Source organism: Tenrec ecaudatus, chromosome 3, assembly GCF_050624435.1.
Source record: "Tenrec ecaudatus isolate mTenEca1 chromosome 3, mTenEca1.hap1, whole genome shotgun sequence".
Classification (NCBI taxonomy): Eukaryota; Metazoa; Chordata; class Mammalia; order Afrosoricida; family Tenrecidae; genus Tenrec; species Tenrec ecaudatus.
Window position 1 is genome coordinate 154505415 of NC_134532.1, and position 233180 is coordinate 154738594.

At 38.5% G+C, this 233180-nt stretch overlaps 2 protein-coding genes and 1 pseudogene across 5 annotated transcripts; all 3 read left to right on the plus strand.

Annotated features, from left to right (window-relative positions):
- The first annotated feature begins 82977 nt into the window (after positions 1-82977).
- Positions 82978-158874, plus strand: SULT1E1 (sulfotransferase family 1E member 1). Of its 2 annotated transcripts, none has more exons than XM_075544241.1 (9): positions 82978-83150; positions 117564-117630; positions 124105-124247; positions 128524-128649; positions 130629-130726; positions 133479-133605; positions 135681-135775; positions 156511-156691; positions 158122-158874. In XM_075544241.1, the coding sequence occupies exons 3-9, from the start codon at positions 124118-124120 to the stop codon at positions 158232-158234; spliced, it is 870 nt and encodes a 289-aa protein (XP_075400356.1). In that variant the 5' UTR covers positions 82978-83150; positions 117564-117630; positions 124105-124117; the 3' UTR covers positions 158235-158874. The 2 variants fall into 2 exon arrangements, with proteins under 2 accessions (XP_075400356.1, XP_075400357.1); XM_075544242.1 differs by lacking the exon at positions 82978-83150 and adding an exon at positions 86022-86098.
- A 10029-nt stretch (positions 158875-168903) lies between these two features.
- On the plus strand, positions 168904-204700 carry LOC142442856 (sulfotransferase 1 family member D1-like). 3 transcript variants are annotated; one of them, XM_075544246.1, is made up of 8 exons: positions 168904-169192; positions 183489-183643; positions 185604-185729; positions 188197-188294; positions 193123-193249; positions 196844-196938; positions 198881-199061; positions 200650-204700. In XM_075544246.1, the coding sequence occupies exons 2-8, from the start codon at positions 183499-183501 to the stop codon at positions 200760-200762; spliced, it is 885 nt and encodes a 294-aa protein (XP_075400361.1). In that variant the 5' UTR covers positions 168904-169192; positions 183489-183498; the 3' UTR covers positions 200763-204700. The 3 variants fall into 3 exon arrangements, with proteins under 3 accessions (XP_075400361.1, XP_075400358.1, XP_075400359.1); XM_075544243.1 differs by lacking the exon at positions 168904-169192 and adding an exon at positions 183243-183392; XM_075544244.1 differs by lacking the exon at positions 168904-169192 and having other exon boundaries at positions 183399-183643.
- Positions 204701-219182: 14482 nt separating this feature from the next.
- Positions 219183-219894, plus strand: LOC142442422 (centromere protein Q pseudogene; annotated as a pseudogene).
- The last annotated feature ends 13286 nt before the right edge of the window (positions 219895-233180 follow it).

The window sequence follows — 233180 nt, forward strand, 5'->3', positions numbered from 1 at the left end:
TCAAAGCAAACATATTTTATACCTTCTCCTCAATTTCCTTAATATATTGACATCCTAGTGCAAATTTCTTCTTACCATAAATCTACTTGGTTCATGACAACAATCTGATATATAAGCTGAGACAGATCATAATTACTCTTTGAGGATATTTTTTGCTCATTTTCCAGCAAACATAACCAAAATTTCTATTCTTTGGAATGTCCACATACCCATATTTAGTACTCTCAATATCAGCTGTTAGATAAATAAGTTTTCCACTTATTTGGACAATTAATTAAGAATACTTCACATGTAGTTCAAGCCTTCCAAGCTATATTTCAAAAAATGCTTTAAAATTACTCATCTTCTATTTCTCTCCCTTTTCAGAAGAAAATGCCTGCATTTATTATTATTCTGTTGTTGTTGTTGTAAGGTGCCGTAAGTCAGTCCCAACCCATTGGAACCTTATCCACAATACAGGGAACATTGCCTAGTCCTGTGTCACCCTCCTGATTTCCCTGTGCGTGGACCATTGCTGCAAGCATCGATCCATCTTGTGGAGGGCCTTCTCTTTCTCACTGACCCTCTCCCTTACCAAGCATGAGGTTTTTTTTCCCGGGGGTTGGTCTCTCCTGACAACATGTCCAAAGAATGTGAAATGAACTCATAATCCTTGCCTCTAAGGAGCGCTCTGGCCACATCTCTTCCAAGTTACATCTGTTTGTCCTTTTAGCAGTCCTTGAGACTTTCCATATTCTTCTCCAGCTCCGCCACTCCCTTGCTCAGACCATTCTTTAGTCTTCTTGCTCAATGTCCAACTTTCACATGTATATGATGCAATAGAGAATACCATGGCATGGGTTAGGTACACCTTCATCCTTAAAATAACATCTTTGGTTTTGATTGCTCTAAAAAGGTCTTGGGCGGCAGATACACCCAATGTCTTTTGATCTGCTGCTTCCATGAGCATTGATTGTGGATCCGAGCAAGGCAACATCACTGACATTTTCAACTTCTTTCTCCATTTATCAAGATGTTACCTATGGGTCCAATTGTGAGGATTTAAGTCACCTTTACATTGAATTGTAATCTATACTGAAGGCTTCAATTCTTGAGCTTCACCAGCAAGTACTTCAAGTCCTCCTTACTTTCAGCGAGCAAGGTTGTGTCGTCTGCATATTTTGGTTGTTAATAAGCCTCCCCCAATCCTGATGCCACATTCTTCTTCACATCATCCAGCTTCTCTGACGACTTGGTCAATGTACAAGTGTGATGAGAGGATGCAACCCTGATGTGAACCTTTCCCGATTTTACACGGTGCAGTGTTCCCTTGTTCCATCCACATAACTAACTCTCGATCCATGCACACGTTCCATAAGAACACATTGAAGTGTCCCAGAGTTCCCGTTCTTCTCAAGGCTATCCATAGTTTGCTGCGATTCATGTAGTTGAATGCATTACCATAGGCAATAAAACACAAGCAGAACATCTCTCTGATATTCCCTGCTCTCAGCCAACATCTATTTGGCATCAGCCACGACATGCCTTGTGGCATGCCTTCGGAAGGCGTCCTGCACTTCCGGCAGCTCCTGGTCAAGGTGTTGCTGCAACCGTTGTTGGAGGATCTTCAGCAAAATGTTGTTTTCATGTGAAATCATTAACATTGTTCTATAATTTGGAAATTCTGTTGTGTCCCTTTCTTTGGAATTTATTGTAGATGTAACTGTTCTGGCAGTGATCCTGAATATTGCCCCATTAATTTATTCCCCCTTCTTGGGCGTGTTTCAAATGTTTCGCTTTTTGCCCTCTCTCTCTTAGTTTCAAGTCTTCCCTATTCCAAATCAATTTTATGTAATTCTGCTTCTCCTGATAGATGTGTACAATGCTAATGGTCCCTTTTAAATTTCTCACAAGGGATGTTTGCATGTTTGCCTTCAATTTTTAAAAATTACTTATTTCTAAACCACATGACGAATAATTCATCATCGGAGTGATAAGATTGCTTGTGACCAGAAGTCGCTCTTCACGCGCACCTTTCCACACGTCGGTGTAATATTTTCACTCCTGACCACATTGCTTCTGTCTCTTCACGCCAATGACTTCCGTGACTCTCTGCTCTTTTGATTCTGCTCCTGGAGTCTTTGATTTGGTTTTGTTTTTTCTTTTTATTTCCCTTTGTTGATGAGAGTCGCCTCCTCATCTTTTCGTCTTGGTGAGAATTGTACAAGGTAATGTCTGTAGAGACCTTAGTGCCCAGCATGGGTTAGCAATAAGAGCACTAGAGTATCTTCTACTGTTTTTTCTTCATATGCTTTACATGCCAAAGGAGATAACTTGCCAAATAAGTCTGTATGGCCTTTGACACAACTTTGATAATAAAGATGTGCAGGATTTGGCCTAAACAAGTCTTCCAGATTCCTTCGCTGAATTGTTCCCATTCAGAACAAAGGCTATTTCCCTAAGGTATTGATTTGAATTGCATATTTTTCCCAAAGTAAATAATTCTAAGAGCTAATCAATTTGCCTTACATGACTGCATTGTCACCAGGAATTTGTCTACTTGTAATTTCTCCATTGAGAGATAAAATATTAATGGTTGCTTCCAAAAAAATAACCCAAATAAAACAGCAAACTCAATGCCTCCAGTCAATGCTGACTCAAAGTGAACCTTCTCTGGGTTTCCAGTACTGTGACTGTCTGAGGGGGTAGAAAGTCCAGTCTTTCTTCCATGGAGCTGCTAGTGATCTGTAGCTTCCCACCATGCTGATCGCAGCCCAGCGCATAACCAATACACCACCAAGACTCTTTAGGTTATCATCAAGTATCATTTTAAAAATTATTATTAAATACTTTTATTCTGGGCTCTTACACCTCTTATCACAAACCATACATTCATCCATTGTGTCAAGCACATTTGTCCATGTCAAGGATGGTTTTTAATGTAGCATCTGAATACCTCTGGTGTTCTCAGAGAATTCACTCACACATGCGATCCAGTGGTCTTACCAGACATCAGATTGAATTGTGTGCCAAATTGCGCAATGATTTGGTGATATAGTCGGAGAACCAAGCTTCTCCAGTTGTTGGCTTTAGTTTTTGGACAACTGCACTTCCGGGGCAAATTTCCTTTATCAAATTTGTGAATTGCTCCCTTGTTAAAATACTCTCCAGATTTCTGGGGAGAGATAATAGGAAAAAATCATTTTCTGGCAATGTATCCTTCTTGGAATAGATCCTAACTATTGATTTTATTTCAAACCACAAAATTAGCATACCATTAAATAATGAATATAAACAAGCACAGAGGCAGACAGACCGTCATCCACTCAGATCCACCTTCACCTCTTGTCCTCCATCTCGGAAAAGGTAAGAGTTCAGGTGTAATTTCAATATATCCTCTTCTAACCATTGATTATAAACTAGTTTGATATATTGAAAGATTATTGTTGCTTAAAACATTTTATATGGATAAGAATATTAAAGAGATTGTAGCCATTATTTTCAAAACAGGTTAAAAAATAGAAGTGCTTGGAGAATTTCATAAAAATCATGACTGTCTTGTCTGTGTCTGTATTGAAAATGTATTATCAATAAGCACTTTTATTAAGCATCATAATAATTAATAGGATATATACTAAGAAGAAATCCATCTATTTAAGTATTTTGCTTTTATTTAATATACCACAGTCATAAAAATATTTCAAACTATACTATTTGGGGGGAAATATCCACTGTTTTGGAGCCCAGTGCTTCAATAGCAGCACCAGGACCCATTCTCCCTCACAGGCACCATCGTTGTGGCAACTCTGACTCACAGCGACCCTATAGGACGGAGCACAACTACTCCAGTAGCTTTCCAAAATTTTATGGAAGTAGGAAGCCTCATCTTTTTACTGAGGAGCTGCTGGTGGTGTGGAACTGCTGACCTTGGGGTTAGCACCCAAATGAGTAACTACTAAGACACCAAGGATCTTCTAGGACACAATAGGTAGTTTATATTTTAACTAGTGTCTCCAAGTAATTCCTTCATTTTCTTAACCCCTGCCTCCTAGACCACAGAAGTAAATTAAAGAGATAGAGGTTACAGAACTGATAAAAGAACTTGGAGACCACTACTTAAAATGTTTTAAAATATTTTCTTCTCTGAGTACTGTGTACTCATAAATTTGTCGAGAATATCTGAATTCTCCGTGGTGACCTAGTTTATATTTTTAAATCATATTAAAATAGAAGTGAAAATACGGAATTAAAATTAAAAGAAAGAAAACATTTAATTATTGAGAAAATTTACATTCCGTATACATGATTTAGAAACACATAACAAAGAAAAAAGATAATTTGGAAGAAAGTACAGCTTAATATAAACATCAGTCAAAAATGGAGTTCTTAGCCTGCAAGCTTGCATAAAATATGAGAAATGGAAGGGCTTCTTCTTATCAATAATGATCTCTAGCAGAGTTTATCACAGTCTGTGCTTGAGTTCTAACCATCTAAATCTATACAGAATCATAAAGTACAACAAATAAATAATTATATAGCCTCCATTTTAAAAAAACTAGGAAAAAATTATTTTTCCTAATGGTAGTGTCATTTTGAGTTTCTAAATGCAAAGACATTTGACGGGTTACTTAACAACTTCTTTTTCATTGAACTGTTTTTAATTTAGAAATGTAGTTTACTGATCTGAGAATGAAGATTTGGTACCAAGGAATATTATGTTAAAACCTTTATTTTCACAAATAAACCCTTATTTTCCCAAATATATGTGTGTGTATTAATGGAAATAAATGCAAGCAAAACAGCTTTTTAGTAGGCACAATTTGGTTCAGTAGTGTTAAATACATTTCACCAGAAGAGGTAACAGGGAAAATAATATGGAGGGGAGACCAAGATATACTGACTTCTAATTAGTAAATCAACAAGAGATTTTTCACACATTTTAACAGGAAGTGTTGTGACATATGCTCTCTAGAATCATGTGGCTTAAAAGAGAAAAGACAAGGACAAGACGCCAACGTGGGTACAGAGAACAAAGAGAACCAATGAGTCCAATTAAGAAAGCATCTTCATGGAGCTGCTGCTATAGAAAATGCTTACAAATAAATTTAAATCTATTGGAAATGAAGAGATATGACTAAACTATATATATGTGTATATATATATATATATATATATATATCTTCATATATATTTTGTTTAATCAGCCTCCCCTGGAAGAATTGAGGCATCTTCAGAATTTAGACCTTACACCTTTTGTTTTTTTTAATTACCATATCCCCAGCCTTTGGACACTCTCTGGCAGTAAGAGGTGCTAACTGATTATTTATTTTCAAAACATCAATTAAGTCTTTTTCTTCAAGTATTTAGAATATCTTTACACCTTTCCCCAAAAAGTAAACCAGTGAGTGAAATGATGAGCGGCATAGAGGTTTCAGAGAGCTGAACATGTCCAAATGTCTGGCAATGAAATTTGCATTTACTATGTAGGAACAGGGAGCCACAGTAAAAATTTCATGTTGCCTCTATCATATGATGCCTCCATCAGCATTTATGTACAATGCAGATTTTTAATGATACATTATCTTTCAGATTTTTTAAAGGCAAAAATATCCTTAACTAAAGAATGACAAAATTATAAAATAGATCACATTGAATTAGGGCATGACTTTTTCCTCATTACAGGACTGGATAGCCATGAAGATCCTCATCCTCACCTGCCTAGTGGCTCTTGCTCTTGGAAGGGACGTAAGTATGGATAGAAATGTCTAAGTAATTAGCATATAATGGGCTATCTGATTAGGTGTAGAGAATATATTTATCAATATTTTAAGTGTTCCAATAATGCGAATTTCAGCAGAATATTTTGGCTTCTGGGGGGAGCTTTGGAAGTGTCGATTTAAAGGATCAGTCAGTCATGAATTCAAATGTCAGTGGTTTGAAGTCTTTCTGTAGCAGGAAGACAAGGCAATCTCCTTTCATAAAGAGCTAATATCCCTGGAGACCCTAAAGGGCAGTCAGATCTTTCAGTGTTGAATTTATTCAAATCTTACCAGTGACTCCTTGGCATTTTGCTTTTGTTTCTAAGAAAATGGTGTACGTTCAGGAAATGTCTCAACTCCCTCCCTTCGGGGTCACAAAGTGAGGTCAAGTGCTGGTAATACTTCTGTCCCACCAGTTTCTTGAGCAATAACCAATTAACAAGCAATAAAATAAAGAGGTGACATGAATTTAAAGCAACAAAAGAGTTTCATTATATGAATGTTTTCCTGTGAATATCTATCTATCTACATAAATAAGTATAAACCTAGGTGAAATCCTATCTAAAGTCAAAGATAATGGAGTATCAGGCCATACCAAAATAATAATTATAATAAATTGTTTATTACAAATTCATTTTCTATTAATCATCCTAGTTTTGTGCTGTCTACCAAACCCACTTCCATTGACTTGATTCTGACTCATCTAGGGTTGCTGAGACTATAAATCTCTATAAAGCAGCCTCCTCTTTCAAAGCAACTGTTGGCTTTGAAGTAACAATCAACTTTAATTCTATTGGCCCGATGTTTAGCTCACAGTGCCGCCAGGGATCCTTGTGCTGTACACAGGTAGCAAGCAATACACCAATATAAAAGTCACGGAATTGGAAACGTATTACAATTGTCTTCCAAAGTTTTTCAGAAGACACATAACGTTCACTCAAATTCCTCAACTAACTTTATGAAAGAGTTCACTATTCATACATGAATAGTGATTAATATGAGTTAACCATAGAAAACTAAAATGGTGTCTCCTATTTCTTTTACAGACAGAGCCATTTATTGTATCTACCGAGGTAAGATATTTCTATTTAGAGAAAGTTTCCCAGGGATGAAGCAATAATGTTCTAAGGTCTTCTATGAGAACACTCTTGCAATTGGTTAATCCTGCTTCATTCTCTTCACAGTCGTTAGAACTTCGTTCAAACTATGAGGTAAGACAATTTTATTCAGAGGCAATTTCTCAAATTTAGAGCAGTAACATGCTGTGCTTGCCATTTCCTTGTGTGGCATTCATTTGATTAAGGTGACTTAGCCTTTTTTTCACCTGTACACTCTATTGTGGATGTACACTCTATTCACCTGTACACTCTATTCACCTGTATGCTCTATTGTGGATGCACACTCTATTTACCTGTACACTCTATTCACCTGCACACTCTATTGTGGATGTACACCCTATTCACCTGTACACCCTATTCACCTGTACACTCTACTGTAGACCACTTTCAGGGAGGGTCCCTGAGTCAGAATCAACTCCACGGTAGCGGCTTGTTGAGTGGGTGGGTCAGACATTGCCTACTGGCTGCTCAAGTTCACAGAAAAGACAAGGAGGTCAATTCTAGTAGCAAAGTGATGGTCAGGGAGGTGGGCAGATTTTCAAATCGTCAGGTTGTCTACTTGTAATAGTCACCTTAAACAAGAAGAAGCCAGGAGATAGAATAGATAGAGTGTCATCATAAAGATCCTAAATATGCTTGGCTGAAAGAGGTGGATATTTACCCAGGGTTGGGTCAGTCTTCATTTGTTAATTGAAAATACATCTCTATATTTTGTCTCTTCAAAAAAGGTTGTAAGATCTTTAGGGCAAATGTTTCATGTGTGCAGTTCATTGACTTCGTTTTAGAAGCGGTCGCCCTGTGGGCGCAGCGGTTTCCTGAGGCTCGCCATCTGCAAGGTTCACGATGGCAAATCACCAGCAGCAACTTCGGCAAAGGAAGGGACTTTCTATTGCTGTAAAAAACTGCAGACTGGGAAACGCACAGGGCCGGTTCTACCCTGTCCTAAAGGCTTGCTCTGAGTTGGCATAGAGTCTACGACAGGAAGGTTTTTTTGAGAGCACATAACTACAGAATTTAGAATAATATGGAAACTGTCATTATTCAAATGTACTTTCAATGAACATTATGCTATTTAGAATCAGATGGAGTGTCACTTGTCATAGAAAGAATGAGGGTAGAGAGTAATTCACACCTGCTTTACATTCACTAACTCCCTCTACTAACTTAATGTTATTAATCCATCTGTGTGTATAAAGTAGCCTTAGTGTGGTTTGCATGCCAGAGTGCAGGTGGCAAAGAGGTTATACATTGAACTGAGGCTAGCAGTTCAAAACCATCAGGCACCTGGAGGGAGAAAGATGACGCTTTCTATTCCCATAAAGAGTTACAATCTTGGACACCCACAGGGGCATTTCTGCCCTATCCTGTACAATCACAAGGAGTTGAAATTGGTTAGATGGCAGTGAGTTGGTTTGATTTGGAGTGAAGTAAGCATTAGAATGTTGATCATAAGGACAAACCCCAGCCACTCAGCTGGATAAAAAGAAAGCGATTTACAGTCTCAGAAGCCCTATAAGGACATAATGATATGGAGTAAATTCTCTAGCAGAAGGTTTTGGTTTGGATCTATATGCACGTATAGATGTAATCATTCTCTGTCTCTATCACACACACACACACACACACACACACACACACATGAATGCAAATTAAAAAGTATTGCTGTAAAACCATAAATCTTATTTAGACAAAAATACCAAGATATGAAGCAATTGTTTCATAGTCTATCCTCCATCTAGGTCTACACCCTTCCCAAGGTGCTTGTCTTCTCTTATCTTTCCCCAAATGAGTCTACATTCTTGCAGTTACACCATGACAAAATAACACTGGACATTCTCAAGGACTCCAATTATGATTTTTCTAAATGTTATTTAAGTTTGGGAAATGACAACGAAGTCTGAAGGGGCATGATCAGAACTGTAGGTTGGATGGGGTAAAGTTTCCCAGTGGAATTGTCCTAAGCCACCCCTTGCTGTTCTGGAAAGAATGAGCAGATGCATTGTTGTGATGGGAAAACAATTCCTTGCTATAAGTTCCCTAGCCTTTGCCTCAGTAGCATAGTTTTCAGTTTTCTTGAAATTTGTCCCTAATAAACCATTGTGATTGCCTTGAGTCCTTTGAGAAAAATCTATCAGAATTCACCTTTTGGAGTCCCCCAAGCAGTAGCCCCACAACAGTAAGCACAGCCTTCTAAACTTGGAATGTAACATCACCTCACTGCCTTGACTGTAGCTGTCTGTGCAGATGCTCTTGAAAGCCAATGTACTTATTCAACACTTGTTGAAGACCTCTTGAGAAGACCAAGACAGGAGTATTACTTAGAAAACTTGTCTGCAACCATCCACTCATTGCTGTGACATTCATCATGTATGAACTGAAACCTAGTAGCGTACTTAGGGACTTACAATATAGATACTCTGTGCATAACTGCTACATATACACAGAACTTACACAGAACAGCATGGCATTCTAGTCGCAGCAAGTATCTTAAGCCGTGAATGATAAGACCAAATAATGTCCACATTACTCCCTTGTCTTCATTTTCTGATTTATATTGATGAATAGGAATTGCTTACTTTACTAGAAATTATTTAAAGTAAATCTTATTTTTACCTTTGAAGGATTCTACTAAACAAATCAACAAGGTAAAACCTTCACATTTAAATATACTTTAAAAATTTTCATGTGATTTTCACAGATTATTTCAGTCTGTTTATGATTTATTTTTAGCCAAACCTTGAGAATGTTGAACGTGAGGAACAACACAGAGAGGTAATTTACCTAACAAGTCTATTTCTAAAGTCTTTAGAAACTGTAATACAGGCAGAAAGTATATATTATGTAAGTGCATATGCTCAGTCTAAGGAATGGTAATAAGTTAGATGCCATGTTCCTTCCACTTGTATGAGAAACAGGACATGGACAAAATCAGTACATTTTTCTCACATAAATGCAGTTTTAAACTCATAAATTTTAGCATATAAGCTAAATGCCTAAGTAACTACATTCGCAGGATTTTTTCCATATTTAAAATGATACTTGTGTTATGCTCAAGGCAGCTATGGTAATGTAAAGGAATAGGAAGGCAATATGACATAGAATCACAACTTGGTAATTTATCAATTTTGTAACATTGGCCTCAAGTGTTTTTCTTTTTCTTCTTTATCTATAAAGAACACTAATGAGTGTATCTGTCGCATATGGTTGATGATCTAGCACATAATGTATGCTCAAATGGTTTTGCGTGAACATTTTATAAATTTTATATGACCACCTGATGCTTTAAATGTATTTCCATTACGGAGATGAGAAAACAGAGACAGAGTAATTGAGCAAGCAATTGTGTAGTAATACAAGACAGTTTCTGAGTAGCAGAGTTTATTTAAAAGCCGAGGATTTTTATAGTTAGCATACAATTTTATATTTAATTTAATTTTATCATAACATATTTACCTCAGTATAATATTCCAGGTTCTCAGTTTTATCTATGAAGGAGGATTACTTGGTGGTTATACTAAATACATTTTAGTTAATTGAATCTACCATTTGTATTTCTTAAAAGACTCAAGATAACTACTTCTACCGAATGACAAGAGTTAGCTGGTGTTAAATAACTTCCTGAACATAGTCACATATTACAACTAAATTTCATTAAAATGAATTTTTAAAAGCACCATAGAAGGGACTTTACTTTTGTCTTTTTAAATATGTTAAAGAAATTTGGTCTTTTTCTTGTGTGAAGAGAAATTTGGTATATTACAAACACAGTTGAAAAGCTGTCTTCCCAGGTCTAAAGTGAACAGTCAGAATTACCCCCACGAAAGATGAGAATGCCTTGAAATCCCCACACATTGTTTCCAGCTTGAACTGTGGGCTCACTTTGAACTGTGAGTTCGCTTATGAAGTGGTAGAATAATGAGAAATCACTCAAAGAGTGTTTTTTACTCAATATTCTTCACATGCCCCAAAATAATCTTAATTAAGATAAGTGCAAAATGTTCTTTCATTATTTTCATTGAGTGAAGGTGTTTTGACCATTATAATTCCCCAAGAGAAAGAATGGGCCTAGGAGTCACAGAGGGTTATAACCTGAGCAGCATTTCAAAGTCCCCAGGGCGCTGTGGGAGACAGCCGAGGCTTTCTGCCCCGGTCAGAATGTGCAGTCTGAGAAGAGCACGGGGAGCTCACCTTCTGTCCTGTGGGGTCACTGAGGTGGAATGGACTTCATGGCAATCAGCTGGGATTTTTGGAGTAAGAGAGTAAAGAGATTGATTCATCATGGATGACAGTTGCCCCTGAACTGCAGATTCAACGATTCCTTTACTTTCTTTCCAGAATGAATTCCAGGACAAAATCTACCCCCTTTCCCAGCCTCAGCCTTTAGTCTATCCTTATACTGACCCTTTCCTTCCCCAAAACATCCTGTCTCCTGCTCAGCTTGCTGTGACTCTGCCTTTCCTTCCCAGGCACAAAGGGACACCCTTCTCTGAGTCTCTGGAAGCACCTGCTTTAAACCTCCAGACCCTGAATCTCAGTGATCTTGAAAATCTGCCCCTTCCCCTCTCTGTGCTCCAGCTCTTGATCCAACAGTTTTCCCAGCCTCTTCTTCAGACTCCAGTGCTTCCTTCTCGCCCCTGGATGTCTCTTTACCAACCTCAAGGTCTGCCTGTCCCCCAGCAAGTACTGACCCAACCCCAGAGACCTTTCCAAACCCTTCTGCTGTCCCCAAATCCCGCTCTTGGCTCAGCCCGTGAGTTCAACCCATGGACAAAGACCTTTGGGCCACTTTATCACCCTATTGTTGTAAGTTCATCTTTACTTTGTTGTTTCTTTCATGATGCATATATTATGTTGTAATAAGCAGGAACTGTACAGCGTTAAAAAAAGGAATGTGTGTGCTCATCAGCAACACAATTGCTTAAATCAGTAATTCTCAGAAATTAATATAATAGAATCACCTGAGGAACTCCCTCAACCCCTGAAAAAAATACCCATGCCTAAGCTAATCCACCCTGTTTTTGATTTAGTTGTTCTGGTTTTCTGAGAAGAAACTGAGTGCTGGGGAAGAAAGCTTGGAAGGATTATTAAATTGGTTTTTGGAAAATTTATGTATGAGATAAAAAAGATACAGGCTTTGTGAAGCAAAAATTAATTTTGATAGTACGATTGGGCATGAACTAGTGGTAATTTATTATTTTCTGTAGATTTAAGATTTTCTTGTGCACATCTATTCCTCATTTGCCTTAGCCTTCCTTCACAATACCCTGTCCTGATATATGGACATGAGATGTTTAATTAATTACTAAAAGCCTTCTAGACAAGTATTCTTGTCAAGACATGAATTGCATAATTATATATCCATCATTGATTTATTTTTAAGGTCTAAGAAGATTACAAAGCTAATGCCCCTTCCTAAGTACTGGTAAGTTTCAGGAATTGGAATTAAAGTTGATCATTGTCATAGTCAATATTTTTTCTCTCATTGTTCTGTATAAAGGCAAGATAGTGGCAAACGCCATCAATATAGTAACCCATGTTGTTATTAATCGTCAATTTATTCACAAGGCTCCTATTATTTATCAACCTGATTTTATGCCTTCCACATTTCAAATATCTTCTCTTTCATGGAATGACCATAGAAGATTTTATTGGTTTGCTTTCTAATATTTTATACCTGTTTTTTTTAATCACTTCTAGTAACAGTAAATGTAGTTTTCTTCTATTTCTGATTAAATATATCTGAGGCTTTTTGATATTTAGAGGCAAATTTGAATCCTTATTTTGAACTTAGCTTTGTTGTTTGCATTTAAAATTTTATATTGCCTTTAAAATAGTTTTATTAACATATAATTCATATATCTTGCAATTCAATGTAATTATATTAAAGAATTGTGCAAACATCACCGTAATCAATTTCAGAACATTTTTTCTTTCTTACACTCATTATTAGCTCCTCATTTCCTCCAAACACCCTTTTAAGAACCCTAAGAAACTATTGATTCAGTTACTGCCTCTATAGATTTACAGAATCCATTTCATATACAGAACATACAGGAAAAAAAACAAAAATAACCCCCCAACAATCACAAAATAGAGAAAAACCTCAATCAAAAAGAAGGCAGAAAATATTTAAAACGAGAACAAATTTAATGCATTAGAACAAATAATAAGGTGTCAAATTTTAACCTAACACATGTCAGAGAACATTTACAACTGAACTTCTTATTTGTAATGAAATTTATCTTATTAGTTATTTATACTAAAATTACACATAGGTAAAAAAGAATAACTTTATTATTTATCTTTAATATTAAATTTTCTCTTTATTCTACAGAATTGGCTGCGATTGGATATGTGGCATCTTTGCTTTCTATCAAGTTACCAAAAATGAATTATTTTAAAATGAATCTATGTGAATGTAGCAAAACTTTCATTATTTACTTCTGTGTTCCACCAGGGACTTATCTTTATTTGAATTCTAGCTATTCATTCCTTTCCATATTCTATTTTTAAATCATTTATTATTAGAAATTCAATTTTGAATTGGAAGTAATATAAACAAAATCAAAATATGTATAAAATATTTTCTGTAATTATACTTACTGTTATGTCTCTAAAACTATATTTCCTCTCCAGTGATGTTAATAAATTAATCACTTAGGCATATTTATGTGTTCCTGTCCTTATTATAATTTTGCAACACAGTTTAACCCCTTCAATGACAACATTTTTAGTGACAAACTGATCTGTATTGGAGCAAGTAGGGCCAGAGTGCTCATTAGAGGGAAGGATGGCAAGTCTTCGTCTTTCAAACATGTCTTGGACATATTGTTAGGAGGGACCAGTCCCTAGAGAAGGACATCATGCTTGGTTAAGTGGAAGAGCAGCGATAAAGAGGAAAGCCTTCGATGAAATTACCACAGTGCCTGTATCGATAGGCTTGGCAATGGGAACAATTGTGTGGATGGCACAGGACCGTGCAGTGTTTCATTCGGTTGTGCATAGGGTCACTGTGGGTAGGAACTGACTTGATGACATCTAACAACAACAATGAAACTTTAGATGATTATTGGCATTAAAGTTAGAATTGAATAATGCTTTAAATTGAGTAAATATATCTTTCAAGGATCTGAAAAGTGAAGGAAAGGGTACAGTAAGGTCATATCCTAGCTTTCTTTGTAAATTCTTGGTTTGCATATTTATTCCAGTTTACTTAATATGAGTGTGCCTTTCCCTCAAAAGTGTCTATTATTAGATGTTAAATTGTGCAGTCACACACGCGACATCTGAATAGATAACAAGTACATGAGAAAATGCTCTCGTTCACTAGCCATCTGGGAAATGCAAATCAAAACAAGACATATCATCTTACACCCCAACCATAGCCCATTTTATACAAACAGAGAATAATTAATGCTGGTCAGGGCGTGGAGAGATTGAAACTCTTAAACACTGATGGTGGGCGTGTAACTATGCACAACCACTTTGGGAAAGGATTTAGCAATTCCTAAAACATATGGCAATAGGAATACCATACAACCCAGCCATGCCGTTGCTTGGCATGTACCCAAAAGAAATGAGAGACAAAACAGAAACAGATGTATGTTCTCTTTGTTCATTGCAGTACAAGTCAGAATTGCAAGAAGTAGAAACAGACCAAATTCCAATCAGTAGAAGAATAAATAAAGAAGCGTTGATATACACAAATAATGGAATACTACACATTCCTAAAAAACAGTGATGAAACCAACTGGAAACCATTATGCTAAGTAAAGTTAGTCAATCACCAAAGAACAAATATTGTATGAATCCACTCCTATAAGGATAAACACAAGATGAAGGTAAAGTCATGCTTTCAGGCCATGTTATCCTCAAGTCATGTCTGCCAAGTGAGCCTGACGAGAGCCCATGAGCCATACACCTCTCTATCTATCATCTATCTATCTATCATCTATCTATCTATCTATCTATCTATCTATCTATCTATCTATCTATCTCTTTAAAATCACCTTGACAGAGGAGACCTCACTGCAACAGGGCGCAGATTTTCAAGATTAAGGGAAAGGAAGAATACTGTTGAGTGGTTGCCATGCAAATATGAGATGAGATCCGCTCAAGCCAGCAGACATTCTTCCGAGAGTGAAGTGATACTGATGAGAAAATCAAGTTAGGGGAGGAGAAGGGAAGTGCATTGCACTTCTCAGAAAAGACAAGTGCATTTCTGTTGGTAGAAAAAGGGGGGGGGATGACTACCCACACTTCCAGGAACCCCATGGGGAGGATATACTTGGTGCTCTGCTTCCACTGTGACACAGTGCGCTGAGTTTCTGCACAGTCCCTGAACACCCAAACCATGTGCCACAGAACACCGGGACCTTGAACCTTGTATCTTCAAGGCACACAACATACTCCGAAGGCCATTCCAGAGGGATGTCCCTTTGACCGTAATTAAGGGATGGCAATAGCTTGATTATGAGACAGGGAGCATGGTAGAGACAATTATCATAGATGAGAATAAAAATTCCAACCTGAATAGTTAAAAGCTTATCATTTTATCTCCCTATTGACACACCTTGGGCTTGATCTGGTTTCTGTTTTTTCAAGCAGATTTCTCTCTGTTGTATTCTACTCTTGCTGACATCCTTTTTGACTCTCTGTTACACATGTTCTATGTTTTTGTAACCCAGGATGGGTGAATCTATAGAGGTAATAACCATATTAAGATTTCCTAGTGGTTATGGAGTGGTTATGCGGAACTAACATCAAGGAGTAAAAAAAGAAAAAAATATTCTTGAAATTGATTGTGATAGTAATTTTGTAACACTTCTGGATGTGACTAAACTATTGAATGATATGATGTCTGGATTACTTTCTATTAAACTTGTTTGGAAAAAATTGTATAGCCACACATCAATGACACAAGCCATTTGCACATATGAAAAAAAGGTTGGTATCAAACCCAAATGATGTTGCTATGCAAGAAGGCCTGGCAACCTGCTCTGGTAAAGATTGTAGTCAAGAAAGGGCTATGGAACAGTTCTACTCTGTAGCACACATGGCTGCCTTGAGTCAAAATCCAGTGGATGGCAAAATTATATATTTTATTCAGGAAATTAATTTCAAATGTGACATTTGAATAACCACCTGACATCTAATAGCTAAGTGATGTTGAACAAGTTAATCAATCTCCCTGAGTTTCAATTCTCACATCCATATAATAGCTAATTCAAAGGAATTTTAATGAGATAGCAGTAACCATTTGTGCAATCTATCGTACAAGAAAGGTATTCATTCCCAGTTGTTCAATGTAGTCATTCACATTCAAGCATCAGGAGCCAATATCCCAACCGGAAGCCACTGGGTTCTTTTATTTCAATGCCAAAGAAAGTAAGACCCACCTGAAACTCTGATAACAATTTTCTCTGAATGCAGCGGAATAGTTTCACCGTCCCAACTCTTTGCATACCAGCACCTCCACTAGTACCATGATTGCAGACACACAGATTTTGACAATGAGATGGCCATAGAGATTTTTTTATTAAATACTTTTATTGGGGCTCTTACATCTCTTATCGCAATCCATACATTCATCCATTGTGTCAAGCACATTTGTACATATGTTGCCATCATCATTCTCAAAACATTTTCTTTCTACTCTGAGCCCTCAATATCAGTTCCTCATTTTCACCTCCCCCCTCCATCCCTCATGAACCCTTGATAATGTACAGATTATTATTTTCATATCTTACATCATTCTTTGTCACCTTTCATCCACTTTTCTGTTGTTCATCCCCCTGGGAGGGGATTATATGTAAATCCTTGTGACCGATTCCCCCTTTCTCACCTCACCTTCCCTTTATCCTCATTGTTGGTCTCGAGGGATTTATCTATCCTGGATTCCCTGTGTTGTGGGCTCTTATCTGTAGCAGTGTACATGTTCTGGTCTAGTCTAATTTGTAAGGTATAATTGAGATCATGATAGAAGGAAGCCTTAAAGAACTAGAGGAAAGTTGTATATTGCATCAGTGCTATACTGCACCATTACTGGCTCATCTCTTCCTTGTGACCCTTTTGTAAGAGGATGTCCAATTGTATAAAGATGAGCTTTGGGTCTATATTTTCCAGGCCCTCTACCCTCCCCAACCCCTATCATATTGGTATGCTTTTGTTCTGGGTCTTAGACAACTGATACCGGATCCCATTGACACTTCTTGATCACACAGGCCGGTGTGCTTCTTCCATGTACGCCTTGTTGCTTCTGAGCTAGATGGCTGTGTGTTTATCTTCAAGTCCTTAAGACCCCAGACACTATATCTTTTGATAGCCAGACACCATCCGCTTTCATCACCACATTTGATTATCCACCCATTTGACCACAGTGATTTAAAAAAAAGTTCTTTTTTTGCTTCCTAAAAGTATTTCTCACTTCCAGAGATCAAACAAGAGCCCCAGCTGAGCAAGTAAATAAAACCAACAGGAATAGCTTTCAAAGACTAAATTGTCATTGGAATTATAGGACAAAAAAGTAGACTAAAACTAACATACCAAAACTAAGTAGGTTGACTGTATGCTGAAATAGATTTAAACAGTCCAAGCGTCTCCTACCATACTATCCAAGATGCCGAGGATACATTTAAAAACCACTGGAAAATACAGCTTGGAGGATAAATACAGCCCAAAGAATCAACTCTGAGATGAATCAGAAATTGAAATATGTGCCAAGTATTTTAAACAGTATGAGACTGACACGCTGCCTACTGCGCTAAGGAGGCAACTAATATTTTAAGCAGTAACATGGAAATACCATTATTAATTTTCTTGAAACAAATTACAAAAAAAGTTGCAGAAAAAGATTTCTTCAAAAATTAAAAACAAGTTGGATTGTCTCCAATATTATCAGTGAAACGGAGACTATTGCAATACTGCCACCATTAAAACAAAAGGAAGGCAGTGCTATAAAGAGTTATAGCCTCGGGAACTGCCTGGCTGGGACAGTTGTACCCTATTCTGTAGGGTTGTTCTGAGTCAGCATTGACTTGATGGCAAGATAGACATTCAAAAGAAATTAATTTGTAATTTCAACTCTTGCAAGAAAGATCATGGGACAATTTTATATAACGAGTATTTTATTGCATTTCACATAGCATCAGTAGGGAGTATGGTGCAGAACCAGGCTCTGTTTTGCCCTGCCCTATAGCAGGTCACTACACGTCTGACAGTGCCAGAAGATGAGCTTCTCAGATCAGACGGCACTTGAAATATGACCCAGGAAACTGCTTTCTCAAGACAGACTCCACCATATGACACGGAGGGAGGAAATCCTTCGGAAGTGAAGCCTCTGGTACCTTCATTTTCTGACAGACATGACTCCAGGTGAGAAGAAGCAGTTGTGAACATCAATGGATTATATGACCTTGGAATGTACAAAGTATGACTCAAGGAAAATCGTTTTTTAAAATGAGATGAAACCCCATAAAGATAGACATTTTAGGCATTAGTGAGGTGAAATGGACTAGTATTGGCAATTTTGAATCAGAAAATCATATGGTTTTCTCTACTGGGAATGAGACAATCAAGAGGAAAGGCATGGCATTCATCTTCAAAAGGAACATTTCAAGATCGACCCTGAAGTACAACACTGTGATAGGATTATATCTGTCTGTATTCAAGGAAAACCAATAAATACAAATATTATTCAAAGGTATGCACGAACCAACAAAGCTTGTGATGAGGAAGTTAAAAAAACGAGTTACATTAGGAAATCTACTGCATGAGGCCTCTTTAAAATGGTCAGTCGCAAGGAGGTTAATTTGGAACAAAGGTGTTCTTGGGGGAAAAAAAGTATTTATGATGAAGTTGTTGGTCTTACAAAATTCTATCCTGTGTTCCACAGTTACTTTCTATCACCGAGACCATATTTCCCAAATAGTGCTCCATTTCTTTGTTGCCAACTTTTGCATTCTACGTGCCAATAATTACCAGTGCACCTAGATTGTATGTTTGATCAATATCAGATTGAAGACATTGGTAGAATTTTTTAACTGATCGGATGACACTTAACAACAAGAACATCCTGAATGTAGGGTAAAACAGGGGATGAATGTAGTCTGCTGAAATTTTGAAAACCACAAGCTTGCTCCTTTAACCAAGATGATAACCACCAGGTGCCATGTGTGTGGCATCTCCACAGGCTAAATAAGTCTCCAATTTGGAAATCCCTCTGACTTACTAAACAGTTTTTGGTTTGTCTTTCCTTTGATATCAGGTTTATATGTTTTTAATAGTACAATCCTTCTGAAGAGTACACTGTTTATTTGAGTTGATTTAACAAATTGAACCAAAATATATTTAATGCATTGTTACTTCTAGATGAAAATTATTTGAAGTACATATGACTATGTTTTCCTTAACTTTGATTTGATAGCATGCACATTCTTCCAATTCAAACTTTTAATTTTATATGGAATAAATGAAGGATCAAGATCTTTAAGCTATTTGCTAGTATTAAATTGAGTTAATGTTTCCTGTATTTGAAAGTTCACAAACCTTTTCAAAGAAAATGTTGTAGCTATGTCCGTGGCTGCTAAATGGTATGTTCATTTTTAATGTTTTTTATGGTTAGCCAGTTGTTAAAAGAGCTGTTTAAAACAATAAGGAGATGATAAAACTTTTATGATGTGAGTAGATTTTGGAGGATTTATTCCTAAAATAGAAAAAAGCTATAGACTACCATTTTTCTAGATGAATTACATTTGCATCTCAAAGGGGATCAGCAGACCAGATGCTAGTTAGCCTATGAATCAGACTAGCCAAAAGTTAGCAAACCTGTTAGTGTTTATCCTGTGGTCTCCTAACTGTAGGAGAAAGAGAATTTCTAATCCTTTAAAAAGCTAAGTACTCAATTTTAACTTATCCTACTGGGTAAGGATGAGTCAGACTGAACTCAATGGCAGTGAGTTTGCTTTTTGGTTTAATAGAGCCTACTTATCTATATTAGGTAGTTTATAACTCATAGTTTTGAGTCTTCAAATCTGTCTAAATGTCTGCTAAAATAGTAATGGGACCAGGCTTGAGCTCTGCCATTACCTCCTGTGCTCTTTCAGATGGAAAAGCAAAGGTTATAGCTCTAGGCATATGCCTGGGACACATTTTTAGGCACTGTGACAAATTGAATCTGCAAACCCCCCCCCCCAAAACAAACAAGCTAGCATTCTTTGTAATAAGCCAAGCAGTGGGGAAATTTGACCTGAGACTAGTAGTCTACATTATAATAACAAATAGTTACCATTAAGCAAGGTTCTCAAGAGAACCTGATGGTATTTAAAATGTTACAAGATGTTATAATAAAATCTACTCATCAGGAGCATAAGAATCCCATGCAAAATTAGTATTTAAAGGATAAATTCATGAAGCCACCACAGTTTATAAATCTGCCCCCGACAGCAAGAAGAAATTACAAGAGCTGGGGGTAGGTTCAGCAACTATATTGATCTCTGATAAATTTTGAGACTGGTCTGCCCACAAGAAAGAAATGTTATAATTTTTCCTGTTTGTCATTAAAACCAGCTCCTTATAGATTAAAGGAGCTGAAATATATCTTTAAAGTATTAAATGCTAAAATGCCTGCTGCTGGCAGGAACACGGATTTTCTAAAATCCTCTAAAGGCATTGGACTCTCTGGAGTTATATTACTTCCAAATTTGCCTAGTAACAATTAGTTTGGGTCTATCATGCATCTGCCACTTGGCATTATAATCCTTACTTATCTTCTGCCCTTGTCTTGCAGATTATGTTAGTCTTAGTGGATATGTGCAAAAATTCCTTAAATGCCTTGAATAACACACTCAAAAGGAATGACCTGTCATTCATTGTCTAAAATGACAACACAAAATCAATCGTAACACAATACTGTTTGCAATAGGATTGTACCTATCTTCCTTCAAGGAAATCCAATCAATACAACTATTATTCAAATTTATGCACAAATGACTTTAGTTGAAATTTTATCAAACATGAAATCAAGGTTCATTGATAATTATTGGAATTGGAATGCAAACATGGAAAAGGAGAGGAAAGACCAATAGTTGGAACATATGGACTTGGTGATAGAAACAAAGCTCATTATAGAATTTTGCCAGATCAGTGACTTCTTCATAAGACATACCTTTTTTCAACAACATGAAAGATATCTATACACATAGACTTCTCCAGATGGAATACATAGAAATGAAATTTGACTCACTGATGGGAATGGAAGACATGGAAGCTTAATATCAGCAGTTAAAACTAGGTCAGGGACTGATTGTAGAATAGGACATCAATTATCATATGCAAGCTCAGGATAAACTGCAAAAACTTAAAACAAGCTCACAAGAGCCAAAATACAGCCTTAAGTCTGTCCCATCTAAATTTCAAGAACATCTAAATTTCGAGAGCACATATTTGACACACTGAACACTAATTACAAAAGACCAAGATGTGATGGACTGTGGGAGGACATCAGGAGCATCATTCATGAAGTAAGCAAAAGGTCATTAAAACATGAAGACTGAACATGCTAGTGGGACAAGAGGAAAGTACAATGAAATAGAGGAAAGAACTAAGCGGCAAAGGTTAGTCATAGAGATTTAAATGCAGGCATATACAGATGTAAATATATTTATATTCGATGAGGGGGAAATAGATCTATGTACATATATTTATAGGTTTAGTATTAAGAAAACAGATGGACAGTGGGCCCCTGCTCAAGTATTCCCTCAACACAAGAACACTTTGTGCTAACAAGTCAGCGGTCTGAGATGCTCACCTTCCTGGCATGATTGTTGAAGACAATGGGTGCACAAGCAAATGTGGTGAAGAAAGCTGATGGTGCCTGGTACCAAAAGATGTAGCATCTGAAGTCTTAAAGGCCTGAAGATAAACAAGGGGCCATCTAGCTGAGAAACAACAAAGCCCACATAGAAGAAGCACACCAGCCTGTCCCAACTCGATCACTGAGGACAAAGTGGGTGCATAAGCAAAAGTGTTGAAGAGAGCTGATGGTGCCTGGCTATCAAAAGATATAGAATCTGGGGTCCTATAGGCTGGAAGATAAACAAGGGGCCATATAACTGAGAAACAACAAAGCCAACATGGAAGAAACACACCAACCTGTAAGATCACAAGGAATCAAAGGGATCAGGTATTAGGCATCAAAGACTAAAAACATAGCTTTGTGAATGAGGGGGAATGTGGAGTGGGGGCCCAGGGCCCACTTGTGGGTAATTGGATATCCCCTTGTAGATGGGCTGTGGGGAGGAGAGGAGCCAGTCAGGGTGCAGTGTAGCAATGATGAAATATACAAATTTCCTCTAGTTCTTGAATGCTTCCTTCCCCCACTTTTATGATCCCAATTCTACCTTACATATCTGTCTGGACTGGAGGATGTACAATGGCACAGATAGGAACTGGAAACACAGGGAATCCAAGACAGATGAACCCTTCAGGACCAGTGGTGAGAGTGGTGATTCCTGGAGGGTGGAGGAAAGGTGAGGGAGAAAGGGGGAACAGATTACAAGATCTACATATAACCTCCTCCCTGGGGAACGGACAGCAGAGAAGTGACTGAGGGGAGACCTTGGATGGTGTAAGATATGACAAAATAATAATAATTTACAAATTATCAAGGATTAATGGGGGAGGGGGGAGCGGGAAGAAAGGGGGGGAAATGAGGAGCTAACACCAAGGGCTCAAGTAGAAGGCAGGTGTTTTGAGAATGATGATGGCACCAAATGTGCTTGACACAATTGTTGTATGTATGGATTGTGATAAGAGTTGTATGAGCCCCTAATAAAATGATTTGGAAAAAAAGGCAAGATCAAAGTGGATGTCGGACAAGACCCAAATTTGTTCTTAATCATAAATTACCTAAAGTAAATAGAAAAAATGAGTAAGTCAAAAAGCTGAATAGAAAATTCCAAAGGGAAGTTGAAGAAGACAATGTCAAATATTATAATGAAATGTTCAAAGACATAGAATTAGAAAACCAAAAGGGAAGAACAAGGTTAACATGTCTGAAACTGAAAGAACTTTAGAAAAAAACTCAAGCCTAAAGTTGAAATATTGAAAGTTTCTATGGAAAAATATTAAATGATACAGGAAACATCCAATGAAGAAAAATAATACACAGAGTCACTATACCGAAAAACCTAGTTGACATCCCACCATTTCAGGAGATAGCATATGATCAAGAAGCAATGGTACTGAACGAAGTAGTTCAAAGAGCACTAAAAGCATTAGCCTTAAACAAGGCTCCAGGAATTGATGGAAGACCAATAGAATTGTTTCGACAAACTGATGAAGCACCGGAAGCACTCCCTCATCTATGCCAGGAAATTTGGAAGAGAGCTAGTTGGCCAAATGACTGGAAGAGATCCATATTATTGCCTCTTCCAAAGAAAAGTGATCCAGTGAAATGCTCAGACTGTAGAACAATGTCACTGATGTCAAATGCAAGGAAAGTTTCTGAAAATCATCCAACAATGGTTGCAGCAGTACATTTACAGGGAGTTGCCAGAAGTTCAGGCCGGATTCAGAGGAGGACATGGAATAAGGGATAACTCTGCTGATGTTAGATGGGTTTTGGCCAAAAGTGGTGAACACCAGAAAGATGCTTACCTTGTGTTTTAACTTTTCAAAGGCATTTGACTGTATGGATCATAATACACTGTATTAGTCCAGATTAACTAGAGAAACAAATCCAAAAACATGTATGTAGGTATAAAAAACATGTATGTATATAACAGAGTGAATGAATATTAAGAAAACATCCCAGGCCAGTTCAGATCAAGTCCATAAGTCTGATATTATCCCATATGTCCAATAATAGCCCATGAATTCCTCTTGAGACTCACACAGCACATGCAGTGATGCCAAATGCAGGAAGATCACAGGCCAGTGGGTGGAAAGTGGATGCATCTCCAGTGCTCTGACTGCCATCAGCATGGTTCCATGTGGCTTGTCAACAAGAGGGTGTAGCAGAGGGTCCCAGAATTCTCATGAGCAAGCCACACCCACAAGGAGGAAACTTCAGGCTGCGACCTGATTGGCAAGCTAGATTCTACCCCTTCGTTCTTGTATCAAGTTAACATGAAATTGTGTGTAACTACCACATATGCTACGGATAACCTTGAGAAGAATAGCAATCCCAGAACACCTAATTGTGCTCGTGAGGAACTTGTACATGGATCAAGAGTCAACTGTGCAGTCAAAACAGGAGGATAGTGAACGGTTTTAACTCAGGAAAGGTGTGTGACAGGGTTGCATCCTTTCACCATAATGACTCAATCTGTATGCTGAAAAAGTCATCAGAAAAGCCGCATTATTTAAATTAAAATGTGACATCAGGATTGGAGGAGGCTTATTATTAAAGTGCAATTCAGATGACATAATCATGATTGCTGAAAGTGAGGAGGACTTGAAGCACTTGCTGAGGAAGATCAAGGATTTCAGCCCTCATATGGATTACAACTCAATGTAAAGAAGACCAACATCCTCCTCACAACTGGACCAATAGGGAGTATCATGATAAATGGAGAAAAATTTTGGTGCTGTTAAAGTTTTTGTCTGTTTTGGATTCACCATCAATGCTCATGGAAGCAGTGACGGGATCAGAAGTCCCATTGCATTGGGTAAATCTGCTACCAAAAAAAAAAAAAAATGGGGGAGTATAAATAGCAAAGACGTTACCTCTAGGACTAAGGTGAGCTTCACCCAAGCCATGGTATTTTTGGTGCCTCGTATGCATGTGAGAGTTGGGAACTGAGTAAAGAAGACTGAAGGAGAATTGATGGATGTGAATTGTGATGCTGGAGTAAGATAATGAAAGTACCATGGACGGCTAAAAATTCAAACCAACCTGCCTTGGAAGAATGGCCAGAGTGCTCCTTAAAAGCAAGGACCGCAAGATCTTGTCTTACATACTTTGGACATGTTGTCAGGAGAGACCAGTCCCTGGAGCAGGACAGCATGTCTGGTCAAGCAGGGCAGTGAAGGCGGGGAAGGCATTCAAGGAGATACATTGACACCGTGGCTACGCAATGTGCTCAGGGATGGGAGTGACTGTGAGGGTGGGGCATGTCTACGCAGCGGGATTTTGTTCTGTTTTGCATGGGGTCACTATGGCTCGAAGCCAACTCAATGTACGTATGTATGTGTATGTATATGCACACACACACATACACATAAATATACATATAGAATTTGTTTCCTATAATATTAAAAATTCGATTCCTTAGCATATACATGTTATAGAATCAAAGTGGAACTCCTTAAGAAAGAAAAAAAAAGTTGCATGCTCTATATCTAAAAAGCATCCACAGGTAAAAATTATATTTATATTAACCATTTGTTTTAGAAGGTCACATTATACCAATTAAAGTAAATAGTGCACTCTTTTATTTATTATTAATAAATCTTTTTATTGGGGCTCATACAACTCTTATCACAATCCATACATACATCAACTGAGCAAAGCACCCTTATGCATTCGTTGCACTCGTCATTCTCAAAATTCACCTTCCACTTGGGTTCCTGGAACCAGCACGGTTTCCCTTTTTTTTCCCCTCCCCCTCCCTCCCCGCTTCCCCCTTCCCCCTAGTCCCTTAATAGTTTATAAATAATTATTTTATCTTACACTGCCCGGCGTCTCCCCTCACCCACCTTCCCATTGTCCATCTCCCAGAGAGGAGGTTACACATAGATCTCCAAGATCGGTTCTCCCTTTCTATACCCCCTTCCCTCCTGGTGTCGCCACTCCTACCACTGGTGTTGAAGGGTTCGTCCGTCCTAGATTCCCTGTGTTTCCAGATCCCTACTGCACCGCTGTACATCCTCTGGTATAAACAGATCCACAAGGTAGAATTGGGGTCATGATAATTGGGAGGGGAGGAAGCGTTCAGGAACTAGAGGAAGGTTTTGAGTTTCATTGTTGCTACACTGAACCCTGAGTGACTCATCTCCTCCCCACTACCCCTCTGCAAGGGATGTCCAGCTGTCTACAGATGGGCATTGGGTCCCCATCACGCACTCCCCCTCAGTCACGGTGATGTGATTCCCACCACCACCACCCCCGCCTTTGTTGTTTGAGACCTGGTCTCCTCTGCCCTTCACGATCACCCATGTTGGTGTGCTGCTTCCGTGTGGGCTTTGTTGCTTCTGGGCTACATGGCCGCTTGTTTGCTTTCAAGCCTTTAAGTCCCCAGGCGTTATATCTCTCAGTAGCCGGGCACCATCAGCCTTCTTCACCACACTTGTTTATGCACAACTTTGTCTTCAGCGATTATGTGAGGAAGGTGATCGCGCAATGATTATTTTTGTTCCTTGGTGTCTGCTACATGGTCCATTCAAAGCCTTGTATTCTCTTAGGCCGTGTGCTTCTTCTCTGTGGGCTTTGTTGCTTCTGAGCTAGATGGTCGCTTGTTTGCCTTCAAGCCTTTTAGACCCGAGACACTACATCTTTTGATAGTCGGGCACCATCAGCTTTCTTCACCACGCTTGCTTACACACACGTCTGTCTTCAATGATCATGTCAGGAAGGTGGGTATCATGCAATGACTGTTTAGCTGGGCGAGGTGCTATTGTATTGGGGGAGTATGCACGAGGAGGCCCAATGTCCATCTGCTACCCTACTACTTAACCTATAAATATATGCACATAAGTCTATTGCCCCCATACTCATAAATATATTTACATATGTACATGTCTGTATTTAGGCTTTTCTGTATGCACTTTGCCTCCTACTCCTTTCCTCTATTTCCTTTTGCCTTCCTCCCGTCCCACTACCATGTTCAGCCTTCATTCTGGTTTCAGTAATTCCTCTCAGTTATCTTGCCCTTGGTCACTCCCTACCAGTCCTCCCCTCTCCTCCTTCCTCTGTTTTGGAACCACTCGCTGTTCCCTTGTCCCTGTGTTGGGAGACACCTCCTCCCTTCCCCTACCTCCCACACTCTCATGTCCCTCCAGGACCGTTGGTCCCATTATTTTCTTCTCTCATTGTTTGTCCAGCCTATCTTGTCTAGGTGGACCTGCTCATATAGTAATATGTGCATACAAATGCAGATTACTTTGACAGTGCCTAAGTGGCACATATGAACATGGCTTCATTCTTTAGAATGACTGTCCTATTAATGTTATATTAAGCAGCTTGTTAACAGAAGGAGGAAGAAGCCAAATAACATGTTTCTTAAGTCAGAAGTGATTTCCAAAATGCTCCCTTATTTACCATGTGAAGGAAGCATATATGCTTCCAGGAGGCCGCCTAGAATGGTGTTATATCCGGGTTGTTGCCACATCTTGGGATAAAGGCAAGCACATGTTTTCTCCAGACTTACTCGCTGCCTGTATTTCTCTATTCCTAAGAATACAGTCAGCCAAATTCCTTTTACGACATTCAAATCCAATATTCTATTCTCTACTTCAAACTCAGAGTGTTCTTTATATAGGAAAAAAGAACAGGAAGACCTGTAAACAGCAAAACAAGCTCAATGATAAATAAACTGAATTTTAAAAGGGTAAGAGAGAGTAGCATTGAAGAAAAACAATCTCATGGGCACAGAGAAAAAAATATTTCACCCTAACCAAATCCCAGACAATAGACTAATAGATTATTAGACTGAAGAAAAATTATCTGACAAAGATGCCCTCACCTCTGTAATTTGGCTAATTCTTACCACACAGGCCCTGAAACATAATAAATACTTGTGGCTACTAATCTTCTTGCTTAATAAGACGCTGATCCAATCCCACCAGGATGTAGAATGGCACATTGTGGTCCGACCTTTTTTTGGGATAGGTTTGCCAGATGTGTTACTTGAATTAGGTCATTGTATGAACAGGAGGAAGAGTTACTTTTGGAAGACATAGGCATCCCAAGAGAATCTTATTAAGGATCTCCTAACAGGACGAATGAGCCAATAATCAGAGAAGCTGGACTACATGAAGAAGAATTTGGCCTTCAATATTAATTACAACTCAATGTAAATTAAAATAACATCTCATGTCTAGACTAATAGAAAACAGCACATGAAACAGAAAAGATTGACGTTGTCAAGGATTTCCTCTTGCTTGGATCTACATCAATTTTCATGGACATAGTAGTGAAGGTATGAAACAACATACTTAGTTGTATAAATCTGAAGAGTGTGGATACTATTTTGAAGATTAAGGTGTGCCTGACCCATGCCATAATATTTTAAGTTGTCTCATATATAAAAATAAAATAATGCTTGACATTAAATAATGAAAATCTTGGAAGAATCAATGTAATGTGAAGGATATTGAAAACATCATGAACAGCCAAGAACATATAAATTTGGAAGCAGTACATCCAGAATTCTCCTTAGGAGTAAGAATAAGGAGACTTCTTTTCACTTACATTGAGCATGCTATTGGGAGAAATCAGTCCCTGGCAAGGACATAGTGTTTGGTAAGTAGAAAGGCCACAACGAAGACAAAGACCCTTGATGAGAGGACACAACAACAGTCTTCCCTTGTTACTTTGCATATGATATTAGTGGCTTACTGTATAATTTGATAATTCTATTGAATCGCCTTTCTTTGGAATTGATACAAATATTATCTCTTCCTGTCACTTCATCGAGTAGCTGTCTTCTAAATTTCCTGGCATTGATGAGTGAGTGCTTGTTGAAACATTTCAATTGGTGTGCCATCCATTCCCGGATACTTGTTTTGGGCTAATGCTTTCAGTGTTACTATAGTTACTCACAAACCAAACCACATCTATCAAGTGGATTCCAACTCTATGTCCCTATATATAATTTTTGGTGGTGTAAATCGTTGTGAAAGTTGATGAACAATCTTTCTTGATGAAAGAGAGGAAGACTTGAAGCACTTGCTGATGAAACTCAATGACTGCAGCCGTCAGTGTGGACTGCAACTCAATGTAAGGAAAACATGTTTCTTCACAATTGGAACAATGGACAGTCTTATGGTAAATGGAGAAAAGGCTGAAGTTGGGAAGGATTTAATTTTGTTTGGATTCACAAAACAAGAGTCAAGGAACCAAAGAGCATTTTTCATCCAGCAAATCTGTTCTTTAAAGTTTTGAAGAGAAAGAATGTTACACTGGGGACTAAGGATGACTGACCCAAGTCTTGATATTGTCAATCACTTCACATGCACGTGAAATTTGGACCGTGAATAAAGAAGACCACAGAAAAATGGAACATTTGATGCACTTAAATGGTGGTGCTGCCAAGAATATTGAAAATGACTGTGGACTGCCAGAAGAACAAGCACATCTGTAGTGGAAGAAGTACACGGAGAATGTTTCTTAGAACTGGGGAAGGTGCAAGTTCATCTGATGTACTTTGAAAACGTTAACTGGAAAGATCGGTACCTGGAAAAGGACATCATGCCCGGTCAAGTAGAGAGCCAGAAAAAGAGGAAAGTTGTCAAGGAGAGGAACTAACACAGCAGCTGCAACAACGGGCTCAAACATAACACTGGTTGTGAGGATGGCCCCAGGGAGGGCAGTGTTCCATTCTGTTGTACCTGTACACAGGGCTCACCGTGAGTCAGAACTGACTCACAGTCACCTTCCAACAATAACAACAGCCATGTTTCAAGGGGCCATTGGATTGAATCTGACTGATAGTGACCAGATGCACAACAGTATGAAACATTGCCAGATTCTGTGTCATAATCACAATTGTTCCTAAGCTGGAACCCATTGTGGGTCACTGTGTCAGTCCGTCTATTCAATGGCCTTCCTCTACTTCACTGCCCCTCTACTGACCAAGCAAGACAAAATCCTTGACAACTTCAATCGTTTCTGTATTCCTTGTGCTGTTCCTTATGGGTCCAATTGTAAAGATTTGGATTTTCTTTACCTCGTCTTATCCTGTATACTGAAGGCAGCAATCCTTGATCTTCAACAAGTGCTTCAAGTGCTCCTCACTTTTAGCAACCAAGGTTGTGACATCTGCATATCAAAAGTTGTTAATAAGCCTTCCTCCAATCCTGAGGCCACAGTCTTCTTCACATAATGCAGCTTTTTGACGATTTGCTCAGCATACATATTGAATAACTATGGTGAGAGAATCAAAATCTGATGCACACCTTTCCCAATTTTAAACCAGGCAAGGTTTTCTTGTTCTGTCTGCACCTAGACCCATATACAAGCTCTGCATGTGCACAATGAAGGTTTCTGGAATTCCTACTCTTCTCGATGTTGTCCATCATTTGTTATTATTCGCACAGTCCAATACCTTGTCATAGTCCACAGATACAAGCACACGTGTTTCTGGTATTTCTGCTTTCAGTCAGGATCCACCTGACATCAGCAATGAGATCCCTTGTTGCACGTCCTCTGCTGGCTTTGCATGACTACCTAGTGTACTGGGTAAGAAAATCCTGAAGACTGGCTTGGATGCAATGTAAGTATGTATCACAAAGATCTGGCTTTACTCACCTGGCATCTTGATGGCACTGACGATATTATATTCGTGTTTGTCATGGAGCATGGCAGTTAGCACAGAAAGGTAGCCAACAAATGGATACTGAATGCGTACGTCAATGTGACACGTGCCAGTTGAAAGGCAATTGAGGCTAATGGACCTTGACTGAGGTTGCCTTAGTGACAGAAGACTGTAAAATCATCATGAGACCTGATACTCTTCATGTCTTGTGTGATTTCAGAGAAACAGTCAATAAGGAAAGCATTTCCAAAAATAATTCCTTAATAAAATGGAAATGGTGGACAGAGGAACAGTTACTGGAAGCATTCAAGGAGGCAGCCACTGTGTGCGTGAGCAGACAGCCTCTTTTTCCTACACAGGTTCCTACCCAGGGCTTATTGCCAATTGGACAACTCTCTATGTACAGCTTTAGGCTCTCCAAGAGTTGACCTCATTCATGGATGACAGTCCCACAGTAATTGGACAACATTTGATGGACAAAGCTACTCCATTAAGACCAGCAGCTGGAAAGACCCTGACAGAAGATAAGAACAGGTCAATTTAATGGGTTGAATTGCCTGCTTTCTTCCTAGCTGTGATGGTAGGATTAAACAATGTTGAGAGCCCATGTGATTGCTTTTTTGCTGCTCCATGGGCAATGATCAATTCCCTGGCTATTGAGTCAGGCAAATGAGGAATGGAAAATTGAAATATTAGAGGGATACCCATGTGGAACATGGAAATAATTCTGGGAATTTGAAGGGCTTGTCAGAATAGGGCATGGCAATGCTCATCAGTAGAAGCTCCTTCCTAAATCAGAAGTCAAATGGAATCCCCAAGTGGACATGTTGGTACACTCTCCTGATATGGCCAAGGGGCTCTTTGAAATTAATGGACATAGGAATACTGCAGTGATTCTGAGGTGGGATAAATCCAGAATGTCAATAAGGACTGCTTGATCTGCCTACAACAAAGAGAGAAATTGCTGATGACTCTGGGGTAGATCTTCTTTATTCAGTGTCCAAATTTCACAATTGAATTGCCATGGAAGAAGGAAGACCACAGAAGAGTTGATGCAAGTGAATTGTGAAGAAGATTGAAGGTACCATGGACTACTAAAGGACAAACTCATCTGTGTTGGAAGATGGAAGGCCAGAGTGCTCCTTAGAGGCAAGGATGGCAAGACTCCATCTGATATATTTCAGACATATTATCAGGAGAGACCAGTCCTTGGAAAGGGACATCGTGTTTGGAAAAGTGGAGGGGTGGTGAAAAAGAGGAAAGCCCTCAATGGAAAGGATTTATACAGTGGGCTCAAGAATAGGAATAATTTGAGGATGGCTCAGGACCATGCATTGCTTCATTCTTTCGTGCATGTAGCCGCTGTGCATCAGCGCCAACTCAATGGCACTGAACAACAACAATGTGGGGCAAATTCCCAGGTGGAAAGGCTCTGCACATATCTGACAAGTCTATTTTTTCAAATAAACAACATTCTTGGCACCAGGTGACTATCAAAGAATCCTCATAGGCACAAACATCAACTCTAGGCATATCCTATAATGAATGCAGATGTCAAATTAAACATTAAGAGATTAGAACGAAATATGCTGTAGCAATTTGGGCCAGCAATTATATTTCCTCAGACTAACAAATATGCTTTACAAACCACAGTGTGTGATGGGCCAAGAAATGTCAAGATGTATGTACCATATTTCATACCACCCTCAGAGCTAGGGAAACATTTGTTTTCTAAAACGGGGAAGGAAATCATGTAGGGATGGCGGCTCACATGCTATGTGAGGTGTGTGCTAATTCTCAACTTAAGAGTGGCAACAGGAGAATCAGCAATAGAGCGATCCCGATGTTCCTCGGGGCGTCTGAGGAAGAAAAGTTGCAGAAGGGCATTGGTTCCACTGCACAGCTCTTCCTCACGTCATTTGAAATGGCTGCATTTCTGTTGGTTGTGCAGTCCAGAGATGCATTTCCAAATGCCAGAGTGGGGGTGAGAGTTCAAGTAGATCCCTGATCCCGTATTCTAGAATTCTGAAGGGTTTAATAGGCACTCCTCCCCATCTGAGAAAATTGATCTTGAGCGTCAATAGTGCCAGATTGCCTTTTGATCAAGTGTAACCCACTTACCTGTGTAACCATGCCCAAAATGAGTGTGAATGGATGGTGGAGAAAGAACCTACTAACAATCTTATATCTCCAGACAGACTTGAAGAAAGGGAATAATCTCCTCTCCATTAAATTGTATCAGGGTACAGGAAGGGTGAAGACAGGATAAACTTTTGAAGAACGTGAGCAGATCATATGAGTACCCACAGTTGACCTGAGTTACTGATACCTTGTGGAATCCTTCCCACAGTCTAATGGGCCCAAGGAGTGATGCACAATTAAAGAAGACAGAAAGGGAGTGTAGGGAATTCAGTTCCATTCTCGGGAGAAGCAAGAGGATGAAAAGCCCAGATTTTTTTGAACAGTGGGTTTTTGTAGATTTTGAGCCATGTAAGCTGTTATTAATCACATACATCAAGCAAATAGGCCTTTAAGGCCCCAGATATGATATGTTTGATAGCCGGGCACCATCAGCTTTCTTCACCACATTTGTTTATGTATCCACTTTGTCTTCAGAGATCATATTAGGAAGGTGAGCACACAATGACATGAGTTTTTGTTCCTTGATGCCTGATACCTGATCCCTTTGCCACCCCGTGATCACACAGGCTGGTGTGTTTATTTGCTCACATGGAAGAAGCACACCAGCCTGAGCTATCATGAGGTGGTGAAGGGATCAGGTATCAGGCATCAAGGAAGAAAAAAATCATATCATTGTGAAAGAGGGGGAGTGCAGATTATGGACCAAAGACCATCTGTAGGCAACTGGACATCCCCTTACAGAAGGGTCATGGGGAGGAAACAAGCCAGTCAGGGTGCAGTGTAGCAATGATGAAACATACAACTTTCCTCTAGTTCTAAAATGCTTCCTCTCCTCGACCCCCACCCCCGTCAAGATCCCAATTCTACCTTACAAATCTGGCTAGACCACAGGATGTACATGGTGCAGATAGGAATTGGAAACACAGGGGACCCAGGACAGATTATCCCTTGAGGACCAGTGGTGAGAGTGGTGATACTGGGAGGGTGGAGGGAAGGTGGGGTAGAAAGGTGGAACTGATGATAAGGATCTACATATAACCTCCTCCCTGGGGGACAGACAACAGAAAAGTGGATGAAGGGAGACATGGATGGTGTAAGACATGACAAAATAATAATAATTTATAAATTATCAAGGGTTCATGAGGGAGGGAGGAGCAGGAAGGGAGGAAGGGGAAAATGAGCTGATGCCAAGGGCTCAAGTAGAAAGAAAATGTTTTGAGAATGATGATGGCAACAAATGAACAAATGTGTTTGACGCAATGGATGGATGGATGGATTGTGGTGAGTTGTATGAGCCCCCAATAAAATGATTTTTTAAAATGAGAAACAATGAGGCAATGCACTAGAATTGGTATTCCAGGAATTCAAAGGGAAGACTTCAAAGGGAGTACTAAGCATGCAAGAGCCGAGAGTTGTCCCATTGTCCCTCCTTGAGATAAGTGGGAAGAGGAGCACTTGTTCTTTGAGATAGTGACTTTAAGTTCCTGTCTGAGGAGTAAGTGTCTGCAGAAATAACTGCCAAAGACGGCATGGCAAGCCTATCGTCAGAGTGCTGGGAGCAGGCCATTGGCACTTTCTTCTGGGTCCTCAGTTTCCTACTATGCCTAAGTAATTTAACCCTAGGACTCTGTGCCATACTGAAGTATTGACTGTTAATGGTTGCCTGGGCTCGTCAAATAATTGGTAAGAAGTTCCTTCTTCAGGTATGAAATGGCCAACGACTAGAAGCATCAGCGGATGGTGGCCATTGGCAAGTTAATGTAATCTGCCCTTCTAGCCATGGTTTCCTTTTGTAATGTATATTGAATTATATCCTGTTCCCTGTGATTATGCTCTAATTTTGGAATGAGGTGTCTATGATGGTAATGAGGCAGGATTACATGGGATATATTTTGAATCATCCACATTACTAGATGATGTGAATCAAGCCAACGCCCTTTTGTACCTTTGATTTTTATGTTAAAACGAGAGCTAACTTCCTATTTTAAGATATTGCCTTAATAGGCAAACCGTTAACTGCATGCTTGTTTGAGAAACTGAAGAAGCTAGAATCACACAATGGACTGAGGCTAGACTTGGCCAACCTAAGGTGTAGAGCAGTTGTTCACATGTCTTTGCCTAATTGTTTGATACAAGAAGGCAAAAACCACATCTCAGTTAAAACCCCATACCAGGACAAGATGCCACCTTTGTAACCCATGTCATGTGCAGAAAACTAGGCAAAGTCACTTGGTAATGACCACCAATCCGATGCCAGTCACTACCCTAAGAAAACTGTTGGCCATAGGACCTGGGCAGCCACCTTGAACTGTGCTGTGAAACTTTGCAAACGTTCATTCTTTTGCTCTGGATCTTGTATCTCTTTTGCTTTGCTTAGCTCCTGGTTCTAGGGTCTTGAACGGGCAGTCTGAGCTGATTAACCAGTGTCTCTAATTCTGTAGGTCAACAGCCCTATTGTATCTGAAATGGGACAATCTTCCAGAGGGGCCTCTGAACTTTAGATTTCAGACTTGATAGTTTACGCAAACAAATAAACCAATTCCTTGAAGATTCGTGAGTTCTCTGAGATGGTGCAGTGAACTGTAGGCCTCTAGGGCAGGAGAGAGCTGAGGAGAGGCGCAGTGGCTGCGATCGGTGATAAAGAAGTGGTACAAAATTTTGGAAAGTTTAAAGGGATCAGTTACCAGGCATCAAAGAACAAAAAATCATCATATCATTGGCTGCACACCTCCATGATAGGATCGCTGAAGACAAATGGGTGCATAAGCAAATATGGTGAAGAAAGCTGATGGTGCCCGGCTATCAAAAGAGATAGTGTCTGGGGTCTTAAAGGCTTGAAGGTGAACAAGTGGCCATCTAGCTCAGAAGCAAAAAAGCCCACATGGAAGAAGCACACCGGCCAGTGCGATCACGAGGTGCCAAGGGACCAGGTATAAGACATCATGCAAAAAAAAAAAAAAAAAAACCAACGATATAAGTGTGTGTATGTATGTGCATATATGAGTATATGTATATATATATACCATATTAAATGAAGGGGGAAGTGCAGAGTAGAGACCCAAGGCCCAAGTGTCGGCCAATGGATATCCCCTCATAGAGGCATTTAGGAGAGGAGATGGGTTAATTAGGGTGCGAGGTAGTACCGATGAAGAACACAGCTTTCCCCCGGATCCTGGATGCTTCCTCCCCCCAACTACCATGATCCGAATTCTACCTTGCAGGCCTGGATAGGACAGAGGCTGTACACTGGTACATATGAGGGCTGGAGGTACAGGGAATCCAGGGTGGATGATACCTTCAGGACCAAGGGTGTGAGGGACGATGCTGGGAGAGTGGAGGGTGAGTGGGTTGGAAAGGGGGAACTGATTACAAGGATCCACATGTGACCTCTTCCCTGGGAGAGGGACAGCAGAGAAGGGGGGAAGGGAGACTCCGGATAGGGCAAGATATGACAAAATAACGAGGTATAAATTACCAAGGGCACATGAGGGAGGGGGGAAAGGGGAGGGAGGGGAAGAAAAAAAGAGGACCTGATGCAAGGGGCTTAAGTGGAGAGCAGATGCCTTGAGAATGATTGGGGCAGGGAATGTATGGATGTGCTTTATACAATTGATGTATGTATATGTATGGATGGTGATAAGAGTTGTATGAGTCCCTAATAAAATGTAAAAAAAGAAAAGAGGAGAAAAAAATGATTAGGGCAAAGACTGTACAGATGTGCTTTATACAATTGATGTATGTATATGTATGAACTGTGATAAGAATTGTATGAGCCCCTAATAAATTGTTAAAATTAAAAAAAAATTTTTTGGAAAGTTTGGAAAAGTCAAACAATTGGGACTTCTTTTAACTTCCATATCCCTGAGACTACAACCTTGTACTAATCCTCCTAAAACCAATTATTTTTGAAGTTATGTATATATATATATATGTGTGTGTGTGTGTTTATGTACATTAGTATGTTAAAGAAATATATGCATATATATATATACATATATATTTTAACTGGTGTAATTCAGAGAAAATATATTGCTAACCAGACAGTGATGATGCAAGAGACTTTGCCAGTTCTAGGTTATGCCCTAGTGAGCCATGATAAGTTGTTTTAGTATGTGAAGCTGACAGTGATTCCAGAAAAGTGATTTTCTCCTGAGATTTCAAGGATATTAGAGCAAGTGACTATTGTAATTTATGAACTAGCTCTTAGTTCATATCTGGGGGAAATTAGGTAACCTAACTATGGGATACTAGGTTCGCATGTGCCATGAGTTAAATTGGTTAATGGTTATTAGGTAAGCTACCTGGATATAAATTTAGTTATAACAAGAGGATTTGACCCACGCGGGGAGAGATGGCAAATGTAAATTGTATAACCAGGTTGCTTAAGCTTTCATTCTCCCCATAACTTCCACATCACTATCTCTTTCTTCACTCGTTCCTCTATCCTCTTGAAACATCTAGTTTCATATTGATATATATGTCTTTCATCAAAATATTATTGAAAGTGTCATTGAAAATTTAGTGAAAACAAAATGTCACATATTTAATGATTCAATAGGATTATGTTTACTCTATTAAATGGAATAATGACAAAATATGGAGTTTGTCTTAAAATGTAATTTATTGAAAAGAAAGAAGAACAAAAAACTCAGTCATTATACTCAGTTATGATGAAAATATCAGAAAAAGCAATTCAAAACTTTATTGACAAATTTCTCATAATAGAAACTTAGTAAGAACTTTAAGGCCTCTGATTAGGTTCCCAGTCTGTGTGGTCTGACTGGAATGTAGAACAATAAACTGTCTAGGAAAATTTTAGCTTAAGAAAAAGAGTACTATCTAATAAATAGATAATTTAAAGAAAGACTGCCCCTAATTTGGAATTTTTCCTATTCTAAAATAACAGTTGAAACCTTTAGATAGAATTGTTTTGTATGGCAGAAGAGAGGAGAAATTCAGAGAACGAAATTTTGGACACATCTGTAAAAGAAAGAAAAAAACAGTGACAATATTTTTAAGGAAACATTTTATAACAGATCCTAATTGTTCTTTGCTCCTACCCTGGGAAATTTGACAAATGATACTAATGTTTTCCTGTTGCTGATGTAAGATATATGTTTCTCATTTTTGAGTTTCAGGAACTATTTATTATTATGACTTGGTATTTTGCGTTGTAGTCATACATGAGTTATGGGAAGACCAAAGAAAAGTCTTGCATATAGGTCGGGATACATTTTGTTTTGTATGAGCTACTGTAAGTAAAGTTTCTATAACTGGAGATAGAAAATATGCACACATTCACATTATTAGAAACTCTATTATTACAGTGATGGAAGGTAATTAACACAAATCAGAGGTCTTTACAACAGGTACCGACAGTGTAAACTTGTTTTTGCTTTGTTTCTTGCTAAGAATTTCCACTGCAGTAATTATAGAGTTCACTATGGGGTTATCCATTATCTATGTCCCATTTTTTGAGGAAAATTATCAGAGCCACCTCAAAATTATGAATAAGCATTCAAAAACATTATACTTATTAATAGCAGGTGATTTCTTATATAATTTACCAACTAATCAACAGCCATACTTATGCATTTCATGAGAATTTACTTAACTCTTTTGAAAGAATAAACATTGTTAACATCTGCAGTGAGGACAGACATTAATAGATTTTCATTATATTAAGAAAAAGTGAATGTTATTCTATTGTCTACTATTTATCCAGTATTTGAGAAATAAGCATCATTATGCTATTTAAAGTAAGTAAAGAATCAAGATTTGACTTTAGAATTATTAGATCCCAAACTATGCACTTTATTCTCCTCACAGCAACCTAACAAAAGGGAAGGCATTTAAAGATTAATGAATGTGTAAGAGAGGTAAAGTGTAATTGCATGTCAGAATTATTTCTCATATTCCTCTAATTTGGATTATTAAATATTTTAAATTTTGAAAGTAGGGTTTTATTTTCCCCCATACTTTCTGCTGAACAAATTTCACCTATGAAACAAATTGTTCTGTTCTGTACTGCTCCTGAGTAATACATTAATATTAACCATAGATGCAGGGGAGTATTCACACTTTTCAATTTCAGAAAATTCTAGAACTACATTTCAAGTATGCATTTGCTATGTTCAATCTAATTTCTTCATATTTTTTATTAATCATTTTATTTGGGGCTCTTACAGATCTTTTAACAATCCATAATTCAATTTTATTAAGCACACTTGTATATATGATGCCATCAACATTCAAAAATGTTCTTTTTACTTGAGCCTTTGGTATCAGCTCCTCTCCCTGCCCCCCCCTTTCTTTAAGCTATTTTATTTTGTTTCCTGTGGTGGAGGATCAACAGGCAATAGTTTAAGTGCACTTACCACCATTATGGCGTGATATCAGCCTTGTTAGCATTCCCCGTGACAGTGGTCTTAATGACACTGAAGGATGGTTGGAGAGCAAGATACAGCATGGTCTGTGGAAGGCTATACAAAGTGCCGTAGGGATAGGTCTCAGGCTGATAGACTTGTTGGAAAGGCTAAAAGGAAAGAAAAAGGGGCGGGGGGAGTAAGTGTATGAATAAATGCACAAATGCTCATCACACACAAAAACAAACAATTCATTTCCAGGATGGCTCTTGACATCTCAGAGGTGATTGTCCTGCGAGCAAGAAAGACTCGAACTCTTCCTTGTAGTGACTCCGGAGAACTTCTAGAAGGAGCACCAGGAGGGGATCTGAGGACAGATAACTGAATCACTACTTTAAGATCATTCCTCGCCCTTGAACGCCAAGAACCTGCTTTACTTAAAATGTCTAATTATTAGAGTCCAGAAGAAGTAGCATGAATTTAATTATTGTATAAACTGTAAGGCATATTTTTGCCATGTAAATGTATAGTTTAATTTTCATGGAGACAGAGGTTAAAGAAATTCTGGTCACCTGACCAGAATGACATGGCTTGTTTTCAAAATGCCAGAAATAGAAAACAAAAATAAAAACACAAATCTCCAAATTCTAGTGTTTATTGAAAACACTAGATTGTTGGACCCAAAATATTATTTTCCTTTCTGGAAACTAGAAATCTGTCTCTGTTGGCCTTACATGATCGTTCACTTAAGGCTGAATTAACATAAAAACAATTCCTCCTGTATATTTAGGTTGTCAATATGTGTCTTTTTCAGAATTAGAAAATAAAACAAAAAAAATTTGAAAGTATCTCACATTCTGTTGTGTACGTGTGACTATGTAAAGTCAAATATAATATATGAGATTTTCTCTTCATATATTTACTTTTAATAAATACTTTTATAGGGGGCTCTTATAGCTTTTATAACAATCCATAAATCAAATGTATCAAGCACATTTGTACATATGTTTCCATCATCATTTTCCAAACATTTTCTTTCTACTTGAGCCCTCGGTATAAGCTCCTCTTGTTTCCCTTCCTCTACTCCCCTACCCTTGTGAACCCCTGATAAATTATAATTTTTTTCATATCTTGCACCATCCGCTGTCTCCCTCATCCATATTTCTGTTGTTCATCCCCCTGAGGGTGTAGAGGTGGGGTGTGTTTTATATCAAGCCTTGTGACTTAGTTCTCCCTTTCTCCCCCTACCTTCCCACTACCCTCATGGTATTGCTACTCCCATTACTGTTCTTGATGGGTTTATCTGTCCTGGATTCTGTATGTTGGGAACTCTTACCTGTACCAGTGTACATACTCCAGTCTACCCGGATTTGTACGGTAGAGCTAGAGTCATGATAGTGGGGGAAGGAAGAAGGAGGAAACAATAAAGAACTAAAGGAATGTTGTGTGTTTCATTGGTGCTATACTGTACCCTGGCTGGCTTGTCCCTTCCTTGTGACCCTTCAGTGAAAGCATGTCAAATTGTCTAGAGATGGGCTTTGGGTTTCCACTCTGCCCCCACTTGTTTGCATTGGTATGATTGTTTTGGGTCTTCTGATGCCTGATACCTGATCCTGTCAACACCCCGTGATCATACAGGTTGGTGTGCTTATTCCATGTTGGCTTTGTTGCTTCCAGGCTAGATGGCCGCTTGTTTAATTTCAAGCCTTTAAGACCCCAGATGTTATATCTTTTAATAGCCTGCACCATCGGCTCTCTTCACCACATTTGCTTATGCACCCATTTTGTCTTCAGTGATTATGTTGGTAGGGTGCGTGTCACAGAATGCCATGTTATCTGAACTTTCTCTTTATTAAAGCATTTATCTTATAAAAGTTTAGTATTACAAGTCAACTTACCTCAAAGTAAAAATAGGCCTGTTCCTTTTTAGAGAGAGAAAGAGAAATAATTAGCCTTGTGACTTACACCATGAACACCACAATATACTAAATACTACTACCAAATATTCTTATTAAGAATATGCACATGTATATTCTTATATTCCTATTATATGAGAGAGAAAGAGAGTAATTCACACATCCTTTTTTTAAAGCATATGGAAAATTGTGGTCAATAGGATGCATAAATGCCTTTATTTTTCAGCTTAAATGAAGTATAAATGTAAGGTAGTTGTGATTTTCTCTTACTTCCACCAAGCAAAGTGGTCATAGAGTTTTAGCAGGAATATTGGGAGTAAAATCCAATGATGAAACTTTATCATAAAATCTATGTTTTGAATATGAGGAAATTTCTAATTACACTAAAAAAACTCATATACTTCTTTACATTTTTTTACCTATATTGTCAAATATTAACTGAATCACCGAGGCCAAAAGCCACTGATGTAAAAAGAGAAAATACACAAAATCCCTGTAAAAAATCAAAACAGACAGAAAAACTGACTTCATAAATATTTGGGAAGGGAAAAAATGAAAGCTCAAAGATAATACACAGTTTTTTCAAGCTCATGTAGTACGAGAGGTAAGAGTTTAAACGCAAGATGCTTCCATTGCACAGAACTATAGATGAATACTGAAATGTCAGATGTGGAAAAGATGAATATTCTAACTTAAAGCTATCTTCACTCAGGGATTGCATTAAAATTATTCTTTCCCTTTGGTAACTTCGATCTTGTCTTCCGAAGTTAGAGCTAACTCTGGGGAGCCCAACACTAGACAAGATCTGTGGGACATTTACCTCGCACTAGTTAATGATACTATTTCTAAAATAAACAAACAAAAATAAAACTCACTGCCTTTGAGTTGACTCTGTCTCATAATAACCCTACAGGGCAGGGTGGAAGTGCTCCAGTGGGTTTCAGGGACATAACTCTGTACTGGAATAAAATATGTTAAGTCTTTGTCTAGCATAGTGATGATGGTTTCGAACTGCTGACCTTGTGGTTAGCAGATCAATGTGCAACCAGTACACCAGCAGGGCTCAGTAGTTTCTCTGAAATCTGACTGGGACTTCTCATAGAGAATGTCTGACCATTTGTAGACAGCATTACACACATACACACACAGCAATGGACCTGATCCATGATGCGCATAGGCTCCCTCTGGAAACACAGATGAAGCAACATAATTAAGCTTTGCATGTTAGAGATGATTGGGGCACCGAGTCTAATACGGATGGCATAGAGACAAATTTTCACACAAGACATACGGAAGATTCTCGATAATATTTACATGAGTCCGTACATGTAAGTGCGGTTGGGATGAAACTGGCCTGGCGACCCCTGAGTTAGGCTTGCCCTGGCAGCACACATGCGTGTTACAGTCTTCTTCAAGTCATATGTGTGCCCCTCGCACCTCGTGAGTGAGTTCACAATGAAGAGAGGGCAGTGCAGGGTCATGGTGCCCTAGAGTGGACGAGAGATCCGGGTCTGTTGTGCATGATTGACCGCCTCCATGTGACGCGGGTAAAACCGGACCAGAGCTTGTTGCAACAGAGACAGCAAGTCTCTTTCCAGATGGTTTGTGCAAGAGAAAAGCTTGTCAGTTGATCGATTTCCAATGTGCCTTGGGAGCCTGACTATAACTAGAATTGCGAGCCGTAAGTAGAAAATGAATTTTGAAAAAGTATGACTTTAAGGAATTAAATATAAAATACAAGATTATGTTTAAACATTACTGGAACTATGGAGACTAACACCTCTTCTTGCTTGCGATTGGAAGCAAGGTGCCTGCATCAATGGAGACAGGTGAGACAGACAGCTTCCATTTCAAACAAGAGTTCAAATCGTTCTCAATACCCAGACTCATTTCTAAAAATCGTTTCAGAAGGCTTTTAGTGGGAAATAGAAGTTTGGAAAAGAACAAACTCCTCCAATGGGGAGAGACTATTTAAAGGCATATTTAACTTCCATAATGGTTCATTTTCTTCTTAATTAAAAAAAATTACCAATTGGACGTGGTTGTATTCATTCAGTCTGTGAAGCTGCTCCTACATAAAAGTGAATACATTTTCAGTTACTCAGACATCTTTCAGCACAACTCATTCATTTAGTAACACAGCCGGGGTAAATCATCCTCAATGAAATTTAGGATAAACTGTATTCTATTAGAGAATTATCCAAAAGTTTATTCGGGGGTAACAAAAACACCTGTGTGTTTTGTTATATGTCTTTCTTTTGAAGTGATAGATACACAGTTTTCTGATTGGTATGTTCTTGATATATCTCTGCATTTAGTAGTTTATGACTTCAGAGTTTAAGCGCACAGATACATAGAGACCCGTAGCATTGTCAGAAACTTCATGAGCTGTGTAGTTGTAGAGATTAGTAGGGAAGGACGAGGAGAACTAGAAATGTCTCGGTGGACATGCTCCATATGGGAGTCCATGAGAGCTGAGTTAAGGATCGCTCTTTGAATCCTCAAAATAATCCCAGGAGTGAGAATAGCAATATTGTTGTTGTTGTTGTTGTTGTACATATTTTTATTTCATACTTAAAAAGTAGGTTCAATGACAATTATATGAACTTGCTAATCCTCTTTAGATTGTGTAGACAGAGCAATTATAAAATTTAGCTTTCGTGAATCCTCTTCTAATGTGTGGACTCTAGACCAGAAACATAAATGGACTACTAAGTTCATTAATTAACCATACTTTCCTTTAAATTAAAAGTTATCTGACACATCTGTGTTTTCACAGACGGACATCTTTATGAAATCCCCAACCAGACAGAATTTAGAAAAATAGACACATTGCAATTTTGAGATTATGACATATCATCAGTGAGCCTATATGATGCAGAATGGGGTTAAAATTAATTTTTCACTTCATTAGCAATTATGAATGTAATTCACAATTTTGGTACATTAACACACAGAAAGAACTAACTTTACAAATAGGCATAGGTAATCATATGAATAATTTTTCAATTAGACTGATAATAATTATTTAATGATAGAATAAATACTCCTTAAGAATAGTAATTTATATTAAGAAGTGAATTCAATTCAATCTTTAATATATTTTAATTAAACAGTGGAATACTACATTATGTGGAATGAAATATTACCATCTGGAGTTGGTTGTCTTGGTTCACTCTAAAAAGTTGTTCCTATTTAGGAAGAAAATGATTATCAATTGCTTGAATAATAGTCAGTCAAAGCTCTTAATTTTTAAGTAATAAAGTTTGAATGGGACAATGTCTATCCAAGGACAAAGATTAAAGGACAGAGCTCCTATTTTATTTCTGTTTCTGCCTCAAATGATTTGGGCTAATAAAATTATTCATTTTAGAAAATTAGAAAAGCAAGTTGACTTATGATAGAGTATAAAGAGAATTCATGAGTATTAATGCACGTTTGTTCATATTTTTATGTTTGGTCAGAATTACTAAGGAAATTGAAAATATGTTATGCTTTCTGACTTTGGGTATTAATTTTTCCAAATGAAATCAGAATTTCACATAAACTAGGCAAAAATACTATTTACCAGACTTTATTTTAATTTAAAGGTTATCTGAGACGTCCCTGTTTTCATAGGTTGGTATATGTGTGAAATCTCCAACCAGGACTGAATTTAGGAAAGTAGATGCATGAAAATTTTGAGACTATGACATATCATCAGTGAGGCTATATGATGTGGAATATAGTCAAACTTAATTTTTCACTTCATTAGCAATTACAGATATAATACCCAATTTTTAGTTGTAGACAAACTGGAACTACCTTTGCTAGCAGATATGTACATAGTACTATAAATAATTTTTAAAATTATGTCAGTAGTAATGCTTTGATGATAGAACAAGTAACTCCTTAAGAATAAAACTGATCAAGATGCATATTAAATTTATTGTGCATTCTAATTCAATGACCCAACACAACCCTGTGATAACAGAAAGGACCATGCCCGACCTGCCCTGTCCTTGCAATAGATCCTGTGCCTGAGCCTGTTGATGCAGCCTCTGTGTCCATCCATCTTCTTAAGGGCCTTCCTCTTTGTCAGTGCCCCTCCAGGTCACCAAGCACGATGTCCTTCTCCAGGGACTGACTGGTCTTTCCTGCCCTTGTGAGCACGAGGCTCTACTTTACATTGAATCCTAATTAATTTTGAAGGCTGTCATCCATGTTCTTCATGTGCTCTAAGGAGCACTCTGGCTTTACTTCTTCCAAGACAGATCAGCTTGTCCTTTTAGCAGTTCATGGTACTTTCAGTATTCTTCTCCAGCACCACAATTCAAGGCATAGATTCTTCTTTGGTCTTCCTTATTTCCTTAGTCAATGTCCAACTCTCCATGTATATGAGACAAGAGAAAATACCATGGCTTGGTGAGACATCCCTTACTCCTCAAAATAACATTCTTGCTTTACAACACTCTAAAACGCCCGTGTGCAACAGTTTTACCGAATGCAATGCATCATTTGATCTCTTGACTGCTACTTGCCTAAGCATTGATTGTGGATCCAAGTAAGATACTCTTCTTGACAACTTCAACCTTTTCTCCATTTGTCACGATGTTACCCACTGGTTCAATTGTGAGGACCTGGGTTCTATTTTACATTGAGTCATAATCCATATTGAAGGCTGTGATCCATATACTCTTCATCAGCAAGTGTTTCAAGTCCTCTTCACTTTCAGAAAACAAGGTGTGCCCTCCGCACATCGCAGCTTGTTAATAAGTCTTCCTCCAATCCTGATACCACATTTTTATTCATACAAAGCCACTTCTCTGATGATTTTCTCAGCATACAGATTGAACACGTATGGTGAGAGGATACAACTGTTGTATGTACCACTCCTGGTTTTAAACAACACCGAATCCCCTTGTTTTGTTCACACAACTGCCTCTTGATCCATGGTCAAGTTACATGTGAGCACAATGAAGCACTCTGGAACCTCCATTCTTCATTGTTTATCCATACTTCATTGTTGCCCACAGAGTTCAATGCCTTTGAATAGCCAATAAAACACAAGTAGACATCCTTGGGTAGTCTCCGCTTTCAGCCAAGATCCCTCTGACACCAGCCATGATATCTCTTGTTGCACATCTTCTTCCGAATCCAGCCGGAACCTCTGTCAAGTTCCCTGTCAAGGCTCTGCTGCAACCATTGTTGGATGATCTTCAGCGAAAATTTACTCGCATGTGATAGCAATGATATTGTTCTGTAGTTGAGCATTCTGATGGGTAACCTTTCTTTGGAATGGGCACAAGTATGGCTCTCTTCCAGTCAATTGGCCAGGAAGCTGTCTTCCAAATTTCCTGGCATAGACAAGTGAGTGTTTCCAGCGCTTCAGATGCTTCCTGAGCCATTTCTGTTAGTATTCCATCAACTCCTGAAGTCTTGTTTTGGGCTAATGTTTTCAGAACAACTTGGGCTTCTTTGGTCAGCACCATTGATTCATGCTCATTTGCTGCCCCCTGAAATAGTGGAATGTGGACTGGGTCTTTTTGGTATAGTGACTCTGTATTTTTTCCCATCTTCTCTTGATGCTTCCTGCATCATTCAATATTTTGCCCATGGAGTCTTTCAAGATTGCAACTAGCGGCTTGTTTTTTTTTTTTTCATTGAGTTCTTTCAGTTTAAGATATGCTGAGTTTAAGATATGATTCCCTTTTAGTTTTCTAATTCCCTTTTGGTCTTACACATCTCAATATAATATAATATTGAACTTTATCTTCTCGAGCTGCCCTTTGAAATTTTCTATTCAGCACTTTGACTTTATCCTTGTTTTCATTTACTTTACTACTCTATGATTAAGAGCAAGTTTCAGTCTTTTCTCACATTATGTGGAATAAAATCTTACCATCTGGAATTGGTTATCTTTGTTCACTCTTTGAAGTTGCTCCTATTTAAGAGGGAAATCATTATCAATTGCTTGGATAATATTCAACCTAAACTCTTAATTTTCAAGTAATAACATTAGAATCTTTTTTTCAAGTGCAAAGATGGGGGGGGGTAACAAAATCTTGCTTTAATGGTATTTCTAGGCCAAATAATTTGTACTAACCTAATTATTCCTTTTAGAAAACTAGGAAAAAATAACTTATGATAAAGTGTCATGCAGTGAAAATTACATGAGCATACAGGCGATTTTGCTTATTTGTTGTTATTTTTTCAAAATTACTAAGGAAATTAGTTGAAAATGATGTTTTCCTTTGGGACTGTAAAGATTTAATTTTAGTAAAAAGAAATCAGATAGTCACATAAACTGGACAAAAGCGATTACACTAATATTTTTTGAAAATTTTCCATCTGATAAAGGGCTGACACAAATTAAATGGAAAGAGATAATCTATTCAATAAATGGCCTACAAAAATTAGATCTACATTTTCAGAAGAACAAAACACAACCCATACCATATATATATATATATATATATATATGAACTAAATAAATTAAAGACCTAAATGAAACTCTTGCACAATCAATATCATCAATTAAAAAAATAGGGACAAACTTAAGGGCCTTGATACAAGACAAAAATACATATCAAACAAAATAAAAAAAAGCAGCCCCACAAGAGAAGACAAAATATAGAGGATATTTGTGTGTATCAAAAACTTCACCCATGAAAAAATAATAGTTTCTAAATTATCAAGAGTTCATGGGGGTGGTTGTGGAATGAGCTGACACCAAGGGCTCAAGTAGAAAGAAAATGTTTTGAAAATGATGATGGCACCATATGTACAGATGTGCTTGACACAAAGGATGGATACATGGATTGTGATAAGAGATGTAAGAGCCCCCAATAAAATGATTAAAGCAAAACCAAAAAAACTTCATCAAAAAGGTAAAAGAAGAACCCATAAGCTGAGAAAATATTTTTGACAAGATATCTCAGGTAAGGAGCTAATCTCAAAAATCTATAAAAAATGGCAAGACCTCAAAAGAAAAAGATGGATAATGCAATGGGGAAATGGGCAGAATATACGGACAGACATACAGACAGACGAGTCACCGAAGATGTCATGCCGGGGCCAACTGATTTACAAAGAAACGCTCACAATCATGAGCCATTTGAGAAATGCAAATTAAAGGAACAATAAGATACCACCACACACCTCATGTCAGGATATGGATGAATTTGGGAGCTATCATGCTAACCAAGGGTAGTCAATCCCATAAAGACAAATACTTGTTATAAAACAAAAAAAATCAAAAAGAGTGTTTTCACACCAAAAGATGCAGACAGTTACGGAAAAACAGAAGAGGAGCAGAGAAAGGGGGGAAAATAAACACATAACATATAATAATAATGACGTTTTCCATGTGATATAAATTGTTTAATTTCCTTCTGACATTTAATACTGTTATCATTGATGTATTAGAATTGAAATTCATGCAATATATGTAAACTGCCTAATATCACTTGCTGGTGTATCTATAAACTGTCATTCAAATACTATGCTATTCAGATTCAAAAGCTGACTTGAAGTTATCAATAGCTTGAATTTCAAGGTCAATCATCAAACGTCTAAAGACTATTGAGCTACTGTGAATGAAAAGTACATTTGCCTCTCATAGGCCTTAAGTGAAAACTTACCAGGAAGTTTTGGAAGACCACATGTTCCTTTGGGATGTGTTTCTAGTAAAAATAATAAAATGTCCACGTAAACTTTCAGATAAGCATACTCTGAATAACATTATTATATTTTAAATTTAGCAAGCATGTCTTACCTCAGTGCTCTTAGGGACAGCTTCCTTTAAGTAAATGAAAACATACACAGCTTTAGTTTTTTTTATTTATTAATTTGCATCATGTAACAACACCAGTAAATGAGCTACTGGTACTATATTTTATAAAAACTGCCATTGAGTCAATGCTGACTCATAGCTTTCCCATAGGAGAGGGGAAATCTGCCTCTGAGAGTTTCCTAGCTCAACTCTTATTTTTTAAAATACTTTTAATAGGGGTTCTTACATCTCATCACAATCCATATATTCATTCAGTGTGTCAAGCACAATTGCACATATGCCGCCATCATTTTCAAAGCATTCTCTTCCCACTTGAGCCACTGCTATCAGCTCCCCATTTCTTCTTGTTCCATCCCCCACCTCCCACCCTCATGAACCCTTGAGAAGTTATAGATTATTATTATTATCATATCTTATGTCGTCCTCCATGGCCCCTCACCCACTTTTCCATTGTTCATTTTCTAGGTTGATCGTTGTGATCGAATCCCCTTTTCTCCCCCCACCCTCCCCTAATCCACCTGGTATCTCATTGTTGGTCCTGGGGGGGTGTCTATCCAGGATTCCCTGTACTGTGGGCTTTTGTCTGTAGCAGCGTGCACGCTCCGGTCTAATCTGATCTGGAAGGCAGAATGGAGGTCTCTACAGCGGTTGAGAGTCCTGCCTTTCTCCCGCAGATCAGCTGGAGGTTTGTGCTATTGACCTTGCTCTTAGCCCAACTCCCCCTCACCTCACCCCCAGGCCTACTTGCTGCTAACTCACGGTGGTAAATTGATTTTTAGCTACACATTGCTAGATAAATGAGACAAGACTAGTAACTTGAAATGTAATATATTGAATGTTGCTTTCTTCTACTCATTGATTTCACCAGAAAGATCCTTTTAGTGTGGGAAGTGAATAAAACGAATCCCCTTTAGTGATTTCATAGAATCCCCCTTAATTGGGTGAGTATTGTTTTGGTAAATCATAGCAAGACTTGTTTTCCCCTAAATCAGATGAAAGGCCCCAAGACTGTGTGGATTAAAAGTGGCCAAGAGGAGATAGCAGAGGATTTCAGTAGCTGACTAATTATTTCAATGCACTATATATTGATAAAATGTTTGCATCTTTGGTTTAGAAGCATACACATTGTAAAATTTAATTAGACTGAGCTCTACAATTAGAGTGTATAATTAGAAAAAATAATTAAGTACCACAAATGGCTGTTTAAAGTTGGTTTTCAAGAAACAAGTGAATAATTTCATTTTGGATAGTCATTTCTTTATTTCTATTTTGTTGATAGTCGAGTCTGCAGAAATTAGAACTCTGCCAGTAAAATGAGCCAATTAAGACATAGGATCTTTTTGTACAAAAAGTCTTCTTCATAAACAATATATTTTAAGTAAAGGAGAGGCTGGTATAAAATCAAAATCATTACCTCAATTGATGAACTGATGCTTGATTCCAACTGCAAAGCAAATAAAAAGACAAGTAAAACTGATCTAGGTTTTGTTTGTTTATTTTTTTAGAATAGGAAGCAAGCTAGTTCTATGTTTTATACTAGATTGCTTATCCAAAAGTCCATCACTAATATAAAATTTTTGCTTTTTCTTGTGTTTAAATTTTACTTTAAATACATTTGAGAAGTTTAATAGCATATGATAACTTAAAATATAGAAAGAGGGGTTTTTTTGTTTGGGGTGTTTTGTTTTTGTTTTTTTACTAAAACAGCAGTTTGAGCAGAAAAGGAAGAAGCTTTAAAAACTTTGTGGGAAATTCCATTATCTTTTCATTCCATTTTTCCACAAACTTTTCAAAGCCCACTAGTGCAACATTAATGTTTTTATAATAATAGTGAGATCTAAAAGAAAGAGACATATTTACTGAACTATCCAGAACCTTGGAGTAAGTGCTTATTTTCTTCATCCCTGAGGCTAATTTAATGTGAATAAACTGGCTATCTGAGCGTACAACATTGAATCTCAGAATGATTAACCAGACAAAGCGACCCTTAAAATATCTTTTCTTTATCTTATTTATGTTTATATTCATAGCTATATATAATTTATAAATATTATGAAAGGTTGATTTTAATATCACCAGACTATTCATCCCATGGGAGAGTTGAACCATACACGATTGGACTAACAGCTATTTTCCCCCAGTATCCTTAATAATAGGTAGGATACTCTTTGCCTCTGGATATTGAGATGAAATTGTTACAATAGATTCTTTCTGCCTAAGGAACTACCCTGCACTACAGAAGAGAGTGAAATGAGGTAATTTCCGACTGTCTCAGATAAAGTTCTGTTGGTGTCTTGGACTGCATCTTAAATTCTAATGCACATTTTGCTTTCAACTATTTTAATAAATAAAAAATGATTTCACTATCACTTAAGTTATATTCCCTCTTCATTTCAATATATTATAAATGTTTATTTTCTGTGAATTTTGTCTTTGTAGTCATCTTCCATTTTGTTTTAGTCATAATTCTAGCTTCTTTTGATATATTTTATTTGGTTCAATAAAATTAGCTTCCATTTCCAGAACAAAAGCAGTGTTGAATTGAACTGCATACTTGCTTCCCAGTGATAACTCCACAGTGTGGAAGTGTACAATAGCAACTGCCTTACCTCTCTTAACTCTATTGGGGTAGGCTTTTTAGGAGGAAAAAGAAGCTAAAAAGGTTACACTGAAATGCATTAAAACAAGCTTGAGTTTTCTATCAAATCCTTAAAACAGTGACTTTGAGCATAAAATAAAACTGGGAGTTCACTTATTTGACAGTGAAATGAAATTATTAAAAACTATGACACATAATTTGGATTCAGTGAGCATTTCATCTTAACAAGTTCAAAAATTATAAATACATGTCTACATGGGTCCTACACGGATATTTTAGAGACACATTTGCATAGGTTAAAAACAAGAGTTAAAATAACTATTGTATATTTGCATGTCTGCATTTAATATTCTTTGTAGGTGAGTGGGTAGTTGAATAAAGAGAAAGATTTATCTGTCCAAATTTTTGAAAGTATACTTATAACACTAAATGCTTTCCTGGGGGGGGGTGTCTTTTATGTCAAATAAGCGTGAAAAATGGACAGCACTTACCAGGCCAAACCTGAAATCATCATTTTCTTTGAGGAATTCCTGTTAAAATTAAATCACAATTTATATAAATATGACCAAGCCCCCACCCACACCCACACTTTTTCCAGATGAACTCAAATTCTACACTAACGCAATGTTGCTGCCGGTGTTAGGTGTCATCAGGTCATTCGAACAAACACACTTCCTTGTGCTGCACCAACTTGGCAATGTTCTTGAGGTTGGAGCCCTCTTTGTACCCATACTGTCACTGTTCTGCCTCCTTTTCACTGATGCCCTTCGCCAGGGACTGATCGCTCTAGATCACATGTCTCCTCCTGCCTGTTTCTAAGGAGCAGTCTCACTATACTTCTTCCAAGACATATCGGGTTGTTCTCTTGCAGTCCATGAGATGTTCAATATTCCTAGCCAGCACACACAATTCAAATGCATCAATTCTTCTTCAGTCTTCTGTGTTTATTATCTGACTTTCACATGCCTATGAGTTGATTAAAAATACCAGGCCTCGAGGCAGATGCTCCGCAGTCCTCAAAGTAACATCCTTGCTCTTCAATACTTCAGAGAAGTTTTGTGTAGCAGATTTCCCTGAATCAGTCTGATTTGCTGACTGCTGCTTCCAAGAGTATTGACTGTGCGTTGCAGCATGATGAAATCCTTGGAAACCTCAATCATTTTTTCCACTGATTATGATTTTATCTATTTGCTCAATTGTGGAGATTTTCATATTCTTTACATTGAATTACTATTTATAATGAATGTTACAATCATTGATTTTCATCAGTACATGCTTCCTGTCCTTGCTTTTATGTCTGATTAATTTCTGATGGATGAAATTAGTAGAATTATTCATTTTATTCACTAGATTTAGTGGTTGATGCATAAACTTGAATACTAATTTCATTAGTTGAATTTCTTTGTATAGGTATAGATATTATCCTTGTGTAGGTATAGATTACTTCAAGACATGTCTTGAAGTGTCCCTTTTGACAATGAATGTTATGCCATTCCTCTTGATTTTTCATTCTTAGCTCCGTAAACCATGATTGTCTGACTCAAATTGGCCAGTACTAGCCCAGCTAACTCTTAGGGTATCTATTTCTGTGTGTTCCATTTCATTATTGGCAAGCTCCTGTTTCCCTAGACTAGTAGTGTGCACATCCCATAATCCTATTATTAATTCCTAGTATTAATTGATGCTTGCAGGTCTTTCTTTCTATTTTGATTTGTGAAACCACTAGCAAACGAGAGTCTCAAAAGTTTTACTTCCTTCGGATCATTGTGATCAACTCTACTTTGAGGAGACAGTTCTTCCTGAGTCATATTTTGAGTGACTCAGCAATTATCTGAGAGCTTTCCACTGTTATTCGCACGCATTTCAGGATATCTGACAATGTACCACTGATAGTCAAGCCTCTTCAGTAGCTAAATCTTCAGAAGTGGACAGCCCATTGCTCCTTTGGCATCTATTAGTCTCAAACCCTTATGAAAACCTGTTCACGTTGGGTGACTCCACTGGTATTTCAAAGACCAATGACATACCTCCCAGTACACCAAGTGGTGGGAATTTAACTATAGAAAAGGAGACATTTTAAAGGATTGCCAAAAAATAATAGATACCTTTATTACACAAAAATATCAAAACATGAAGCTATTATTTCTTGACATATCTTCCATCTCATTTTAAAACTACTGAAGACAGTGTGTCTGTTACTCTAGCCCTTTTCCACCGCATTCTTCTCTCTATAATGTACGGCGCCTCCTAATTACAGTTTGGGGAGTCTCAAATAATGTTTCTTTCCGTGCTCTTTGAGTTTGGGGCACAAAAATAAATATATCCCTGAAAGGAAAACATGAGCGCTCTCAGGTAGATAAGGTAGAGTTTCCAACCAAATGCTATAAGAACATCTCTCGTTACCTTTGAAGATGAGAAAGATACTGGAAAATGATTCCGCAGGATAGCTTTCGTGGCCTCTTCCCCCAATATGCCGTTTTTAGTTTTCTTAAAACTTCTTCATAATTAGCCTTTATATTTGTCCTTTAAAAAATCTATCAGAATTTCCCCTTTGAAATCTCAAAATGTTGCCATAACCTTCTGAGCTGAGCTCTCTACTACGAGGTTAACTAACCCAGCATATTCCCTTGGAAACCACAGTTTTGATTGGATGTTTATTTCAAGGCATGCTAAGGAGGCTAAGATACGTGTCTTCCAGAGAGAACTGGTCTCCAGACACTTTCTGATGGCAGAGAGAGTTTAGAACACATATTGTTTGGAATGAAACCCTGCATATGTGAAGTGGACTCCTATTAGCAAAAGTTTTTGTTTCACCTGGATAAATTGTACTTTTTGATAGAAGGATGAATAGTTATAGCTTTATGCTTTAGTTATAATGTGGAAAAGGCCTCGCAATTCAAATACCTAAAGAAGAAAATATGGATTTAATCAAAAAAGAGAACTAAGAACGTAATCCGGGTTTCTGAGTTGCTGGGTGGCTCTGAGGAGAACTACACATTGGAATGACAAATATTTCCAATAGCCATCAGAGCTAGCTGTGTGGAGTCCTGGGGCAGGGAGAAAAGCACCCTGCTTGCCTCCCTGGGAGGGCAATTCACCTTGCTGTCATGGCTGCCGCCATCTTGATCCTCTGCATTTGCAAGAGTTGGGAAGAAAAGTGCAGCGACTGGACCGAGTGGGAGATGGTAACACAGGAGATGCAAGCGATAGTTCATTCAAGATTTAATTCTGCCAAATCATAAATCACATGTTTGAGTGCAATCAAAAGAGATGGGGAGGGGAGTCTCTTAAATTGTTAAAATAAATTTTACTGAAGCATGTCTCTTGCATAAATATAATTTACAATATATCTGAGTTGCAATGAACCATGCTATGACCCTCCATTTCTGTTTTGGTTATTCATATGTACTATATATAGTTTGGTACAGCATATAATTTATTGATGTTATCATTTTCATAGCCACTCTCCCAAACCAAATAAAGAGTGGATCGATAGAAGTACTGACAATAGAAACAGAAATAATGGGGGAGCAGGAATACATCAGACTATATCCGAACCAATTTACAATAGAATCTTTGAAATGTAAACTCATCACAAGTCAGCTACTAGCTGTGTTAGGAGCCCTGGGGGCATCACAGCTATACATTGGGCTGAGGTCCTCAAGATCAGCAGTTCAAAACAACCAAAGGGGAAAGATAAGGTTTTCTACTCAGGTAAAAAGTTGCAGTCTCAGAAACTCAGAAGGATAATTCTACCCTGTCCTATTGGGTCACCGTGATTCAGAATACACTTGAGGGCAGTGAGTTCGGATTCTTTGTTTGTTTCATAACCCCCTGATTATTTGCAGAAATATGTGTTTTATGTAATGAAATGGTGTTTGTTAATCACCAATATTTATAAATGACCTATTCTTTTATAGAGTTGGTGAGAACAAATCAATTTAAAGGGGCTTCAAAAACTTAACGTCCATGTTGAGTTAAATAATTTTTGGAACGTTCCACTAAGGTTTGGAAGCTCCTCGGTGTTTACCAGACTTGAACTGATGAAGTTGTGAATGTGTGAACGTGTAACAGACTGCTTTACAGAGGGCAGGGCGGGGGGTGCGGTTCAGTTCTATCGCTTAAGTACTATCATTAAACCGAGCTCTTTAAGCATAAAATGAAATACTCACTTGAATGAATTCTTGATGGATGTGAGATTTCTGTGGGGAAAAAAGGACAAAATTGGAAAACGAAAATGCACAAACAACTGAAAAGCACTTGAAACATGAAGAATGAGCAAAACACTCCTAGATGCTGTCCTGGATCTAAGCATTGCTATTTATTTTGCAATGAAGACTGAAACAAACAAACTCACTGCCAGGAGTTGATGCCGACTCATACTGTCCCGGCTGAACAGGATAGAACTGACCACATATGTTCCCGGTACTGTAACTCATTATGGGAATAGAAATCCTCTTCTTTCTCCTGAGGAGCGAGCCGCTATTGGTCTCAAACTGCTAACTTTGTGATCCACAGCCCAACCTTGTAACAATTAAACCAGAAAACGACCAGTCTCGGAGAAAAGACATGCTTGTTGGTGAAGTAGAAGTTCGTGAAACAGAGGAATATATCAATTAGAGGGGAGGATACAGTAACTTCAGCACGAGGCTCCAACCTAGCAGACTGAGGGGGTGGCACAAGACTGGCAGAGTTTCCGTCTATTGCAGTCGTTACATGTAAGAACAGACTCATCCGCACCTAACAACAACATTGTGGGGTTTTTTTTAAAGAAAAGATGTTCCTTGTTAGCTAAATTTCCTTCAGGCAGCAAGTAAAAAAAGAAAAGAAAAGAAGAAACAAGAGCCATAATTATATAAAAGACAATTATCAATGCAAAATGGATTATTTCCTGACTTTAGAGTGTGGTGAAGAATTGAAGAAACTGTTAAAAAAAATTAAGAATCATAAACTACTTTGAATTAATCAGGACTGATAAAGAGGCTATTTAGTTTTCTGATGACATATATTCCAAATTTCTAAAAGTGATTTTAAACCAAAATGAAAATTATTTAGACAAAATATAAAATTGCCTAATTTAATGTTCATCTGGATTTCAATTTTTGACATCAACTAAATTGCATAAAAGCAAACAATCTGCAGTTTGTCTGAAGTAATAAAACAAAAGATTTTTAAATGATGGTTTAAAAGAATGTTTGCTTTGGATTAAGGGTATAGAGCTTGATATAAACCATGGGACATTTTTACTCAACTTATTTGTGAAAGGACAAGCTAGGAGCTCTTCTAATACATCTTTGATGAGTTGTTATTCTCGTTTTCGTAACTTGTAGTGGTAGTTGTTGTTAGATGTCAGAATCGAGTAGGTTTGGGCCCGAGCGAGCGTGTGCAGACCCTAGAAGGACTAGCTGCCCAGCCCCAGGCATCCTCACAGCGGCCCCCACACTTGAGCTGTGGCTGCAGCCACTGGTGGAGGCTGTCTCTACTGGGCTTAGAACAGAGTATGAAAGAAAAGACTTGTTTAGAAATGAGCTTATCAGAGACATTCTACTGTATCTAAAAGGAATTCCGTAAACAAGCGTCTCTTTAATGCAAAAAAGAAATTTTTCCGTAAATCACAAACCTTTGCTTTAATATAGTCAACGTCAATATCAAACTGCCCCGCTTAATCACTTTGTCTGGCCACTTCTCCCTAGTCAAAGGTCCTTTTCCAACTCTGCATCTTCCTCAGTTACACAGCACAAAGGACCTGGTTGACTCTTCTTTTACATGAATTATCTAAATTGAAATAAAGGCTATTCCTGAAAAGTAAGTTTCCTTCAGTTTTCATTGCATAGCTTCATTTCATAGAGTAACTACAACTCTTTCACCCCTATTAGATGCCTGTTATTTGCATAAAAGCTAGAAAGAACCATGGACTCCCTGAAGAGCGAACAAATGTATCACTGAAGAAGTACCGCCAGAATGCACTTTAGAAGGAAGGATGGCAAGATACGATCTCCTATTCTTTGGACATGTTCTGAAGAAGGACCAGTTCCTGGAGAGGGACCTTGTACTTGGTAAAGAAGAGTCATAGAAGAAGGGAAGACCCCTTACATAATGGATTCTGCATATTGCACCAATGAACCCCAGCACAGCCAATCAGTGGGGAAGATTGTGGGACCGTGCAGCACTAGGCAACGCTCACGGGCTGGCAATACGTCGGAACCGGCTCATTGGAATTCCACAGCAACAATGAGTTGGAATCATCAGATGATACCTAACGAGACCAAAATATAAATGTCTAGACATGCTGCATCTGTAGTGCACTCAGGGAACAAGCCAAATTACGTTCTTTGATGGCATTCAGCATGTTTAACAATATCTATTTATTCCTTTTCTTATTTGTCATTTTTCATTGGATGGAGGTTTCATTATATTTAAGGGCACATTTTTGTCAATGTTTTTATCAAATGTGTCACATACTTAGAAGATATAAAATACTAAGGTAGTTTTATATTCCAGTAAATAAGGTTCAATGGTTTAACTGTGATACAATTATACCATATTGTTATTATTATTCATTGGGAGTTAATACATATATCATTCCATAGTCCAAACATGTCAAGCAGAATTGTACAACTGCTACCACACCAGTTTCCAAACATTCCTTTTCTTCCTGGACTCCACAACATCATCCCACCCACCCACTACCACCACTGTACCCTCACCCCGAGAAACCCTTATTCTATTTGCTGTCCCTATAGGTCCATGAGTCCTGAGTTTCATATACTGAAAAACAGAAAAAGATGTAACACAACTTCAAGAGGGTGAGCTCCCATGACATAACACCTCTGAGATAACCCTAGGAATGATAAAAAACAAAACAAAAATACAAAAATTGTTGAGAACCAGATCAGGTCCAGCATGTATCAGAGGGGGGATCAACTGACAGAGTTTCAACTGTCCAGTCAGATTTAAGCCTTTGATCTTCCTTCCTCATCTCTCCTGTGCCCTCTGTTTAGTAGCCCTTTCTCCCCATGCCTCAGTTGTGCATACAGGGAGTTCACTGGACCTTGTCTCCTGTGTAGGTAGACCCCAGAAGTGAATCCTGGACTCCCACTGCCATCCACAGCCTTCTGCAAACTGGATGGTCACAATTTGGGCTCTGATACTAATCCCTCCTTTGATTTCAGATTGTATGATTTACAATTAAGGTCACATTTTATTTGGAGTTCATATTTGGGTGTGCTACAAGGAGATTAACAGGATTTATTTCTTTCAAAGCACCACTCCAAAACTAAGCACATTGCCATTGAGAGCTGCCGTCATCGATTTCTGAGGTTGTAAATCTTTACAAAAGGAGAAAATCTCTTTCTCTCCCAGAGTCACTTGTGGGTTAGAACTACTGGGCCTATGGTCAGCAGCTCACGGGGAAAGTCCTTATGCTCCAGGGCACCTCTGGGTTGGTTCACTTAGACAACTTTTCTGTTCAGTCAGTCATCAGCTGGTTGTGCCACTCAGGAATTCCCAGTAAGAGTTTAGAATTTTCTAAATTCTACATTATACTTACAGGCCTGGCAAAAGCAGCAGCCACAAGACAGGCAAAGATGAGAAATTTCATGGTTGACAAAGTCTATAAACAAAGAGGATATATTTTTTTAAGTGAGTTAGATCTTTTTATAATAAGACGTATGTGTAAAACAAAATAAAACTTCAATTTTTCAACAAAGAATTGACTTTTAATAAAAATAAGTTCTTACAATGTATAATATATTGATAGATCTATGACTTTAAAAATTTTTCAGTTCATATAAATGTTTATGATTCTATTTAGCTTGCTTAGTTCTTACAATGGCTGCCAATTATTTCATCTAATAAAACTCTAAAACCAGAGTCCTGGTCCTTGGTATAAGATGATTTTGTGAGAGAAATAGAAAATAGTTAGATTTAAATAAAAATTTTAAATTATCTTCTGTATAATAATTCTTTTTAAAGTGGATCTAAATTTAAATCCAGTGAAAACTGGCATTTATTTTTATCTGAAAATTTTGAATTGATGTTTCTCCTTTCCCGCTTTTGGTGTGGACCTTGATCTTTCAAAGTCTTGGTAAAAACCTCTGTCAGAACACCTTTGGGAAGCTCAATCATAAACCTTAAAATAGATTTTTGCTATCACTTCGTAAGATTCTTGCTACCACTTCATGCTTTGATATCTATGACATAACTATAAGACAATAATCAAATTGATCAGATGTCTCATTTGATTAATTTCTAGAGTTCCATCAAACTGAAAAGTCCTCAAAATAATGATAGTTATGTGTCCAAGAAAAAATGGTTTTCATAAAAGTTAAAGAAAAATCAGATCACACATGCAAATTATTCAATCCTTAACATTTTACATATACTGCATCACTATACAAACTGCAGAGCTGAAAGCATTCCTAAAGAAGGCAGAATTCAGAAATGAAGCTCCATACTTTAAATCTGTTTGTACCTTATGAAACATTCAAAAGTTAATATTCTCACAAAAGTAGTCATCTAAACCCAACTGACTTAACCGTTATGGAATTCATTTCATTAGTCAAATAACTTAATCATACATGAAACACAATCGCCTTAAGATAGTCTATCAGAAATGGTTTTCACTATGATAATTATTAATATTAGAACTATAAGCCATTATTTATTATCTCTATTTCTATTATTAATATTTACATAATAATTTGAATTTTCAAATGATTATTCAAGTGAATTAACATAATTTATAATTAATATTTATGTCGTTAGTTGAAAAATAATTCAGGTAATCTTAAATCTATTCCCTATGGAAATATATAGCTAATATTTAAATATAAAATTTTAGTTACAAAATCATCATACAGGATTTGGTCTCTGTAAAACTAAAGATTTCTCTCTTAAAACTCTCAGAGAGTATCAATATTTCTAAATGGACATCTAAGCTACCAGGATATTCTAATAATATTTAATTTTCAAACACACAGAAGAGTTACTAGTAGTTTTTAAAGCATCGAGGAAGAAAGAGATTTAGACAGTGAAGAAGCATATTAATTTGGCGATACATAAATATGCTACCTTGCACCAAAAACTGGGAAGGAAAAATAAGCTGCCAGATAGGTGACAAATTTCTCTTTGTCACAAGTATTTAAAACTTGTGATTATTAAAATGCTAATTTTGTGGTTTCAGTTCAAACAATAGGTTAACTATAAGTCTAAGAATTCTACGGAAAAAGGAAATTTTTTTTTTGTCCAATTCTTTTTCCAAGAAATTCTGAGGAATGTATTCAACAATGGATTCATGGTATTTTTCAGGAAATAGAGTGACATTACTCAAATTTAAAATAGAATAAAAATTGTTCATATTTTTGCTTACTAGAGTAACTTGAAGATTTTATATTGACTAGACAATTGAAATAGTCGATATATATTTTAAAATATTCCTTTATATATATTTTCAAAATGTACAAAAGAAGTCCCTGGGGTGGGGGGAAATAGAAACTACCAATTTTTAAAAATATTAATCAATCTTCTGGATCATGAGAAGAATTCACAATGTACTTCACTTTCTAAAACCCAATTTGTCTTTTAATATATGTTTTTTATTTATCATCATGGGTTAATGTATACTTTGTATATGTTCTGATCCCACTCCACCCCCCGCTTGAAATTAATGCAACTGTCCTATTAATTTGGGGTGGATTTTTTTTTTAAGATGAGCAGGTAAAAACTCACTCAGTGCCTGAGAGTTGCTGCTGCTTTTGTTTGGTTGAGGTAGTATTTGCTTGCTTAATACATGGCCTAGTTAAAATAATACTTGTTTAGGAAATATAATCTAAAACAGATGATAAAAATCAGCCTTACATCCAATTATATATATTTTTAAATCCAATAAAAAGAAAAAAAATAAAAAGCTTCCTCCTTGTTTCCCAAATTTTACTCTTAGGAATAGTTGATATTGTAAGAAATAAAACAGCAAAATGACCACACACACATTAGAAAAAAACAAAAGATGTCATTGAATAGGCTCCTATTGAGAGAAGTCATGTGTCAGAGTAGAACTGAGCTCCCTAATTTCCCCAGAGTTGATTTTTCTCCCCAGGCTTTTCTTTCAAGGCACCTTGAAATATTGACCTCTATTTTTAACTCTTCAGTTAGCAGCCAAATGACTTAATCATTTGTACATCTATCCACACCTATATATCAAATAGGATTGGAAAAAAATTTGCATTGTTTTTTAATTGCTATTTTTGATTTTGTCTTTATTTTAAGAAAAGGTGATGTTGATACTTGTGGTCTATTCTTAATCATATAACAAAGGTATTTTTCTAAGTTAAAAGAAATTAAATTCTTCATATTGAAGATTATAAATGATTGTGGTTCTCCGTAATGAAATTAAATAGCTGATTCCATCTTTGATCTACTCAAGGAACCACTTGTAAGCATCACCAGCTGCATCATAATATCCCACTTTTATGTGTCCTCAGGAGTGTATCTAAAAAGATTATCTTATTTTACTTGAACTTAGCATCATGTTATATGGAAATCAATTGTGTTTTTATAAAACTACTGAATACTTTTTAATTCTTTTTTTTAACCCACTTACTTATCCAGTGAAGGGAAAAAACTAGATAACAGCATTTAAGTAAGACAAAATCCCTGGCCCTGTCTCATGGTAGGCAATTAACAAACTCACGCAAAAATAAATATTCTTAATGTTCCATAGAGAATTCCAAACTAAAGATTTGAACAAACATTCTGGAAAACTAGGGACAGCTGAAATTAGGGTGTCTATTCAAATAAAGGTCTTCTATATTTGAATATAATAAGTTTTGACATCAAAATTGGGCATTTAAAGCTTTCTAATCTACATCCTAAAATATTCCATTTCTGAGTGAGTTTGTATAGCTACAGTGAAATGTAGGAGGCAGTTGGCTGGTCCAGGTGTTTCTTGGTGGGTGACTCATTAGTCCCCTGTGCCTCTGTTGTCTTTGCAGATAAAAGCATTTCAAGGTAACTCAGTTATTTATGACCTTGCAGCTAAAAGCACTGGGAGATAACTCAGTTATTTATGACCTCTTTAAGATTCTTTTGAACCCTGCATGTCATTGTGCTTGTCTTAGAATATACTGCTTTTACTATTCAAGTGTTTAGACAGTAAGTAATGTTTGCAAAATAAGAGGTTCAGAATGTTTTTTAAAGCAAGTTTTTTAATGTTTGTTTTGTAACCATTCCCTTATAAGAAGAGTATAAAAACTAAGCTTTGAGTATGCTCGGGACTTCAGTCCATCAGACCACTGTCCTCCCAATCCCATACTTTGTACATATCTCTTTCTTTTCCTTTCATCCACACGCCTCATTTCAGATGCAGCTTGATGCGGGGTAGCTGGTCTATCACCTGCAGTGGAAACTTATGAATTCTAAATCTGAGATATTTTGATCAAAAATTATTAATTAATGAAGATTAGTCTCATTTTTATCTGAATTGGGTATTAAAGGAGATTGAGAAAAATTTTCTTTTAAAAAAAATAGATATTTACTATCATTACATAAATTCACTGCTCATTATCATTTGTAAAATATTGCTTAATATGTTGACAGTGCCTCTGAAATGCCAAGTCATGCTAGATTTTTAAACAAAGTTTACTTGCTTTGTCTTGATCAACTTGTATTTATTTTTATCAGCTACAGTTAGACAGTGCCGATGACAAAACCAAACTCAAAATTGAAGCACATATTTAGGGCATTTCTGGTCAGAGGGAATTATGTCTAAAGAGTAAGGAAATGATTATTATTATAATAATATAATTTCAATCATTATTATAATATGTAATGATCCAATCATTACCTGGATGTCAGAATAAACTTCCTGATGCAAATGGGTCATTCACAAGGCTAATATATAATTGGTCATTGAACATCAGGAATTTATGATACTGAAAAGGGCTGTTATTAGGAATAGAATGACTGTTTCATGGTGACTCTTGTCATGTCGCACAATTCCTTTTACAATAACACAAGCCCCAGACAAGCCAAAGAAGAAACATATATGGCCATATATGGATGGCCAAGTATAAAGCTTTCTTTCTCTCACAAATTTCATGTATAGCAAAAATAGAAATTTTAAAATACTGAATTATATTTCCATAAGTTTGTTTACCTTCATAAAAATGTCTCAAATTAAACATTGCCTTACCAAAGGCTCAATTCTCTGCTGGTAGAGCACCCTCCCATTTCAGTTTGCAGGTCAGTGTAGTTAGTACCTGCTCCCCCTCTTGTTACTCCAAAGAAAAATGACTCCCCGTACCACTAATACGATTTTTATCAACCCAAAATATCCCTAAGCTTAGACAAATACTTAATTATTTTAATCAATTCCAATTTAGTGTTTTTCTTTTCATCTCTGAAAGACGCAACAATTTCACAAATAATTTTTCTTCTCAGACAGCTCCTTTTCTGACTTGCTGAGGGAAAAGTGTTTTGTATGTTTTGGCTTTTTCATGGTAAATGCTTTTACATTTCTTTGGTTTGAAATTTTTACTAGTAAATATATTTATCTTTACCATATTAACATTTATATATTATTTTTTATGTCCATGTTTTTTCAAATGTCAGTTGTCTTAAATTTTTGATATTTGACATTAGAATTTTCTGTGTTTAAATGACCACATATGATTTGGGGGGGGGGGGTTAGTCTTTCTTTTGCATGTCTTTTTCATTTTCTGTTAAATCATTTTATTGGGGCCTTGTACAACTCTCATCACATCCATCCATTGTGTCAAGCACATTTGTACATTTGTTGCCATCATCATTTTCAAAACATTTTCTTTCTGCTTGAGCCCTTGGTATCAGCTTCTCATTTTTGCCCCAACCTCTAACACCCTCTCTCATGGACCATTGATAATTTATAAATTATTATTATTTTGTCATGTCTTACACTGACCAATGTCTCCCTTCACCCACTTTTCTATTGTCCATCCCCCTGGGAAGAGGTTATACATAGATTGTTGTGATCGGTTCCCCCCTTTCACCCCCCACCTTCCCCTTATCCTCCTGATATCTCTACTCTCATTATTGGTGCTGAGGGGTTTATCTGTCCTGAATTCCCAGTGTTTCCAGCTCCTATCTGTACCTGTGTACATGCTCTGCTCCAGCCGGATTTGAAAGGTAGAATCGGGGTCATGATAGCACGGGGTGGGTTGGAGGGAGCATTAAAGAAAGAAAGGAAAGTTTTCCGTTTCATCAGTGCAATACTGCACTGTGACTGGCTCATCTCCTCCCCACAACCCTTCTGTAAGAGGATTATCCAATTTCCTACAGATGGGCTTTGGGTCTCCACTCTGTACTTCCTCTCATTCACAATGATATGATTTTTTAAATGATTTTTTTGTTCTGGTTCTTTGATGCCTGATACCTGATCCCATCTACACCTCATGATCATATAGGCTTGTGTGCTTCTTCCATGTGGGTTTTGTGCTTCGCAGCTAGATGGCCGCTTGTTTATCTTCAAGCCTTTAAGACCCCAGACACTATATCTTTTGATAACCTGGCACCATCAGTTTTTGCACCACATTTACTTATGCACCCAATTTGTCTTCAGCGATAGTATTGGGAAGGTGAGCATCATGGAATTCCAGGTTAATAGAAAAAAGTGTTCTTGCGTTGAGGGAGTACTTGAGCACAATGTCTGTCTGCTACCTTAATACTAAACCTATAAATATATGCACATAAATCATCATCATATACAAATATATTTACATATGTACATGCCTGTATTTAGACCTCTATAAATGCCCCCCCACCAAACCATCAGTCTCGTTTTCTCCTCCAGATTGTTTATCCCTCCTATCTTATCTAGATAGACATGCAGAGACAATAGTATGCACAAAAACAAGGCAGAGCAAAACAAAGCAACAAAAGAAAACAAAACAAAATTAGTAGCAACAACAAAAATGACAAAAAAAGAAAAGCCTATAAATAGTTCAAAGTCTGTGTATTGACCTTGCAGAGTGTTTTCTGGTTGAATCTGATGAGGTGCCAACCCCGGCCCCAAAGTCTATTTTTGGCATTCCCAGGGGACTTCATTGTTCTGTTCCCCTTGCTGTTCTGTTGCACACCCTAGTGCTTTGCCTCAGTGTGGTGGCATCAGGTCGGGCACAATTTCCATACTGTGTGTCCGGTGTTGTCCCCAGTAGTGCTATGGGTCAGTGAGGGATGTCATGTCTTGTGGTGGGGCTGGCCCTATGGTCCTCTCTGTGCATTGGCTGCTGTGAGCAGGAATAACTTCCTTGGGCTTTGTGGGCCAGGCTGTGCTCCGTTCTCTCATCGTTTCCCTTCATTTGCTCCTGTGTGCTCTATCTAATCAGACATGTCCCTCTCCATGAGCTGTAGCTTCAGTGCTGTCCTCTGAATTGAATTCTTCTGGAGGGCTTGGCAGCTGTCAACATAGTTAGGACTGGGGCCAGCCCCTCAGACCTCTCTATAGGTTCCCTGACTCATGCTGTGTGTTTAGCTGCTGATAGTGGATCTCCCCTAGCTGGGTTGAGGAGTTGAGGGCAGGGTGTAATTGTGCTAGGCTAATAGGAGTGGCCTGGAGCTCACTGCCAAGTGAGATAAAAGGGAAGAGAGAGAGAAAAAAAAAACTGAGGCCGCTGAGACTGTGGGGGAACAGAGAGAAGAGAGAGAAACAAAAGTAAAGATATAGCCAAGTCCTGGTCACCTGACTGTGGGCCTGGAGGGGCTTCCTGCCCAGAGGCAGCAGCCCGCTGTGGCTGTGTAAGAGGCATTGGGCAGGCCAAAGAAGCCTAGCTCTGGCTGAGACTGTAGTGGGGCTAAGGTTAAACCTCTGCTGGCCTCAACAGTGCTAAGCCAAAACCCCACAGCTCCTCAAAACCTAGTGGATCAGTGCTATTTATCTTTATGGTGCCCCCCCCCCACCGTGACACTGTAGTGTGGAATGTCCCTCTCCATTGGTCTTCTGTGGAGTCCCTCTGTTATATGTTACTCTGTCGCCATCTTGCCGGAAGCCCCTTGCATTTTTGTTTCATACAAGATTTTTATTCCCTAAACTTGGGAATAAAAAACTTGCATTTTTTTTTGTTTCATACAAGATTTTTATTCCCTAAGCTTGGGACTAAAAAGCTCTTCTGTAAATCAGCCCATTGAATATACAGACGTCACTTGGCCTTCCTAGAGTGCTGTGAGAAATGTGGCTAAGGAAATGGGCAGAGATGCAGTCTGTCGAGGGCAGTGGTTCTCAACCATCCTAATGCTACAACCTTCAATCCAGTTCCTCATATGGTGACCCCAACCATAACATTATTTCATTGTTACTTCATAACTGTAATTTTGCTACTCTTATGAATTGCAATGTAAATATCTGATATGTAGGATATATTTTCATTGTTATCAATTGAACATACCATAATTAAAGTGTAGTGATTAATCACAAAAGAATATGTGATTATATATTGTGAAATATTTATTTACATTACAAATAAGTGAAATGTTGTCTAGAAGCATGGTGAAGCATGGGTAACAGTTTTCACGACAGGCACTTGTCTGTGGGTGTATCTGCATGTGGGTGGACCCGCCTGGAGACAAATAGAGGAACCATGTCTCAGTTCATAAAACCATCAGAAATATGTGTTTTCTGATGGTTTTAAGGGACCCCTGTGAAAGGGTCGTTCAACCCCCTCATAGGGGTCACAACCCACAAGTTGAGAACTGCTGTTTGAGGGCAATTGGTATGAATAATAAAACCCTTCTTCCCTGTCTAGGAGTCTCATACTTCTGCAGCCAGAATTTCTGAAATTGTCTAATCAGTATTACATTATTTTTAAAGTAATTTTCAGGTTTCTGATACTGATATTCCAAGAGATTTTTAATATTTCAGAGTAGATTCAATTGAAGCAATTTTATTCTATTTTATTGTGATAAGATGTGTGTGTGCATGCATACATATATACAACACAATATTTGTCAACCATTTCCATGTGCACAATTCAATAGCATTGATTACATTCACATGTTGAGCGGCTGTGACCTCCATCTGAGTCCATATTTTTATCACTCCTAACAGAAACTCAGTTCCTCATAATGACCTACCCATTTCCCTTCCCACCTGTCCCCTGCCAAAACCAAACTGCCTTTGTCTCTTCATATGCTTGCTTTAAATATTTCATTAAAATATGATCATAAAGTATTTACCATTTATGTACGCCTGATTTATTTCATTCAGTATAAGATTCATCTAGGTCATGGAACACATCAGAGCTTCATTCCTGAGGATAGCTATTCTGGTGGTCATTATGTAGTAGCTGCACAGTGTTTTTATTTGCAGCCCCTAATTAATAATTTTGAGTATATTTGTCGTGTAATTGTTGGCCATTTGTGTATCTGCTTTAGTGAAATTTCTATTCAAATAATTTGCCCATTTAAAAAATTTTACTGGCATATAATTCACATATCATATAATTCAATGGTTTGAACATATTTTAAAACTGTTCAATCACCATCATAATCAATTTTAAAACACTTTATTCATTCTTGTACCCATTATTATTAGCTCCAAATTAGCCCACAACCTCCCCTATTATACAACTAAGACCTATTAATCTAGGTATTGTCTTTATGGATTCACCTACCCTACGTTTCATATTTTAAAATCACATTTAAAAAAACAAAAACAAACCCAAACATTGTCAAAACATAGCACAGAAGAACCTCAATCCAAGAGAAGATAATACAAACTAGAATTAAAAATCAAGTTAAAAATAAATCAAAGGAAAACAAATGATAACATGTTCCATTTTAACCTAACTACATTTGCAGTAATCTATTTTCAAAATGCCCTCGGATGGGTGAGGGTTGCTTATATCCCTGGTCAATAGTCAGATGGAGTTCAATGGAAGCTTAATGCACAGGAAGACTCTGCAAATGGATTTGGGATTTCACTGTTATCCGTCACCTTCTGCAAACTGGGTGAGCAGGATTGAAGTTCTAATATGATTCCCTCCTCTAATCTTGGATTTTATTATTGAGTCACATGGTTTGGCGTGTGCTCTTTTTGCGTGGACTGAGCTGACCCCTCACTCAGGTGACTGTCTATTTAAAGACAATCCTTTAGACCCCAAGCACTATTCTTTGATAGCAGGGCATCCTGTGCTTTCTTCACCACATTTTGTTATTATCCATATCTTTTGTGACCACTTCATGAGTACTTTACTTTTTTAATTTTTTATTGAGTGGATTGTCATTTTGTTGTTAAGTTGTAGAAGTTCACTATATCTCTTGGATGTTAAATTTTATCAAATATTTAGTTTCCAAATATTTTATCTCATTCTGTAAATTATTAGCTTTATTGATAAATCCTTTGATATACAAGGTTTTCTAATTTTGATAAGCTCTAATTTATCTCTTTTGTCTTTTGTTGCTGGTGATTTGGAGGTATACCTAAGAATCATTTCAAAAAACTGGGTTGTGAGGCATTATTCCTGTGTTGTTTTTTTTTCTAAAAGGCATATGGCTTTAGTCTTAATTTAGTTTCCTGATACCTTTGTATATGGTGTGAGGCATATAGGGATCCAGTTTTGCCAGCACATTTAATGAAGGGACTATTCCCCCTACCCCATTGGATGGATTTGGCAGTCACTGAACATTAAGTGACCACAGACACAAGTTTGTGTAGAACAATTCTATTCCATTTGTATCTGTGTCTATCTTGATGCGGTGCAATAATGTTTTGATTACTATAGAATTGTAATATGCATGTGTTTTAAAGTGGATAACTATGTATATTCTTCCTACTTTGTTCTTTTATCAAGACTACATTGGCTATTCGGCATCCATTGTAATTCAAATATAAATTTGAAGATCGTTTTTTAATTTGTGCAAAGAAACCTGTTGTAACTTTTTTTTAAAGGAATTTTGGTGAGTCTATGGATCACTTTGGGTAACAATGACATCTTAACATTACTAAGTCTCCCATTCAGCAGTGGGAAGTTTTAAGTGGACCAATCTCTCAGGTCTACTTCACGTCTTACTCATGAGACAGAAGAGGACTAGTGTCAGGGCAGCCACGAAGAGAGAGATGGCTCTGTTCTCTGATGAGTGATTCTGAAAAGAAGCGAACGAGAATACAGCAATGTCAGTGAGCGCAAACCAGGGTCCCGAAGGCCCTACCTGAACTGATTGCCAAACTTCTTTACCAGCTAATGTAAATTTAGCTTGGAGAAGGATATTTTCTACATCAACAATTCTCCATAGGTATTTTTAATAATATTTTAATACTAAATTACCAAATTAGTAACTTGGCTCAACTAATTTACAATCTCTTAGCATATAGAAGCCAAGGTTATGAACATAACGATTTATTAAGATTTAAATATAATACACTTCAAACATTTGAAAAGTTATTACCAGTGAGTAAAGATTTTTAGTTTTGTTCAATATTATCCCATATTTTTGTCAGTTTGAATCAAGGGTTTTGAGGCACATAATCTTTGGGTTTGATCATTTTGTACACCCATATGAAGAGAAATAAATAAAGAAAAATATCCTGAAATAAAGGATAGAGAAGAAACACTGAAAGGAATACAATTTTTTAAAGATAAGGAATAAAATGGGCTGTATACTTACATTTACAAAGACCATATCTTTTATTATTTTATCTTCTTTACTCATGAAATTTTTTTTTATTTCAACAATGGATTTGGTTACTTTGCAGTCTTTGCTTATTTCGTAGCTTTCGTTTAATTTCCTTTAGTCTGAAATTCTGAGTGAAAGGGCCTATGAATATTAAAATGTTAAGCTATTATTAAAGCTATACATCGATCCCAAATTTAATAATCAACAAGAAGTACTTAATATGTTAGCAAGCACAAGCACTAGGAAGTTATGTGGAATGATTATGTGGTATGATATAAACTTCAAGGGAGATCACATTATGTGCTTAAAATTCTGAATTTTGGGAAAAATATTGCTCTCCCCGATCAGATGATAGATTAATTATTATACTCCGTAAACGCTGTTTTCTTTTATAAAGTGATAACTTAGGAAAAGATTCGGACTCTCTCCGTGAGAGATTACAATTTAACGGGAAAGAAGTGAGTTTGAAATGTCAGTAGCAGAAGTCTGTGATTCGACTTAGTGGGCGTGTGTGTCTGTGCTTGTCACTACACATGTGTGTGAGTGTGCATGTATGTTTAGGTGGGAGACTGATGTGAGCGGTGCTGGATAGCATGATTGTCCATGACTCGGTAAAATAATACTGTCTCTGTTGTCGGGGAGCATGTCCCAGGTGGCAGAAATGGTGAACATGCTCTGGACTGCTAACGCAAATGTTAGATGGCACAGTCCACCTACTTGTGCCTCAATAAAAGTCCTGGTGATCTATAATCATCATCAAGAATTCAGCCACTGAAAATCCTTTGGAGCCTAGTTCTGACACACACACCTGGGGTCACCATAAGTTAGAGTTGACTCAGTGAGAACTAGTACATGATCAAGGAAAGACTAGACAAGCATCCAGCGTTTAATTGCTCCATTTTCCCTGGAAGCGGGCCCATAAGTAGATTTTCCTCCTAACCTCTATATGTCTCTAATTATGTGTTACAAAACTAAGGAGACAGGATATTTTAGCAAAACTGTGCATTTTTAAGTTCTTCTTTTGGAAGCCACTGAAATCATCTTTGGTTAGCTTTAAGAAGCTTTAAGAAAACAGGGATCTGAATTAATGAAAAATCTGATATTAAGTAATCAAGGTGGCTCTGAAGGGTAGGAGGTAAAATAAGCAGCAACGATACCTAGTTGGATAAGCACTATACAGAATTTTAGACAAGATATTCATACTTTTATTTACTTCTCAGTTACTTAGTCATGATTCATAATTCCAAGTGTAAGGCTTTGATTGGTTGTCTACAATAAAGCATGACAAAATAGAATACATCTTTTTAAGCTTCCATAATGGGAACTCAGGTATATGTACATGCCTTCACACTAAGTCCATCTATAAAAGGGGAAACAATATCTCCTATGGAATTCAGAGAGATATTTCAAAGTGAGAGTTTTAGAATTTACCCAACTGTAGCCCTTCTCAAGAATGGAAATTATTCATTTAACTAGATAATCAGTGGTTCAAATAATCTGTAAATCTTGTATATATAATATATTTTAGCAAATATGTGTGATTTGCAGTGAAAATAGTCCATGTTTGGCATTTTCAAGGTGCATATCCTATTTCTAGAATTAGGTTTATTTGCAAAGGAGTACTAGGATACTAGAGAATTTTACTATGGCTAAATAAAACAATAATCTGAGAACTGGTAATCATTTATTTACTTATTTGTTCATTATCTAACTTCTCCATTAGGATGTAAGCAGGATTTTTTATATTGATTTTAATGTCTAGAGAAAGCTTAGGAGTGTATGTTCCAGATGCGGCAATAAATGCTATTTTCTCCCCCCCCCCCCCCAAATAGATAAGAAGTAAATAAAAAGTTTCTAAATTACATTTTCTGAACTTCTCTCATATTATGAAATAATATTTCTGACTATAAACTACAATAAACCAAATGTCGGTGAGTTGACTCCGCCTCACAGCGACCCTAGACAGGGTTTCTGAGGCGGCAAATAGCGTTTCTCCTGAGGAATACTGAACCCGCCGCCGGTGGCTAGCCGTCCAGCGCCTGCCCAACAGCGGCCCCAAGACACGTGGCTTCTCACTACAGCTGATTCGTTTGGAAGTGGAGGAAATTGAATTGCATAGTTAGCATTGCTTAGGAAGTATTCTGATCTGAAAAATAGGACCTGTCCGATCTATGCAAAGGAATCACGAAAATAGCATTTTTAGGTTTGAATCAATTATAAGATATTTTCTCATTTTTATAACTATGAGAGTAAATTAGTTTATTATTTATTTTTTTACAATTAAATGTAAGTTCAGTGAGAATTTTCAACTCTTGAGGAACTTACATGTTTTGGCACACAAAGGACTTGCATTCTTGGCATTGAGAGTTATTCCACTTTAAGAATCCTGTAAGAAGGAAGGAAGAAGAAAATCCTGTGTTTAAGACTCAGTTTCCCTCAAGTATTGAGTAAGTTTGCTACATTCATCATTAAACTACTCAGGCATTCTATCTGAATATGTACATTGCAAACCAAAATATTTTCGCTAAGTATTATGTAAGAAAAAATTTATGATTGAATATATTTGGTAGATGCTGGTCAAACACTATTAACGTTTTTGTTTGTTTCTTTGTTATACTGAAAGAGTTTCAGAAACTTTTATTCACTCATTGTCTTACAAAATTTCAAGATAAAAAGTTATAGGAGGTAGTTTTCCTAAAACCATTTGGTTAATAAAATCTCTATTTTGGTTTGTAAGTAACATGTTCTTGGACTATTTTAGGAATTCCAGTTGAATTCAAAGGAGACTTATTACTATAGCTCAAATTTTTAATAGAGCTTTTCTATCACCTTCTGATGCTATAAGTTCCACACACAGTTCTTCTGGAGTGACTTCCAGGTGATCGAGCAGTGATGCATACTGCTCATTTCTAGGTCTATGCAGGATTTTCCAGTGGTCATTCTGATGTAAAAATAAATTTCCAACATAAAAAATTATAGTCACAAGGTGAGGGTTATTAAGAAAGACATGAGCCTTCTTTGGTGATAATAAAATACAACTCTGGAATACATTAGAAGCAAGAGATTTTTAGAAGCCTTAAGAATTTGTATACAGTATACCCAGCATCTCATATAATTTATAGTCTATAAAATCTCATAACTGTTTTCTTTTTTTTTACATTTTATTAGGGGCTCATACAACTTTTACCACAATCCATACATATACATACGTCAATTGTATAAAGCAGAAAGAGGAGGGGAAAAAAAGAAAATGATTAGGGCAAAGAATGTACAGATGTGCTTTATACAATTGATGTATGTATATGTATGGATTGTGATAAGAGTTGTATGAGCCCCTAATAAAATGTTTTTTAAAAATCTCATAACTGAGATTTTATGTATGTTTATAATTCTAATTTTAACATACATAACTCAGTAGTTAGTTACTGATGTGGACTACTAGGGATATTTGACTTATTCAATGTTACTAAGTGAATAAGCACATGGATAGAAGACCAGCTAAGGATCAATAACAAATAGTTGATGAACCCGAGTGCTTATTGGCCCCGTGCTCATATTGTGGCCCTGAAATTGAGTGTTCACAAATATTTTATTATTGTAATAATGTAATATTAGTATAATTTTATATTTTATGATCTTAACAATAGAATCACACTATTATTTTCATGTTGTATAGAAAAAACCATATTGCATAAGCAAAAAGAACAAACTAGTAGTGACTAGTATGCTCTACATAATTTTCTCCTTAATTTTAAAACAAAGGTTTCTTGCAAACACTGCAAGGTGCTGGTCTCCCTGTGGAAGTAATATCCATAAACTCAAATAAAAGTAAACACTGTGCAGTGACCACACTCTTCTAAGAAAACACTCAGTAACTTCCCAGATTTATCTATAATTAAAATCATTCGTTTTCACAGTCATTTAGATGGGTAATCTTGTAAAAATTAAAGCAAGGGTCTCTAGGCTAATTAGCAATCTGTTGTCGCTCTTCACATAGAACACCAAGAAAAATTAATATAATATGTGAATATTCACACTTTTAGAAATTGTGAATTTTAGAAAAAGTGCAAATTTATAGACAATACCATCTTATGTTCTTCTAATCGAATCCAAATGTTTTCATTTTGTTGGTATTTTTTCAGCAAAGGAGCGATGGCAGAAGCCTCCTTGAAGGTTCGGATGGTGATAAAGTAGAGACCGTGCTTTTGGCATGTGTCCTAGGAAAACAAAAGTTAACCTTGATGTTGCATCTTATTGTACAAGGTCTGCTAACTTGAACAAAAAGAACTCCATCTCCGGATCTTGACATGAGAGATAAGTGTTCAGGAAGGACAGAGTAATAAAAAAGAAGTGTCACCCAAACATTGCTACATACCTGTGCCTGAGTCCAGTTCAATCTTTGTTTAAAGTAAGTAAAGCATTTGGGTAAGGCATTTAGTGAAACATGATGACACATAGAATCATTCTGAGAAAAGCTGGAAATCCTGCTGAGAAGCAGTAAGAGAACAACCAAAATCATTTTCATATCCGATGCTTTCCTGAAACATATGAAAGAGAAAAAAGACATATGGTTAGATAATTAATTAATTTGGCGTTGAAGCACAATATCTTGGTACAAACTATCACATATTAATGTGTAATGTGAATTTGTTACTGGATTTGCATCCCTGGAAATTAGAGGGCGTAGTTATGGGTAAGAAACCTTAGTGGTGTACAGGTCAGCAGTTCCAAGCCAGCCACCGACCCTCAGGGAGAAGATGAGGCTTTCCACTTCTGTACAGAGCTGTTTCCTCATAAAGCCACAGGGGCAGTTCTACCTGAGAAAGCACCCCCAATCTGCATTGCACAATATATCAAACAAAGCAAGAGTAGTCCTAAGGTCAAGAAAAAGAAAGCGTTCATTGTTAAACACCAAAGTGAATCTTAGGTTCCAGAGTCAGGGTTAAGGCCACGGAATGGTGGATGGCTATGTAGGATTTTAGAGATGAACAGACTGCTATGCCAACTTGGCGGTCTGGAAACAGTGGTACTTTAATATCTTACTTCATTGATTCCCTCAAATTTCAACATAATTGAGTGCAGGCCAAACTTCTTAGCATTAACTTTTTTTTTTTTCAAACGAGTTGCTTTAATTCTAGATGGTACAGAATTCTGGGCATCACAAAGACTGAGAAGCTCTGGCAGGTTCTGGACTGGGTTCACTCTGACCTCACAGCTAAGACAGAAATGTCTGAGTGAGAAGAACTAAACATTGTATGATTTTTCTTCTTTTTTACAAAAGTTTATTCTTAAATGTACAGCAGGCTCCAAGACAACACTTCATTCTAACTATAAGTGGCAACAAAAGTTCTAGTAGGGAATCCAGATGTCTACACAGGAACGGGATCAAGGGCCATCATTGCCTCAGCCACCAAGAACAGCTCACTTTTTGCCAGATTTCTTCTTTCCACCTGTGGCCAGGGGCCCCTTCCCCGTGGCCTTCACCTTTAGCTCCTCCAGTTTCTTTTGTTCTTCCTTCTGTTTCTGCTTGAAAGCCTTCTCTTCCTCATCCACCTCCTTGTTCTGCTTCTTGGGTTGTTTCAGGGGCTTCTTCTTGCCACCTTCGCAGCCCGACATGACGCCTGCCACCCCTTCCCCAGACCTGCCACCGAAAACGCAGCTCAGCTCCCCGCAGCATTAACTTTGAACATCTAGAGTGAAATTAAAATCACCTCCTAACATACTCTGTACTGTAGTCAACCGACCACTTATGGTTTCTCAAACTTATCTTTGCATTCTAACCTCTACCTTTGTGTCCCTTTTACTCAGACTTTGGAAATCTATTGATCTTTAGGTGGAAGAAATTAACAAATGATTGTAAATGAATAATTTCTAGAAGAAAATGGACTTCAGCTCAGCTTCAGTCCCCATGGCCATATGGGCAAGCTTTAGAAATGCTTCAGATACATTTTCGAAATTCTTTCATCATTAATGAACTTACTTAGTTTTACAAAAACTTAAAATATTGTCTGGTAACTGAGATAAGGTGTTTAAATGTCGTTGCTTCTAGGAATCATTCTGGCTGTACTTCTTCCTGTACAGTTTTGTCCAGTCTTCTAACAGCGCATGGTCCATTCCATTAGCCTGTTGGTTGTGTATATTTAACCTACTTTCCTGTAGAATATAAGACAGGTTATCTCCATCGGTACTGTATACTGGTGTATCCTTAAAAGCAAAAACAAAAGACCTTAAGTTCACTGCCATCGAGTCAATTCTGATTCACACATTACTAGTTAGAATACAGGTTTTATTTATTTTCATTTTTCAAAACCTTTTTGCTACTAAATACTGTGAATCTTAAGTAATAGTTTACACTGAAATGCCATACTTTCTAGGTTCTTATTGTTTGAAGAAGCACGTTTATGTTCTCTTTGTAATGTTTCCTACGTCCGGAGATTTAAAGTGAATACTTGAGTGTGCTAGTTACAACAAAATGCAGGAGAATGCCAACAGCTGTATGAGCTCTAAACCTATTCTGGTTAGAAATATCCTTTATATAAGTGTGCTTTGTAATAAATAGTTAAATATACATATAAAACCAGTTTATGTCTTTAACGTACAATTATTCATGGATTTGTAATAATAGAAGGTGTTAAAATTATGCATCGGGAAATTAAGATGTTACAAACAGAGGACTTGGGAAATGAGCACAGTGCATTTCCTAGAAATGTTTTGAACTTATTGTCAATTTTTAAAGGTATTTTTAGGTACAGGAAATTATTTTCAAGGAATCCTTCAGCGACACCGAGTCTTCAGTGTCAGTCTGTACGTAGGTTGGTAAGAGTCATTGCGTGGGTTCTGACAGACCCGATGTACAACAGAAACCGTGCCAGCTCCTGCACCCGACTATCATTCTAGTTAAAATTCAATGCAAAAAAGACAAACCCACTCTAGTAATCTGTAGAAATGATTTGAAGACCTAAATTTCCATGAATATAGATGAATGCTCATTACTTTATATCCCTCTTTAACTACAAAATCTCAAAAACTAGAGAGGAAAGTATTACAAATGTATCTTATCAAATTACATAGTCAAACCAAACTCTCATCTACTACTTATCTTCTTGTATTGATATAATTTAAAAGAGCCTTTAGTAGATTGCACTTTTAAAAGTTTTCACTGCTGTCCAGTTACTGCTGACTCATAGAGACCCCCTTTGGGTTTCTGAGACTGCAGCTGTTGAGGGCAGTCAAACACTCCGTCCTTCTCCCTCGGAGGTGCTGGTGGTTTCTAACTGCTGAGCATGCGGATCTAGACACATACCAAAAAAAAAAAAAAAAAATTCAGCTCTTTACTACTGAGAAAATAAATGAAATAAACATAGGAATCCCTGAAGGGCACAAATGATTAAGCACTACATTACTAGCAGAAAGATTGGCAACTGGAACACACCCAGAGAAGCTTCTTAAGACAGCTTTGGTGATATTCTTAGGAAAGGTAGCAACCATGAAGACCATGCGGAGCAGTTCTCTGTTCACCTAAGGCATCTATGAAATGAAAATCAACTCAACAAAAACTGACAACAACATAAATATGAACTAGAATGAATTGTTTCAGTTGAGAAAAAATGTTATTCTAAAAGTCATACGCATATTTAATATTTATAAATTCCCAAGTAGAAATGTACATAACACCCAATCCCGTTGGGTTGATTCTGACTCATGAGGATTTTACCTAAGAATTCCAAGATTGTAAATCTTTATGGGTCAGACAGCCCCATTTTTCTCCTGAGGAATCCATTTAATAGGTTGTTCCACAGACCTAGTGAGAAGCAACCCCATACCAGACCTACCTACCTGACCAGTGATACGCTTGAAGCCACAGTAGCCGTTGAAGAAACCTGAGTCAGGAGGTTGTATTCTATGTTCACAGCTGGTCATCAGTTTACAGCAGATCCCAGTAGAATTGACTACTTGCATTAGATTTTACCATAAAGGAATACTAGACATCAGCAGCCAAACCACTGAGAATCTTAGCCCGGCCAAGTTGGTCCAAAACATAACTACCACAATATCATTATCTTCAGTTTAAGAGAGCTTAAACAATAAAGGACAGTATATAGAAGTCACTGAGAAGTGCAGGCAATTAACATATATGACTGCTAACCAGAAGGTTGGAAGTTCAAATCCACTTAGAAGCATCTTGCAGGAAAAAGTCTGCTGATCTACTTCCAGAAAACAAATCAGTGAAAACCTAATGTAGCATAGTTCTCCTCTGACAAATAGAATATTTCCATGCATCAGAGTTAACTCTAGACATTTTTTAGCTAGTGAATGAAAAATACAGGGTTTGAACTCAGATAGGCAGTCTCAGAGTTAATAATCTTAGCAATTGTGATACATAGTAACTATATTTACAATAACAACATTTCATATCATTAGGAAAATTAAAATATTTTCAACACAACATCATCACAATTGAATGAGTCAGTGATAAATGCTTTTCTTAATTTTCATTTTATTTATTTCTCTTGAGCTAGAAATAAGTAATAACCTTCCCCTCTGATATTGTGCTGAAAAAAGTATATATGATAGAATGTGGAATGTGATAGATTTTTTTTTCCTCTCAAGCATTTGGCAAGATATTTGAAAAAAGAGAAAATTCATGTTTTAAAAGATAGATATTGTTAGACGGAATCAACATTTAAGGAAGAAAACAATATTATATTAACCTTTTCTGTTATCACAATTGTGGGATCCTGCCCATAGACAAATGAACCTAAGGCATGCAAGCTTCTTCTTAATCACATACATCAAACAAATGGGCAATGTGCTAGTCAGGGTATTCCAAGCATGCACAGGATATAAAATTTTAAAAGGAGTAAAAAGCAAACAAGAGTTATGGTTGTTTTGCCTACCTATAAAGATAATCATGGGAAGCAAGCCCAAGGTTGGAAGCAACACGACAAACAGTTCTGAAGGAACCTGAGAGGAGGAGGAAATGGGGGACGGGAGTGGTGAGCAAACAACAGGGGAACAACTAGGGAATTAAAAATCAACAATCAGGAGGACATAGAGATCTGGGGGTGTTGGAGCAACAGCAATCTAGCTGCGAGGAATTACTAAGGGGCAGAAGACATGCAAGTGTGATGGTGGGGCAGGAGGAAGGTAAAAGAAAACATAGGAAAGAGCTCAGAAGCAAAACTATGGATAGAGGTATAAACATCGGTGTGCACGTAAGAGTCACAAGGAAGGAATGAGTCAACTAAGGCACAGTATAGCACCAATGAAACATGCAATATTCCTCTGATTCATTGAGGTTTCCTCACCCCCTCCCCCACCCTATCATCATGACCTCAGCCCTGCCTTTCAGTTCTGACTAGACTGGAACATGTACACTGATACAGATAAGAGCTCACAACATACCAAAACCAAGTCAGACACACCCCTCAGGAACATAAATGGGAGAGAGGAGGAGGCAGGAGGGAGGAGGAGAGGAAAGAGGAACCAACTGCAAGGATTGACACATTACCCCACCCACCACCCCAGGGGGATGAACAACAAAAACATGGGTGAGGGGAGACTGTGGTAGGTGTAAGATATGAAAATATTAATAATTTATAATTTATGGCGGGGTCACAAGGGTAGGAGGGTTGGTGGGAGGGATGGCTAAAAGAGGAGCTGATACCAAGGTCTCATATAGAAAGTAAATATTTAGAAAATGATGATGACAACACATGTACAAATATGCTTGATATGATTGCTATACGGATTGTTCTGAGAGCTGTCAGAGCCCCCCAATAAAATGATCTTTTTTTTAAAAAAAAGTACACTAGTAACAAGGGGAGCAAATGTTCTTGGAGATAAGAGTACTTTAGGTTATCTAAAGAGTCAAGTGTAAGGAAGAATTTTGTCTGAGCATTTCAGGGCAACAGAGAAGCTGTGGAGAACACCCTTCCTGAAACTGTAGTCTCAGGGTTTTCCCTGGTCTCGCACCTGGGAGACTTGCCTTGCCCTGGGTATGCTGTGCTGACCTTGTGGTCAGACTGCTAGGAGCAGACCATGTCCACTTCTTTCCAGGTTCCAGTTTCCCAGAGCAAATGTATTATTTATGATATTCATCTTCCACCTTTCATGTACCTGTATCAATGGGGAATATTGCCTGTATCAGTGGTCTAGGTGTCATCTTTGATTCATCACTTTTCAGTACCCATTACACTAGATTAATTTAATGTTCTATCAAATCTCCCTCTTTAATCTTTTGTACTTTGCCTAGAATTCCCTAAACGTATTCTTCACCATATGTTCATTTTCTCTCTGCTTATTGTAATCTCTAAAGTGAAGGTTATTTTACTATAGTGCTGTGTAACTGATGTTCTGAATACTTAAATCTAAAAACGTCTTTCTTTTGTTTAAGAGCCTAAGTCTTCCATGACTAGAAAGTTGTTAGTCACTGTGTTTTCAACTCCTTATGGTAATCCTTAACACGGCACTTATCTTATTATATTTTAATTCACTTATTTAGATTATTTTTAAAGCCCCTTAAATAATTGGTAGTATTTTTTCAATGCATAAACCTGCAAATTGTAAACATAACTTTAGAAACATATGACCAGTATATCAATCACTAGCACTCCATTTATTACATGATATAAGGATTGCCTCAAACCTTAAATGTATCCCAAATCATTCACTAAATAAACACGATGAATCAGGAAGCGCTTGATGTCATTCACAGGATTCCCTGGAGCACATCACAGGAAGTGAAAGTAGTCCCTCACCAAAGGACAATCAGTGTATGATGCCAATCTTTTAAAGGTACAAAGAAACAGAACCAAGTAAATACTTTCATAACAAAAGAAACAGGCTTTTGAGTTCATCAAGGGGAGCAGGGCAGGAGAAGGAAGATGAAACACTTGGCTAGACAGTTGACAGATATTCATTTGGATAAAAAGCAAGATAGTAATCCACAAGAGAAAAGAGAGACATCCTAGAAGGAGGGGTAAGTAGGCTAATGAGAAGCTTGATATGTAACTTAAATTGTTGAATATAAACGTGATGATCTGAAATGTAAATCCCCATTTAATTAATAAAAAAGAGGGAAACATTAAAAATAGTCTTAAGAAATATGTTATAAGCTTCCTTTTACCACAGTTGGAAAAGGGTAAATAATGACATGAAGGAGGGGAGAGCGGGGAGGGAGGGGAAGAAAAAAGAGGACCTGATACAGGGCTTAAGTGGAGAGCAAATGCTTTGAGAGTGATTAGGACAAAGAATGTATGGATGTGCTTTATACAATTGATGTATGTATATGTGTGGATTGTGATAAGAGTTGTATGAGCCCCTAATAAAATGTAAAAAAAAAAAAAGAACAAATAAGGACCTGGTTAAAATAATAATAATAATAAGTATAAAATGAAGCATAGTTAATTGGCATGCATTTAACATAACTATAACATAATTCTAATTTTAAATTTATTTTATCAAATTTTATCTTAATGTCTGTATTTTACATTTTTGATTATTTAAAAATTTTTGTTTTTGTTTTACCTTCTTACTCCAGATAAGTCCTTAACCAAGTATTAATATTTGAAAATCATCTACTAATGTGATATATTTAAACTCATATTGTATTTCTTTTGATAAAATTAAATAACATTTGAATGTTTATTATTCTTGGCACTCTGATTTTAAATTTTTTAATGAAATAATATCCATTCAGAGAATGTATTGAGCCTAGATTGGCCATATCTTAATGAACATGTTAAAATAAGAACCAACTTATACAGGTGGTTGGTATTCATCCCTTTCCAATTACATCTGAGCCTGTCATCCAGTGATTCAATCTGCATATTATAATATTTTAATGAAACTTAATGGCAATTTATTTCATAATTATCTGCATTATAACATTTTCTACCTATCAAACAGATAAGAGTAATTCTTTTTTAAAATAACAATAAAAATACATAGCATTTATTTCTGCAAGTTCATTTTCTTGCACAAGTAAGTGGTTTCCACCTAACTGTATATACACAGAGAATTTAAAGCATTATGGAGATATTGTCTTCCAATTGTTTACCATCGCCTCTGTAAACCTGTCTATTTTACAGTTAAAATTGCTATTAAGGTTATTCACGCCAGTGTGCTAGGTGATCTTGTGGCTCTTGAGTTCAATCTCCCTTGTATTGTACTCTGAAAAGGAATAAAAGTAAAGACTTACCTGGCAATTAAAATATGATAATCAAATAAATTTCTATTTTACATATTTCTTCTGTAAATAATGGGTCTTTTATTCAAAACCCATCCTGTTTCATTTGTGCTATGTCCTGTAATAAAGGAGAGAACAAACAATGCCCTATGAAAATCATCAGTTGACCAGGATATCTAGAGATAGAAGAAAAATGAGCCTCTGGTCTAGAAATTACAGATCTAGTGGAAGTAGAGTCCTACAGCTCAAATTGATTAAAATTTCAGATGATCTAGATTCTAAGAAGAGTTGAAAAAATAACTTGGAATCACAAGAGGCTCTGTCTCACTTCCTCTGACCCCTCCAGAGGGAAGGGAAGCCCAACTTGACCTGTGCCCGTGGATGATTCCTGTGAGCACAAAGACAGACAGACTTCCACCCTCCAACCATCTTTACCAACACCAATAATCGCTCCAATGACTCTGTTTTCTCTGAATTCAATCATTTGCTGCAGTGGTCATGCAGGAACTCATAGACAATATGTGGCCTGTTAACCTCAGGGTAAGCACTGGACCACTACCCATGAAGTCAACAGTTCGAATCTACCAGCAGCCCCTGAGAGGAAGTTGAAGCTATCTGTTCCTATAGGATTTATAGACTCAGAATTCCTATGTGGGGTCACTATGGGTCAGAATTCACTTGATGGTAGTGGGTTTGGTTTGGTTCTGAAACAAGTTACACCCTAGCACAGAGGCAGCTTCCACAGCCTGAGCTAAGGGGATTGTGCCTCAACACTAAATTCCAGGAAGGACATTGCTCCACAGCATATTGATTCCCCACAAATGCTGAAATCAAGTTGACTCCACATATGTAGATAAGTAAGCTTATCTTCAAGCACATTTGTTCCTCTGGAATGCGGTGCTCTTACTCCCTTTGACGTACTCCCTTGGAATCCTTGGGACACTGAGATCATTTGCTGAGGCAGATAAGTAAGGAGAGGCTTGTCTGTCTCAGGAGGTATAAAAACCCACTGCTGAATAAACTCAGGGCTCTCCTTCTTCTCCCTCGGACGGAGTTGAGTCCCCTTGTCCCCTTTTTGTTGTCTTCTCTAATTGTGCGTCCCTCCTGGAGGCGGTTCCACCCCACAAGGGGCCACTGAACAAGGACTGGAAGGAAAGCTCCGTGCAAAAGAGGACCGTTTGACCCCATAGTAAGTCATGTGAATTTGGGGAGTGATTTTGAAAAAAGATCTTAGTTGGGGGGGTTTCTGAACTATAGCTGCGTCATAGGGCAAAGTGAACGTAGATCTAAAACGTACTGTACTATGCTGACCCGTTTGTTGAGACAGCACAGGGTAGTAGTGGCTAAGGAAAGATACAAGGCCTTTCTAAGTAGTGGAACCGTACAGCCCAGGGTTCCCCCAAGGAGGGGACTTTAGGTCTACAGACTTGGGAAAGGGTTGCTAAAAGCTTAGGCTTGCACTAAATCCTAGCTCCAGCTTAGGAACAACCCGTTCTTCCATCATGGCCCTGCTCGATACTCACCTCCATGAAATGATCACTGAAGATAAGGGTGCTACAACACAGAGTGGTAAAGAAAGCAGATGGAGCCCGCCTATCCATAGGAACAGTGTCAGGGGTCTTGTATTCAAACAAGCGGCCATCTGAGAGAGGAATCCACTAAGTTCACACAGAAGCACACCAGCTTGCAGCTAGTGTGATCCAAAGATGACAATGGCAAAATCTGAATTTGGTGAGGGGAAAAGCCTCAGAGCAAAAATTATGAACACCCAATTTTTGGAGGTCTGGGAGAGGTGGAGAGTGGAAGCCCAAAACCTCTCGGCAGAGTAGCTAGTCAGACTGCACCACTGGCAGACCCGCTCTCGCCACAGGTAAGTCTGGAACAGCCTGACTCAGACAGAGACCACTGCAATCTTGTTTATGCTGGATCCATCTTGGTATATGGTGAGTTAACCACCTTACAGATACAGCCTGAATTTCTTCTGAGTGCAAGTATCTCTTACTGTTTATAAGACAGAAATTTCTTCTCTGACTTTTTGAATGTTTGGGGTGGGGGAGGATGATAGGCGGGGACGGCGGATTTGGTAGTAAAGAAGGAAGAGGCGAGCAAGGAGAGAGCGCCAGAATGGACTGTGATTACAGACCTCATCGTAGATGCAATTTAACCATGGGAGGGGGATGCTTTCAGAGGAATGTGGGCGTGATTGTGCAATTCTCCTTGGTATGATTGAACGACTGAAGTATTTGATATGCAAATGACTTTCCAATAAAACTGTTGGGACAAACAAAAACTAAGCACCTTGGAAAGGACTCCCTGGGAAGGGGAGAATATTCTGGTGGAGACTGCGCTCTGGGTCCTCGTTAAAATGGTGTTAGGTCCTCTGCAGACAGACAGAGGGAGAAGGCTGTAGTGCAGGGGACAGTCTTGCATCAGCTGTCCAATCCTACTGCTACAGCCCTGACGGAGCATGGATTAGACCCCCCTGAGTACGGATGGCTTCTCACCCTTCAGAATGCTGTGACCCTTTCATTCAGTTCATGTTCTGGTGACCCCAGCAACCATAACATTATTTTCGTTGCTACTGCATAACTGTCATTTTGCTACTGTTATGAATTGGGGAACCCCAGTGAAAGGGTCGTTCGACCCCCCCAAAGGGTCGCGACCCACATGTTGAGAACCGCTGGCTTAGAGCGTGAGCCACGGAGGACCAAGCAGAAACTGTAGGTGGTCCATTCTCAGCATTTTGGGGGACGGGAGGGCAATGTAAAAGTTTATGGATCGCGCATCAAAAATAGTGACATCAAAATCTCTAATATCAAATTTGTGCTCTCAGCACTCTGGACTGCAGAGCTTGGCACTCGACCCCTAGCAAAGAGGCAGCTTCCACACCTGAGATGATAAGAGGGCATGCCTCAAAGCACCAAATTCCAGGAAGGGCGTTTCTCCGCAGCACATCCATTTCCCATAAATGCTTAGATAACCTTGTCTCCTGCAGACACTTGACTCTTCACGTAGGTAAAGTATGCTTCTCTTACAGCACAGTCGCTCCTCTGGTATGCTGTGTACTCCCTTTGACGTACTTCCTTGGAATGCTTGGGATACCGAGGTCCATAGCGTGTCATTTGCTGAGGCAGATGGGTAACAGCAGACTTGCCTGTCTCAGGAGGTATCAAAACCCACTGCTGAATAAACGCGGGGCTCTTCTCCCTCGAGCAGAGTTGAGTCCCCTTGTCCCCTTTTCCGGCTTCTTTGTCTTTCATCGTGCCTCGCTCGGACTGGAACCCATAAGAACCCTTGGCTGGTGTCCTGTTCAGGCATCTAGATGCTTCTACTAGCGTTTGCTGATTGCTCACACTTCCTTATTCTGCCCACGGAATCCTTCAATATTAAGTCAATGCTTGAAGATTTTCTTCGGTAATTTCAGATCATGATAAAGGGAGTGTGTTTCTAACTCTGGAGTTCATTTTCTAACTCCAGATTTTTGTACATTTCATTTTAATGCTTCACTTTGACTTCTCAAAATGCTTTTTGAAATTTTCTAGTTATCACTTTTGCTTCGTGGTTTCTACTATTTGCTTGGTCGACTGTTTAAAAGCAAGTTTCAGAACTTTTTCTGACTCCAATTTTTTCCCCTTTCTTTTCTATATTTTTAAGCAGACTCACTTTATCTAAATCTGAAATTACTGAAAGAGAATGAAGTCAAACACTGCTCCTGTGCATTTCTAAGACTCTTGGAGTGAATAGAAAGGCTGATCTTTCTTCTGGGGGAGCGCTTGTGGTCTCGAGCTGCTGACCTTGTGGTTAGCAGCCATCTTGTAACCGCTGCTGGCAGGGGTTCCTTCAACCGTGTTACAGGCTTATGGAATTGAATAATGACTGAAGAAAAACCGATGCATTTGAATTATACTGCTAGCAAAGAATGTTGAAAGTAAATCTGTCTTGGAAGAAGTACAGCCAGATTACTTCTTAAAGGCAAGACTGTCTCATAAACACTGTGTGTCTTTTCAGAGGAGACCTGTACCAGGAAAAAGACTCGTAGTTGATAAGTAAAGGGGCAGAGAACACTGGAAGGGCCTCGACAAGGTGGGCTGACTGACCGGCTGCAACCAGGGGCTCAGATACAGCAATGCTTGCAAGGTCAGAGCACGATTGCTTCTGGTGCGTTTAAGCTTGTGACTGCTTCGCACCTACAACAACTTTCATATTTTTATCTGCCCCTGGTGATTATCTCTAAGGGCAAGGCTAGACAAGACAGATCACCAGCAACTTGAGTAATATATGAACTATACTTAGCCATGAATTAGGTCTTAAAACCCAACCCCATAGTCTTGAGAGAAACTCAGAGAAATAAATATTGACAGAAAATGTATATGTAGATTCTGAAGACTATTAATTAGATGCACAGTTCACAATCCATTGATGATGAAGTGTGTAGAAAACAATATTAACATATTTTGTTTATCAGAAAAGCTAAAATCGCCATCTGATAGACATATATCGATCTATGAGAGGGCCTCAAAAAGTTTGTGGAAAATCAAAGTAAAAGATAATGGAGTTTTTCCATGAATATTTTGTGTTTAGTTTTAGAATTCAGATGAAGGCTTTCATTTCAATTTTTAACAATTGATAAGCTATCCCTTGGTGAATTCAAAGTGCTATTTAACATTATTTCATTTCAGATACAGAGTCTACTCAAAGAAAGATTAGTATAGAATATTTTTACTTTCTGTCTTCGGCTTTGCATTTGCTTATCTATGCGTATTATATTGTATTTTGCCGCCACCTAATGGCTACAGAAGGTACTTCCTTCATGAAAAGAACGCAATTAAAACAGAGCCATTGCCCCTGTAGAATTTATTTGACTGGAAACTTTTAAGGAAGTAGTTATCAATATGTTTCCCCTGCTGAGCAGCTGGTGAGTTCAACATACTGACCATTCCAAAGCTAAATGTCTTAGGAGCTGTCTCAAATCCACCGTATTGTGCCGTGGTGTGTGTGTGTGTGTGTGTGTGTGTGTGTGTGTGTGTGTGTGTGTGTGTGTGTGTGTGAATACAGAGTGAGAGAAAACATGACATTATACTTTCATTTAGTTAATATTCACTGTGCTTGACCATCGTAATTCATTCCCAGATACCTATAGCAATTTTGCATATTTTCATTTGGAATGGACAGAAACTTCTCGTTTGGAAGCAAAGACTTACATATTCTTAAAACTCAGGTTTCACAGCCCATCCATACACAGTGTTTGGAATAAGACAAATCCTGGGGTCTGGAGTTCGTTCTGTTGTTATGTGTTGTCTGTTATAAATAGCAAACTGTATAAAGTATAAAAGCCCTCCGTATTGAAAATGCCCTGGGCTGTAATCTTCAGAAGCTTAGATTTCCAGAGATTTCCTCCTACTGAGCAGTGGACGGGGTCCTGCCCTCGCTGCCTGCTAGTCACTTGGATCGTTGCACCACCGTGCGCCCTGAACTGTCAATGATTCTTCGTGACTGCCTATGTCATTCTAAACTTCGTAGATGTTCTTACCTCCTGCTGGAATTAGCAAGTGCTGATCTATCAGGGTGTCATAGTGCAGTGGCTTGGGTGTTGCTGTAACACTGAAGCATTTCAGAGAGGAGTGGGAAGCCCCTAGTGGACAGGTTTCGGTCCAACTTCCAAACTAAAACAATCTAGGAAGAAGAGGAAGCCTATCTCTGAGGGATGAATCACTGGAAACTTTACGAATAGCAGCTGAACATGGTTTGATCCTTTGCATGTAAGCTACTGAAGGTAGATGTTGTTGGTGCTGGTGCTGTAGAGTCGGTTCCAACCCTCAGGGACCTTCTGGACAACAGCACAAAACACTGCCCCGCCCTGTGCCACCCTCACGATCGTTCTTACGCTTGAGCCTGTCATTGCAGCCACAGCGCCAATCCACCTCCTTAAGGAGGTTTCCTCTTTTGCTGCCCTCGAAGCAGAAGACACTCAAAAGATGATGGGGGAAGAGCTTATCCTCCAAGTAGCGAGATCATCAATGATGTTAATGCAACAAATCTTTAAAATATGAAAAAGCTTTAAACATTCAGTAATAAATCATGGAATGCAAGAAGTATGAATCTAGGAAAATTCAAAATTATCAAAACTGAAAGAATGCAGAAGGATCTATATAATAGTGAACTGAAATGCATGGTTATTATAGCCATTTTGAAACTGATAATCAAATTATTTACTATGCCTGAAATGAAAATTTCAAGAATGGCATTGTATTCATCAAAAATAATATATGAATATCTACCCAGAAGTGAATACTGTTTGTGATAGGATAATATCTGCACACCTAAACGAAGACAAGTAATACAACTATTATTCAAAAAATGTTACCAACCAGTTAAGACAAAAACAGATTAACTGACAATCTACCATTTGTTCTTCAAATGAGATGAATCAAATATGTGTTTATGTTGCTTCGATAATTATTGGTGATTGGAATACAACACTCAGAAACAAAGTAGTTGGAAAGCATGGCATTGGTGATAGAAATTAAGCTGGCGATCCCATGACAGAATTGTGCAATGGAATCTGCATTGGACTGTACATATGCCCGCCACCAGATGAAATCTATAGGAATATCCCAGGGCCTCGAGCTGAGATGAAACTGTGGTTATGCTGAACACAGCTTACAAGGACAGCACTATGGGAAAACTCAAGTAGCAAAGCAGTTTCAAAAAAGGCGAAGTATCGATTGATGACAAACCTGGTTCTGGACATCTGTCAACTTCCTGAACAGACAACAATGTCGTCAAACTTCATGCACCTGTGCTGGAAGACTGACAATGGACCATTGAAGAGACGGGGAAGTTATTTGGACTGTCTTGGAGCTCGGTTCAGTGAATTTTAACAGAACATTTGGGAATGAGAAAGGTCGCTGCTAAATTTGTGCCTCAGATTGGCTGTCCAGGACAAAGAGCACTGAGTGGAAACATGCAGTGCTTTGAACGAACAGGTCTGAAGTGACCCAGACTTTGTTCCCAAGGTCATTACTGGTGATGAGACATGCTGCTAGTCTTTCTTACCTGAAACCAAGCATCAATCAAGCCAGTGGGAGATGCTATCATCACCTAGCCCCAAAATAGCTTTTTATGTGAAATTAAAGATCAGGACGATACTCATTTGTTTTTTTGATGTGAGGGGCATAGTGCATTTGGAGTTTGTCCCACCAGGTCAGACTGTTCATCAAGCTTTCTATTTAGAGGTTCTGAAAAGACTGTGTGACAATGTGCGACCACGAAGGGCTGGTTTGTGGCAGAGGTCTGGTTTTGCTACGCCAATAGTGCACCTGCTCACTCAGCCATCTCAGTGTGCCAGTTTGGGGCACACAAAAAAGAATGCTTCTCTTGTCCCGCACACCTTACTCACCTGACCTCACTCCACGCGACTTCCAAGTGTTTCCACAAATGAAGAGGGACATGAAAGAAGGGCGAGTTGACGACGTCGAAGAGGTGAAGAGTGAAATGAGGACGGTGCTGTCAGCCATCCAATTAGATGAGTTTAAAACTGTTTCCAAGAATGGAACCGCAGATTTGACAAATGCATTAAGGGTAATGCGAGTACTTTGAAGGTGATAAGGTTGTTTTGTAAAAACTAATATATATATAGCTTTGAAAAATATATCCAGTGTTTTTCAGGGGGTAGCCCCCCATATACATGATTATGAGGTTTAGGAGGAAGCAACCCTGTTAAAGAATGTTAAAAATATGACTGATGTCTTGCCTGTGGCCCCTGTTCTCAGCCATCGGGCAGGCACCTCTTTGTGCTCCTCAGCCTCTCCGCCGTGTCTCTGGGCTTCTGCCTGCCCAGTGAGTGTACAAGGTCCTTTAATGCTGGCAAATGTCCAAGAGCATCCTACCCTTCAAGCCAATCTCCTAACCAAAGATGCTCAGCTTCCTCTCTCTCTGTGGTTCTGGACAGTCTCTGACGGCTCTTTTCAGACACCGCACTGCTCCTCTGCTGCCTCACCACACAGGGGCCTTGAAAAACTTTCCTCTGGTTCTTCCTGCATCCAGAATGGTTCATTTAAGTCATAAAATTAACTAGTTAAAAAAAAGTCATCAATCTCTGCCATCAATATTAGAATACAATGTGAAGGTATACTGCAAGTGAAAAAGTATTGCTACCAACTAATCTAAAAAAAAGACAACTCACTGCCATCCTGTTGATAGCAAAATACTAAGATAAGTGCATTCCTGGAAGAATTTCCTAGTGACCACCCACTAGACATGCACATTTTATTTGTAACGCATGTATGTACGAATTGGAACCTTAGTAGCAATACTTTATGGCTTGCCTTAATATCTTGTCATCTTTGGAATTCTTGTAGTCCTTAATGTTCATAAATCAACTAGTCTAAAAAGGACATAAAACCTGTTGATATAAGAAACTAGATACATAGAATTCGTAAGAACTGAACCGATTCATCATCAATTTCAGCAGGTAAAAATTATCTATTTGCCATGCCATAAGTATATTTTTCAGAATTTTATCACACTTGTCAATAATAAAAACTCATTTGAAAAGGCTCAGACTGTGCACCATTTAATCACTAACTGATTGTCTACAATAAGTAAAAATACACAATCTGTTTTTCCATATCCAGCTGAGGGCTCACGGTGGTTACTTTCCAAGGTAACAACGAGGCACAGAGAAAGCGAGGTGATTACTACATTCCCAGTTAACTGGGAAACCATGAGATTGTAACTCTAGAGTGTCAATTACTCTCCTTTACTGAGGCAAAGAATTAAGTTCCTTAATGAAAGTCATACCGGAAATAGTTTGACAATGACACGCCTGTAAGACAGTTTTGGCAGCAGAATGAACTGAATAAAGAAATTTAATGTATAGTGTTGCTTTTGTTTTTTAATGGAAGTTGGGTTCAAGAAAGAGAAGCTTCAGGCTTCAGTTCTAAAGCTGGGTTTGGTCAACAGTGAACGAGGAGTGACTACTAGGAACGCAGTCCCTCTGGGCCCTGCTTATTGCCAGGACATTAGTTCTTAACTTGAGACTAGTTCATTTATGCTGCTTTGCATTCATACATCTTTACACTCCTATAAAGTTAATTTTTCTCATAAATATCTCACTTTATCTTTGAAAACAATTTTGGTACACTACCATTTGATGGCTTTTACCTTCATTTCCATGTCAGTAAATTGAATGATAAGGGCTTATTATCGCTCGCTATTCATATTGTCTGAAAAAGAACACAAGATTTCTAGAGTAAAGAGAAAAGTCAGCATTACAGCTGCATTTAAAAAAATCATTTTATTGGGGGGCTCATACAACTCATCACAATCCACACACACATCCATTGTCTCGAGCACATTTGTACATGTGTTACCATCGTCGTTTTCTAAGCATTTTCTTTGAGCCCTTGGTATCAGCTCCCTTATTTTTGCCCCTCCCTTCCCCTTCATTCTTCTCTCATTAACCCTTGATAATTTACAAATTGTTATTATTTTTTCATGTCTTGCACTGTCCGATGTCTCTCCCCACCCCCTTGTCTGTTGTCCATCCCCCTGTAGAGGGTAATAAATAGGTCATTGTGATTGGTTCCCCCTTTCCTCTCCCACCTTCCCCTTACCTTCCAGTATGGCTACTCTCAATATTGGTCCCGAGAAGTTTATCTGTCCTATATTCCCTGTGTTTCCAGCTCTTACCTGTACCCAGGTACATGCTCTGACCTAGCCAGATTTGTCAGGTAGAATTACCTTTGTAATTTGTAAGGTCATGATAGTGTGGGTGGGGGAAGCATTAAAGAACCAGAGGAAACCTGTATGTTTCATCAGTGCTACACTGCACCCTGACCTGCCCGTCAGGACCCTTCTGTAAGGGGATGTCCAATGATACAGCAGCATTCTTACATTGTATCTTTGTCCTCCTTCCATCTCATTCTCTAGTAATAGAGTGATAGCCAGAGAGACGGGCTTTTCTGTTTTTTCGTCATGGAAGGCATTATTGGGTTTTGTTTTTGTTTCTCTGCTTACGGAAAGGCATCTCAAAAACAAACTTGAGAGCTTGTAGCTTCCTAATGTAATTAGGTTATTCTGGGAGGCAAAGGAGAGACTCCCTGACATCTTACACTTTGGAATGTCAGTCAGTTCCTCAGAAGAGGAAATAAGGCAAGTTTCTTCAGACTTGCAAGTGGTCCTCCACTGACAGCCTTTAGGCTCCTCACATGAAAATGATTAGAATGAAAGTGATGTTTCTTCAGTTTGTTGGACATTTGAATGTCATCTTTGGTCGACTGTCTGTGTCCTTTCCCCATTTTTAATTGGGTTATCCATCATTTTCTTATTGAGGAAGCAGGACTTGAGCCTAGCACCTTAGCCCACTCGGTTACCCTAACACTGTTTTCTTATGGAGGTGTTGCTGTCTTGTATAGCTTTTAGAGATTTGTCTCTTGTCTGTCTTGTCCTTGCTGAAAATATTTTCCCAGTCCGTGGGTTCTTTTTCTACTCTTTTGATGAAATGTTTTGGTGCACTTCAGTGTCTTTTCAGTTGGCCTCGAGTGAGTCATGTCCCACACATGTTTTGTTCATTATATTTGGTAGTGTGTTTATACCCTGCAAGAGGACCTTTGCGTCTGGCCCTATTTTCTCCTTAATCATCTTCATAGTTCTGCAAAGCAAAGCAAAACAATGATGACAGCACCACGCAGTGACAATGGCATCCAAGAACCAAAAACAGAAAACACATGCCAGAGAGGCTAGAGAAAGACAAGAGGCCTCATCCACTGGTAGTGAGGCTGTGAATATATACAACCACGGTGGAAAGTGATAGAGAGCTACCTCGAACAACCAAGAATAGAACTCCCATACCATCCACCAATACCTTTTCTGGCCAAAATCCTTCAGAAGGAGAGTTATAACACAGACAGAAGATGCGTGCCTAAGTTCATGATAGATCTGTTTGTGATAGCAAGAAGTTGGAAATTACCCAAATGCCCACCAGTAGAAGAATGGATAAAGGAATTCCGGTGCTTGCACATGATGGAATGCTCGGCCTCTCTAAAAAACACTGATGAGACCACAAAACACTGCATCGCATTCATGGACCTGGAGAACATTCTGCTGAGTAAAACGAGTCATTCACAAAAGGACAAATATTATATGCGATCACAGTTACGGGGGGATGGAGGGGTAGATAAGATAAAGGCATTCATTATAAAGAGAACAGACTGTGGAGATTGCCAGGGGTGGGAGAGCAAGGGAGGAAGCTAAAGCAGTGGACTAGTCTGTTGGAAGATTTTACGTGGGTGACGTGGAGGCGAATAGTCAGTAGGAGGAAGACTAGAAATCAAGGAGTAGGTGAATGGTAAATGATTGCAAGGATTTCATTTGGAGTTTAAAGTGTCGAATATAAGAGTGATGACCTGAAATGTAAACCCTCGCCGAATGTACAATTTATAGTTGTTATTAAAATTAACAAATAAAATTAATATTAAGCCCATTCTATAAATGAAAGAATCATCATAATATAGGTGGATTCCCCACCATTTGTCTATCAGCTTGTCGCACCGGGGTGGTTGGTGTGTTGCTGGGATGCTGGAAGACAGATCACTGGTATTTTAAGTGCCAGCAAAATCACCCGAAGTGAGCAGGTTCAGGTGGAGCTTCCAGAGGAAGGACAGACTACGAAGAAGGACTGGGCTCCCCGCTATGGACGAAGAAGCCCCTACAAACCTGATGCACAGCTTGGAAGCTTTTTTGGATATGGAAAGCCTAAACAAAGGAAGCAGAACTTTGTTGGAGATGCAGCCAGCCGATGGACCCCACAGGTCCAAAGGAACTCAAAATGAAGAGGAGCTGTCTTCCTGGACGACAGTTGACCAGGGAGATGTGAGTCCAGTAACGCCGACAGAAGTGGAGCCTTGGGATCTTCCTTTGTTGATGAGCCATGATTCAAGGCCAAGAGAAACCGCTGCAAAATCTTCCTATGATTGGAACTTGGAATGTGCAACGTATGAATTCAGGACACTGAAAATGGTCCACAATGAAACGGAACCATGAAGATGGAAAACCTAGGTATAGACTGGTATTGGCCATTTTGAATCCAGAAAATCACATGATTTACTATGCTGGGAATATAACACACTCAAAAGGAATGGCCTGATATTCGTTGTCTGAAAGGATCTTGCGAAACCCATCATGAAGTACAATGCTGTCTGTGATCAGATTATATCTATCTCCTCTCTAGAAAATCCAATCAATTCAACTCTCACTCAACTTTATGCACCAACGACAAAAGTTAGTGATAAAAAAGTGAAAGAATTTTACCAACAATTTTAGTTAGAAATTGATCAAATACACAAACAAGGTGCATTGATGATTGGAATGCAAAAGTTGGGAAAAAAAGAGAAAGGAAAACCAATTAGAAAATATGGGCTTCGTGATAGAAATTAAGCTGAGGATTTCATAATAGAATTTTGCAAAACCATTCAATTGCTCATAACAAATACCTTTTTTTGACAACACAAAAGGAAAGTATACCCGAGAACTTCCCCAAATAGAATGCACAAAAATAACATTTACTATCTGTGGTAAGATGTGATGGAAGAGCTTAATATCATCAGCTAAAACCAAATCGGTTGTCAAATATGGAGCAGATCATCAATCGCTCGTAGGTAAGTTGAGGTTGAAGCTGATTTTTTTCTCACTTGGATCCACAATGAATGTGTATGGAAGCAGAGCAGTCAAGAGATCAAGCACTGTATTGCACTACACAAGACCTCTTTAAAGGACTGAAGAGCAAGGATGTCACTTTGAGGACTAAGATATGCCTGGCCCAAGTCATGGCATTCTCCATTACATCATGTGCATGTGACAGATGGACATTGAATACGGAAGACCATAGAAGAATAGATGCATTTGACTTATGGTGCTGGAGAAGAATATTAGAAGTTCCCTGGACTGCTAAAAGGACAAGCAGATCTATGTTAGAAGAAGTAAGGCCAGAGGGCTCCTTAGAGGCAAGGAAGGCAAGACTTCATTGTCCATACTTTGAACATACTGTCAGGACAGTGTTGACACAGTGGCTGCATCAATGGACTCAGGCACAGAAACCACGGTGAGGATTAAACAGGACCAGGCCGTGTTTCATCCTGGTGTACCGACAGTTGCTATGGGTCGGATCTTACTCAGTAGCAACTTACAACAACATAAATTGATTAAAGATACTTAATATATGATTTGCCCATGAGGACATTTCTGAGGAGATACTGAAAAATATTGCTATGATAAGGGCTTCTCTGCATACTATCCTGCTTCTGTTTACTATTTCATATTTCTGTTGATCACTGGTAACAATGCATTGTCATGGAGACAGGGCTGAAATTGTTTTCAAAATATATTGGGGCCATGTGGGACTCCATTCAGCATTTTCTTGAAGTAAAATTCAGGTGCTTACAGATGGACCTTAAAACATACCTTTCATTCGGACTTTTTGGAATTGCTATTGTCAAAATTGAAACAAAGATTTTTATTTATGAAAGCACAAGGAAAACTCTATTTACTAATTAAACTTAGACTATTGTTTGACTTACAGAGCAGTTTCAGTTAATGTTCAAGCTTTAAAGATTACCCAAAGGCAACAATTTGGCCTAGGTCATTCCAACCTCTGTTTGAAGGGACTTAGGAAGTCCAGATTGCGTGATATTTTAAAGGACTGTTACTCAACACAGGCCTCTTGGAAAATTCTTAGTCATTTTTGAATCACCAAAGTTTGTTTGTTAACCTATTTGCCTGGTTCCTTGGCTCAGCGAACGCTGTTGTTGTTGCTGGTGCTGCCATTGTAATATGCCATGGCTTCACTTATGACTCATGGAGACCCTGCGTTCAACCAAACACTGCCCCATTCTATGACAGTCTCACAATTCACCCATCGAACAATCTGTCGCTTTGAGTCCATTGTTGCATCTACTGAGGGTGTTACTCTACTTTACCAAACATGATGTCCTTCAGGAACTGGTCATTCCTCATGTCGTTGTTAGGTGCCTTCGAGTTGGCTCTGAGCCAGAGACCCCATCTGTGCACAAAAGAACGAAACACTGTGTGGTGCTGTGTCCTGCACACAGTTGTTCCTGTGCTTCAGCCCACCGATGCAGCCTCTGAGTCAATCCATCCCATTGAGAGTCTTTCTCTCTCACTCTGCTTCCCATTTAGCAAATAGGATGTCCTTTGCCAAGCACTGATCTCTTATGACAATATGTCCAAAGTGCATTTGATGAAGTCTCGCCATCCTTGCGTCTGAGGAGCACTCTGGCCTTACATCATCCAAGACAGATCGGTTTGTCCTTTTAGTTGTCAGTCCATGGTACTTTCAATATTCTTCCTCGGCACTGCAATTCAAGTGCATCCATGCTACGATGGTCTTCCGTATTCAGTTTTCAACTTTCACACGCATGTGATGCACGGGAGAATGCCGCGGCTTGGATCAGGTGCACCTACGTTCTCAAAGTAACATTTTTACTCTTCAATGCTCTAAAGAGGTCTTGGGTAGCAGGTTGTTTGATCTCTTAACTGCAGCTTCTAGGAGCATTCATTGTGGATCCAAGCAAGACAAAATTCTTGACAACTTGAACCATCACTTCACGTAACGTGTCTGAAATACACTTTAGAGTGTCTCCTGCTGCTCCCTCTAAGGAGCACTCACCCTGACTGTGCTTCTAAGACAGATTTGTTTGTTCCTCATTCTGGCAGTCCGCGGAATTTTGAATAGCCTTTACCAACACAATAATGCAATGCAAAAGCATCCATTTTTCTTTGCTCTTCCTGATTCATTGTGCAATTTCTAATGCTTATGAGGTCACTGGAAATCCAATCGCTCAGATCAGATATGCTTAGTCCTCAAAATGCCACCTATCTTTTGACATGTTTAAGAGGTAGATCTTTTGTAGTTTTGCCAACTGCAATATATTGCTTGCTTTCTGGTGCTTCTCTGAGAATTTACTGTAGATTCAAGTAAAATGAAATCCTTGTCCACTTTCCCCTTTGCTTTGTTTGTCACGATGTTGCTTATTGGTTCAGTTAGGAGTGTCTGTGTTTTCACTATGTTGAGTTGTAATCCATACTGAAGGTTGTAGTCTGACCTTCATCAGTAAGTGCTTCAAGTCCTCTTCACGTTGAGTAAGCAACGCTGGGTTTTGTCTGCATATCACCACTTCTAGGGAGTCACCCTCCACGCCGATGCTGTGGCCTTCCAGTGTTCATCAGACACTCCAGCGTAGTCGCTATAGCATCTCCACTCAACTCACTCTCAGCCAGTCGCTGCCCACTCTCCACTTCTCTGAAGTACTAAACGACTTCTCTGCAGTTTACCATTGCTGTCAAATGCTAGCAGTGCTGTTTCTAGGAGCTCCTTAAAAGCGAGGCATACCTTTTGTAGTAGGGGTATATGTTGACTAACACGGGCGAGACATTTAGGCTTTATAAAATATTGTTTTAAATTAGTTCTTAATAATAAAACATTTCATTACAACCAAAAAATGAGTCGTTAAATCCCTGTCACCGAAAACATTGAATATAACATTGAAAAATAATAATAACACTATGTTTGCTTTTTCTGATCATCTTTGATTTTTATTATACCCCTAATCAGAAATGCAATAAAAAGAATGTCACCTGATACATCCAGCTGCACATGCTTATACACAACACTAGAGGGCAGCCTTGTGTACCTGTCCATATTGCAAGCATAGTCCAAAGACAGAACTTTCACAGGTTGACTGTATGGCACAAAATCCTCAACAGTAAATTATGCAATTTCTTTACATTTAGATATGGATATTCAAATACTTCAAAGCATTAAAATATCACGTTTTTCCCTCAAGGAGCTTATATTTATATTATCAGTGACTTATTTTGGCATCATTTTGGTTCAAACTATTTTCATAAAGTGAAATTTAAATAAAATGCTAAAATATTCCAGTTATGAAGGACTATACTTACTTATTTGTGTACCTTCTTCCAAACTCTATTGATTATATTTTAAAAGCACATCTATGGACCATCAAAGGATAAAAGTTAATAAGGAAATGACCTGTTTCTAAGAAATCAAGCCACCAGTTGTTACTGGGTAAATTTTGAATCATGGAGAATCCCCATCTATTCGAATCATGGAAACCCCAATCCATGTGATGGATTTTAGGCAGTAAGTTGCCAGGGCTTACTTCTGAAGCAACTTTGGATAGACTTAAACCATGAATCTTTCAGTTAGCAGCTAAATTATGTACACCAATCAGGAATGCCAAAAAATAGAAAGTTGGTTTACCTTTCACTTCATGTATTATTGTGATGCTATTAGTTTGCATTTTTTTCTGTACAATGCTTATGAGTGTTTTGTCTGGTGGTTTTTGTAATTGAAATGCAAGCCTTTGGGGAATGTTAAAGAGATTGCATGTTATGTTTTTGCATTGGGAAAATGAAGTACAGAGGAAGTGAAGAGTGGGGCAGGAAGAGTACTTAATGATGTTCACTCAGTAACTGATAATAAAGGCCTCACTCTCCACCTCAATTACTGATACAACAGGTTCAATTCATCATGGGAATCCTGTTAAAGACATGAAGAAGGATTGGAGGGAAATAGCCATGTGCAGGAACAATAGCAATGACCATAACAAAAACACCCATGATGAAAGAGTCTCATACTGAGAGTCATATAAAGTCTATTTTTAAATTATTTAGACCCATTGCAATTGCTAGGTGTCAGTTTGCACTCAGAATAGCCCTATGTTGAATGGAGTAAAATATCACCCAGATCTGGGCCCCTTCACAGTTGCTGTTGCCTTTGCCTACATTGTTGTAGCCTCTTCATCAGCCCATCTCATCTCCTCCAGGGTCTTCCTCTGTGTCCTGGCATTTCCACTTTGCAAAGCATGCTGTCCTTTTTCAAGGACTGATATGTCCGGACAGCATGTCTGAGATACACAAGAGAAAGGAGGATTCTCGCTGTACTTCTAGACGCCTTTGTTTGTTCTCCTGATAGTTTATGGTACTTTAAATATTTTCCCCAGCATGATCGTGAAAATCCAGCAACCATTCTGCCATTTTACTTATGTCTTGTCCATCTCTCACCTGCAAACGAGGTCATTCAAAACACCAAGGCTTGAGTCAGGCACACCTTAGTCCTCAAATGGCATCCCAGTCCTACTGCCCTTTAAGTAGGTCTGTGCAGCAGGTTTGTCCAGGGCAACTGCCTTTCGATTCTTAGCTGCTGCTTCCATAGGTAGTGATTGTGGATCCAGCCACAAATGAAATCCTTTACAACTTCAATCTGCTCTCCTTCGCCTTTTGTTTCCTTTATATTGAGATGCAATCCATATTAAAGGTTCTGCTCCCCATTTTTCATCAGCCAGTGCTTTAATTTCAAAAAGCAAGATGGTGTTTCCTGCATTTCTCAGATGGTTGGTCAGAATTCATCCAATACTAATGCTGTGCTCTTCATCTTCTACTCCTGTTTCTCATATTATCTCCCCAGCAGATGGATTGAATAAATATGGCGAAAGGATAAAACCATGACACACATGTTTCCTGGTTTTAAACCAGGCAGTCTCCGTGGTTCTCCATCACGTGTCTGTCACTTTATCATGTTGTGGTGGCTTATGTGTTGCTACAATGCGGAAAGCTGTGTTACTGGTTTTCAAGTGTCGGGGGGTCCACCGCTGTGAGCATGTTCCAGCAAAGCTTCCAGACTAAGAACAGCTACAAAGAAGGAATAGGCTGCCCACTGCTGAGGAATTGTCTACAGAAAATGTTAAGGACAGAGTCAAAACATTGTCACATACCGAAAACCTCACGGACATTGTAGGAGATGGTGCCAGATGAACCCCTTAGGTCCGAAGGTACTAACAATATGACTGAGGAAGAGCTGCCTTCTCAAAGTAGGGTTGCCCATCATGGCAAGAATATAGTAAATCCTGTGGAGTAAAGCCGTGGGGGCTTCATTTGCTAATGAAGCATGGCTCAGAATGAGAAAAAATAGCTGCACATATTAACCCATTAATTATTGGAAATTTGAATGTATGAAAAATGAATCTAGGAAAGTTGGAAGTTATAAACAATGAAATGGAACGCATCAAGGTCAGCATTCTTGGCATTGGTGAGCTGAGTCAAACTGGTATTAGCCATTTTAAATCTGAAAATCCTTTGGTTAACTATGTTGGGAATGATACAATCCAGAGAAATTATGTTGCATTAAAGTCAGAAAGATATTTTTTTCATTTTTTTAATATTTGTAATGAACGCACATGTCACAAAGGACTCCCAAGCCCTCTTCAGTTTCCAGTTTCCTCCTTTCTCAGTCACCTAATGAGATATTTAGATCTGAAGGGTTGGGAATCCGGAGGTTTTGTTTTGTTCTTCCATGAAGCAATTTTAAATTTATTTTATTTTCTCATGTTAAACCTTTTGTTTTTGCCCCTCCCATTGCCCTCCTCTCCCTCCTCTCCCTATGCCCTCACCCAGAAATGTAAAAGGACATTTCAAGATTTATCTTGAAGTTCAATACTCTCGGTGACAGGATTATATCCATCCTCATTCAAGAAAATCCAATCAATACAACTATTATTCAAATTTATGCACCAAACAACCAAGCCAGTAATGAAGAACTTGAATAATCCTACCAATGTCTTTTATCAGAAATTGATTAAGCATGAGATCAAGATACATCACATAACACACACCAATGTCTGTTGTAACAACTTCCATAACTGAAAACATGGACACACCTAACAACCCTAATTGTAGAGAAAAGGATAAACAAGTTCTGGTCCATGCCTCCAGTGGAATGTGACGTATCAATAAAGGACAAGAGGACTCGCTCAAGCACTACAAGAACAGGGACAAAAGACTGAACATTATGCTTAGCAAAATTGCTCTACCAACCGATGTTAAAATCTGGTCACCCTATAAAGATAAATATTTAATGACATCATTATTATAAATAAAGACAAAGGAAAGAAAACTGGTATTTACACTCAAAATGTGATTTTGAAGACTAAGAGATGAGCTGAGGGGAGGCCAGGGCGAGGGGCAGGACAGGAGAAGCAAAGGGAAGGAAGAAGGACTGGGCAGGGGCGGGTCGGAGAGAGCCACAGTACGGGGAGCTTAACAGGATCCTCACACAGCTTTCATCTGTTAAGATGTGCTGTGCCACTTCATAGAATGTGCTTCTTTAAAACCAAAGTCCCGCTTTTGGCGGGACAGTCCCCATTTTTAACAATTTTTTTCCGTTTCCCGCAGCATTTTTAAAAAGTCCCGATTTTTGGAACGAATGCACGACAAGCTAGGGTATACGGTTTTCGGTTGCCATGTGGTTATTTCGCCAGGATATGAGTTTTATCAATGGTGTCCCGCTTTACCAATGTTAAAATCCGATCACCCTTTGGTGACTGACAAGTTCATTTCAAACATATGGGGGGGGGGAGGGGAAGGATGCATTGATAATTGTTGGCAATTGGAATGCAAAAGTTAGAAAGAAGGAAAAACAGTAGTTGAAAAATATGGTGCTCGAATTAAAGCTGGAGGCTGCGTGATGGAACTTTGCGAGACCAGCTTCTCCCTTACCACAAACACCGCTTTGCAACAGCACGGACAGCGACTGTACACGCGGACTTGTCCAGAGGCTCTGGAACGACTGTAGGCATCTGGATACGGCACTCCAACACGTAGGCCACATGATCTAGCTGATCTAACTGTGCCTGAAATGTCAGTGGCAGAAAGAGATGCAGCTTGGAGTCCTTGGCAGGTCTCTATTGGTGAATCAGAGCACAGGCCCCCCTCCGGATATACAGGGAGCCTCTTGCCATCTACAGACAAGGACTCTCCTTTTGAGAAACAGATTTTGCCTCCTTACTAGGCCTCAATAGGGATGGAACACTTCCCCATGGGCCACCAAGTCACCAGGCTACCATCATGAAGCAGGCGTTGTCTGGCCCGCAGATATGCCCAACAGCACTTCGTCATGAAATGGACCGGATGGTACACGCTGCTTGAAGAAGTGACCCAAATGGCTCTGAAAGTCCCTCTTCTCACCTTCCCTTCCTTTTCCCAGTCTGTGTCTCTGTTGACTGGGAAAGAGGAAACTAGTGCTTGATTCACAGATGGTTCTGCCCAATATGCAGGTGCCACTAGAAAGCGGGCAACAGCACTACAGTCCCTTTGGGGGCCGTCTGTGAAGGACAGCGGGGAAGGTAAATCTTCTCAATGGGCAGAACTTTGAGCAGTAAACTTGGTTGTTTACTTGAAAGGAGAAATCGTGGTAAGACTGCACACTGATTCGTGGCCTGTGGCCAATGGTTCGACTCTATGTATGATCAGTGACTGGGAAGTAGCATGATTTGAACATTGTTGACATAAGATGTAGGGAAAAGGTATGTGGATAGACCTGTATGAATGGGCCAAAAAAGTGATGATATTAAGTCTCATGTGAATGCTCACCAAAGGTTTACATCTATGGAGGAATATTTTTTATCCTTCATCTTTCCCCTGTCACTCTTGTCATTACCCAATGAGCTCATGAATAAAATGATGTGCCATGATAGCATGGATGGGCTCAGCCACATGATTTCTACTCACCAAGACCAACTTGTCTACTCTCACTGCTGAGTGCCTAACTACCAGCAACAGAGACCAACACTGAGTCCAAGACATGGGACCAAACCGTCTTAAGATCAACCAGCAAGTTGGTGGCAGATTGACTACACAGAATCACTTCTATGATAGAAAAAGTAACATTTTTTCATGGCACTTTCAATAATCTTCACTGACACTGTTAGATTGGGGAATGGAAAGCGAGCTCACCTTGGGCGCACAGAATATTTATGACCAGTTGAGATGCAAAAATCACAAAAGGAGTTTATTTTTCTAGCTCGAGCTAGGGCTTTCTCCCCCCACTGCCCAGTGCAGCGGGGACCCAGCATCCAAAGGGGATCAGCCCCGAGTTATTGGTTCACCAGGCTTTTATAGGGTTAGGGGGCAAGGGGCAGTCCAGGGTTATTATTCTTTAAGTTTATTGGAGAATAATTCTGGTGCCAGTCTTGTCCAGCAATGACTGGCCAGTAGGGTCACGTGTGTCCTCCCGATTGGTCTGCCGACAGTGGTGGTCGCCTGTTGGACACTGTGTCCCATTGGTCAGCATGGGTCAGGCTACATCAGGCGGTGGTTTACGTCTGTTCCAGGAACCTGAAACTGAACCTTAGGCCCTTTCCAAGAAACCGAAACTTAGGCCCACCTCAAACTTTGGTTTTCCACAGCCTATTCTAGCCCTAACCCAGGTGAACTAGACTTGTGCGCCCACAACACCATAGTTCAAATGCATCAATTACCCTTCCAAACCAAACCAAACTCACTGCCATCAAGTCAGTACTGACTCATAGCGACCCCATAACACATGGTAGAACTGACCCTGTGGGTTTGCGAAACAGTAAATATTTAGGGGAGTAGAAAGCCCAAACCTTGGAGCTGCTGGTGATGTGGATCGCAGCCCAACACATAACCACTACATCACCAGAGCTTTCTGTGATCCACTGAAAGGACTTAGCCTCACACACGGAGTGAACCGCTGGTGGATTCCCTCGAACCAAGGACCAGGGGTGTGAATGGCCTTGGTATCATGCACAGTGCATTGGAAAGCGGATCGTTGCAGATGCAGTGAGGTTAAAATTTAGTACCCGGTCATATGATTTCCCTTGTGTCTCATTTATATTTTTCCTAATTTTTAATATTTTCTGCTCTCTTTTGTATTAAGGTTTTTAACTGTTTTACTTTATTGTTGTTAATTTTTTTTAAATATGTATTTTTCTGTATATGAAATCCAGGATCGGTCTAGAGATAGTAACTGGATTAAGGATTCCTTGGGGTATGTCAGGGGGAAGTTGGGGCAAATGAGAAGCCAATAGTGATGAGTTTAAGAATGAAGGAAATGGTCTAACATGAACTATGATGATGAGTGTACAACTCTTCTTGCTGTGCTTAAACTACAGAATTGCATGACATGTGAATCACATGCCAATAAAGCTGTTGAAAAACAAGTAGAGGGTCGATGGAAAGGAGGAAAACCCTCAACCACATGATCTCACAGGGACCGCAGCAATGGGCTCAAAGACAGCAACCGTTGTGAGGATTGTGCCGCAAAGCTCAATGTTCTGTTGTGCTGCACAGAGTATTGTGATGAATCATAATCAACGCCAGGACACCTAGCAAGATCACGGCTTAGAAAAGGGGATATTGGCCAGGTTATTTGCTTACGGGACAGATTTCATGTTCTGCTCAAAGTTTGGAAACCGAGGATTACCATCAACTCCATGATAGATTGCATTTTCAAGACTGGCATTGCTTTGCCTAAAGCTCTTGGCAAAAGATCACATTCCTGGTTGCAAAAAGAAAAGCAATGTTTTTAAGTGACAACAGACAACCTTATACCTCCATATTCTTTTGGAGTAGTTCTTTCAGATTTAGAGCATGAAACTACAGACTGCATAGTGAATTATGAATTTCAATTAAACAACCAATAAAATTTAAATACATAAACTTGGGAATATTTAGGGTATTGTTAAGTGCCCCAAAGTCATTGAAAAGGTAGCATATTTTGCATGAAGCTCAAATTTGACTAATCATCCTCTGTTACTCAAAAGCACACTAACATTCTTGTTTTAATTCTCTCAAGAAAGCACACAATTAATTACAATACAAAAAGACACAAAATTCCTTTAATAGTTTATATTTTCTTTGGTCCAATGAGAGGAGATATCTCATAGAATCTAGGTAGCTCTTAACAAGATGACTTGTTGAAAATTGCCTGATATCTTAATTATTTTTAAGAACAAGACTCCATTGCTCTACAAAGTAAGTCCAGTAATTTTATAGAAAATATACAGACATGGGATACACATAATAATAGGAGTTTTGAATATCAACAAGTTCTATGAATATAGAACTTCAATTATCATTATGACTCTACATGCTATACACTCCAGGCGTTTCCTGAATACTCTTGGTAGAAACTTGACAAGCGAGAATGGATCAAACAGTCTATAGCACATAACTCAAAAATACATAATGTATAAAAATACAAGAAACTCCTTGGGATCACAAATGTTAGGGAGTCAAATATCCCAGAAGTTTATCTAGTTGAACGTTCTCTTTGGTGGGATTTAGTAGCTAATCTTCAAGGTGGCTGCCCTAGGAGTCCCTTTGTGGTGCCCCGAGTCTCGTTTTTTGACAGAATCAAGAAGAAACACTGTCTTTTCAGAGGCTAACTAGATCACAAGAAATCTTGGCAGCTTCAGCCTGGGAGTCTGCAACTTTTTCTTATAAATGGAATTGAGTCCCCTTCAAGGATAAGTTGAAGCTCTAGTCCCTGTACCTGTGCATGTGACTGTGGGAAACAAGGTTTATCTTTGCAGCTAGTATTGGTTAAATTAATGAAGTCAGCTCAGAGTAGACTTAGTCCGAATCATAATCCATTCTGAGTAAAGAAGAACCAAACCAAACTCGTGGCCCTTGAGTCAATGCTGACCCAGAGAGACCCCTTTTGAGTTTCTGACACTGCAACTCTTTACAGGAATAGAAAGCTGTTTTTCTCCAGAACCTTGAGAAAATACGTTTATATTATTTTGAACCATCCACGTGGTGGTATTTCATTATTGCCGTCGTAGAAAACCAAGACGTTCTTAGGCGGCAGGAAATCAGGCTATGTTGAGCAAGAAAACAAAGTTGGCCTTTGGGAGTGAAAAAAGATCCATGCCAGCTCGCAGCCATTGCAACCATCTCAAGCCAAAGCCAGAGTCACACATGAACACTTAAGAACGAGCCGGTCAGCCTTGGGAGACTACGTCTATCACCCAGTCAGTTACTTCCCTCATGCCTAGTCATTTGAGTCTCTCAAGCAACAGCTATCAGACCTAAAAACGTGTCCTCCCTATAGTCACAGAAATGGTGAACACAATACAAGAAGTGTGGCCTTATTTCAATAAGCTTTAAGTGTTTTTTATCTATTTATTTTTAATGCAGATAGCCAAAGAAAGGAAGAAGTTCGTAGGTAATCACTACCAGATAATGGTGTCTATTGGCAGCTACAATGAATATTTTAGCAGATATTTAGTCGCTGTTATGCCCACAAATTTATGTAAGTATACAATCTGTCTATATGTTCCTAATCTGAAACAAAAACAAGTGCTGAAGTGAGTTAGTCACTCAGGGCAAGTCAACCTGACCTGAGGAGAGCAGTCCAATCCAAGGACTTTGCCCGGCATGGCACAAGAATTCAACCACCTAGGTAAGCTTAGGCACAAATTCAAGGAATTATTTATGTACGGAGAGGTATGTAGCCTCTTAGAACCAGGGTTAATTTGAAAATAAGTTAGGTTCGCTGGAAGAAATGTTTTATTTTCTAGCACCTGGTCCTTTTTAGTCAGCATTTGCTGAATAAAAACTCATAAATATCTTAGCATCTTATGAAAATATGTTATTTCTTGTTCTTGTTACTCGAGGGCAGCAGCTCAGCTATGACTCACTTGGGCTTGACTGCAGTTCATGTGTCTTCTTACTCAGTGACCTAGGTGGAAGGAATAAGCACAAACTAGGAATTATACTCTCATGATAAAACCATGACAGAAGCAAACACACAAACGTAGCTATTACATGGGTCCTGTCTGAACAGAAGCTCGTCATTGAATAAATCAAATGATATAACCCAGCATAAGATTATCGGAGTGCAGAATTACTTTCCAGCTAGAAGAAACAATTCTTATAAAAGAGAATACATTCTTATAAACAAAAGCATGCATGATCACATTAGATCTCAAAATTGAAGGTTGACCACATTGCAACGTAATTACAAAGAAATAGCATTCTACTACTGTCAAACCACTGAGAATACTGACTCAGGCAAGTCAACACATAACATTAAAAATCACAGCCAGCACCAGACTTGCTTCACACCTCAGCACTCATTACTGTCAGGGATATGTCATTACTACACAACGTAGATTTTTAAACTTATTTTTTTCTTTTACTATTGCAATGAATTCAAAATGTCAGGTAATGAGTAATAGTCAATGAGTCAAACTTGCAGTCATCAAATTGATGCCAGTGCATCGTGGCCCTCCAGGGCAGGGCAGAACTGCCCTGGGAGTTTCCTAGACTGTAAAATTTCTTTACAGAATGAGAAAGCCCCATCTTTCTCTTGAGGAGCAACTGGTGGTTTCAAACTGCTCACCCTCTAGGTCTAGATCACATCCCAATGCATGGCCACTATAGTACCAGGATGAAGAAAACTTTTATAGTGAGTGGATTCTGTGCTTGGAGGACATGTCCATAAAGGACACTTCACATCAGCAATAAAAGGTTTTGACTCTCAAGCTAAAAGTAGTTTTACTGTCTTTATGTGACTACCTGCTGGGCAGAGTTAAGGAAGATTCTTGGGCTGGACATGGATTAGGAATAGAATTGTATCACATAGCAATGAATTTACCCACCTTTTCTTAAACCGAAGTGTCTTGGAATACTACTCATCCTATATTCATTTTTGTAACATATTTTGGCATTTAACACATAGGAAGCTCTCAACAAATGACTATTTAATGTATAGATTAATGATGCACACCCTTTGAAAGGCAATGGGGCATTGAGTGAGACAGCTTCAATGACAGATTGACATAAAATTATCATGAGGCCTCAGATACCCATAAAGTCTTAGATGTTGTAAGGCAACCTCTTGAATAAGGAAAGAGATACCCAAAGTAGTGTTATAATAAAATAAAAATGGATCATACAGTAGCAAGGAACGGGGGGAAGGAATACAAGGAGGCTCATATCCCGTCGACCAGCAGATATCCTCTCTTTCTGTATGTCTGACCCTGGAATCACCTGAAAAGCATACAGAGCTCATTACCATATGGACAGTGTCCTATGTCAGCAGAAGGAGTTTGGTCCATGGATGTCAGTTCCAGGGAAGATGATGACATTTGATCTGGAAAACTCATGCATACAGATCGGTTTATAGAAAGGTCAGAACAAGTTAACCCAGTGGATTGCTAGCTGCCTTCCTAGCTATGATGAAGAATTAGGCGATAGTGAGGTCACATTTGAAATTTTATGATTGATAGGCAGTGGAAAATGGCCTGGTTATGATGTCAGTAAACTAGACTCTTCTAGGAATAGCTGCATGGAAGGAGGACCTACAAAAGCACTATGGGCTCTACGGGAAGCATCTGGGCAGGACCTGATGTCCATCAGAAAAATCTCCTTCTTGGATCCAAAGGCAATTGGAATCACTAAGTGGATGTGGCATGTTTCCTTGTGAAATGAGTGGATCTGAGCATGTTCTAGCAATGAGTAGATGGGTTGAATTTAGACATACCTAGATTCCACTTTCTGAGTTTCAATATCCCAACAATGACTTCTTTGTTTGTCAGCAAGAAAGATAGACATTGAAGAGGCTACAGGCAGATTCCCTGTGGGGAAGACCTGGCGCATAGCTAACAGATTGATTATATCCAACCAGTGGCTCAAGTTATCTAAAAATGGGTCCTCAAAGAAATACTCTTACCTGAACTTTGCATATCCCTGCAGATGCCACAAATACTACTAAGGGATGAACACAAAATATACGATAGCAGTTGGGGGCCACTAAGTTACATTTCCTCAGATCCTCTAGAGCCAACAGTGTGCAGCAATGGGCTAAGAAACATCCTAGTAGCTGAACAAACCATGTTAGATACCATTCATAGTAATAATGGCTTGTTAGGGAATTGAAAGGGGCTGTTGGAACATCTGTTATCTAAAACAGGGGGAGATCAAGACATAAAGGACTGGCTGACATCCTTTGAGATAGTGTGCTCACCCTGAACGTGTGGGAAATAAAGGGAGGATCAATACTGAATGGATCTGAGAGAGCGGGACAGCAGGATACAGATGACATGGTACAGTTCTTCCCCATCTCACCAGGAACCTCTTTTGGTCCTAGCACATTGCGGACGGATCCCGGGTTTACTGGTGTTTCGCACGCCATCTGTTACGACGGATCATGAGATAACTCGTGATTTCTACATGCTGTCTTCAGATACCATCTGCTTGAATATATTTTAACTACTTTGTCTATTTAGGTGTTTACATCAGTAGTGAATGTATCAAACTCGATTGTCTCCATGCTCTTTTTGTTTATTTAGCATTGTAGTGCAGTTTGGTTAAATCAAATAGTTACTATTTGTTTGAATTGTTTTGCAAGGAGTTGTGCACTTATCCTGATCAAACCTCAGTGAAATGTAAAACATCACCTAAATTGCTCAAGGGGTCTCTCATTACACAAAAAGACTTGAAGAAATTCTTAGGCCTACTTCTTCCAAATTTTCAAAGTAATATAGATTATGTTGATTATTTGTACAAGATAGCTCCTAAAAGTAATAATGTTCCGCATACATTGCAAAATATTGTTTCATAATGTGAGACAATGTTTTATATTCAAAAACTGAAAGTCATAAATAAATATGATAAAAAGTTGATGAGATGTAAACCCATTTATGGTTTACAAAAAAAACAAACTAATAGCCAAAAAATACCTGGCCACTTGAGTAAGTTGGGAAAAATATATCCGGTTTTTAATGTGTGAGGACAGATGCTGTTGTCCTAGCACCTGCAGAAATGTAGCGATCATTGCCAGAAAAGGGTGTGATCCTTTAACATGAGACTGCAACTCTACCCCTGAACTTGGACGCCAGAATTCTGAAGGGCCTGATGGGAGCAACTTAACTTCCCTCCAACCAACAAATCTGGGATTGGCCATGATTAGTGCCACATTTCCTAGTGGTCGAGATAGCCCACTACTTTTGCACCAATGTAACCTCCCCAACATGAATGGAAATAGAGTAACTGGGAAGCATTTGTCAGCAACCTGTTCAGGCCCAGCAGCTGAATCTCATTTCCCTTCCCAACCTGAAAGACTCTGAGGAAGAATAAATTACAAATTAAAAGGTATCAGTAATAAAAATTGAATTTAAAGCAATGGACAAATAGGTTATGCAGCAGGAAAACCTAATATTATGCCTAGGTCTTCAGAGAGATTGCGAAAGAAATGGATCTCCTCTCAAAATTTATCAAGGGACAGGAAGCATTTAAAAGAAACCAACAATTGAAGGACCAGACTTGATCGGTTGGACGCTGACAGCGTAACTGAGTGTCTAATACCTAAACCACCTCTCCCTTAGGACCCGAGAGGACTAAACGATAACGACTGCTTGGGACTAATAAAATGATTGAAAGGATGAAGGCCACATTGCTAGAAAAACCATAGGTGACCTTAATTGGAATTAATTATTTAATGTGATTCTTCTAGTCATAAAAAAACTGCCATCAAATATTCCGATGCACAGTGACCCTATAAGTAGGGTAGACCTGCCCATGTTATGGTTTCAGAGACCATAACTCTTTACAGGAGCAGCACGCTCACCCCTTTCTGCCACTTCTGACCATTAACAAAAAAAAATCCAAACACTGCCAGAGTCAAGTCTGTCTCGTTGTGACCCTATAGGGCAGGATAGAACAGTGCTGATGGGTTTCTGAGACTCGTTATGGGAGGAGACAGCCCCATCGTTCTCTCTTGGAGTGCCTAGTGATGTGGAACTGCTGAAATTTTGGTTAGCAGCCCAACCCATCACCCACTACACCAGCACAGTTACCCAAAGCCCTTTATTTTCTAGTCTATTGTATATGCTAACTCCTATATGTGTGGTCCTAGTCCAGTTTGGAAATGATGTCTTGTTATGCTAATTAGGAAGAATTAAAGTGGCATGTAGAGTAAGTCCTGGTCTAACTACAGGATGTTACAGCACCACCCTTTCTCTCTTTGGGAGTATGACCTGCAGGCTAGTCATCCACATTGACATCAATATTAAAACAACTGGCTTGCTGTTTTAAGCTGTTCCTTTAATAGGCAAACTGCACCTACCTGCTTAATTGAGAAAAGCAGGAGAGTCGTTGGGGGAAAAAATGAGAGCTGTTTTCTTGATAAAATTTCTCTCCAAAGGTACATAGATAAGTATCTCCAAATAGACATAAGTGTTTATGAACGGGATCTGGTGCACCTGGCTTGCACAGAATGATCAAGTTTCCTCTATAAAACCTTTTGACTATCAGAAGACAAAGACCACACCTCCATCAAGGCCCCTGACTTGGGCTCGTCCCGACCGCTTCTCAAGCCAGCATGTGCAGAAGAGTATTCCTGAATCATCCTGACGCACGGCAATCAGATGCCATTACCACACCTACAACACAGATTCCTAGCCTAGACCTCAGGGTCCTTCTGCGGGGGTGAGTCCTGGGGTCCCCCTTTCCTTAGCCAACCTTACTCTGAGGGAGGGGAGTTTTCCTCACTATATTCAAGCTGATGCTGCACAGTGATCCAAACTATGATTTGGGGACTTGACAGCCTCCCCACCCACCGGAGCCTTCTCCTGGATGGTTTGTGCCTTCTGCCAGAACACGGAGAAGAGGAGTGTGGGTTGATAGCAGAGATAATAGAGTGGTAGAGCGCTTTGGAAAAGTTGGACCTTTAGGATGTTTTTAACCTGTATCTCAGTGTGCTGATCCTTCAAAAAGAAAGGATTTCTTTTTCAGATCCAGCAAATGGATGAACAGGTTGCTGACAAGTGCTTCCCAGTTACTCTATTTCCATTCATGTTGGGGAGGTTACATTGGTACAAAAGTAGTATTGAATATGTACATTAATGAATAAGCAACTGAAGAAAGGCTATTATTTCACAGGGAGTCTGACATTCTTAAGATCTCTCATGACGGTAATGAATAATGATATCATATTGCAATAGATTGAGTCATGAGAACCATATACAATCTAGCTAACAGTTACATAAAATATTGCAAGCGACAATGGTGATAATTAGATGTAGTAGTCTCAACTTGTCTGGGCCAGGATCCTTTGTGGGTTTGTCAGTTAAGCCCAAGGAATGCCCCATGAAATGACCTAACCCTATAGTCACCTCGATAATCAGATCTGCTATGAGCAACCAGTCGGTTGTCAAAAGATTAACATGGGAGATGAGAACCCTGGTGTAATTGAAAAGAAGTCTCCTCAGGGGAGTGGCTTACTCTCCATATAAATGGAAATTTTGGGAAAACTTGCATGCTTTTTGAACTTGAACCAACTACTACCATATTGCTTGCTAATTCTGAAAGTCCTCAGCAGTCTACCATCTGCCGGGTCAAGTTTGGTTCATTTTCCTGTGTAGCAAGCAGCTTTTGTTGTACCTACCCATGGTGGCTTCATAAGCCCCCGCAGCGAAGCAAATCAGTAGGAGTCTCCTACCAACATCTGACCCGTGGAACCAGGGCTGCCTGGACGCCGACTTGCCTACGTCTACAAGTGTGGGAGCCATTTTCTTGTCAAAATTCCTCTCCAAAGATACATAAACAAGTGTTATTGGTTTTACTTCTTTGGTGAATTAAATGTAAGACAACCAGAAATGGTAAATATAAATTCTATAGATAATAACCAATCAAACAGAATAGTCAAATTTACCCTGGGCTACCTCTATGATCTATGGTCATAAGACACCAAATATTTCTTTGATTTTTGTCCCACATTTGCGATATCACTTCTTATGGCTCATAAATTCTTACATTTGTCATTAGACCTCACATAGAGCAAGTTTGTAAGAGTACCTAAATCACACTTGGTAAAATGAAAGGGTAGCGAAAAAGAGGAAGGCCTTCAACAAAATGGATTGATACAGTGGCTGCAGCATTGGGCTCACCTACAAGCAGAGTTGTGAGGATGGAGCAGGGTTGATGGGTCAGAACTCACTCAATGGCACTTAACAACAACAAGACCATTAGGCAAGCTCGATAACTATTAGCCCTCTTAGTCATTCTCAAAAATATAAACACGAGATCTCGAGAATCAAGCCTGCTTTACTGAGGACTGGCTATTTAATAGAAATTGATTGATCATTTGTTGCTCTAAAGATTTTCTCATTGATCTTGAAGTTTATAATTGGTAGATATAAGATATGGATAAAAATTCAGGTTTGTGGTCTCCAAGTGGTTTCTTCTTCCTGACAAGAACATTTGCAAAATCGTACGGTGTAAAGGGTTAAACTTTGAAGAAACACTTGCCTTTAAGTCTCCAACTGCTGTATTGCCAACTTCACAGACATCCTGACATCCGTGAAATAATTTTCTTGTATAAACATTGACTAACCTTCGTTCACCATTCACTGTGCTATACACTTGAACTTTCAGTGTTGGCTAAAATCGGTCTATTTTTTAAAGAGTTTAGAACAAATGTGAAATGAATTCCATACCATGAAGCTATAAACCTCCTTTTTCATTCAGGAGGTCATGGTTCCTCGTTTTCAACACCAGAGACCATGTCCAGGAGCAATCTTGGTATGTTGCATTCAGTGACTAGAGGAGGGGCTTCAAAAAGCTGGTGGAATCATCCCATTACCTTTACATGAAAATTTGGAAGCCCCTGGATATTTCCCGACTTTAGGTTATTTTCTTGTATTTTGAAGGTAGTTTTTAAAAATCTTTTTATTGTGAAAATAAGAGTGTGTGTCAAAAGAATTGCTGCTAGAGTTCTAGGTCACTCATGCATACATTTATTCTAAACAAAATATGTTTAAACACATCCATGACTGGTGGATGGCAACAGACCAGATTTCTTAGTAATACTTAATCAACCTGTGTTCTAGTCTCATTAGAGCGCCTGAAGAAGTAGTGTGGTCATCACAGTAACTTCTGAGGGATCTGGTGGATCAGCTAAAATTGAGGCAGTAAAGTCAGTTCAGAAGGTTATGGAGGCTGTTATGGGGGACTTAAAAAAAAGGGGTAATCTGGATAGGTTTTCTGAAGGACACAAGGCAATCATGGGAGCTGATGATGGAGAAGTTTTAAGAATATTGAAAACTGCCTTGATTAGCAATAAACCAGGAAAATGGTGACAAGGATTTCATTTCCCCATAATAACAATATGCTTGCTCATTCTTTAAAGATGCTTGGCTGTGTCAAGAGAATTTCAGTGGGAACTTTTACCTCATCTGTCCTTCATCTTTGATCTTGCCTCTTCAGTTGTTACTGTTCCCCAAACTCAAAGAACATTGAAAAGAAACACAAATTTGAATCCCTTATAGATGTCAGAATGGCAATTTTGTCATGGTGTAAATTGAAGAGTAGAAACTTTGTTGAGGAAAGTTTAAAATGAAAGACCTACCACTTTCAGAGAGGCTAGATAGAAGCTATGTTGAGAACCACGTTTTTCTTATTTTTGCTTACTACAGGCTTCTATGACTTTGTAAAACTTCTGTTTTACTTTTCCTTGCATGTTAATTTGGGGGGGAAAGGAGACTTTCTACTTCCGTAAAGATTTACCATGTACTACAAGTGTACTTCTACTCTGTCCTAGAAGGTCACTATGAATTGGAATCGACTGGATAACAGTGAGTGAGTGGGTGAGTGGGTGAGTGAGTGAGTATAATAGTTTATAAACCACTACCAATAATTCAATGAGAAATTATAGGAGATCAATTATGGCTTGGCATCCATACTAATCACTGAAGAGCAAAAGTGAATAAGGAACAGTTAAAGGTACGTGAAAGAATAATATTATTATAATTCTTTATTCAAAATGAGCTTTGAATAACAGATGTCTTTAGTTAAAAGTCCATAATATCATTTTTAAATGATTAATGAAAATAGAATGCGCTTACATTTTTTGTTAGTGCTTAGAATTAAAAATAGATTTTAACATACAAAATTAATTAAGATGCATAATTATATCTTTTAGGTATATATAACACTCTTTTTTACAATTACTTATAGTCATATCATCCTGTAAGATAAACATTACTTAGCCATTGTCCTCAGTTATTAGGAGAAAACAATTGGAATGTTTTGTGTAGTTGATGTGATACAGAAAGAACAGGAAGAATTTGACTGTCACAAGTACAGAAGGTCAGGCCTGAGGAATATTTTGTCACCCAGACATGCTCACCCATGTGAGTTTTCAGTATTGGAGGATATGACAGCAGATATGAGCAACTCCATAAAAAGTCAGGATGTAGTTTTTTAAACAGTTGTTTCTTTGGCATTATATTCCTTGATTGCAAGTAAAGACTGCCCAATGTCAGACTATTCTACTGACTCACACATATTATCATTACTGGTGGATTAATTGCTCAAAGAAGATAGAAATTTAGGCTTTTTTTTGCCTGTGATTTTATTTTTATTAGACAGTGAAGTCTCATCATTAGATAATTATATAAGACAAAGTGTGCTTGAAATCTCCATAACTGTTTTATTGAATGAACTAGAAGCATTCTGAATATCTCTGTAACCAATTAATTACATGTGAAAGTGTGATGGGCTCTCAGATTAGCTTGTATTCATTCATATCCTGTCTTTGTGGTGGAACTAATTTATTGTCCTTGCCAATAACTAAAGGATGTCTCACAGATCCTTGTCATTAATAATAATCCTCATTTTTAATTAAAAATCTTAACTCTTTCACAGGGATAAAATTATCATATATATTATATTACATGTGTACATATAATGAATTTATATTTTCAACTAATATTTTATTTTAACACAAATAAAAAATATGTTAACACAAAATCAAATTCCACATTTCTACTCCACCTCATGCCTGCTTCACCTTGGTTTTCTATAGGGAAAGCTCAATTTCTCAGAAAGGGTTGAATACTTTATACTTTGGATAAGGCTGGATATTGTTTTCTTCAGTAACAACTGCTTTTCTCCTCATTTATCCTCTCTTTTAAAACTAACACAGTCATTTTCCGTCAGTAAATATGTAGTTAATGTTTAACCTATTAGATGACAAGGAGTGTGCTACTCACAGAGAAATACAATGTCCTCCAACTACTGACAATCCAGGGAGGAAGCTGGGCAAGTAGACCATTGAATTACAGCACTGTGGAATAAAGTGCTGGTAAGGAGTAAGCTGGATCTTTGTGTGGCAAAGGCAGTTAGCCACTGAGCTACTACCCCAAAGCATGGCGGTTCGAGTTCTCCAACAAGTGACTCTGAAGAAAAGTCTAATGATCGACTGCCAAAAGGACATGGTCATGGATGATCTTAGGCACAGTTTTACTCTGACATACATGAGTTGGCCGTAAGTCAGAGTTGACGTCACGGAAACTAACAAAGCTAGAAGAAATACATTCTGGGTCTGATGAGAGCAGAAGGAGGAACATACAGCATTGCCCTGCGAGTCTCAGGTGAGGTTTCCCAAAGCAAGGATTGTTATCTTAGTGTAATCGAAAGACAAATGGAGAACTAACCAAGATTAAGTGGCTGGAGGTATGGACGCTAGTGGTGGGGTTGGGGTAAGAAGCCAAGGGAGAATTTCTTTAGCTAGGAACAGAGGATGGGCAGAGGCGTGCAGAGGAGAATTCTGAGAATTCATGAATTCAGCAAACCTTTGGCTTTCTATTTTGCTCATTCCCTTATCGAATCCAACATTGTCAATGGTCCCCTTTATTTGGAAATATCACACTTAAAATTTTAAAGACATGAGTGACAGCAGAGAGAAGTCAAAATTTTAAAACATAAGACTCTAAAAGTGCGTAATATTTGCGTTCTTTCTTTAGCTGTCATCTGTATGTGAGGCTGCAAAAGTAAAGGAATTAAAGGGCAAACATATTTCAACTGGAAACTGTTTTCCAATTAACTTGTCAGGATACCGCCACCCAGGACAGAGGCTTATTTGGCAAGTCTCGGTAAACGAGCTGGTGTCAGGATCGGGGCTCTCTCACTCCTGCTGTGTCTTTCCTGGTGGCTTCTCTCTTCTTAGGACATGGAGACTCCATCTTGCCTGTGTTATTCTTAATCAAGAACTTTCTCTCTGTCTCTCCTGGTTTGCTGTAGGCCCTTTCTCCCTCCCTTTCCTTTTCATTTCCTCTCCCTCCCTGCCCCCAACCCCCTGGTGTCTGTAGGCAGATGTAGGAATTTGATTAGGAGCCAAAGCATGAAAAACAAGGCAAAGCTTTCCACAGCTCTGTCTGAATGAGCAGAGCTCTGTGGCTAGATGCAGCGAGGGTATGGGCAGGCCGTCTCCGGCTTATGAACGAGTCCCATTCGTATGCTTGTTTTTAAATCAAATTTGTACTTCAGTCTAAGCAATTGGGTGTGGTTTGTATCTACTGTTAGATATCAAATCATCAATTTGTCTTCTTAGCAGTTAGTGGATCGTGTACATTTCTCTGAGTCAGAACATGAAAGAAACAAGCTTTGCTATACTGATGTAGTAAAAAATAATAATGTGATGCACGTGGCAACATAGTGACTGTTTGCGACTATAAGATATTGTGTGAGTCTCAAAATATTGGTGTTGCAGGCTTTATAGTAGTTGGTTTATAGTTTATGATTATTCATAAGCAGACATTCATAAGCCAGGGACTGCCTACCTTTAGATTTGAGCTATCCCATTGCTTTACTAAAGCCAAGCCCACAATTTAATCCCCACCTCCTTCCTGACATTCAGCATGTATATAGGACACATTCAACATAAACCAGCGGCTCTCATCTTCTCTTGCAGGTTACGGTCTGCTTGGAAAAAAACTGACTGGAGGCACCCAGTTTCTGTCACAGGATCATCTAATAAGGTTGTATACGTTTGTTATTATTGGCATGAATCCTCAGCCTTTAGATATAGAAAACATAGGATGTATTATATATCACAAGTTGGTTTTTTTGGTTTGTTTGTTTGTTTTTTTCAGAGAAAATAGTCATGTAAAACATTCAAAGCCCTTAAAATTATTTGCCACTTTTAAAAAGTAGCTTTTATTGATGTAGTGTTTTCTGTTTAAAAGAGCTCTCCCATAAAACCACAGTGTTGTAGCATCCTTGTAAATCCTGCACACTAGATTATGCACAAAAGAGCGTCAGGAGGAGCGAGGAGAGTGGAGGCTGCCTTCTAGACGTTTCTGTTAGTTTGTCTGAAACTAGCTGGTGAGAGGCATTGTTTGTGAGCATCCCTATGCAACCCATTGCATGTGTTCTTGAGGGCGAGCGCCCTTGCCCTTGTAAACACAGCTGCTCTGCTAGTTAGAGCGTTCCGATCAATACACAAGTTGAAAGTCCTTGGTAATTAAAACAAGGTTACTCATTTACAGAGTATCACTCCTTTATCTAAGAATTAAATTGAGCAAATATTTCTGAGCATCTACGTTGTGAGAGATACAGTGCTGGGAGTTAGGGTAGAATGATATGCCAAAGAATTTTGTCTTTTTTCAGTCATTTAACCCAATTTCCCACATTTCTGAAGTCGGGTAAAATTCAAACTGCTGCCAGTATCTTTCCACTGACTTATTTCCACACCATAGTGTAAATAGAGTTTGAGACTAAGGTTTTCTCTGTGTACATCCTGGAAATGTTAAAAAAAATTGTTTATCACATAAAGAAAAGAGGAGTAATTTGTATAAATACAGGATATAAGATGCAAAAGAATGAAGGCTAGAGATTATAGTGGATGAAATGGGTAAACACAAAACTGAATTAATTAGAAAATGTCTACTACATAAAGTAAATTATTAATGTGTGATTACCAATAAGGTTCATATGATTTAGTTGTATCTATGTGCACATATATTTATGTAAAAGGAAATTGTTCTCTAGAAAGCAATTGCTATCGAAATATTCTGCTTGATCCATAGACCAATGATTTGCTGATATTTACAGAATGGTTCAGGAAATAATAATGTGGAGATAAGAGACCAGTTCATTACTCCCCATCCAATCAGTGTTATCTGGTTACCTTCCCGCTGCTGGTGACGCAGGATGACTCCGTGCGTGCCACGGCAGAGCTGCTCAGCATGCTTTTGTAGCCCCAAATTTCAGAATATATCATCCGGCTGTTTCTCCAAGGGAGCTTGTACCTCCAACCTTTGGGTTAGTAACCGAGGAAGTTAATCATTGCACCCCAAGGGCTCTTAAACATATATAGGTTCTATTTAGAATGAAGAAGTTGATGCTTGTTTAGAATGCTTATTTAAGAAAACATAGTTGATGGATTCACAGCTACCAAATCCAGGCCTGTGAAAAATAAAACTGGACCTTTAAACCCAAAATGAAGCTTTGCTGTTGAAATCTGTTTATGTTGGACTGCTAACTGAATGTGTGGAATCCACCAACAGTGCCTCGGGAGAAAGATGAGGCAATATGCCTCCTTAAAGATGCCTGGCCTTGGGAAGCCTGTGGAGCCGTTCCACCCTGTCTGATGGGACCACAATGAGGCATAGTGGGTTCCCTAGCAATGAGTTTTCCACGTTTGATCAGAGAACAGCAAACAGTATCAACTTTGCATAGAAGTGTAAGTTCTACTGTGCCTTACAGGGTCACTAGGAGTACGTAATCCCTGTGCAGCTGGACCCACATGGTTTCCCACTACTTAGCCCAGAGTTTAAGAAGAAGGTACATGTGCTTTTAGAAAGCATTTGCTTGATGAAAGGAAGGACAGAAGAGAGGAAGAAAATAAAGAAGTGTAAGGAAAAAGGAGAAAAGATCTTTCTGAAATTAATAAATCACTGTTTTAATTTTTTGTTGTTGTGTCTGGACAATAATGGCCTACATACTCAGGAAACTGAAATGCAGGGGGAAGGGAAATGAGGAAAAAAATAGAGCTGCTAGTGCATTAATCTATGTACTTGTTTTGAAACACTTTACTAATTGCAATTAAATGCAAAAGGATATTTTATTGTAAGCTGCTTAGTTTGACCCGAGGACCATACACTAAATATGAAGAGGCAGCTGGAATTCAGCCAACTATTTAATGATAAATCAGCTACTCGCAGTTGACTACAAGTCCAATTTTACAACCTCGGCTGAATGCCAAGCCAAGAAAGCAGTTCACATTCCTTAAAAAACAAGGCATATTTCTGCTAAGCATCCAGTTTGTGAGAGTAATGGGAAGATTTGTAGAACCTGTTGATATACAAAGATTAGCGTATATAAATACTTAGATAACAGCATCAAATGTGGAAAAGTTTGACATGATTAATTGTATGAACACTATACTTCTATGTAACATTAAAAAGCTTAAAATAGTTATGAACATTAGAAAAGTTATCGATAATAGTAACATATAGTCCAATAGTAAATTATTTCCTATAAATCAGTTAGTAAAAGGGAACACTCCTGAAGGGTGAAGGGATCAAAATGATCAAAACAATAAATTTATGAAAGTGAAAGTATATTAAAAAGTCCAAAACTTAACTAAAATGCACATTTAAAAATAGAAATAGCAACTCAGATGAGAAAATCTTGAAAATCTGCGTGTCTCAGTCTAATGAGGGTGAGAGATCATATGCAATTCTATATAATGTGCAAATCAGTAAAAATATTTTAGCAATTTGCTAAACAATATGATAGATATTGTAAATATGCATACCTCTGCATTCAATAATTTAATGGCTACTGCAGAGAAAATGTTCAGAGACATCTATTCAAAGATTATCAATTCCTGTTGCAGACAACAGATATTTCTATCAGTGATTCAATTAATTTTCTATGGGATATCCATATTATGTACTGCCTTAGAGACTTACCACCTCAGAGACCCACAGGCGCAGTAACTGTGCCATATTGGGTCACTATGAGTCAAAATTGAGTCAAAGGCAGTGAGATGTAGTTTATGGATGTAGCATCTATAAAAATAAAAACAGTATCTGCACCTTGAAAACAAAGTTTGCTCACATAATGTAGTTTGGTTAAAAGTAAATAAAAGAATGAGTGTAAAATAAAAGGTTATATCCTTTCATCAAACTGGTTCAATCTATATACTGAACAATAATCTGAGATTTTGGACTAGGTGAAGAAGAATTGATGAAGCTAGACTATATGAAGAAGAAGCATCCTGGTACCAGGACTGCAGAAAGGTTTATTAGCAACTGATAGTATACAGATTATACAATCTTGCTTGCTGTAAGTGAAATGGACTTGAAGCATTTACTGCTGAGGATCAAAGACTTCAGTTTTACTATGAATTACAACTCTATGTAAAGGAAACAAAAATCTTCACAACTGGACCAATACACAACATCATGATAAATGGAGAAAAGATGGAAATAGTCCGGAATTTTATTTTATTTGAATCTACAACTGATAGGCATTGAATCAGAAGCTAAGATATCAAGTAATGTTTTCCATTTGGTTCATCTGGTGGACAAGACCTGCTTAAGTGGCAAAGGACAAAGGTATCACATTAAGTACTAAGGTGCCAGTGCACCTGCTCCAAGCCCTTGTACTTTTAAATACATGTGTGAAATCTGGGCCACAGGAAGTAAAGATGGAAAATAGTTTATGAAGTTAAATTACGGTGCTAGTAAAAGAAATTGAAAGGACCGTGACCTCTGCCAGTTGAACAAATAGGTCTATCTTGGAGGAAGTAAAGCCAGAATGCTTTTTGGAAATGAAGATAAACAGAGTTTAAATCTGATGTATTTTGGAATGCTTTGGACATGTTGTCAGGGGGAAAAAACAGTCCCTAGAGAATGATATCATGCTTCTTAAAGCAAGGGGTCAGCAAGAAAGAAGAAGACAAGCCTAGAGATAAATTAGCACAGTGGCGTCACAAGGGGCTCAACCAAATTGTGAGGTTGGTATAGGACATGTATTTTATAGAACATCTGGAAGTGATGGAGACAAATCAACTAACAATAGCAACAGCAATTATTTTTGTATGCACCATTAATTTTAATATATAAATTAAAGGCTCTGTAGTTTTCATACATAATATATTTTATTATTTCTATCACTTATTTTTGGTTACTTAATCACTTTACTTTAAATACTCCTTCCTTAGTCTTTTATATATTAGACTTGTCTTCCTAATGATATTGTAGACTCTTTGGGTGCAAAAGTTAAGTCATGTACTTCTTTTTTTCTAAACGTTTTATTGGCATATAATTCACATATCATATAATTCAATAGTTTAATCACATCAAGAGTTATACAGTCATCACCTGAATCAATTTTACAACATTTTCATTCCTGACCTCATTGTTACTGTTGTTATTATGTGCCACTTAGAGACCCTATACATGGCAGAATTAAATAATGTGTAGTGCTCTGCCATCTTCACAATTGTTTCTATGCCTCAGCCCATTACTGCTGCCACTTTGTCCATCCATCTCATTAAGGGGATTCCTCTTTTTCATCTCCTTTTCTGGTATTCCTATTCTTCTTAAGGCTATCCAGAGTTTGGTATGATCCACACCGACAAATGCCTTGGCTTAGTCAATAAAACACAAGTGAACATCTCTCTGGTATTCTCTGCTTTGAGCCAAGATCTATCTTATATCAGCAATGACAACCCTCATTCCAAGTCCTCTTCTGAAAGCCTGAAGTGCTAGCAGCTCCGTGTCAAAGCACTGCGGCAACCATTGTGGGTGATCATCAGCAAAGTTTTGCTTGCGTGTCATATCAGTCATATTTTTCCATAATTTGAGCATTCTCCTGAGTCACCTTTCTTTGGAATAGGTAGAGCTAGGGATCTCTTCTTGTAGCTTTCTAACTCTGGGTCTTTGTAGATTTCAATATAATAATTGACTTTGTCTAGAGCTTCCTTTGCAATTTTCGATTCATCTCTTTGGCTGCCTTAGCTACTCTACCATTATAGCAAGTTTCAATCTCTTCTGACATCCACTTTGATATTTTCTTTCTTTCCTGTCTTTTTAATGACATTTCTGCTTTATCTATGGGTGATGTTTTGATGTCCTCCAACAGCTGTTGGGGTTCTGTCTTTAGTGCTCAATGTGGCATGTGTTTTTGAAATGTTCTCAGAATTCGGATGAGATTGACTGAAGGTCATATTTTAGCTATTATATATTTGTTTTAATTTTCTTCAGCTTTAACTTGACCTTAGATACGCGCAATTGAAGGTCTGTTCCACAGTCAACTCATGGCCTGACTTTAGTTGCTGAGTTGTTTCTTTTCAACGATGTAGTCATTGTGAGTTCTGTGTTCTTCACTTGGGATGTCCATGTGTATAGTCACTTTTTGTGTTGTTGAAAAAAGTTATTTTCTGTGAACAAATTGTTAATCTTGCAAAATTGTATCATGTGATTCACAGCTTCATTTCTATCACTCAGTCTGTATTTTCTAAGTACTGTTCTCTCCTCTTTGTTTCCAACTTTCTCGTTTCAATCACAAACAATTATGAATGCATCTGATTACATATTGGATCAATTTCAGACTGACAACATTGGTAGAATTCTCCTATGTCTTCATCACCAACTTTGGTGGTGTATAAATTTGAATAACAGTTTCCTTGCTTGGATTTCCTTGGAGGCAGGTAGATGTTATCCTACAACCGACAGCATTGTACTACTGTCCTTCATGATAGACCTGGAAATGTCCTTTCTGACAGTGAATGCCACATTATTCTTCTAGATCGTTTCCTTGTTGGCATAGTAAACCATATGATTTTCTGATTCAATTGGCCAATACCAGTACCATTTGAGCTCGCTAATGCCTAGAATATCGAGTTTTATGCATTCCATTTCATTTTTTGCCAATTTCCTATTTTCCTACAGTCATACTTCCTACATTCCAAGTTCTGAATACTATATTTTTGCAGGTATTTCTTCTCTCCTTGAGTTGGGCACCATCAACAAATGAAGATCTAGAAGACTCCACTCCCATAGGTTTTTCTCCATTCGCCACAGTTGATTCTACTTTGAGAAAGCTGTTCTTCATCAGTTATTTTTCAGTGCCTTCAGATTCAAGGGCCCCATCCTCAGCACTATTTCTGATAATGTCTCCATATGATGACATAAGGTTTTCAGCAGCTACTTCCTGCAGCTGATTCGTTCTTCCATTTGTCTGTCGGTTTGTCATATCGTGGTGGCTTATGTGTAGCTATCATCAGGAAGCTATGTCACTGGTATTTCAAATGCCAGCAGGGTCGGACAAAGTGAACAGGTGTCAATGTAGTTTTCAGATTCAGAATAGACTATAAAGAAGGAACCAGTAAGTAGTACATATTAAACATGTAAGAGGAACTCAGTATACTTAATTATTATTGGTTATAAATAATTTTATAGGATATATTAAATATCATTTCCATTTTTTTCTTTCAGGTCTCACTTTATCATGGAGTCTGAAAAGATTTGCAATGTGAATGGACTTTTAATATATAAAGATTTTGTCCCAAATTGGGATAAAGTGCAAGCTTTCCAGGCAAGGCCAGATGATCTTGTTATTGTCACCTACCCCAAATCTGGTAAGTTCTCTTGAAGTTTTTCCTTTTTGAACTAAAAATGATAAATCCACCTTAAGTAATATAATTATAAGGAGCTATCTTACATATTAATTTTCTATCTAATTTCCCCAATTAAATAAATACTGGGTCCTTCTGATATCAACATAGGAAAGAGGCATATTATTCTACTTTTTCATACACACAGTCTATACTTTTAACTTGAAAGCATTTTGATGTATACTGCTGACCAAATTAGAAATGCATGCACTACATATGGAAAAATGGAGAAGAATATCACATCTAGTAAAACTTTTCTGAAGGTCATACAAGGTGTGGGAGTGCATTGATAGGGAGCTGCCAGAGTTTCAGGTCATGTTCAGAAGAGGGCATGAAACAAGAGATACCATTGCTTAATCACATGGCTCTTGGCTCAAAGCAGAGAAAACCAAAAAGATGTTTACTTGTGTTTTATTGACTATGCCATGACATTGGACTGTGTGGATCAGAGCAAACTCTAGGTACCCTTGAGAAGAATAGGAATTCCAGTACACATTGTGCTTCTGTGGAGGATGTAAATGGATCGAGAGGAAGTTGTGAGAATAGAACAAGCTGAAACAGCATGATTTAAAACCAGGAAAGGTGTTTGTGTCAGGGTTGTAACCCCTCACCATAGTTATTAAATCTGCATGCTGACCAAATAATCAGAGAGGCTGGATTATTTGAAGAAGAATGTGACATCAGGATAGAAAGGACTATTAACCACCTGAAATATTCAGATTAGACAACCTTGCTAACAAAATGTGGAGGAATTGAAGCACTTGCTGATGAAGTTCAAGGATTATAGCCTTCAATCTGGATTATAATTTAATGTAAAGAAGACCAAAATTCTCACAACTGGAGCAATAGGTAACAACATGATAAATGGAGAAAAGACTGAAGCTGTCAAAGAACTTTGTCTTGCTTGGATCCACATTCAGTGCTCATGGAAACAACAGTCATCAGATCAAAAGATGTGTTGGATCGGGTCAATGTCCTGCACCAGTCCTCTGTCTTACCCCCTGCCGTTGAGCCACTGCCAACTCACATAGACCCTATATATAGATAAAAGTTATCTCCTGGGTTTCTGCGATTGGAACTCTTTACAGATGTGGAAAACCTCTTCTTTCTCCTGAGGACCTCTTTAGAGTATTGAAAATCAAGGATGTTATGTTGAGGACTCAAGTGTGCATGACCCAAGCCATGGTATTTTTAATATTCTCACATCTTGGGGAAGTTGGGCATTGATAGGAAGGCTGAGGAAGAATGGATGCATTTGCACTGTGAGGCTAGCAAAGGTATTGATACTGCAACCACCATGGACTCCTAGAACTACACACTGGTCTGTCTTAGAAGAAATATGGTCAGAGTGTATCTCATATACATACTAAGAAGTACAGCCAGAGTATTCCGTGTATATATACATACACACACCTCAGAGTTGAAGCTGTATATTGGGGGCACGGATGGCAAGACTTTACCGCACTTACTTTGGACATGTTGTAAGGGCCTCATGCTTGGTAAAGTTGAAGGGTTGTAAAGAGAGATAGGCCCTCAGTAAGATGGATTGACACCATGACTGAAACCATGATCTCAAGCATAAGAGCAATTGTGAGTATTGTGCAAGACTGGGCAGTGTTTGGACCTGTTGTGCGTGGAGTTGTTATGGGTGGGAACTGACTCCATGGCTCCTTACACAAACAGCACAGAAGCTTAACTGTAATCTAAAGCAATAATTGGAACTAAGCATTTTGTATAGCTGACGTCCTAGTGATCTTTATAGGATATATAATATATTTATGCGCTTTCTCAAGTATTTAAAAACTTTTCACTAACTGTTCATTTTAGATGTACTACAAAACTCTATTTTAAAGAAAACCTTAGAAAAGATTAGCCAACTTTAAATGAGTGTCATACAACTATAGATATGTAGAGTGTCATAAAATTATAGATATGTAGAAATTTTTAAAATCCAGATTTCTATATTTAGTTATTCCATTAGCACTTAAAAATAATTATGTCAGATATTACATTCATTGTGTAGAGGAAGGTCCTTTACCTTTTGTTCCCAACTAAAAGATTTACAGTTTTAATCCAGCCAATGATGATACTGTGAAACAAAGTTTGGGTGATAATGAGGTGTCAATGGGATCAGGTATCAAAGACCCAAACAAAAAAAATACAAAAAGCATATCAATGGGAATGAGAGGGAGAGCAGAGTCAGTTGGACACTCCTCTGTCAGAATGACCACAGGAAAGAAGAGCCAGTCAGGGTGCAGTCTAGCACTGATGAAACACACAACCTTCCTCTAGTTCTTTCATGCTTCCTCCCCAGACTCCACCCCCACTATCATGACCCCAATTCTGTCTTATAAATCTGGCTAGACCAGAACATGTATACTGATACAGATAAGAACTCAAAACATAGGGAATCCAGAACAGATACCCCCCCCCAAAGACCAATAAGGGGAGCAGCGATACTAGATGGACAAGGGAAGGTGAGGGTGTAAGGGGAAACTGACCACAATGATCAATGTATAGCCCCTCTTCCAGGGGGGAGCAGAGAGCAGAAAAGAGGGTGAAATGAGACTGCAGTCAATGTAAAACATGAAAAAAATAACAATGATTTCTAAATTATCAAGGGAGCATGGGGGAGGGAGGGACGGGTGGGGGGGGCGGCAAGCAGGGGATATGAGGAGCTGATGCCAGGGACTCAAATAGAAAGAAAAGGTTTTGAAAAAGATGATGACAGCATATGTACAGATGTGCTTGACAAAATGGATATATGTATGGATTGTGATAAGAGCTGTAAGAGCCCCCAATAAAATAAAAGATTACAGACAATAAAAACCACTACATGTCAGTTATTTTCTGTTGCACACAAGGTTACCGTGAGTTGGGATTCCACAGCAGTGGATGCACCCTTCTCAAGTAAAAGAGAGCTCTTCTCCATAATGGAAATTTTCGTGTCTCATATGACTTGTGAATGTATGTCACTATGAGAATGCAAGGCTTAGTTCAATTATTTTGCATTCTTGTAAACAGTTCTTGTCAAAAAGTTGCCACAGCTGCAGAAGCCTCAGACTAAGGTGTATGTTCTTATTTTGCCAGCCTTTAAACATTTGCGTCAACCTCTATTATAACATCTCGAGAAGAAAACATAATTGTTGGGCATGTTTTGATTCATCAAAAGGCCTATGGCCACCTGACAGCAGTGATATTATGTTCTATATCTTCTATATACTTGAAGGCACAATCAATATTCATGAGAGCAGCAGGCAATAAAGCAAACAACATATTGCTCGGCAATTATGGTGCAAAACACATCTCTGTATTTTAGAGCAAAGATGTTATTTTGAAAGCTAAGATGAGCCTGACCCAAGCCATCGTATTTTTAATTGCCTCATCTGTGTTCAAAAGGTAGACACTAAATAAGGAAGGCCAGAGATTAACTGATGCCGTTGAATTATAATGTTGCAAAGGATATTGACCATCCATGGACTACTTGAAGAACTACAGCTAGAATAGAAATAGTCCTTAGAAAATTATTCCATAGCAATAATATTCCTTAGAAATGTGCCATAGTTTGATTATTTCATCAGAATGGACTAGTTCTTAGGAGGACCTCACACTGAGCAAGGGAAAGGGTCAGAGAAAAGCAAAAAGAACCCAGTGAGCAGTTCACAGAGTGACTGAAAAATAGGCTCAAACCTGGCGAGGATGGTACCAGACTGGACAACAAGTCGTATTATTGTGCATAAAGTCACACTGACTCGAGACCAACTCAGTGACACTCAAGCACACCACCATGTGGTTCCAAGTAGGATGCAATCTGAGACAGCGTAGACGTGCAGTAAATTTTGTGATTACAAGCATGCTTGAGTACATCACTTATTATTCAGGATTACCTCCTTTTTAGATGCAAAAGTTAAATCTATAACTATTAGCAGTTTGCTTAATGTCATAATTCTTTCTGGGAAAGTTTCTTTCCCAGGTGTGTCTTGTTACAATAATATTCATCCTTACATATGGAAGAGGCTTTGGAGTTGGTTAATTAATTTTTGAGAGGTCTATTGTTTCACCCAGCTACACAGTCCCTCTTCAAATGCCATTGCTTTTGTACCTTCAAGTAACCTTGCGCTGGTGTCTTCCTGGTTTTTCTATCTATTAATTCATTTTTCTATCTATGAGTACAGCATGCCGACCCTTCGCTGTGCCAAATCAAGGAGTTTTTGATAGCATGTCTGCTTAATTTTTACAGGTACAACCTGGATTAGTGAAATTGTAGATGTGATTTATAAAGATGGTAATGTGGAAAAGTGCAACGAAGATTTCATTTTTAATCGAGTGCCTTTCCTGGAATGCAAAAAGGATGAGGTCTTGGATGGTAATGTTCAAGTTAATGTTAAAAGCTATATGCATATGTTTTAAGGTATTTGTATAAATATTTCAAGGAATGAGATTGTAAGCAAAGGTGGTAATTAGAACCATTTCTTCTATATAAGAGATCATGTTACTTTAAGTTTATACCTTTATAGTTCTTCAGAGAATGGTACTACTACTATGTGAGCATTTTAGGACTGAACTTCATAATACTTTGTTTGAAACAAGCCTGTATTTTGCTAAAACTGCAAGTTCGCTTCACTTTTGTTTTTCCTCCTTTCACAGCCTCTCAGACCAATGTTTTGATCTAATGGGAAAGAAACCTGTAGGAGTTTTAAGGCTGTGCTCTTCCTCTCTCTCTTTTTAAAAAATTCAACTTTATTTATTTTGGCTTTTATGGATTTAAGTGGTTGATTTTTCCATTTCCTTGGTGGAATGTGAGAATGACAAAGTACAGCATATTCGATACAGTTTCACAGCCCACCCACCCCCCACCCCCCGGTCAGGATCAGTATTGCACTACATTCTGCCATCCACGCAGCTACAGCCCTCCCTCCAATCCTTCCTGGGGATTCTTGTCCCTACTTCTCCCCACCCCTCTCCAGTCCCTGGCCTGTTTATAGTCTTTATTTTTATTTATTTATATTTTTAAGTTTACTGGCATATAATTCAATTCAATAGTTCAATCACATTAAGAAGAGTTGTACAATTATCACCACAATCAATTTCAGAGCCTTTTATTTGTTCTTACACTCATTGTTATTAGCTCCTCATTATCTCCCAACCTCCCCTGCCATACATTCAAGGATTCATTAATCCAGTTACTGCCTCTCTAGATTTACCGATCGTGGATTTCATATACAGAAAAAATTTTTTTTCAAGAAAGCAGCAACAAACCTAACACCAATAACAAAGAAAAACAGAAAAATATCCATTGAAAGTCTTATTCTATGTGGAAACCACTTTTCTTTTTCTTTATAATCATTTTTTCATAAAATATTTATCTTTATTGATAAACTTTACTAAACATAATGTTCTCTAATTTTGTCTATTCCTTAAGGGATTTGACATACTTGTGATTGTTTTTAATGATGAATAATATTCCAATGAATGAATGTAGTAGTTCGTTTATCCATTCTTCTATAGCAGTGGTTCTCAACCTGTGGGCCGCGACCCCTTTGAGGTCAATGACCCTTTCACAGGGATTACCCTACCCTCTCACAGGGGTTGCCTAATTCATGACATTAGCAAAATTACAGTTATGAAGTAGCAACATAAAATAATTTTATGGTTGGGGGGTTTCCATAACATGAGGAACTGTATTAAAGGTCCGTGGCACTAGTAAGGTTGAGAGGCACTGTTCTATAGTCAGAGATTTTAATGTTTTAATATTTTTGCTATTATGAAAATTTATGCACTAAACATAAGTGTGTGTATGTCTTTCATGTTTTGTTCTTCATTTATTTGGGGTATATAACTAAAGAAGCTAGGAACATTGTAAAATTTTAGACAATGGAAAAATTATATTACATTTTCAATGGTATATGAAAAAGGATATCTTAGATCATTTTACTATGGTGAAAAATTTATAGAACCTAAAACTTGATCAATATAAGAATAGCTAAACGTGATACAAGAATACTTTGAACTAAATTTCTGATATGATCTGTGCTTCATGACATTGGTTTGCATAAAATATATTGAGGCAAAGAGAATGTATTAAAAATCACATCTGTGTATGTGATATTGGTGTGTCTATGAGTCAGGGTCTAGAGATATATATAGAAGACTGCTCACCAAAATGTTACCAATTATTATTCTCAAAAGGAAAAATATTATTTGATATTTTCTCTAGAATTTATCTATCTATTTTATAAGCATGTACAGTTATTGGTAACATAATTGAGTCTATTATATGTAAGTTTGTGTAAATGTTTATCATTTTTAAAGTTGTCTAACATTTGCTCTCTTTCTTTAAATCAGGAGTAAAACAACTAAACCAGATGGCATCTCCTAGGTTAGTGAAAACTCATCTGCCAGTTGAATATCTACCTGTCTCATTTTGGGAAAAGAACTGCAAGGTAACCAAAGTTAAGTGTTCCTAGAATTTTATCTAACTCAAAGACAGTTAAGAATAATCAAGTGAGTTAGGAAAGTATTAAATGTGCCCAATGCACACTAGTGTAGTTATTCTTTCATTGGTTCAATAGGAATTTAATACATATGAATTTTGACTACAGCTCTTCTATTAATCATAAATGATTCTGAGAAAATTCGTTTAACTCTCTAAGCCCCAGTTTCCTCATCAGTAAAAGAGGGGAAATAATAACATCCTTCTCTTAGAATTGTTATAAAAATCAAATGACATAGTACTTGTGGAATGCTCAGCATAGTGCCTAACATATTTCAAACATACCATAAATGATAGCTGTGTTTGTTTTTGCTGTATTTGTTTCATACCCTCTTTTTACAAAATATGATTTCTGGTCTTTGGGGGCAAATAAATTGGACATGGGGACAGGAGAAGGATCTGAAGTAACTCAGAGTACAGTAGAGAAGATATGGATGTATAAATCTGTAATACAATTAGTAAGGAAGTGGTGTTAACAAACCTAGGGACAAGGAAACAACATGGGATCCAAATTGGTGGTGAGGTGGGAGTGGCAGGGCTGGTAGGGAATGATCAAGAATAAGGTAACATAATGAAGAGGTATAGCTATAACCCAAGTGGGGACGGAGCATGATAATGGGGCAGGAGGAAAGTCAAGGGAGATGGACGAAAGAGCTAGGAGGCAAAGGGCATTTATAGAGGTCTAGACAAAGACATGCACATATGCAAACATATATATATATGGATGGGGAAATAGATTTATGTGCCTATATTTATAGGTTTAGTATTAAGGTGGTGGAAGGACCTTGGGCCTCTACTCAAGCACTCCCTCACTGCATGAATATTTTCTTCTATTAAATTGGCATTCTATGATGCTCACCCTCCCAACACAACCGCTGAAGCCAAAGCGGGTGAATAAGCAAATGTGGTGAAGAAAGCTGATGGTGCCTGGCTATCAAAAGAGATAGTGTCTGGGGTCTTAAAGGCTTGAAGGTGAACAAGCGGCCATCTAGCTCAGAAGCAACAAAGCCCACATGGAAGAAGCACACCAGCCTGTGTGATTATGAGGTGTCAAAGGGATCCTGTATAAGGCATCATCAGAAAAAAAAAAATCTTACCATAGTGAATGAAGGGGGAAGTGCAGAGTGGAGACCCAAAGCCCATTCGTCGGCCACTGGAGATTCCCTCACAGAGGGGTCTAGAGGAGGAGCTGAGTCAGTCAGTGTGCGATGTAGCACCGATGAAGAATACAGCTTTCCTCCAGTTCCTAAATGCTTCCTCCCCGCCAACTACCATGATCCGAATTCTACCTTGCAAGTCTGGGTAGAGCAGAGGATGTACACTGGTGTAGATAGGAGCTGGAGGCACAGGGAATTCAGGGCGGATGATACCTTCAGGACCAGGGGTGTGAGGGGCGATACTAGGAGGGTAGAGGGTGAGTGGGTTGGAAAGAGGGAACCGATTACAAGGATCTACATGTGACCTCCTCCCTGGGGGATGGACATAGAAAAGGGGGTGAAGGGGGATGCCAGACAGGGCAAGATATGACAACATAATAATTTATAAATTATCAAGGGCTCATGAGGGAGGGGGGAGCAGGGAGGGAGGGTGAAAAAGAGGACTTGATGCAAAGGGCAAGTGCTTTGAAAGTGATTAGGGCAAAGAATGTACAGATGTGCTTTATACAACCGATCTATGTATATGTATGAATTGTGATAAGCGTTGTATGAGTCCCTAATAAAATGTTTTTTAAAAAAACCAATTCGTACCTACATATACTATCTATTGAATATCTATTGTGTGGAGTATAACGATTTACATGGCACACAACTTCGTGGTGCTCAGGGTACATCATCTATTGACGGAATGGGATAAAATAGTGCATACTAAAAGTCTCTTACTGAGTCCTGCTGGTGTAGTAGGTTATGCATTGAACTGCTAAGGTCAGCAGTTCGAAACCATCTATTCCACAGAAGAAAGTCGAAGCGTTCTACTGCTGTCAAGATTTACATCTCAGATACCTATAGGGCAGTTTTCATGTCCTGTAGGGTCTCTATGAATGGTAATCGACTCGAGGTCAGTGAAAGTTTAGGTCTCTTGCTAACGACAAAACTGGAATCTCAAACTTACACTCACTACCTGCTTGGTGGGAGGGAGATAAGGTTTGTCCCTGTAAAGATTCGCAGCCTCAGAAGTACCATACAGGGTTGATGGCAGTGGGTTGGTTTATAAGTCTCCGGGAGCCCTAGTGGCCCAGTGGTTAGGTGGTTGGCTAACAAAAGGTCAATATTTCTAACGCGGCAGTTGCTCCTTGGAAGCATGATAAGGCAGTGCATTCCTGTACAGGAACGCTCTGGGGTAATTTGGCTCTGTCCTACAGGATTGTTATGTTTAGGAATCCACTCAATGGCAACCTTTCAAAAAATAGATCTTTTACATCCATTAATAAAAGAAATTCTGTAATCCACAAACTGTTGAAAGGGAAGGTATCTAGAAGCAAGTAGTGATACCTTGATTAATACTTGAAGCACACATAGGGGTTCGTTTTTGTGACACAGAAACAATTAGCAGTTAAACGGAAGGGTTGTGTACACTCCCTAAAGTGATTGTGCATTGTGGTTGTGTTTGGAAACATAAAAGCCCTAATTTTAAAACTTTAGGAAGCCATTTTTTGGAAAAGGAAACCATACATAGGCATTTTATATATGATTTCATCCTGTTAGATGATCTACCTTTGCCGGAACGCCAAAGACGTGGCTGTTTCTTACTATTATTTCCATCTAATGGCGGCTGGTCATCCAAATCCTGGAACATTTCCAGAGTTTGTGGAGAAATTCATGGACGGGGACGGTAAGAACAGCTGTGTTTCTTTGAAATCTGTCTAGATGTGTGATCCCCAATTCAACATAGTTGATCTGATTGCATTTCTTTCAGATAAATATTACTGAAGACAGCATTTTTGTTGTGCATCTGATATTGTCTTACCTGATTGTTAGATGAAGTGCAGATTTAGAAGCTTTTGACACTTAGAGTAACTATAGGATTTCAGATATAAAGAGCAAATTACAGAATCTTGACAGTCTAACCAAACAATTAAAAACAAATATGTAGAATATTGTTAGTAGTTGGAGACAGGTTTTTGTTGGTTCGTTTTTAAAGATAGAAACTACTTGGCTAATTCTCGCTTGTCTCTATTCATTATAAAATATTTATAACGTGCTATGAGAGCTTCATTGAACAAAGGGGAAAAGAAACCAGGAGAATGTCTGCTTCTAAAGATGACGCCAGGTGCTTTCCCTGTGTCGTTTTTGCAAACAAAATAAAAATTAGTGAGTGTATTTGAAAACACAAATGCCCTCTTTTTAAAACTTGATGACACAGTTTGGGAAGGTGGGGGCAGCGGCGAGAAAAGCATAGGTATTTGTTTTACAATTCCATTCTCTTAAGATGATATTTGCCAGGATGCCAAAGACATGCTGTTGCTAGCTGCGGTTGAGTTGGTTCCAACCCAATTGAACCAACGCACAATGGAAGAAACACAGTCCAAATCTTGCGACATTCTCTTAATTTTTTCTGTGCCTGATCCTGTTGCTGTAGCCACTACATCAATACATCTACTAGAGCGCCTTCATCGGCGGCTCGTCTACTTTACCAAATATGGTGTCTTTCAAAGAAATGAATGTTTCTTTTTTTTTTCCATCTAATGACACCTGCTCATTCAAACTCCAGATTTTCAGAAGTAAATCACCAACCTTTCTTCTGAGAACTCAAATTTCCACCCTTTTAGTTAGCAGCTGAATGCCTAACCATTTGAACCACCCAAGGCCACCAACCTTAGCCTAAAACATTTGAGACTGAAGGACGAAATATGCACACATACACATGCACACATACACACACACAAACCAAGATTATTCTAATTCAATCATAATGATTTTTAAAATAATTTCATTAATGCTATTTTTATCTTTAGAACATATTACCCAACAAAACACGTGTCTGGTGTTTGTTGCTACAATTTGGAAATGCTACAATGCTGAAGATTGAAAAATAGTGCATAAGTCTCAAAATAAATGTCCCACATAGCACAGAACAAAATATAACGTTGCACTTTTATAAAAGGGTTTAGTTAGATAATTATAACTATGATTATAAAACATTTTGTTTCAAGAAAAAATTGCCTAAAACAGTAAAACATTCACTGTGGTTACAATGGCTTATGATAAAGCAGCATCTGTTGATTCACTCGTCATCATTTTTATTTTGTCAGTCTTTTATTTAGAAAAAGACACAGATGGATGAGAATAGACAAGAGAAGAGAAAGGACAGCATTTGGTTATATCACATCATCTCCAAAGTCTTCTAACTTTCCATTCTACAAGTCTCTAAGAGAATAATACCCCTTACATCTGAACTTATGAGAGTATAATAATTTTCTAAAGCATACAGTAATTCATTGTTATTGGTACAGTTAGCTTGGAAGTGATTAATTACAAATTGGGTCTTATGTCTTCTGATGTTATGGCCTTTGATAATTCCACCATCTAAACTCCCTTCCCTAAAAACCTGACCCCTCCACCCCTCCTTCCTCTCCCCACTTGCCCTCCCTCCTCTTTCTCTCTCTTGCACCAGTTTCCAAATAATGTTTTCCTAGCCTCTGAATCAAATCAGTGAAAAGTCAACTTCCGTTACAGCTCTGTACCACAAGCCATACACTAATGCTAGGAAGTTGAGAATGTGTTTCTGAACATGGATTTCCCAAGCCCATATTATCTTTGGACTGAGAAATTTACTTAATTTATAAGCTGAGTTACTGATTCACTTCAAGTTATCATTGACATATATCCATTTGTTGCTACTGTTATTGAGATATATACAGATAACACTATGCTCTAACATAGTGTAATTTTTCCCTGTAATTTTAGTTCCTTATGGTTCCTGGTATAAACACGTAACATCTTGGTGGGAAAAGAGGAATAACCCCAATGTGCTATTTCTTCTCTATGAAGATTTGCAAAAGGTGAGACCTTGCAAAAACACTCAAATTAATCATTTCTAAGATGTCACCACTTGGTAAGACTTTCGATATCAAAATGTGACTTTTCATTGTTAATTATAATTATTTTATTGACATGATTCACACACCATACAATGCAAAGGTCTAAATATATCAAACGTGTTGTGCATCACCACCATCAATTTTAGAACATTCTCTTCATTCTTATACATGTTATTTTTAGCTCCCCACTCCTCCTCAACTTCCCCTGCCATCGACTAGAAACTATTAATCCAATTACAGTCTCTATAGATGTACCTAAACTATGGAGTCACCATGGATCAGCATCAGCTTGGTGACAGTGAGTTTGGTTTATTGGCTTACAGATTTCATAGAAAGAAAATCATACCCCACCCCCAAAAGAAAACACCAGAAAAAAATAAAAATAGTCCTGAAAACCCTCAGCCCAAAGGAAAATAGAAAATAATAAACACTAGAATGGATTTTAAATGGGCCAGGAGGGAGAAAAAAACAATCATATGAAATTTTAACCTAACTATATCTGCATTAATCTAATTTCCAGTGCATTCTAATAGCTCGGTTACCATATCCCTGTTCAATAGTCAGAGGGAGTTCAGTGGGGACCCTGCAAATGGATTTTGGGCTTTCACTGTCCCTCCATAGCCTTCTATAAATTATGTGCTCAGAATTTAAGCTCTAATACCATTCCCTCTTCCAGTTTTAGATATTTTTATTTAAAATCCTTGGATCACACAGTCTGGTGTGCTTCCTCCATGTGGACCTAGCTGTCAACTCACTTACATGGCTTCTTGTTTCAAGACAAATATTTAAGATTTTGATAGCTAGGCACTGTTCGATTTCTTCAACACATTTTGATATAGTACCCATTTCTTCAGTGATCTCTTCAAGAAAGCAAGTATCAAACAGGGCCAACTTATAATAACTAAATGTTCTTAGATTAGGGCTTACAATTAAGTGCAAGCTCAAAATCTATTCATATATTTATAGTTTATATATCTGTTTGATCTTTAGTAGAGAACATCCTTATTATTTTATTGGGCAATATTAAAATACTCCCTATAGGACATGTGATAATTCTACTAGTATCATTAATTTAGTCAATGGCATAGAATTTAAAATACTCTTGAAAAAGAAAAGATACACATATAAGACACCTTTTTTAATATATATATATATATTTTTACTAATAACTCTTTTTATTGAAGCTCATACAACTCTTATCACAATCCATACATACATCAATTGAGCAAATCACCCTTATACATTCGTTGCACTCGTCATTCTCAATATTCGCTTTCCACTTGGGTTCCTGGAATCAGCTTGGTTTCCTTTTTTCCCCCTCCCCCTCCCTCCCTGGTCCCCCTTTCCCCCTGGCCCCTTGATAGTTTATAAATAATTATTATATCTTATCTTACACTGACCGGCGTTCTCCTCACCCACCTTCCCATTGCCCATCTTCCAGAGAGGAGGTTACACATAGATCTCCAAGATCGATTCTCCCTTTCTACACCCCCTTCCCTCCCGGTGTCGCCACTCCCACCGCTAGAATTGAGGAGTTCATCCATCCTAGATTCCCTGTGTTTCCAGATCCCTACTGCACCGCTGTACATCCTCTGGTATAAACAGGTCCACAAGGTAGAATTGGGGTCATGATAATTGGGAGGGGAGGAAGCGTTCAAGAACTAGAGGAAGGTTTTGAGTTTCATTGTTGCTACACTGAACCCTGAGTGACTCATCTCCTCCCCACTACCCCTCTGCAAGGGATGTCCAGCTGTCTACAGATGGACAATGGGTCCCCATCACGCACTCCCCCTCATTCATGGTGATGTGATTCCCCCACTCCCCCCAGCCTTTGTTGTTTGAGACCTGGTCTCCTCTGCCCTTCACGATCACCCATGTTGGTGTGCTGCTTCCGTGTTGGCTTTGTTGCTTCTGGGCTAGATGGCCGCTTGTTTGCTTTCAAGCCTTTAAGTCCCCAGGCGCTATATCTCTCAGTAGCCGGGCACCATCAGCCTTCTTCACCACACTTGCTTATGCACACATTCATCTTCAGCATTCATGTGAGGAAGGTGATCACACAATGATTGTTTTTGTTCCTTGGTGTCTGCTACATGGTCCATTCAACACCTTGTATTCGCTTAGGCTGTGTGCTTCTTTTCTGTGGGCTTTGTTGCTTCTGAGGTAGATGGCCGCTTGTTTGCCTTCAAGCCTTTAAGACCCCAGACGCTATATCTTTTTGATAGCCGGGCACCATCAGCTTTCTTCACCACATTTGCTTACACACACATCTGTCTTCAGTGATCATGTCGGGAAGGTGGTTATCATGCAATGACCGTTTAGCTGGGCGAGGTGCTATTGTATTGGGGGAGTGTGTAAGACATCTTTTTTAAGCTAAAACACAAGGACTGTTAACTTGGACTAATTGAAATTTAAAGTGACAGGAGACTATTTACACAACCCACGAGGGTTGATCATAGGACAGAATATTCACTAATGCTCACTCAGTAAGTCTTCAGAACTATACCTGCTGAACTAAGACATGTCATAAAACAGCAAATAAAGTTTAAAATCGCACATATATGAGAGACTTAAATTGCTTATTATTGTGTATGCTCAAAGAAAGAATTGAAATCTGACTTTAATTGATTATAATTAGCATCAACAGTTTTAGAAAAAAGACATTAATTAATATATTTTAACACAAATTTGAAGCTACTAAATAAAATCTCTTGTGAATGAACAGATTTTAAACCCAAATCTCAAAATTTTTTTTAAAAATAAGGGGTTAAATTGTAGTTTGCTATGATCCTTTTATGAGATTATAAAATACACAAAAATCAAAATACATATACATTTACACACACTACCTACATAAGGAATTACCATGAAATGAGCCAGCTGCTATCCAAACCTTTAGATATAATATTTATCAGGTTTCTAGTTGCTAAGTATAATAGATTTGGCTCCAACCTATTCCAACTCTGTGCTCAATAAAATGAAGTTCTGCCTGCTCCTGAGGCAGCCTCACCATGGTTGGTATCTAATTCAAACATTTTCTCTTTTCTGCTTCCCCTCTGCTTCAACAAGTATATCATTTTCTAGGACTGGTACCTCCTGACATCATGCCCAAGCATGTCAAAAGTATGTGAGATGAGATCTTATCATGCTTACTTCCAGGGGAACATTCTAACTGTACCTCTTCCAAGACAGATGAGTTTTTTTTCTCATGGTAGTCTGTCAATATTCTTCACCAGCTCTGTCATTCAAAAACACAAGGACTCCTATTTGATAATTCTTATACATTGTCCAGTTTTCACATGCACATGAGGCAACTGAAAATATGGATTGGGTAAGTCAGACTTTAAAACTCAAAGTTATAACTTTCTTCTCTGGCTCCTTAAAGAGAGAGTGTGTAGCAGATTTGCCAAATAGCTAATAGTTATGATAAGTGCTTATGTTTAGTATGTTTAAAGAAACAGAAGGTGAAATCAAAATTTAGCATCTCAAACACCAATCATTGCTAGCACATTGGTTCCAACTCATAGCAACCCTATATGAAGGGTAGAACTGCCCCCTGTGTGTTTCCAAATGTGTAACTCTTCGCAGGCTAGAAAGTCTCATCTTCTGATATGGTCTTTAGTTCTCTGATCCTTTCTACACCTCGTGGTCAGCCAAGCTGGTGTGCTTCTTCCATGTGGGCTTTGATGCTTCTCATCTAGATGACCTTTTGTTTATCTTCAAGCCTTTAAGACCCCAGACTCTATATCTATTGATAGCTGGGCACCGTCAGCTGTCTTCACCACATTTGCTTATGCACACATTTTTCTTCAGCAATCGTGTCAGGAAGGTGTGCATCCTGGAATGCCAATTTAATAGAACAAAGTGCTCTTGCATTGAGTAAGTGCTTGAGTGGAGGCCCAATGTCCATCTCCTGCCTTAATACTAAACCTGTAAATATATGCACATAGATTTGTCAAAAGATATAGCATCTGGGGTCTTAAAGGCTTGAAGGTAAACAAGTGGCCATATAGCTCAGAAGCAACAAAGCCCACATGGAAGAAATACACCAACCTGTGTGACCACAAGCTGTCAAAGGGATGAGGTATCAAGCATCAAGGAACAAAAAAATCATATCATTGAAAATGTGTGTGAGTGCAGAGTGGAGACTCAAAGCCCAATGGTAGTCATGTGAACACCCCTTACTGAAGGGTTTTGGGGAGGAGATGAACCAGGCAGGGTGCAGGGTAGCAACGATGAAACATATAACTCTCTTCTAGTTCTTAAATACTTCCTCCCCACCACTATCATGATCCCAGTTCTACCTTACAAGTCTGACTAGACCAGAGGATGTACAGTGGCATAGATAGCAACTGGAAACACAGGGAATCCAGGACAGATGACTCTTCCAGGACCAGTGGTGAGAGTGGCAATGCCTGGAGGGTGGAGAAAAGTGAGGTAGAAAGGGGGAACTGATTACAAGAATCTATGTATAGCCTCCTCCCTGAGGGAGGAACAGCAGAAAAGGTAGGGAGAGATGTTGGGTAGGGTAGTATATGACAAAATAATAATAATTTATGGATGATGAGGGGTTTATGAGGTAGGGGGTGTGGGGAGGGAGGGGGAAATGAGCAGCATATATTAAGGGCTCAAGTAGAAGGCAAATGTTTTGAGAATTATGATGGCAACAATTGTACATATGTTCTTGACACAATGGATGTATGTATGGATTGTGATAAGAATTGAATGAGCCCCCAATAAAATGATTCTTTAAAAGTCCAAAAAATATGTCACTAGCTCGGTTATATCAATGTCCAAATATATCTGTTGAATTACTAAAAGTGTAATTGCTAATTCTAAGAATACATACATTAATTGACAAACCACAAAAAAAAGCCTCATCTTTCTCCCTCAGAGTGGTCTGATGGTTGCAAATTATTGATCTCCTCTTTAGCAGCTCAGGGATCTCAAAGTTCACTGCCACCAAGTCAATTTTGAGTTGTAAAGACCCTGTGGGGCAGAATAGAACTACTAGTATGGGTTTATGAAGTTATAAATTTTTACAGGAACAGAAAGCTTTTATTCCTCCCCCTCCCCCTTCGTGGTAGCTAGTGGTTTTGAACTGCTGACCTTGAGGTTAGCAACACAACATGTACACCACCACAGCTCCTGAGAATATGAAATTGCTAAAATTAATAAAACAGATTGAAATCAAAAGTAAACATAAAACACACGAAAAAAATCAAAATTTTTAAATGAGAAAATCAATATATGACAAATAGCACGTCAATATTTAAAATTCTGACTACAGCAAATATTTAGTAAGTATACGTATCAGTGAGATGTAGCACACTGTTGATAGGCATGTAAAGAGATAAAACCCTAATGAACATAATTTGTCATTATACTTATATTTTGTGGACCCCAAATTTCACTTGTAGGTGTATATACTCCAGAGAAACTCTGACTAGTATGTGTTAGATTTTATCTATAATGTACATTATCCATAGCCATCAAACTAGAAAACAATCCAAACATGCATCTAGTGAAGGTGGAGGTTATTTTCATGCTTGTATGTTGGATATGCATTTGTATTAGCAAAGACTTTGCACAAATAAGATAAGCAAACACAAAATTAGAGATAAATAAGTGTATAACATGAATATCCTTTGGAGTAATCTGTGCTAATTGTGAGTCCTAGTGATTTCCTTTTTTATTGATTATTTTATTGAACTCTTAATGCAATGTGTAGGCTTACAATGGAATACTTTGCTAAGAATGATGTCTTTTTTCAGGGACTAGTTTCTCCCAGCAACATGCCCAAAATTTGTGAGATAAAGTCTTGCCATTCTAGTTTCTAAAGAGCATTCTGGCTGCACTTCTTAAAAGAAATATTTATCTATTCTTTTAACAGTACATGGTATTTTTCAATATTCTTCACCAGCACCATAATTACAATTCTTTTTCTTGGCTTATCCTTATTCAGTATTCAACTTTCACATGCATAGAAAGCATTCAAAACATCATAGCTTGGGTCAGGTATACTTTAGTCTTCGGAGTAACATACTTGTCTTTTAAAACTTTAATGAGGTCTTGTGCAGCATATTTGCCCAATGCAACACATCACTTGATCTCTCTTTTGTTTAAATTAAAGGATCATTTTACTGAGGGCTCTTATAACTCTTATTACAATCCATACTTCAATTGTATCAGGCATATTTGTATTTATGTTTCCATCATTCTTTTCTAGACATTGCCTTTCTATTGAGTCCTTAGTATTAGCTCCTCTTTTTTTCCCTTCCTCCCACTCCCACCCTCATGGACTCTTGATAGATTATAAATGATTATTGTTTGCATATTCACACCAACCGCTGTGTCCCATCCCCTATGGTTTCTGCTGTTCTTCCCCCTGGAGGGGTGTGTGGACATGTGTCGTTCATTGCAATTGGTTCCCCCTTCTTCCTCTTCTTTCCCGCTCTTCCCCCTAGCTTTCTGGTATCATTATCCCCATTCCTGTTCCTGGATTGCGTGTGTCATGAGCTTTTATCTCTTATCTATGCCTAGGTACATGCTCCAGTCTAGTCCAGAGTGAGAAGCAGCACTGGGGTCAGTCATGATAGTGAGGGATGAGGAAGAGTTAGGGAGTTAGAAGAGGGATAAAGGTGGCCACTGGGCATGCTCAGAAATTCGAGCTCCCAGCCAGGAAGGGATGGCACACCTAGGTGTGGGGTACACATGGATTGGCCCATCAGGGCCAGGTGAGTTTCATTCAGCCAATGGGGTTCATCACACCTTCCAATGTGGGGCCTTGAAAAAACCAGTTTTCGCTCTTAGGGGCCCTCTCAAGTGCTGCTACACAGCTCAGCACGGTTGTGCCTTGATTCCACGCAGCTGTGCCGTGGACACAAGCAGCTGGCTTGTGTCCCGTTTACTGTAATGCCTGAAACGGCTTCTATCCTTTATACAACTCATTTGGATCACAAACCAGGCTCCGGCATGAATTCCTTCTCATGGGAAGCCAAGGGCCGAGGCACTGCCCACCCAGGGAAACCTAACAGAAGCCTCAAGGAACCAGGGTAATATTGTGTGCTCCACCGTTGCTTTACTGCGCCCTGGTTGACTCATCCCTTCCCTGAGACCCCTTTGTGGGGGCATGTTCCACCATCTACAGATGGTCTTTGGGTTTCTGCTCAGCCCCCCCCCCTCATTCTCAACAATATGGTTTTGTTTGTTTGTTTGTTTGTTTGTTTGTTTGTTTGTTATGGATCTTCTGAATGATGCCTGTTGCCCCATCCCGCCAACACCTCGTGATCACACCTGCTTGTTTGCTTCTTCCATGTGGGCTGGTTGCTCCACGGCTGGATGGCACTTGTTTAACTTCAAGCCTTTAAGACTCCGGATGCTATATCTTTTAATAACCGGGCACTATCCACTTTCTTCACCAAATTTTCTTTTGCACCCATTTTGTCTTCAGCGGTTGTGCCAGGTTGGGGGTAGGGTTACAGTGAGCATCACAGAATACCAGTTTGTTAGAACAAAGTGTTCTTACATTGAGGGAGGGTATGAGCTGAGGCCCAAGGCCCATCCACAACCTCAGTGTATTGCCATATAAATATATGTACATAGGCCAATACCTCTATTTTTGTGCATTAATGTATTTACATTTGTACACACTTATGCTTATACTTCTATCCATAGCTTTGCTTCCTAGATCATTCCTCTGTTTCCTTTTGCCTTCCTTCTGCCCCACCTTCAAGTTTCCCCTACTTCCACCTCTTAGTACTTTGTCTCAGCTAGATTGCTGTTGCTCCCACACCCACAGGATCTCTACATCCTCCTTGTGGTTAATTTTAATTCCCTAGTTATTCCCCGTCTATGGCTTTGTTTGCTCACCACACCCTTACCACCCCACTCCTTCTCCCCACAAAGTACCTCTGGGGCTATTGGCCCTATTGCTTTCTCACCGAGCTTGCTTTCCATCCCTGTCTTATATAAATAGGCAAACCAACAGTGACATAGACCAAACAATAAGAAAACAAAAGATTGAAAAAAGAAAAAGTATACACAATTCCAGGTCTGTCTGCTGACCTTTATGACTCTCCCCCCACCCTCTCCCCCAGTCCTGAGGGATTTCCGGGAGCTTCCCCTCCTGGCCTGAAGTCTATTTGGGGGTCTCTTTAGGGACCTTGTGGGTTGGCTTTGCTCCAGTTGCTCATCTGTTATGCTCTTTCTTGGTTTGCCTCACTGCAGGGGGTCCAGACCACATTAGTTCCCTGCTGTGTGTCCCCATTATTGTCCTCTGTGGCAGAATGCTCCAGTAAGGGGACAACATGTCATAAGCTGCTGTCGGCCCTACAGTCCTCTCTGTGCTTTAGCAGCTCCATGCAGGGACATTGTCCCCCGAGTTTGGTGTGCAAATATGTGGTCCAGGCTTACTCTCCCTTTCTCTGTTTCCTTCTTGGTATGCTTCTGTGGGGCACAACATAGTGGCCCCTTTCTTCCACCTGATGGTTTAATGTTGTTTTCTGTTGCACATACTTCTAGGATGGGGGTCAGTTTGTCTCTGGTTCAGGTTGGCCCTGTAGCCCAGTCTTTTAGTGCATTCCTCCAAGTGGTTAAGTTGCCCTCCTAGTTGGGTGTACTGTGGTGGGGTCTGTATGCACACGCCCAATTCTGTGGAGGCACAACCAATACTCTCTCCCTGCTCCCTCCATGCCACCATCTCAGTCCCTCAACCCCCCCTTTTTTTCTCCCTCCCCCTTTCCCCTTCTTTGTGTTGGATTAACAATATACCTCCTTGGGTTTGGCAGGCCTCTACCTGACTGCCTGTACATCAACCTGTATATTATGAGATAAGTGGCTTTTCTTCTATACCTACTGTGCTGACTATGCATACCTCAGGGGACTCATGCTTTACTTGTCCTTTGGTGATTGGCTGAGCTCACTTAGTATCATTTTCTCCAGCTCTTCCCATGAAACGATGTGTTTCATGTGATCATATGTGCTTTTTAGTGATGCATAGTACTCCATTGTATGTATGTGCCAGAGTTTACAAATCCACTCATCTATAAATGGAAATTTAGGTTGTTTCCAACTCTTTGCAATTGTAAATTGTGGCACAATAAACATTGAAGCACAGGTGACTGGTCCTGTTTTATTTCTTACTTCTTCTGGGTATATGGCCAGTAGAGGGATAGCTGGATCTTAAGTTAGATCAATTTCCATTTTCTTTCAATATCGCCAGATCACTTTCCACAGAGGCTGTACATATCTACAAGACCACCAGTGAAGGAGAGTTCCTATCTGGCCATGTCTCCTCCAACATGTGTTGCTCTCTGATTTTCTGATTTGCGCTAACCTCAAGGTTGTTGGTATCTCATGGTTGCTTTCATTGGTATCTCATGGTTGCTTTCATTTGTATTTCTCTGATGGCTAATGATAAGGAGCACTTTTTCATATGTTTACTGGCCATATGGGTCTCCACCCTAGTGAAACTTCTTTTCAGCTCCTTTGCCCACTCCTCAGGGGGTTAATAGTTTTCCTCCTTTTGAAGGCCAGGATGGTATTGTTGACTTTAGTAATAAGCCCTTGTCGGTTGTGTCATTGCTAAACATACTCTCCCATTCTATGGGTTGCCTTGCTACCCTCTTGGTGAAGTCTTCTGATGCACACAGGTGTTTTATCCTTAGTAAATCCCACTTGTCAATTTCAGGTTCATCTGTGTGTGAGTGCCCTGCCCTCTTGCAGTTAGCCATTGTATCCCCTGGGCCAAAGTCTTTAGGTTTGGCCCAATTCCTTCGCTGATGGTCCTGATGGTTTGGGGTTTTGCTTCTATGTCTGTGATCCACCTTGAGATTGCTCTTGTGCATGGGGTGAGGTAAACATCTTGTTTCATTTTTCTACATGTGGATATCCATTGTTTCCTGCACCACTTGTTAATTAAAGATGGGATCTGCCTCCACCTGATGCTTGGAGACCCTTTTTAAAGATCAGTTGTCTATATACTGATGGCTTTATTTTTATTTTGGGGTTTTCTGTTCTTTTCCATTTGTATGCATAGCTGTCATTATGCCAGTACCATAACGCTGTTTTGGCCACTGGGTCTTGGTAGTAGGTGTTAAAATCAGGTAAAGCGAGGCTTCTGAATTTGTCCTTCTTGAAGAGTTCTCTGCGCGTTCTGGGTTTCTTCCCTCTACATATGAAATCAGTAGTCATTTTTGCCAATTCTTTGAAGAAGGTGGTTGGTATTTGAATCAGAATGGCGTTAAATTTATAAAGTGCCTTGGGTAAGACCGACATCTTTACTATGAGTCTTCCAATCAACGAGCATGGGATAGTCTTCCATTTGTGGAAGTCGCTTTTGGTTTCCTGAAGTAAAGTCTTATAGTTTTCTTGTTTAAGAATTTTGGGGTTTTTGGTTAAATATATTCCTAGATAATTCAATTTTTTTTCTCGGCTATTGTAAAGAATACTCCCTTCTTGATCTCCTCTTCCATGGATCCATCTGATGTATATAGCAAGCCAATAGACTTCTGTTTGTTCATCTTGTATTCTGTCACTCTTTCATATTCCTCTATCACTGTAAGTACTCCTGTTGGGGAGTTTGGGGGGATTTTCAATTCCAAAATCATGTTGTCTACAAATAGTGATAATTTCACCTCCTCCTCTCCATTTGCATACCTTTAATATTCTTCTGCAGTCTTTTTTTTTAAAAAACCATTTTATTAGGGGCTCATACAACTCTTGTCACAATCCATACATATACATACATCAATTGTATAAAGCATATCCGTACATTCTTAGCCCTAATCATTTTCAAAGCATTTGCTCTCAACTTAAGCCCTTTGCATTGGGTCCTCTTTTTTTTCCCCCTCCCTCTCCGCTCCCCCTTCCCTCATGAGCCCATGATAACTTATAGATTGTTATTTTTTTCATATCTTGCCCTATCCGGAGTCTCCCTTCCCCTCCTTCTCTGCCATCCATCTCCCAGGGAGGAGGTCACATGTGGATCCTTGTAATCAGTTCCCCCTTTCCAACGCACTCACCTTCCACTCTCCCAGCATCGCCCCTCACACACCAGGTCCTGAAGGTATTGTCCACCTGGATTCCCTGTGCCTCCAGCTCCCATATGCACCAGTGTACAACCTCTGCTCTATCCAGTCCTGCAAGGTAGAATTCGGATCATGGTAGTTGAGGGGAGGAAGCATCCAAGATCTGGGGGATAGCTGTGTTCTTCATCAGTACTACATCGCACCCTGACAGACCCATCTCCTCTCCTAAACCCCTCTATGAGGGAATCTCCAGTTGCCGACAAATGGGCTTTGGGTCTCCACTCTGCACTTCCCCCTTCATTCACTATATATATATATATATATATGTCATGATGCATTATACCTGGTCCCTTTGGCACCTCGTGATCACACTGGCTGGTGTGCTTCTTCCTTGTGGGCTTTATTGCTTCTGAGCTAGATGGCCGCTTGTTCACCTTCAAGACTTTAAGATCCCAGACACTATCTCTTTCGATAGCCGGGCACCATTAGCTTTCTTCGCCACATTTGCTTATGCACCCGTTTGTCTTCGGGGATCATATCATGGAGGTGTGCAGCCAATGATATGATTTTTCTGTTCTTCGATGCCTGATAACTGAACCCTTCAGGACCACGGAATCACACAGGCTGGTGTGTTCTTCGATGTGGGCTTTGTTGCTTCTGAGCTAGATGGCTTCTTGTTTATCTTCATGCCTTTAAGACCCCAGAAATTATCTCTTTTGATAGCCGGGCACCATCAGCTTTCTTCACCATATTTACTTGTTCACCCACTTTGTTCTTCAGCAGTTGTGTATGGAGGGTGAGCATCGTAGAGTGCCAATTTAATAAAAGGAAGTATCCATGCATTGAGGGAGTGCTTGAGTAGAGGCCCAAGGTCCTTCCACCACCTTAATATTATACCTATAAATATAGACACATAGATCTATTTCCCCATCCTCATATATATATTTGCATGTGCAGGTATAGACCTCTATAAATGCCCTTTGACTCCTAGCTCTTTCGTCCATCTCCCTTGACTTTCCTCCTGCCCTACTACCATGCTCTGTCCCCACCTGGGTTACAGCTATACCTCTTCTTTATGTAACCTTACCCTTGATCATTCCCTACCAGGCCTGCCACTCCCCCCTCACTACCAATTTGGATCCCATGTTGTTCCCTTGTCCCTGTGTTTGTTAACACCACTTCCTTACTCCCCTCCACATCCCCCTACCCCAAATTCCCCTGGAACTGTCGGTCCCGTTGTTTTTCCTCCAGATAATTCATCCAGTCTGTCTTATTTATACAGACTGTGGAGACAATGACATGCACGAAAACAAGACAGAGGAAAACAAAGCAGCAGTATACAACCAGACAACAAAACAACAAGAACAAACCACTGACAAAGAACAAAACAAAACACATCAAGAAAGAAGAGCTTGTAGTTACTTGAAGGATCGTTTGTTGGCCCTTAGGAGTGTTTTCTAATCCAGTCTGTTGGGGGACCACGCCCTGGCCCCAAAGTCCACGTTCAGCATTCCCTGGGGACCTTGCCACTCCATTCCCTTGCTGTTCCGCTGCACTCCCACAGTGCTTTGCCTCGGTGTGGTGGGATCAGGTCAGGTGCAATTCCCACACTGTGTCTCCAGTGCTGTCCCCTGTATCGCCCTTGGTCACTGAGGGGCATCCTTTCTCATAGTGGGGCCAGCCATATTGTTCTCTCTGTGGACTGGCTGCTCTAATCAGGAACATCATCCTCACGGCCTGGTGGGCCAGGCTGTGCTCCACCCACTCCTCCTCCCCCTTCATCTTCTCCTGTGTGCTCTGATCAGATATGTCCATCTCCGGGAGCTGCAGAATCAAAGTCGTCCTTTGAAACAAATTCTTTTCGGGAGAGGGCCAGGAATCCACTTAATTTTTGGTGCTGGGGCCCGCCTCCCAGACCTCTCCACTGGTTCCCTACTTCACGCCGTGATCTTGCATTCACACCTTGCGGCACTGGGTTGAAGTCTGCTCCCACTTTTCCCTGTGGAGATATAAACAATACCCTCCCCTTGGGTGGGTTAGTGCCCCATGCCCCCGCGCCCTTTTCTTCCTTATATTCATCCTTTTATTTTCCTTTCCCTACCTCCTCCACTGTTGTCTACCATGTGCATCCCTGGTTTTGATCTGGTCTCTGTCATACTACACAGTCTTCACCCCAAAAATGTTTGTATGCAGTAGCTTTTCCCCCTATGCCCCTTTTGCATTTTCTTTTTTTTTTAATACTTACCTCAGCAGGCTCATGTTGTACTTGTCCTTTTGTGCCTGACTTACTGTGCTTAGCATGATTTCCTCCAGTTCTTCCTATGCCGCTATGTGCCTCATACGTTCATCACTGCTTTTTAGTGTTGCATAGTACTCCATTGTATGTATATACCACAGTTTTTTAATCCAATCGTCAGTTGATGGAAATTTGGGTTGCTTTCAGCTTCTTGCAACTGTGAACTGTGCCGGAATGAACATTGGAGCACAGATATCTGGCCTTGTTTTGCTTCTTGCCTCTTCTGGGTATATGCCAAGTAGGGGGATTGCTGGGTCGTGTGGTAACTCTATTTCCATCTGTTTTAGGTATCGCCAGACTGATTTCCATAGTGGCTGTACGTACTTACAGGCCCACCAGCAGTGGATGAGAGTTCCTGTCTCCCCACAGCCCCTCCAACACTTGTTGCTTTCTGATTTTTGAATTGGGCTACCTTTGAGGGTGTCAGGTGGTACCTTAGTGTTGTTTTAATTTATATTTTTCTTATGGCTAAGGATTGGGAACATTTTCTCATATGTTTGTTGGCCATTCGGATTTCTGTCCCTGTGAAATTTCTGTTCAAGTCCTTTGCCCACCTCTCAAGTGGGCTATTAGTTTTTTTTTTCTTTTTGGAAGCTAGCAGAGTATTGTAGATTTTAGTAATAAGGCCTTTGTCTGATGTGTCATTGCTAAAGATGTTTTCCCAGTCTGTGGACTCTCTTATGACTCTCTTGGTGAATTCCTTCGATGTACACAAGTGTTTTATCTTCAGTATATCCCATTTGTCAATTTGTGCCTCCTCTGTGTTTGTGTCCTTCCCTATTTCTGATAGCCTGTGTATTCCCTGTGCCAAAGTTCTGAAATTGGTCCCAATTACCTCATTGATGGCCCCAATAGTCTGGGGTTTCACTTCAAGGTCTGTGATCCACCTTGAGTTTATTCTTGTGCATGGAATGAGATAAGGGTCTTGCTTCATTTTTCTGCATGTTGATATCCATTTTTATCCAGCACCACTTGTTAAAGAGGGCATCTGCTTCCCATTTGATATTTTTGGGGCTTTTATCAAAGATGAGCTGTCTGTATGCTGATGCTTTTATCTCTGGGTTTTCAATTCTTTTCCATTGGTCTGAGTATCTGTCATTGTACCAATGCCATGCAGTTTTGAGAACCGTGGCTGTATAGTATATCCCAAAGTCAGGTAAAGCAAGCCCTCCCACTGTGTCCTTCTTCTTGAGGAGTTCTCTGCTAATTCTGGGCTTCTTCCCTCTCCATATGAAATTGGTAATCAGTTTTTCCATTTCTTTGGAAAAAGATGATGGGAATTGTATTGGGATGGCATTAAACTTATATAGTGCTTTTGGCAGAACTGATATCTTAACCATATTAAGTCTTCCAATCCAAGAGCATGGGATATTCTTCCATTTGTTGAGGTTGCTCTTGGTTTCTTGTAATAGTGTTCTATAGTTTTCCCTGTATAGATCTTTTGTTTTTTCAGTCAGTTGTATCCTTAGATATTTCATTTTGTGTTTGGCTATTGTGAAGGGTACCACCTTTTTGATCTATTCTTCTGTGGTCTTATCAGTCTGTGTATAACAGTCCGATGGACTTTTGTTTGTTGATCTTGTATCCTGCCACTCTGCCAAACTCCTCTATTGCTTCCAGTGCTGCCCTTGTGGAACTTTTGGGATTTTCCATATATAAAATCATATCATCTGCAAATAATGATAATTTCACCTCTTCCTTCCCCAGATGAATACCTTTGATGTCACTTCTTTGCCTTATGCTGTTAGCTAAAACCTCCAGCATGATGTTAAATAGGAGTGGGATCAAGGGGCATCCTTGTCTGGTCCCCTTTTCAGTGGGATTGTTTTCATCTTTTCTCCATTGACTATAATGCTGAGTGTTAACTTGAGGAATTTTCATTCCATTCCTATTTTCATAAGCATCTTATTTAAGAATGAGTGTTGGATGTTGTCAAATGCTTTTTCTGTGTCTACTAATATTACTATGTGGTTCTTATACTTTTTCTTATCAAAATGGTGTATAATATTGATGAATTTGGGGATGTTAAATCATCCCTGAATCCCTGGGATGAATCCTACCCGATCATGTTGGATGATATGTTTTATATACTTTTGTATTCTATTGGCCAATATCTTGTTAAGAATTTTTGCATCTAAGTTCATTAGAGATATGAGTGTATAGTTCTCTATTCCTATGGAATCCTTCTTCTGTTTGGGTATCAAATTTATATTGGCTTTGTAGAATGAGTTTGGGAGTTTGCCATGCTTTTCTACACTCTGGAATAATATGTGGTGGATCAGTGTCAACTCTCCCCTGAATGCTTGGTAGAATTTCCCTGGGAAGCTGCCTGGCCCTGGAGCTTTTTTTTTGTTTTTTTTTTTTTTTAGCTTCTTGATAACTATATCTATTTCTTCTTTTGCTATGGGTTTCTTTTTGCTATCTGGGATAATCTAGGATGGGATTATTTTCTAAGTATTTTCCCATGCCTTCCACGTTTTTTTAATTCATTAGAATATACACATTCTCTCAATGCACTAAAAGGTTGAAGAAGGGTGAAGAGATGATGGGGAAGGAGAAGGCAAAAGGATACAGAGGCAAGCTCTAGGAAGCAAAGGTGTAGATAGGGAGAGGTGTGTACTTACGTAAATACATTAATCCATAACATAGTGATATTGGCCTGTGTGTACATTTATAAGGTGATACACTGAGAGTGCAGACGGGCCTTGGGCCTTGGGTCTCTCTTCTTTTTCATATATGCATTTATTGATATCAAGCTTCCTCTAATAACTGCTTTTGCAGTATCCCATAAGTTTTGATGTGCCGTATTTTCATTTTAAATGATAGTCTTCTATAATTGGAACATTCTGTTGGGTCACCTTTCTTTCGTATGGGCACAAATATGGATCTCTTCCTGATGGCCAGGTAGCTGTCTTCCATATTTCTTATGTCTTCCATATTTCTTATTGCTGAGTGCTTCTAGTGCTTCATCAGCTTGTTGAAACATATCAGTTGATATTTCATCAATTCCTGGACCCTTGATTTTTTCTAGGAGCCCTAGTGGCATAGAGGTTATAAGATGGGCTGGGATCCATGAGATTTTTCAGTTTGAAACCAGCAACCACTACTCAAAAGAAAGTGGTGACTTTCTACTCCCGTGAAGAGTAACAGTCTCAGAAACTGCCAAGGGAAGTTCTACCTTGTCTTATAGCATCAGTATGGGTCGGCTTCGACTCAATGGCATTGTGTGTGTATGTCTGTGGTTTATTTTTGCTTCAGTGCATCTTGGATTTCTTTCTTCTACATCATTGGTTCTAGCTCATATGTTATAGCTTGAAATGGTGGAATATCAATTAGTTCCTTTTTGGCACAGTGGCTGTCTTCTTTCCATCTTCTTTCGATGCTTGCTGTATCATTCAGTATTTTCCCCTTAGAATCTTTCAATACTGCAACTCAAGGCTTAAAATTTATTCTTCAGTTCTTTCTGTTTCAGATATGCTGAGCATGTCTTTCCATTGTGGTTATCTTCCTCTAGGCCTGTGCATATTTAATTATAGTGTTTTGCTTTATCTTCTCAATCTGCCCTTTGAAATTTTCTATTCAAATAGCATTTCTGCAATGAATACAACAATATATATATATATGGAACATAGTAGCTAATTAATATTCAAACAGCAAAGATATCTAGTCATACATAAAAGATAGCAAACCTTTTGAATTTGAAAAGAAATGATCCTCAAAGAAAAAGCGAAAACCTCAACAAAACATAAAAGAGGAAAATTGCATAAGTATGTGAAGCAGTACAATTTTTTAAAAGCATAGAAATATTGACAAAGAAATATATAAACAAAAATTAATGCAGCATAAAAATAATTGTGAACATTGAAACCTAAACCAGCATGAAAATATAACAAAATTAGGCAATAAAACCATATTTATCAATAAGAACATTGAAGGTAAATGGATTAAACTCACCAATTAAAAGACAAATACTAACAGAATACAAAAGAAATCTTGTGCCTTTAATGTGTTGCTTATAAAAACATATACCTTAGGTTTAAAAACAAGCATAGAATAAAAATCAAAAGATAGAAAAAATCAAGCTAATAAAAGCCAAAAGAAAGCATAAATAGCAACGTTAATCTCTAACAAAGTAGCTATTAAAGTAAAAGACATGAGAGACAAAGAAGAAAATCATCATGAAATTGTCACTTGAACAAGAAAGTATAACCATAATTAACATATATTATGCATTATATTGCAATATTGCATATAATATATACACAGATATATATTATTTATCACAAATAAATAATATATATAGTTGATGCACCAAATTAAAGACCTTCAAAATACATTAATCCAATTTTCATAGAATTGATCCGACAACAAGACCACAGTATAATGATAATAGGAGACTTCAGCACATTACTTTGAGCAAAGATAAAAAACTGTAAAGAAAATTAACAAAGATACGGATGAACTAAACAGCATAATTCATCAACTTGACCTCTTAGACATATGCATAATGCTTCACCCGACTAAAGCACAATACATATTTTTTTCTCGTGCATATGAGATGGACTGAAGAATAGATCACATGTTAGGCTATAAAGAAAGCATCAAAAAATTAAACATAGAGATGCCAAAAACCACTTTTTCAGATCACATTGCTGTAAAATTAAAACAGGACCCTGCAAAAGTCAAATGCATGAAAACTGAACAACACTTTGCATAAAAACTACTGGTTAATTGAAAAATAAAGAACACAATAAGGAGATCCTTGAAACAAATGAAAGCAAGAATACAGCATGTCAAAATCTCTGGGACACGGCAAAATCAAGAGTCAGAGGGCAGTTCATAGTAAAGGTCATCTATTTGAAATGGCTAGTATCTCATTCAATGCAAAGAAATTGAATGCATTCCTCTTTTGATCAGGAAGCAGAGTTACTTTTATTACCATTTTTATTTAATATAGTCCTGGATATCTTAGAACTATAAGACATCAAAAAGATATTAAAGGCATTCACACTAGTACAGGAGAAACAAAACTGTTTATTCCCAGGTGATATAATACATTACATATAACCCCAAAGATTCCTTAAAAATGTAGTAAAAAGTCACTGTTGCCAAAAACACTTTATAAACAGTGCAATTCTGATCCAAATCCCAGCACAATTCTTCAAAGAAATGGAAAAACTAAACACCTATTATATATAAAAGGAAATAAACCCAGAAAAATAAAATACTATTTTTAAAAAGAGAGGAGCCTTTCACTCCCAGATGTTAAACCTACTATGTAGCCACAGTAATTAAAACAGCTGGAAATTGTACAATAACTATGATGGCCAATAGATTAAAATTGAGACCTCAGAAATACAGCCAAATTACCTACAGTTATCTGATGTTTGATAAAAGACTACAGTACACTAAGTGGGAATGAGATAATTTTTTCAATAAATAGTGCTTGAAAAATTGCATTTTCCCCTGCAAAGGAGTTAAACAAGACCCATATCTCACACCATGAATTAAAATATACTCAAGATAGATTAAAGAGCTAAATATAAACCCTAGAACCAAAAAGACCATTAATGAAAAAGTAAATAGGAACAAACTTAAGGGCCCTGATACCAGGCATAAATACACAGTGTAGCTTAATGAAATGTCCTTTTGGACCATGAATGCAATACCAGCTCTCCTGAATCTGTCATTCTGGACATAGTAAACCATGACTGCTTGATTCCAAATGGCCAAGAACTGCTCATTTTAGCTCACTGATCTCTAGGATATTGAACTTTATGTGTTCCATCTCATATTTGACCCCCTCCAGTTTTCCTAGATTCATACTTTGTACATTTTAAGTTCCAATTACTAATAGATGCTTGTTGCTGTTTCTTCCCATTTTGAATAGTACCCTGTCAGCAAAGGAAGGTCGCAAAGGCTTTCCTCTGGCCACGTCATTATGGTTGGTTCCACTTTGAGAAGAGAGTTCTTCCTCAGTCATACTTTGATTGTCTTCCTGCCTAAGGGGCCATCCCTGGCACTACCTCTGACCATGTTCTGCTGCTGTTCATCCAGCTTCCAGGGGCTAAGTCTTCTGAACTGGGCAGCCTGTGCCTTCTGTGCAGTTTGTCCTTCCTTTGAGGAATCTGCTGAATCTGTTCCCACTGGGGCGTCCTGCTGGCGTTTGGGATGCCAATGACAGAGCTCCCCCATCGTAGCAATGCCCGGGCCACAAGAGTATGGCAATGGGAAGACGGGGTGGTGGTGTGGGGACGGTAGAGATATAGAATGACATGGACATTGGTGAGAGCAAGTAAGCGATAATTCATCTAGAGTTTGAATACTATCCATAATTTACTCCACAGAGAAATTGGAAACACATTCCAGATAAAAGAAACTGCACACTAGAATCAACATGACATATAGTACAACAAATATTTGCATTGTGTGGTTTGGCCAAATAGATTAGAGCACCCTCATCCCACAAAAAAAAAAAAGAAAAAGATATTAACAGTAGAATACAAGATGGAAGTAGAAACTGGATAAAGCTAAGTGTAGGTATTGTATGTATGCTACTGGTGTTTCACTTTGAGTATTTCATTTTTCACACCTTTTTATAAACTTTTTGTTTGTATTTTTTCTGACCTGTTACACTAGTAATTTTTTTTTAAAGAAAGAAAACTGTCTCCATTTTCTCTTTCCCCAAACTTGATGTTTCTGAGCGGACTGTAGTTGCCATGGTTAATAAGTAGCAGTCTGTCCTTTACTGCCTTCAAGACAAATTTGTTTGTTCTCCTAGTGGTCCATGGTATTTTCAATATTTTTTGTCAACACTATAATTCAAATTAATGAAATCCTCTCCTGCTTTCTTACTCAGTCTCCAGCTTTCACAGGAAGATGAGGCAAATGAAAATATCCTGTCCTAAATAAAGCACACCTTAGTCCTCAAAGTGACTTCTTTGCTCTGCAACACTTTAAACCACTTTTGGGCAGATTTTCCCAATACATTATTTGGTCTGATTTCTTGAATGCTGCTTCTAGGAGAGTGGATTGTGTATCCAAGTAAAATGAAATTGTTGACAACTTCAATCTTTTCTCCCTTTTTCATGAAACATTATCTTTTGTTATTCTGGCGATCTTTGGAGTATCTTTCATATCTATTTGTGGGTGATGAAAGTTATATTTAGGATAAAACATTATCACTTTCTCAAAACTATTCACTATTGTCTATTGTTTTTACTCATTGGAAATTTAATTCCAATGAATATCTTTTTTGACTAATAGTAAAGGAAAGTTTTTCATCTCTCCAATGCAAATGTGACTAACTTTGGATGTAGTAAATTAAATTTAAATTTGGTCATTTAGCTTTCAAATATTTTTGTCTTCTATAGGATCTGAGAAAAGAAGTGATAAAATTGTATACTTTCCTGGGAAAGAAGCCAACAGAGGAGATTGTGCATAAGATTCTGAACCGTACTTCATTCCAAGAGATGAAGAAGAATCCAGCTACCAACTATACAGCACTGCCAGAAGAGTTTTTGAACCATAAAGTGTCCCCCTTCATGAGAAAGGGTAAGGAGATTTTACAGTTTATAACTATTAGGATTCACAAATTGTAGTGATGCTAGGTAAAAATCGAACCGGGTCTATTCATGAATGGGGATCCACTTTAGTGCTGTTTTACCTTTAGAAACCTTTAGTGAGTCATCAGTTGTGCTGAGACATAAAACATTGTTGACCCACTGTCATCGAGTTGATGCAAACTCATGGCAACTCTCCCATACAGAGTAGAACTGCCGCATATGGTTCCCAAGGCTGTAAATCTTTACAGAGCAGACTACCACATTTTTCTCATATGGAGAAGTTGTTGGCTTTGATTCACCAACCTTTCATATAGCAGCCCTACTTTTAGACCAGTGTGTCCCCAATGATCCTTTTATGTATATAAACCAAATGAGTCGATACTGCAGATACAACAATGGCCTTACACACAGAAATGATTTTAAGGATGAACAGGACCTGCTGGAGATTTATTCCATTGAACATAAAGCACATGTGTTGATGGGTTGGAACTAATGTGATAGCACTTACCAACAACTATGTGCACTGATGTTGTGTATATATGTGTGTGCAGCAGAGTGAAATACTGCCCAAGTACTGTGCAGTCCTCCTAATTTCTGTGATGTTTCAGCTACTCTGACAGGCCATCTCATTGAAGATCTCTCTCTCTCTCTCTCTCTCTCTCTCTCTCTATATATATATATATATATATATATATATATATATATATATATATATATATATATATATCATGCTTTCTTTCTTGGCTAACCCTTGTCTTTACCAATCATGATGGCTTTTTTAGGGACTGGTTCTTTCTTAGCTCGTATCCAAAGTACATGGAGTTTCCCATCCTCCTCTCTGAGTAACATTTTGCTGTATTTGTTCCCAGAAAGATTTGTTTGTTCTGTTCATCCAAGATATTTTTAATATTCTTTGCTAACATCATGATAAAATTGCATCAATTCCTCTTCAGTTTTCATTACTTATTGACTGGTTTTCACATACAGATGAAGTGATTGAAAATATCATATATATATGACCTTTTCAATCATTTCATGAGAGCGGAGACAAGAAAAATTGACGTGAAGAAACATGAATATGAATTAAAAACTGCATCTTGGAATCGAGGGCAATATATATGCCTTAGGGAAGTAGTGTTTGTATATATGTATGTGTCTATACATACCGAGTTACCATTAATAAAGTTATGGAAAACTGCAGAAAGAAAACATAAAATGGTGAGGGGAAATTAATGTAATTTTTTGCAAGTTCTAATATCTATTTTTAAGTATAACAAATAATAATCAAGGATTTTAAGAACAAGATTTCATTAGGTATTACTAAAGACTAGGACTATTAAAAAATCTCATTATTCTGACTCAAAGATGTAATTAATATCTGTTGCATTAGTGTTCATTGCTATTTCTCCTTTATTACAGGATGTGTGGGAGACTGGAAAAATCACTTTACTGTGGCTCTGAATGAAAGATTTGATTTACGCTATGACCAGGAAATGAAAGGGTTGACTCTGAGATGCCCAACTGAGATCTAAGAAGGACTTCCATGTCTTAACATTTCTGAAAATTACTTTTTCCTTCTACTCACTTTTCCCTACATACGTAGAGAGGAATATTTTCAATGTTTGTTTTTAGAATATTACTCTACCTATAATTTCTTAATTTTGGAATTTTTCTTTGTCTAAATGAAAAACTCAAGTTGTTCCTCTCTTTGAATTATGAAATGTGTAGGTTGGAAAAGTCTACTCAGAACTAATAGTGAATTTTCAACATTATCTTTCTCCAAGTATCCTTATTCTTTGGCACAAATATGAAAATACTTTAAAAAAATCATTTTAGCATGGTAGATAAAAATGATGTGTAAACATTTTCAGGCATATCAGTCATTTACCATTTTTTATTTTATTAAGGCCTCCTTGTCTTCAAGCATGTAATTGTTGCTTGTTTTAATTACAACCCAAATACAAACCCCCTGCAGCTGGGTTGATTGCCCAAAGAACTGCTCCAATAGAGTGTCCAATACTATAAATCTTTACAGAAACAAATTGCCCTTTATTTGTCCTTTTGGTTAACAGTTAAGTATTTCATTGCCCATGCCATCAGGACTACTCTTTTTCTAATTAAACGCATTTTATTTCCCATGAGAAGCAGTGAGGGAGGTCAAACCACTGCCACCTAGCATTTAACCATCCAATGCTTACCCACGGCACCACCAGGGAAAATTACACCCGGACCAAGAAGCAACATGATCAAGGAGAAAAGATTGAAGTTGTCAAGGATTTCATGCTACTAACCTAGAAATAGTTTGAATGTGTTTTATGCTTATACTCATTTAACCAATTTGCACTTTTTAAATCTTAGACTTCCTTCTATCCTATATAAATGTAATGAATGCAAGCTCTGTAAATTTAGTTTTAAGTTGGGCAATTATCAATAAACAAATGCATAGAAAATCTAATGTGCTATTTTAAACAAATTTTATTGACATGTATCCCTATTTCACTGTCTTGTTTTGCCTTTTCAGGTCTAGTGTTATATAACAATCAATGGTTGTTGGGTTTTTTTTCCTATAATAAGATACACATAAAATCAAGACAAATTCATGATAGGTCTCAGTGTTACAATATTTACCTCTCTAATCCTTTTAGCAAAAGTCAAAACTATGGAGAAAGCAGTATGATTTGGTTTCTACCACTTGAGAAAGAAGTTCAGAAATAATTCAGTCCCCTGTTACATAGTAATCTTTTCTCCCCCTCAAATTAAAGGTACTTTAAAAAATTAAAATATACTTTTTATAAATTTAAACACTGTATGTCCATTTAACAACAAAAACGTTGTATAACAATATTGAGAATATACACAGAGACTGTGTATGCATATGTATGAAGTTAAGTAGAGGTAATAGGTGGGGAAGATAAGCAAATTGTTAACTCTTCTAGTGATACAGTAATAATTAATGTCCTACTTTTTCTCACACAATGCTTTTTACTTTTTTATGGCGAGGTTCATTCATTGCAATGGCCACACAGTACTCACAGACAATGCTCACGTTTATGGGGTTTATTGGGGAATCTAACAAGCTACACTTCAAATGGAAATGCTCAAGATATAGTTGTTTGGTGAAGAAATGATACAATGTTATTTCAAGGCTGCTAATAAATGTCCGAAGGGCATGCCACTCTGCTATAAGCCTCAACTGAAAGTCACTCAGCTCCAGATTCATGTGTCTGAAAATCCAGTTCTCCCAATTAAATCAGAGAAAGCCCACTCTCCATGCTAACTTCCTGCCCCCAAACACTGAGCTTGACTTGCTCTGTGGGCTGGGGATTCCACTACTCTGTCACATAAAATGGATCCTGGTTCCACTCCTGCTGCTCCTCTGCTCCTCCTCTGACATCACAGTTGTATATTAATTGGGCTACTGTCTCTATAGATTTACCTACCCTATATTTCATAAAAGGAAAATCATATTCAAAAATAGCAATAATAAAATTAAATACCGAAGGAACCTCAATCCAAGAGAAAGCAGAGAATAGTAAAACTTAGAACAAATTAATGAATCCAAAGTGGAAACAAATGGTAATATATTAAATTTTAACCTAATTTTGTCTGTATTTAAAAAATAATTTCTGATACACTTTGTCTGAGAGCAAGATAGTTCACATCCCTGGTCAATAGTCAGAGGGAATTCCATGAACTTAATCCCCATGGAGTCTCTACAAATGGATTTTGGGTGTTCACTGTCTTCTGTAGTCTTCTGTAAACTAGGTACTCAGAATTTAAGCTCAATATATTTCTCTCCTCAGATCTTAGATTTTATTATTTACAATCCTTGAATCACACAAGCTGATATGCTTCTTCCATGAAGGCTTAGATGACACCTCACTTAGAGAACTACTTGTTCTTAAGACAAGCTTTTAAGACTTGAGATGCTAATTCTTTCTGATAATCACCTGATTTTTTTTTAAATGAGAATAAGGTACCATCTGGTTGCTTCATCAGACTTTGTCAAACCACCTGTATCTTCAGTTACCCCTTCATAAGGGTAAATATTGAGCAAGGTCAAATCATAACAACTTATCTTTCTGAGATTCGAGCTCAATGTTAAGTGTGAACTAAAAATTCATTCATAGTTCTAAGCCCATTGTTGCAGCTATTGTATCAATCCATCTCATTACAGGCCTTCCTCTTTTCTCTTTGCCCCTCACATGAATGATGTCCTTCTCCAGGGACTAGTCTCTCCTGACAACATGTCCAAAGGATTTAAGATGAATTCTGATCATCCTTAGCTTTAAGGAGCCCTCTAGACTTACTGATTCTACAACAGATTAACTTGTCCTTTTAGCAGCCCCTTGATCTTTCACTATTTTTCTCCAACACCATAATTCAAATGCATAGATTCTTCTTCAGCCTTCCTTATTCACTGTCCACTTTTCACATGAATAATATGCAATGGCAAATACCCTGGTCAGGCACACATATACATGAGGCCATTGAAGATACCATGGCTTGGGTATACCATGGCTTGACCTGTCACCTTTATCTGCAAGGTAACCCTTACTTTTCAATACTCTAAAAGGATCAAAAGATCTGTGCACAGATTGCAACATGTCTTTTATCTCTAGACTGCTGCTTCCCTGAGCAGTGATTGTGGAACCAATAAGATAAAATCCTAGACAGCCTCAAACTATTCCCCATTTATCATGATGTTACCTACTGGTCCAATTGTGAGGAACATTTGTCTTATTAAAGTGTTCTAAACCATATGGAAGGCTTGATCTTCATCCTTCATACAATCCTTGCTCTTCATCCACAAGTGTTTCAAGTCCTCCGCACTTTCAGCATGAAAGGTGTGTCGTCTACATATCGCAGATTGTTAATAAGATTTACTCCAATCCTGATGCCATGTTCTTTTTCATAAAATCTTTTCTGATTATTGGCTCAGCAGATGGATGGAACAAGTGTGGTGAGAGAATACAAACCGAATGCCCCACTTTCCTGGTTTTAAACTATACTCCCACAACTGCCTCTTGATCCATGTTATAGGTTTTATATGACCACAAAGAAGTGTTCTGGAATTCCCATTCTTCTCAAGACTAGTCATAATGTATTATAATCCACACAGTCAAATGCCTTGGCTTACTCAGTAAAACACAAGCAAAGATCTTTCTGGTATTCTCTGTTTTGACTCAAGATCCAACTGACATCAGCAATTATATCTCTTGTTCTTTATATTCTTCTAAATCTGTCCTAAACTTCTGGCAGTTCCCTATCAATGTACTGATGTAATCGCTGTTGGATGATATTCAGTCAAATGTTATTTGCAAATGAAAGCAATTATATTGCTCCATTGGTTGAGCATTCTGTTGAGTCACTTTTCTTTGGAACGGGCAAAATATGGATCTCTTGCTGTCCTTTGGCCAAAGTAGCTGTCTTCCAAATTTTCTGGTATAGACTAGTGAGTGCTTCCAGTGATTCATCAACCTGCTGAAATAGTTTGATGTGTATTCTATCAATTCCTGAAGCTTTTTAATTGACTAATCCATTCAGTGCTGCTTGAATTTCTTTCAGCACCATTGGTTCTTGCTCATATGCTGCCTCCTAAGTGGTGGACTGACGACTAGTTAGTAATTCTGTGTATTTTTTCCATCTTCTCTTGATACTTCCTGCATCATTCAATATTTTGAATCTTATAGATTTGAATACTATAGAATCGTTCAAGTCAGAAACTGTTGCTTGAGTTATTGAGTTATTTCAGTTTCAGAAAAGCTGATGATGTTCTTTTTTGTTTTCTACCTCTAGCTCTGTGTCCATTTCATTATATAATCCTTTACTTTGTCTTCTCAAGCTGCCCTTTGCGATTTTATGCTCAGCTCTTTTACCTAATTTATTCCATGTGCCTTATCTTCTCTATAATTAAGACAGTGTATCGGAGTCTCTTCTGATAGCCACTGAGATCGTTTCATTCTCTCCTGTCTGTTTAATGAACTTTTGCTCTCTTCATGAATGATGGACTTGCTGTTCTCCCACGGCTCATCGGGTCTTCTGTCATTAGTGTTGAATGCATCAAATCTGTTCTTGAGATGGTCTCACAATCCAGGTGTGATAGATCCAAGGTCTTATTTTTGCTCGTGTCATCTTGCTTTAATTTTCTTCAGCTTCCACCTCAACTTACATATGAACAATTGATGGTCTGTTCCACGTTAGCCCATTTAGCAGCCATTTTTAGCTGCTAATACTGAGTCTCCATGTGTATTCCCAAAGATGTAATCAATTTTATTTCTGTGTACTTCATCTGGATAAATTCATGTATGCATTCACCTTTTGCATTGTTAAAGTTGTTTTCTATGACAAAGTCATTGGTTTTGCAAAATTCTAGCATGTGACCTCCAGCTTCATTTCTATCCCCAACACAATATTTTCTAACTACTCTTCTTTCTTGGTTGCATCCTTTATTTGTATTCCAATTGCCATTAACTTTTCATGGGTCTTGCTTCCAAGTTTGATCAATTTTAATCTGAAGTCATTGATGGAACTCTTTGATTTCTTCTTTACTAGCTTTTGCGTTTGTTACATAAATTTGAATAACAACTCTACTGATTGGATTTCCTTGAGGGTTGATAGATATAATCCTGTCACAGACAGCATTGAACTTCATAGTGTATTTTGTAATGTTCTCTTTGACAATTAATGCTACATCATCCCTCTTGATTGTGTTATTCCTGGTATAATAAATCATATGATTTTCTGATTAAAAATGGCCAATACAGTCCACTTTAGCTCACAAATACCTAGGATATTGATCTTTTTGCATTCCATTTCATTCTTGACAACTTTCAATTTTCCTAGATTCATACACACTCTGAGTTCTAATCATTAGCAAAATTTCGCACCTATTTCTACCCCTGTAAAAAGTTAGAGTGTCAGAAACCCATAAAGGCAGTTCAACCCTGCCCTATACCATTTCTACAAGACAGAATCCACTCATTGACTGTGAGGTTCACACACACAAGATTGTGAAAGCAGATACGTCTGTGTCCTCAGGGTTTGTCAGGGTTTGCCAGTGTTTATCTTGGAAGTAGCCAGTGTGGCAGGGTCAAAAAGAGAGCAACTGTGGATGTTAAAAAAATGGGATATAGATTGAATTAAAGTAAAAGGAAATTATAAAAACTAAACAGTGAAACATTTGGGTTTGGGTGGGGATTACCACTTCTTTGTCTGGGATGGTGTAGGGAGGTGCATGTGGCAGGAAGGGTGCCTGGGGAGAAGAGGTAAAGGAAAACCACATGGCAAAGAGAATTGCTTGGCTGTGAGGGAGTCTGCCACAGGCTCCCCACTAGCAGTGTCCACTCTTTGGAGGGCCTGCGAGGCCAGACTGGCCAGGTGAGGGTCCTGGCTGGGGGAGTTGGGATAGATCTGCTCTTGCTGGGGGAGGGTGTTTGCTCTGAAGTTGAGATTTCTGATCAGTGGTGAAGGGGAGCATTGTTAGTGATCTCCAATTTAATAGAAAGAAATCTGGTTTCAATTGTGTGGTTTTCCTGTATCTGCTTGGGAGGCATGCATAGCCTCAGGGAATGGACCAAGTGAAGAGATGATGTTAAAGTTAAAGGGGGATTTTAAAGCAAAAAAATTGTTCTCATTTTTGACCCTTTTACGATGTGTCCTCATTTTGAATATTTGCTTTCTTTGTGATTAAGAGTTTTCTCTATTTTGTTTTGTTATTGTTGTTGGTGGTGGGTTTTGTTTCTGGGGGGTCTGCTTTTCTGTGTATGGAATCCAGGATAGGTAAATCAATAGACACAGTAACTGGATTAACAGGTTCTTAGGATTATCGCAGGTGTGGTTGTAGGGAAATGGAGAGCTAATAATAATGAGTACAAGAAAGAAGAAAATTGTTGGTGGTGATGAGTTCACAACTTTTCAAATATGATATGTCCAAATTAAATATGATATGCAACTTAACTGTCCGAAAACTGTTTTTAAAAAAGACATACTTTCAGAAGCCCACAGGGGCTCTTCTCCCCTGTCCTACAGGCTCACTTTCACAGAGTTGAAATCAATGCAATGACGGTAAACTTGCTTTGGGTACGGATATATTTACAATAAAACAAGAAATACTCACAACAAATGCAGTCTTCATTTCTACAACTGTCTATCTGGCCATAGATGGTATTTACAACCACCTTTACCCAGCACCTATTCAATACCCTCCTTGGCCTGAACAAGCACCTCAGCTGGGCATGGTCCTCTTACAGATGAGTTCATCCAAACATTCATTCCAGAAGGCTCTGGATTATTAGCAATCATGTTGGAGTTGAGTTGCTATAGTTTTTCATTGACTTGAATCATAGAGCCGGGTAGTATTAAGAGATGCCTAAGGGATCTTCTGTCTTCTGGATCCTCTTCTTGACTGCCATTATGTAATATCCATGAAATTTCTCCTGCATAATCAACCAATCACATACAGCATGAGTATGAAAACTCCAGAATTTACCTATTAACTCACAGACATGAGGAGCCCATGGTGGCCAGGTGACAATCTTACCTTCTATTTGAATGGAATGAGAGTTCAAGTACATCATGGGAGCCTTCCAGGGCTGTTTTTTTTGGGGGGGGGCGGGGAGCGGGCGAATTAAGACTGCACCTACAAAGCATATAGTCACAGAGACAGGAAGCAAAATTTTTGTAATGGATCACTAGGGATGGTACTGAAAAGTGCTCTTCGCAGACTTCTGAGTGCTGCTTGCGCATTGCCCACAGCCATCTGTAACCAGGCACAAGTTTTCATTTCCTCAGGCTTAAGGAGGACACTGTCCTTAACTGGTCTTAAGGAATACCCCATGAGACCACTTCTCAAAACTAATAAAATCAGGTGAAACCCAGAATCTATTCTTTGAGTCATCTTGCCTTTAGGGTCAGTCTTGTTGGAGCTAGGGTACTATGTGATGAATTCCACAGAGCAGTAGTTCATGTCATTTATAATCGATCATTATACTAAAGCTTCTCCTTCCATTTATTTCAGTGTGTTTTATTTCTCTAGTTTGTTGAGTGCCATGATATCTCTATAGCACATGTTCTAGAAATTAGTAACATTTATATCCAGAAAATATTTATGTTATAAATATTTAAACACAGAGAAAAATATTTTAAAACCTGTTCACCTATCAAATGGACAGTTATTTGGGGAGAGGTTGGCAAAGCCTCTGAAAGATGGGACACGTGTCCTATTCTGGAAACCGTTCTGAGCAGTTACTGCTACACGTCAACCTCCTATGTGCATGTATTAACTCGAGAGTATATTGGACTCTGTTTTCTATTTGGCAAGAGATATAAGGAAGAAAGGAATGTGAAATCAAGGTTAATTTTCTCTTTGTCATGACATTAACTCATATAGATTATACTCTCACCCTCACTAAAATTAACTGGAAGTGTTTTATCACTTAAGTTGCCTGTTTCCATTAAACCTCTCCCAGCAGCATCTTCTGATACTAAATCCAGACTCTTATATTGTAATTTTTATACAACATTAACCTGTGATTCATGAAAGGGGGTGGGAGGAGGTATGGTGGGTCTGCTGCAGGGGTGTTCGATACGTGTATCACGATCTACTAGACGATCACACATGTAGTGTGGGTAGATCGCATGGCATTAAAGAATTAGACGAAAGCCTATCATCTATCCCATCACTTAAATGATACACAGTGCAGCCAATCAGATGCACTCTTAGATGTCAAACGCATGCGCAAACAACTGCGCTAAGTGCAACAAAACTAACAAGCTAAGTTACCGCCAACTTTTAGACCTTGTTTTTTTCCTCTTAAAGTAAGAAAGGGTATTAAAATGAGTAGTGGACGTGGTCCCGAAGGGGTCAGTTATCAGGCATCAAAGAACAAAAAAATCATACCATTGGCTGCACACCTCCATGATACGATCGCCGAGACAAACGGGTGCATAAGCAAATGTGGTGAAGAAAGCTGATGGTGCCCGGCTATCAAAAGAGATTGTGTCTGGGGTCTTAAAGGCTTGAAGGTGAACAAGCGGCCATCTTGCTCAGAAGCAACAAAGCCCACATGGAAGAAGCACACCAGCCTGTGTGATCACGAGGTGCCAAAGGGATCAGGGATAAGGCATCATCAAAAAAAAATCTTACCATAGTGAATCAAGAGGGAAGTGCAGAGTGGAGACCCAAAGTCCATTTGTTGGCCACTGGAGACCCCCTTACAGAGGGGCCTAGGGGAGGAGTGTGATGTAGCAGTCAGGGTGCGATGTAGCACCGATGAAAAATGCAGCTTTCCCCCAGATCCTGGCTGCTTCCTTCCCCCCAACTACCATGATCCAAATTCTACCTTGCAAGTCTGGGTAGAGCAGAGGTTGTACACTGGTGCACATAGGAGCTGGAGGCACAGAGAATCCAGGGTGGATGATACCTTCAGAACCAGGGGGTGAGGGGCGATACTGGGAGAGTAGAGGGTGAGTGGTTTTGAAAGGGGGAACTGACTACAAAGATCTACATATGACCTCCTCCCTGGGGGACGGACAAAAGAGAAGGGGTGAAGGGAGGCACCGGATAGGGCAAGATATGACAAAATAATAATATATAAATTATCAAGGGCTCATGAGGGAGGGAAGAGCGGGGAGGGAGGGGGAATGAAAGAGGACCCGATGCAAAGGGCTTAAGTGGAGGGCAAATGCTTTGAAAATGATTAGGGCAAAGAATGTACAGATGTGCTTTAGACAATTGATGTATGTATATGTATGGATTGTGATGAGAGTTGTATGAGCCCCCAATAAAATGTTTTTTAAAAAAATGAGTGGTGGAGCTGGACCAAGTAAGAAGACAAACACGTATCACTTTCACACGGAATGGGAGATTTTGACCCTACAAGCTGACGTTCAGCTGAAGTCCAGAACACAGGAACAGTTCTGGAACTTACTCGCAGAGGGAAAGTACCCAAACATGAGAATATGTGCCACGTCCTTGACTGCATTATTCGGCTCTACTTCTTCATGTGAGTCAGCCTTTTCCCACATAAAGATAATGAAGTCAAAGTACAGTTCCACCATGACCGATGATCATTTGGAAGTGTGCTTGAGGCTGGCTGTCAGCAGCTACTGTCCGGACTATGCATCCCTGGCTCATTCCATTCAGTGAAAGTCATCAGAGTAAACTCAGGTAATGACAAAAAATGTGCATGGTTAATTGTGTTGTGTTGTGCTATATGGACTCATGCGCTTATGCAAGGTACATAAACATACATTATGCATATCTAGAATTCTCAATGCATTTATTAATGAATGTAATAACTAAATATAATTTTGCATTTTTGTAGTTGGTAGATCATTTTGACTTGGTCATTTTATAAGTAGCTCGCATGCTGGAAAAGTGTAGCCACCCCTGGTCTACTGCAACCCTGAAGATCACTTCCTGTCTTAAGGAATGTGGGGAGGAAAACTGGCCATGCTTTCCCGTTTTCAGATTAATCTGTATCTCGTTGCCCCCGTTGTTTTGTCTTCTTATAGTTAAGTAGTGAAATGCTCAAGCTGTTCCTGATGCCTTCCCCCACAGCAAAAGAGAACAATCTAAAAACTATAAAGAAAATGTTTTAATGAAGATCTTTCCACTAGAGATATACATACACATTGTTTAGGGTGTTCTAAAAGGATAACGATATAAAAAATTAATGAAACTATCTCCATATGTTGCTGCATGAGCAGTTTCAAATTCAAATTCCATTATGAGAAAAATGGAAACTTAAGAGATTTAAAAAATTTCCTTTCATCAGCATGATTCAAAGATCTGATTCTAAAAGAAAACAGATTGCAGATAAAATTTTGGACAAATTAAATTGATAAGGAATTCTCACAGTTATTTCTATTCTGAAGTAATTGCTATAACCAAAGTTACAAATGCGATACAACAAACTCTTTCTTTCTGGCTGGTATTGTTATCATTTAAGAGTAAGATGTGTTCCAGTTTTTCTTGGCTGTACAACCTTTTCCCTTCCCTCCCACAGAGGAAACCAGTTTTTTCTCTATAACTGGTCCATGCACTCTAGATGAACAGATAAATCACCTTTCAATCTAGGTTCTTATCAGCACTGGAGCCATAGAACTGTATCTGGGTTTTGCTTGGCTTTCTCGGCTGAAATTGGAACCAGTTAAACTACAAGTAAAGCGCTTTCATTTACTAAGCATCATTATTTATAGAAGCAATTCCAGATGCGAAGCTTAGTAGATTTCTTAGCTCTTTGTTTTGTTCTACCACCAAGACCAACAACAGAAATCCTTCCCTTAAGCCTTTGTAAAACACAAACAGATTTTGCACAGGTTAACCAGCAGCCTGATCCAGCTCAAAAGACTTCCTTTTATGTCTTCCTAACACATGAGACGCATTATTTACAGTTGACTGAAAATTATACAGAGTGAAACTTTCACTAACCAATTACTGTCAAAGCGAATCCCTGGACCTTCAGTTCGTCAAGCGAAGCACCTGGTAAGTGATTCCTTAACTGTCTTTACAGTGCCCATACTTTAAATATTCATGAAATCGGTAATGAAAACTTCAAAGAATGAGAAATAAAGATTCTAGTATGGATGCTTTGCCATTACAAGGGAATACGGAGGCATTCTTAAGTCTTGATTTCCTACCATAATGACACAGGGTGGTTTTCCGTAATAGCAGTTGTGTGTAGGTCATTGCATTCTCCATTTTGGGGGGGAATAAGCTAAAATTATTTTAATAGGGGGTGAGTCTATTTTCTCAGTGCTTATATTTAACTTGAAGGAAAACTCTTGTGCAGATCACTCCCAGGTTCAGGTTGAATTATAAGAAAACATGTTTAACAGAATATTAAAACCAGATGTAGGCAAAGATGTGGTTTTTATATCTCCCCGTTTGTGTGTTTTTCCAGATTCTCAATGCATTGTATAGATATTATGTAATGTATTTGCGAATGATGATTGATTACTTTTCCTTATATATTTTCCACTGTGGTTTCATTGAAACAAGTAAAATATTTTTATCATTAAATCAAATAAATATTATAATAATATATTCTTCAAATATCTGGAAATGCACTTCTTTCTAAAGGATTTTCAAACAAGATTGGAGCTAGGCTATTATTTTGACTGTAATTAATAACTATGTAAATATGCTTAATGCATCCCTTTTTCTTTTGATGTGGGCTTATTGTGAGAGGAATAGTCTAAGAAACCCATGTCCGTACAAAAAGTCCAGGTGTAAGAAGAGTCACATGATGCTGTTAATTGTTATTGTAGCTATGTGAATGGTCAAATATTGTGTTTTAACTGTAAATGAAAGACTTCATTTGAAAATAAAGCAATTCTAGTGGCTTAAAAAAGAGATCTTTGCTGGCACCTCGGCCATCTGTTGGAAAGCCCAGCAGCTCCTCAGGAGAAAGATGATGTGCACGACTGCCATAAATCCGGACAGAGTTACAGTCTCCGAGACCCAGAGAGGCAGGTCCACTGTGTCCCAAGGAGCTGCATTCAGTCAGAATTCACATGATGACAGGAAGTTTGAAGTTTGGGGAGTGAGTTACAGTAATCTACTTAGACATTGCCTGTGTCCAGGCACACAAGCTTTTCTCCTGCCCCCATAATTATTACTTTTTAAAGGATTACTCATTTCTTCAAATAAATGAAGATCCATATACTTAAAATTCCAAACCAAATGGGAAATTACATCTTTTAATAAAAGGAATATACATTTTCTCAACTACCTGCATGTGAAAATTGAAGTCATAAAATTCATTTGGACAACATCCCACTGCATGTAGGTCCAAGGTTCCAACCCCTGTAAAGTCTATTGTACTAAAATTTTGATGTGAATACAATGGCTCATAATAAGAGAACAGAAGCTATGCTATTACTTCCACCAAAACAATATTCTCTTTGTATCTGGCTCATTATGTTAAAGATATTTGACTTCATCTGGACGTGTTTCTTTAATTTCTTTTATTATGCCTAGAAAGGTACACTGCATTCTCTATATTATGACAAAGATTTGGCTGACATTATATATGAACTGAACCATACCTAACTATTCCAACTTATAAACAAATTCAATTTAAATACAGACTTAGAAATGAAGCGCATTCCTAATCCAGGGATTGCCAGTGTATAATGGTGTTAAAAAAAACATCCAACTAATGTATCTTATCACAGAATTTACTGTGGATGTTAAATGATTCATGACTGTATTAAATTTGAACACCATAAAGCGTCCTTTAACTTAATATCAGGATAATATAGTTCTAATCAAAGTTCTTATTCTATCATGTCTTTCCAAATGTACTAAAAGTTTTCATATAATGAAAAGAATCCTTTAAAAACATTTTTTTACCTTTTGACTTTTTTAGTACTATAAAATAGTCCAAAATAGTTAGAGGGTAATTTTCAACATCAATTATATTCTTTGTTCCCCAGGGGAAGTTAGGAAATTTATATCTCTATTCATGCATCTAAGTGGAACTTCCTCTTCTATTCTGAATCTGGATACAAAGCACTCTCAAAATCTCTTTGAAACTGGTTTCAAAGAAGTTTTCAGGAGCCTTCCAGAACAAGAAAAGACTAGTTGCCAGGCTTACTCCAAGATGTTCCCAAGTAGTGTAATCAATTGGGTTCTGAGTTGGAAGTCATCTACTTCTATGAAGAACTGAAGGACTTCTTTAGATAGTTTTCCAATATACAAATCTCAACCCATTTTATCTCATGACATTCTGAGTGAGAATGGTTTTAGAGAGTGAAAAGTTTAAAGATAGCATTAATCTTTCCTAAAGAAGATGGTGCATTGTTGGGGAGATATTTTGTCACGGTGTCTGGAGATATATATTGCTCAGTTAAGTTTGTTTAGGTATGAACAGGCCACCAGGAATCACTATGCCATCTGCTCACTTTGGGACTGTGGATTTTTTTTAACTATAAGTTTAACTCATGTGGACCCTTCGTGTTAGAGGAATGTATCAATGCTTCGTACCTTACAGAAATACGCCAATGCTCTAGCCTAACCTCCAAAGATGCCCTGTTCTATCGCCAGCAAATAAAATGATATGGCTGTAAAAGTAAGAGCAAAGAACTTTATTGAGGTTTCAAAACACCATAAACCAGGGACACATCTGACTTCAAAATGTGAAATCAAAGACTCCAAAAATGGTAAAGAAGCATACTTGTAAAACCTAAAGGCTTAACATTCCTTTTGGAATTTTTAATCTCAAGGAAGCTGGTGAGCAACAACTCACAACAGGAGCTTTAAAGTGATTACTCTGGAAAAGGAATGTAGGCTAATTATAATTAGTTATCTGAAGTACATGACATAGGGGACTTTGACAGATTAGTCATAGGCAATTATCTTAAAAGTTTTATGAAGGTTGTAAAAAACATTTCTGATCAGGTTTTTGTGTCAAGGTCTTTCCATGGAAAGATATTTTTCTATATCCCTAGCTTGATGAGAGGGAAAACACTCCTTTGCTATGCATTTCAGTTTCTCTCAAGCTTAGACCATACAAAGAAAATATGCACAAACTAAGTTTGAGTATGGGGTCAGACTTGGGCCAACCATTCTGACAAGAGTTAAGCACTTCAAATTTAGACATTTTGCACGCTTAGGATAAAGTGCTCATAGATGTTGTAGATGGGCCAAGAAGTAAGTATATCTCAAGAAAAAAATATCATGGTAAAGCCTATCAGTTTTGTCTAGAGGAATCTAAGGGGAATTAATACCAGTGATTGTAAAGGAAGCAAAATCAGTAACAATAGTGCTAATAAACAGACATTTTTGTAAGATATCACGCAGGTGATAACATGTTGTGGGAAGATTGAGAAATAAAATTGTACCTGAGATCAAGTGGAAGATTACATAATAAAAGTACAAAAGTATTGGCCAGTCAGAGCAGCAGGAACTGGAGATGATGGGGTATGAGCAGCCTTAGTGGGACAAAACCGGTTCTACCTAGTGTTTGGGGCAAAGCGTAGGTATCAGAAATCATAAATGAATTCTACTACAATATGCACTCTCAATTTATATATGACCATAGTACCCCAAAACATTTAAATAATTATTGCATCCCATAATAGAAAAATAATCACAGACTTTCAAAGTAAAGAAATATTTACTTGGAATGGCAAAAGTGCTGTGAGAAACTGCCAACTGGGGAACAAGGATGACATTTCAGAAACAATGGAATCATTCGCATATGTGTGTGTATCAATCACAAGTTCATTTTATACTGATAACAGATACTACAGCCTGCATCAAAATGGTCATATAGTGACACAAGGAACCACTAATTTGAATTATCAATGTTGTAAGGCTCACATTTTCTTAATCAGCAAACCAACACAAGTAATCTAAATTTTAAAAATATATTTTAAAGTCTTATTGATTAGAAAATTAGAGAAAAATGAAAGAAATTTTCTTTGAAATATATATTGGATCGTCAACCATTACATAGTCAAAATGATATAATAATACAAATTAGAATATTCTAAAATCTCTAAGTTGTGAGCAAAGACATGACCAGCGGTAAATCTGAGCAACTAATTGTTGAACTAAAACAAGACAAGCCAAACAACAAGCTATATATAACTAACACTGCAACTCTCCCCTACACACACAAAAACCTCAAATGGTGGTGAGGCAATACAGAAAACAGTGAATTCAAGAATAAAGAAGGAGGACCTAGGAATGTTAATGTGTTTCACAGCATGCCATTTAGAAAATTGTACAATTCCATTCCTCAGCTGGAATGTATTTAACCTTGAGTTAAACTCTATTTTAGTAGGAGACAAAAACTGAACATTTCAAATCATATGGTTATGATTTTGAAAGTTAGTAGAATAAATACAGTGTTTCACTAAATTCTAGCACAGCAGAAAAAAGATTATCTTTAGGATCTGACAAAGTTGTGTATGATAGGCTCTGTGGGAGAAATCTGCTTCTGTCAAGATTTACAGTCTTGAAAACCAAAAATTTGCTATGAGTTAGAATTGACCCTATGGCAGTGAATTTATATCATCTGGATCATTTTTATTTGATTATTTTTTCCTTTTGGTCAGATGTAATCCCCCATTTTTTCCCAGTCTGTGGCTTATTTTTCATGCCCTCTGAAAGTCTCTTATTGCTGAGAAAACATTTTTAAATTTAGGAATTTTGGTTTATCAGTTTTTCCTTTTATGGGTGGTACTTTTGATTTTGTACTGAAGAATTCTCTCTCGGCCTAGGCCAAAACTCATGAAGATTTTCCCATATTTCCCACCCTAAATGTTTTATAGTTTTACATCTACATTTAAGTGTATAGTCTATTTTGAGTGAATTTCTGTATAAAGAAGAAAGTGTATTTTGGCTCTAGTTGTTCTAGCACCATCTATTTAGAGGACAGTCTTTCTTCCATAGACTTGTCTCTGCACCTATGTCATAAATCAATTGTTTGTATATGTGAGGACCTTTCTGGAGTCTCATCTGTTTCATCGATCTATATGCCCACCCTTACACCAGCACCACGCTGTCATGATTAGTGTCGCATTGCGGTAGCATTAACTTCCCATCCTCTCTGCCAGCCAGGAGCAGAGTCTCTGCCGCACTCTAGTCAGTTTCCTCTTCCGTCTCATTGCAGCGACCAGGACCATTTCTCGACCACGCCTAGCGTCTTTCATCTTCATTCAGCTGATATTTTTATTGTACTTTTAGAGTCAGCTACAGTCACTCTTCGTATATCCCTTCTTGTTTAAAAACAAAATCCCAAGCCCATAGACTGTGGCCTTTAACCTGAGCTTTCTCTCCAGCAAGGTCAAAATGCACCAAGCTGCCATCTGCAGAAGTTCCCTTGGGCTTCCCAGGGAGCCTGCCCCACCACCCCACCCCAGCTGCCTGGACGGACAGTAGTGGCATCTTAGCACCCATTGATAATCAGCTTCCTGTCTGGTAGAGGGGCAGTTGGTGTAAACCAGTTGTTATGATTCATCGCTAAGATTTCTGTCTTTTGAGAAGTGTTGCTAATGGGGCCAGGCTGAATGGTGTGTGACTTAGACAGTTTCCTTTATGAAAACGGTCTGATTTCTGGTGCTTCAGCCATTGAAACTCTCTTTTTGAACAAGTAGGTTCCCGTTCCTAGACTTCCTCACAGTTCAATAGATAAAGGTGCTTTCGTTGAGTATTTTTACTGATATTTCTTCCTGAAAAAAAAGTTGGGTATGATCTTTGACTGCTCTATTTACATGTTACTTCTTTGGGAAATGATCCTATTAACTTCCTGTGCCCTTGGTTGTTGCTGTTGTTCTCTGGAGTCAGCTCTGACTCACAGTGACCCCGTGTACAACACTATGAAACGCTGCTCAGTTCTGCGCCATCCTCACGACTGCTAGGCTTGAGCCCAGCACTGCAGCCACTGTGTCCATCTCTCTCCTTGAAGATGTTCCTCTTTTTTGCTGCCCTTCTACTGGAGTAGAAAATTCAAGCCTCGAGTTTCAATATTGAAAGATTCTATGGGTGAAATATTAAATGATCTAGGAAGCATCAAAAAGAAGATGGGAAGAAGACACAGAGTCACTGTGCTGGAAAGAACTAGTCGGCATTGAACCATCTCAAGAGGTAGCACATGAGCAAGAACCAGTAGTACTGAAGGAAGAAAGTTCAAGGTACACTGAGAGCATTAGCCCAAAGCAAGGCTCCAGGAATTGATGGACTATCCAGAGAAATATGTCAACATGTTGGTGAAGTATTAGAAGCACTCACTCTATGCCAGGAAATCCGGAAGATAGTTACTTGGCCAACTGACTGAAAAAAGAAAGATGGCCCAATAAAATACTCAAATGACGCTTGCAGTCGGACATTGACAGATTCAGGCTAGATTCAGAAGAGGACATAGCACAAAGATGAACATTGCTGAGGTTACGTGGATCTTAGCTCAATGCAAAGAATACCAGAAAGATGTTTACTTGTGTTTTTATTGTTTTATGCTAAGATGTTTGACGATGTGGATCATAACAAACTATGGATGCCCTTGAGCAGAGTGGGAATCCCAGAGCAGTACATTGTGCTAATGAGGAACCTGAACGTGGATATATACATATGAGTTTCTGTGTATTTGTTTCTCTAATGTACCCAGACTAACATAGGGGAGTATCCCCTTGAATATATGGTCTTTGTTTCTTTGGGGTGTATATTCAATAAAGAGAGATTGCAGGGTCATATGGTATTTCTATTCAGATTTGTACAAGAAAAATAATCCACAGAATCAATATTTGTATCTATCTATCCCTTTCTTACTTTTGATTTTACAAAATAAAAAACTAAGGAACTTATTGTCAACCTATCTTATAGGGAACCTTGCAGAATACTATTTCTTAATTCCAGGTAAATCATAGAGTATCACCTGAAAGAGTAAAATTAAAACAAATTGCACAAAGAAAGCCAGATATGTGCAAGCCCACATCTACGTACTGCTTTGAAACACAGTACGGGTGTGTGGGTCTCTTTGTAATGTGTGTGTCAGTAGGGCTGACAAGCAAGCACGGAGTGTGGTGTAGCAGGCTTGTTTATGCCTTCAGGAACTGAGATGATCTAACTAATCTTTTCCATTCCTTGGCTACTAATAGTGCTATTTTCCATTTTATTATTAGCCCCTTAGGGAGTCCCAAATTGTGAGAAGCAATGTCTTCCACAAGGTAAAATGGACATTTAAAAACCTTAAAGAAACAAGTGACAGCCTACTTCCTTACTATCCACAGTTAATTACATGAAGATTTCAATGAAGAGCATTCATTTAACCCTAGAATTTATCTAGGAGACAGAGAAGATGAGTAAGCGTAATTTTAAATCTAATCATAGCTTTATATCATACCCAGTGTTGTAATTCTCTTTCATGTTGCTTCATGCCAAGTGGATTTGATGTTAATTTGTGCTAAGAATTTATATATATTACAATGTGTAGCAAAATAACATGAACCCATTCAGTGTATTTCAATAGTAAGTATAAGAGTAATCAGATACTTTACTGTAAAAAAGCTATGTGGAAAACATGAGATAGAATTTGTCTTCCTTTTCAGTCCTTATAAAGGTATTAAACAGCCATTTAAATAGGTATTTTCTCCTGTAATTTTTCAGCAACAAAGACGTCTCTGTTAAGGTGCTGACTATTTTCTCGTTTCAGTTATTGTAATTTGGTAAGTCATATCTTTTTATAATCCAAGAATAAAAGGAAGATTTTCTAAGAAGGTGAAATTGTGGAAAAATGCAAAATGTAGTAGCCAGTTATTACAGTTCACGTATTCTATTAACAAGGTATCTGTGTCAGAAATCGAAACAAGTAGGTTCTTATTGGTCTGTGGGAGACTGCGACACGAATAGCAGTCTTTAGGCTGTCAATATGGTGCTTCAGAGACCTTTACAAACAGCACATTCCTTATCCCAGAATTGAGTTTAGTCGTTAAATTTGTAAAAATTTAGATGATCAAAGTATAATTTTTAAGTGTTATGTTTGATTACTGGGTTTGCTATTTATGTTATTTCGGTTTAAAGCATATAATAGCTTTAGATAAAATATTCCTTTGTTTTAATTTACAATGGCTATCAGTCAATACTGTTCAGGTTTACAGAGACTGGTATTGAGGATTATCAATGTCCAGAAGATTAAATTGCTTCTGAGGTCTATAATTATTCCCTAGAGGTGGTTATATTTCAAGGGACCGTCTCAGAGAAGTAAACAAAAGAGACCTAAGGCAAACAAGAATCTCCTTGCCATGTTATTGAGCTTATGCCAACTCAGTGTATCATCATGCTGTTATAAGCCACTAAAGGGTATTATTTTTAATGATTATAATTATTATTTCTGGCTTCAATTCTTGATCAGAGAATATTCATAAATTTAAAGGTAAGTTGAATTTTACTGCATCTCTTTCATGACTACTGTGATTGCAGGTTTGTAAGGAATCAAAATGCTAAAATGGAATGTTGAACTTATATGCAAAATTCAACTCAGATTAAAGAAACATTAAAACATACTAATGGGAATTGATTTATAAATATAGTATTGGGAATTTTATATACTAAAGTGTATTAAAAACCTCTTAGAAAAAAATGGAATCAAACTAATAATTTGTTTTCATTATATTTTTCTTCATTCAATATTCAAGTATTCTCAGGCTTACATAAAATTCAAATTGTATTTTGAATGATTTCTAAAGGGAGAAATTATATGTTAGACATTCCATGTGTAAAAACAATGACATGAAATGAAATGTTTTCTTTGATACACAGTTCTTTGTAACTTCTGTACTTGTTAGACTGTCTATGTTCTTATTAGCTTCTGTTTCTGACAGATCATAACTAATAAATGATAAAGACATAAAATAGAGTACCAGTTATTACTTCTTAGGTTCCATAGAGTATGTTTCAATTCAACTCTGTGTACAACATACAAAAACACTGCCAGTTCTGAACCGGTTTCACAATTCATGTTATCATTAAGCCAGTTTCATCTGCTCTGTCATCCATCTCACTGGACATCTCTCTTTTTCTTTGCCAAGCAGGATGTCCTTTACCAGGAACGAGTAGCCTCTGGCAACATATCCAAAGTATGTGAGAAGGAGCTTGCTATCCTTGCTTCTAAGGAACATTCTGACCGGACTTTTTCTAAGACAAATTTGTTTGATCTCCTGGAAGCCCATGGTACTTTCAATATTCTTATCCAACAATCCAAATTAATGAATTCATTTGCAATCCTACTTATTCACTGTTCAACTTTCATATAGGCATGAGGCAACTGAAAGTACCATGGCTTGGAGAAGCACACCTAAGTCTGCAATGTGACATCCTAACCCTTAAGAAAGGCCCTGGGAATCAGCTTTGCTCAATGCAATATGTTATTTGATTTCCTGACTGCTGATTCCATGGTAACTGATTATAGATCCAAATAAAATGAAATCAGAGGAAAAGTAATCATTGTGGGAGGAAGAGTTGCAGAAGTGCAGCCGGGGTAGTTAGTGACGGAATAGATAAATGTTTGGTGAGGGAAGTGTGAGTCAAGAACAATCCCTAAGTTATAAATGAATATTATTAAATACAATCGCAGGAAATATGAGCTTTGGAGAAAATTGATTAAGTTGTTTCAAACATACTGAATTTGAGGAAAGGCTGAGGCATTTATATAAAAATGTTCACAAATATCCCATCATCAAGTTGATGATGTTATATATGAGGATTAGCAAAAGAGAATATGTCAAGCCTTCTCCAGGATAAAATCACTATGAGGCCTTAGAGTAGAATAGAAGAATATTCAGGCTAAGTGTGTAATTTATCAGATGTAAAGTGCTGGTGCAGGATGAGATGCCCATGATTGAGACCAACAGTGAAGAACAGAAATACATGAAGTGGAATTGGAGCAAAAATAATTTAGTGCAATGAATGATAGAGGAAGAGAAACGTATCAACTAACATTAATGAAGCCATTTGGGGAAAAAAAGAACAAATTAAAGAGAAACTGATATTTATCCACTGGATTTGGATATCAGAAGGCAAAAATACCCTCAACCTTAATTTTTCTCCCCCAAACAGCTGATGTGTCACCATTGTGCCACCCGGCCTCCTTATTATCCCTCTCAGTATGACAATTCACTGGGACAGCTCAGAGAATTCACCATCTTTTAGTCTATTGTACGTATGTGCTACCAGTCAAAATCTAACAACAAAAACCAACAACTCTAAACTTAAATTACAGATTTACACAAGACACTAAATGAAAAGATAAATAAAGCAAGATTGTGGAAGCTTCCCGATGTGAGGTTTTCACAAAAAACACACAACCCAGCCAGGAGCAGATGTTCCAGTCACCTAGGAAGCTCTTTGAGCCTTGGAGTTCAACAATTTTATTAGTCAATCTTGCATAATTGATTAAATCATGCCTTCGGAAGCTAACTGATATCAACTTCTTAGATGAATACTTTCTGGTCTGATCATTCCCCACTAACCAGCACACATTCCCTGATGCCTCTGAGAAGATCAAGACACCCAATTACTCCAGCACTACTTCTGCAGAGCCAAGTATAAAAGGGCACCTTACATAGGGCATCACTAGTTTCTTTATCCCATAAGAAGTGTTTGAGTATTTGGTAGATGTTGGAAATTAGAAGAGATAAATGGAGAAAACTCCTTTTCATAAAGAATGAAAGAGAAAATGTTTACATTAAGGTGGAAGAATAATGGCTTGGAGGTGATTAAAAAAAGCCAGACAAATGATAGTTTTCTTTATAGCCCAAAGAAATGCAATTGCATATCTTAAGAAATTAGTGTATTTTCTTGAAGACGGTAAGAAAGGTAGGGTCTTCAGAGGAAACCAAAATTTCAGCTGAGATAAGAAATGGGGGACATGACCAAGACGCAAAGTTAAGAGATGTGACCTTCTAAAGGGAGGAACACAAGACATTAATGCAATGAGAATGTATACCAAAAAGTTAGTTATTTTGAAGGAAAACTCACACTTTTGCTTACTGAGAATTATAGAAATGAAAAACATGACTGTACTTGGTTAGTTTCAAATATTCCAAGCTTCGAAAAAAATCTCATGGCATCAGAACTAGTTGAAGAGCTCAGACAGGATCTCTCGGTTATTTATAGCAAATTTCTTTTCCAGAAAAGTTCTAGATCATTGTAGACTAAAATTAATGATCTCAACTAGCCATCTGGTAGAAACAAATCAAAACAATGATGAGAAATATCATCTTATACCAACATAAACAGCCAACTTCACTTAAAAAAATAACAGGTCTTGGAGAGGCTGAAAAGAGACTGGAACCCTTATACACTGGTAGTGGGATAGTAAATATATGTGAATGCTCTGGAAAGCTATATGGCATGACCTCAAACCACTGGGAATAGAAATCCATACAAGGCATCAATCTCCTTGCTGGGTATACATCCTAAAGAAGTAAGAGTCATACATGAACAGACATATGTACACCCATATTCAATATAACATTGTTCACAGTAGCAAGAAGTTGGAAGCAACCTAAATGTCCATCAGTACAAGATGGAATACCATGCATTGCTAAGGAACAATGGTGACACCATGCAGCACCCGCGATGCGGATGGACCTGAAGAACATCATACTAAGTAAAATCACCCAATCACAAAAGGACAAGAATTATATGAATCCACTATTGTAGGTGAAAGTACATATTGAAAACCAAAAGAAAGGCATTCATGCCAAAGGGAACAGTCTTTGGGAGGGCAAGGAGGAGGAAAGAGAATGTAATGTACTTCACAGAGAACAGGTGCTAACCTTTCTGTAATAGAAGATAGAATAAAGAAGTAACCAAAGAGAAGGGAAAGGGGGGAAATTTGAAGATGCTTACTAGTAAAATAAATGAATTTAAAGTTGGTGAGCCAAAATTTAACACCCATCTAATTTGTACTATAAATAAATAAATAGAATTATAAGCTTAATTCTTTCAAAGAAAACAAGCAGACAAAACTAATGATCAGGTACACTTCTAGCTATGAAACTTAGGTGATTCCCCCCTTGATCTCTAAGTGAATAAATAAGATAACTTAATGTCTTTGAGAAGATATGGTTCAAGGAAAAGAGTAAAGTAATGAAATAACATTAGAAGAAAATGAACCCTGCAATAGTATGCAAACTTCATGTTGGGCTTGAAAAAGGGTGTTGTTAATCTACATAATTTTATTCATCTCTATTCCCTACTCTATCACCAGTCCTTAGGATAGTATTTGGAACCAATGGACCCTGTCACTGTTTGTTGTTTTTAGTTGCCATTGAGTTACTTTCACCTCGTAGCCACCCCATGGCAAAAGAACAAAATATTTCTTGATCCTAAACCAGCCTCACAATCAGTGCCCTGTCTGAACTCAGTATTGAATCCATCAGTTTCATGAAAGAAAGAGCTAGTGAGCTGAATCAATAAGGTGCCACAGGGATCAGTTACCAGGCATCAAAGAACAAAAAATCATGTCACTGTGGGCTCATCTTCCCAATAAAATTGCTGAAGACAAATGGGTGCATAAGCAAAAGTTGTGAAGAAAGCTGATGGTTCCTGGCTATCAAAAGATATAGCATCTGGGTCTTAAAGGCTTGAAGGTAAACAAGCGGACATCTTGCTCAGAAGCAACAAAGCCCACATGGAAGAGGCACACCAGCCTGTGTGATCACAAGGTGTTAAAGAGATCAGGTATCAGGCATCAAAAAACAAAAAATCAAATCATTGTGAATGAGGGTAAGTACATGATCACTGTGGACCGGTGTCATCTAGCCAGCAACTTGCAACAACAAATTAACACAGGGTAAAAGTTTTAGTATTATGCCTGGATAATTGAATGTTCAGACTTGAAATAGTAAATTTCTGTCTCGTCCCCTAAGACCAAAGGGTATTCTCTGTGAAGACATTAGTCACAGCTTCAGTACTAGGCCCATTATAAAATAAGTGGTTGGTGGTAGGCAGGTGGTTCTAGGATATGATTAAGCATCCCTTATTGGGAACATGGCAAGGGAAGTTGGGGGAAATGGGGAATTAATAACAATGCGTACAAGAAAGAAGAAATATCCTAAAATTGATTTTGTGATGATTAAAATATTCTTTTTATTTTTTTTATTTTTTTTAAATATTCTTTTTAATAATGAACAACTGAACTATTGAAATTTATGATATGTGAATCACATGTCAAAACTTTAATAAAGGGAGCTGAGGACTATCAAATAACATTATAATATTTTAATATTACTAGATCAGAATAAATTTATATATCTTTTAAGAAATGTCTGCGTTATAAAATGGCTTTTATTTTTATAAGAAGCAAAGATTTATCCATTTAGACCATGACTCTTTTAAATAAAGGTATATGAGTGTTAGCTTGGGGGTAGGTTTGCTTGTGGGAGAACTAAAAAAAAAGAAGATGAAAAATTTTGAAGCAGAAAAGACACAGGTCAAATAATATCTATTTTTACAGAAACTTTGCATTTTTGATTCTTGGAGAGAAAAGTTCAGCAATTTTAACAGGATCTTGAGACTTTATAACTCAAACTCCCTAGATAGCTTGTTGTTCTAAGATTTAAGAACTTAAAGCAAAGGAAAGTAACAGTCACCTTATACTAAGTAAGGGGAGAAATATTTGGGAGGAAGAGTTGGGATATATTGCAAGTATAAACATGCCTACACTAAAGCTTTCCTGAGAACATAAAATGACACCATGTGATCATAAATCACTAGTGTTAGAAAGTTACTCTGAGAAATGTGTCTCAAATATTAGAATTAACTCCAATTTCTCTGATAGGAATCTCCTACCTTCACTTTTCCATAGCTCTTGTGGTCTTCTGTAGATCATTTAGAGAAAATAGTTTAACAGTCTGTTCTACTTTTAAAAAAGGAAATACCAAATTAGCACACTGCTGACTGTGTACTTAAAAAGATTTATTCTAGTCACAAGACTTGCTCAAGTTCCTAGGCCAATGAATTAACAGCAGTGTGGTTAAGATAACATTTCCCTAATTCCAAAGTCCAGTCACCTTATCACATGCCTCAGAAACACAGAGAGAGTGAGAGAGAAAAGATTATAATACATTACTAGCATGCCTGCAATGATTTAAGACATAGCATTTACAGTACTGTCTCCTCTTCCACAGACATACACGAGACAGTATTGTACTGTGCCGCTGCTATATCTAGAGTAAGGACAGTACTATTGAAATATTAGTTTATTTTAAAACTTGATTGCTACAAATAAAGTAGTAATTTTAATATTTGACATTTCATTTCAATCTAGAGTCTTGAAAATGGAGAATCCCAGCATCTTAAGGAGGGAGTTAGTAGACATTCACGGTGTCCCCTTGTTCTGGTGCATTGTTGAAGAGTGGTCCCAGGTGGAGTCATTTGAGGCCCGGCCAGATGACATTCTGATTGCCACCTACCCCAAATCTGGTAAGTAAAGCTTCTAGTCCAGTCTTCCTTAGATCCATCTGATATGGGCCAGAGGGATACGCTAGCAGTTGTGAAGCCAGTTTACTCTGAAGACAAATTCACTTCCGATTCTGGAAGACTCGTGATTAAATAGAACATACATCGGAGAGGAAATTACCGTTGTGGTCTCTTAAAATAATTTGAATTCAATTAAACATGTTGGAAATCACATCCATCCTCTCCACCTTTATGCTTAGATATTTTTTTATAAATCTAAACAACTGCTGATCTGAAACAAGAACTTTGTAAGAAGAATTTATGATAATTCGATAAGAACACATAATTTTGATTTTGCTATGTGACTGACATATTTATGACAAAGGGTAAAAGAAATATGTGAGACACGAGTCAGTCTTTCTCACTCTCCAAATATCATTAACTTACCTGAGCTCACAATAACCTAGTTACTAAACTCTCTGACATTAGCTCTTCTTTATAGTCGTACCCCCATTCTTTAATGGGGTTCTGCAAAGGAGAGGATTTTTTTAATTGGCTCAGCTTTTATTGAATGAGAATATTGAGTACTTATTTTCTCTTTAGATGATAAATAAGAAAATTATTTCAGAGGGAGATACTATGTCTACAAATTAAAGCCTTGAATTTGGGAGGCTGTAATGTATGCACAGCACACACACAGGGTGAGAGCATAGGACACCTAGTAGAAAATACACACATGCACATCATAGACATGTGTAGGGAAACACACATGCACATGCACGTGCGCACACACACGCGAGCGTTTTGTCAAAGTATTTTTCTTTTCTTACTACTTTATGCTGCTTTGTGAGTTATTTACCAAAGCCAAATTATTTAGTAGCAAAAATCGTTTCATTTCCTTGATGAGATGCAAATGTAAGTCTGCCACAAATGAGATGCAAATGTAAGTCTGCCACTGGGAGGCAGATGCTTGACAATTTGCATTTTATTTCTTTTGCTATTTGTGGATATATTCAATAGAAGGAGCATTACGGGGATGGCTAGAAGGATCATTACAGAAATGAGGCGCAGCATGTAAAGGCAGAATGTTTCAAGGCATGGTAAAAGCTGGATGGTTACTCACAGATCAACAGTTAGAGTGTGTCGTGAATTTTCGAATATATCAGTGTCTTGTTAATTTTGTTATAATAGTTTTACTAGCTTCTTATGTGAGTTTAAGCGTGTGCTATTTTTGTAAATTTATACATCACAGAGGTTGGAGGTGGGGGGAAAACAGCACACTTTTCCAATACAAAGTACACAAAACAAGAAAATAGGCACTTGCCGCCATCAAGTTTTACAGATCACACTCGAAACTGTTCGCTGATAGGTGATAAAATGCGCTTTACCGCACATTGGAATTCGATCTGTGTCCGCTGCTTAGATCTCAACCGCAGCAGGTAGTTAAAGAGAGTGCTGTGTTTCCCTCCCCTCGCTGTCCGCTCTCTATCTTGATCACACGCAGCTTACCATCAGTGGAATCACAGATTTCCTTTCTGTTTCCCTTTTCTTCTTTACCCCAGTTGTGAAGTATTTTAACTTCCATACTTTTCCGTCTAAGAGAAAATGACAGATCAATGATTATACTCAGTGAAATCAACTAAGTAATGATGAACCTGCTCTACCCGCATTCATTCCAGCCAAGCGGCTGCTATTAGTATTTAGAGAGTGCATCTTTACTTCCATTATGTGTCCTATTTTTAGGATTATTTCAATCCGAAATTTTAAGCACACAATATTTATGTATGAGTTTAAGATTTCAAAAACAAGATATCAAAAAATATATTTGTAGGAAAAAGGATTCAAAAAAAGGAAGGAGAATGAAGATCAGTTTTGCCCATAGTTGTTACAGAACTCTATTCCTATTTTCACAGTCATGCTATTTTTGTTAGAAAAGTCTATAGAAAATTGTCTTTTGCTTGTCTGATGATTTTGTTTGTTTCAGGAACAACCTGGATCTCTGAAATATTGGATTTGATCTATAACAATGGAGATTTAGAGAAATGTAAACGTGATGCAATATACAACCGGGTGCCATTCATGGAACTGATCGTTCCTGGCCAAATAAATGGTATTTCATTAAATTGTTGCTTTTCACCAAAGAAGTAAATGCCCCCCTCCCTCTATGTGATGCTTGGAAGAGTCAGAATGAAATGTTCACATAGACAGTTGAGAGATGGTGCAATGGTAAAGCATTCGATGCTAACACATGAATAGGTTAGTGATTTGAACCCATCAGTAGTAGCTGCGTGGAGAAAGCTGTGTCAATCTGCTCTGTAAAGATTTCTATCTTTAGGAATCCTGGAGAGGCAGCTCTCCTCTCTCCTATGGGGTCTCCATGAGTCAGAATTTATTCCAAGACGATGACTCTGTTTTGTTAGAATTGTTAGAAATATACTACACTGATAAGTTTATTACACTTCTCATCTATACACCCACACAATGATAATATCAGCATAAAGTACATTTTTCTTTGTAGAGTAGCTGTAAGTCTTCAACCCACCCCTTCTCTGTGTGTCTGTCATACTGTGGTGGCCTGAGTGTTGCTGAGATGCAGGAAACCATTTTATTGGTATTTCAAATGCCAGGTAGGTCACCCACAGTGAACAGGTTTCAGCAGAGCTTCCAGACCAAGAACAGGTCATGAAGGATTCGACTTCCCGCTTCAAAGGAAAGAACACTGAAAATAGCTTTTCAGCAACACAAAGGCGATTCTGCACATGTGCTTCTCCAGGTGGAATCCACAGGAATCAAACTGGCTGCATCCGTGGGAAACACAACGGAGAAGCTCAATGTCAGCAGCTAAAACCAGCCCAGGGGCCGACTGCGGCACAGAGCCTCATTTACTCACATGTAAGTTCAGGATGCATGGTTTAAAATCAGGAAAGGTGGGGGGGGGCAGGGTTGGATTCTCTCACCATATTTGTGAAATCTGTATACTGAGCAATTTGCCAGAAAGCTGCATTATGTGAAGAAGAATGTGACATCAGGATGGAGGAAGGCTTATTATCAACATGTGGTACGCAGATGACAGAAGCTAGCTTGCTGAGAGTGAGGACCTGAAGCACTTGCGGATGAAGATCAATGATTTGCAGCATCCAGTATGGATTATAACTCCATGGAGAGAAAGCCAAAATCCTCACAACTGGAGCAATAGGTAACATCATGCTGCGTTGTCAGGGATTTTGTCTTGCTTGGATCCACACTCAATGCTCATAGAAGCAGCTGTCAAGATATCAAAAGATGCCTTGCAGTTAGTGAATCTGCCACACAAGGTCTCTTTAGAGTATTGAAAAGCAAAGATGCTACTGTGAGGACTAGTGTGTGCCTGGCCCAAGCCGTGGTATTTTCAATAGCTTCATAGTTAGACACTGAATCGGGAAGATTGAAGAACTGATGCATTCGAATAGTGTTGCTGGAGACCAATGTTGAAAATACCATGGACTGCGGAACCGAGAAACTCGTCTGTATGGAAAAAGTATGCCAGAGTGCTCCTTGGAAGAAAGAATGGCAAGACCTAGTCTGACATACTTTGGACAGGAGAGATCAGTTCTGCAGAGGAACATCAAGTTTGCTAACGTGGAGGAAAATCCTCAAAAGATAGATTGACATGGTGGCTGCAGCAATGGGTTAAGACATAGCAGCGAACAGTAGGATGCAGCGGCACTGACTGTGAGCGGTAACTGACACGACTGCACCCAATCACAACCCCATCTATGACACTTAAAGATTGTAAAATCATTAGGTAACAAAATGCAGTATTTCTTTAAATGTAAATTAATGCATAATAGCAGTTTGCTGGAGCCATGGTGCTGTAGAGGGTGATGTGCAGAGCTGCTAACCACAAGTCCAGCAGTTCAAATCACCAGCCACTCCTCAGGAGAAAGACAAGACTTTCGATTCCCATAAAGAATCACAGGCTTAGAAACCCACGGAAACAGTTCGACTCCATCCTATAGGGTCACTTTGAATTGGAACAGATTGGATGGCAGTGGGCTTTTGAGAGCTAGTTAGCTGATGTTTACCAACTCAAGTAAGATATCAGGGAAATATATAGCTTTACATGAAAACTTTTTGAATATAAGTATGAACCTGTTGTCGATTTCCTTTGATTTTAGATTTTGAAGATCAGAAAGCTGGAAAGGAATTTTTAAATCCCCTAGTTCAATTTCCATATAATTGGTAAAAAGAGAAAAATAAACAAAGAAAAATCTGGGTATCTTTTTTTAGACCTCTTGACTCACTGTGTGTTTTGTTCCATTATGGCATTCTATCTGAGGATTTTATAGATGCTCACAAATATAATAATAGGTAATAAAGATGCTTATCAAAAATGATAGGTAATAGGTCATAAGGCAGTCTAATGATGTAGAATTTATCATTCTGTGTTCTCATGGTAGATTTTTAGGAGCATACGAGGATTCTAGTCATATGAAACCACAGAGTGAGATTAAAGTTTATGAAGGCTTAGGTAATAGTGTAATTGATGTTTATGATCACACATTTATAAGATGATTTGCTAATTTTTGTACCTGTAGGCGTTAAACAGCTGGAAAACATAGAGTCTCCTCGATTAGTAAAAACGCATCTGCCTGTTCAACTTCTGCCTTCTTCATTCTGGAAGAACAACTGCAAGGTAACAGTTTTGGTGAAGGCCATCCTTACATATGTTTTTATTTCTTTACCAACTATTCAGAAGTATATATAAATATATATATATGGTTTTGTGACTTATGAATAAATAATTTGGAAAATAATAATATGCACCCTTTATCCCAGGGACACAAACACTAAAGACAGGAATTGAATTCAATGTTAAAACATAGAGTATATGTCATATTTTTATTCTCAAAGACATCTGTCATGCTAACAAAATCTCTTTCCTCATTGTCAGCTTCTTTGAAACAATAATCAAATTATCCCAGAATTTAATTTTTCCTGAATCATAAGAATTTCAACTGAAAAATGTGAAGTATTATTTGTGAATTCATTTAATAGAGATTATATTGAAGTATAATATTTGGAGAGAAAGATGCACGCATCATACTTCTATAGCGTGGTAAATTCTTGTACAAGGGACATAGCATGAAAATCAGAACCAGAGTAGCAGAACGTCACCAGCACCGCAAAAAGCTCGTTCCTTGCCCGTTTTCAGGCAGTAGTCTCCACTCATTAAGATTACCACTGTTTTGAAACTTTTGCTGTAAATTAGTTAGCCTGTTTTACCTATAATCATGTCAATATCAATTGCCACAGAGTTGATTCTGACTCATAGAAACCACATGTGTCCGGGTAAAACTATGCTCCATAAGGTTTTCAATGACTGACTTTTAGAGAATAGATTGTCAGGCTGTTTCCCCCAGTGGCATCTAGGTGAATTCCAGTTTCCAACTTTTTATTAAGAGCACAATGTGTCCATGGTAATCTTACAGAAGCACTATTCAATTTGCACATTACCAGCACCCCAAAAGAACATAATTTCTGTTCAGGGGTAGAATTCTAAACATCCATGTAGAAGACCTGGGTCAATCCTTGGTTATGGACTTCATGCAGTGCCATCTGTTAGTGGAGGTTTTCATACTGCTGTGGTGTGGAACAGGTTTCAGCAGAGCTTTTAGATGAAGATGCAGTAGGAAGAAAGGTCTGACTGTCTACTTCTAAAGATCAGTCAGTAGACACCTTATGAATCACAACCCCCACCTAACCATGGGAGATTCAGGACACAGCAGCATTTGTTCTGTTGTGCATGTGCTTGTCTGGAATCATAAAATACATGCTTCTGAAGGTTTAGCACTTTGTGCAACATTATACTTGTGATAGCTATGCATATTGACCTTGTAATTTTGTTTCTATGTTTTTATATATAACATGATGACTCACAAATTGTTGTATCCTAAGCTACAGTCGCATCATGACCTGATTTTATCAGCTACTGTACTTACACTGTAGATTCAAACATAAACTTGACATTCTCTGCAATACTAGGACATTATTTCATTTATTTAATTTCTATGAAAACTATTGAATTTCTTCAGTATGTTACTTGCCTCCCTCTGCTATTGGAGTACAATGATCTTTTCAAAGTCTGTGCCCTTTGCCTCATGCAGCATAAGGTCCCATAGAAAACCTCAAGTCGTGAAAAAAAGTATTTTAAAATAATTACAAATTGTTAGTATGTTAGACTGAGTTATCTAAGAAAAAACCCAGTGATGTTCATATATGTAAAAGAAAGACCTTTTAATCGAGGCATCATTTTCTATCAAGAAGTTTTCCCAACTCAGTCCAAGGTCAGTCTGTGTGACCGATGCTAGTCAGAGTCCTCTTCAGCCTCCCATCGCATGACTGCTGCCCAATGAGGCAGAAAGGTAAAGCAGAAAGCAGGCTAGTGGGTGGAGCGTCAAGTGGATCCAAGGTGGGTGGGAGCACAGAAGGGCACAGGTGGCGTCCAGAGTTATCAGCCCACGTGGGGCTTCCCCTGGAGACAGACACAAAATGTCAGCAAACAAGCAGTGAAAGACAAGAGAGGGGAGGTTTCACAGTGTCTCTCTTATAAAAAGACCATACAAACAAGAGAAAAGTGGGTGAAGGGAGACGTCGGGTAGTGCAAGATAACAAAATAATAATTTATAAATTATCAAGGGTTCATGAGGAAGGGGAGAGCGGGGAGGGAGGTGAAAACTTGAGGAGCTGATGCCAGGGGCTTAGGTGAAGAGCAAATGTTTTGAGAATGATGAGGGCAATGAATGTATAAATGTACTTTACACAATTGATATGTGTATGGATGGTGATAAGAGTTGTATGAGCTCCTGATAAAATGATTTTTTTTAAAAAGATTACAGCCTTCAGTATGCATTGCACTTCAACATAAATAAAACAAAATCTGCAGTGGATCAAAGCTGCATCTTAATAAAGTTTGAGGTTGCTAAAAAAAAAGATGCAAACAAGGAAGCATGATGAGTCTGAGACATGGTGGGGAGGATGGACATAAAATCTAACCACTGCACATGCTATGAGTAGCAGCACACGAAGGAAAAGGGAGATTCTCGAGTCTGGACCCTGCCGATGAGTTAAGGAAGTCTGATAGAGGAAGAATGTTATTAGCATCCTGAAGAAGGAAGTCTTGTCTAGAGTACAAGCAGGGCATTTCACAGAGAGACAATGGCATATACGTAAGTGGGAAGATGTGAATCAGAACAGCATGTGCCAAAGGTCTACACGTTTTTCAACAGAGTTAAGCACATTGTGTATATTGTAGGAAATGAATCTGGAAGGGCAGGCGGTCACTACATCTATACATCTGAGAAGGCTATTTAGAGTGAATCTTCAGTCCAATGCCTTTACTACAAAAAAACAACCATTGTCATCTAGAATCTAAATCTTAATTGTACCACATATACTTTTATCAGTATCCTTGGAAGACATTACCTATATTACCTTAGATGATTCTGACTCATGAGCGCACGATGGGTCACCGTGTAAAAGTGCCGTGCAGGGGACTCTTGGCTGGAATTCCATGGAGGCACCTGTTCAAGCCCTTCTCCGGTGGTGCTTCTGGGCAGGCTTGAATCACCAACGGGCAGTTTGCAGTCAAGCCCTTGACAGTTGGTGCCATCCAGGAAGCCTTAACACATTTAATAAAATGAAACAGTTGCTTGTTTTTCCTTTGAAGAGACAAATTCCATCCTGTTATACAGTGAGTCATTATAAGTGTTTTTATATATGACTTCCTCTTTTCCTTTAAAGTCTAGTTGAAATTAAAGCAATAAGAAAATAAGCATATGATTTATTTTTTAATCATTTTATTAGGGGCTCATACAACTCTTTTTACAATCCGTACATACATCTATTGTGTCCATCTATTGTGTACATATGTTGCCATCATCATCCTCAAAACGCCCACTGTCCACCTGAGCCCCTGGCATCAGCTCATCATTTCCCCCTCTCTCCCCGCTCCCCCTCCCCCCGAACACTTGATAATTTATAATTATTATTTTATCATATCTTACACCATCCGACATCTTCCTCACTCAGTTCTCTGCTGTCCGTCCTCCAGGGAGGAGGTTACATGTAGACCTTGTCATCTGTTTCCCATTTCTCCCTCACCCTCCCTCCACTCTCCCGATATCACCACTCTCACCACTGTTCCTGTGGGGATCATCTGTCCTGGATTCCCTGTATTTCCAGTTCCTATCTGTGCCAGTGTCCATCTCCCGGTCCAGTCAGTTATGTAAGGTAGAATTGGGATCATGATAGTGGGGGGGAGGAAGCATTCAAGAACTAGAGGAAAATTGTATGTTTCTTCATTGCTACACTACACTCTGACTGGTTCGTCACCTCCCCAAGCCCTTGCATGTCCAATTTCCCCCAGATGGGTCCTGGGTCCCAACTCTGCACTCCCCCTCATTCACAGTGCTATGATTTTTTTTTTGTCTTTGATGCCTGATACCTGATCCCTTTGATGGCCTTGTCATCTCACAGGCTGGTATGCATTTTCCATGTGGGCTTTGTTGTTCTTCAGTTAGATGCCCCTTTTTTATCTTCCAGCCAATGGGACCCCAGATTCTATATATTTTGACAACTGAGCACCATCAGCTTTCTTCACTGCACTTACCCATGCACCCACTTTGTCTTCAGCATTCGCGGCGGGGTAGGCTGGTGTGCTTCTTCCTTGTGGGCTTTGTTGTCTCTCAGCTAGATGGCTGCTTGTTTATCTTCGAGCCTTTAAGATCCCTGATCCTATATCATTTGATAGCTGGTCACCCTTGGCTTTGTTCGCAACTTTTGCTTATGCACCTACTTTGTCCTCAGTGATCTAGTTGGGACAGGCCAGTGTGCTTCTTTCATGTGGGTTTTGTTGTCTCTCAGCTAGATGGCTGCTTGTTTATCTTCAGGTCTTTAAGACTTCAAGTGCTGTATCTTTTGGTAGCCGGGAGCCATCAGCTTTCTTCGCCACATTTGCCTGTGCACCCATTGTCATCATCAATCGAGGCATATGATTTATTATCTTAACTCTAATAGTTTAAAATCTTTAATAACTCTAGAGAGTCTTTCTTGCTATGGACAGGAGACTGGAGGAGTAGCTGAAGGATAGACATCTTCTGCATGGAGGCAACTTGGGAAACTGATCTTGCTAAGGAAAGAACGGGTGACAATGACAGAAAGAGAAAACAGTTCATTGTGAGAGTCTCCTTAGTTTAATTCAATATTTATTACAATTCTTGTTATAGCTGTTTTCATATTTCCTAATATTTCTTCTTATTACTGGCTAAAGAAAAAGTAGGATTGAGTGAGTTCTGTGTATTAGAACAATTTGCATAGTATTGAATATTGGATGTCAAAAAGTAGCTATAAATGCTATGATTGGGAATAAAAAGGTAAAACTAAGTGTTCTGTCAAGACAAGCAAATACTTTCTAATTATTAGAAAACAAAAATAAAATGTTAAATTTCCACTTTTATTAACAGATCATCTATGTGGCACGAAATGCCAAAGATGTGGCCGTCTCTTACTATTATTTTTACCAAATGGCAAAATTGCACCCAGAGCCCGGTACCTGGGAAGAGTTCCTGGACAAGTTCATGGCTGGGAAAGGTTGGTTCAACTCTTCTTTAATCACAGTATTTCATAGTGAAAGGTCTCGTTTTGGAAGGCTACAGAAATATGAATGTAAATTGGGTAATTATTATAACCCTAAAATGTGCTCAAAATCTTAAGAATACTTGGTGAAGAAGATAGAAGAAGCAGAATACATATGTCTTCCCTTGGAGAAGTACAATTTTCTGGAATATGTGACACATAGATTTCTGAACCCACCATAGTTTCAATGTCTCATTGTTTTTGTTCTTGTTATTAGATGCTGTCAGTTGGTTTTCACTCACAGTGACCCTATGCACAACAGAATAAACCATATCCAGTTCTATCACATCCTCACAATTGTAGTTTTATATGAACACATTGTCAGAGTCACTACATTTTGTTCATGCACCCTCTACCAAGTACAATGTCCTTTTTCATGGACTGGCTTCTCCTGAAAACATGTCCATAGTAAGTGAGATGAAATCTCATCATCCTAGCTAATAGGAAGCATTCCGCTTGTAATTCTGCCAAGACAGATTTTTTTTCATTCTGCATATGGACCATGGCATATTCGGTATTCTTCACCAACACCATCATTCAAGGCCACAATTCCATTTTCAGTCTGCCTTATCCACTGTACAGCTTTTCCATGCATATGAGGTGATTACAAAGACCATGGCTGAGTCAGGCGCACCTTAGTCTTCATGCCTTTGCTTTTTAACCCTTTCTGAAAATATTTTACAGAAAAAATGCTCAATGAAATACATCATTTAATTTCTTGGAAGTTTTATTAGTGCAAAGTTATTACTGGCAAACTGGTGGGTTATCAGAAAAGAGGAAAGCCTTCACCAAGATGAATTGATGCAGTGGCTGCAGCAATGGCTCAAACATAAGAACAACTGTGAGGGTGGAGTCGGCCATTCTGTGGTTCACAGGGTGGCCGTGACTCAGAACTGGTAGCATCTAGCAACAAGAAGTTACTATTGCCAATTTTTTAAAAGCATTTCACTTTTGGTGGGGAGTGCATCCATGCCATTATACTGTTTACATTTTATACATATGCCTTGGACTGTCGTTCATTTATTTTCATTTTATTTATTTTAATCAACCATACAAATTCTTGAGTGAGAACTTAATTCCCAATGTTTGGTAATTTTATATGTCTATTTTCCTTTTCAGAGAAACATATTTATACAGATGTCAGTAACTCTCCTAATAATTCCCCCAGGCATTTTCAAGTCCTTTTTCACCTGCAAACACATGATGTATTCAAATACCTGCAAGACAACCATGTGGAAATTAATTTTATAAATTTAACGTGTTCAAAACTGATTTCTTTAAGTAGGACTAAATTGGCTTTTCTTTTTTAAATACTATCCTGACTCCCCCCCCAAAAAAAAACCCTATTTTATTGAGCATTAATACAGATATCATATCGTTCCATAGTTCAAGCTCATCGAGCAGTACTGTACCATGGCTACGGCCATCCGTTTCAGAACATCTCTTCCTTCTTAAACTCCTTGACATCAGCTGCTCTTGACATTCCCCCGCCCCCTGTCCCCGACACACACATCGGTGCCCCCAGGAACCCTTATTCTATTTGCTGTCTCTATAGGTTCATCAACCCTGGGCTTCCTAAGCTACCAAATAGAAAGCCGTGTAACAAACACGCAAGCGGATTACCCCTAATGACAAAATACATCAAAAATCAAACCGAAAAGGTTGAAACCCACATCAGGCCCAACATGCATCAGAGGAGGGGAATCAATTGACAAGGATTTAACTATTCAAGTCAGGTTTATCTTTAAAACACTTTTTATATATTTGTGCTATTTTGTGCTGTAAAATACAGAATCATGTTTCCTTCTGCAGCTGTCAGTTGAGAAGCCTTGGTGTGTAGTGGGCTGTGTGATGGGCTGCTAAAGACAGCCAGCAGCTAGAAAATGCCAGCTGCTACATGGGCGGACAATGAGACTTTCCACTCCCTCACAGACATACAGTCTTGGGAACCCAAAGGAGCAATTCCGCTCTGTCCGTGAGTCAGAATTGACTTCATGGCAGTGAGTCACAACAGCAATTCACATCTACTCTCCAATCATGGATAAAGTTTGAATTTTGACATCACTTCTCCTTAGATCTCAAAGAATGTATTATCATAATTATTTAAATTAATTTCTTTTTAAATTTTTACTTGACATGAACCTAGGCCTGGTCCTTATAATCTAAATTTAATTATATATTAATGAGTGCCCTTGAATTTAACCTCCATTATAACTTCATTCTGTTGGATATACATATTTAAAGAGCTTATAGTTGTTTGGGTGTATGAAGGACTATAAAACTGAAGCATAAATTCAATGGACCAAGCAGCAATGAGTTATTGTAAGTCCTTGACATCATAGAGATATTTCAATAGAATTTTCAGACGATTCTTTGGCAGAAATACACCATATCAATCAGAATGCACTAAGACAAAAGTCAAGGAAACAAATTAGCACACATTTTAAAAAATGCACATGATTGAAACGCAGGCAGATGGAAGTCCTTACAGAGTAGAATGCAATGGAATGGGTGCACATTTTCATCTTCCATTCAAATCTTTAGTATTATTTCCTATTTGTGAGAATCCTATAGACAAGAACACGATACAAGCACAAAACTTTGATTATTATTATTATTATTATTATTATTATTATTATTTTGGTCTATATAGGCTATCATTCATTTCAGAGTCACTAATGTTAAATGAATCACCTGAAAACAATTTACAAACTGTATGACTGTGTTAAACCACATTTAATAATATCTATTTATTATCACCGGAGCCCTGGGGACATGGTGAGGTAGGCACTGGGCTGCTAACCGCGGCAGTGCAAGTACAAAACCACCAGCTGCTCCTCAGGAAAAGCTGGAGCTTTCTACTCCGGTAAAGACTTGCAGTCTTGGAAACTCACAGAGGCCGCTCTACCCTGGCCTATCGGGTGGTTATGAGGTGACACCAATTGATGGCAGACAGCTTTTTCTTTGAGTTTATGTATTATAATACACCCTACAAACAAAATAATATCCTCATCTATAAATGAAGACACTGTACTTTAGCCACGGATTAATATCCGCAGCTTTATTTCTCAATTTTATCCTGTGAAAATCTCATTCTTGCTCAACTACATCTCAAGAGCATCTTCACACGTTCGTTCACCTTTGCCATTAGTTAGACCATTCTGTGTTCAGAACGTAATCCTTATTCTTAGCATTGGCAAAGCCCTATTCTTCCTCCTGGTTCCAAATACACTTCACCTTCTCCATATCCCTTTCTTAAACTTCATCCATCCTATGATTTTCTCACTTCTCCCTTCTCTAAGCTTTTATGTCACTTATTGTCTGCATTACCCATAGCTTCCATATTCTGGTGTTTCTCATTCTGTTCATTTGAAGTTATTTTCTCCTTTCAAATTAAATTTGAAATCAGCAAGAATAAGGTGATTCATATAATTCTTAGTTTGTAATATCTTTATAGATATTAATAGTATGTTGACAAAATAAACTTATTACATATAGCAATGTTTTATTCATTTAAATAGTCAAAAAATTAATTATCTTTAAATTCAGTGTGCTTTGGTTCCTGGTATGAGCATGTGAAGAATTGGTGGGAGAAGAGGAAAGATTATCGCATCTTGTACCTATTTTATGAAGACATGAAAGAAGTAAGAGACAACATCATTTTTCCTTTATTTTTGATGAAATCTCAATATATCCACTGTGTCAAGCACATCTGTACATATGTTGACATCATTTTCAAAACATTTTCTTTCTACTTGAGTCCTTGGTATCAGCTCTTCATTATTTGTCCTCCCACTCCCACTCTCCCTCCTTCATAAACCCTTGATAATTTATTTTTTAAAATGTTCATGTCTTACACCGACCACTGTCTCCCTTCACCAACTTTTCTGTTATCTATCCCCCTGGGAGGAGGTTATATGTCAATTGTTATGATCTGTTCTCCCTTATTCCCCTCCATTCCCCACCTCCTCCTTTCCATTACCCTCCTAGTATCACTACTCTGATTATTGGTCCTGAGGAGTTTATCTGTCCTGCATTCCCTGTGTTGCAAGCTCTTAGCTTAACAGTGTACATATATCTGGTCTAGCTGGATTTTTAAGGTATAATTGGGGTCATGATATTGGGTGGGGAAGCATTAAAGAACCAGAAGAAAATTGTGTGTTTCGTCAGTGCTGTACTGCACACTGACTTGTTTGTCTCTTCCTTTTGACCCTTCTGTAAGGGATGTCCACTTGAATACTGATGGGCTTTGGATCTCCACTCTCTCCTGCCCCTTATTCACATCAATATTGTTTTGTTTTGCTTTGGGTCTTTGATGCCTAATATCTGATTCCCATCAACACCTCATGATCACACATGCTGGTGTGCTCCTTCCATGTGAACTTTTTGCTTCTCAGCTAGACGGCTGCTTGTTTATCTTCAAGTCTTTAAGACCCCAGATACTATATCTTTTGATAGCCAGGCACAATCAGCTTTCTTCACATTTGCTTATACACCCACTTTGTCTTCAGTGATCATGGCAGGGAAGGTGAGCATCACAGGGTCGGGTTAGTAGAACAAAGTGTTCTTACATTGAGGGGGTACTTGAGTGGAGGCCCAATGTCCATCTGCTGCCTTAATACTTTACAAATAAATATATGTACATAGATCTATTCCCCTACCATTATATATAAATGTATTTACATATATACATGCCTGTATTTAGACCTGTATTTGCCTCCTAGTTCTTTCCTCTATTTCCTTTTACTTTCTTCTTGTCCCACTATCATCAGAAGGCTTCATTCTGGTTTTGGTAATTCCTCTCAGATACATTGCCCTTGATCAAGCTACCTCCCGACCCCCCAGTCCCCACCCCTAGAATCCTATGCCCTCCTCACCATAGATTTTAGATCACTTGTTCTTACCTTGTCCCTGGGTTTGTTGGCACTTCCCTTCTTTTCCCCCACCTCCCTATAATTATCATGTACATGGAATATGGATTTACACAGTGGCTTCAACAATGGGCTCAAATATAGCAATGATTATGAAGATGATGCCAGACCAGGCAGTTTTCATTCTGTGTGCATAGGGTCAATCTATGACCACACCTAAAAACAGAAGCCACAAGGTAGCTTCTTCCATGAAAAATAGAGTAGAAATACAATGCAATTTTATTGTTTAATCTATAAAGCATTGACCTTTTATTTTTCATCTTCCACTTGATGATTACTATGGAAAAAATCATTCAATATCTACTTTGATTTAACAATGAGTTAGTTTGTATTGCTTGAAAAATCCATTTGAGAAGTGTTCTATTTATTCCCATCTGTTAATTTTCTCACATAGTTTCTAACTCTATGTCAGGTAGTCTGTGCACATCCCTTTTCTCTTTCAGATGATCTGGGTGTATAGGTAAAAGAGAAAGCATATTCTCCAGTGTGAGAGAGAAGGGGGAGTAATGACAACTGAGTTCTATGAGCCTTACTCACTTTCAAAGCTGAATTTATGTCCTCCATTCTATTGTCATATCAGAATCTTATTAAACACATAGCCTACCTAATGACTAAATATACATGAACTAATCCCTTTTCTTTATGATTTTGTTAGGACCCAAAGGGCAACATTCATAAGTTGCTGAAGTTCCTGGACAAAGACTTGCCAGAAGAAACGGTGGATAAAATCCTCTATCACACCTCATTCAATGTGATGAAGCAGAACCCAAGTGCAAATTACACTACCATGGGACATTATAATATGGACCACTCTGTGTCTCCCTTTATGAGAAAGGGTAAGAGCATCATATACATTTGTTTTAAACCACTCTCTGGCAATATTGTGAAGCAGGTGGGTACGCAGAAAGCAGTGATATTGTAATAAATGGGAAATCATTTAATATGATGAGAAGAAAAACAGGCTTAGAGGAAACAATTTGTAAAAAGAAAGTCTATCTTTGATAATGAAAATGATCTCGGCCTCGGTAACCATCAGCTCTGAAACCATCAGTAGTCTGTGCCCCATCAGCATCAGCCTGGGAAGACATACCTCATTGATTAAAGGTGGGGCTGCACAACTAATTCTTGGAATTGCTATTAATAACTTGTATACCTTAAAAAAGTTGAATTGACAAAATTGTATTCTAGATGAATTTACAACAAAACACACACAAAAATGATGCTGAAATTGCTTATATACAACCGAAAACCTCTTGGGATTTGATTTCTTAAGTTAAAGGTTTAGAGTCTCGTGTTCATAAGACATCTCAGTTAATTGGTCTAACAACATGTTTAGTGCTTATGTTCAGTCTTCTAGCTTGATGCATAAGGCTTAAGGTCTTAGGGTTATAAAGAATCCTCTAAGAACAGCATTTATTGACTAACCAGAACAGCAGGGGAAGAAGGAGGGTCAGGGGAAAAAAATTGTCAACTTAAATATGTTGCTAGTCTAATCCTGTTGTGTCTACCATTGTTATTACAGTAAGCCGTTGCATCCTCAGTACTGAACTCAATGTATAGTATCTTGCACAAGATGGCCCTTGTTGATAAATGGATACTAAACTGAATTGTCTTCATGAGAGGGAGAAATTGAAACTGTGTTATAATAACTAAGCTGTCTATCTAAAATTTAACCTCAAAACTCTCAGTGACTTAAAAAAAAACACAAGATTTATTTTTTATTTGTTTGGGACGTCATTCAGTTGGCTCTGAAGTTGCAGTTTTGCTCAGCTCTTTCTGACTCTGCCTGTTTTCTTGGATCCCCTGGGCCTTGTTCTTTGTGTCTTCTTTCTGAACTTCAGGCTCAAAGAGCTGCCCCCGTGTGAGACATGTATGACAGGGTATTGACAAAGAATTAAGACGTTGGTGGAAACTTGAAATACCTTTTAAGATTTCGGTTCAGATGTGGTATATGTGATACACACTCCAATTCCATGGTCTCAAAAATACCAAAAACCCACACTCAGGGTTAATGAGACAAACAGGAATCGGCCCCACACATGTATAGGGGGTAAGATGAAAGTTCTTCTTCAAGCGAAGGGGAGAAGTGAATAATTATTTTAAATTACACATTAGTAGCCAGTTTCTGAGAGAAAGATGAAGAAAGATGACTTGTAAAAGACTCATGCAAAGGAACTAGTAAGGGAAATGTTCATTGTAATAAAGTTCTATAGATTCAACAAAGAAAGGAAGTATGTTATGGATAAATCTTGCTCTGAGAGTCTCATCTCAACTAAATATGACGTTACTCCTAAAAGACATTGGGAAATGTTTGGGAAAATTTTTTTATTGTTATAAGTGGATAAGTGTGACTAATTTGGTGAGTAGATTTTGCGGTTAGCAGCCCAAAATCACAGTCGTCCTAAATCTGCCCTTTATTTTCAGGAATCTCGGGAGACTGGAAAAACAAGTTCACTGTGTCCCAGTGTGAGATGTTTGAAGAAGATTATGAAAGGAAAATGAAGGGATCCACGCTGAAATTCCGATCAGAGATCTAAGGACACGCGCTCCTGCTCCTGCTCTTGACTGGAGCGTAGGTGAAAGAACAACAATAACTCTTAAAACTCTAATGAAGTAAAATTCTACATGTGATGTTCCTCATTTACTGATGTTAGTACTTTATAATACAATAATCAAAGAATATAAAAATCAATGTTCGAAAAATCAATAGTGCCTTTGATCTTACTTAGCTTCCACAATATTTTTGTTAATCTTGACAACTAAATCAATAAGTTAAGATGTAAAGCTACCATGATATATACTGCCTTTCAAAAATGAATAAAACAAGTTCTCAGTGATTAGAATTGAAAAAGAAAGAACGAGTGGAGTCTTTAAGAGCTATTATAACCAAAAAAATCTCATTTAAAAGATTTGCATTTCTCTCTATTATATGCTTATGATAATACCAGTGTCATAGAGGGTCAGTTAAAAATTTTTTAATGCAAAAATCTCACTGAAAATGTTCTAGAATAGTTTGCTATTTGAAAAAAATGTGACAGCAACCACTGGCACCTGAGTCCATTCAGACTCATAGCACCACCACTGTATAGGGTTTTCACGTCTGTAAGTCTTCATCGAAGCAAATGACCTCAACCTTCTGAGGATTTACTGGTGGGTTGAACCACCACCTGAGCGCTTATGAGTCCCATACTTACCCTGCATTGAACCAGGGCTACTGGCATGGTAGGTTAGCCACAAGGTCAGTTTAAACCCACCAGCCACTTGTCCATAAAGAAATTAGATTTTCTACTTCCATAAAGATTGATAATTTGGAAACCCTACACAGAATCAGAATTAACTCAATAGCAGTGGTTTAGTATAGACTAGCTTTCAGATAATGTATTAATCATATTTTTATTGGTGTAGCTTACACATGTATAATCTAAACTAGCAATAAGAATGTAGCCAATAGACATGATTGTGGAAGACAAAATGGATGCATAAACAAATGTGGGGAAGAAAGTTGATAGTGCCGGTTATCAAAAGATATAGCATCTGGGGTCTTAAAGACTTGAAGATAAACAAGTGCCCATCTAGCTCAGAAGCAACAAAGTCCTTAGGGAAGAAGCACACCAGCCTGTGTGCTCATGAGGAGTCAATATGATCAGGTATCAGGCAGCAAAGATGCTGGGGGATGCACAACAGAAAAGTGGGTGAAGGGAGACAGCAGTTGGTGTATGGCATGAAAAAAATAATAATTTATAAATCACAAAGGGCTCATGAAGGAGGAAGGATGGGAGAGAGGAAAACCAATGAGGAGCTGTTACCAAGGGCTCAAGTAGAAAGAAAATTTTTTTTAAATGGTGATGGAAACAAATGTACAAATGTGCTTGACACAATGGATGTATGTGTGGATGGTGATAAGAGCTGTATGAGCCCCTAATAAAATGATTTTTAAAAAGAACATGGCCAATAAACATATGTTAAAGAAATATTGTGTGCATTTTAATGTATTGGGAATTGTCAGAAAGAAAGTCAGTGACAAATTTTCATTGTGATGTCCAACAATTCAAATTTTTAGAAAACATTTTATTAGGGGCTCATACAACTCTTATCACAATCCACACATATACATACATCAATTGTATAAAGCGCATCCGTACATTCTTTGCCCTAATCACACTCAAAGCATTTGCTCTCCACTTAAGCCCTCTGCATCAGGTCCTCTTTTTTTTTCCCATCCCTCCCTGCTTCCCCCTCCCTCAGGAGCCCTTGATAATCCACAGATAGTTATTTTGTCATATCTTGCCCTATCCGGAGTCTCCCTTCCCCCCCTTCTCTGCCGTCCATCTCCCAGGGAGGAGGTCACATGTGGATCCTTGTAATCAGTTCCCCCTTTCCAACCCACTCGCCCTCCACTCTCCCAGCATAGCCCCTCACACCCCTGGTCCTGAAGGTATCGTCCACCCTGGATTCCCTGTGCCTCCAGCTCCCATATGCACCAGTGTACACCTTCTGCTCTATCCAGTCCTGCAAGGTAGAATTCAGATCATGGTAGTTGGGGGGAGGAAGCATCCAGGATCAGGGGGAAAGCTGTGTTCTTCATCGGTACTACATCGCACCCTGACTGACCCATCTCCTCTCCTAAACCTCTCTATGAGGGGATCTCCAGTGGTCGAAATTTGGGCCTCAGATCTCCACAGTGCACTTCCCCCTTCATTCACTATGGTATACATACATATATATATGTATATATATACACACACACATATACATATATATATATACATATATACTTTTTTTGCATGATGCCTTATACCTGGTCCCTTGGGCACCTCGTGATCGCACCGGCTGGTGTGCTTCTTCCATGTGGGCTTTATTGCTTCTGAGCTACATGGCCGCTTGTTCACCTTCAAGCCTTTAAGACCCCAGACACTATCTCTTTCGATAGCCGGGCACCATCAGCTTTCTTCACCACATTTACTTACGCACTCGTTTGTCTTCGGCGATCGTATCATAGAGGTGTGCAGCCTATGTTATGATTTTTTGTTCTTTGATGCCTGATAACTGATCCCTTCAGGACCACACAATCACACAGGTTGGTGTATTCTTCCATGTGGGCTTTGTTGCTTCTGAGCTAGATGGCTGCTTGTTTATCTTCAAGCCTTTAAGACCCCAGACACTATCTCTTTTGATAGCCGGGCACCATCAGCTTTCTTCACCACATTTACTTGTTCACCCACTTTGGCTTCAGCAGTTGTGTTGGGAGAGTGAGCATCGTAGAGTGTCAATCTAATAAAAGAAAGTATTCTTGCATTGAGAGAGTGCTTGAGTAGAGGCCCAAGGTCCTTCCACCACCTTAATATTACACCTATAAATATAGACACATAGATCTATTTCCCCATCCTCATATATATATTTGCATGTACATGTCTTTGTCTAGACCTCCATAAATGCCCTTTGACTCCCAGCTCCTTCCTCCATCTCCCTTGACTTTGCTCCTGCCCCACTACCATGTGGCAGGCCTGGTGGGGAATGATCAAGGGTAAGGTTGCGTAGAGAAGAGGTATGGCTGTAGCCCAGGTGGGGATGGAACACAACAATTCAAATTTTACTAAGCATCTCCTAGATAAAGGGTCACTGTATCTTTGATTTGAGTAATGGCATTGAGTTTTGTTTGGATATATAAATAATGTGCCTGATGGATAACAAAGAGTAAAACATGGATCCTCATTTCAAAGGACAGCAAACTGGGATTGGGAGAATAAAGAGGAACATCATCAGAAGCATTGAGAGAATGACAGGAACAACTGCAATGTTGATGAAAATGTTTATTGAAATTTTACTGTAAAACAAGCATTCTGTGAAATATTTTGCATTGATTTACTTAACTACTTTAGGAATAAGCATTATAATGTTTCCAACTATACTGAAAAATACACAAAACTGTGTTGAATTTTGGTAACCCATTCCTATGTTCCTAGTGCAGGACATACACAGGCTACCAAATCTAACAAAAGAAACTCCACAGTGGAAGACAACTAGATGAATGGGACCTGTTAAAAATAAAACACGTGTATACATCAAAAGATTTCATCAAAGGAATAAAATGAGAGCCCACAGATTGGGAAAAGACGTTTGGCAACAACACTTGGACAAAGAATTCATTAAAATCTCCAGAATACTGCGAGCCCACAAAAAAACACAAATAAGCCTCTGAAATGGTAGGCAAAGGAACTGAACAGACAGTTCACAAAGGATGACACTCAAATAGTTAACAAACACGTGAGAAAATTCTGTCATTCACTAGCCATCCGGGAAATGAAAATCAAAGCAACCATGACACCATCTAGCACCCATAACCATAACCCAACTTAAAAAAATTTTAAAAACAACTGAGAACAACAAATGCTGGAGAGGGTGTGGAGAGATTTAATCTCTTATACAGTGCTTGTATAATCATACCATTATTGTGATGAGTTGTATGAGACCCCAATAAAATGATGTTTTAAAAAGAAAAGGAAATATACCATTATTGCACATATACCCCAAAGAAATGACACAAATCATGAACAAATGTATGCACCCCCATGTTCGTTGCAGCACAGTTCACAATAGTAAGAACTTTAAAACTGCCTAAATCCTCATCAGTGGAAGAAAAGATTTTTTAAAATCTTTGGTACTTACACAAAATGGAACACTACGCATTCCTAAAATAACAATGATGGAACCATGAAATATCTCGTGATGTGGGGGGATCTGGAAACCATTATGCTGAATGAAGTTAGCCAATTACAAAAGGACAGATACTATAGTAATCCACTGCTGAGGGACGAGTACCAGGATGGATAAGGCTCCGGTTTTCAGGTCATCCAATCTTCTTGCCAGGTGGACTGGCAGCTCAGTAGAGAGTCTGACTGGTGCTCATGAACCATGCCCATCCTCTCCATGTGTGTATGTTAAAGGTCACTTAGGTGGAAGGATCCTCATTTCAACTGGGATCAGATTTTCAAGAGAGTAGGATGGGAAGATGACTGCTTAGTGCCTGCTGTGCATAGGTATGACAAAGTCCCCCATAATGGCAGACATTCCTACCAGAGTGATGAAGGATACTGATGGGAAAATCAAGTTAGAAGTAGGGGAAAGTGGGAATCCACATCTTGGAGAACACAAGTACATATCTGTTTGTAGAAAAGGGAGGAAGACCAACTTCTGAGGCAGGGGGAAAAGTACTAACAATACTTTTAAGGACCTGAAGCATGGAGTCTGCCTGGTACTATGCTTCTAATAAACCGCATTGGTTCACTTCTGTACACACCCTGTGGAGCCGATCAGTATGCCATCAAACACTGGCACATTGAACCCTGGATCTTCAAGGTACCCAACATGCTCCAAAGGTATTCAGTGTGAAAACTCAACTAGGTGAACTAGGTTTTTGAGGCCCTACCTCAAAAACACCTGTAACCTGGGGATTTAAGACTGAAACTATATGATGTGTGAAGAAGCAGAGAGCAGTTATACCAAGAGTATTGAACTTTCAATAGGTAGATTAACATTTACTTACTACTTCAATGTCATACTTGCTCTATTAAGATATATATTATTTGAGCATGCCTGTGTCTGACAATGTCAATGAATATTATTTGAAGCTTTATCTGTCCACCAACTCACATTGTGCAAATTGCATACAGTAATATAAGGCTTTGTGCTGTATAAGTCAATAATCCATGTACTGTGATTTATAGTTAACCTAACCTTGTTCAATCTCCCTTTCTCACTAGTGTTTTACAATTAATACCAAGGGCTAATCAATGACACTATAAATGGAAGGTCTTTATGCTCAAGTGAAAAGATAAGATTCTCTACCATAAAATAACAAGACTGTTTCTAACGTGAACCAGAGGCAGATTTTTTTTAAAAAACTAAAATAAAAACAAGATTCAGGAATGGATTTGGGGCTTACCTTTAATCCTAGCTCAAGTCTAGAAATAATTCATTCTCACAACATAGCCCTGCTCAATACCCTCAGGAGGGAAACACAGAAGAGAGAGGTGCTATAGCAAAGTGTGGTGAAGAAATGAGATGGTGCCCAGCTATCAGAAAGAACGTCTGAGGTCTTAAAGGTTTATTTGCAAACAGACAGTCTTCCAAGTTTGCATTAACTAAGTCCATATGGAAAAAGCACAAAGACATACATGATCCAGGGATTGCAAAATATGTCATCCAAATCTGAAGGAGGAAATGGTATCAGAGCTTAAATTGTAACATTATGGCATGCACACGTCGATGGATGACAGTGGAAGCTTGAAATATATTTGCAGGATCTATGCAAGAAATAAGCCTCTGGTGATTTCTCTCTAACCATATTTGAAAGATAGAAATAACCTGGTTATCAGAGAGAGAGTATAGGAGAGATGACTAACTGTAGATGAAAATGACAAATCTGTTCTGGGAAGATGGTGCCAAGGTAACTGCAGTGGGAGCTCAGCGGATGATTTCCGGTTTGGAAGATAAGAAGGTAGGACCCTCATGGTGCCCCAGGGATCTATCTGTACCTTCCCCATTGCATTGAACCACACCACACCCCCTTTTGCATACCCCTCTAAGCTGAGCTGCAGCAGCATGTGGTCTAGTCCCCAGGCTCTATCTGTCTGCATCGTCTTCCCAGACCCATGAAAAGCCCATGGCAGGAACCCTGGTGCTTTGCTGCCACTTCAAAGCCCATGTCCCTACCCACTGCTTCCACTTCATGGCATCACTCCGCCCCCATCAGCCATCCTTGCTACTAGAGGTTCACACCCCAGGGCCATGTGAGCCCCTTCTCCTGGCATCCTAATGCCATGCAGCTTCCTCACACTACCATCATGTGCCGCATACACTCTGAGACACTTGTCTTGCACTTTCCATGCAAACAGCCTGCCTAGTGCCACTCCCGCTGCCTGAGACCACCCTGTCCACTTTGCCTGACAGGGCCACCCTAACTTCCCGCCAAATAGTGAATCCTGGCCACCTAGGGATAGAGCAAACCCCCAGTGAGAGAGAGGAGCAGCAAGATCCCACAGCAAAGCTATCTCAGGTAGTCCTTAGACTCATCCCTACTAGCCCCTGAGAAAGAATTTACAGAGCTCCTGGACTCCCAGAAGAATGGTGCCAAGCTCCACCAAAACACCTCACAGACAACTCACATCAACAGCCACTACAAGAAAGCAAGAGAAACAAAATGCAATGCCAGAGGAGGACCTGAACCTAGCGACATGCATAAAGGAGGCAGACTTTGAACTGCAATAGGAAGAAGTCTTCCATATGCTGCTAGATACAGAAAAAGGGTGAAAAAAAAATAGAGAGGCTAGAGTCCATCTACTGAAAGGTAATACAAGAGTTAAGGGAAAATGAAGCAGAAGCAGAGAAAACAGTAAAAGATCTTACTGCTAGACTTGAAAAGCTATAGAATCGTATCAGAGACCTCAAAGATAGCAAGCAGAATTCAACAAACTTGAAAGACTATCAAATAAGAAAATTGAAGAAGCTGAAGAAACCTGAAAACAATCAGTGATGCATTAAAGAGGAACAACATTAGAATAATTGGGTTTCCAGAACAAAACATAATGAAAAAGTCAACAGCCAAGATAGCGAGAGAATTACTGGGGTGGTGGAGGGGGGTGGGAACTTCCCCAAATTAATGAAGGAGAATCAGACAATTATCCAGGAAGCAGAGAGGACACCAACTAAATTGAGCCTCCTATTGCTTCTCGGCTTTTGGCTAAGGTCAAGTGTAGACAGAACCTCAAGAATAACACAAGGAATATAGTAGTCAAACTATCCAACTTTGAGAAAAAGGGAAATTCATGGGAGCAGCTAGAGAAAAAAGGCAGTCACATATAAGAGTAATCAGATAAGAATATGCTCAGACTTGTCAGCAGAAACCCTGAATAAGAGAAGAGCATGGAATGTCATCTTCTAAAAGCTGAAGGAAAATAACACTAACCCAAGAATCCTATATCCTGCCAAATTTTCCATCGAAATAGACGGAGAGGTAAGGGTTTTCCTGGATCAAGAACATTTTATACAATACATTAAAAAAAACTCTATAAAAATTACTTTCCAACTCCCTTTGTTCAAAAGACCAACATCCACAAGCACAAACATGAGACCACCACATGCTATAATACTATCCAGAAGTCAGAGCAATGAAAGCAATGCCACAATGTCTTTGACCCAATGGTGAACTGAATAAAAAGAGGAATTCTACCACACATACAAAACACACTGCCAAGGAAGAAGGGAGAAAATGGTCTACCATAAACGGTAATCCCCCATTAAAAGAAAAGATGGGCAGACGGAATTAGCAAACAAAATCCACCAATCTGTTGTCTGCCAGAAATACATCTCAAGCTCACAGACAAACACAGATTCAGGGGAAAGGTTGGCGGAAGGTATACCAGGATAATGGCAATCTGAAAAAAAAGCAGGAGTTTCAATTCTGATCTCGGACAAAATCAATTTCAAGGTACAAGAGATAAACATGGGCATTATACAATGCTTAAGGGATCAGTAAACCAAAAGCCAGTGAGCATAATAAACATACACGCGTCCAATGGGAGACCCATGAAATTTGTCAATCAAATTCTCCAAAAGATGAAAATCAAAATCACAAGATCAGCAATCATAGTAAAAGACTTGAATACACCACTCTTCGAGAAGGATAGATCAGCCGGGAAGAAGTTCAACAAGGAGGCTACAGAACTAAACTCTAGAATTAGTCAACTCGGCCTGATAGGCATATGCAGTGCTTAGCACTCCTCCCAAATGCAAAAATATATATATTATTTCCAAGCTCACATGTCACATATTCGAAAATAGACCACATTCTGGGACACAAGTCAAGTTTGAACAAATTCAAACATATAGAGAGGTAACTCAAACTCTTCTCTGACCACTACACCATAAATCTGGAGAGTAACAAAGAAAGTTTTAAAAAAAGGCCAAATACTTGGAAAATTAATAACTTACTTCTCCAAAAAGAGTGGATATTCAACTAAATGAGAGACAAAATCAGTAAATTTCAACAAACCAATGAGAATGCAAAATCCCCAAATCTATGGCAATAAACAAAGGCAGCTTTCAGAGGATGCTTGATAGTGATAAATGGCATAGGAAGAAAGGAGACTTATGATGGATATCCTCTCACAAAACCTTCATCAGTTGGAACAGTCAACAGAATAGTCCTTCTAATAGCAAAAGAAAATTATAAAAATCAGGGCAGAGATAAATGAGTGGGAAAACAAAAAATGATGGAGAAAATTAACTCAGTAAAAAAGTTGGTTCTTTGAGTAAAAGGAAATAGTGGAAAGAGGAGGCAAAGGGCATTTATAGAGGTCTAAATAAAGGCATGTACATATGTAAATATATTTATATATGAGGATGGGGAAATAAATCTATGTGCATATATTTATAGATTTAGTGTTAAGGTAGCAGATGGACATTGAGACCCCACTCAAGCACTCCCTCAATGCAAGAATTTGTTCTATTAAACTGGCATTCCATGATGCTCACCTTCCCAACACAATTGCTGAAGACAAAGAAGGTGCATAAGCAAAGGTGGTGAAGAAAGCTGATGGTGCCCGGCTATCAAAAGAGACAGTGTCTGGGGTCTTGGAGGCTTGAAGGTAAACAAGCGGACATCTAGCTCGGAAGCAACAAAACCCATGTGGAAGAAGCACACCAGCCTGCGTGACCATGAGGTGCCAAAGGGATCAGTTACCAGGCATCAAAGAACAAAAAAATCATATCATTGTGAATGAGGGGGAGTGCAGAGTGGTGACCCAAGGCCCATTGTAGGCAACTGGACATTCCCTTAAGGAAAGGTCGTGAGGAAGAGATGAGCCAGCCAGGGAGCAGTGTACCAATGATGAAACATACAACTTTCCTCTAGTTCCTAAATGCTTCCTACCCCACCCCACCCCCACTATTATGATCCCAATTCCACCTTACAAATCTGGCTAGACTAGAGGATGTACAATGGTACAAATAGGAAATGGAAACCCAGGGAATGCAGGACAGATGACACCAATGCTGCACAAGCTCTTCGAGATCATAGAAAAGAACAGTAAACTTCCAAACACATGTTGTGAAGGTAGTATAACACTGACACCAAAATTGAGAAAGTATCTGACAAGAATAGAGAACTACAGGCCAATATCTCTAATGAATATAGATGCAAAAATCCTTAACAAAATCTTGGCCAATAGAATATAACAGTATATAATAAGAATATATATAATACTATTATAAATAATATACAATAGTATATAATAAGAATAATCCATCATGACTGTGGTAGTTATACCATCTGTTGCCAATTTGAGGATTAAAAGTGAAGGGGTGCAGTATAGCCTGTCAATTACAGCCAATGAGGCCTTTGTGTGAGCATGGCCTTCTCCTGAGAATACTGGGAACTCCTGATTTCCTCCTTGAAGGCGGGAGACTCTCTCTGTCTCTCTCTCTCTCTTTCTCTGCTCACTCCCTGTGAGACATTCCTGTGGAGAAGACACATGGAGAGAGGCTGATGGAGGGAGCCAGACCTCTGGAGCTGGAGAAGCCACTTGGAGATCCCTGCCAGTGCTGAGATGCTTACAACACCACTGGATCCACAAGACTTCCCACTCACTGTCCTGTGATATTCTTGCATTCATCGTCATTGCATGTATTTCGTGAGTCTGAAGAGGTCTTTACAGATTGGTATTGGACGTATGGGCTAATATCAAACTTAAGGAATTTATTCAGACTGGGCTGGGGATGTTCTCTCAATATTCAATTGCTCTTGCATATAAAGTTATTTCTTATACAAATATTGGTGTCTACGAATTTGTTTCTCTAGTCAACCCAGACTAACACAATGACCAAGTCAGATTCATACCAGGAATGCAGGGTTGACCCAGCATTTAAAGGTATAGGTGGTGGGGAGTGGAATACTTGACTGCTCCAGGGTTGACTGCAGGAAAAGCAATAGGGTCTTGTAGAAGGCATGCCCCTCAAATAGGAATGGTGAGAACTTAAAGGGTATAGTACTGTTGAGTAAGTGGGTCCTGGGAAATGAATCCCCAAAATAAAAGGGGAATAGACTGATGCTTTTATCAGGGCCTGCTCACTATTTAACAGAGGGATACTCATCTAGGTTCAGAACAATAGTTAGACACGGAATTGTTAGCATGGGCTCTTTTTTCTTTTCTTTTCTTTCTCTTTTGGTATCTGTCTATATAAGATAGGCAGGGTAAGCATTCCCAAGGAGAAGGCAACAGGACCAAAGGTTTGTGGTTTATGGGGCTGTCATAGGAGAGGAGAAGGCAGGGGAGGGGAGCTCTAAGACAATGGTGACAGGGACAGGAGAATAGCAGGGGTCTAAAAGTGATGGTGAAGAGGGGTTATTACTAGTAGTGTTTTATCAATTGACATGTATCAGAGAAGAATACTGAGAGGTGAACAATGGGTAAGTATGATAGTAGGGCAGGAGGAAAGAAAAAAGAAATAGAGGGAAGAACAAGAAAGTAAATATCATATATAGGTATAAATATAGATTGTAAATATATAAATAAAGCTAGGTACATTTGTCTATCCATATATATGTAAATACAAGGAAACAGATGGATCTGGACCTCTACTTTAATCTTATCTCAGAACAAACTAGAATGGTTTATTTTCATAATGTGGCAATGTATAATACTCACATTCCTGACATGATTGCTGAAGACAAATGAGTGCTAAGCAAAAGTGGTGAAGAAAGCTGGGGGTGCCTGGTTATTAAAAGATATAGTGTCTGAGGTCTTAAAGGTCTGAAGTAAAAAAAGCGGCCATCTAGCAGGGAACCAACGGAGCCCACCTGATAGAAGCACATCATCCTGTATGATTGAGTTTGTTAGTTCATTGTGCCAACCTGGCCGATAAACACATGTGGGATTAATTGAAGGGCGGAGAGATAAATGGCTCAGCAAGCCTCTCCTTCCTTGTTTCTTGCTGTTTGATCATCAGAGTAGTGTGCAGCTGCCTTGCTTGTTCTGTGCCTCAATTTTCAAGCTACACTACCTGTGGGACACCTAACCCATGGACTGTGTCACTATAATGTGAGCTTCCTTCAAGACCTGCTTTGCCACACCATTGGAATTTACATCTCTTGATCTGGGGACTGTCGGACCCTGTCATCTGGCTGACTGTTGGTTACCTGCCTTGCTGTTTGCTGCCTGTGCCAGGATAGCCTGAATTGCTCTACAGAGGACTCCCTGGCGGCCCTCAAGACTTGAAGGACTGCCAGTGTCTCACACTGTCTCTCGGGAGTAAGTTGCATTGAGCCATTTGCACTGCTTTATAATTTAATTAATTGTTTATTTCTTATGTTGCATATCTATGTATCTGTATAAATATATATATAATTATTAGCATTCTGGTTTTGTTTCTCTAAAGAATCCTGTCTAAAACAGTGATCATGAGGTATCAATTAGAATAGGTATAAGAAGTTCAAACACAAGCAACCAAATTGATGTGAAGGAGCATAGACAAAGTGGAGACCCAAAATCCACTTGCAAGATAATTGAACAGTCCTTCACAGTTGATATATCCAGTGTGAATTATAGTTGAAACGCATAATCATCCTCTCGTTCTTTATTATTTCCTCCCTTTATTATTGTGGTCTTAGTGTTACCTCGTTAATCCAGTTAGACTGCATATGCTCATGTGTATAATTAAGATCATTCAATGCATGAAATCCAAGATAGATTTGGGTCTGTAATGGGAATTGTAATGGGAGTAATGATTCCCTGAGGATGTAGAAAGAGGGTATAGAAAGAGAGGGGGAGGGGGAGGGGACCTGATAGCAAGCATGACTATATAACCCCACTGGATATAGAAAGAGGGTATAGAAAGAGAGGGGGAGGGGGAGGGGACCTGATAGCAAGCATGACTATATAACCCCACTGGATATAGAAAGAGGGTATAGAAAGAGAGGGGGAGGGGAGGGGACCTGATAGCAAGCATGACTATATAACCCACTGGAGGGTAACAAACAATAGAACGACAGAGAAATGGATACTTTTGGATGGTGTAAGATGCGGGGGATGGGAGCGGGTGGGAGGCAGATGGCAATAACAATATTAACAATATTTAATATAATAACAGGGTTCTTGATGGGGTGGGGGAGTGGAAGTCAGGGATTAAGGGGAGCTGATACCAAAGAGTGCAAAAAGAAAGACAATGTTTTGAAAATGAGGGTAGCAACAATTGTGCAATCATGCTTGATCTAATTGAATTGTGGATTGTTATCATATCTGTAAGAGCTATAAATCTAACTTGAACGGTGAGAACCTTCACGTGATCTCTCTTTTGATATGCCTTGTCCTTTATCTAGTTTTTAATATTTTCTATGTTTTCTTTCATTTGGGGGTTTGTCTCTGTTGTATTTTCTCATTGTTATTAGCCTTCTTGACTCTGTTATATATGTTTCTAGGTTTTTCAGCATATGAAACCCAGGATAGGTGAGTCTATAGAGACCATAATTATAGTAAGGGTTTCTGAGGGATATGGCAGGGCAAGTTGGGGGGAGGGGTAAAAGGGAGCTGATATCAAAGAGTTGAAGAATGAAGAAAGTGTTTTGAAATTGATTGTGGTAGGAATTGCTCCACACTGTTAGATATGAATGAACTATGTAATGGTATACTGTCTGAATTGGTTCCTAATAAAAGTTTTGAGGGAAAGAAAGTGTATATAAACCTAGATAGTAGATACACCAAAAAAATAACTTCACATGTTCAGATTTTTATTTAATAAAGCTCCCTATTACTTTACAACAAGAGCTTTTAGTTACTTTGTATACTGGCAGTGGGTTTCTCAGTTTCTAATGTTTGAAGGAAGTGCCGTACTGTTTTCCACAGTGATTGCCCTATTTCAAAATTCCACTATCAATGACAGAATTCTGCTCCCGCCATCCTCACCAGCATTTGGTGGGTTCTGTTTTTGTTGTTTGTTTTTGTTTCTTAAATCATTGCTAGCATAGCCAGCATGCAATGTCACCTTTGCTTTGATTTGTATCTCTCTAAAGGCTAAAGATTATTAGTATCTCTTCATATATTTGTTGGCTAAAGTCTTTGGTAAGTTTCTGTTCATATTTTTAGTGAGTTTGTTGTGTGCCTATTGAAGTTGCCTGTATATTTTAAGAGGAACTCTGGAGGCATCGTGGTTATACATTGGGTTGTGAACTGCAAGGGAAGGTCTGCAGTTTGAAACTACGAGCCACTCTGCTAGAGGAAGACTAGGCTTCCTACTACCGTGCTCAGTTATAGTCTCAGGAATCACGTGGGCAGCTCTACTCTGTTTGATAGGCTCACTCGGTCGGCATCAACTCCATGGCAGTGAGTTTGGGGGCTGGGGTTGGGGGTTATACATAAATATTTTAGAGATTAATCCATTGTCAAACATGTTATTAGCAAGATGTTTTTCCTATCTCTATGTTCTCTTTTTATCATTTGGAAGATGCCTGTGTTTTTAAGAGGTCTTGGTCCTCTAATCGATCTTCTGCTGTTTGCACATTTTTAGTTATGTGTGATAGATCTTTTTAACCAAATTTTGCCCCTATTTTTCTTCCATTTAAAAAATAATTTTAGATTTTTCATTCATCTTGAGTTAATTTTTATGTGTGGTGTGAGAACTGGACCGTGGTTCATTATTCTGGGATTGAAGAGCCTCTTTTTCCACTGCCATTTATTAAAGACATTTCTCTTGGCAAGGACGTGATTCTTACCATGGTCTACTACTGTAGGCAAACTGGTACCACAACTCCTTTACAACAAAACAAGGCACTTCAAAATGATTTGATTTCCTTTTTTACATTCACACATTCTTCATAATGATAACAGAGTAAAAATTCATTTGGAGAAACCAATGGTGTAAGAAAAAAGCATCGGGGAAGTGGGCTAGGCACTCAGATGATAAAATGTGTTCTCCTGTTGTTGCTAGGTACCATCAAGTTGGTTCTGACCCATAGTGGCCCGATCCACAACAGAATAAAACACTGCTTGATCCTGCACCAGCCTCACAATTGCTCCTAGGCCTGGGCCCATTGATAAAGCCACTGTGTCAATTCATCTCACTGAGTCTTCCTCTTCATAGCTCGCCCTCCACTTTACCAAACATGATGTCCTTCTTGAAGCACTTGTCTCTCCTGGCAACATGTCCAAAGGATGGGGGACAAAGTCTTGTCATCCTTTTCTCTAAGGAGCACTCTAGCCTTACTATTTCCAATACAGATCTGTTTGTATTTTCTGCAGTTCATGGTACTTTCAATATTCTTCTTCAGCATCACAATTCAAGTTCATCACAAATCAAATTTGAATCTTTGTCTGTGTTCTTTATTTAATGTTCAGCTTTCACATGCATATGAGACAATGGGGAATCCTGTGCCTTCGACCAGGTACACCTTCATCTTCAAAATAGAATCCCTGCTTTTGCAATACTCTAAAGAGGTCTTGTGCAGCAGATTTACCTAATGTAATACATATTTTTTCTCGACTATTGCTTCTTTGAGCATTGATTGTGGGTACAAGAAAGACAAAATCTTTGACAATTTCCATATTTTCTGCATTGATCATGATGTTACTTATTGGTCCATTTGTGAGGATTTTGGTTTTCTTCACATTGAGTTTTAATGCCAACTGAAGGCTGCAACCCTTCCTCAGCAAGTGTTCTAATTCCTTCTTACTTTCAAGAATTCTGATGGCACATTCTTCTCTATATAAATCCAGCTTCTGTGGTGATTTGCTTGGCATATAGACTGAACAAGTATGGTAAGAGGAAACAACCCTGACACATACCTTTCTTGATTTTAAACTGTGCCATATTCCTTTGTTCTGTTTGTACACCTGCCTCTTGATTCATGTCCAAATTTCTCGTGAGAGCAATGAAGTGTTCTAGAATCCACACTCTTCTCAAGGTCATTCACAGTTATGATGGTCCACACAATTGAATGTCTTTGCATGGTAAATACAACACAAGTCCACATCTTTCTGGCATTCTCTCTTTTGAACAAAGATGCACCTGACATCAGTAATGATGTAAAATAGTTTTAAGATCTCATAATTTAAAAGGGGACTGGGAAAAACATCTTAACCTCAAAGAAATTCTATCAACTTTGCCTCTAGTTAAATATAGCAAAAGCAGCATTTCCAGTTTCCTTTCTTTGCACTTCCCATCCTTTGTTTGTGAACATGAAAGCATTTAGAATATTTTCTCAAGTTTACCCTATAGTTTATAAAATTCAGGATATTATTTTTATAAACATGTAGTGACAAACAATATATATTGAAGTATAAGAAGTATCCGGAGAAAGAAGTATCCGGGACTAAAATTAAAAGGCCCTTTTCCTCACAAATACACAAATAAACATTAGCTATACAGTTATTATTCCTGTGTATTTTCTCATGTATGTAATATTTTCAAAGCATATGACACAATTCTTGTATTCAAACAATTTATTTTCTTTTAAGAATTGAAAAAGAGACCCATGGCCCTGTGGGGAACAGCACTGGAGACACAGTGTGGGAATTGCGCCCAACCTGATCCCACCACACCGAGCCAAAGCACTGGGGGAGTGCAGCGGAACAGCAAAGGAATGGAGTGGCAAGGTCCCCAGAGAATGCTGAAAATGGACTTTGGGGCCAGGGCGTGGTGCCCCAACAGACGGGCCTGGGAAATGCTCCTAAAGGTCAACAAATGATCCTTGTACTAACTACAAGCTTTTCTTTCTTGTTGTGTTTTGTTTTGTTCTTTGGCAATGGTTTGTTGTTGTTGTATAGTGTTGCTTGGTTTTGCTCTGTCTTGTGTTTGTGCATGTTATTATCTCGGCAGGTCTGTCTAAATAAGATAGGCTGGATGAACTATCTAGAGGAAAAACAATGGGACCGACAGTTCCGGGGGGACATGGGATAGGGGGAGGTGGCAGGTAAGGATTTGGTGCTAACAAACCCAGGGACCAGGGAATAATAAGTGATCCAAATTGGTGTTGAGGTGGGTGTGGCAGGCCTGGTAGGGAATGATCAAGGGTAATGTAATGAAGAGGTATAGCTGAAACCTAGGTGGGGACAGAGCATGATAGTGGGACAGGAAGAAAGTCAAGGGAAACAGAGGAAAGAGCTGGCAGGCAAAGGGCATTTATAGAGGTCTAGACAAAGACATGTACATATGCAAATATAGATGAGGGTGGGGAAATAGATCTATGTGCCTATATTAATAGGTTTAGTATTAAGGTGGTGGAAGGACATTGAGCCTCTACCCAAGTACTCCCTCAATGCATGAATACTTTCTTCTATTAAATTGGCATTCTATGATGCTCACCCTCCTGACACAACCGCTGAAGCCAAAGAGGGTGAACAAGCAAATGTGGTGAAGAAAGCTGATGGTGCCCAGCTGTCAAAAGAGATAATGTCTGGATTCTTAAAGGCTTGAAGGTGAACAAGCGGCCATCTAGCTCAGAAGCAACAAAGCCACATGGAAGAAGCACACCAGTCTGTGCGATCACGAGGTGTCGAAGGGATCAGGGATAAGGCATCATCAGAAAAAAAAAATCTTACCATAGTGAATGAAGGGGGAAGTGCAGAGTGGAGACCCAAAGCCCATGTGTTGGCCACTGGAGATCCCACTGAAGAGTGATCTAGGGGAGGAGATGAGTCAGTCAGTGTGCCATGAAGAATACAGCTTTCCTCCCATTCCTAAATGCCCCCTCCCCACCCTCCAACTATCATGATCTGAATTCTACCTTGCAAGTCTGGATAGAGCAGAGGATGTACACTGGTCCAGATAGGAGGTGGAGGCACAGGGAATCCAGGGTGGATGATACCTTCAGGACCAGGGGTGTGAGTGGCGATACTGGGAGGGTAGAGGAAGAGTGGGTTAGAAAGAGGGAACCGATTATAAGGATCTACATGTGACCTTCTCCCTGGGGGATGGACAACAGAAAAGGGGGTGAAGGGAGACGTTGGACAGGGCAAGATATGACAAAATAATAATTTAAAAATTATCAAGGGCTCATGAGGGAGGGGGAAATGGGGAGGGAGGGGAAATTAAAAGAGGCCCTAATGCAAATGGCTTAAGTGGAGAGCAAATGCTTTGAAAATGATGAGGGCAAAGAATGTACAGATGTGCTTTACCCGATTGATGTATGTATGGATTGTGATAAGAGTTGTATGAGTCCCTAATAAAATGTTTTAAAAAAAACAGAATTGTAAAGGAAAAAGAAGGCTGTAGAATGGAAAAAATACAAAATAGTATCCATAAAGATATGCTTATGGCTTGAAGGCTAAATTGAAATCAACAATTTCGTTGAAGAAAATAAAGACATTGAAAATGTCAAATTGGTTACATTTGGAAAAGAGAAATAATAAACCCTTAATATATACAAGTCTCCCCAAATTTGTAACACACCTTTTGGGAATAAGGAAAAGCTTTACTAACACTTGATCATTCCACCACAATGATATTAATGATGACACAGGATAAATGGTATGATTCAGCTTCAAACACAACTCAAGAAAGTTTAACTACAGAAATGAGAAGCCTTCTTTTGCCTGTAAGATTGTCCAACTCACAGGTTTTTACATAGCAAATATTGGTCCCAAGGAGGGATAGAAGGCACATTCATATTCTGCTAATGAGACAACAAATGAGAGAAACAAAATTGTAAAGTTTTGACTTAGTAATTATGCTTCTAAAAATGTATCTGGGAGTAAGACATGAATTTTAAAAGAGTAAAATTTTGTATAAAAAGTACGTATAGCATAATACTATTTTTTGGTTAAAATATGTAATATACAAATAGATGTTAAAATTTTCAGGGGGTTAACCTGAGGATGGAAGAGACAGGAGTTCGTGTTCAACAGTGAAAGCGCTTAATCCACCAAGTGTGGACTTTCAAAATCCAGTGTCATTGACCCATTTAAATCAGGATGTCTAGCAAAATAAAACCCTCCCAGAGAAAGTCTGAACAGTTTAAAAACAACCCAAAAAGAACAATTGATGAGGAGGAAATGGAATTACCAGAAAAAGAGGTCAAAACCTACTGTGAAAAAAACAACAACAACCAAAGCATCTGTCTTCCAAAGTGACAGGAAAAACAAAGCACCCTAATCTAAGGCAGATAAAAATAATATACAACCAGAGAAAACCCTGGCAACCTCTTTCAAAGAGAAACAGAACATTTACAAACTGTGATGGAATCACTAATAATAACAATTTTGAGCATCACTCTCAAATAAAATGAGCAAATTCAATACCATCTTAACTTCATGGGGAGAAAAAGAGTGCTAGTTAAAATCTGAAGATGTTAGCTAATGTATCAAGCCTACCAAAATTGGAAAAGGTACAGCACAAAACTGATGAAGGAGGCCTGGCGTTGCTGCAGGAAGGAGTAGATAAAATAGTAGACACCACAGAGCCAAGGACTGAGAATATTCAGAACCTAAAGAACAAAATTCAAATTCTAACAACTGAGGCGGAAGAAGAAGAGGAGAAAGCAAAACAGGGGATTCAAATGGATCATAGTCTTCCAGAACTTGCTCAGAACAGTCTCAATGGACCTATGTACTTCAGAACGAAATTTTTATGCTAATTCCAAATCAGATTTCTCTTCTAAAAGATTTCAAAAATCATCCCAGATGAAAAAAAATGTTACTTTTCAAAGAAGAAACCTGTAACAAACTGTATACTTCTAAGAATGTTTATGAACTAGTTTTATGTTACTTTAATATTTATTAATTTATAAAATTGTTACCTTAAAATGATATTACTGATGCTGAAGCTTCTGTGGAAATTAGTATCCCCTAACAATTAAATATATTTTAAACTCAGACTATGCAAATCTACCATATGCATCTAGTGTAGTCCTGGAAAAAGTTTTCAGTAGCTACCAAGTATGGGATATCATGTTTGTATTGTTTTCTCTGCAGTTGTTTGCCTGAAACCATAAAAACAGTCATAGTCTGAGGGGTTATGGTGCCTGAATGGAGCCCATTATTAGTCAGACAGATAAAATGTGATGCTCTGTGTTAATATAGATCAAATGTTTGCAAAGCTTAGTCATAGGAACAGAAGTATTAGGTGGTATTATTATTACTTAGTTGCATTATTTGTTTACCACTTGTTGACAATAAGCATTATGTGTTTATTCCTTTGGATCTTAAGGTCCCCAAATGCCCTTACTCTCTTTTAAAACTCCTTATTCTTTGAGCAGAGTAGTTAAAATTTGACAGGAGTCTTCAATGTTTTTTATTTGATTGGATTACTGAATAGATGTTGAGTATTTATGTTTACTGACATCAAAACATGGTGTTATTTCAGAAAATTATGCAAAAGGAAACTAGGCACATTTAGGATTGATAGTGGCTCCTTCAAACTAAATTTAAACAATGTTTTGTTGTTGTCGTAGGCAGGGTAGGGTGGACGGGGAATGTTTTTTGGAAAAATATTCCACGAGTAACCAAATATCAGCTGTGGTTGTGGCAGTTACACAAATTTTGTGTCAATTTGGGACTTGATAGGATTGACTTAAGGGGTGGAGTCTAGTCTGTCAAATGGATCATAGCCAAAGAGACCTCTCCTTAGAATACTGGGAATTCCTGTATTTTCCTCCTTGGAAATGGGAGACACTTTCTCCCACTACTCACTCCCTTGGAGACTCTTTATAGACAAGCAGGACTCCCTAGGAGACACTCTACTGACCAGACACGTGGCACCAAGCTGATAGACCCTGTGCCCTGGGAAATGGAGGAGCCTATTGGAGACCCCTGCCAGCACTGAGATGCTTACAACCCCACTGGATCCACAAGGCTTCACACCCACTGACCTGTGATCTTCCTGCATTCTACGTAATTGCATGTATTTTGAGTCTGAAGAGGACTTTATAGATTAGTATCAGACATATGGGCTAATATTGGACTTATGGACTTGATCTGGACTGAGCTGGGATGGTTCCTCAATATGCAACTGCTCTTGTGCATAAAGCTCTTTCTTTTTTTTTTTCCTTTTCTTTTTTTACATTTTATTAGGGACTCATACAACTCTTATCACAATCCATATATATACATACATCAATTGTATAAAGCACATACATACATTCCCCGCCCCAATCATTCTCAAAGCATTTGCTCTCCACTTAAGCCCTTTGCATCAGGTCCTCTTTTTTTTCCCCTCCCTCCCCGCTCCCCACTCCCTCATGTGCCCTTGGTAATTTATACATCGTTATTTATATAAACATATGAGTGTCTATGAATTTGCTTCTCTCGTCTACCAGAACGGACACAGTTGCTCTTTCCATTGGAGAAATTTAGAGCCCTGGTGGCTTAGTGGGTTGTTAACTGCAAGGTGAGTAGTTAGAAACCACCATCAGCTCTTCAGGGAAAAGCTGAGGATTTCTACTCTCATGATGATTTATAGTCTCAGAAACCCACAAGGGCGCTTCTACTCTGTTGCTATGACTTAGAAATCAGTTCAGTGACACAAAGTTTGGTTTATACAGTCTAAAATTGTTTTATAAGTACATATTATTTTTAAAGGGAGAAAATCAAGTGATGCTCTAAAACATTGGGTGCGCTAGAATTTTATGTTTTCCACCTACCATCCTTTTTTAAATAAATTTAAATTTGTAGACACTTTATTGATTTCTTCATTTTATTAGAAATCAGTGGCATAGAAAAGCCCAAAATTTATTAAATATTTCTAAGTTTAGACAGGTTCATGCAGAATCAGGACTAATTGATGGAAACAGAAATATGTATTTTAAGTGTTTTCCTTACTTCCTATTCTACCTCAATTATGTTGGCTTGTGTGACTTGGACGCTATGAGTAATTTTCTGAACCTCACTCACTCTCTTGTATTTATAAGCTCTTAGCCGAATAACTTGCAATTTCTGAACCCTAGTTTCCTCACGAAAGTAGCCAAAGTTTACAAATACACTCTCTTTGGTATTGAGTGTTTATTTATTTATTATTTGTGGAGGGTTGACAATATTTAAAGACTAAAGTATTTAAAAACTTCTTATAAAGAATCTTGATCTCTAAAATGTTACCCTGCACTTCTGCATGGACCAAATGTGGTAGACTTGGGGCCCTCTAGCATCAGCACCACATTATTCTTTCAATTTAGATAACATGGGTCCGTGTAAAGGCAAAAAAAAATTTTAGAAAGAAAATGATTTGAAGATGGCAATGGCAATATCTATACAAGCTTTCTTGATCTCCAAATAAAATGATTTTATTTTTGCTTACTGTGTTAGTCTAGGTAAACTAGGGAAATAAACCCACAGAAACTCATATGTATAAGACAGAATTTTATATAAAGGGTAATTGTACATTAAGAAAGCATCCCAACCCAGTGCTGCCCAAGCCCATAAATCCAACATTAGACCATATGTCTGACACCAATCTACAAAGTCTTCCTCCATTTCACAAAACACACACAATGACGCCGACTGCAGGAGGAAAGCAAATCAGTGAGCATGTAATCATCTCAGTGCTGGCAGGGATCTCCACACAGCTGATCCAGCACCCAGGGCTGCATCGGGGTAGGTCCGTGTGGCTTCTCCTCAGGGATGTCTTGCAGGAAGTGAACCTTGCCAGCGAAAGCAGGGAACTGGCTAAGGCAGCTGCACTCTGATGCAACCATGACAAAGCAAGAGACCCAAGAACTAGAAAGGCGAGGCTCACCCAGCCATTTATCCCTCCACCCTTCAATTAATCTCACATGTGTTTTATCAGCCAGGTTGGCAGAGTAAACCTTAACTATCTCAATCAACCCCTTGCCAACTTGGCACCTGTACACAATTCTTTAGCCTAAGAATTGCAGATAAGTAACACCTACAACTTAACCCGATAATCCTATGAATATATTCCCCTCCCCCCACCTATGAAACTTTGTAAGCCAACCACTTCATGCCTTTATCCTCCAATTTTGGGTATCCAATTCCTATACTACCCACTTACATCAACCCAGTACTCTGAGGAGACAATCATATTTTTCGACATGAAGAATCTTCTATTCCCGTTGGAACCTTGTGAAGTCTACATCCATCCATAAGCAAAGTCAAATCAGGACAGGCCATCCATAAAGTCGGCAATAATATACACCAGTTCACAGGCTCAAACATCTCTTCATCTGATCAGGTTCTGGTCAACTCAATGTGGGCTACCCCACTCAGCGCCCCCAGGGTGCCCATTGGTCTCCTTGCCTTTAGACCCTGGGCTCTCACAAATTCTCAACAAACCTAGCCCCCCTGTGCTAAGTCATGAACTTTAGACAAGTCAACCCGCTCTCCTCATCTCCTCTTTTTCCTGTAAGCCAAGTTCACAGGTGTCAGTGGCTAAACTCAACCCATCTCTTTATTGCTGCATTTCTCCAACTTCCACTCAACAAGTAGATCCAGGTGGTCACTTGGCAAACATTTCGGCCTGATTACAGGCTCCCTTTAATGTTCAGTTCTAGCAAAGAGTTTTCTTCATGGTTCCAGATTTTTCCAGCTTCTGATGAAGGTCATTGGTTCCTGAGTACTCCCAAGCACTGGGTAGCACAAGTCTTTTCAAAGCTTTCTTTGCAGGCTGGCCTACACCCATCTAAAGATTACATTTTAATGGCTACAAGAAAGTGGGCTTACAAGCTTTCTATTTTCATACTTCCCATATTTTTCCCATAAAACAATTGAGTAAACAATGTGGCTTTATCTAACCTCTGGCTAAACAAAGAAGAAAAGCTACCATGAAGAAGAGGTCAAACAAACACCTACTCTCTGTCTTATGATTTGTTTCCCCAGCACCCAACTCCTGGTACCATAATGTGTTAGTCTGGGTAAACTAGGGAAACAAATCCACAGAAACTCATTTGTATAAAACAGAGTTTTATATAAAGGGTAAGTGTACATTAAGAAAGCACCCCCTCCAGTGCTTCCCAAGCCCACAGGTCCAAAATTAATCCATATGCCCGACACCAAACTACAAAGTCTTCCTCCATCTCACAAAATTCATGCAGTGACACCAACTGCCAGAGGAAAGCCAAATCAGTGCTGTGTAATCATCTCAGCGCTGGCAGGGTTCTCCACACGGCTGCTCCAGCACCCAGGGCTCCATCAGGGTAGGTCTATCTGGCTTCTCCTCAGGAGTTTCTTGCAGGAAGTGAGCCTTGCCAGCTAAAGCAGGGAACTGGCTAAGTCAGCTGCACCCTGGTCTGACCATCACAAAGCAAGAGACCTACAACTGGAAAGGCAAAGCTAAGTGAGTCATTTATCTCCCTGCTTACTAAAGGTTTCTCTGATTATATATTTATTTATATATATATAAAATCATTGTATATATGTATGTACATCTATGTGTATACATATAATCATAGAAACCTTTAGTAAGCAAAAAATATCAAAATGTCAAGCTATCCCAAGTCTATACTTTTCTGAGGGCAGAATTTCCATCTCTCTCACCCTTCTATGAAGAATTCTGCACTCTTCAATTTACCTCATGTCAAAAGAACCATGTTGTCATCCTTTACCCTGCGGGACTCAAATTCTGTTGTCCTCCTTTACCTAGAGGGACTCAAATTGTGCTGCTTTGCAATGGTTTTTGAGCTTGAGGAGCTGAAAGAAAACTGAGGGAGAAGATCAGGCCCCAGTGTCTGAGATCACCTTAACATCGAACAGCCCTTGCTCCCCTCCATGCATGAGCAGATGGTGTGTGATGGAAAATAAATTCCTCGGTGACATTTTCTTTACATGTTTATCCCCGGTGCAGTTTTCAGTCTTCTAAGACATCTTCTTATCCAGCCCCTGTCATTGTCCTATGATCTTTAAGAAAATCTGTAAAGATTAATCCTTTGTAATCCTCAAAACTGTTGCCAAAACTTCTGACCTGACCTCTATACCATTATTCAACCACTGTTTTGACTAGACCTTTTTTTATGGCAAGCTAATGAGACTAAGCACGTCTTTCATAGCCTTTGAAAACTGTGGAAATGTTCAAAGGAATTACATCTTTGATCATCACCCATTTTCTTCTCATTGTTTCCTGACTCTACCAGCTGTTAAAACATCAAAATCAGCCTGCGTGTTTGTGTGTGTGTGTGTGTGTGTGTGTGTTCCATTCAAATTCTTTATATTTTAGCTTTAAGAAAACTAACTCATTATGTCTAACTAAAGTCCTTGACAACAAACGTCAGATGAAATGCCTCCTGATTTTTTCCTGCTGCAGCTGTGAGCTTCCCTGACGGCTTCCCAGGACCTCTGGCGTCTGGGGTGCCTTTCGGGGTAGCCCAAGTGACTGAGAATAAAAGCTGAGCAAGGGGGTTAACCATAAGGAAAAAATGTGTTTCTATCCTTCTCCTTGAAATCCCGGTCTTCTAATCATGGTCTTATGCTTCTAAGAATGGTGTCTATGTTTGTAATTTATATAGCTTTTGCTTTACTCCAATTTTCCCACAGGAAACTCAGTGTTATTGTTTATACTTTGCAAAATATCTCAGGCTTTCAGTGACTACTTTTATTTTGTTTTAGTTCAAAAGGAACTTTCAGGAATGGAGGTTTTCTCATGAAAATTTAAGGCACATAAGAAAAGCTATCAATTTCAAGTTGTCCTTTTTCTATTTCTTTTCAACCTGCATAAGCAAACACACATGCACAATTTTGTACAAGGATATGAAACACGCCAAGGCACTTTCCAGAATAGAGAATTGGTGGCTCCTGCATCTATTTCAGGAGCCCTGGTGGCATTGTGCCCTAATGGAAAGATCAGTTTGAACACATCAGCCACTCTGTGTGAGAAAGATTATTCACAGCCTTGGAAACCCAAAGGAGTGGTCTCAATCTGCCCTATAGGGTTGCTATGAATCAGAATTTATTCCAGTAGCTGATGTCCAAAGTAAGCCCAAAAGAACTAGAATTAATGAGTTTATACAAATGAAAAAAAATAGACTTTTCACATTAAAAGATACATTCAAGTTTATTAGATGACTCAGTTAATAATTTCCAATGATTAGAATGCAAAAGGCAAAAACAATTATAAGGATCTATAGTCAGAATTATAGCTTTGGTGATTAAAAAAACACTAGATATTTCAAAACAGCATTTTATACAACCAATGAATTAGTTATTGCAAACATCTTTTCTTTTTTTCTCCTTTTAAATTATAGTTCTCATTTATTTAACCCTTGTTACATTGTCTTCTAATCTGCTTCTTTGGCTTGTGCTATTTTAAGTGCAGAATTAATATATCAAAATCACAAGCATAGAATTGAATTTGAAATGTGTTCTTCTTGTAAGAGTGTTGGATTTAATTAACTTAGTTTGGGGTTGGTTATAAATATATAACAATGTTGTTATTAGGTACACAAATACCAGTTTCAGTAACATAAACGGAAACAAAAATGTGGATGTTGCCGAATGGAATTAAATAGACCATGTCTGTAGAAAGAGACTATGAAGAAGTTCAGTAACATGAGTACAAAATCGGGGTCTTCTTTGGAATAGACCAGCTATTACTAGGATATACCTACAAATTCAAGTTGAAGGTGGAGAAAAGTTTAAAAGTTAACAAAAGTCAAAATACCATCATAACTTTAAAGATTATCTCAAATATAAATTTGATTCAATATCATAAGACCAGATAACATGTGAACTGATGTCAAGGACATCATATATGAAGGAGAAAAAAAAGGCTATTAATGAGAGAGTGAAGAATGAAGTGAAGACCAAAATAGATGTCATATGAGACTAGACACTATTTACACAAACAATGGAGCTTGTTTTAGAGCAAAATGTTCAACGCTCATTCACAGAGACAGAACCATGCCTACCAGACTAAAACATGTTTAGAGGAAACCTTAAAGGGAATTAAATATTAAGTATGTGATGGCCTGGACCATCGTTCATTAGTGTTGTTGCTAGGTGCCATCAAGTCTATTCTCAATCACAGCAACCACATGTGCAAAACAGAAGGAAACACTGCCCAATCCTGGGCCATACCCACAATTGTTCCTATGCTTGAACCCATTTTTGCAGCCACTTTGTCAACCCAAATCCCTGAAGGTGTTCCTCTTATTCACTGCCCTCTATTTTATCCAGGACATCATTGTCCTTCTTCAGGGACTGGTCTCCACTGACATGTCCAAAGCATGTAAGAGGGAGCCTCGCCATCCGTGCCTCTGGAAGCAAAGTGAGAGATCCAAACCAAAGTCCACTGACCCCCATTTCCATAACACCGAGAAAATAGTCATCTGCTTTTTCTCACAATAGGGTGTTTCAGCATTACAGCCTTAAGTCCACAAGGGTGTGTCTGTTCCTTAAATCTGCTACAAGTGAGTTTGAGGTAAATGCTAAGATATCCAAATCAAATCCTGTAAAAGCCTATAAATAATGTTATCTGCCCGGTAAGGAGAGTCTAAAGTCCCAGTAGTCTATAGCGCATTACTTGGATCACTTAGAAGATAAGGGATGGGCAGAAACTAGGTCAAAAGTGACCAATTAGGAACATAGTACTGAGCAAATTATGTCCGTTTAGGTTCTAAACAAGAATTGTTAAGCATTTCCCACCCACAATAGGAGGTTGTTCCACATGATTTAACCACCAACTGAAGCCTAATCTCCGCCTCTGAGACACAACTGTTCCCTTCCTCCCATCTTGGCCTGAAATTCCATTAAAGTTTACCACCCTTGTAGGAGTGTCTATTGTTTGGGGGCGACCTTAGCACAATGTTGTGTGGCAGCAACTGAATTTTATTCTTGATCAACACCCTCCTCCCCCATCCAATCTTAAGAAACTGATTCCAACTGAAGTGAGGTCTCCACTATCAAAATGTTAAAACATTTTTAAGATGTGCATATGAAACAGCAATATAGAGTTTATGAGCTCTAGCAGGTTGACTACCTCATTACTTGGGAAACCAAATTAGAACATTAATTGATCTGAGAACAGAAGATCATTACAACTTGGTGTGCAACCTTAAGTATTAGACTCAAAATATTTGTCTTTCTGTGATTGATTAATTTCATTTAACATAAAGCTTTTCAAGTCCATCCATGTCATGAGGTGTGACATAGTTTTATCACTACTTTTAGGGACTCATAGTATCCCATTGTGTGTATGTTCCAGAGTGTATTTATCCTTTCATCTACTGATGAGTATTTAAGCTGTTTCCAGTTTCTTGCTGGTATGAACTGTGCTGCAATGAACATGAGAGAACATAAGTCTGCTCAAGTTATTCTCTTTTTCCTTGGGGTATATGCCCAGCAAAAGTGTTGTTGAGACATATTATATTTCTATTCTCAGTTGTTTTAGGTAGCACCATAACTATTTCTGCAATGATTATACATATTTGCAAACCCACCTGCAGAGTATAAGAGTTCAAATGTTTTCCACCCTCTCCAACATTTGTTGTTCTCTGTTTGTTTTGTTATTTTTTAAATTGGGCTACTATTGTGAGTGGTGTATCATTATTGTTTTGATTTGCATCTCTCATATTGCTTTACAATCTGGGATTTATTTATAATCATACTAATTTCTTCATGTATTTATTAGCCATTCATAGCCATTAAAGATTGCCTCTTGTAAATACCTATTCATGTCTTTTTCTCAGATTTTAATTGGATTAATTTTTCTTATTGAAGTGTAGAGTTCTATAGATTTTGGTAATTAATCCTTTGTCTATTGCTTAAGGTTTTTTCCCAATCCAATCATTTTACTCTTTTGATAAAGTTTTTGATGTGCACATTTTTAGTATGTCTCAATCATCTACTTTGTCTTTCACTGTGTACTTTCTTCCTTTCTTAAATTTGGTGGTCGATATATGTCCTACAATAGGGCTCTTAAATAGAACTATTATCTCAAGTTTCTCATTAATTATTCTTATTACTCTGGGATTTAAATTGAGGTTACTAATCCACTTTGAGTTCATTTATTGTTCAAGGATCCATCATCATTATTCTGAAGATGGAGATCCAATAAGTCCAGTACTATTTGTTGAAGAAGATAACCTTTTCCCACTTAATATTGTTTGGTCCTTAGTAAAAACGCAGTTGCCTGTAGGTAGATGCTCTTATTCCAAGCCTTCTATTATGTTCTTTTGGTCTATATATCTATCATTGTACCAGTACCAGGCTGTTTGAACTAATGTGGCTGTGTAGTAGGTATTGAGATCAGATCATACAAGGACTTCTTCTTTATTCTTCTTTTAAAAATGTTCTTTGCTTATCATTTACCTCTTCCTTCTCCATATGAAGTTCCTAATTAGTGTCCATTTCCTTAAAAACAAGTTGGGAGAGTTTATCAAGATGGTTTCCAGGTATAATCAACCACCTGGCACTCCTGCTGTTAGATCCAAAAATTCAGAGGTAAGTAGACCAATACTTGGAGACAGAGTGCTAAGAACAGATTCAGTGTACTAGGATCTTGGTCAGACCTTCCCCTTTGATTTTCACCCACAAAGTGATTTGAGAACACCCTGAAATACCCTGAGTTAAATGTATCTGCCTTTGGGCTCAGCTAGCCCCTGTCCAAATCCAGCAAGATGGTGTCTGCCATCCCTTCCTGTACCCTAGACTCACAGCGAGCAGTAATTTTCCCTGTTCACAATCCCAGGCTCACAGGGAGCATCCAAGAGATAACCATAAAGCCTCACATCAGAGTTCCCCTCTCTGCTATCTCTCCTGCACCTGTAGTCCAGGAATTTGCAATTCCCCTCCCCAACCAGGAACAGAGGGACTAGATAGGCCATCCCATTTCTGCTTCTCCCCTGCTCCATGCCTGCTAATGTGGGTAATGAAAGATTATTAGGCAATAATGTGCAGCAATTAAAGAGAAACTGGGATATTTACCTGTGACAGAACGCAGTTCCTTGGAACACAACTGAGTGCTGGCAGGATAGAGCCACGAGTGACATGAGACTGCAACTGTGGTGAATTCAGATCCAGTCAATCCCAAACCCTCTCCACTAATCTGGTCCCCCTTCCCTGGGGGACAGTGTGGCTTAGTCCCCATACCAGGGCACCCCATTATAAAAAGGAAAAAAAATTTTTTTTAAAATAACAACCAGTCTGTTGTCCTTTGTGTAATTTTGAATGTAAGCCTGCAGAACTCTGTCCATTAACATAGAATTAACATAACAAGGTAACCAGAAGCCTAATATCCAGCCTCAAATTTTACCATAACAAAATTGGAAAAGCCAATAGGTTCTAATAGTCACAGCCCAAAGCCAAAACTAGTTCTACCAGTTTTGGGCTCCACAGAGAGTCTTTAAAGGGCTGTAAGTTGTGGCCAGACAGTTTAAACCAGGCCTGTGCCAGTGTTGCAGCCTGCTTCAACCAGCAAAAGGCAAGCCTACAGTCACCTGGCTCAGCCCAAACACTGAGGCCCCTCAATACTGTCAGCCACTGAGTCACTGTGGTTCCCTGCCTCCATAGCAGTCCACCCCACCACCATATTAGGCCACAGATAGTCCTCAAAAACACTCTTAGCAGTCACACAGAGAAAGAGCTCAAGGACCCTTTGTCTCCCGGAAACATGGTTCCCAGTTCTCTCAAAATGACACACAAACATGCCACAAAACCCTCAACAAGAAAACAAGAAAGACAAAACACAACAGCAGAGTTAACAACACTCCCAGAAGAATCAGAAGTGAATCTACCACAAAAAGAAATCTTCAGAAGGCTGCTTGGAGTAATACAGGAGATGAGAGAAGCAACACAGAATAAGGACACAATGATAGAGGAGATGAAGTCCACAAGAGAGGGGATGAAGTCCACACATCAAAGGGAAACTCAAGAGCTAATGGATGAAGTAACAGAAGCAAAACACAAAATCACGGATCTCACAGACTAGAGGCAGAAAATCATACCAGCGATCTCGAGGACAATCGGGCAGACTTCAACAAATGAGAGAGACAATCAAACAAGATAATCAGAGGCTTAAGAAAACCTGAGATCAATGATAAATGCTATGAATATGAACAATATTCGAATAACTAATCTACTAGAACAAGACACAGTGAAGAAGCCAACAGCTAAATTAGCAAGGAAATTTCAGGAAGCAAACTTCCCCACCTTAATGAATGAGAATCAGACACTCATAAAGGAAGCAGAGAGGACACAAATTAGACTAACCCTCAGGAAGAACTCACCAAGGCACATAATATTTTAATTATCCAACTCTGAGGAAACAGAGAAAATTTGTAAGAGCAGCAAAAGAAAAAAAGGCAGTCATATACAATGATGCTCACATAAGAATATGTTCAGACCTATCAGCATATACCATGAAGAGGAGGAGAGAGTGGAGTAACATCTTCCAAAAGCTGAAAGAAAAAAAACACCAACCCAAGATTCCTCTACCCTGCCAAATTATCTATTAAGATAGATGACAAGGTAAGAGTCTTACAGAACAAGGAAAAACTCAAAGAATACATCATAAGACACCCAACCCTGTAGAAAATCCTTACCAACGCACTATGGTCAGAAGACCAACATCCACCAAGCACAAGCAAGAGACTACAATTTAGCCCAACTCCACCCAGAATCATCAAGCCGAAAACAATTACCGAGATAACATAACTTCAGAGGGAAAAGAAGGCAAGAAAGAAGCCCCACACGCAAACATAGCACCCTATTTTGAAGGGAGGTAGGAAAACACCCAACACAAAAAGTATGAGATGACAACAATGAATCCACAGATGGTGATAATAACTCAATGTTGTCAAGTGCCTCAACTTGGCCATTAAAAGGCAAATGTTAGCAGACTGGCTCAGAAAACATAACCCATAAATCTGTTGCCTGCAAGACACATCTTAAAAGGCAGGGGTGGAGGGAGTGATGATGGCACTGGGGGGATAGGGCACTAACACACCCAGTGGGAGAGTCTTGGTTACGTCACCACAGAATTAGGAGTGTGCATGCAGGCAGACCACACCATGGTGCACCAAAAGTTAAGGACAAAGTAACTACATGGAGCAACTAAGAAAAAAAAAGTGGGCTACAGAGCCAAACTAACCCCCTACCTAGAAGTATGTGCTATAGAAGACAACACTAAATCTACAGTTTAGTGAGAGGAACAGCATGCCATGCCCACCCGGAAGCAAAGGAGAAGGAAAAAGAGAGATTGAAGGTCTAGATCCCCTAGTAGCACACCAAGACTGGAAGGTGACATCCCTGCACAGAGCTGCTAAGGCACAGAGAATACTGTAGGGCCAACCACAGCTCAGGACATAATATCCCCTCACTGGAGGATACTGCAACAGAAGACCATACTGGGACCACTGGTCTGAACAACCCACAGAGGGGAAAACCAAGAAGGGAACATAACAGATCAACAACAGGAACAAAGTAAAGTCAAAAAGGCCCTGAGGAGCCTCCAAAATAGTCTTCCGGCTAGGAGGGGAAGCTCCTGGAACCCTCCAGTATCAGTGGTGAGATAGTCATAAAGGTCAGTGGACAGACCTGAAATTATGTGTGTTTTTTCCCTAGTTATTTTTATCTACCCCCCTTTTTATTCAATCTTTTGTTTTCTTTCTGTTTTGTCTCTGTTATTGTTGGGTTTGCTTACCTTTATAAGATCAGCAGGTCAAGAAAGCTCAAAAAGAAGGCAAGAGCACTGATGGTTCCCAATGGCCTTAGGAAGAGTCGGAGGCGGGGGAAGGGAGTGCTGAGCAAACAATGCCCTAGCCAGTGGGACAACAAGGAAATGAAAATGAACCAGGAAAAGGACGTAGAGATCCTGGGGGTGTTGAAGCAACAGCAATCTAGCTGAGAAGAATTACTAAGAGGCATAAGAAGGTCAAGCATAATGGTGGGGCAGGAAGAAGGTAAAAGGAAACAAAGGAAAGATCTATGAAGCAAAACTATGGATATGTTTATATGTTACATATAAACATAGGTGTGTACATATGTAAATACATTAAGTCATAAAAATGGAGATATTGGCCTATGCACATCTAT

Bases quoted from the DNA above. Each gene is read 5' to 3' on its own strand.
- SULT1E1 (XM_075544241.1), top strand. From the start codon at position 124,118: ATGGAGTCTGAAAAGATTTGCAATGTGAATGGACTTTTAATATATAAA. The intron at 124,248-128,523 runs GTAAGTTCTCTT...TAATTTTTACAG, and splicing joins TGTCACCTACCCCAAATCTG to GTACAACCTGGATTAGTGAA. The intron at 135,776-156,510 runs GTGAGACCTTGC...TGTCTTCTATAG, and splicing joins TCTATGAAGATTTGCAAAAG to GATCTGAGAAAAGAAGTGAT.
- LOC142442856 (XM_075544246.1), top strand. From the start codon at position 183,499: ATGGAGAATCCCAGCATCTTAAGGAGGGAGTTAGTAGACATTCACGGT. The intron at 183,644-185,603 runs GTAAGTAAAGCT...TGTTTGTTTCAG, and splicing joins TGCCACCTACCCCAAATCTG to GAACAACCTGGATCTCTGAA. The intron at 185,730-188,196 runs GTATTTCATTAA...TTGTACCTGTAG, and splicing joins CGTTCCTGGCCAAATAAATG to GCGTTAAACAGCTGGAAAAC.